The sequence below is a fragment of the Lepisosteus platostomus genome, chromosome 6 (genome assembly GCF_059453375.1).
Source record: "Lepisosteus platostomus isolate fLepPlt1 chromosome 6, fLepPlt1.hap1, whole genome shotgun sequence".
NCBI classification, from domain to species: domain Eukaryota; kingdom Metazoa; phylum Chordata; class Actinopteri; order Semionotiformes; family Lepisosteidae; genus Lepisosteus; species Lepisosteus platostomus.
The window spans coordinates 56,550,092-56,838,449 of record NC_142616.1 but is presented as its reverse complement, the minus strand read 5'-3'; the positions used below and the strand labels follow the sequence as shown (position 1 = coordinate 56,838,449).

Here is a 288,358-nt window from a genome sequence, read left to right as displayed (position 1 = left end):
CTGGCTGTGGGCATCTGCTCACATTGTATGCTGTGTTGTCTGCACATAGCAAAGAGAGATATGAGATCTGCTGGTCCATTGAGGTTGCTTAGATTGTATTGAATTCTGCTTTTGAACATCCTTACAGGATATTTTAGGATCAGCCTGCACAGAATGTGTGGATCTATACTAAACCCCTACAGTTCTTTGTTTGAAGAAAGATATTGTACTGTTTCTCCTAACTAATATTAAGTATCAGGTATATTTTTGATGTGTACGCCACTTTTCCCTCATCTTGGATGACTGCATTGATTATTTAAGTGCTCTGATGGTGGGTGAAATCAGAATTGCTGGATAGAGCAGGAAAATATCTGTCAGAGCTCTTTTGCAGAAATGAAGTAGTATAATCCCATTTGAGTGGAGAGCAGAAGGATGTTTTGTAGAGCTGGCCTGCCAGATCATACAACAGAGACCGTACTTACAAGACCAGTACAACTAAGAACAAAAGACTTTAAAAGAAAGAAAAAGTAGGAGAAAGAGATATTGGAATAAGTTCCATTCTTCAATGATGAACTGAAATCTGTAATGTATTAGGAACTGATGGAACTCAGAATTAATGATCAGAGAATTCAAGGAAAATAGAGTAAATATTTAATGAATCTATAAACCCCCAGTTTGCTACTGTTTTTGTATTGGAGCACATGCATGTAGTTATCTCCTTTTTTGCTTTGGTTTAGAATGCCAGCTCATCAGGGGAGGATTATTTAATGAAAATAGGTATGCATATATAAAAGGTCCATTTCTGAGTACATTAGGGTTTGTTAGTGTTAGTATTTAAGTGTGCACAGGCTTTGGAACCACCTGGATACAATCATATAAACATTAGTTTGTGTCTCATTTTAGTTCTTTTTTTTTAAACAAATACTTTGCTTAATTATTTCTCAACCACCAAACAGATCAGAGAAAATTAGAGAAGGCACATGCTCTGTTTGGTTTTCTCTGAATGATGGGGGGGGGGGGTTATTATTTTACCAGATGCTTGTATTCAAGCTGATGAAGGCTGAGGTGGAAGTTGTTGGTTGTTGGTTAGAGCTGTTGTGCTTTTCCCATGTCAGACAAGCTAACAAGCGGCACCAGGGAGGCCCTGTGTGCCCCAGGTAGCCCCGGCCAGTCGTCCAGTGTCAGCGTGCAGAGCTCCCGCCGTGGAAGCATCAGCAGCCTGAGTAGCGTGAGCTCGGTGCTGGAGGAGAAGGACGAAGACCGTATCCGTTGCTGTCGCCACTGCATGGACGTCCTTCTGAAGCGCCAGCAGAAGCTGGAAGAGAAGGACCACGTGCCCGATATCATCAAGCTCTATGAGGTACATTAGCGGTCTGGTTTCTCTTTGTTCTGTGACGTACTGTACACAAGTGGTCTGGTCTTTTTTTTGGAGGCATGGGTTCAAATCCCACTGATAACACCATATGACGTCTGTGACCACCCCTGAATTTGCTTCCGGGTAGTTTTGCGGGTCACACTGTGATCGCACTTCCAAAGTTTGAAAGCAGAACAAACAGAAGACTTAGCTCGTGCTGTGCTTCCAGCTTCCATTTCCTGTCACTGTGAAAGATCTGTGAAGACTGAAATAACTGTAGCTTGAGCTAATATCACTCCTTATCCAGTTATTACGAGTGGTATTATTTGTTAACCATATCATTATTCACTGCCAGATGCATTTCTGAAACCAATGTAATGAGAAGTGACAGCATATTTTCAGAACGATTGTGAGAATGATTTCTATCTACTGCTAAATTTTTTCCTCCTCTTTTTTCTAGAAACTGAGAATTTGCATTGAGAAAGTGGATCAGAAGGCTCCCGAGTATATAAAAATGGCAGAATCATTAAAGTAAGTAATATCTGGATGATTTATAACACAATCCAAAGTATAGTAGCCGGTGCTTTGAAGAACAATATTGGTTTTCAAGCACTTAAGCCACAATAATCATTTTTACTAATGATTTTTCTTTTTGCCAATTTATCCCTTTATTTACTTTCAGTGCTGGGGAGACAACCTACAATTTAGAGCATGCCAATGGCCTCAGGCTGGAGGTCCAGAAGTACTATGAGCTGATAGATGCACTAAGGTATAACCCACAAGAAAATACTTTTCGGATGACTGGATATTAACTGACTTTATTATTCAGGCATTATGATTGAAGTGCAGCAACACAGGTAGCAATGTTTTTTTCGCCTGTAAATATATAGTCCTATTATTGTTAATCTGTTGAAGGGAGCTGTTTAGAAGAGGATGGTTGTTTACTTTTTTCTGTTTAATAAAATCAATACAGTTGTGCTCTCTGTTGCATACTTTGCAGTCTTAAAAAATAACAACTTTATAGCCTGCTGGTCCCTGATACTGTCAGGAGATTCTACATTTATAAAATGCAACAGCAAGCACAACAACCATTATTTTTTCCTTGTATGAATTTGTCATAATGTCAGTAATTTAGATATACTACTTTTCTTAATGCAGTAAGAAAATTCTCACACTAGGCATGAATGAGGAGCCAAAGCCACATCCGAAGACCCAGCAGCTACAGCGGATGATTAGATACTCAGCCACACTCTTTGTACAGGTAGGACTGGAATGGGGGTGAGGAGGGAAGGTTGTATGCATTTTTAATTATTGTTTTACTCTCTACTCCAGATACTCCCTTTTTATAAAGCCTTCTGTTTGTTATCTGAAGGACATTTGACACGGAGAGTGCAAACTGGAATGTAAAATCTGTTTTTTTGTCTTTTTAAAAGTAGCAAAGACAACTAAAATGAGAGAAAGGCGGGTCAGAAATATTGTTTATCTCAATACCCAATACACAGATCCAGATGATGCAAATGTATAAATTAAGGGATTTCAGACCCTATTTTGAATTTCTGTACTGGTTGTTTTCAAGTGTTTTCTTAAGATTTCTTCTTTCTGAATCTGCAGGGCCAAAAAAAAGCCTCTTTCAATACCATCTCTGAAAACTGCTGCTGTATTTTTTAGGAAAAATTGCTGGGGCTGATGTCCCTGCCTACAATAGAAAAATACGAAGAGCTGAAGGAGAAACGGAAACTGGAGATGGAGAGGAAGTTGCAGCTGGAGAGACAGGTGAGAAGGTTTCACCAAACTGTAACTCATATATTTCTGTTATCCCTTTCAGATCTGTTTCTACATCTTTTTATAAGTGGAAAAATATTGAAAAATTGCATAAATCATGCTTTGAAAGCATTTCCTTAATATTGAAACAGATGGTGATCTGAGATATGAGACACTGTACACTGGCTCTGCTGTTAAGAGTGAAATTAAGGATAGCACATCCAGTTACGTAAAACCACATTTGTTTTTGTTCTAGGCTGCGCTCGAGACACAAAAAAGGAGAGCCGAAGAAAAGCCCCGAGATCAGTTCCGTCTGGCTGCCAGCACCAACGGCGAAGCCACGCCATTGCCCAAGCCCTCCATGACCAAAGCGAGTGGATGGCTGCCCAACTCCAGCATGCTGCACACCCAGGAGATCAAGGATCCTCTCCTCCAGCAAATAGACAACATCAAATCCTTCATCCGCCAGGCCAAAGCGGCTAATAAGGTAGACGAAGTCAACATGCTGGAGGAGAACCTCCGTCAGCTTCAGGACGAGTACGACCAGCAGCAGACCATGCTGGCGATCAGGCTGTCTAAGCAGATGGCCGAAGAGGAGGCCCTGCAGCAGAAGCAGCTCCAGGTCCTGGAAGAGAAGGAATGGGAGCGAGAGCACTGTAAGGCATCGCAACACATGCGAACACGCTCTTTAGATTTTCGGGAGGCCTCGCCCTTTCAGGGAGAGGATTCTGGGAAACATGCCACAGACAGTGAAGGCTTAGGTGCCGCCACGACAAAGATCAGCCCCTTATCCAAAACGCAGTCCATGAAAGCTTTCCATCACCTTCCTAGCCGGGAAAAGACTCCTCCTCTGCCGCAGCAGGATGAACTGAGATACCGTTCAAAACCAGAACAGAACAAGCCTGCTACCTCTTTAAACCCATTCGAAGATGAAGAGTCCACGCCCATTGAAGATGACCCCTCGAACCCTTTCGCCGAAGAAATTTCAAAAGAACAGTCCGCCTCAGTAAGGAAGCTTCCGAACGGTGAAAAGGAATACAATCCATTTGAAGACGAGGAGGAGGTGGGACCCAGTGGCCACGGCGAGATCAAGGGGTACCTGAACCCATTCGACGAGGAGGACAACGGCAATCCTTTCAGCGAAGCAAGAAACAGTGCGCCCACACCAGTCGCCGAGAGCGCATCCACCAACCCCTTTGACACCGATGATGCTATTGATGAAAACGTCATTGAGGAAGAGCTGCTGATCCAGCAGATTGATAATATCAGAGCGTACATTTTTGATGCCAAGCAGAGTGGCCGGGCCGACGAAGTGGAATTGCTGTCGGAGAACCTACGAGAACTACAGCGCACTCTGCAAGAGCAGAAAAGAAAAACGCACTGATTTGTTTTGTGTGTGTATACGTTTGGAAGGATGGGGGATCAGTCCTATACTGTTTTTTGTCTTGTACACCAATGTACTTGAGTGTATTATCATCTGCAGACCTTTCTGTTGACGTTTGCCACAAAAAGCACAATATTGGAAAAAGTACTCCAAATTCTTTCTTCAATTAGTAAAATTAGTTACATTTGAAATACACTGATTATTATTCTGTTTACGGCTTTATACTTTGATTTCCTTCACATTCAGTGGCTTAAATTTCGTTCTTGAGAAGTGGGCACACACCATTAGAATGGTCATTTAGGCAGGGGAGTGTTTTATACTAAATATCGCATTTCAGAACTGAAAAACGACTATGTGAATGATTGTTTTATAATTTTAGGAATGTCTTAATAGCATACACAGAAAACGTCTTGCGGAATACTTGGAAACTCAATTTAAAAAAATCAAATCAAGCCAGAAGCTAGCCCAAACTATTGTATATTTAAAGATGTAAATGTTGCCGGATGATTGGCAAAATATTAAAAACTCTGTACCACTGCTTCTATTGCTGTAAAGTATTAGCTACCTTTTATTTACATTGATGCCATCAGTAATATTTTGGTTTCACTACCTATAGGTTTAGCTCCATCTTAAAACAATCTGTTTCACTTTAGCGAAGCATTTATTTTCTTCTAGTGCCGTCTATTCTGCTTTGTCCCTTTTCATTAATCTACATTAGGTTAGCTGTATGGATTAAATTCAAGAAGGCAACTGTCCAGTCTGCCACAATCTGTATGTAGTGAAAACTGAATTATTAAGATGGTTCTCTGTAATCAGGTGCCTTGACTGTTACCTGCTAGCAGTGTGACGGCCCTCTGAGCGATGTTTCATACCATTTTCATGAACGTGCTGAACAATAGCTTTGTCAGTTTTTGTCAAAATCATTTTAAACCAAACATGGCCCAGTATGGCTCCCTTCATTCACCTCAATAAATCAGTAATTTGTCCATAAAAATACATAATTTCTCTGGCTTCTTTAGCTTTGTCCTTTAGTTTTTAATTACAAAGAATTCACTCATTCATGAGTAGATTCCTTAATCTGTAGAGACAAATTCCATTAAAAAAAGGGAGTACTTTTCCCAGGACTTCATATTGCCACCTGCTTTGTCATTTCCATTGTATTGGAATCAGATTAGCTCACCTTCTGTACTAAAATTTCCCAATACCTCCACTGGAAGCACAAGTTTGTGTTATAGAAGAAGTGTTGGAAAATTGGAGCTGCAGAATTATGGAACTAGTAAACGGTTAATTTTTTTTAAAAATATATATATAAAATCTTTCTCTTCAGCCTAACGTTTTAAAACATATGTAGTAAAACTGACTTTTTTCTTGTTTTAAAACTGTAACACTAACCAAAAAAGTATTATGGATATCAGTGATACATCTTGAAAACATTCTTTAGACATTAGAATTTGTTAATAAGGCTTTGTTTTTAGACCGCTATTATGCAGTTTAGCTTTTTGAGACCTTGTTTAAACCAAGCTGACATGAATCATATCCAGTACTGTATGTACACTATCAACAATTACCACTAAAGAAAAGCTATAGACTATAAACAGTACACATTGTAAACGCTTGTGTTAAATGTTGAAGATTAATAATGTAGCTTTGAATATATTGCCTGTACTCCTTTCATGATTGGGAGTTGATGTCATTCTGCACTAATAAAACTGGCTTCTGCCCAAGAAAGTGTAAAACTTATTTTTTCCTTAAGTGATGTTATCATCTGTTATCACCACCAGTATTGGCATTACAGCCATTAAATTGGTTGATCATCGAAAGATCAATGATGAAATTTGTTATCTTATTAAGGTACACAAATAAAATAATTTAGAACTTTCAGTGCTTTTTATTTTTTGACAAAAAGACTTTTTAAGTTATGCTTTTTGTAATGTTTACCGAAATTGATCTTCTCCTTTTCTAGAAATGTAAAGGCTTTCTAGACATATCACATATCACGATAAACCCATGTGACAGTAAGACTTCTTTCAGGGACCCAAAAGGCTCAGGAGATGGCTTTGCGCTCCCTCAACATGTCAGATGGTACAAAAAATACTCGGGGATCAGCACTACCAGTGGTAGTAAATGAACTAAAACAGCTTAAACTTATTTGTAGAAAAAAAAATCAGCAGTTTCAGATCTCCTTTAAACAGACACAAAATTCCAGATAAATCTCCATCAACTGAAGAGCCACAACATATATACAAGAGTCCCAGGCATCTGTGATCAGTCCTCAGCTGACTTCATCTGTGCCTTATATTTGCCCGTCATTTCCTTGGGCAGGGGTACCAGGCCAGGACAGGGCACCTGGCCCTCCACCTCACACATGCACTCCTTCAGACAGTACTTCTTGGGACCGAAATGGGCAGGGTTGGACGCCACCATCCGAGCCATTTCCTCAGCCTGCAAAACCTCCCTGCGTGAGGGGAGGAGAGGGAGAAGGAGGTGACGAGAAGAACAAGAGAAAAAAACCTTTCTGTCCAGTGCAGCAGGTACTGAGAATAGATGCAATTTTGAACGTCAATCAAGCTTTAAATTAAAAAAAAGTAATTTTAAGCTGTACCAAGGGTGTTTTTGTATATCTCCCATGACTTACAAACATACAGCAAACTGTTTAGAAATGTTAGGATTTAAAATATATAAATGGGCAAAAAATAAAAAGCAGAATGTGTACAACATTCAGTGCAGAGATCTATTAAATATTTAAAAAAAACATGCAGCTACTGACACTGTAGTTGCTTAGTAAACAAGCAAATGCAGTTGTTTTTCTTTTATGTACAGCAATTGAAGGTGTGAATTTTAGCAACAAAACTTCTCATTGGGATGATGTAAGCTGTGGTGTAGTATAGGGATCTTTTTCAGGCACATTGCTGTTCCTGATCTCTCTAGTTTGCAAAATTGGTTTGGTTTCTGAAACAGTGTAATTTCTTTGCTGCCAAGACTTAAAATAAAATCACAGATTGGACAGACACTAGACAAATGAAGTTTAACACTTGTGAGTCCAACTCAATCCAGCCAGAAACTGGGAACATATACAACACAAGTGCAAATGTGACTGAACTTCACAAAACCATAAAAAGATGTGACTCACAAAACTAGCACTCACACCACCTTAAATCTATTAAAGCATTTATTTAGACTCAATCTCTTCCACCCAGTCTGAATCTACATTCAATAACAATAATATTCAATAACAAACTCAGCTCTTGTTCTTTAGCAAAGATCAGGTCTTCACTAACTAGCACTAACTTTTTTTCTCATTAACTATCCCAGCTGATCCTGTTCGGCCAGTGAAGCTTTTTGTAACAATACTTGCTTCCCTGACACAGCAGGAGCTAGTTTGATAATTTTCCCTCTCTTGCTTCAATCCCATTGAATCTTGCAGACAACTATGGAGTCTGCCTGTCTCACAACTGTATTTTCATCAAGCACCTCTAACTCATTGAGTCCCTCATGCCTGTAAGCCAGCTCAACTCATTACTAATGAGGACTTTCCCCCTTTGAGGCTCTCACTCTCTATCATTCCACACCAGAGCTTAGGTACAGAATGAAACCTTTTCCCTCCTGGCTGTTCTTATCAAGACTCTTCTTTAACCCAGAGGAGTGGCTAATTCTACAAAGAGCCTATCCTGACACCTCCTCTCCCTCGTGAGGAATTTCACTCCTCCTGAATGCTAGTTGGTCAATTGGACCAGGTATGCCTCATTATACAGGTTTTTCCAATTAACAGATGGCTCACAAAGCCACTCTCTCAAACTTACTAAGGGATGCTGGCATTTATTATTCATGGTGGTAGGAATAAAAAAAGTAAAAAAATGCTTGGGGATATTGATAAATGTGTGAATTTAAGTTGTGGCAAGTTATACTTAAGCTTTACAATGCACTAGCAAGACCCCATTTAGAGTTTTTGAGTTCAGTTTTGGTCACCTGACCACAAAAAGATGGCAGCCTTAAGAGTAAAATCAGGAATTTCCAACAAGTACCAACAATGATTACAGATCTCAGGGGCCAGGTGTATAAACCAAAAGGGAATTCAGCTGGGAGAACAGGAAACACTTCTTTAAAAGAAATCTTGGTGTTGTCTAAAATAGGTTTCACTATCGGGAGGTTGAGTCCCAGTATCTGACTTATTATTAACAAACATCTAAATGAAATTTTAGATTCACTTGGCTACGTTACTATCAAAAAGTAAAATGGGTCAAACAGCCTCCTCTCAACTGCAACCTTTCTTATATTTTTAAACATTTGTGAGGGATAAACTTGTTTCTTGACAAAGTGTAGACTTCACTGGGATAAACCTTGTTTGAGAAACTCTTCAAGTTTGCCGTTACTCACTGAGATTTGCCCATAATCTTCTTGACATGATGTGTTATCTGTATGTGATCCTTTCCTTCTACATCCACCAAAACCTGTTCGCCATCATCTGCACAGGCAGGAAAAACAGTGAGGAAAGCAGAGAGCACCCATGTCTAAACACATTCCGCTGCGTCTTACAATTTAATTGATTTTTTCTCTTTATTACAATGTCTTAACTAATCCTGTATGGTTATTTTCCATATTGTGTATTCTATATTTATTTACCTTTCATAACTGTTAAGCTTTGTATCCAGATGTGGACCTAAATGTATTTTAAATCCCGTTTAATTAAAAGCTAGAAATAAACACGAATTACAGTGCTGTCTTCCCTTCACATGACTTTATTGAGATTGACACAGCAGAACTGCATCAGCATTTTAGGAGGACTAACGTAAGAAAGAGAGCAGGTCCAAGGGCTTTTTAATGGATCGATAGCAATTTACAACAGAATAAAATATACACATTAAAAAAAGACTGGAAAAAATGTGAAAATCTGTCAAATTTGAAGATTTTGAAGTTCTTCTCTCTATAGAAGAAATCTCCTGTATTACACCCCCCCCCCCCAAAAAAAAAAAGCCAGCCCAAGGGAACTTAACTATAAGCCAGCGGTTCTTATACATTTCTCTTGAAAAAGTCTTGAGAGAATAGGTTGCATATAAGGAAACAAGCAGGTTTTGTTAAACATGGTCTATAAACATCCTCACCAAGCAAAGTCATGTGCTAGACTTTTGTCGATAGGATTCTCATTGAACAGCACCTCAACACCTTTGAGAGTGCTTTTGCCGTTTTTTAATATTATATATGTCCTATATACAACATCGTTTTTATTGTATATTTATTGCTGTGACCACTTCGGATAAATGTAATGATTTTCAGCAACCAGTGCTTACAAAACACCGCCTGTTATATAACAGAATAGTAAGTTAAATGCAGCTTATGCAGTTCAAAACCATGCCGAATCCAGACTAATTTCATTCTGAAGAAAAATACTTACCAAGATAAAACTTCACAAATGGGGACGGAGTTAGATTTTTATACATCACGATCTGGACCCAAGGATTTTTATACTGGATTTGGGGAATTTTAAAAAATACAAACTTTCTGGAAGAAGAAATAAAATATGTTTAGTGACACAAAACTTATTTTAATTGATTATAGTGGCACACTTTCTAAAAGCTTTAAGACAACGATTAATAAATGGACATTAAATTAATTCTTATCCGACTGAAAAACACCCTTAATAACGTACAAATACTTTTTGTGTTTTGTACAGAATCTCATTATAGATGCAGTCTTCTCCGCACTGACCTTGCGCCATCGCTCAGCTCTCCATGCGTGTTGTAATTCACAGTCATTATTTTCACAGAGTTTTTAAATACTACATCTCCTTTCTGAAGATATTCCAGTGTTCTCCTAATGGGAAACCTTCCTTTCATAGGCATTGTTAATAGCTAATTTTACATGCAGAAACACAAAACAAAAAAACACACACTCCCTACTTACAATACATGTCTCACTACCTTTGACCCTGCGGGTAAAACATGAATCAAACTGCATTATTGTCATTGTAGTTCAATGGCTTTCGGGACCTCTTTCGGGATATCACAAATTTGCACCTTGATGAAAATCCTTTTTCGCTTAAACGTTTTTTCCATCTTGTGTTATAAAAATTAAAATAGATCGTAAACAAGCAGCATTATAATTTCATTTCACGAATCATTATGCTTTCACTGAACTACATTAACCACAATGCCTGAATTTCACCAGTTTCCGGTTTCCGAATGTGTGCATTAAAATAATGTTGCGTGTATTTTCTTTGGCAAAAGGCTGGATTAGAAGGTGTGCCTGACGGTGGTTCTATTCTTCGTTCTTTTAAATTACATATTCAATTAATATCAAATTTCAAGAAAGATGTAGATATTCTCTCGTATCGTAACCCAGTAACTCAGAACCAGGAATTTACTAAGAGGCATTTAAAACACAATGAATGGAACCAATATCATTTGTTGCATTTTAAATGTCTCAGTATATATATACCTGCATACATAAATTTGAAAGCCAGACAGGTTTTGTAATTCAGTGGGTTTACTGCAGAATGTATTTGAACAAGATTTAGTTATTTAAAACTAAAGACTCAATAGCAATGAAGAAAAAAACTTTTATTAGCCAGGCCTGCCTGACACCAGTTAGCTCTTCAAACATTTTTTTAGTCCTGAAAGCCTTGACTGAGGTTTTCTGGGAACTCCCGGGCTCCATACTCCTGTTGGTGTTGGCTATTAAGAAGGTTTCCATGTTAACCATCATCTCTGCCTACAATAGAGATGAGTTTCAGATGTTGGTGTGTTATTGGTCAGGGCCCTTTTAACTTCAATTTGTTCTAGATCTGACCCAAAGGAGTCTCCCTGCCCAAGATTGACTCTGCCTTCCTCTTTACAGGCCAGAATGCATAGTTTTACTGTTTGTGGTGTTTTATTAACTACCTACATAAGAAGATACAAATCTTCAAAATTAAATCTAAACACATTCTACACCTCGACCTATTCTACATTAGTATAGTAGTTTTTTATATAAAAAATATATTGTAAAAACAAAACTTTTTGAGGTAATTGGCATAATTACAACATATTATTTAATATTATCTCAAACTTCAAAGATCAACACAGAATCACGCACTTACTTGTCAGATTTGCATTCCATATTTGGTTAGATCTGCACAATAAAAAATGTATTGTTATAATATCGGTGTGTAATATTGTGAATACTGGTATTCCCAAAATTATCTTAAAAGCGAAAGCATTTTAAGCGAAGTGAAATGAAATGAAAATTTCAAGCAAAGGCTGGCCTCCTTGAGCAGGACGGAGATCTCCTGGTCTAGGACATGGTCCTGGAAAACCAAAATCAAGATGCTTTTATTGGTTACCTTTATATCACTAGTATCCGTACACTTGGAACGATTTCATTTTTGACCTCTGAAGTGGCTGAATAGTGCTTTAAGTAGCTGAGACTTGAAATTAGTATACCAACACCAAGTAAAACTCACAGGCTATAATTAGTCATTCCCAATTTTCTCAGTTAACAAAATAACTTACATAAAATATCACAACAGACAGGTGCCTTTAGAAATTGTTTTGACAGTGACTCATAAGACATACAGTACTGAACTGCATGGACCACAGTTGGCTAGCCTTGTCTATTATACTTTTTCAAACAGCAGGCGATAAAGATCTAAAAAACAACAGGTTACCTGACTTCTAAGCAAGCAGCTTTTTCAATTCAGTAATTAGTACCTAAAGTTAAATGAAAAACAATGGACCGTACAGCCCTTGAGAACTGGAATTGCCTACTCTTGCTCTGTAGACTGAATATCCAGGTGTTGTGCACAAAAGGTGAGGTGAGTGTGACTTCTATGTTGTGCATGCATTAGCCTGGGACACACAGCAGGGGGCCATAGTTAACAACAGATCATGTGGGTAACATTAGCATACCATATGTTAGATATATGATACATAGATCATGTTTTTAAGATTCTTGCAACTACCTTTGCATATAAATTAAACCACACACTTAGGGCAATGTAGATTGAAGAACACAATTATGTATCCAAGTCATACAAAACCAATTAAAACCACACAGGAAACAAGGCATCACAAAACTGCATTAAGTACTTTTAATTGTATAAACTGCTCTTTCAGGTAGTAGTATCTTTTTAGCCACAATGTTGTAACTCCACATTTTTACAGCATTTAATAAAATGCATAAGCTAATCCATGCACTGCAATGCTCTATATACAAAAACAACAATGCAACTTTTCTTCAGGATTGAAGACACAGATCAGATTATAAAAGATTCTGATTAAAAAAGAACATGCACTCATTTTCAATGAAATTACATGTACAGTACAAAGCCAAATTCACATAAAAGAAAAGAGATAAACAACAGTCTTGGCAGGTTTTAAAAACCTAAAGATCAGATTATTAACATACATACACTTCAGGTTAAATTCAGTTATACATCAATTCTGCTGTACCAAATACTGTGGATTTTATGGATGGACATGGCTTTATGGGCATCATTAAATGTTGATTTGCAGAGTTACACATTTCTATGCACAGATTTACTTTGGAAAGGCAAAACAAGTTACCATTTTTAAATCTATAAATATAATGTTACCATTTCTTCATATACAGCGTGCATCTTTAACATCAGATTTGCAACTAATAACAATTTTGAAGGTAACATCTACTAATTGTTAATATGAAATCATTTGCTATGCAAAAAAAACCATCAGAAAGCTGACAAATACCAACATACAACACTATAATTTAGAGACTATCTTTGAGATCTTGTTTGCAATATATAGGAATATAGGATTATAAAAAAAGCATGTCTTCACATAAGACCCACAGTGTTTGTCACTCTTATAGAGCCTTGAAACACTGCACCTAGCTGTTGTAGAAAGGCTTACTAGTGTGCAAATCCTTTACTTTTATATTGTTTCTTCTGTGAAGAAACTAGCCTTAAACTGTCTAAAACTGAAACAAAAATAACAAACGAGAAACTGCAAATCTTTCACAAAATAGCGAGCATCTCATACAGCATTTGATTGTCATGGCAGCAAATGAAAAGTTAGCTGTGAACATGTCATGCAAACAAAAAGGCCATTGTATAAAATTAGGATACTTACATTTCCCATCTGGGAAATAAGGTGATAATTCGATGGACATGTGAATCAAAACGTATATGGAACAAACGTACAGTTGGCAATTAAAAATTCCACACCCAATTATGAAATTGTCTACATTTATTCTCAAATGTGTACTTATAGGTGAATATATTAATAGAAACACACTACTTACTGTATGTGTCTTTGTTGAGCCTTATAATGAAGTATTCATCAACTACGTTATTCACCTTTTTTGATAATTACCTATAGAAATGCAACAGTTTTTTTCAGTATTTAAATGGAACTCCACGTATATTTCTGTGGTTACTTCCAGAGAAAGCTGTTGATGTTATCTGTTAAAAACATGAAATAAATGACCCTGTATTGGACAAAACAGTTAGAAAATGAATGGCTGTAAGGAAATTACAAAGATCACTAGACAATCTCATAATGAACAAGAACAGATTCATTTCAAGGCTGTTGTCAATTTTAACATTCTTACTTTAAACAAGAACACACTGTATTGTATACCAAGGCTGAGGTGAATTTCAACACAAATCTACTCCACACATAATTTCCAACACTAGTCAGCCTGCTAGTTGCTGCATAGGCCGTGCCCTGCATATGATTAACCTAACGGAAAACAGCAATAAAATCACACAAAAGGGCTTAAATGATTAGAATATTCCTATATACTGAATATAGTTCAATATTCCTTTTTTATTATTTTAGAGTAAACAATCCTTATTTGGATCTCTGTTTACAAAGTTCAATACTAAAACATTTACATCTTGTCATTTTGTCACTTTTCATTGAGTTTGGTAAATGGCATTGAAATGTTTATCTACTCTATGGCTGCTATATGTGTTTGCATTTTGTTGCTATTGTTAGCAGAATTAAAATGTGGACTGTTAGTATTATTTATAAAAAAAGTTAAGAAAAACTTTTAAAAAGGCTTAACAAACTGAAGTTTCATTATTAATTTTGTTGCTGCCAATAGTCGCTATAGAATTATTAAAAAATGAACAAAAAGGCAATAGCATCACTTGATGAGATTAATTCCTTTTTTTGATACAAAGTATAAACTCAAAATCTGGTCCATCCATGGAATTTTAAGTAAAGGTGCAGAAAGAATCTTCTATCTCCATTATTTTATCTTATTTTATAACATATTTTATAACATAGTATTCACAACAGGAAAACATGTTTCCACTTTACAATAGTTTGGACACTGTAAGAGTGTACATGTCGAAAAAATGACTTGTTGATTCTAGCCCTGATACATATTTTTCTCCTTTGCCTCAAGCAAAAAGAACCGAAGACATTAAAAAATAAATAGAAATGCCATCTTTAAACAGTGGCTAATTGTTAAAAGTTACAGATTATGCAGATGTCCCTGTGATCTGGCTGTTGTATTCTGCAGTTTCCATTTTCAGAATGTAGGGGATTATACTGTCAATAGGAACATTTCCTATGAGACCGGTGAAGAACAACTCTTCTGTTATGCCAGAGCTCATGAGCCGAAGTGCTGGGAGGCGCATCAGTATACGTGCTAATCTAGAAATGAAGAAATAAGAATTAGAACGATCAAAAATCCAGGTTGTAGTTTTTCTACATTTTTCGAATTTTACTTGCAAACTTATGGTAAACCCACTATATTCTGCCAACTACCCTAGAAGAACTAGAGCCTTGATTATACTCATATACTGTATATCTTGGGAAAAGTGTATGATCTTCACAGTACTTTAAAACAATGCATATGGCCATACCTGTATGTGTCATCTGGATATGTCTTCTGCACATAATCCTGTAACTCCATCTGTGCCTTTTCTTGAAACTTTTCAATCTGGCTTGTACTGCTTAGACCTGGGTGATCTGAAGAAATGCAATTATTTACCATGATTAAAGAACCATTCCACAGTCTTTAAGGTTTTTATTTTTGCTGTTATTTTTAGAAGCAGATAGAAACAATTCAGTTCAATTCTCACTGATTTTCTCAAAATGCTGCTCACGTGAAGTTGAAAATCTAAAATGATTTTCATAGAGAGAGAATACAAATAGAAAGATGATTTGGAAGGTAATGAAGAGAAGTGAAGCAATGAAACAGCAGTACTCAGATTTCCTTCGAGGAAAAAAAAGTCTTTTATACAGTTGATTATAAAAAAGACTATAGACACTGTACCACATCTAAGAGGACACCACAACAGGGTCAAAACAAGGCAAGCGCAAAACAAGAACAATTATAAATTTTGCCCATGTATGTACTCAAGAGAAAACTTTGAAACTGAATTACAGTTTACTTTTTGTATTCAAAAACATGTTCAGAATAACATTATTACCTTTACTATTTAATTTTGTACACAATATAAGTGATTTATAAAAGAGCAGGGGTGTAACCCTGGCGTCCTGGCCAAATTTCCCATTGGCCCTTACCAATCATGGCCTCCAAATAATCCCCATCTAGGAATTGAATTCATTGCTCTTCTCTCCTCCCCACTAATAGCTGATGTGCAGTGAGCATTCTGGCACACTATGGCTGCCGTCGCATCATCCAGTTGGATGCTGCACATTGGTGGTGGTGGAGGCTAGTCCCCATTACCTGTAAAGCGCTTTGAGTGGAGTGTCCAGAAAAGCGCTATACAAGTGTAAGCAATTATTATTATAATTATATGTTTTATTATAAGACATAAGATAGAAACAAATAGTTGGATATAAGATTAAAACATTTCAACAAAATTAGAAATATTAATATAGGTTCATATTTGGAAGTGAATTACTTACCAGGACTGAACAATACAATAGCCTTAAGATATGCATACTCATATCCATCTATTTCCAATTTAGCCATGCTGTTACAAAACTCTTGTAGCTTCCAGATATGCTCCATCACCAGTTTTATCCTATCCCCTGACAACTTATCTAGAATAAAACAAAATATAGCACGTAAACATACCCAGGTCAAAAGGTTTAAGCTATTGAGTAAGCACCCCAGGGTGTACAGTGAAGTGTGGAAAAATGTACATTTAAGAGAAGCTGTGCATGAACAAGAGAGTATGTGTACATATTTACACAAAATCTTTAGTCTTTTCCAATATTCTAATGCAATGTCTCGCTATAATGCTGTGTGTAGTAGCTCATTTGCCCAAGCATCCACAAAATCATTCTTAAACAGATTTCAGAGCTACTACATACAACATTGTGTTAAACTGTAATGAAAACAGGTTTACAGCTGTTATAAAGGGTAAAACAATTTTCAGCTCTGCGCTTACGAAGTAAAAACGGCAACATACCATCTTGAATGCTATTTTGTAGGTGGTTGACAATAGCTGCAAGGATTGTAGAAAGACTCATAACCTGTGCACACTGTGCCAAGCCTAGTGTAAACAGTTCATTCCAGCAGGCACGGACAAGACTGGTATTGCAATCCTGGCTGTTGAGAAAACATTTGGAGAGTCACATCTCTCAATTTCTGCAGATTCATAATGTATAATGTCACAACTACATCAAAAGTACTCCAAAAACCAAAGTGCAGAGTGCAGTTAAAATAACTCCATTAGAACAAACAGGAACTATTTAGTACTACTTTGCTTCATTTACTATTGTAACCATACAATTCCTACCCCAGGGCTTGGAATGCAGGAATGGACCTGGCCCAGTGCATGGAAAGAAACAGCAATCGAGAAGCAGATTCACAGATATAATGTACATTCAGATATTCTGGCATGGGACTTGGCATTGTCAGCTACAACAGAAAAAAAAACTTATGTTAGTCTGACAAGTCATTAAATTATTATACATAATTATAGATAATCATAAGATGCTATTAGAGCTACAATTAAAACCCTATCAATTTTGCAGCTGTGTAAAATGTGGCATTTGCCGTGAAATCTCGTCTCCACGGAGGAATCTGTTCTCTACTGTTTACAACACTGACATCCAGTGAATTAACTTGTTTGTTGAAGGCAAGGCTTTGTGTTTTAATGCAGAAATCCATTTGAATTGAAAAATGCTTATTGTGAACATTGCTAAAGGGTCTTTTACCACCAGACTACAATGAATCCCCACACAAACCTCTACTCAGTAATTGGTAAATACTGGCATATTGTGGTGTGTTTCTTCCAATAACGTGTGGGGATCTGAACCAGTGTGAGAGTGAGCGAAATTGATTTAAAAGTGTGGATCCAAAAGAAAAAGATATATCAATAACTGCATTGGACTACACAGAAGAATATATGTGTTTCATTACAACATTTTGAAATTAAAGAATTAAATGTTAGATAACGTAAAATTCAGACATTTCACAAAGAACAATATTCACTCATTTCTTCCTTTAAGGTTAATGTGACAGGGGATTTCAAGTGATTTGAACCATTCCCCTTTGAACCAAACTTCCCCTTTAAACAATATAGTTAAACTCAATGGTCTTTTGTCAGTGTAACTTCACCAGAAGAAGACTTCACAAAAATCTGAAATATAACCATAATTTTGAAAAAGTGAAATAACTGCTTTAACTAGAAATCTGACACCTTAATGTGTTTGAAGACAGTATTAAAAAGGTGTCCAATTCAAGCAGTTTAACAATCTATTTCCTGTTGTTGCACACATTTACAAAACACAGCACAATGCTCTCATCATAGGAATACAAACCTTAAAACTAACATGAGTGTCAGTGAGGAGAGGTCCTTCCACTTCAATGATGGGAGTGGACTGGTCTCTGCTGATCACCTGGATGCTGGCGCCCCCTCCTGTGTCAGTCCCCTCTGTGAGGTTCTGCACCGCAGTGGTGTCTGTGGGATTCAGTGCTTTTGCCAAAGTGTCAAAGGCACTGCAAATAGGGAGAAAAAAAAAATCACAACATAAATGAGAAACGGGCCTCTTCCTCTTCATTTCCACAGCTGAAGCCCAGGTGGTGCAAAGTTAGTGACAATCAATTCACTACATAGACACAAACACACACAAATACTCACACCAGGTCCGGTTTTACACAAGCCAGTTAACCTACCACTGAGGGTGGAAACTGGAGCACCTGGAGTAAACACATATGAACATGGAGAGAACGTACAAACTCCACGCATATAGCTCCCCAAGTTTACAGACCCAATGTTACCCCCCAATCAGAAATCTAGACCCTGCAGAATTCTGTGGCAGCAGGGGACTGGTCTTTTGGTGTAGTACAGTTATCTGCTGCCTATTGTGTGTGCTCAGAGCTCGCAAGTAACTGGGATAGAATTCTGGCAAGCACAGGCAGAGCTAGATTTGTCATACTGGGACCATGACTCAGGTTGTCTATCAGTCTATGAGGAGAAGGACATTTTGATGGGAAGAGTCCAACTCGGGGCATAGTGCAGGGTTCCATACAATGGGTGACATTACCCCTCTCTGAAATGTACAGTTGAGTACTCTGTCCGGGCAGAGACTTTTGGCATGGTGGAGATGTTCACTGTCTGGGAAGCAGAGCTGTGCATGCTTGGAGTCCCATGACTGACTGGGATTCTATCCACGCAGGAGAAGGGAGAGCCACACTCAACACAAGCACATCTATGAGTTTGAATTTTCACAAAATTTTGCAGAGCCTTCTAAGTATCGTGGTATATTATCTTACTTTGTTTAAGCAACTTATATTTTCACTCATTCATACAGCTGGGCGCTTTACAAGGGTAATCTTGATGCAGTACCCTGCGTTAGGGCATAACAGCAGTGTCCCACCCAGAATGTGAACCCCATGGAAAATGTCAAACATATTTAGGATAGTAAATACCGTGTTATCTCACTGGCAGATTGGTCCTCCTGCTGCATTTCTGAGGCATCTCCATTGTTAAGCGATTCATTAAGGTTGGCAAGTGAAGTGACCACATTTGCTAAAGTACCCAAATCCCCTTGACTCGATTCAGCCTTAGACAAAAACAAATTATTTAGATTTCCATGTACAATACAACTGTAACAACATTATATAGGAAATTATACTATAGAAATTAAATTATATATAAATTATGATAAAAAAGGTACTAGAAAACATGCACTTTAAAATTGCAAGATTACAAAAGAGTATGGATGTTTGCCCATTATGCCTTGCGGCATGTAGGGACAGCAACATCCTGTTGCTATTTCTGCAACATTAATTTTTTACGGGACAGGGTTGTTAGCCGTGTTCAAAAGAGGGATCCGGAATAAATTAAACAAGAGTGACTTAAGATATTTTGCTTACCTTTGAGTCTGTAGCTAAAAGCAATGTTCCATCTGCTTGTATTAATGGCTGTTGAATGTTCACCAACATACCAGGATCCAAGAGGCTGGACCTAAAATGAATTAAAACAAGATTCCTTTCAGTCAACAATACAACAATGAGAATCTCCTTAAGGATCGCTTTTGCAAGTTTAAGATCACAAATACTGAATTACCAGCAATAACAATATGCCTTGTTATAACATTTAAATTGACACTGCAATATACATCTACAGTATATTGGCATCAATGCAGATAACATCTGAAATTCAAACTCTTATTTCCTGAAGGCATAGCTGTAAGTGGCTCTGGGACAGTGCAGACAGTCCTGTACAAGGGCTGAAAAGGTAAGTATGAACTGCTTTGACAGGAACACCCCCAAAGCTTTCATATTAAAACAAATATATGTGAAACAATACACCAGAACGTTATTACCTTGAACCATCTTTCTCTGTGATGAATGTAGGGGTTGCAATGAGGGGACTCCGCAGGTCCTTCCTTATGTAGATTTTCTCCGTTGAGGCTGCACAGTTAGCTGGCTTTTCTCTTGGCAAGTCTATTGGCTTTCTCTCACTTTGCACAGCTACAAAAAAGGAGAAAAAAAATACTGTCAATGGGACCTTATCAAACACTAACATGTATGTTAACATGTAGACATATGATAAAGTAATAACTGAACATTGATACAGTTACTTCTTTTCATTCATCACATAATCCGTAATACTTCAGAAAAAAAGGAATGTGAAAACTATATGCTACTGTAGATGTTATATACTGTACTGTAATATTCAAATCTTCTGTCCTGGTTTGGTTGCATTGGTGTTTATGATTTGTTGTTATGTTACGCGTAGGCCAATAAGATCCCTATGACTCTGACTGGGTTTTAAGTAGTCAATGAGAATTAGTACTTGCAAGTATGTTGTACATAAGTCAGGTAAAAATGCACATATAAGCGCAGTACAACACTTGCTCATGAATTTTTTAAAAGTAACTGCAGAACCTAAAGAAATCTTACATTCATATATTCAGTTAATATGACTTTTATCCTTTTTATAATTTTGAGAAGATTCTTTTAATTATTTGTGAAGATGTGCAAATTCCTGATGGCCACTCACCAGGACGTGTCTACAAAGTCCCGTACAGTGCTTCATAATACAGTTCTATCATTGTCTACTAAATTATTGTGCAATTGTTAATTTGAAACTATTTTACATTACGTTAATGTACACTCACAATAAAGCCATAATTATTTAAACTATTTAACACTGACATTAGTGCTAAAACGTTAACAGGGTGACAGTGAGTGTCAAGTAAAACATTAAGTTAAAGAAGGAAGCTGTAACTATACTGCAAACTAAATATCAAAAATACCAAACTAAAGCATCAGAAATACTAATAAAAATAGTAACAGATAGTATTGTTATGACCTAAGTTCATCTATATAACACCATTATATAATTATACATCAATAACCTTCATAATCCCATAACTGCCTCTGTTTAATGGAAAAAAATGAATTTATTACAAAAAGAAGTTAACCCAACTTTCAGAAGGGAACAACTGGTGGATGTCAGTCTTCATAGCTCTCAAGATGATATAATTAATATGTTAAATGGAATGACAAAATAAAAATAACACCTTGATATATATATATTCAAATGTCCTTCTTAAACAATGATCAAATAGAAATGAGCCACGGGTCTGATTAGTCTGCTTGGTGTCTTCATGAAACTTCATGAACACTGCTTGTTATTAGATGCCAGCTTGTAGTGCCGCGACAGAACTCACATTCCATTTTCATGCCCATTTCTAAGCACTTTTTCAGCCTACAGAACTGGCAGCGGTTGCGGTGGTGCTTATTGACAATGCAGTCTTGGTTGCTACGGCAACTGTAGGTTAGGTTCTTCCTCACGCTTCTCTTAAAGAAGCCCTTGCACCCCTCACAGCTCACTGCACCGTAATGGCGACCTATCAACAAAAGAGACAACAACAAAAAAAAATCAGCTGTATGCCTCTTCACTACAAGATGACACCGCCATACAGATTTTATAACGCCCCAAGGGAACCAGGATTCTTGCACTGCGTTTCTGGAAAGAAAGCTCCTCCACAAAAAAAAATGCCATCCATCCTGCTTACCTGTCACTGCCCTTAACTGACTGTGAATTAATCTGCGGTAAGCAAGGTGCTTCTGTCGTGCCCATCCTGGCGTGGACAGGGCTGCCTTCTTACCTGACGCCTTGTCTCCACAGACGACGCAGTACTCCACAGGCTGTGACCGGCCCACATCTGCTTTCCCCAGCAAACGCTCCACTGAAGCCGCATCGGTCACAATCTGAAACAGCACAACTTCCTATCAACTGGGAGAAAAACGCTAATCTAGCACCTCTAAAATACAAACATCCTGCTACAGTATCTATTAATCTGTTTGTAAGTGATACACACATTCATATACACTGTTAAATATTTTTCTTGTAAAGCAGGGAATTCTGTGAAAGCTGTTATCCTTGAAGCTTATTTTGCATCTTAAATAGTGTCAAAAATACAAATTATGGACTTTCAACCAAAATCAAAAGAGAACTTGCTGGGTTTTTTTTCACAACAATTACTGGCGGCTGACACTTACAAGATGAACTTCAACTATTTTTATATTTCGGGAAAGAAAGAATTAGCATTGATTGAGTGTATTTCAAACCATAATAAAAGTAAAATGTATAAGCACAGCACCATATTCTGTGGTTCAGAATGAGGCAACCAATCTTATGCATGGTGAGGTGAAGCAGCCCTATTACTTTGTAAAGAAGAAGTCTTGTGAATAATGCCCTTTTAATCCAACAGAAATATTGCTGTTGACTTCAAGACGGTTATCCCGATAAATGGAACTTCCTTGTTAACTCTGCATGCAGATTACTTTGGAAACTTTCTGCAGTGAAATATCTGCTGCACAACCTGTACTTAATTTGCTCGTATATCACGTTACATTATTACAGTGACTAGCGAGCAGGAAGGGCTACATAATGTCCCACTAAATGGGAACTCATGCTCTCGCCCACGGCAAGACCAGGGGTTTGAGACAACATGGCGACTTACAGTGCTTTCACAAAGCTCACAATATTGTGCTTAATTCAAAAATTGATTTTTTTTTCCTATACCATCAATGAATTTTTGTAACCGAGATTCGATACCTGGTCTGAGAAATTGGGACTGCAGTTCCCCTTAAGACAAGTGCTTTTCTTTAGTTGTTTTGATTAGCGTGGCAGTCAAGTCCTTCATGTTGTTTTTTAAATGAAGCTGGAGTTTGACTTACCTGTATTCTACCTGGCACAATGTTATCGGTGGTAGTGAAAATGAGCTGTTTTGTGTTTGAGGTCTCTGGGGATGCCAGGATCACCTTTCCTGCACCAGCTCCATCTGGAGTGGCCAATATAAACTGCTGTTTGGAAGTGCTTGACGGATCCACTGCTGTGACGATCTGTATCTTCTGGCCTGTTTGCTGGTCAGTTACAATCTGGAAGGCAAAACAATTAAACTATTTGTCACTCATAAGACAGTGTGGAGTAGTGGTTAGGACTCTCAACTGGAATGTTGCAGGCAGGTTCAAATACTAGATAGAGTACTGTACCACTGTTGTAACTTTGAGCAATATACATTACTCACATTGCTTCAGTAAAATGCATAGGATTTCATATACATAGGTAGAAATGTAGGTCTCTGTGAATAAAAACATCAATCAAATTAATCTTAATAGGCTTTTAAAAAAATAAGATGGAACAGTGAATGTAAATAATACCAATAAGCAAAGAAAAAAACTGATTTTTGTTCATTTAGAACATATATTATACATATTATACATGTAGTCAAAAAATTGATTAATGGGTCTTCGGCCGGTAGCCCTGTCACACCTGTATCCGCTGTGGAGAGGTGACTGCAGAGTCAGCTGAAATGATCTGAATTCTCTGAGGGGAGCTGCTCATCACTGAGGAGTCTGGAGTGGAGGTCTGCACAGTCTGGACCTGCACATGAGCACACAAGAGAGACAGGTCAATCTCACATTATTTAAACTCTTTTTTTTTTCCAGTAAGGGCCATGTGTTCCTTTTAAAGACACAAACGTAAAACTTTATATATGTAACAAGTGACAATATATACATTGCAATTCTGTAATTTTATGTCTCGTCTATGATGTCTTCATCTCTCAACAAGAAGTTCACTCTTCCTTTCCTGTTAAGATCTGTGACAAACAGGGAGCGGTGTTCAGCAATCTACCCCACTGCTAGCACTGACCCAAACAACTGGAATTGAGCATGAACTGCAGAAAAAAACAACACTGGTAAAGGAGCTTGCCCAAAAGCAAGCTGGACTGAGCCTGGGTCATGTCACTAGCCAAATGTCATCCAGTAGCCTCCTGATGTTGCCAGGGTCATGGCTCTCGTCCAGACAGTGCTGAGCCTCCACTATGGGGCTGTGTTGCCTGTGACACATTAAAAGCTGACTTTGTCAAAGGTAGGCAGGGCAGAGGAATCTGCCTACACTTCCTCATTCTCCCCATTTGGTCGAATCATGTCTTCCACTTCAGGATTTAATTTATACTAGATATCCCATTTGATGCTGTAGATTTTGTCTTGGTCCTCTCATTAACTTAATTCCAATTTTAGTGTTTAGTAGAAAGATTCACAAAATTCACAAAATGTGGCTTATTTCTTTAGACCTTATAGGCTTCCCTGATCAGACTGGAGAAACAAAGGGATTCAAATTCTAGCGAATATGTTAATTGGCATAGGCTCTTTCCTGAACTTGCAAATTTCAGCAGGACCTTCCCAGCTCTTCCTTCTTTTTTCACTTACAGTACCCTTAGGTCAGCAGCTATATCACAACTGGTAACCTATTGAAGCGCAGCAGGTGTGAGCCTGCCCAGTACCTGGATGGGAGATCTCCTGGGAAAACTAAGGCTGCTGTTGGAAGAGGTTTTAGTGGGGGCAGCAGGGGGAGTTCAACCTGTGGTCTGCGTGAGTCCTAATCCCCCAGTATAGTGATGTGGACACTAAATTGTAAAAAAAATGGCACAGTCCTCAGGTGAGGTGTAAAACTGTGATCCTGACTCTCTCTTGACATTAAAAATCTTAGTTTATTTCTTAAAAAGAGTAGATGTGTTATCCCCAGTGTCCTGTCCAAACCTCCCCTTGGCCTTTACCAGTCACAGACTCCTAATAATACCCATGTACTAACTGGCTTTATTACTCTGTTCTTCTGTCCACTGATAGCTGACGTGTAATGAACGTCACTTTGGCTGTGATGATCGCATCAATATACTACACATAGGTGGTGGTGGAGAGGAGTCCCTATTAACTGCAAAATAAGCTTTGAGTGCCCCATGCATAATCTGCATACCTTAAGGACTGCAAGAGTTTAACTTCCTTCATGGTTATTTAGACTGTTTTGCTAAAGGTTCCAGACAACAAAAAGATAAGTTGGAAATGAACGGTTGCTGGGGAGTTTTAGAAAGGACAATAGTTCTGTCAAAGTTGTAAAATCAAAAAGTACAAAAAGTTGCTCTTCTGCTGGAACAGCTAACTGGACTGGACTGAGATGTATTACAGGTCAAACATTTAATACACCTTAACAACAGCGTACCAGCTATGAATTAGTGAACAATTTATGATTTCAGTTTTTGGAGACTATTTTAATTTAAGCTAATAAACATGGACTGCTTTTAAAAGTAAACATAACTTCCTTAATATACCACTTCCATCCTGCTGTGGTTCTGAAACTAATTTTTTCAATTTAATGAAAAGCATTCTTCAACTTCTGCTGATATTAACAATGCAAAAAAGCCTTAAAACACATATCACCAATTACCAAGCTGCCAAACCCAGATGTCTCAATCTTTTATATCAGGTTTATCCTATGGTGGTGTTAATTACAGTTTTTTTTCAAAAGCAACAGGTTTCCATGTGGCAAACAGAAGTTGTCAAGAATGCATTTTCCAATATTGCTTTATATGTAACATGCCAGAAGAGCTATTAGCTTTATTGAGTATTACTCTCTGAAGGTCTTCTTTTATTTGCAAAGAAACACATGGAAATAACTAAAAGTGCTGGCACATTTTAGCACTTATGTTCAGTAGAAGAATATGATCATCACTGCAAAGGTGTATATTGTTTGCATTAAAAACTGTGAGGTTCTTATTCTGGCAAAGATACCTCTTTAAAATCCTCTCCATCATTGGAAAGACATGACATTTCCCTGTTCATAAAAGCTAATGTATTCATTTTGCAACAAAACCACATAATTGTTTTTTTTTTATCAAGCAATACAATTCCTCCTCACTCTACCACTTTTAATAAAAAATGGATGAATGGAGCTACCGTCACCTTTTTTGAGACATCATTTTCATCAATGCCTTAGTGTACTTTCAAAGCAAAGGCAGTTGTGTATTCAGGGCTGCCAATATATAAGCCTGTCAAGCATTATGGTAAATAAGAGAAGGCAATATTACCCTTCCCACAGCCCCTCTATGACTCACCAGTTATTTCTAAACTTTTCCCCAGTAGTGTGTGAGAGTATGCATAGCTTTGTGTGACGTAGGTAAGAAAAGTATTTTATTACCATGTAAGCCTGCAGTACCAAGAGAAAAAAGAATATTAATTGGACACAGCTGTGGGAGTGGAACCAGCCAAAGATGCAAGATGTTCTCAGGGGGACAAGCACTGCAGCAGGCTGTAGCACAATGAAGAGAGTACCAGTGCTAAGAGCTTCAAAAGTTTTCCTTGGTTGATTGGGTCCGTGGTGTTGCCTTAATCTCAAATGGAAATATAGGATTAGATCATGTGCAGAATGGTCCTAACAGTGGTGGGATGTTAGCATCCATTTTAGCTGAGTGACTCAAGTAAGAACCAGGACTGAATCTGGTGAAGTTAGAGGAAATCCTGTTAACTTAAATTTGACTCTTTTCAAATTTGACTCTTTTATTGCAAATGGCATTATTATTTTTTAGTAAAAGTTGAAGAACTGATCTTACTTTTTAAAAGGCAGAGAATTTGTTTTTATTGACTCAACAGACGGTACTCTACTTCAATTCTATGTAACTTAAATAATGTTGCTAATATGCTGGTGAACAAAGTACAAAACGCCAGGGTCCCAGAACTAATCTAGGAATGCACTTATGCTTTCGTACCAACTTTATGATACAAAACTAACAGCTGGTGTATACACGGACCACACTGGGACGATAAAAAAAAATCATTGTTTGGAAATGGATACAAGATTGGTAAATAAAAATAGGCAAATCTCATGTAAAGTGCTAAGCATGTTAATATGGAATATCTACATCTATTGCCAGATTGTATACAGTATATACATCTGAACACAGGTCAACCGTTACAAATTACAAATCATTACGAATTGTTCAGGTCCAGAAAAGCAGCAATCATATACATAGTTAATGTCTATTTTTGAGAGCTCTTATAGGTTTCATCAAAGCTAAATGGCAAGTATCATTAACACTTGTGTGGTACAAACTCCAAACTAAAATGATAATGCAAACATCTCAATTTTAAAATTGAACAACAATTAATCAAAAGATGGATGTGGTCAAGTACATGTACGTTTGCTGAATTCTAACCAATACTGCTTAGTGTCAAAAGTGCATTCCTAACCCATTGACTGTTGTTTAGAATTTCAGTAATGGTTACTGTACCCCAAATGACAAATTTTAAATACCTTGAAATGAGGACACCTGCATGTGATTTTCAAAAAACACCAGTTACATCAAAGTGTGCAAAAAAAGTAACATAAAAAGACACTTCCCTTACTATGATGATTTCTGTACACGATTTACTATAAACATGAATATATTTCTCTATTCTTAAATAAAACGTCTAAGCCAGGTAAAAAGCGATTGGCAGTGAAATATTTAGAAAGTGCTGCCGTCAGCCCAGAAGATAGTTGTGTCTGAACAAATAAGCTTCAGAGTTATGCAGAGGTCTTCCGAGAATTCTGATCTCTGTTCAGATGTGTCACAATCTCTCAATACGTGCTTCTTAATTAAACTGTTGTTATTACCAAATTTTTTCTCCATGGTAACATTATGCATACTGTATATCTGTTGACATTGCTATACGAAAACATGGAAAGAATCTTTTGTTTAACCCACTGACAAAAAATTCTAATACCAAGGAGACAGCAGATATTTTATGTCACTTTCTACAGTACATGCTCTTATCAGACCTTTGAGTAAAGATAAATTTCAAAGCCACAAGAGGTGACTTGGAAATACTACCCAGTGTACAGTAAAAGGTATTTATCATCATAAGCGGAAGAAGCCTCCAATTTTACATTTGCTGTTTCTGAAAATGCCTACGAAACAATTCGATGTTCATGGGCATGCAATTAAATTTCACAACCACGTCCATCAGCTTAATTTTGCCACATATAAATTATACAGTGGAACAAGTTAAGGAATAGCCGGATTTATTTTCAGAAGCTGGTAATTTTCAAGACCTAGGTCTTGTGCATTACCCTGTATGAGCAGTGCACGCACAAATATACAATATCTACAGGGATATTATGTATCCCTATTACAATCTTTAAGCTGAAATTACAAACTCTACCTAAAATATTTTTGTTCTATCTTAAAGATTGATTTTTTTTCTTGAAATGTCTTATACTAGTGGTAATACATTCTCAAAATCATTATTGCCTACATACTACAGAATCCTTCTCTTGTTGTTCTGTTCACTTACAATAAAAAACAATTTTGCTCACAAAACTAAGCTACAATGACCATACTAGTCATGTCATCGTATGTGCCCCTTAATTAAGCATGTACTAAATAGCTTGCCTTGTGCAGGGTTTGCACTGCAGAATGAACAGTTAAGCTTCCTACAGACTCCTCTATTGTGCTTCCAGGAACTGAAAGGCTGCATAGAGGTTACAGTACTTACAGCGTCAGAAGCCTTCTGCAGGACGGCATATATTTCTCAGTGAAATGTTTCAAGATGAAAAAGCCAGATGTCCAAATAAATGCTTTATCAGCTAGGTTGCAATAATAATCCTTGTTTTGGCTGTCCATATGCTTAAAGTACAGAGCCCAGAAAAGCAGACAGAATTGTTCAAATATGCCCTCTCTGTGACCCTGTTCCTCTGAAGGTCAAGTGCACTATCAGTCCCTGGTAACCAAGGAAGCAGAATCGACGTGTTCCTCCTATTTTGCCAGCTGCTGAGGCAATTTGTCTAATAATGTGATTAATTTCATCTGGGGAGATTCAGCTCAGGTCACCGTGGCTCTGGATATTTTCACCTGCAGGATTTCCAGGGGAGGTTATTCTTACAGTGGGGTCTTTTACAGGGAACAAAAAAGGGTTAGATTTTCTGTTCCATCTTAAACTCATACGGCAATCAACGTTATTTTAATAAGGTAAAGAAATAATGCACTGAAAGCAAGAAACATGGCATATTTACCTATAAACTCCCAGCTGAATTTAGCTCATTTTATTTTCCCTTTTGGACTTATTTGCTAATGGAAACTGTAAATAGTCAAAATTAACTCCTGACAGGTTTCCTGGTAATAAATCCATTAAAACAGCATTCAAATTACAAGTCCATTGAAACGGTGAAAATTAAAATAGGCTAAGGAATTGATTTTGAAGGGAAATTTCATGCAGCAGGAGAGCAAAATCATGATGCTGTTCCTGCTCAAAGACAAATCATAGCATCTCTGCTGCTCATAGCTGCTCCCCAGAGACAGGTATTAAATGCAAGCTTATTATACCAGACAAAGAATGGCTAATCCATGGCTGATAACTCATTTGTATACATGGAAATATTCCAATTTTCATGAAGTAGTAGCGTCATTTATTGCATACATCATTATAATTATCTGGAATAGCACTGTCCAGAAGCACATACTTCAAAAATACTAACTTCTAGACACCGATAACTTACATAATGAATCTAATTTCAAAGACCTGAAGCCTTGACTTTAAAATGCTTATAAATATATATGTAACAGAAATCCAAAGTCACATTCCCAACATGCAGGCAAAGGTCTTTTATTCAAATTCAGTTTATTCAAGCATTTTAAATTCAATCCTCTTTGCTTGTTTTGAAACTAATTCCACTAACACACAGCCTTTGAGTATTGAACACTGATACAAAAAACAAAAACAGCTGAAGAAAAGTAACAAAACATTTAGGCATTCTCTGCTACAATCCATTCCAGACTAAGACAAATAAATGAACCTCTTCTGCACCCGCTTGCTATAGCAAAGGCAAAGCACTACCATTTCTCCACATTCTACTTCCATGAGTCTTAACTCATTATTGTCACACCACACACCACATTACACACATCTGTTAAACCTGTATACTTAGGATAAATGCTCCATGATGCATTACCTTGATCATATGCAGATCCTTGGGAGTACAAAGCAACGTTAGACAAGAAACAAATATAATTCATCAAATATAAAAAACGAAATATGTTCTCAGCCATGCTGGAATTCATTTCAAAGCAAATCTATCAGGCTTGATTAATTCAGAATATTTAATACATAGCACATCTCAGGACTATTCACAGAAATGAACAGGGTGCCTTCTCTATGGGGTCACAATATAAATGTTAACATTCAAAGACAAACAAAACATTTACAATTTCCTATAAACCATTTCGCTATCAAAAATAAAACAACCATGTGGTCAAGCAGTAATCACATAATATATGGCAGGCTTCATTCTGTTTTTTTTCCTAAACAAAACCTTTTGTTTTCTTAATATATATGTTCAGAAAAATGGAAACAACACAGGTCAATGTAATTACTCTTACAAACCCAATCATAATCAGAAAGCTACTAAATTCATATGAGGATAATATTCCAGATGCTTTAAAGAGCAAAACAGAACCTTGAACCTTGAACCTTGGGCAGGGAGTCGATCCATCAAAGGCACACACATGTACCTCTTACACACAGAGGAAAAACAAAAGTGTTTCTGCTCAATTAGACCTTAACGGAAGTTATCAGCTTATTGTTTCCAATTGCAACACATTTAATTTCTTCACTAAGCGAAATTGTATTAGCAATCTGAAAAATATTTTTTTCTCTGTAGTCCAGCACTGCATCAAATACAATTATGTATTTTCATGCACGGTCTTCCTTCCAGCTTTGGGTACTGGATCGAGAAAGTGTATCCCGTGTCTGTCTTATGAGTCAAACATATATGATCTGTAGGTTAATTTAATCATCAGGCTCCTCCGTAAGACAGAAACGTGATCTTTCCAAACCACCCCTCTTTTTTTTCTATTCCTTGTTAAGTTGATGAGACAGCACAAAAGCTACAGGAAGCAAAACAAAACAGCATGGTGACAGTTAGGAAGTCACTATGTCCTACAAAGCTAATGAAGCCTATAATAGTCTTGTCAGATGAGTCTCACCTTGTTGGTAATAATAGAAAGCACTGCAGTAAAATTACTGTCTAACAAAATGGTACCTCAAACAAGGCAGGGCATTAAAGGCCATTAAAGTTCCATGTTATTCCACAGATGCTCTATACTGAGCAGTTAATTCCCATTTAACTGTACCTTGCTTGGAATCAGATTAATGCAAGACTGCACTCTTCCCATCGGCACGTTTCTTTCTTTTAAGTAGCAATTTCCTTATAGGAAACCTAAAAGAATTATAATCCTACACATGACAGTTTCGAGAGCTAAGTAAGCTTTCAAACACCACACAGCATTTGCAGTTAACAATCCTCTCTGAGGGACAACCAAATGCATGCAGAACCTCCCCTAAGAAATTCACGCTTGATTTCATATCGTTACTGACTTTTTTTTGTTCTACATTATCTGTCTATTCTGGCTTGCCCCCTTCATGAATTCCCCTATTTTATTCTGGAGACAAAAAAAAAGGTTTGTATGGAATGATGCTGCCACTCAAGTCTTAGGATTGCATGCCAAGGTCTATTTGGTTCACGTTTCAAGTCGGAAGAAAAGTTTCACCAGACCCCATCAACAAGATGTATTCAAACACCAGATTCAAGATAAGAAACACGGGTTTGCTGTCACTGTCACTCCTGATGCAGAATGTAGATCAGCGCATTCATAATCTACCATCACAATATGACTTAGAAGTCTGGGCAAATTTAAAATTTCACAACATGGACAACATGAAAGAGACAATGCAACAGTATCTAATTCAAGCGATGTGCTTAAAATATATGTATTGCTTGTGAAATCTGGAAACTAAACATTAACTGATGCGTTAATGTTGTGCTTTGCGTGACTCCACAAAACAACTTTGCAGGAACCGTAATATCTAGCTTAACTGTAGTAAGCTCATCTGCCCACATAGATCATACCAAGACATGATTCAGATTTGGCAGCGGTCTTGTATTGGTAGACAGTTTTTAATAAGATGTATGGGAGACCTAAACAAAATGCCACAGCACCACTATGCATTGTGAATATCCATCCTAATGAAGCCCAAGGTGTTTCAACTTGTACTGTATCATCTGTCACTCACCTCAGCCACCTGCTCTGTGTCCACTATCTGCTGAGCTAGCACCTCCATATTGGTTGCCATGGCGATGCAAGATCATTAGCGAAACCTGTTTGGAAAGAAGCCAGCAGCTTCTATCAGCCAAAGCAAAATTATGCTGGTATGGTTCTTCTTTACAGTATCCTACAACACTTTCATTGGTCAAAAGTAAGAATTAACCACAGTATTTAGAAACCCTAGATGGAAGATCTAAATGCAGGAATTAAAATCTACGGACCTTCTTTAAACTCTCTAATCGATTCCTCCACTGTGCTACACTGAAGAACTTTAAAGTTATTTTTATTATTAATTTGGCTGATTCTTGTATCAGTTTTTAACCAAATTTTGGTACCATGTATACAGATGAGTGGTTTTGTTGAAATCATGTGGGTAAAGCTCAAGGATTAAGTGGCAGTGCCCTCCCCACCTGTTATTTGAATTCATGGCTTGACCACAAAACATTGTTCATTTCACTGTATAGTCACTAGCATTCACAACAGCAAGAAATCATTGCAATGCATTTTAATAATGAATGCAATGATGTATTATGCATATGAGGCCTTGGATTATGCAAAGTCATTTTCACTTGGCTGCTTTCTGTATGGTATTCCTCCATCACAGCCTTCTATCCAGCTTTGTACTTCTGCTGCCAAAGCTTAGTGTCTGTACCCAGTTCTGCAACTGTCTACTAGTTGTCTATAGTATTTTCCATTACTTCTCGCACTACTTCAGTAATTCCTGTGGATCGACCTTGTCCTTCCGTTTGTCAGCTCTGATTTCTTTTCACAACGTCGTATAGTATTCCCCCATCTGTACTATTCTGCACACTGCTAAATTCATTAACATCTCTTCTGACGGCTGTCTTCTTCACAGGATCCTCTTATAGAGGGTTCAGTCAATAAAATGTAATTTGCATATTAAATTAGGATCTGACCTCATGCAAGGCTGACAAATGTCTTGATTAGTGGTTAAAAAAAAAGACCAGAGGAAAAAATTAATTATCAGCTCCTCTCACATATAAAACATCTTTAGTATCACTAAAGGCATTAGATCTGTCAGGAGGTGTGGCAGCTTATTATGCCATATCCACAATTTTACACAAGCTTGTTCTGGTTAAGCTCATTATACTTTTGCATAGTTTTTATCTTAAAAATAGGATTCAGTCATGTTTTTTTTGCTCCCACACTATAGCTGTGTGATTGTACTGTCTGTATAGCTCTAAATCAATAGCAGATGAGTGTATGTTAATTCACAGATACAGACCTATATATTTACAGTGAACAATAGTATAGTGGTGTGTTATATGACTTATCATAGACTGCAAGGTCAAAAGAACCATAAACCAGTCTCTGCTCTGCTTTGATATTACACATTTTACAATGAAAATATATTAAGTGTTTAAACATATAACGGGCTATATCCTGTTAGACTGCAAAGAAAACAGAAAGTCTTGATATAACGAAGTGCAAAACGAATTATATCATAGGGCAAGAGTTTCACACTTCAGTGCTGCAAATAAACCAAGCAGCCTCTCACCTTACAGTTTATCAAGATGGCAACATATGTAAGATGCCACAGCTTTCATTAATAAATTATTCTAGGGGGAAACTGAAAAAGAAATAGGCCAAATGGTTCTCGTGGGTCTTAAACATCAAGTTCTTTTGCTCATCAAAATAAAAATACATCTACTCACCGAGATGCGTGACAATAAATTACTGTAAATTGTTTTCTCGTTCTCTTTAATGCACACTCATTTGTAACAGACTAGACATAGTACATGTAATAGAAAAGAACATCGGCAGTCAAACGGGTCGATTTCTTTTGTTTCCCAAAAGAGGGATGATTTTACTTCATCACACACAATTGTGTTGTTTCTAATTCAAGAGCATTTTTTTTTTTATCTGTACACATCAAACCTAACGATTTCACTAACGGGGATCAGAATCATAATTCAAACTTGGCGTACAACTTTGCCCTGTCAGATTACTCCACCGATTCACTTAATAACTGCTCGAGTCTCTCTTCTGAAAAAAAAAAATGCGGTTTCAATTGCAGCACAAGTGACATGCAATAGAATCTGATAAATTATTCGTCAAAACGCATTCTTCTGCACGGGAAAGCAGCAAAATACATATTTTCGAAAATTGGGAGGGGTCAATACAGCCACACTCGCTCCTACACTGCGTTATTACGGCCTCTGTCATTGGTGTTTTAAGCTTTCATAGCCACCATACAAGCGTTATGCGATTGGTGGGATGCATGGACTGCTTCAACAATCTGTCCCTGCCGAGTTTAAATCGCATGCAAAGACAAAAAAAAAAGAACAAAATGGAGAATCTGGCACAACGCCAAGTCGCGCCGAGCAGCCATTGAAGTGTGCATTTTAAAAATGCGTGTAAAAATCACAAGACGCCCGTGGTCCTACGTGTCGTTTTTCGTGAGAAAAGCCTGGCAGACAGTGCCTTGCGTCCGCCTCTGTTTATGCATACAACCTCTGCAAACCAGCCCCCTGTCCCCGGGATGGCAAAGGTAAAAGGGTCGGGTTCAGATGCGTCTTAAACCAAACGCAGCCCGACTCTCCCTTCTGCCTTCGTTTCGCGTACTAAAACGCATTTTCGTGGGTTTGTCCCATGAACTCCTTCCCAAATCTCCAATTTAAGTGTTTCAACTAAAATCTGACCGGACAGCAGTTTATAAAACCTTAACGACCGGACCTGGCGCAGAGCTTCCCGGAGCTGGGGGACTACTAAAAGTGAAATTAACCACCTTTCGCCGCGACGCGTTTCAATATACCATTAATCGGGCATGAAAGTGATGAGAAGTCTTACCTCCTGGGGGGAAACAGCGTTGTTTTTAGTTCTCAGGTTTTTAAAAAATTATTTGTTATTGTTTTTCTTCTGTGAAAGGTCATAGTTCGTGACCCCGTTCCGCCAGCGTGCCGGGAGTTTTTTCTTCTTCCTCCTCCAGCGCTCTTCTCCTTCCTCGCTCACCGAGCAGCGAGAGCCAGACAGCGCTGACGTCAGCCTGTCTGCCACGGGTGGGCCGCCTCTGATTGGCCGCGACCTATTCGTCTATGTCTTTCTTTTCATTCTTTATGATGCAAGTTTTTTTTTTCCTATGTGTGTGTGGAAGGACGCGAGAGTCAGTGGATATTGTCTTTGCGTTTGGGAGTTCTAGAAGGTCCTAGTGAGAGTAAAAAAAAAAACAGGCGTTGACTAGCAAAAATATCAAGGTCAAGAGAGAGCCCACAACGAGAAGGAGGATCTGGAAAAGCGGTTGTGTGATGTGCATAGAGAACACATCTATTTTTCGCAGTACTTCTCCATGACAGAACTGATGACAAAACGGGGAGAAAAAGCAGAAGCATCCCAAGGCAAAGAATTCCCCAAATCCCACAGCCTCGTGGTATTTTATTTACCATGTCAGATTAAAACTCACTTAACCATGAAGGAATTTTACATTTCTTTTTTAGAGATCATTTTTATAAAATAAATTGTCACACTTCACGATGTAATTAAATGAGATTTTAAGATCTCAATAAGATGTCTTATTATTTCAGTAGTTTTTGTTGTTTGTGATTGTAACCTATTTTGATCTTACCCTGGTGCCCCCCAAAAATAACTATGCACAACAAATGAACATCACTATTAAAATAATTTAATTTGCTAGTGGAAGCTAGAAAAGTGGAAAGGTTAACACGCACATGAGCACGTTAGCAACCCTTTTTGATTAACTCCTAAATACTGTACATTACACCGATAGAGAATGTCACTGAAAGTGGAGAGAATGTGATACAAACATTAACTTGGAGTGAAACATGTAACAGCTTGGATTAAAAAGATGTTTAGGGGGGAACATTAAATGGAACAGCAATTAAATGTTCAATAATTGCTCAGTCACATAGTGGGTTGCAGTAACCCAGAGCCTACTCCATCAAATGTGGGCTCAAGGCAGGATACACCCTAGACAGTGTGCCAATCCATTGGAGGCGACAGCCACAGATGGGCACAATTTAGAGATGTCAGTTAACCTAGCCACTAAATCTCTGAATTGTGGGAGGAAACCAGAAATAAATCCACACAGCCATGAAGAGAATGTGCAAATGCCATACAGAAAGGGACAGAATCGAACCCGGGGCTTAAAATATGTGAGGTAGGTTTGCGACTGTACCTGTATTGCAGCTTGTCCAGGGATGACCCTCCCAGACAAAAGATAATGAGCTCTGCCCTTAGCAAGGAGTGTGTCATATCAATTTCAGGGAGGAAATGGTTAAGGGGGATGATTCTTTTTACTTAGCACAAAAGTATGAAAGTGAATATACAGAGGAAGTAAATGCACAGCAAAAACATCTATTGAAGACATCACTGGGAGGTTTAATTTAATAACTTACAAAAAGTAATTATGTTCCTGGGAAGTGCGGAATCAGTGTGTTATTTTCTCAGTCAGAAATAAATGTCTTGTTTTTAGCCCTGAGCATTAAAACTTAGTTTTCAGTTTCTTTCTTTCCTCTTGTGAAGCTGGGTGTTAATGAAGCAAGATCTGTGTGTTACAAAGAGCAGTTTCATACAGTACCTTCATAATTGCCTCATTGCACAATGGATTGTAGGATCCTACCAGAGAAATATGCTAGGAATATCTCAGATAAGAGACATAGAAAGATTCATTAGTTACAGAATAATAATAATAATAATAATAATAATAATGATTGCAAGAAAAAAAAAGTAACGGCCTTTAATAGTGTAGTACTTCAATCAACCAACCATTTAATTAGTGATTTCTGTTCAAAAGCCAGAAAGTGCATCGCAGTATATTTTGAGTCCAAGTAATACATGTGCCCTTTTCATTACACAGACACCAAATTATAAAGAAAGGAGGTGTAACATTGATAGAAAAATCCTCTGCTGTTCCATTTAAGTGTATTTTCCTATTAATGCTGCAGTAAAATCCTGGGTAGGCCAATTAGCGTCTCAATATTGTCCCTGTGTTCTTGGGAGTCTGTGTCCTTTGATGGACTGGCATCCCGTCAAGGATGTAGTCCCGCCCAGTACTCTGTGCTTCTGGGATAGGCTCCAGGTTGCCATGACACTTACCAGCAATAAGCGGCTTTATGATAATGGATGGGTGGATGAGTAGATGAAGCTATTCATCCATCACAATGTATACTATGGAAATACAAAATGAGATCTAGATAAGATTTTAATGTATGTTATGTTGGAGTGAAATGGATACCCCTTTTCAACTGCACTAAAGTGACCTAAGCAAAAAAGATGTTGGGCTCTCATTTTTATCTGCAAGGATTTATCTGGACATGAAAAAAATGGTGGACATCAATCATTCACGTGCTATTGCATCATTCTGCTATTCACAACTGAGAGTTGTTTTTCTGAAAAAAAAGACAGTATACATTATTTTATTTTCTTTTACTTTATTACCCCCCCCACACACACACACACACAGACAATTTTAGACAAAACTCCATTATTTAATTATTTTTACAACAAAATATTTTCATGTTTCTCTGTAATGCTCATTGATTCTTTACCAGATCTCAGTACATTAGCATTGACTGAAACAAGTACATAAAACTAAAGAGACAACATCACAAATACAGAAAAACTGCATTTGTCTGTATTCTCCAAGCATACATCCTGTGCTTTATCAATTCTTAAATAAACATTCCCATATTGGCTGAGATCAGAGATTTACATGCCTGACCTGTTTTGGCACTTGGTTTATATCATAAAAATATAAATCTTAATATAGTCTTCAAATCTGCTTATGCTAAATGGTGCACTTGTCTTCAAAAGGAATCATGATAGCATTACAAAGTAACCAAGAGAATTCCTTCAGAGCGAATTGAATATATTAGTTGGAGAAAACTCTTCTGTTAACAACAGAATTCAATGGCTTCCTATATTTCTGTACTACAGATTTGCTTTTAAGTGGCTAAAGATGGTTTTTCCTAGCTATTTCTAAAATAAGTTTCTATTAATAAAAAATTCAACTGTGGAAGGTAGGTCAGTTATCTCTTTTCTATTTAGAACACACATTTTGAAAAAAGCTTTTGAGGGTATGGAATTTTGTACAAGCACAGGACAGCATTATGATGAGAAGAACAAAAAATGTACAGCGTTCTGCTTCACTTTTTGTGAATTTGTAACACCCCTTGTAATCAGATGAAATCAATATTTAAAAAAGCCTTAAACCTAGTACAAGATAGTGGGACTGAGGGTTGCCAATAAATGAAAGGAAGAAGCCTCTAGCAAACTAAACCCAAGATGAATAGAATACATTTGATTTAATATGACCCTTAGTCTGAATTAACACTTTATCACCTTACATCTTTCTTTTAGCCATTTTCCAAGAGAGAAACATTAGTCCATTGCTTTAATATCATGTTAACAAGTGAATGTGATAACAATGAATGGGCAACACTTCACTTCTCAGACTTATTTACTCCCCACTTCAGCTAATATACTATACATTCCAGCATCAGGCAGGCAAGTAGCAGTGAGGTCTTATAAGGTAACCAAATCAAATCACTTCTGCGCAACAGCTATTGCACTTCTTTTTGAATATAGGTAGCTTTACTGAATGACAGCAACACACGGATTGAGCAAATTAAATTTACATTTGGAAGGCATTTTCTCCACTTGCTAAGTAATACATGGCAAATTTTGCACAGTGAGTCTCCTTGGCAACCAGTCTTATGGAGTCGCATGTATGTTGGATGTGACAGCTCTTTTGTGCCAACAAATGAAACTGTCTTGATTGGCAGGCTGGTAAATGTTTTTTATTGTCCAATGCCTCCAGCAGGTGTAGCCTACTGTTAGTGAATGTACACTAGATACAGACATCAGCCTTTACACTTTTTTTTCATATATATCAAGAATCAGCTCTGTTGTCTTCAAAGTGCATGGCACAAAACTACATGGCATGCAAAGATATAGAAGTATTTTATAACTCTGTGTATCGAGTCTTGCCCACAGATTAAGCTTAAAGAAAAGGGTACTTTTCATTACACTATCCAAATGCTTTCTCTGTTGTGTGAGCTTCTTTCCCTCATTGGGATAATGCATCTTTATATGTGGAAAACACGGTTTAAGAAGGATGTTGAGATTTGGGGAAAAAAAAGATATTATAATATGGAATTTGGGGATTTTTTTCTTACTAAACAAAATAGTAGCACTCACACCTCTTCTTGTTACACCAGCAAAAGACAAAAAAACTACAACTAATTTTGTGCCTAATATCCATTTAATCCACCTATGACCTGTTAGAAATATCATCTTAACTATCAGGAATAGGGGTTTAAATAAGCAATAATTATCAATAAATGATTTAGTTTTATTTTAGTTTTATATATTGTCTTGCATGTTTGTTTGCAGGTGTGGGACAAGAATGCAGAATGCATCATGAAATGAAGTCAAAATTACATGCTGCTTGAAAATAAATATGGTAATAACACAATGCTTTTGAAATGAGCAAACTGGGCAAAATAGCTCTTTGCAAGAAGAGTCTGCTTCCTATCACTCTTTTTATGTACTAAATTCAATCATCAGTTCCTTCTTCAAAAACAAAATACAAGAGTTCTGTTTTGGAATATAACATGATAGTAGCATGTGGACATCAAAATGGAAAAACATCTTTAGGAAAATAAGGATTTTGCTTCTGACAGATTAATAAAGGAAAGTACAATGTATTTTCACAGCAGTTACAGTTATTCACTCTAACTTCACCATGTGTATTAAAATGTTGTTTTTTTACCTAGTAAGGACTTTAACTGACAGAACAATTTCCAAAGTATTCCACTCCTGAGCAAAACGTGTGCCAGTTTCTTTCACCAAACTCTTTTTCTCTCTCCACCTTGACAGGCATCTCGTTGACCTTTTGCAAATTAAGATCAAGTTTATCTTTGTAATGAAAAGCTCTGAAAATCTCCTTGCAAAGATCTAATGAGTACAGAATCAAATGATAGCACCTGTACCGGCAAGGAGCCAAAGACAAAGACATACCAGTAGGCAGTATCCAAATACATTGAGCGCAAAATTACTTTTGTAATTGCACAGCTATCTGACCTCACAAAGCATATTTCAAATAATCATGAGCTGGAACATCTACAGCTCCAGATGTAGAAGGATATTTCTGTTACACATATGTGTGAGAATAGACAGAGTACATAATTAATAAGTAATAGATGAAGTATATACAAAAAGAACAGTACCTAACAGCAATACTGCATGGAAATATAGGAAAAAAAATATTTTTTATGGCAAAACAGAGGGGGAAAATAAGAGAATAGAGAGCAAGGTGGGTGGAGACAATATTGTAAGAGTTGTGCTCAGTTAAAAATAGGAGAGGAAGTGAGAGCCCTGAGTCAGGCTTTTTTGTTTTGATATGATGAAGAAGAACACAGTCTCTTTGCATGAAAATGCAAAAGTTCAAATTAAATGAGCACTTGTGGTGGCTGAAGAAACTAGAACATTCTTGGGTTGATTTGTTGTTGTTATTTATTTTACAGAAATATGGAAACTTTAATCTGTCATAAAAATCAAAACATACAGTATATACAATACATTAAGTTTGAGAAAATTAAAATATATATACCGTATATTTTTCACCACAATGACAAAATGGAACAGACAGAACAAAAGCAATTGAGAAAAAAAATGTTCACTTTAACAATAAAAAAAGGGGACGTTTTTCAAAGTGTTTTACAAAATGCCTTTCAATTACTAAAGAACTCACTAAAAATTCTTAGTGTTATGACACAAAAAATATTTTTCATTAATGGGAAAAATAATATAAACATTGATTTAAATGTTTTAGAAATAATTCTAATTATTGTCTTTCTTGTGTTATTATAAGAAGACCTGAACAACACACCTTAAAGATTTATTAAATAAGGCAACTGGTTGTATTACTTCAAAACTATATATGATAACGTCTGTTTTTTAATTTTGTACCTATAACAACTATAGAATATATTCAGTATACAACCAAGAATTAATTGGTTAAGAAGTACTGATCTTTCACGTGATATTTATACACATTGAAAGGCCACAATATATTGGCTCAAATAGCTAAGCTTGTGATTATATAAAAACAACCCAGAAGACTCCATATTGATTGTACTCAATGGAGAGGAAAAATATATTATCTGAACATCTCAGGGGAAACTGTTCTTAATACTGACAAGTGTAGTTTGACCTTTTATCACAGAGATCTTGAGAATTTTCTAAAAAAGTTATTCCTGATAAAGACAGAATTAGAACTTAAGCTCTGTAACTAACGGTCCAAGCTGAGGCCTTAAATGCTCTTTTAATAATAAAAATCACATATTAATATCATATATCATTTATATTAATACAACCATGCTTTAATTTGTTAACGTTCTAAGGAAAGATTAATTTGAATGTGTTGCATTAAAGTCTTGCATAGTAAAACATAGTAAAATAAAGAACTGGCCCAGCTAAAAGTGTGATTAAGGTAGTGGCACTTCTTTAATACCTATTAATAAACCTTTAAGCTTTGAATGTAGCTGCTGATAAAATGAAAATAAAATGGATAATCCGGAGCACAGATGCATCTGACGATAAAAAGGTTTTTGTTCATGAGGCAAAACAAAAGAAGGCACTGATCGTAAAGCTCAAAGAGAGCCATTGTTGATTTTTGCTTCTGAAATGAAAGTCCACAGGTCTCCAGCCTGACAATACCATTTCCTGCATTTAGCTTTTACCACTTCACTGCAGTGCAGTTTATTCATCGCTAAAGGCATCAGAAACACTAACGTGCAATTCATAATGTGTCATATAAGCTCTGTAAGGTCTATTTCATTCAAAATTAAAGCTTTGTGTTACGTCACTCACTTGCTAAAACAGACATCCTGCAACATAAAAAAAAGCTTAAAACGAGACGAAAATAAGATGTATGATGAATAAGCAAAGGAGAAATTGAAAAAGATGGGACATGCAAAGATGAAAGGACAAAATCTACAGATATGACAAGTGGAAAATAAATGACATAATGTGAATATGAAGCCTGAGGTGGGAAGAAAATCTGTAAGCAAGCAAATATTGTGATCCTGTAGGGTAAAAAGATGGGGGATGGACTGAAAATATTGCAATAAAAAAGATGGAGCTTGTGATGAAAAACAACTAAGTGGAGATGGGTGGAGATATGGATCAGAGCTGTGCTCGAATGCATTTCAATCGCAAGACATATCTCCAGATTATACAAATGCAAATGTGTTTGCTTTAGAAATACAATGGTGCAACTGAAGCTTAAAGTGTAAAGACAAATGCATTTCAGGACTTTCACACATTTCTGATTTAGCTCGAGCCCTGGTTTGCATTCCTGTATAAAACTTAAAGGACTTGAGTCAGCCCTGATTTATTGTACCGGGACTGCCAAAATGCATTGGTCAAGATTTTAAGACCACTCAACAGCATCCTGTTTAAGACAATTATACACAAGCAATTGCCAATTCAAATTCTTATTTGCCATATATCTTCTTATCACATGCATTCAAACCCAACTCCGAACAGATAGTTTTGAACCTATACCTAAAATATCATAGGAAGTATTTTAAATATAGAATACATGAATGAAACGAATGTAAATGTACATACAGTATCACATATCCCAGAGAACACCAAGTGCCTTATGGGACTGAAAAAGCAGAATATTTTAAATGATGTATTCCTATATATTTTAGAAACACACATTTAATGGACATGTGAGGCTTGATCTTTGATATGGGGGACTGTAGCTAATTAACAACGTAGAAGCAGCAGAATTGGAAGTGTTTACAAGAAGTTATTGTGAAACATCTGTAGCTTTAGAACTCTAACTCTACATAAATTATACTTATTAGGTAAATATCAATTGGTCAATCAAAACATTTAACACATAGGAAGCCATGGAATTTAAATTGTGCTCTTTTCTAAAACACATTTTCCTTTTGGTGCTTATTCATGTTTGTGTTTGAACCTTAGATTAGGATGAAAACAATTCCCTTACAGTACATACAGTAAAGAGTGTTATACTCAGATAACTGAAAAAAGCAGTCAGAGATACATCAGAAGCATCACTCACTAATATTTGTTCACATGTGTGGATGTGTACTGTACTGTATGTGTGTATCACATACTAATAAGTATGCTCATAAGAAATATATTAATTTTGTGTTGCATATTTATATTGTCCATTCCTTTACTTTCTTTTGCTTAAAAAATGTACCCTTTTACATTTGTGCAAGAGCCTGGGAACTGAAACAGTAAATTTGTTTGTGTACATAAATAGAATGTGCCCTATATTATCTCCCAATTTGTTCGTGCAGTGCAGCTGGGAGTGTTTTTAGATTGAAGCGAGAAAAAAATGTATACCTTTTTCCAGAAATTATGTAAAGGTTTTGAAAGGAAAAGAAAATGATCTTCTAGCCATTTTGAACAGATGCCTGCAGTCTTGTTTAAAGATCTTTCAGATTCCAGTCAGAATCCTTACTCTCTGAAGTTAAAGTAGGCAGTGCACAGACTTCTTTTTTTAGCAGACAAGTTGATTATAAAAAAAGGACTTAATTACATCTATACTTAGAATTAAGATTGACTTATTGACATTTCTTTCTGTATATTTCTAGATATATTTACAATCCAATATAGCATTTATCATAAAACTGTTCATGAAAATGTGTGCGACAACCCCAAGTTCAAAATACACTCTCTTAGAAAATGACATGGAGGGGAGATGTAAGTATTAAGATGTGAAATAAGGCATGTTGATTAAGTCTAAAAGATCCCAAAATGTTGAAGGCAGTGACTTTACTATACAGTATAATGTCTACTTCTCTGTACTGAATATGCCTTATTTGCAGAGGACATTAGAAGAAGGCTCAACAGCAGAAACGTTTATTCTTTCTACTTTTAAGCATGGAATTGACTTTTACTTGTTCCTTATTTGTGGTGCCAGCATGGTTTACTTAAGCTTCTTGAGTCCGGATCAGAGCCATCGTAAGTCATCATTTAGGCCATTTTGCCTCCTGGGACAAAGACACATAACGTACTGGCTGAGCCACTGAACACAGAATGGGCTCTGCATAACACAGAGAATGGACAAGTCAGTGAGTCAGTTGAGTGTTTTCACTGACAATAAAACCAAATACAGTTACACTCCATTTGAGTCAGGCTTCTTTAAGTGAGTAGTGATTCAAGGCAAATGAAACTTTGTTTTCTTCACATTCATTGGTGGGGTGCTGGTTTTCTTACAAATGTTAAATAACAGCCCAAGGTTGTACAACCACATTCGCACCATGAGGAATGTATAATGAAGAATAACATTAACCATGAACCAAGGCTGTTTAGATACCCAGTGCTATAATACAGTAGCTTCCTCCATTGCGTTAATCCATCTGCAAGACATGTTTAAAATAAAACATTTTAGTTGACGTATGTAATACAGAGTGAACAGTGAATATTTTTTTATAATCTTATGTAGTTATATTTGCAGTTAAAAATACATAAGACAGCCATGCAATCTGTTTCCGGAACTAAGTTATAACCACACTAAGAGATAAGATGCAAAGACACAAATTGCTCCCATTCTTACTAGGAGAAATATGTTCATATTCCAAGAAAAAAAAGTGTTAAATTTAGAATCCTATTTTTATAATACGACATGAACACAACTTGCTGTTCAAAAAGACTTGTATTAAAAGGCATTTAGAATTTAGATTAATTAAAGGAAAGAGTAAGGGAGCTAGATAAAATAATAAATAATAAAATGAACAAATGCTGAGCTGACCTCTGTGCTGTGTATGAGTCCTCCGCTTTAAATGTGTAATACAAGGTTTTCTTGTGGTACAGCTGAAACATCATGGTTGCCTCAGCTCCTTCAGCTTTCTCTGGCTGTTTCACTGTGAAGCCCAGAAGAGGCAGACTTTCAGATGCCACTTTATCCTGTAGAGTAAAGAGAGGTGTTAATCTCTGAACACCTTCCCCACCTTTTGACCTGGAAGGGAAATTGTAAGTCTCTGTGGAAAATATCCTTGGAGGGTCCAGAACTAATCAACACTTTCACCACCTGACCCACCTCACGTGGCTGACAAATCATGACAGGTGGGTCAAAATTTGAGGTTCATTCAGGCCTACCTCTTGGAGGCTGTAGCAACCACACTGACTGCTATACTTCAATTCCACTCCAGTGGGACCACTCTTGTTGTTTTTTTTAAATAATAAAAAGAAATCAGAGATGAAGTGACTGATATTCGGTTTTACAAAATGAAAGTTAAAGGGAACTGCAATGCTATTTTTATATTTCGGTTAGAAAGAATCAAGCATTGATGACTGATTTTCAAATCGCTAAAAGTAAAATGTACATGGTAAATTGTAAAACATCAAATTTACATTACAAAATAGACAGTGCATGTACAGAGCCATGTTCTGTGATTCACAGCAAGGCAACATCCGGTGATGTACTGTATTGTGGCCTAATAACATTGTAAAGAAGCAGGCTTGTGAACACATACAGTATATTTTAATCCAATAGAAATATTGCTTTCGATATTGAGACAGTTTTGCCGACAAATACATCTTACTTGTTAACTCTGCACATAGATCACGTTGGAACATTTCTGAGGTGAAATGTCTGCTGCACAATGTGCACTTATTCACTCGTACATTCTATTACATTAGGATTACGGTGACTACTGAACAGGTAAGGCCGCATCATGTTGCAATTCTTCATGGGAACTCTTATGCCAAGTTTGCAACAGCATGGCAACTTAACAGTACTTTCACAAAATTTATGATTTTATTTTAAAGAATTTATTTTGATACCGAGATTTGATAACCGGTCTGAGAACCTGGGACTGCAGTTCCCCCCTAATGAATTGCTCTTCTGTTAATCTCTTAGAACATAGTGGGCAAATGCATTTCCTTCAACAATCATCAGGATTGTGACTTCCAGGGTCAAATTGTTGATCGAACTCCAGGTGAGGAAAGATGAGAGACCGCCCCCTCACCTCACTGGCTGAGAATGTGTAGAGCACTTTATCTTTGATGAGGAAAAACAGCTTCTTCCAGGTCCGCCTGCTTCTCTTGCAGCGATGCAGAGAGCCACTCATCGATGATCCCTCTGCTGAAGCTGCCACCTGCAAACACAGAGGAGACCCCACATGTGAAACACAATCTTATGAAGGTAAGTGCAAACATAAGAAGAAACTAGAAATAACTAAACACAGAAGTACAAAGCATACACAGAACATAAGACAGAACATAGGTGTGAACATAAGGAGGAGCACTAGAAATAACATGAGAATGAACATAAGATGATAGCTGGAAGGAACAAAAGTGTGGATATAAGAAGAAGCATTAGAAATCATGTTAAAATATAAGAAGAACATAGAAAAGCCCTCTAGAAAGAATTGCAAATGAAAGACATTTGAAAGAAATGGTTTTACTAACTAATTGAGCTGAAGATCCCATTTTGTGAAAGATGTGATCCAACTGGCTGCGATACATGGCTGGGAAGCTAGATCCAGATTCCCACAATTTGTTATGTAAAGGGAAAAAAACAGTATTGTACTCCATCCCTCTCCTTCCAGCTTAGGGAAATCTTTCAAAACTCATCTTAACTGCTATAAATTACATGTACAAGAAATGTAATTTAGGACACGAATATACAGTATTATTCTGGTATCAGCCAAGGCTCCATGTCCATTGTAACTTATCTGAATAAAAGTATTTAAAGATGAAGACGTGTGTATATACAGTATATGATGTACAGAACAAACAAAAGCTTATTTGATGGCTGTAAAATTGCCAGTAAAGCAACATCTGAAATAAGCCTTTGAATTTGTCACCCTCTTGTGATGGAAGGCAGCATGGCCATAATTATTCATGTTAATGTTTTTGTTAATGTCTTAGTATTTGGAATGATGGAGTCATATTATTCACCATTTTAAAATCAGTAAAAAATAGGGCTGTATGAAAAATCCAAGAAACATAACTAAAGAAAGAAAATAATGAATGAAAACGTGCTAACTGCTCACATCAATCATTGGGTCTAATGAATATAACATATGAAAAGGAAAAAAAGACAGCATTTGACCCGTCTAACTCATTTGGTAATTAGTAGCAAATCGATCCTAAGATCTAATTTTGCTGTTTCTTTAAAGAAACCAGAGTATCGGCTTCAACCGGGTCCATGGATAGCATAGTGATACTATTATTCAAACTGGGCTTTGAATCGGTGTGAAAGGTAGAGGTTATTTTGTGACTTCTACAATGTATCACCATTTAGTTAACCCTTATATGGCATTTCACCTGAGTGATAGCAGAGATGCTATTATTCAATCAATTTACAGCTTTGAGGGGGCTGACTAAAAGCCCAAACTCCTTTGCAAAATGGATGGATGATGTTTTAGGATTTTGTAGCTTCTAAAAGAGCCAATGCAAGCAAGGTAGGTTGGAGGAATGGATGAATACACAAAGATGATGTACAAGAACAGATTCTTGTACATCATCTTAATGTATTTGTGAGTGGTTATTTTGTGTGCTTGTCTGATAAAGAAGAACAATAAGGTATATTATTTCCCTCTTGTAGACTCCGCTGTACTATTGTTTTATCTGGAGGGGAACAGTGTGGCTTGTATCTGTACTTCTAAAACTCAGAGGGAGTTTATCCACTTGATAACGGTGTGGTTTTTACCTGAGTAAGGGCAGAGGAAGATTTTCTGTTCTTCCACAGAATCGGGGGGTGGATATTTTGAAAGACAGCTGAGAGCGGTCGTCCAGACAATCTGTTTGACTGGTGACTGGAGTTCTCTCCTGCTCCGGGACAGACTCCACCTGTCAATGGGAGAAGCTGTTTTACAGCCTTCACACAATCTAACAGTTTCACTCTGCTTTCAGCCAATTCATAAAACTGGCAGATTTTCTTGACTGAACAAGTCAAGAACTATTTCAGGTTAAATTATTATTTTGAAAAAAAGCTTAGAAAATATGACCTGGATTTCTAACACTTTTGTTTGACATTGCACCTCTTAAAAACTTAAGAAATTCTCACAGAATATTGGCAGAAGTCCGCAATTTGAGTTTGAGTTAAATACATATTTAGAAATACAATTACTATTTCTGAATTAAATGTAATTAAAAGAAACCTGTATTAGAAAAATTCAAAGGCAAACTGGTATCGATTGCTTTTCAGTTTTATGGTGTGATATACTATGTATAAGAAAACAAGATAACAAGTACTGTACGTATATAGGAAAACAAGATCCAAAAACTGAAAGGTCTTCTTTGAGAAAGAAGATCAGGGTTCAACAACATTGTTCTTGAGCTACAATCTTCAGTGAGTATCTTCAAAGGTCAACTTTATTCTGAGCAAATTCAGTGCATAAATCATTTGGAACCAAAATACAATACAGTACATGCTTGATGACAAGTTGGTTCATATTTATATGTGCAAATTCACAAGATCAGAGTTGAGGAGGAAGCAGTCCTATGGCATCCCTTTTATATTTTTTGTGTATAGATCACATTGAGTGCATTCAGGTTCTCGTGCTGATGACTATCAAGTTGAATGGGTGACACTGTACCTCGTTTCTTCAGCTCAGCATAGCAGCGGTCACACACTTTGGCAACTCTGTCTTTGAGGTACTTAAGAGGGTACTTGTTTCTGGAGCAGGCTCGACACACAATCTGCACCAACCAGCCAGGGCGCCACAGCAGAAAAAGACAGGGGAAAAAAAGATAAAACGAAATAGGAGAATGTAAACATACTTTAATTTTGCAGGCAAAATCACAGTTTCTGGTCTACTGCAGTCATTCTAAATTTGATCAATTCTATCTTGGTTGCCAAGCAACAGGAATGTGTAAATCTGTAAAAAAAATCTGTAAAAACAGGAATGGACAAATGAAAAAGATATGAAAAGTTCAGCCTAAATCATACAGGGGAAAAACACATTTTTTCAGAACTAATTGAAGATCTGAGCTATTTCCCTAATCAGACTTAGTAAATGAAATGTACTGTACTCCTATGCTTTTGATACTATTATTATTTAAATTTATGTTTTCAAACCCATAATTTCATTCTGAATATGGAACTGAAGGGTGTCACACTGATGTATTGGTACACTGTTATATCAGTTACATTGACACTGAGAACCAATTTAATTAGCATATTTTTTTCCCTCCTGATATAATAATGCTCTTTTTGTTTCTACATCAGTAAAGTCTTCCTATCATTATCAACATCATCCCTTTCAATAATCGCTTATCCAGTTTAGGGTCACGGTGGCCTGGAGCCTAACTGAGGAATACATAGACGACTTCCTATCATTTTCATGTGGAAAATCTCTTTAGAGTGGCCATGATGCTTTCCTTGAGGAGTGATAATTAAAGGTGATTTCTGTGCAGAAGATAGCGTCCTGAAGATTTATTTCCTTATCTTTCCATGCAGCATGCCAGCCTGCCTCCTCCCTCTGCACTCCTGCAGCTGTAGGACTTGCTCACAGGTTTCAAACCCATGTTTCAAATCCATGTCTCACACCACAGGTCTGCGGTGTCATTTAAATGCTATGCAGGAACTGAGATGGATTTCCCATACTGCCACATAAGCCTGCTTTATAAAAAGTCCATGAGTCAACAACATCTATGTCATTTTCTTCCATTCCGGCCACCTGAACTCAGGATGGCATTCCTAATCAGCTGCCTGGCTCAGTGTAGAGGGACGATCTGATCTAGGTAGTGTCTAGAAAGGGCCTGGAGTTTCTGGCTTTTGTTCCAGCAATTAACCAATTAGATATACATTAAACATATACATTATGGAATGTATATATACTGTATATAAAACATTTGTTATAGTAGAATTCCTATAATGATTTAAGAATGAATAATTTAATTATCTGATTTAGGATATACTGTATAAGGATTTAAAGTTTTTAAATAATTGATTATACGAGACATTCACTTCATTAAAGTTACTGTTGCCTATAATTCTCCTCAGTGCCTGATTAGAAGTATAACAATTATGCAGCTGATAAAAATATTTAGACTAACTATGTAACTCTGAACAGGGGTGAAATAAAATCCAGAAGACACTAGGCTGTTCAGGAATTGAGACTGAGACCCTTGCACAAGCAGCTTTTGGCCTTTCATGCCTTTTATTTAGTGCTGGGCTCAATGTTATTTCACCAAGGACTGGATGCAGGAGAGCCCCAGATGTACCGTCCTGTTTGGAGACTGAATTTAGTTTTATTGTTTAGTGCCAGTCAGCTCTTACTAATTTCTTCTGAACTAGAGAATCTCAAACAAACAACAAACAATCAGAAATATTTGAAATGCCTTGTTTTAACAGATGATATTATCAGCTAGCAAAACATTTTATCCAATTGCTCACTGAAGCCATTAAATTTCAAAGTTTGCAAGGTACTGTGTAAATCCAAAACACTCCAGTTTTCAACACTGTATCAACTCTACCACCCAAGGAGGGAATAGCGATGCTTTTGATCCTGTAAAATCTAGGTACGTCAACACCATGAGGTATGATGGAAAATGTACAGCAGATGGATAATCTCTGTGTTGACTATGAGAACAACTCCTAATGCTAATCCTTTGTTATAGCATGCAAGTAGATCATACCCAAAGAAGGAGACTTAACAAACACTGCAGGAGTAGTACAGAGTAGTACAAAAAAAACTTAGACAAAAGTTCACATCTAGGCTAACACCTGGCACATGACACTTAGTGTAGATCATGGCAGAGTGCTAAATGCTCAGAGCAAATGTGAGATGAAAAACTGAGGTATGAAAAAGCCTGAAGACATAGGTTTTGTTTCTCTGAAGTTACAATGGCACCAGGCTCCCCGTGTCTGAAGTGGACACTGACCTTTCCACAGGCATGGCAGTGATGTCGCCGCAGTGTGAGGGAGAAATCAGAGGCACAATTCATGCACATCATCACATGCGACACAGGCACCAGGGTGGGAGCTTTCTCACCTAAAGACATCCATAGCTTCTCTCTGGCCTGGAAAGAAATCTTGTCTCAGAGGGACAATGACACTGAACACCATGCAACACTGTATGCTTTTAAGTCAAGTCAAATCAATGTGCTGACACTACGAGCAAATGTAAGACTAAATGTCACAGATTTAACAGGCAGGTTATCTCTTGAATGCATAAGAACACATACTCACCTCGCAGCTGTTTGAGCTTGAGAAAGTGCCCTGACCTTTGGAGTGGTCTGAAATGGCTCGGCTCAAAGCATGGTACCAGTCTTCTCTTTCACCACAAGAACTGTAATGCAGCATACACAGACATCGGAATTAAAGGACTTTAAATATGATGACTGTTTTTCCTGCTAAATTGGGATTATATAAGATTATATAAGTACAAAAATAAGACTCAAATTAGCATGAGAAAGGCCAAAATGTTAAACATTAGGAGTATGACTTTTCATGGTTATAACATCATTTTGGATAGACGTATTTTAGCATGGGAAAAATATGGTAGTAGTCATACAAATAATCTATTGTAGCCTGCCGGCCTGAGTCTACAGTCTCAGAAAAAAATAACTGTTTGTAGCTTTCAGGCATAAAAGGTAATGATCCCCTAAATTGTAAAAAGGATCAGCAAATGCACAAGCATTTAGAAGCATTTAAACTCAGTCTTGTGTGCGTATTGAAGTGAGGCATCAAAGACTAACGGATTTTACTATTAACACATCACTCCAGAGCCAAATTTTCTTCTGTGCTGTTTCTTCTGAAAGCAGTCCCTGTTTTGGGATTGAGGATGGAGGCATTTTCATAATGCTTGAACCCAGTATTGCTCGTACATATTCATACTGCTGGGTGGACTGGCACTAGAACAGTATGGCACCTTGCTCAAGGGTACATACAGTACATCAGCATTAACAGAAGGGACTCAATCACATGGCTATCCCATTAGGATTATGAATCCTCATGTCACTACTATGCTGTGCCTTCATTAGCTCTGCTGGCATTGCTTGTTTTTAGGACAAACAATATTCCGTAGAATATACATAAATATCATTTGAAAATAAAAATTTTAATAATGGAAGTGAAGCTGATATACAGTATATAAGCTACACCTGAAAATAGCTCTTTTCGTTTCAAGCCTAGATACAGTATAAAGTATTTCAGTTGGAAACTAAAGTACAGTAGGCCCAGAGATTTAAATCCCTTTAGGCTTGTGAATTTCTCAGATCTGTACCAGAGGAAATCATTTCCTTTGACCATGTAGTGTCTCAGAGAAAGTATTGTGAGAACCTACCTTGCTGACAATGTGATAGAACAATTGTTGCTTTCAATCTTCAGGGCGTTGTGCACATTCTCTATTATGGGTTTGCTGACCTGAAACGCAAAATGCCATTCTGAGTCCACAGCTCTTTTGTAGGTCCAGGTTTTACATACAGTATGTTTTAATTAAAGACAATAAACACTAATCACTTGTCTGAAACAAAATGTCCACCAAAACTCTTCCCTTGAAATATTGGCTAAATATTGTGATGCAATTACAGTATAAAAGAACAATTTAGTCATAGAGAGAGATAGATTAGAGAGGTCATTTTGCTCAGTGATTATTTTGCTTTATATTTTATCAACTCACCTTCATTTCAGTCAAAGAAAGGGTGTTTTTCAGCCTGTACTTCCCATCCTGCTGTGGGTAGGTATACAGCATAACATCATTCATCTATTAAAACAAAAAATACAAAAAGCATTTTTTTTTACAAACACGCTTGCAAGAATAAAGTACAGGAGAGGCTAAGTGAAGATCCCAGGAAAAGAATCGGTTTGTGATTAGTGAAGGTATTCTGCCACTAGATGTCAGTAAAAGTTTGGAAAACACACCGAGGTGGGGAAACATTTTCCAATTTCAGTTCTAAAGTACAGTAAGCATCAGTAATTTCCATCTGAACAGGCAGACTTAGAAATGGGTTAAAGAAATAATGGGCTCTGTCATTGCTGGTTCTTCACAAAGTTCGAAAGTCTATTTCTCTACAATAACACCCCCAATATTTGTTTACATTTTATTGTTAAAGCGGGAGTGAATACATTTTAACTTTGTGTTTGTTTGGGAGATTGCCATTGAATTTTGCTTACACAATGCGAACTAATAATAACTATTTTGTCTTGCCTTGGACTCAGTAGCCAACATATCTGACAGCTTATTATAATTCTGTTGTTTTATCACTTAATGACTTATCAGTGGATCAGAAGTAACTTACATATGGTCTATATATTTCCAAAGTGGATAAATGTATATCTTGGAGTACTAGAATACTTTCTTTTTAACAAGTTCTTACTCTTAATGAAGCCTTCATTAATAGTAAGAAATACTTTATTTTTATTTCAAGGGACAGGGGGATAGATACATGCTAGCTGAAAATCAAACTTCAAGGAAAAGTAAGGTACAATCGCTGAAAAAGTGAAAAATGGCATGATAAATCCATTAGGGTAAACCTTCACAAGGCAAGTAAATCAATTGTGTGATGATGAAATCTTTAGCAAGGGAAAGGGAACATGTATTGAATATATGACCCAGATATTTGTCAAGAAGCGAATTCTTGTGAAGGCCTAATTTTTTCCTAACATTTAAAATACTGTACTTTATATTTTCTTTCTGTAAAATGTTATTGGAAAAGGCTCTGTTGTCCACAGACTTAGGGGTAAAATGTCCACCCAAACGTACCTAATTGAGTCTCTATTCAATCTAAGAGAGGTACCTCCCAATTCCTCAATATCTCTCAATTCCAAGAAAGGCACGAGAGTCAACCGTGAAAGGATGGAATAATGAGATGACAGTAGGGATGGTGTGCCTAGCTCCTTTCCTTATGAGGAAAAGGTTTTGATCCCTGAGATGGACATTTTAAAAGATGGCACACCTGCCCTGCATGTCTATGGGAAATAGGAAGAAACCTAAACTCAAGCAAATAAAGAGGGAAACGCTCTTTTGTAAACTCCACACAGATAGGTGGCTGGACTTGAACCCCAAGTGAATGGTCTCACAGTGAGAGCAGTGCTAACCACTTCAGCACCATGTTTCTCATAGAGGAGTGAAGGATTGATAAAACCTGCTATCACAGAAAACAGAGATAAAAATAAAATTGTTATTCTCTGCCTCTTTCCCTACTCCCTTTTCAGGTTATCCTTTCCGTTCTAAAACAAGACAGATTGTTAAAAGGTATGTTGAAAACAGCAAAGAAAGGACTTTCAATGCCAGCAAATGACAAACGACTTGTCAAGTGTCTTTACTCAGTTTACTTATTGCTTCATAAATTACCCTGCCCTCTAATGCATTAATCTGAAAAGAACACTGGCCATCCTGCCACCCCTATAACATTAGAATTCACAACTCCATCACATCACTCATATCTTTGCCGATGGGTACATCCATCAAAGCCCATTTAGACACCCAAGAAATACAGAAGAATCTATCACAGACACTTTTAGGGATGGTTTTAAGGCAGGTTAGTGCGCCATCTTTATTTGTTTTGCAGTGTGATAAATGCAAACTCTGCAGCTCCCTGCTGTTCACATCATGTAGACAACACAGCAGGGTGAATTGTGGAGACAAAATGCTAACCAGTATAGTATGTTCATGGACTGTGGCACTATTAGATATTAGAGTATTTAAGTCTGGTTATCGATTTGCAGTTCACATCATTTAGAGGCCGCACTGACAGTTGACAGTATACCTTAATGTCTACATAATTGCACTGCTATAATATCACATCTTCCTGATGTCACAAAAGAAATTCAGTTTTGTTGGTGTGATACCATGGTGTTGAATAGTAATGTCACCATCTGGTAGTATGAAAGTCTTGTCAGAATTAATTTATATAAATTTCGTAGGAATGATGTACTACAAAATGTTTTGTGACAACACTGCAAAACTTCATATATTATATTTTTACAACATTTCATCACAAATGTTGTCACAAGTTAAATTGTGAGGACAAGATTGTCAGCTTTGGATGTAGTTAAATTATTTAAAATCTGAGGTACTGAAAATGCCTACAAACATTCTCAGATCATATTTTCCAGCACCATGTAGAAATTTAAATAAAACAAAAAAAGAATTCTTAAACAGGCTTTAGAAATGTTAGTATGTTATATCAAACTACTTTTTCTGGCAACAATGTTGAAAACTGTGTTGAAAACTTTCTTACATGCTATGTCTACAATAACCAAAACACAACCTCCCAGCAACACCAGGAAATGTAAAAAAAAAAAGACAAAGTCATCCTCTTCTTTCCCAAACTGATTTTCCATGCATTTATGAGCTGTCATGGGCAGTCATGTGATGCCAGCTAAGTAAAAGATTTACCCTGGCATAATTAACAGAACATCTTCTTACATTCTAACACTTGAGTCTAGACAACCTCAGAACAGGTTTCAGTGGGCAAAATATGATATGCAATACACTGATAAATATACAGCAATAAAAAACATACACAAATAAATTACTTTTTAAAATCTTAGATGGGGAATTTCAACCATTTGTGATCAAGAATGAAATATAACAAGCTATTTGGCCTCTGACGTAAACTGTTCTACGAAATATCTTAAGAGAATTAAAAAGGTAGGATTTGTTTTGAAAATATTCCCTCTTTTTTTGGCTGGGACTTATTGTCTATATTTCGGTCCATTACACTGCTTTATACATGCATGTAATAATAAATATTAGCAACATGAACAAAACGAGGTTAATCATTTTGAACTAGTAACAGTTTGAATCTTAATATTTAACTTAGTTAAACCTATCTCAATTTGAGATTTATTAATTGTGAGGAGGAAAAAAAAATGTTGTCTTTAATAATAGGTACTGTATATAAGTTTGGAAAAACAGAAACACACATCACCTTCAAGTGGTATTTCCCCACCCCCCAAACAGGGTTTGCTGCTTTTCCAGGCCTTTAAACACTATTCTAGAGAGTCTGGCTCTCACATTCTTGTCAATAAGGTCCCTGGACAGGAAACCGGCATTCAGTAACCCACACCAAACATCCTGTCAGGAAACGCAGCTCTCAATAACACCATTGGTCAGAAGAGCCCTGTTTGGGGTGGAGAGACCTGATGTCCTTGCTTTCCTTTAAAGATAATGACACAGTTTCTATCCCTGTTATTTCACTCCATTTATTGTTGCAGAGTTCCAGGGAACAGGCTTGTAAAGGAAATAATATGCTCCACCTTCAGCAATACTGTAGATGTTAGAGTTGGAACCCAAGGAACACTTACGATTAATACAGTATTAACATAACTGTATAGTTAGGGTGGGGTGGTGTATAAAGGTAGTGTGGTATTGTATAAAAGATGGAGTGTTTTGATGGATGACAACAGCACCAGCTCTATTTACTGGAGCTTACCTACCATTAAACTGGCTATATTGCAGTTCTTTTTATATTCTTTACGCCCAATGTGTTATGTGCATCCTTAACGCATGTCAGAAAAACCCAGAGGGAAAACAGGCCAGCCTGCCTCATTATATCAGCTCAAGCTATAATATAACAACATTAGCCAGAAGAGAAGATGAAATTTAATTCAGTGGTTTAGACATTTATATGTGAAGGCATGTGTTAGAGTGATAGTCACAGCTTTCCAGATTTAGGAAAGTGAGGAAGGAGTTTTTGCAGAACAGCAAATAATTAAGGTGTAGGCTTACTTAATTTTTTTACTGCACAGTTTTGGTATGTGAGGAACAAATATTCCTTTAAGCAACACTAAGAAAGAAATTCAGAATTCTCCCAAGATATTCTATTTCTTTTCCCCAACCCAACTAAATCAGATGCACTACTGTTGTTGTCATAAACATTCATATTATCATTATGAGTCATAATAATATCATTCCATTTTCTAACAGCATTATCCAATTCAGGGTAATGGGGAGCCCAGAGCTTATCTTGGCAAGCAACAAACGCAAGGCTGGGTACACTCTGGAGAGGACACCAGTCAATCGCAGGGCAAACACACAGACAAACAAACACTTAAACCAGGGCCTATTAACCTACAAGTATGGACTGTGGGAGAAAACCAGAGCAACCAAAGGAAACCCATGACAATATGGGAAAAACACACAAACTCCACAGAAGAACAGACAGCACCCCAGGAACTGATCCCACGGCCCCAGGACCGTACCACCCCTCGGATCCAACAATCTCTACTACTGTTGCCATCGTTATCCATATTAGCAATATGATTCCTTATAATAATATAACAATACACATTCATTGAATAGCATAGTTAACACCTTTCACCAATCTCTTGCGTACAGTTATTTCAGTTCCAACGAAAACAACTTACCAAGAACAGGTGACGAGGCTGTCTGTTTCTTCTGGAAACCTTCATCAAGGTCCCTTCTTTGACAAAAACCTAAAGATCCCATCAACAAATGTGCATGAGGATATGAGAGAATATGTGAACATACAAGCAATTACACCTAACAGAGTCTAAATGCAGGGATACAACCAACTGGTTTCGAAATGTTTGTGATATGTATTTGGTGGTAACTGTTGATAATTATTAGAATAGGTTATTTGTCACACTAGGTGTTTCACACATATTTTCTGGGAAAAGAGCCACTGTGAGTCTTGTGCAACACAGAAAATGTTTAACTCAAACCAGAGGTCCATACATAGAGTTCCATTGTTCCATAAAATTCTTTTTATTTCATTTATTTCTATCAAGCATGTATTGTGTAACTGTTACTTATATATTAATTAAAAACATGGAACTGATTTTCTGAAATGATTTCCCCAGTAGCTCAACAGAACCCTTCATTCTCAAACAAGCCTTCCTAAGCTTGTGCTCCATTTTGCTGAGCTTGTTTTGAAAAAACCGAAAGAGAGAGCAGGGTAAACCAAGATTAGGTACACATTCATGTGTTGTTCTTCATTGATTTACATGATGGATTTTTAATTGGAACCTCTTGTTAGTCACATTTTATAATTATGTTCACCTCTAAAATCACTACTCTAAAAAGGTAATCAGGGCTTTGAAGATCTGCTTAAAAATGCACTCCAAGATTCATGAGGGAAAGTATTTGTGTTTTAAAAAGAAGTTTTGATTGCTTCCTGATCATTATTTATAGAGTATTCTGTGAGCTTACCACCTGAAGAAGCCAACAAAGTGTGTTAACTGTATTTTCTCAAAACACATCGAACTCTCAGAAAACCTCTGTGTAGGATTTCTGTGAGATAATGTGTTGGACAGCAATATTGGATTGATGAAACTGTGAGCACAGTACATTCTTGTCAGCAATTCCCAATATCAGCACCTGCAGGCAGTGTGACGAACTGAGGATTCCAGGTGGTCTTTCTGCCTCTTTAAAAGAAAGTCTGTTGATACCCAGGAGGGGCATGGAGTATTTTAATTACATAAAATGTGACGGCCCTGGAATGTTTACAGCAAAAACTGCTCAAAAACAATGTCCTTATCAGTGAGTGCAGTGCTCACCCTTCCCGGTTGAAGCAAGTCCTTTTGGCCTCTAACACTGTATTCAATGTGGACCAGGCGTAGCAAGTTCTCCTGAGAGAGAGAAAAGAGAGCAACATTATTTGTGTGAGTAAGAGACCAGGAAAGAAAGGGAAAGCTTCTGGGAATTGAGTGCAAATTTGTGTGAGAAAGACAGAGGGAGTTGGTGTCCATGTGGGAGTAAGAGATAGTAAGGGGAATGAGGGGGGATGTGGGAGACTGTGGAAAAATATTGTCTCCTCACACTACAGTCTTTGTTATTAAGCACCTGGGGATTCTTAATTACATCATTCCGTTCTGCCTACGGCACTTATCAACATGTGGCATGTTAAAGAAGTGAAGCTTATTATAGGCCACATACACAACAGTAAAGCAATTATAAACCCAGGAAAGATATTCTCTCCAAGAGACTTCTTAATTCTATTTTTTTAGATACGCTGTGTTAAAAGACAATAACTGTCTGAAATCATTAAATCTAGAAGACAGCTGGGAAATTTAATTACATAGTAGCCACTTCCATCACACTTTGACAACCACTCCGAGCTTAGCAGGACACTGATTGTTGAACGGGGAACAATCGCTAGTTTCTTCACTGCAGGGTAACATGGAAACAAATGACAGAACAGTGGAGACTCACCCCTTTCCTCATGCTGTCATTGGCTCTGTCTGCAACTTCTGAGACAATAACCAAGGCAGCTGGTAAAGAAAACAGGGGGGATAAAAGCAGGGCATGTTAATAAAATACATGTATCCAAGAGGATCTTCGAAATAACAGAGACACGCCCTCACTGTATTGGTACCTATTCCTAATACACACACAAAGATGGGTTTAAATGTTGACAAACTTCATGTAACAAATCTAATATTACTTCTTAAAACAAGTACCCATGTCTGTTTATTACCTAAACAATTGAACAGTCAGTGACTGAAAACAGTCAACTGGCACCAATGGCAAAAGAAGACACTGGTGCTGTTCCTATGGGGGGAAAACTGAAAGGTTTCATGCAGGCCCTTTAGTGATAAGGAGGCACAAGTACCTTGTGTGTCTTCGTACTCGGCCGAATCTGGAGACAGGTTGTTTAAGTAATCTGAAAAAAAAAGACATGGGTTAAAACCTCAACTCCAGAAGACTATGAGAAATTCAGGGTTACAGGGGAGCCAGAGCCTATCCTGGCAAGCAATGGATGCAAGGGAGACAATACACCCTGGTTGGGATGTCAGTACTTCACAGGGCAGACACACAGACACAAACATGCACACACTCACAGCAGGGCCAATTTTTCCAGAGCCAATTCATTTACCAGCGTGTCTTTGGACTGTGTGGGGAAACCGGAGCACATGAAGGAAACCCATGGGAACACTGAGAGAACATACAGACTCCAGATAGCAGATAGCACCCCAGGGCCCCGGTGCTGAAAGGCAGCACTGCTAAACACTGTGCCTTCATGTTGCCTTCTCCATAAACGAACAATGGTAAATACTAAATATTTGCCAATTCATCCACCTTTTTCCACAGCACCCTCTCACTGCAGGCACAGAGGCCACTGCTGCTCAGAGAACGATGTGCACCCTAGCCCATTCAAGCCCATCCCAAGTCTGGTGTCACTGACTTTTTGTGAGCCCTGCTCTAGTTAATCCTGTTCAAAGCTGGCTACTGACACAGCCCAATTCTCAGCTCTGTGATGCCGGACATGTAGCACCATCTATTGAAACCAAATCTGGATTTTTTAGAGCTGCAGTAGGAACACAACATTTCCTACTGCAGCAGGCCAGCAGCCATATAACCCTGCAACTTACAACTGGCAACCCACTGAAGCTAAGCAGGTGTGAGCCTGGTCAGTACCTGGATGGGAGACCTCCTGGGAAAAACTAAGGTTGCTGCTGGAAGAGGCGTTAGTGGGGCTAGCAGGGGGCGCTCACCCTGCGGCTCATGTGGGTCCTAATGCCCCAGTGTAGTGATGGGGACACTATACTGTAAACAGGCGCCGTCCTTCGGATGAGACGTAAAACCGAGGTCCTGACTCTCTGTGGTCCATCGGCTGTTATCAATCATGGCCTCCTAACAATCCCCCTCTGTGAATTGGCTTCATTACTCTGCTCTCCTCCCCACTGATAGCTGATGTGGTGAGCGTTCTGGCGCACTATGGCTGCCGTCGCATCATCCAGGTGGATGCTGCACATTGGTGGTGGTGGAGGGGAGTCCCCATTACCTGTAAAGCGCTTTGGGTGGAGTGTCCAGAAAAAGCGCTATATAAGTGTAAGCAATTATTATTATTAACATTTCTATAAGTCTCACTGCACAGGACACAAGAGAACAACCGCATACTGACCTGTGAGGAGCATCCGATACTGCAGGATCCGTACGATGACTTTCAACAGCTGGTGTTGCAGGCTGACATTGCCACATGCTGGGCTTTGCTGCTCCGGAGCAGAGAGGAATGAAGGGAATAAGTCATTTCACTGCTGTATTTAAAAAAAAAAACTAAATCCTCCATACAGGGCAGGAAATCACTTGTGAGATTTGTTTCAAATACTGTGATGCAAAGCAAGACAATTAACCAAATTAAAGGAGAACGTTTCTTGTGATGATGTTTCATAGCACTACACAATCCACCTTCGCACAGAACAAAATCAGAACATATAAATAATCACACTCTTTTTTATTCTATGTATTGAACACCCATTTTGTAATGCATTCAGCATGAATGAGTGCTGTTACCAAGATATTCCAATTTTGTCCTGCATGTGATTTTTTTTTGTGCTCAGGTATCCACCTTAGATGAACAGTTTTAAAATGTTGTGGAATCTTGCTTATAGTTCTTCTTTTTTATTAAATCAAACTCAAGAAACCTCTCTAGCAATGTTGTACTGTAAAATGCAATCAAAACCTAAATTGATTCTGACATGCCTTCATAAATATTGTCATCCCCAAGCCCACAGCAATAATTTCTGCGCCAATCTGCAATTGTGATTAAAAGATTATTGAATTAACACATGAAGCAGTTTCCCACAATCTAGCCAGTCTCACAATCCAATTAGGCTGCTCCTCACAGTAACCACAGGTTTATAAAGTAAAAATTGCTACCTCTAGAAACACTATTTTTATACTTCAAAAAGACATTGATCTCAATTTAATGCTTAGGGGGCCTGAAGATCTGACACTAATGTAGAAGAATGTATAGATAACAAGAAAATTGTAAAAAGGACATTTACATGTGTCAAAACAAGTATAAGCAGACATTTGGATATCTTTATGATAATGTATTTTATTACTAAATGAAGGAAATAGTGCTTTGGTTGTCACCAGTAGAAGCAGATTAAAAATGGAGGGAAGGATGACTGCAAAATAGTGTAAAAATGATTTACAGTTTATGTTTTAGTGGGTATACATCATAAGATAGTTTCACAAAGTGGACTATATATTTAAAAAACACACAGTAACAGTCTTATTGTTACAAACATTAATATCACTAAAGACGCATGAGAAATCTATGTACAAGACCAAACATAAATGAGCTGTGGACAAAAGTGAATTCCACCAATCCATTATTCTTCATTCCACAATTGTCTCTGCTGCCTCCTGTTTACATTTGATATCCCTGATACACCCTGTATTGACAGTATGATTCGTCATCCAGAATAATCTTATTGACGCATCCCTATTTATTGATACAACAGCTTTCTTGTGTGTACAGTGTGAAGTGCAATACAAGTGACATTTATATCAATACATGTGCCAGATATTTCAAAAGCAGACTAAGTAGTATTATAAGTATGTACGTAGCATGTAGCAGTATTGTATGTACTGGAGTATATAGCATTATTATGTAGTATATATGTAGTAGTACTGTATAAACCGGGGAATGTAGTGTTATTATTATGTAGTATATATGTGTATGTGCTAAAGTATGTAACATTATTAATATGCAGTATATACAGTATGCAGTATTGTACATACTGGAGTATGTAGTATAGCAGTGTTGTGGGGAGTCCAGGATAAGGTGTAAGACAAGTGTTAGTGTATAAGAAGAAACAAGCTGGTGGTGACTAAAGCGTTGCAAATCAATGCAACATTGAGCAAGAAGTTAAACACAAGCATATGCAATATTTTGATTAAATGAATCATAAGGCCGCAACATCTCTAACCAGGAGAGCAGAGGCTCTCCTTCGCTGTCCTCAGGACGACACTTGCAATATGTGGTCAGATGTGTTCCCAGCTAATCATATTGCAGGCGCTTCCCTATTGCCTTTTCTACAGCTCTGTCACCCTGGCAGGGCCGCGACAACTGCTCTTAACACAATCAGAGGCAGCCGGGGTGCACAAATAGAAAATGCAATGTAAACACAACTGTACATAAACCGGCTTTAATTCCATCAAGGGCTTCTGGTGCTAAGATAAATCAAACTGAAGGTGTATCAATGTCACCAGCTCCTCCAAAATAGAATTAGAGTCCATTACCATCCTGCTTTATTCTTCCTGTTATAAAGAAATAACAATAGGGAGCAGAGATGGATTTCCAAATGAACTGATGGCAGTTTTTCTTTCACAGTGACCTTGCTCTGAAAGAAGCACATTTCATGTCATTCTTACACATCTTTTCTCTTCTGGTCCTGGTTTCAATAACAAATGTTCAATATCGTCTGTTTGGTCACTTGGTTTTCACAGATAAATGCTAAAATACACTGCAGGGATTATTTTATTGGTCAATTGCAATTATGTTTTTTTTTTCCTGTGTCACTGGCTATGTTAGATTTTCCTAAAAGAGACAAATGTGGTGGCCGAGAAACATTAAAACTTACATAAGAAAACTTGTCTTTAAGGTGTATGCTTCAGTGCATTGACAAACAGAGTTATAATGAGCTCCCATGATTAGCACAGACCTTTTGTTTCAAATGGCTTCCATAGACTAATCTATTCTTTCCATGTCTTCTAGATAGCTGGAAGTACTACAGTATAACAAGTACAAATGGCACTGCTGTACATACAGCACTGATTACATAAATCACAGGCCTCATCTGACAGTGATATATAGAAATCCCTTGCTTCCTGTATCTTATCAGGGCCTACTACTGTTCTACACAGCAAAGCCTAATGCCAGAACTACTAAGGAATATTTTTTCTAGCAAAAATACAACTCTGAATGTGTCTGTTTTATATTTACTGTATAATGAGTCTAACATGAAAACACATTTAAGTAATTAAATTAAAATCCACTTGTTTTATAGAAGAGTATGGTACTGTATGTAGTGCTTTGGATAAATATTTTATTATTCATGCTCAAATTATACACTTTATACACTAAAATCTAAAATATCAAAACTATAATTTTTTTTTTAATTCTCCTCAAATACCTTTGAGCAGGAGCTGTTTTCATGCCATGTTTTTCAAAATGTTTCTTGATCAACTGAAAGTTTAAAAATAAACATAGCTATATTTGAGAAGCATACTTTATAAATCATAGGATGTTGAAGAAGCCTGCAAAGTTTCAATTCAACTTGTACAGCAGTAAACAAAAAGAAGATTTTGAAATAGCTCTCAAATAATTCAGTCAGACCACCATCTAAGGTAATACAGGGCCTGAATTTTTATCACAAAGATTGTAGGTTATCTGTCCCTATTAAATCTTCAAGTAAGAAGGTTACAGTCTTTGAAGATAAGCAAAAGAAAAATGAAGAATGCTCCCAAATTTCTTAGATATCCCATCAAAGATATCAAATTTCAACTAGGACCAGTAAAGAACTCATAAGCAATGCCAGCAAAATTGAGGCAGGCAGGCTGGCCAAAGAAAAATCACCAGTTTCCTTACACGAAGGATCCAGACTGACTGGATGTTGTGCTTCCAATGACACTCAAAGAGTGAAACATACTGTAGTTGTTTTTAGAAACCTGCATTCTTGCATTTTACCATGAACCATGTTCTGCAATTCTCTTAGCTTTCACTTTGGAATGCTGAACTGCCATTCAATGTTTTAAGAACAAGCCTGTCACCTAGTTTACTGAATGAGCACAAGGAAATATACAAACTCCTCAGTCCATTGATCAAATAATGAGTGGAAGGTCAGCCCTGCCCTACAATGCATGAAGAGGAGTGCTATCAGTTACTGTTGCTGGGCTGGAGGAAGCCTGCATAAAACAGGACAGATTGAAGGCACTAAATGATGTCCAGGACTGCTGTTGTCAAGCTGACCACAAACAAGAAAATGACACAGAAAGCAAAGAGAATGTGTGGTCCTCAGGGACCTGAGTCTGACACCAACCAGTGATGGGAAGACTGAGAAAAGGAATCAGATACTGAGCAAAATGGGAAAAGAAAGGGACACCAGTGAAGACTGTTCTGCACCTGAACTTTTACTTTTAAAAAATAATGTTTGTTTAGCTCAAAGCTAGGGCCAAGAAGCAGGATCGCTGCTCAGGTTCTGTCAGTAAAAGGTAAATTAATTTGAAAAAGTACTGGTGATATTCTGTAAATGTTCGAAAGAGAACCGCTTGTTTCAGTTTACTCCTGTGTCTGAGTGTACCTAGCCTCAGCCTGTATGAACCACAGTACCACAATCCCCAGTGATGCTACAACACTTACATCCTAATCAATCAGAGCTTCTAGAGTTTCACCAGACCATGGTGCAGCATGGGGTCATGAAACCAACCCAAACCACCACAAAACAGCATTTACTGGGAAATGGCAAGAAATCAGATAATGCCTGTGGGAAAAGTTCTTAAATGTCTCCTTTTTTTAGAAGTTAACACTTTTTGATTCTTTCTTTAGCTAACAGAAGCACTGCATCCACCTTTGGGAAATAACCATTGTTCGGTGGCCTTTTTCGATCTTTTTATTCTTGAAGTTCAAATTCTGCAGTCTGACCTTTCAGACTTGAATCAAGCCGGTCTCGATTCACCTCAATAATCAATACAAGCACAATACACTCTGAAGATATGGATCTTTTCTTCTTTGCATACATAAGCTTAAAATGCCAGTCTTTATTAAGGTGCATCATCATAGCGTGTCGCAATACGGTGGATTTAGACCTCTCATTTTGCCTGTTTATCTTGCAATTGAGCTGGGTTGCTAAATATTCCTCAGTCTAAATTGATTTTTTACAATATGTGAAGTGATCAACAAAGGTGTAAATGATCAAGTTAATAAACCCAGGCTTTACAACTCTTCATTCAAGTAGTTCATACTGTATGTTACTTTTCCACCTCATTTATTTAAAAGCCTACATTCCAGCCTGACAAACGTACCTCAAATTGTTTGACAACAAGAGAGAAAGCCAGAGATTTCTGACAGCACTCCTCCAGCAGGGCCATGTTCCTGTCATACTGGGTGATGTATGGGGTGAAGATGTTGAACTGCAGCCTCCGGGAAAGCAGGACATCAGCAATCCTCTGATATTCCTCCCTGAAGGGAGATAAACCAAATGATGGCAACTGAATAGAGCGCCAATGACAAGGTATTCACAAAAGATTGCTTTCTAACTGTGTCATACATAGTGGGATGTCAATAATCGTCATGAAAATATGACATTTTCCAATATTTAAGCCTTTAAAGTTTAATTTAATCTCTTATCACTCTTGTTCAACATTAGGGCCATTTCCATCATTGTCAAAGGATGCTACTTTTTACAATTAAAGATATTGTTTTTATAGAATCGAACAATTATACATATAAATCATTTTACATGAATTAATATTACATTCATATAATTGATTTCATTTTTCACAGTTGAAATGGCATAGGCATGTCCTGGAAATTTTAAAAACAAACCTTTCTATATAGTTGAAGAAGACTCTGAAGTATAAGTCTCCCATGTAGCATAGAATTAATATTTAAATCTGACAACCTTACTCAACCCGCAATTAAAGTTTTTACACTGCAGAACTGTGGTAGAGATAGTCATGAAGGCTTTGGCAATGCACTCAAGCTACAGAAGGTTTTCACTACGAGTGACGAAAGACCCAGTTCTGTGGGATCTCCAACGAAAAGAACTAAAAGATTTGATGTATCTGAAATATAGATTTGGGGGCAAAATGGCACATTACACATGCACAACCTACAAACATGGCTTATTTTTCTGAGCTCATGTGCTGGTCAATGGTACTAGATGCTACTAGAAAAGACTGGGTGGGAGTGCGGCCTCACTGACCAGTTTGCGATTCGGGACTCCAGATCTGAGAGGATGTCCTGATGGAACTGGTAGATCTGTGGCAGTTCGCTGAGGATCTCGCACAGCTTGTCCTCCTCCAGCACCGGGTCTCCAGCCTCAGTCACTGCACTCATGACTGCATCTCTGAAATCCTGTGGAAACAACCAACCCAAGCTGATGTTCCCATGTGTCCAGGGCCATCGAAAGAACTGTATTCCAATGTATGCAATACATTTGTGAAGGTTTTGGTGAGCAAAAACAAAACTAGTTCATATTAACAGACCTTTTTTTTTATGAACCTTCTCAAGTTTATTTCCAGTCCCACCATGGATTAAAAAAGGAATGTCTATATCAGAAACTTTTCTTATGAGTTGTCTAAAGAATGTTTATTTTTCTTATTAAGATATATTCATAAGAGTCTTGACATCTTCAAGAATAAATGGGTTGCTTACTAAAAAAAAACTAAAAAAAACCAATTCTCAAAAAAAAGATTGGACAGACATTTCCAAAGTGTTATTTTGAAGAAATCAGTGTAACTTAAAAGCTTCAAAATCCATATAAATTGAAAGTAACTTCACTTCCTGTAATCTTTAATGTCAACACATAAAGGATATTTTCAACACTTTGGAAACCTCTTAGCATGAATAGAGCTGCAGAATAATTGAAGATGCTGGCATTCAGTTATAGGAGGCCGTGATAATCAAATATTATCCTCAAAGCCATTAACCAATTTAGCCCCACAGATTTATTCAGAGTGAAGCATGAAAAAAAACAAAAAAACAGACAGCACAAATAGAGACTGCGTGGAAGTGAGTTTAAAAATGTGGCATTTTTTATGTACAGAGATATGAGATTATGAAACAAACTATACAGCCATATTGTAGAAACCTATTGTATACCTTGGTTTCTTTCAAGAACGAATTGGATGAGATCCTTGGATCAAATGCAGTAATAACTAACTACTAAATAGCTTACATGCAGTAGGTCGAATGGTCTCCTCTCGTTTGTAACTGGTCTTGTGCACTTATTTATTATGTAGGTAGGACTGATCTTTCAATGAGTAACATTAACCTACCCTTAAATTCAGTTTTTGGTTTAAAGTTTAAAATCCCTGAAAAATGAACACTTTAACCATTAGGAAACTACAACAGAGAAATCCACAACCAATACATAATATATAAGAATATATATATTTGAAAATTAATTAGGAAAAACTCTGTTTGGTTTAGTGACTAGTCAGTACAATTTACAACCAGTATGGTGAACTTTGCTGGTAGAAAAATACAGATTTCGAAGAATGCTCCACTATCACACTGCAGTTGAGGTGTAGACACACAAAACAGAAATTACAAACATGTCCTACAACATCAAGGAAGAGAAAGGTAGTGTAACGTCTGCTCTTCAGATAAAAAACAATATAACTTTGTATTGGCCAAAAGCGGGAAAGTGAATGACCAATTTAGATTGAAATATTAAACCAGTGATGGTAGAAACCCCTCTAACATAGTGCTTTATCTTTTTTATCCTCTGTGGCTGAAAGGTGATCCTCCTATGACATTTTTCCAAATTACCCTTTGACCCCTATGAAATCAGTCATAGAGGAGACAGGTCTCACATTCTCATATCGTGTGGTGGACCATCAGGATGCACAAACTCAAATACTATGGAGGGAAAGGCAGACATAACCGGCCCAAGCTGTGATGAAAACCTCACCCACAGCCCCCTATCTCTCTGCCCCAGCCCCCGTCAGAGTGCCTGTCCTGCTCAGAGCTCAGAGAGAGGTATGAAGAGACTACAGCTGCTCCAGCTCTGACTTAACGTCATAATCAGCCCATGTCCAGCACCAGGGGATGTAAGACTCTCCCGCCTTATTATTTTGACAATTTAATAAATCATTTTTTGTATTTAGCAAGTGGCCTATTGTATAGTTCTGTGGACAGGCCTTTTGTGAGAGGTGCAAATTATTTATAATCCAATACAATTTTCGTCTCACAGCATTACTGTAGCTAGTAACACGTTCAAGGAAATACACTACAGAAGATGAAGCATTTCAGAAGAAAAGGGTCTTGTGCAGATCTTCCAAATTTAAGATTAAATAAAGTATTCCTAATGTTACACTGAATTAATTTGAGTATTTATATGTTAATAATTTGTAAAATGACAAATATAATAAAACATACATTTAAGAAAAATAATAATTGTAATAGTTGTTCTAATCTTGACATTTAAATGAAAAATGTAGGGTAGTTTCTGTCAAAATTATAACCTATATAATATAATGCAACACATTTGCAGTTGATATTGTATTTACATTTCAAATTCTGGGACAAAATGGATGGTCTTGTTATAACCTGTCAACAAACGTCTTTGTTTTTAACTGTCAATAAACAATCTATTAACATATTATTAACAAAGTTACAAAGAACTCTAACAAAAACAAATGGAACTGCACAGAAGCCTGATGGTTAGAAGACATTAAACACTACTAGAATTCAGAAAATACCAAAATGTAAGGACATAATTTATTCAAATAATCCTAATACGTTGTTATATTATCGAGAGGGTACACTTAATAATTAACACCTACAGTACTTCACTGTACTTGTCTCCACATTCTGTAAACATCAGATCTCTATTCAGTGTGTTTTTGAGAAACACCCACTCAAAACCAGAACTTCACTTCCCAATTGGGAATGGGTGGAAAGTCTTTGTATTTTGTTATTTCATATTAAACAATAGAACAATGGCAAGCATGTTTGCTTCAAAATATCTCCAATGGTGGTCTTTTGCTGCCATGTGAGAGTAATGTTTTAAATTGTCGACGGTCTGTTTCCCTTGAATCATGTATACCCTTAAGATGTCTATTTGTGAGAGCTCCACATGATGGACAATTTACTCTGAATCAGGAAGTGCTACATGTGGTTGTTTAATTTGCTACAGAGTGAGTGAAAAGTGGAGCAACGCAGAAGAAGGATGGTGAGACAAAAATTTATGCGACATTGCACATGCTTGACTCTGAAATGGAGACATCTTCACCCCTGAAAATGTTATAGAGTGCTTAGGCAGGCCAAGGTTCCCCGTGTGAGTCGAATGGAACTGAGTAAGGGATTCTCCCTGTGTGAGGGCCAGCCTTCCTCAATGTTAGAATCCTTCCTGCGTGGTTCCTGCCCAAGAGGCAGCCAGTGTTTGCACAGCAGTGGAGCTGATGTGAAAGTCAGCAATAACCAACAGGTTTAATCAGCCCAGATGAGCAGCGGGGATGATTGCATCATGTCTTTCAGCAGATGTGCACTTTCTTTGACTTCCTTTTGTTTTCATTCTCTCACAGATGGTCTCTCCTGACCTGTGCCTAGCCTTGCTACAAAGCCCTCCCAGACACAGCCAGATGCATATAATGTAGAACACAGTTCCAAAAGCATCATCTGATTTTACAGCTTTCCTCAAAGTCTCTTCCACCATGAAGAACTGTACAGATATTTATGACATTAAAGACATTTATGAATCAAGGTCTTTTCCTTCTTTCTTGTTCTGTGAATCCTTTGCTGTGATTGCTCAGATTGCTCTGTGTTTTGCCTAGTGGATTTCATTCAAAGATCTTCATAATCCACACTATAATATTGTCATGTTTCTAAACATTAAATTCGCTGTTCCTGTGAACTCTGTACTACTGTCAGCTATAATAATAATAATAATAATAATAATAATAATAATAATTGCTTACACTTATATAGCGCTTTTCTGGACACTCCACTCAAAGCGCTTTACAGGTAATGGAGACTCCCCCACCACCACCAACAATGTGCAGCCATTCTGCGCCAGAACACTCACCACACATCAGCTATCAGTGGGGAGGAGAGCAGAGTAATGTAGCCAATACATAGAGGGGGAAGGGCCAATGGGAAATTTGGCCAGGACGCCGGGGTTACACCCCTACTCTTTTCGAGAAACGTCCTGGGATTTTTAATGACCACAGAGAGTGACCTCGGTTTTACGTCTCATCCGAAGGACGGCACCTGTTTACAGTAAAGTGTCCCCGTCACTATACTGGGGCATTATGACCCATATGGACCGCAGGGTGAGCGTCCCCTGCTGGCCCCACTAACACCTCTTCCAGCAGCAAACTTAGTTTTTCCCAGGAGGTCTCCCATCCAGGTACTGACCAGGCTCACACCTGCTTAGCTTCAGTAGGTTGCCAGTTGTGAGTTGCAGGGTGATATGGCTGCTGGCAATCAGATAATCAGATTTACTACATTTAAGTACATTTAAGTACATTCAAGTTTCCGGCAGAAAACGTTGCATTGGCTTAATGCTAGAGACTCTCTAAACTAGGTACAGAAACTGTGATGGAACAGCTAATTTATTTTCTTAGTAGTTGAATTAATAAAGAGTGATTTTACTTTTTTTAAGGATGGGATTCCGCCTATCAAAAACATTATTCGTTGTAATCACTTGCCATTCCATGCCAATTAAAATTAAAATGTGAAGAAGTTGTGATACAGAAGAGAATGTTAAAAGAAATGTCAGTAAAATGATTTTCAATGTTTTTGTGACTGAGTGTGTCCTAAATATGGTTAAATCATACTACTTCTAGACAATTATAAAAAGAGAACTTTAGTATTTTTTCTCAGTGTGAGGATCACATACCAGTTAAATATGATCTATTGGCAAGAATACTATCAATGTTTTGATACCAACGAAATTAGCATCTACTTCCCAAATTTCCTATAAGAAATGGCATAATCTGTAAACTGTTTTGTATTTTCTGATTGTTTTGTTGTCTCAGTCACTATGACATTTTTCCTTTGTCCTTCATTTCCTTCTCTTGTCTTTTCTGTAAAATCTGGGTGTTACCTACAGTATGTCAGCTACTGTATGTGAATCTAAAAGACAAACAGCCATCAAACTACATAAACATTTACCACATCTTTATATTGTTTATAATGTTTATATTTCACTTTGCTCTTGTGGGAAGAGATGTGGGTAAACATCAAGGTTCACTAGGATAAAAGGATTTTAGTTCTCTAGTTACAAGCCATTTTTATAACCTTAATTTTAAGTCCAGTCATTATGAGAATAAAATTTTGGTGTTATGTGAATACTTTTTGACATACATACTATACAGAATACTGTAAAATCAGACTGGAATTGGCTTTGAGCTTTGTTTTAAAAAAGGGCTACTTTAGTGCAATGGAAATTATGTAGGTGTTGAAATGTGTTAGCAATATTTGGATTTAAAAATATTTGTCACTACAGTAGTTTTAAATGAAGGTATGATTTACAGACATGTGGAATGCCGTTACTATAAACATGAACAGGGTGGATAAGGGCTTTATTGAATTTGATGTCCATGTGTTCATTTGGGGTCATTATTTAGACAGGGTTAGAAAAAATGCCTAATTTTAAATTTAGGGATTTTTTTTAACAAAAAGAAAGTGTATAAAACATTTGATATACTGTAATATCAAAGACAGAATTCCTTTTGAAATTTCAACATTTGATATTTGAATATGTTTTCTGAGACATTAAAAGCCATATTGTGACTACACGATAATTAAAACATATGGTACCTTACGTTGCTGTTCAAACTGTGCTTGTGTTTTGTATATCTGTATAACCTGTCTTTTTCCCAGTCGAGTATTAGATGTATAACACTATAAAATGCATGTGAAAACACGTACTGGGTCTTATTATAACACTGTTTGCCAATGCTTTATTAGTGAGTGAGAAAAACGCAAAACAGTTTATGTTTCCAAAAACAGAGTTAAAGCTTCAATAGGAAATGTTGTTGAGCTCAAAATCCAGATTTTTGTATAAAGACAAAAGGTGCTACTGCAGGTCTATGTACGCATACATACAGTACAGACTTGTACATTCAATTCAATACAATTAATAGCCTTCAGTTCTCTTGTGATGAGAAACTGTCCTTCTGACATTGCAGAATTGACTGTTGTCTGGTTTGCAGCTAGGATGTTCCTAAACAGGGGTTCTCCAGACTAGTCCTGGAGGGACACAGTTTTGCAGGTTTTCATCTCAGCAAAATGCTAATTATTGGCCTAAAGGGATAATTTCCATTCTTTACTTTCTGCATTTTTTGCTCTAACACAGATAGTAATGCCACACATTCATACATACTACAAACGTCATGCTACCACAAACCAAATGTTATCTATGTGACCGACCTGACTGACACGTTATTAATATCACTAAATTGTGAGTTGACATGACCGTGTAAATAATGCCTACTAAATGGTACTGTAAATGTTTCTAGTAACTAGTAATTGAGAATGTGAATGGAACATTTAACATCTAGGGATTTAAAAGCCTAAGACAGTGAAAGGACTAATGCAACCAGACAATTCTTTTCGTATCTAAAACAAGCTGAATGAGATCCACAGATCACTCACATACTAGTAACCAGTTATGATCCAGATGGTCTCTTCTCACTTATATCCTTTTTTGAATTCTTAAATTCCTATGAAATGAATATTATTAATTCCAATTCCCTAATTAAGTGTAATAATACTGTTCAGCTAGTATACCAAGTAGCACCAAGGCATTTTTCATGAAAGCTGTTGTTGATAAAAACAGGCTAATCCATTTCAAGTAATTATTAATTCAAAGTACACCACAGTATCTAGACACAATGCAAAAATGTAAAACTTAAAAACAATGCACAAGAAAGTAGACATATGAAAACATTTGATATTATAATTCATTTCCATTAAGTAAGTAAAAGGTAGGACTAAACACTACAATCCTTAAATCAAGCAATATGCTTTAAAAAAAATTAAAGCATCCCAGCATAATAAATGTAAGACCTTATGCATTATAAAATACATAATCCTGCAAAAAACAATCAAATTCAAGCATATTTATGACCTCTGTAACCAGAATAACGATGCTCAAGGTTAATTCTCAATGTTACATTTTTTATCTTATGTACAAGATATTAAAAAGAGCTTTAAAGAGGACAAAGCACATGGTTTAATCCTCATCAGATTTACAAATGTTGCCTTGTAAATTCAGGACACTTGAAAGAAAAAAGTCAATTCTAAAAGTAACAACTAGAAAGACACCAACTTCCTTTCACTAGGATTAGCCTTTCACAGGGTGATGTTACTCTGTGCACTTCTAGGTTTGTAAATAATATTGATGAGAATTAAGATTTAAACAGCTAAAAAGAAACAATTCAACATTATTTAACCTTTGCAAAACCATTCATTAAGTAATTTATAAAATGTTGCACCTTCATTTGTGTAATTAAAATAATAATCAGGATTAAAAGTAATAAGTTAGACATCTTAAAAAACGTGAAACTTCAAAATGAGAAAAATCAAGTCAGGCTGATGCAGAGATGATATGTGTCTTTATTAGTGCTTGGACTAGATAAATCGGAGGTTATTGAACAAGATCTTTTGACAGCTTATCGGTCTGCCTGATACATTTACAGACCATGTTTGGAGCCCTTGTCTTATTGAGCAGAAACACAGTATATTAAACTATCACTCTGGGTATAGCTTATCTTTCATCCTGTCAGCCACTAGGTTGAGATACATAGACCTTTTGGCACTCATCTAATGAAAACTAATATGGGTCTCTTTCTGTCATGAAGGGTCACCACAGGCTAAGGCTAACACCTCACAGCCAGACAACAAGCATTTCAGACCATATGACTCTTGTACCAATGTCCTTTCTGGCAGTCTTTTTTCTTGCATTTCAACTAAATGATCCTGTATTCTTTGGAATATTCTCACTTCCTAACATGTTCACGACACCTCATATGGTCTTGAACAAATTAAAACAATGTTTCCCTTACAAATGCTTATGCTTACTGTATATATAGTAACTATTAAAATTTCAACTTGCAAGTTTGTAATGTTCGATTGTTCAACCACATGCTGATTGCAAAGGTGTCACAAAGGTAATTATTCTGCACCGTCCAGCTACCCAACTGGGAAGATTTAAACAATACAGAAAGAGTGAATTTCATAATATGAAATTCAAAATCTGACTTCAAAACTAAGCATTAACGTTACATGTATGCGAACACAAAGTGTTTGAAGCACAAGCTCACAGAATCACAGATCCTCAGAGCCTTTCAGTTGTATCACTAATGATTTTGAAAAGCAAGCCTTTTTCTTTTCATCAGACATGTAGAACAAAAAACAAAACATTTAAATAAATGAGCCTCAACATGTTTATACCATAGATCATGATTGAATTAGGAATAATTACTAAATGAAAGAAAAAAAAACATTTTAGAATGTTCTTTGGTGAGACTACATATCTATACATGGAAAAAAGCTTTCCTATATTCTACAATCCTATATTATGTTCTGATAAAAAAAACTCAATGTGTCTATTTGTTGTAACACATTTTATACTGTAAAGTATCTTGTTTCATTCAAATTCACACTTACACCCAATTTATTGGTATTTCATTTATGAAAATTATCTTGAGAAAACACAGGCTGTTTGTATTTTACCTGGGCTAGACAGCTCAACTCTTGTCTCATTGGTTTTCTGTGAAGAATGACTTGACCTTTTCTTTATACAATTGCTAGGCGTCATAATCAGATCTGTGGGCATACCAGTCATCACACTACAAGGAACTTTGACGCGGACTCATAAAGGTTAAACAAACATAAGGCATTACATATGTTGTATACGACTAACTCACTGCTTACAGCCCACTTCATCACAGCAAGGAAATTCGTTCTGCTGAAAAAACACTGATAAAGCTCACTCGTACCATGGGCTGGCCTCTACAGGCTAGGAGAGAAACATTCCTTGAAAGAATCTCCAGATCTACCAGGGGCTAAATAATTCTGCACGGTACATTACACTACTGGTAACATTGCACAGCTCAAGCTGACTATTTTTGTGTCACTGAGTTTTCGACAATACTGCCTGTAATTTTAACTTCATTCAATGGCTATGTGGGAGTTCAAGCATATCTGATGGCCCACCTTTGAAGGTTATACAGTAATTCAGGAAATCATTATACTTGCTTTTATTTTGCAAGTTGTGTTTTCATGATGAGAACCATTTCAGAGGCATTTCACAATCTGAAGAAATTGCAACCAGAACAATTAAGAGGTATAGAATTTTAGAAAAATACATTATTATTAAAAAGTATATAAAGAAAGTAAAATCAAGTAATGAATGAGTTTTTTTAAGTAAATATCTATAGGTCCAGAGCTAAACATGTCACTATTTGAAGTGCAAGCAAATAATGGGAAGTGTATGTATTTACAACAGGCTTATGAGAATGGTTGCAATTAAAGAAAAAACTACAATGGGAAAGTTTCATGGTATTTTCATCAGTCATACCTGGTAGGGGAACACAGATCTGTATTCACTGAAAACAAATACTTCTATATCATGCTTGTGTTTCTGGATAAGAATAACATCAATGAAGAAATTCTACCCCATCAACAGAAATTTTGTACAAACCCAACTTTTGTACTGAGATCATTCTGTCTTACAAAATAAAAAAGAGACCAAGACTATAAGGAATATGAGATGATTGGTTTTGGATCGTGAACAGTACAAACTAAGATTTGTAATACAATTATCTGTTTGAAAGATCCAAAATACCCCAGCAAACAAATTTAGGCATTGGTGCTCTTAGATACATGAGTACAGTACGTACAGTATGCTGATTCTAAAAACAGTAAGATCTCCTAACAAATGGAGTTTGTAAGTAAAATGTGACAGCAGATACCTAACATTGACCAAACATCGTTTTTCCAGTTACTAATTTGTATCTCTCCCTCCACCCTGTCATTGTCCATTGTTCCCTCAGTCAGGCAGGTTCATGCCAGTTGTCTCTCAGATCGTTACGGCTTTCAGTCATTCAATACTAGACTTAGTTCTAAGTTGTTTAAATACTTTCATTAACCCTTTATTAACTCACACATGAGATTAGTAGATCTTAAAAAATAGATAATAAAATATTAAAAAACAATGTGATAATATTTCTAAGGTGTACTGATCAGTTTATTTTCAAATCAAGCTGTGTTTACTAGCTGTCCTTTTCACAAAATAGATGCTGTACAAAGTTGTCATTAATTTATTCCAATGTTATCTTAAAACATGCAGCTTTAAAATAAAGTACACATCCTGTACGCATTGGCCACAAGGACTCTAGCTGATAAGCTCAAGTTTCATTTGAGAATGATCATTATGAGGTGTGTGTTTCAGCCATTTCTTTATCTTTAAGAAATCTAGATAGTGTGTCATTGTAGTTATAGCACAAACATGTTTAAAATGTGTTTGGTTGTAATATGTGTGGAATAATACTGGAAGTGAAGAAGGATTTCTGTCTATAGATAAGACAAATGTTTGCCAGCTTTCCCTGCACCTGAGGATGTATGTCTGTGAACAGCATTAGTAGGAGAAAGTCACCTGACAGTACATCAGATGCCTCTCTGTGTGCAGGTCATGACCCTTTCTGTCCTGCATGGACCCAGTCCCTCCTGACACACAGCAGAAGGAATATGAGACAATGGAGGATTTGTCACCCAGCAGAGCAGAAAACCCCTAAAGACTTGTCACAGAGCTCTTAGATGACAGTCGTATAATTGCTTTAAATTGTGCCCTGTGGTTGTTTTTAATGCTATGGCTCAGACAAAATAGAATATAACAATTACTTTGCAGGTTAAAAAGAGCGCAATGATGGCTATAATTGCCAGAGATATCGCTTTAGAAAGCTCCTATCAATCAATATAATTAAACTCTCCATTGCTGAATGACCTGTTAGACAGGTGAGTCTATTACACTGCTACGTATTGGCTCTTTTACCAATCCTATTAACCTCGTGGTACAATAACTTAGCAAATATATTCCATCCATCTATCTGTTTTATAACGGCCTCTATCAATTCAGGGTCATGGGGGAGCTGGAGCCCATCCCGGCAAGTAATAACAAATGCAAGGCAGTGTACACCTTGGATGGAATGCCAGTCTACTGCAGGGCAGACAGCCCGAAATTCACACATTAACACCTAAACCCAATATTCCTGGAAGTCAATTAACCTAACGGTATGTTTTTGGACTGTGGAAGGAGCCTGGAGTGCCAGGAGGAAATCCATACAAAGAAAGGGAGAACATACAAACTCCACCCAGATAGCTTCCCAGGCCCATAATTTAACCCAGAGCCCAGCACTGAGTGGCAGTAATGCCAACCACTGTGCCATGGTGCTGCCCAGCAAATTTACTGAAAAAACTAAATCAAACAAGATCACATTGACATCAGTCAACATCAGTGGCATCAGCCTGGAGTGAAGCTGTTAGATTCAGTTACTTCTCTCAAAAGATAGTAGTTGATATTGCTTTACCTTAAAACTAGGGTACAGTGATTATTTTACTCTTGTGGCATCCCTTCAAACATGTCTTTGGCTGATTCAGTTTCCCAGTTAAAAACAATAAAATTCTGCTAATGACTGTACAACACAAGCCCTGGACTGCTTTTCACATCACACCCACTTCTGCCTCATCAATCCCTCAAGCAGAATTTACATTACAACAAGCAGGTGTTATTGATCACTAACCCCAGAGCCTATTTACTGTAACGTATATTTCAGTCCTGCAGTTTAGCCATTAGTATACGCTAAATTTGCACATTTACTTTCACCAGTTGCTGGATAACATGTCTTGACAATATTATTTTCCAAAGAATGGAGATGTATATTGTGTGCAACCATGAATTTAAAATAATTATGGTTAATAATCATCATGATCAAGCATCATGTTTTACTAAACTGGGATCATGTAAAGAATAACTCCTAGGAGATTTGTCACTGTAAAATAAACACAGAAAACGTGGAACACCAATTTTAACATTCTCTTATTTTTTCTTCAAATATGACTCCCTAAAGACTACTAAAGAAATTTATGAAAACTGCCCACAGATTTCAGGGGCAAAATAAGGGTGTTTTAGGAGGATAACACACATGCATTGAAACACCTCCCTTCTAATACAGCAGGTGACCCAATATGTATTATTAACTATATCATCATCCACTATGAATGCTTATCCAAATTGAAGCTTGCAGATCTCTCCCCTTAAATGGGAAACGTGTCTGCTATTATTTCAAAACTAGACAAGGAGGTCAGCAGGCCATATTAAACATTCGAAGCACAAAAGACTCTCAATCATCTAACCCAGTATTACACGACAGACACTGCACTCTGCTGACCTCAGTGCTCTTGGGAATTCTTAGCCATTTCTTTATTATTTCTTTGAAATTGTTAATGTTTAAGACCTAAGAAGAGAAAATATCAGTTGTGTTGTAAACGAACACAAAATCTGTTGAGGCAAATACTCTCCTGGGATTTAAAGATTATATGATTATATGACCCAGTTTTGACTGACAAGTGAAAAGAATGAATTGAATTACAGTAAAATATCTTCAAGCTTTTGCAGGCTGTATATTATTGCTCTCGTCTTAGTGTGACTATAGTGCTGTACGGCACAATCAGTGTAAGTCTACCCTTGACATCCTTCAAGGCTGATATCAAAGGATACTTAAACATAAGTTGCTTTAGTTGCTTTTTTCTATGTTTCTGTTGGGAAAATAAATTTGGTGCTATTGAAAGTTGAAATGAAACATACTGTAGCTGTCATCCACAAATTATGGGAACAGGTTAAAAACTGCAAAGTACTGTAAGTGAATATGTTCTTACCTCATGCAGTAACTTCAGAGCCTTTACATGTCTGAATAAAAAACAGAAATGAAAAAAAAATGTCAAGGCCAAAATGAATTCACAGAGGCATGAATGCATACAAGCACAAGCCCTGTGCAACTGATGTCCTTAAGAAATAACAATTGTGTGTGAAATTAGAATTGAAGATCTCAGAAGCCATGTCCTACACTGTCAACACTACAATGGATATGGTGCTAGAAGGCGTTAAGAATAATAACACAAGATCAATTGTTTGTTTTTTTCAATTCTATATATATATATTCCTGTATTTTCATTTTTGCAATATGAAGAAATTATCTGGGAAAGTGGCTCCCAAAAATCTGTATGAACACCTGCAAGTGATATCATATTAAACAGATACATATAAAAAGTTTGCTCTCAGGCCTGTTTCAGTGGCAGTTTGAAAAGACATATGTTCACTCCACTTCCTCAAGTGAAGAGATTAGGCCTCCAATTTCACTGCTATGCCTAAACGTGATTGTCGTTACCTCACTTTAATGGGATTTGTTCAGTAAGTGCCTTGCATACAAGCAGATGTTTCCATTTAAAGACTGCTTATTGACTGTTTTGTTTTTACTGTGGGTTTATGATTTGCCAAATTGTTTGCATTATATATTATTTCTTTGAAAAGTAAGAATTAGCTTCTTGCATAGCATTTTGTGGTTTTAGTGAAAAGGTGATTGTGATGTCAAATTTGTTTTTAAAGACAAAGGATCATTCCAACACTGTCATTCTTTTCTCAGATACAGGTCCAACAGAAGCACAAGAATGAACAGTTGTATTACACGTGGGAATTTGTGAAATATAATCTGTGGATTCAAGGTATGGCTAATCACAGACAATCACAGAAAAATAAGAGATAAAGTTCTTTCCCAAATAAGGGATGAGAGTTCTGCAAGGATTGCAAAATACTCCTATCCTTATGCGTTTTTGTGCAGAATATCTGGACTAGAGCTAATTTGTCTTTAAACAGACACTTTTACACATTATGATGCTCACATTTTATGATGCAGCTATAAATCACTTGGGCTCTAGAGATTATCTGGAAATATCTGAATTAAACAAAAGTCTGGGATAACTCACGTGTTCTCTGAATCCATAAGATCTTTTGCAATGTAGAAAGCTCTTGATTGCCCATCAATCTGTAAAAAACATTGATTTTATCACAACGTATAAAGGCAATACATTATTTTCCATCATTTGAATATTCTGGTATTGTTATTTCTGCGACAAACGTAACTCTATTGAGCAAGTGCTGCATATGTAAATTTCTTTTATCATAACAAGACGGAGTCGAGATCATAGAAAACAAGAAAGTCACAATCACAAAGGTAAAATTGTTTGTGAGTTAGGATGTTTTAAATTTAGAAACATTGAACTATGCAACTTCCTCAGAATTCAAAGGCATTGAACAAATGGGCTGCCATTGTTTTCTCAAAGAAAAGGCATGTACATAAATCAACTGCGCATACATACTTCTGTGAAATGTATGAAATTTAAATAAAAGAAAATGTAATACAATAATCATTAGCAACAGTATTTATTCCTGTTGTTAACAAATATATATATATAAAATATATTATTTCAGAACTCTTATCCAAAAGGGTTTTTGTGATGGCTTCAGGAATTTATACTCTTTTCTATTTTCTCATACACAAAAGAGAGAGCTCCTGTCACATGACTTGAGTCTGACTGCCTGATATTCTTGAGACACTATGCTGGGCGTTGGTCCCTCTGTTATTAAACAGCTGTTTGTATAACCAGAGAATGAACCCAGAGTCTGACAACAATATGCAGAGACCACAAACTTGGAAAATAAAGTAATTTGGCTATACGTATTCTAAGACAGCAGGAGCTCTGGAATTGTCAGTTCAACATTGTCATTTACTATTCCACATAACATGGCCAAAAAACAGTTCTGATGATTAGGGCATTAACCTACATTGTAAACTTATTTTTCTTGGACATCTTCACATCAAAACCAGTAATCATAGGAAATCAAATACTTCCCTGTACATTACACTATTGGTTTGATCCGTTAAAAGTCGTGTATTACTACTGTTCTTTAAATGTTAGCATTTAAAGTTGACATTTCAAGTTGACATGTTGACATTTCAATACCGTGACTTTGTGAGACTAGTCAAATTTGTTTCTTATTCCGTTACTTCAAATTTCATGTTCAGTCTGCACCTGCAGTGCATATCCATAGTTTTTTTATCAAGGGACTTTAAAACGCTTTGGTATTTTGGTAAGCGTTTATTTGGTGCTACTTACATTAAATTACATACGCAAATGCATATTAAATTTACAGTAGTCATTCCATGTTACTTTCAGTTAGCATTTAACCAATAAGATCTACAGTATATGATCACAATGAACAGTGAAAAGAAAATACCGTACTATACTAATTATCCTATAATTTTGTGTCAGAGAAAATCTGTTAAGCTTTTAAACTGCATGTACTATAATTAAATACTGTAAATACAACTACGTGGTTTAAGATATAGCTTACATGTTCTTATTGAGAATTAAGTTTATTCCAGTTAAACATTAACTATCATTAGGTATTATTTAATATAAATTTAATATGCACCTCCATATGAATATAATAGTAATATATGCCATGAATAATACACTGTTACTTTTTTTTTCTTTTAGAAACAACAGACACCAATAGCACAAATGCACACAGTACTCTGCTCTTACCATAAGGTGCACCTTAAGTAGCACATTATGTAACTTTGATGCAAGCCGGTTATAAGCTGTGACCCTTAAATAAAGTGCCAACAGAGGAAGGCATTATTACCAAAGCAGAGGTGTCCTGATAAGAGGCATTCATAGTGGCAATGCCACCTTACTTATTGTTCTAAGATGTATATCTTGGGGTGGTGTTAACACACATCTTACACTTGAGATACTGTTTGAGATACTGACTTGGTCATTAAAACCAGAATTCACCATCCTCTAAAAATGGCTTTTTGAATGGACTCACCTGTCTCTCTTGGCTGGACTCTACTAGGCTGTCCTCTTCCCCAGAGCTCTTGCCTTGGTCTTCCTCTGATGCCAGGCCACTAACTGGCACCGTAGACACTGGGCACACATTATAAGGCTCTGTATAGGCACTGCAACAGAAGAAGACATGAAACTCAAAATCTCAGTAAATCATTCAGGTTTAATGATCTCCATCACTGGTGTGAGTCATTGCAGAATTTTCACCATGTTAGTAATAGTCCTATTAAGGAGAAAATGCTCTGTGTGTGACTACTTCAAAAAGATGAAAGATGTCTAGCATCGCAAAGTGTTAGGACAATGAAGTAGAGACATTAAAAATCGTGTCAATCACTATAATGATAATTATTGTCACTGTTCTAGTACATCATGTGTGCTAATTCTCCCATGTTGGGAATATCAAGTACCATAGTTAACATAGTATGTCTTTCTACTATAGTATGTTTTAGTACTAAACATAGTATGTTTTTCTTTTACTTAACCAAATAAAAGTAGAATGCGTGTATGGGTAGTGCAAAGTTACTTTATCTACAAGTTTTAGTAAAAATATTTTTCTTTTTTTAATCACAACTCAGTCAAGAATACTGTAAGTAACATACTGATAATGGATGCCAATTTGGTTAAAGTGATCTATATGTTACAGTATATGTACCTAATATGGAAATATAATACCACTTAAATATATTTTTCCTTGACACTGCATGTGTTTACTGTATATGTAAAGCACTGCAACATTAAAACTAACACTCTGAACACATGGATGTGTGTTCAATTCCATGTCTTTAGCACAAATACAGTATCAGCCTTACATGACACATTATATATATATTTTTCTTCTCTGTGTTGTAATGTTCACACACTGCATAAGAATGACCATTTTCATAACTGTTCTCCATATACTGAAGAAAAACTCCATGCTTTAGCTGACAAGTACTGAAGCTTTCCTTGAATTTGACAATAGCAAATCATTCTCCACAAACACCAGAGAAAAGGCAGAGCATTAAAGAGATGGAGTATTAACAACTCGATCTGTCTGGATCACTGGAAAAGAATCCACCAATTACCGTGAACAGAAGTACCCCAGTAAAGCTAGCAGATATTGTGTAATCCCTGAGCATTTGCTAAAAAACAGAGCTAAATAAACACCACAAAGCCTTCAAAGGTCCAAGCAACCTCAGCGTGTTTCCTATAATCCAAGCCTCATTTTCTTTTATTCTCCTGCAGCGGTAATACGGATGACTGAGACCAGATTGTGGAGACATTAGGAGCACGAGCAAAAGCGCCAGTTCTGCAGCCACACAGCGAGCCACTTCAGAGCAGTAAAAGAAGAGCCCACAGAGACTGACTCACTTTTAATTGACTGAATCCACAACCATACAAACTACACATACAACAAAGAAGACAGTAGCTTACTGCAACAAAAGCAGCTCTGTTTGAAATAACTGACATCCTGATGGCTTCAGCAGATTCCTTTAGCCAAGACATATGAGTGAAGTAGTGTAACCCTCTACTCTTGTAGCTGCTACATACAAAATGCAGGAAGCATATTTAAACAAACTAAGTTCAGCATACAAGACAATCCTTCACACAGGCATCTTCCAGCAAGTGGTGTCCCACTGGGGAGAGCTGAATAGTTTTAACATTTCATTTGACACACTGGGATGGTGGATGGCACAGTTTTACAGTAATGAGCAATTGCTGCTTTGCAGGGCTCGGGCCCTGAGTTCAATTTCTTGAGTGCTAGAGCTTGTACAGTATGTTCCCCCGGTTTTCATGTGGGGTTTCCTCCAGGTGCTCCAGTTTCCTCCCACAGTCCGAAGACAGACTGGTTAGTTAATTGGCTTCTGGGAAGACTGCCCTTCATGTGAGTGTGAGCGTGTTTGTGCCTGTGTGTGCCCTGAGATGGACTTGTGTCCCATCCAGGGTGTTACCTGCCTTGAGCCCCTTGCTTGCCAGGTTAGGCTCCAGCTCTCTTGCAACTGTGTACTGGATAAAGCCATTAGAAAATGGATGCATGGACATTGGGATAGGGTGCCGCCTTATTGAGCTGTAAATATTACAGAAACAGGTTCAAACAAACAAATAAACTCATGTGTAGCCATATCTTTTGAGTCTATGTAAAATTTGACCTGCAATGCTTCCTAAAACAAAAGGATGCATTTTCAAAACTAGAATCTTGAACAATGGAGTCTTTGATCAATGTCTTGCTAAAATATATCCTTGTTTGAAAATAAGTTTTTACCTCACGATAGCTCTGCCTTAATTGCAAAGGCTAACAAGCTACTCTACTGCGAAATCTTTGAGAGGTACATTGGCATCCCTAAAACGATAAATGAACAACTCTGTTTGTTTCCTGATTCCAAATTGTTCCATAGGGCTTTAATACTTTAAATTTAGCAATAATATGTACATACACAAAAACATTTGAGGGCAGAATGTATACTTTTATTGGAAGCTATCCAAATGTTTAAAGACAGAGCATGCACTCGTGCTGCCATTGTAAATTTGGGAGATTTCAATCCGTCACATCTCTGAAATACAATAAGAAGTACATTACTGTTATTAGTGTTATCTATGCCTTGGTGCTGAATCTCATTATAGGTACAATTTTAAACAGGATCCATAAATTACACAGCTTTCTGCTAACACCTTTGCAAAGAGTCCACATATTAATCAAACACAAGATAATTCTCAGCTCTGAATCTGAAGTCAGTCAGGTACTGAGATGATAAATGTATAATAAAATCTCAGCCCTTTTGAGAATAAAAGAAAATATCTCTTGTAAGACCAGTGACAGTTAAAGTATAATTTTGCAATACCGAATGTAAATATTTGAGCATTGCTTGAAAAATTACAACCTTCCCTTCAGTACTTATTTTTTTTCTTACATATAGTATTTTTCAGAAACAAATATTAAAATGTACGGTAAATCTGTTTTACTTTTTTATATACAGTACACCCTCGGTTTAACAGACTAATTGGGTGTCCATTATTACTGAATGTCCATTAAAATAAGATTTACATTTTTTCAGGTCCAAAATATATTACATGAGAAAAAAAACACATACTGTATATACAGTATGCTTTCTGGATCTTCTAACAAATTTTAACAACTGTAATAAACACAGTCAATGTAATTTCTTTCTATGCCTTTTTTTACAATATACTGTACAATATCATACATAATATCAAATATACAAGCTCTTTTTAGAAATTTAGTATATAAAATTCAGTGAAGCATATGAAATAAACAACACTCTTTTTTAGCAATTGATCTACCCCTACTGGACATCACTGATATTCCTGAATTTAAACCTAAGCAGCATTTATTTTTATTATATGTTAATAAATAATTAACTTTAATAATGAAGTCCCAAGTCTGTTAAAGTGAAGTCTGAGAAACTGAGGGTTTACTGTATTGCTAGCTTATATGGTTATGAGAAACACAAAAGGAACATACTGGACTTGAAGAACCAAGCATAGCCTAAGATAGACACCTGTAGTGTATTTAAATTGTACCTCAGGGTATATATGTGATTGTGGTGGAGTGAAGCAAGGTCTCTGTGGCTGGGGGAAATCATTTTGAGTAGTGGAGCCCTGATTACAGTATTTTAAACACCTGTGATGAGTTTGGGAGAGACCATTCTCAATGTAGATGACCAGCTTAACGGAGCCCAGCTATGGTGACTTTTGGGTGACTTAGCTTCCCTGTCACAAGACTGTCTTTGGATTAAGTACTGTACTAACTTCAGACATCAAACTAAAGGACTGTAGTAACACAAGCAGTAATTAAGTAATGGTGTTACCATGAAAAACATGTTGCTATGTATTTATTAATGAGGTCAGTACTTAACCAAATACATAGATCATTTTCTGTTTGCTGGAATTGGTCTGAAAATGTGGATGGACTTGAAGGTTAAAATTAAATGGGCTATCATTGCAATAATTAATCACAGTTTAAAGCGGGACAACTGACAAAAATTTGAGAATGGGCATGTAATATCACTGGGCTGTAATTGAAAATCATTACATGGGAGACATCTGCAACTGACTGCAACAAGCTGCTCCTCTTTATAAAGAGCACTTGCTGTTTATTTTGATATTGTGAGCACACAAATTCAAAGTAGTTCAGTTACCACAAGAGCTTTAAAAGCAAGGCGAGTACTGTCTTGTTGAAAAATATCCAGGTGGTATTGTCCAGCTTTGTAAGAGCATTGCTTTCTTCTATTTTTGTCTACTTTTAAAAACTTTTTTTTTAATTGGCTGCCGTTTCTGGCTGCCTCTCAGGAAAAGACACATTAATTGTGCTAGCAAGAATGGCTCATGACTGCTGCAGTCTAATCTGTTCAACCATCCAACACAGTCTGAATATTGTTATACCTTCGGCATACAGTATACAGTAAAACGTCTTTTGCTTCAATGCATCATTTTGAGTATGGTTGCTCAAATACAGTTGCTCATACAAACAACTATATATATTTCTAAGTTCTAAGTTAAGTATGATCAACTTTTTCATTTAATATAAATTAGCATCTTCATTGTTTGAAATGAATATTTAACAGTGATGATGTTTCCTTGTGACAGCTTCCTAGAACATTTTAAAACATGCAAACATGTTTAAAATAAATGATTAATGTTTAAAATTAACATGGATCAGCAAAATAGATGAATAGTTATCATTTTAAAACATTAAGAGCTTGGGCTTTGTACTAACTGTAGTCCTTAGCTTTATAAGTCTACAGCTGGGCCTAACAAAGAACACAACTACAGACGATCAGATGGGCAGATAGTGCTATACTAAACAGTTTAATGTGCAGTTTTTTTAATCCAAAATTAAATAAATGGGACATCATTTTTTTTAATGATCTTAAATATTAACATTGAATCCTACATGTACTTCAAGCTGTAACTCTTTGTATAATGGTCAGAAATCAGCACAGTCCATAGCTAGTTTTTTAGTAAATTTCTAATATGTTTTCATTCATCTTGGATGTAAAGAGTACTGATCAATGTTCTGAGCTTGTTTGGATTCAAGGGCCAACATTTTTTGACTACAGAATTGTCCACTATTCTAACATCTTCAGAAATAGTTGGAAACAAGGAATTTGAAATACAAGACTTTCTTTCTTTCTAATATTGTGAAGAAGTGTGAAAAATTGTATATCAATCACTTCATAGTAACTATTAAAAACACCATAATCCTAAATAGTGGTTCTTCAAATATTGGCTTTTGAAGCTGTTCCTAAGTGAGGTTTTATGCATGTTGCTAGCATGTCGGTACATTATAAATTCCCTAGTGACAACTGCACATTCCAGCAGCATTGTGTTAACGCTATACTGTGGCTATGACAAATTGTGAAGAATATTTCATCCCCTGGAGTCTACAAACTTGCATTTCCACAAGGTTTTTCTAGAAAATTGCATACATCTTTATTTGGCTAACTAAGCGAATTGGAGTTCCTTGATTTAGGAAGCCAATACCACTTCTTATACTGCACCACAGAAATCTGGAGCATAAATTAAAGATGCTTGGCCTTGTCTCCTACTGTTATTTGAAGAAGGAAACAAAATGTTTTGAGTTTGGAATACGTTGCCAGCGGCAAAGATGTCTAAGCTGGAGCAACAGCATTAAATATACTCATAACAACAATCTATATACTTCTTTCTGAGAGTGGAGAGGACACAGTCACCAAAATGACATTATGATTAGTAACACATTCGTTTGTGTAATAGATTCCATTGTCGTCACATTTTTCCTCAAATAATAGTGCTTAACTTTGAAATAATGAGACAAAAAATCATTTTCTCTTTATAATGATTAGGCTGAAGCTTGCTGTTCATTTTTATTATCTTAATAAATTGATTAATGAAGGTGGGGTTGGACCTGCTGAAATCATTTCCCCTCATATTTTCACTGTTGCCTGAGTTTGCTTCTGTCTCTATTAAATTACAGCAATACCTGATTGAAGAATATGGCAATTCTGTTTGGGGTCGTCAGTGAAATTGAAATATTGTCAGACTTTATCTCACAAAATCTAATATAACAATAGGAAATCTACAGTTCCCTCTCCAGTTCTCTGAAATTGTAGTGCTTTTTGATCACATTACATCTTCTATTAGCCCAAGGCCTTTCACACACACACATATTTCCCAGCGTAAAATTTCATTCAGTATGTTAATGTGGAGAAGAGCGATACTCAAGTACTATAATGTCCCATCATTCTGCTCTACTGTTTTATATCATTTTGGAGGTTACAAAAAGTTCGCCTTAAGTCAAGCCTTGCAGCTGCACTGGGTACTTGCTAAAGTCTGTCTGTGAATGAGCAAAACACTATGTTAGTCAGATTTTTGCAAACATCATGGAACTGTTGATTAATTCCTTTTGAAAATCCCTAGATACAAAAGCTGTCCTGTCTATATCATGGTTGTACTTTTATAATACTGGTCTTGAAGTCCAAACCTGTACTCTATTTCCACTAATATTGCTGTCTTTTCAATAAAGTTCTAGGGCAAATAAAAAAAAACGAAAGCTTAAAGATCTTGCTACAACAATACTTCATATGATCCCACAGGAAATAGTTTTGAACTTAACTGATGTAGTAAACACTACTAATGGAGTAATAAACTTCAATAAAGAGTTACCAGATACAGTAATTTATTCCCAGTGCTAAAATTTAACCAAAATGCAACAGACTCCAACTAAAGGCTGCTGCCACCTACTGTAGATGCTCCTGGTTTAGGAGACAAAATTAAACCATCAAATGCTTTTGACTGAGAGTTACAAATACAAACTGCAGATGTGATCTCAACATGTCATTTTAGTACTACTCTGTATATACAGTATATAACTCATTGATTGCCAGTACATCGTGTAATTCTGATAATCTAATGTGATGGAAATGGTTTGCTTAAATACTATAAAGTCTTTTTCATAATATTTTAATAAACTCAGTTGACTCCCAAATTCATTGCAATTGGAATTAATTTCAAGCGGTTAGCTGCGTCAACATGCGTAGGATGCAAAGGAACACGTAAAAGTTTATTCCATGCTGAAAACAGAAGAACATTGTTTAATTCATTATCCAAACAAATATTAGACTTTTTATCTCTTAAGTTGCACAGAATTCTGCCACAGAATATCCTATCAAGAAATCACAAAACATGGGAACCACAGAAAACTGTAGTAGAATATCATACCTCCAAATTATTTTTAGGTATCTGACCTATGTCCAAAATATTTATGACTATCCACAGCGATTTACAGGTATAAATAAACTTTTAAAACCTTATAAAGTTAGAAATATGGCTTCTGGGTCTCTCCGCAATGTGTCTTTTTTCTTTCTTAAAAGAAATTGCAGATTGCAGTTCTACACTGATAAAGTTAAGGTGGAAGCAATCGAACTAAGTGACTTTCACCAGGAGAAATGTGGCTCTCAGACAGATTGTATCACAGATCAGATAAAAAGCACACAATCTTACAGATTTTTCAAAACATCCAGACTGTTTTAAATTGGCTCCTCAACCAAAGTGTAAGTTACCCCAAATGTCTTCAAGCTCAAAGGCTGCTTATTTGATGCCTGGTTAAAAAATGAGAAATTATGTTTTTCTTCACTCTTTCAGCCCCTGCTATCCAATAGCTCTCAGGGAAAACAATACTGAATTATTTCCTGACATAACATCACATGAAAAATAATATAATTTTGTAAGTCCACAGAACTCCAGGCTAACTACTGATTCCTTTTGTTTGCCTGACTCTTGTCTCTCTTACAAATAGTCACAGAGAAAACAGAAACCCTTAACACTGAACTTCCAACATTATAGAGCATTAGCAAGGCTTTCAGGGGAAAAAAAAAGAGACTTAACCAAAAATGTTCATGTGTTTCAAATTAAATTGTGCAACCTATGTCAGCCTAATGCGATCATAATATTTATTACATTCTTTAGCTAAACCACTGGGTTTACAGCTTCAACATTTTATACTATATTCACAAAGGTTAGCATTTCATTTGCAGGAAATGTGTAACAAAATGCTGGAATACAATTTGGGGAAATTATCTTGTCTTCATTTCATTAACACTCATCAGATCAATATTTTTAATTTCCATTTCTCTGTCCTTCTGTCAAGATAATATATTTCTACATGGCAACTCTGTATTATGATTCTTCAGATACTGGACATGTACAAACAATGGTACAGGACTGAAAACAAACTGTAATACAGTATTCCAGTGTTTTACCCTAGTTTGAAGTGTTTCCCTGTATAAAGCTGCTGTTTGCACTGTTTCCAAATGGAGGACAGATTCCTTTTTTCAGATTAGGGGTAAGATGTACTACAAACCACAGTGTTCTGACCCTCCTTGTTTGCCAGTGCATTTTGTAATCTGCTAATCAAGGTGCTTTTTCAGCCTGGAAGTTGCTCCCCACCCACCCCACTCCATCCTGCATCAGGATGTTGCACTAGGCTCCCCACCCAATCAAAGGCCTGTATCTAGCGCCCAGCCTAGGTCACCATGTGGTCTGTGCTCCTTTGCTTACTGCACTGTCACCAGCAAAGGCTATATTCATCAGCGTTCACAAATGCACTGGAAAAAATAAGTTTTTTACACCTACTGCCTAGAGAGTTCTCTGCTTTCAGAATAAAGGGGGTTCATTTTAATGTCTTTTTATGTGTTTCATGCTGACTAGTTTCATCTGTAATCTTTTTTCATCTAAGACTTTTACTGGAAATCTTTCTTATACGGTACAGTATATAATGTATTCGATATTGTGAAAATGTCTTAAGACATTTTGCATTGTTCCGGTATTTGCAGTTTTTCTTTCTTTATGTTGAAACACATTCTCTAGGAATATTCTATTGAAACTGTAGCCATTGTATTTTAACATTTTCAGATCTGTGTTTCATAGTGTTGTGGTCTTTAATGACGAATGTTTAAGGTACACCTGACAGTAAGCCTATTTGATTTGAATGTTAAATGTTATAAATGTTACTGCAATAATTCATATTGGTCACAGGCAGTTTGCCCTAATTTCCTGTAATCAGGCTTTTGTAGATTCTGATCAATGTGAATTTGATATTTCTAATATGTTCTGCTTCTTAATAAGTTCACACAACATACCCAAACCAAGCTATAGTGATAACAGCCAGCTACGAGTTGATAGATTACCAGAAAAGAATGTAGATGCTCTGAGTAAATGGTAGTTTTTTGTAACATACTGTACCTTACAAATCTGATAACACCTGATTGTGCCTAAGATTGCGAAGACTTCTGGACAAAAGTGTATACATATATAAATTTGTTGCTCACTGAAAAGGTTTACTTCTCTTTAGACAGACTTAAACAAATGACTTTAAACACATCTCAGATCAGAATTGTTTTTAAGTCTTTAGAAGACATTTACTGTATATGGTATTCGATAATTTGTTCAGTGATTAAGAGATAAATTGTATATATACATAACTCACATATAAAAAAGAAAGTCCATTTTAAGTTGTGCTGGTCAGAACAAAAACAGCTTCTTAGCTGCCAGCTTTAAAAAACGGAGACTAAAACAGCTTGAGTTTTTAGTCTGGTATTTTATGACAATGTTTCAGGGTTTCAGCACCACACCTTAGATTGTTTTTTCACCAGACGTCTGAGAACTTCACACCCTCCAGCACTATGGCCCATTGCAGAGGCCCTTGTCTCGCATTTCCTGTAAACAGCAAGGTGGAAGAACATAGGCAGAGCACTTCCTCCCAAGAGATGACCTGGCAATGACCTCAGAGCAGTTGACGTTAGGATGCCCCACACCCAGGCCTTCTCAAGCCAAAACCTACAGTGTAGACCTGCTGACACACAGGAATGGCTCCACTGACTGAATACAATTCCAAGCAGACAACTACACAGTAATGTACTGGGTGGGCTTCCTTTAGTCTCATCAATACTCACGACAAAGAGAAAACAGGCCCCTTCCATCATTTCCAAAACACATAAATGCATGTGCTGTGCTTGGTTCTGTTGTTATGTACAAACCTGGCCTTTCATGTTCTTTGTCTATAGTAATATCTCTGCACCTTAAAATTCAACTCAGGAAGTGGGGCCATTGAAAGTTGTTTATACTTATGAAGTATGACTCCATAACTTGACTTCTAAATGACTTTTAAATGCTATTTAATACACTAAACTCACTTTTGCTTACAGGTAGTGGTAACCACTGGTTTCCTCTGAACTAAAACAGCGGTGAGAGGAAAAGAATGAAAATACTCAACCCACACAAATCTTTAGAATACGTAAACCCCTTTCCCTGGAAGTTTTAATTTTTATAGCCACAAGGGGGGGCGTGGGGGAATTGCAGCCTATCCCAGCAAGCAACGGGAACAAAGCGTGATACACTCTGGATGGGACACCAGTCAATCTTATGACACATACACATCAACACACACTCACTACAGGACCAATTTTCCCAGAAGCCAATTAACCTATCTGTATGTTTTTGGACTGTAGGAGGAAAGCAGAGCACGCAGAGGATACCTACACTAACATGTGGAGAACCTATCTTTTTATACAGTATAATCCATGAAACTATATTAGATTGAAACATGGATTACAAACATGTTACAGAACACCTACGTGTACACCTAACAACTGTGATGCCAGTTAATTTGGTCTTAAAGTTGAAAAGCTTCAAGGATATACTCATGGGTGGTTGTACTGCAAATAGAAGTAGTGGTTAGAGCTCTACTCAAATCTCCGGATAGCCGTAGATCCAAACCCTAGCTGGGGTTGTGGGTAGAAAGTCTCATTGGATACAAGTGTCAACCTAATGCATTGTAATCAATACTAAGATAAGTCTACTTAAGGTGTTTATTACTTAAGGTATTTATGGTATAGAATGTCAGATGAATACATTTTTTTAAAAGTGCTTATTGCCTATATACCTTTCTCTTTAAAACCATAGCACTGAGACATTCATATGTACAGTACATGTAGACATACTGGATAAACTGGCTGCTTCAAACTAAAGTTTGTTGAGCATATAGTTTACTCATGGACAACGTCTCATCATTAAATGAAAATATTATTGTCTATTTTTTTTTACTTCATCATTATATACTGATTGTTTTTTTTCATTCAGGAAATTTTATGAAGGTTTATTTTAAAAATCCATTCTAGAATATGCATGACTCATGTGAATCTTGAATGTAATATAACACTACAGTATAATATAATTTTACTTCAATTTTAAGCATTACGTTCTTACCCTAGCTGACAGTCATTTGGAAATGATTGTTGTTCATGTTAGAAACTGAATGGTGAAAGCAGCTGGAAACATAATTACGGGAAATTCTGCCTTTTCCATCCCAAGCCTTTGAAACCACTGCTCCATAGGCCTTCAGAGAGACTGAATTATAATACATTCCAGAAACAGACCCATCCTTAGAACTTCAGTCATTCTTAATTGGACTTTACCCATAGTGCTGCAGTCTCTTTCTCTGGTGTTGCACTAAAGCCAAATCCACTGACCTAAAATGGTACAGTTCTAACACCTTTTTCACTATTTTAAAGCCGCATTCAAGGACAAGTCTGAGATTTATCTGTCTGTTTCTGTTTTCAGTGAGAAAATTACTACGAAAAGTTTTTATATTATATGACTACAATGTAGCAGCTATTCAACTTCAATGTGCACTTCAATATTATGGTTTACATCATCTCTGTTTCCCATTAATTTAATTTATTCTAGTTTCATATCCTAGGAAATACACAGTTCTACACAGCTTTCCGCTGTCTTTGCTTTACAATAGGGGAAAAGAAACTGGAGTCTGACAATATGGTGTGACATTGGCACAATTTTCCATGTAATGTCCTATTGTTCAGATCTTTTCAGAGATTACTTAAACTGGAAAAGACAGCCAACGTACACAATAAACATAGCAGTAGGAAACAAAAAATATCAATTAGCACACAACAGGATGTGTACCAACCAAGAAATAAAGTTACAGGGAAATGTAAATATGGATTGTGCTTCTAAATAACATGTAGTCACTTGAATTTGCAGTTATATAAACTGTATATAGCAGTTATATACAGTATATATAACATAAACCTATTACTTGTTCCTATATAGCAGTTTTCTGGCTCTCTCTTTGCAAAAACAAACAAGTTCAAATGTTAAATCAGATTATATATGATAGAAACGGCAAACCTCTAAGAACATACATGATTACTGTATCCGCAAAACACAAGAATCCTCTATTCAAATATTCGCCATTAATCCTTGCTTAGTACTCAGCAGCGTACTGGAAAAGTGACTTCACAGCAATATTGATTATTATTCCAAGAATAACATTTTAATTTAACAAATTTTCCGTTTTTTCCCATCTCAAATTAAATGCAGCTACACAAGCCATCAGTATTTAAATTCCATTATGAACAAGCCATCAGTGTTTAAATTCCATTATGAACATTATCTGCACTCCATGGTTTACCACACAGGATTTAAAACACTCTTTCTGATGCTAACCACACAAAGCACATTTCATAGCTTTCTTTCACCTCATTTCACAAAGCTTTGTGTGAGTCTTCATCACAGATATATAAAACTGGTCAAAGAGTCACATCATGATTTAGATTTAGATTAGGAATTTAGAGTCAAGATCTAACAATATCTCAACAGACCTTTACTTCAGCGAACTTTCTGATAAGATAAGTAAGACACAATAGAGGCTAAGAATGGCTAACAGTAGGATATTGGAAGTTCATTCCACAACACAACTTGTCCTAATTGTATTTGAACAGCAATACAATACAGAGTTGAAATCCAAAATGGGAGGGTGTATACAACTTTTTTTTTTTTATCTGACTGATTATATCAATGTTGTTCCCAACTACAGACTACTGTACGTCTGCAAAATATTTCCCTGGTAAAAAACCAAAATCACCAATTTGTAATATTTTTGTCAAAACACCAATTAAAGAACAAACTGGATATCTTTTGACAATACTTTGAGGGTCTTCTGATTAATCCAAGATCACTGAATTCAAGGAAACATTGTTATGCCCTGTTGAGCCAGAGGTCACAGCTCCTGGTCTCCATGAAAACCAGCCAGGAGGAGTTGAACGCCTTCTGGGGACATGAGGACTCATGTTAAGTGCCCACACTTAACAGGTAATTATTAGCCCATTAGTCCAGAATATTAAAAACCCTGATCTGCCACTCTGTCACTGAGCTACTTTCTGGCAAGGGTAGTGCTCACAGTATAACAGGCCCACTTTCAAGAAGGACACTCAGTCTGAATTCAGAATTCAGTTATTACTCAGTCTGTCTCAAACCAGCTCTGCTTCTTGGCACCCCGTCTGTCCAGCTGAGCACTTGACCACAGACTAGTGCCGTACCTCCAGCCAGAGGATGGATCCACCATCGTTCTGCCCCAACAGCTGTGCCCTCCCTCAGTCTTGTGCTGGCTATCATCTGTCCTCTTCCACTATTTCTGCCTGCCTTCATAACTCTGATCTGGTTTGGCTATCTCTGTCAGCTCTAGTTACTTTGTGAGCCTTCGCTGGGATTAAGTATTTGGATTCCTCAGCCTGTCAGCAAGACGCAGCTCTATCCAGCCATTTGCCACACCATCCACTCGCCACATCGTAACAAATAAAATGAGTTTTTTTGTCCATTCTCAGTGAACTTCACATCAATGGCTTCCTTTAAATGGAGAGTGCCTAATTTGGTCTACTTAAGAGGTACTGTGTAATTTAACAATAGCTCTCTTTTTTTAAAAGGCCATTTTCCATTTTCTATAAACTAAAAGAATCATATATGATTTTGCTCTATGAAAAACCATAGCCAACAATAACAGCAAATAGGGTAAAAGTTCCAAATAGGGGAAAAACTGACCAAATACTATTGTAAAAACATATAGTACTTGGGTAGAAAATTATGTCCTTTATACTAGTATACAGTATAAACCTGTGTGAAAAGTTTTTTTTTTCCAAACTTTGTGTGGGAAGGGATTGACTTCAGAGCACATTATAAAAAAGAAAAGAACTAGTTTTCCATCGAAAGACACATCTTCTTACAAGATGGATGACAAAGTGCATGGTCTTTGCTTGTTTCTTTAGTTCCCCATGGTTTGCGCAGCTTAGTAATTCAAGCAGGATTCTTCTCAATTTTTTTAAGCAGAAAACAAATGACCCACTGGCAACCACTAGCTTAAAGCTGTATGACAGATACTGTATATCACTAATGGGTGCCACATTCCTCTATGGTTGTCAGTGGGCTGCATTTATGAACATTCAGAAATAGTTCATGACTTCTATGTGCTTTTGATGTACCAGTGGTATGTGAATTCTACCCAAGATGGCTTAGAAACAAATGGCCCCTTGTGTGTGGCCTTTCCTGCTTATTATTTTAAGAAGCCACAGTTCACCCAGGGTTTTAAAACATAGTTTTCAAAGTTTCCGATGTAATATTTGAATACACTGTAAGAAGACGACTTTTAAAGCTTTGTGCTTGCTGTCCTGAATTAAGTTAAATTTTGTAATCTTCAAAACTCATCGGTCTTTCCATGTTCTGACCACAAAACATCAACATTTACTTCATTGAAAACAGTGTCATATGCTACTCCAGAATTAAAACGCTAAAAAATCACCCAGCAAATTTGCACTTGATGGTTACATCTGTACATTTTGCAATAAATGTGTTCCCTTCTTTATGTCACTCCTGCTCCTTAAGCCACTAGGTTGAAAACTTAGTACATCTTTAGGAAGTTTGGAAGATAAAGTCCAGAAGTCTAATATATTGCAGCCTGGTTCTGAGTTATCAATTAGCTACAGGTTAATTCCACACTGAAAAGCATACATAAAATAACACAAGTTGTTTCTTTTTTGCTTTTCAGCATGGAAGTATCCTCTACATGTTCTTTTGCAGCTGACACAGCTCCTCACTCCTGCCAATTAATTATCTCCTAATGAAGCAATTAGACTAAATGGTTGAGTGCTTCAGCTTGAAAAGCACTCTTTTGTTTTACCCGTATTGCTGCTTAAATAGCTAATAAAGTGCATTCTTGCAGTCAAATAATTGGTGCCATTAATTAAAGAATGAGGTCAAAATGGCTATGCAAAGCACGGATCAAATTGTTCAAAGAAACCATCAAAGACATATCTTCTATCTGTGCCTTTTAAGTCACACACCTTGTTTGTACCCTTCCTATAAAAAACTATAAAAAAGTTATTTATGTAGGTAACCAGTGTAGTACAATTAATCTTTTTCTCCAGCTTTAATGAGTCAAGAATTAAAAATGAAGCTTTTCATTTAGGAATCTATGGTAAACTAAGAGTAAGAGCAAACTGAGGTATAAGGTGTAAACTAAACAAGAGCCTCCAATATGAAGTGAGGTTTAGCTAATCCATCACAAATCCCACTGACTCATTGTCAAGTGGTCCTCATCATTAATATCTTTTGTTCTTGTTGACACATCCAAGAATCTAATCCTATAATCAGTGTATATATACATATTCTTATTAAGAAACAGATCTAAAAAAATGCTTAAATGATACAGCAATTATATGTATGGATAAAAAATCAAAATGATATTTTAGCTCATTATGTCATATTAATAATTGTTCTAATGATCTGTATGTTACAATCATGTAGTTTAAATGAAAATCTTCCCACTACAGCAACTTAATATTTTGATTTTATGTGTACAGTGATTTTTTTATTTTTTCACAAATTACATTACACAAAGGGAACTGAATTCCTCTTCTGCATGAAGAGAGATTTTACCACCAATATATTAACCTACAGTTTGTAACCTCCAGGTGTTATAGTGTCTGGTGAGCAGAAAATAGCTCATGCATTTAAGAAGGCTCTTGAAGCACAAGGGCCCTGTGCAGGAAAGGAGTCATTGATCAGAGCTATCACCAAGAGGCAGGCTATCATTAGGCAAAGCTTAATCAGAAGTACTGTACCTTTAACACATCAGTGAGTTAAATAGTGAAAATTGTCTACATGATTTCATCTTATTCATACCTTTTATAATGAAAGGGCACGTTAACCATATGGTGGTTTAGTAATGTATATATTCTTTTCTCTTTCACAACACATTCTTTCTGGAGGATTTAGAAAGGATTTCTGAATAACTGTTACATGGTTTTTCGTCACTGGCATCTTTTGTTGGAATTATATTTTAAAGGTGACAGACTTTCTGTATTAGCAACATAACCTACATCTTGACCTTTTGGGAGATTTCAGAAAATACATGATTTCCTCCCTAGCAAGAATTCTGTAACCTACTTCTCAGTATTTCATATCACATCCGTATAATATTTAGATATATAAAAAGTAACAATAATCAATTAGAAAATATAATTATATCGAAATTACAGCAAATACAAGTGCATCTTTTATCTCTTTTATTTTAGTAGCACCCAGTTTACCTAGTTAGCAACCTGGTAACTGTGTAAAATCCTGCTCAGATAATGAATCAAACAGAGCTGTCCAGTCTTTGTCCTGAAAGGCCAGTGTGTCTGCAGAATTTCATTCTAACCTAGCTCTTAAAGTTAATAGCTTCTCCCAACTCTTGAGGCACTAATGCTTTATAGACACCTAGAAAACCTGTGGACATACCACTCCTCCAACAACACACCTGTCTTTGAAGACTGCATTATTTGTGATCTTAAATTTTAAAACTGTGTTCCACTCATGGGAGTAATTAGTTGACCGGAACGTCAATCTGAATTGAAGTGATGTTAAGAGACCAGCATGAACCCTTCTAATTTTGAAAAGGTTCTACTCTTATTCCATTAATTGAGGTAGACTGTATTACGGTGGTAAAGTGCATGTTTAAAGCGTGTTACACCTTTCTCAAACACATTATTTCCAACTGCAAAAAAAATTGTGAAATGGATAGATGTGACCTGAAGTACTGTCTGGGACAGCACAGTAGTAAGGAAGCTGAAAGAGTTCTATTAATAGACCACATGAAGTCATGGCGGCTGTAGTCAATAGACACTGTAAACCCTTGGAACAAAGACGCGCATAAGACGCAAAAGGCACAGAGCCTTCATTATAAATGGCCAGCAGCAGAAATCCCATAAATTTGCACTGAACCTCTTAGGTCTGCAGAAAAACTTTAATTTTTAAGTTTATCAAAACAAAACTCTCCTTTGACCAAATTATTCTGTAACTAACACACAAGCTTGCAGATCCTTCCTTAACCCTCTCTCTGTTTTTAATGCACTTGCATACACAGAAGCTATATTAAAATATGCTTCAAAGAAATTCAAACCTGACCTAACCTAGAGGAATTCTCGACAAGTGGGTTAGGGTCAGAATTCTATCCTTCAGATAAGGATAGAAATGGAAATGGGTGGTTTTTCATACAGTATGTAAACATCAAACTGCAGTTCAAGTACGTTCTCATGAACACTGCACTAAAAATATATTTAGAAGCTATTTATAATGCCCAAACTATGAGACTGCGACCGCACGGCTCTGATCAAGATGAGCCTTAATTATGACAGGCAGTAACTTAAAATCAGCTACTTGTGGGCAATTTGTTTCATGGTGGAGAGTCTCTTCACATGTTATATTGTCATAACTTCCAAGGCTAAATAACTACTGTTCATCCCCTTTGGTTCCCTTAAAAAAAAGGGAATCTTAAGTGTAGAATTTACAATTTCGTGTGTGCGATTGGGAAACAGTTTTTGGAGCACATATATAAGTGTGGAGACACAAATGTGCTCCCAAACTTTTCTCTGTGCACTCAACAGCACCCCGCCCCTTCAACTCCACCCAAAAAAAAAAAAAAGAAAAATTCAAATGCGAGGAGGCGTTAATGTTTATTTTAAGACTGATGCAAGGAGGCTTTTTTGCATTAGTGGGAAAATGATTATATATAATTGGGAGAGATTAACATATAATAACGCAACATCAATCTGATTTTTTAAAGGTTTTGCAAAAAGGGAAAATACAAACTTCAATATATACATATCATTTATATGTTAAAATGAACTATGGAACAATTTTTTCCAAACTGAGTACTTCTGATTTTGAATACAATATAGTGAAGTTGCACTTAATGTTAGATGAGTAAAACTAATGAATATTAAGCAAACCAAAATTTATTGAAATATTGTTTCAATTTTGAAACGATTTTTCGCATGCAACACTTTAGAGGCAGTTTTCTACAATAATTAGTGATTTAGAGACATCAAGATGAGTTTAAGAAGAACAAGAAAAAAAACATTTTGAAGACATTCAGATACTAAAGCTTTATGAAAATTTGTTGTTTGGACAATTTCTGGGTAGAAAGAATAATGGAAAATTAGTGCCTTACTGTTTACACTGCAAGTTTTATTTTTCCTATTTTATTACAACAGACAATCAAATCCTTGAAACCCAGCAACAGGAGGAAATGTGTGGACACACCCCTGTGAATGACAAAGCTGAGTTCTTACACCAGACTACTTCATCTTCTCCACAGAACACTACACCCAGGGAACCTGCTTGCTGGTTATCTTTTACAGCACAATTGCAAATGTTTAGATATTTTCTATCAGTTTTAACCTAGGTCATTCAACATCTGCTAGATTGTACCAAAGCAGTTATAGTGCTACACCACAGGAAAGAATATTCACAAAGCTCATGCATATCTGTCAAAAACTGCCTATTTATGTGCATGTAACAGAAAACACCCAAGAGACAAAGGGGTACTTGAATTCTCACAGACGAACATAGAACATAGATACTGTACAATACATTGATTCTTATGGGAAAACAGCTCACTGGGTTTTTGTAGAGCACAGACATCAGCTAATGACTGACAACATGAGAGAGTGTCAGCAGAAAGTACAGTATAGTGTCCTTCCTTCTGATACATTATTATAAAATGTTTATTTAAAATTGTATATTTATTTTAGTTTTTTTTTTACAAGTAAAGCACAATGAAAAACAATTCTCTTTTAGTTAACTCCACACCAAATCACCTTATAGAAATGGAAGAGAAGGGAGAAAGGTCGGAGTTATATAAAAAACTTCAGATGCTTATCAACTCTTGAGACATCAATGGAAAACATAATGACTAATCTACTACAGATCTAATCTGAAATCTGATACAATTAATTTAATCTAATACAAAGAAGCAGTCAAATCTAGGTACAGAACCTGCACAAGCTTCTCAAACCCACCCAAAACAAGCAGTTAGTATATCCTCCTGGGGTGCGTGTGAAAGTTCATTTCAAATCTTCCTGTGCTATACCATTCAGTGACCACACCACAGATTTCAGCACACAGTGTTGTCAATGCAACACGTTGAATCAAAGAAATTGTCATATCTGAAAATGCTAAATTTATTAATTATTAACATAACATAAATATTTCAACATTTACCTTGAAGCTCATTGGTTATCCCGTACAGAAGTACTTGTTATTTTCTGTGTGACTAATGCACAGCTTTTGGGTACTAAAATACTGAAGATGGGTTCAAGCTTCATGGAAATTAAAAATATGTCTTCTTGAATAACACAGAATATGTAGGATATGGTTTCATGCATAAAAAACACTTTACATTATCGGATGTTTACCTTTTAACTGCTAGCACTTTAACCACTATTTAGAAAACATTGTTTGTTATTTGTGAATTCTTAGATTTTATTGAAAACCACAAAATATTCATTTATACTGTTGAAAGACATAAGACCCATAAGAGTCAAGGCCATTTGTGCACTAGGGCCTATTCTGACAATTCAAGTACGTAAAGTTTTAGGCAGTGCAGTTTATTTTTATATAATAACTTTGGAAAATTTAATTTTATGTAAACTGTTCTTTCAGAAAATTAACTGCAATATTTGTGATTATTGAAATTCTTGTTTAGTGAGACATTCAATAAACATCAGAGACTAGAAGACAATTCATTGGAAAGTACACCAGTAGCAAAGTGAAGAAAATGTCTCCTAGCTGTTTACCCCCAGGTTTTCCCATATTTGATAGGATATCCCTCATATAAGTGTCTCCCTCTTCAGAGAAAGTGCTTTTCACCACCTGCCATTTAAAAGTCACAGAGAACAACGTAAGAATCAAATTGCAAACTTCACCACCAATGAAAGCCACAATGAAACAGACCTATTTCAGAATGCATTTTGCTTTTAAACATAAGACATGCCTTATAGCAAATGAAGAGCATCCATATTTTTCCTTCTTTTCTTATTTTAGCTCAGTTCATTGTCTTTAAAAGAAAGTGAAGACAACATCCTAATACAAAGTACATGTGTAAGAAAACGAGCTGCTACAATTAAGCAATGTATTATACTATACTGTACATAACTTTGCAGGTATTTAAATTATTCTACTAAATGCACAATTTAGTAAAAGTACAGAAGGTAAGCATAGGTTCGTTATTTGGATATCTGTTTCTTCTGGCTCAGTGTTATATGATATTTTGCATCCTTAAAATTAGGATTTTATGCTCATTCTACCTGGACGTGTTTCCTTCCAGAAGTCTTGTTTCACTCAATCATGTGGGGCCATTGACTTTAGCATGAAGATACAATATAGGTCATGTCAGGGAGAACAATTGGACAGTCTTTCTAATTGGCAGGTCTTTAGTTATGAAGCACAGTATTAAAGCAGTGACTACATATTTGCATTACAGATATATAGGGTGAAGATTTTATATGTTTTTGTAGAAGATTAGTTACAGTCCTTCAACAAAGATGCATAGTATTACCTAATTTTAAAAAGAATAGGTTGTCATTTACAAGCTAATATAACATTTATTATGCTGGTATGTAAAATAAATAATTTTTCCATTGTATCAAAAACTATTTTCAAATAGTTTATTTGAAATAAACATTTAAAAACATTTATTGTCAAAATCACACTTGTATTGCATTCAGCTATCCAGGTTGCTTTTATTTTCAGTTTTTGCAAATTCTTACTAAAGTTCACAAGTTCCTAGAGCTAAATCTCAAGATCTTTTAAGAAGATTGTCAACATACCCTCAAGATCTGCTTTGCCTTTAATAAATCACATAAGATTCAAGTGGGAAAGGAAAAGAAAAGGGCTGTCTAATAAGGAATAGGCACATAACAGCACATAGGAAGGATTTATATGGTTAGAAAGCAGGAGAAACTGGGATCTAAGAGCTGAGACATTAATTGTTTAAATTAAATTGTAAAGGTTAGATAATCATAAAGGAAAAACGTTTTTTTTGAAGAACACTAAGAAAGCAGTTAGCGCCAAATGGTAGTCTGATGTCAAAAAATATTTTTTACATAAAAGTGAACTTGACATAAAGAAAAGGGGATAATTATGTTTCTTACAATGTTCATTGTGACACTTTGCTTTCACCATAAGTTACCTTTGTTTTTCTCTGATTATATTAAAAGCACTTCCTCTGGGAGACAGCAATTCAACAAGGTGGCTTCAAGTCAAGACCGAAAGCAAATGTAAAACTTTTTCCATCTCCACTGCAGAAGCAAAGTTAACAGGTCTTACATAACAGTTTACAGTACCTTTCAGATTCCTGGTCGGGTGTTTGAGGTTTGCTTTCAAACCCGGTAAAGCTGCTCATGTCCACATAGCCATCGTTCTCATTGGCAGAAGAAAGCGCCCTGCTAGGATCCTCGAAAAACTCCGTAAACGTTCCTGTTCGGGTGGGTCTCCTCGGAGGGATCTGGATATTTTCATAATCGGAGTTCATGGCAGGAATGTTCTCATAATCTGACGTATCTGCGTTAGGGAAAGATATGGATCTGGGCTTGGTCAAGGGAAGGGGCATAAATGGAGGCCTTGATCGGTCCTCAAACGATTCCACTCTCGATACACTCCTGCTGAATGTCTTTGGGGTTCCTTTCCTCTTGCTCTCCTTGTAGAAGAGAAAGGTAGATGGCGAGTCTAATGCCCATGGCTTCCCCGACCGAGATTTTAGCTGTGGTGAACTGCCAAGGCTCCTTCTGTCAAGTTCTAGGACTCTTAAGGGCCCATGGTGGCTTGACTCAGAAGAAGACCTAGAAGAAGAGACGTTTACATCTACATGCACCTTGTTTTCCGTTTTCTTCTTAAACTTTAGAGTTAGGAAACGTTTGAATGAAGATTTTTTCTTTTTTTGTTTGTCTGCAGAGTCACTCTCAATTAAAAGCGACGGGGAGCTTTTAGTGATTGGTTTCTTGGTGATGTATGCTAATTCAAAGGGAGGAGGGATGTCGACAACTGAGGTTGGAGTGGACATACCACTGGATGGAAGGTGACTTCTCTGAGAGAAGCTACCAGATGATCCAATAAAGCAGGGCAAGGAAAGGTTGTCATCCTTTCTCTTCATTCTGCCATCCTCCCCTGTCGAACTATCATTCTCTCTAAAAACAGACATTGGCATATCCCGACCTTCAACAGAGTATGACCGAGGATATAAAATAAAACGCCTTGGCTTGGAAGGAATCATTCGGTTTATCTCTAGCTGTTCATGATCACTGAGTGGGTTACCACTTTTATCTAAGGCCACTGTGCAATATTCATTGGATTGGAGCATATCGGATTCAGGGCCAGTTTCCTCAGGCACAGTCTCAGGCACATAACCAGGCACTTTCCCAGAAAGAGACCTAGTTCTCGTTACAATACTCTTTCTGTCCAGAGAAATAAAGTTCAGGTTTTCTCCTTCAGTGTCAAGTCCAGCCTCTTCATAGACGTGCTCATCACTGATGGTATCTTCTGCTCTGTCCGTGTCTGTTTCCTCCAAGTAAGGCACAATAAGGCCTTCAAAGTCTATGTCATCCCCAAAAATATCTGAAGTGTCTGTTAATACCTGCCTATTGATCAGTTCATCTATCCTTATCACATCTATGTCTCCTGGAACTGTCATAGCGCATGGTTCATTCTGAGCTTGGTTAGTGCTCTGACTACTAAGACCTTCACCCTCTCTTTCGGTACAGTCAGCATCTACTTCTGTTTTGTCTTGGTCAGGTTCCATGAGGTTGTCTGCTTCAGGTACTTCAATAAGGTCCTCAGGGGGAATACATTCAACTGCTTCTAAATCCTCTGTTTCCTGAGAGACAGATCCATCTAATTCACTAGCATCTTCAACAGGCTCACTGACTTCAATTTCAGGCATTAATTCTGTCATAGGAGATTGGATCTCAGAACTAAACTGTAAAGAGTCAATGGTTTCTTCAGTTGTGTCCCCTACCATGTTAGCCTGGATTTCCTCAACATCAGCTATAGCCTCTAATGAAACATTATCGGTGGTGTTCATAGGTCCCTGTTCTTCAGAGCTCAAGACTTTAAAGGTTTCGTTAACATAATATTCCTCCTCAGGTTTTGCCTCAGTTTCCAAATTATTTTCCACATCTGCAATGGGCTCATTGCCTATGATACTATCCTCAGCTGCTTCTGAGACACTGGAATCATTTATTTGGTCTGCAAGAATTTCTTGTTCACCAACTGAAGCAAAATCTACAGAGATCTCATTCTCCTGCTTCTCTGAAAATGAAGTTTCAAAAGACACAGCACACTGATTGTCCTGACGTTCTTCACTTTCTAAAAGATCCTCACAATTGTTGTTCATTAAATCATCCTCTTCTTCTTTGGGATCTTGTGTTTCTTCATAAAAAGTCATAGACTCTTGTGAAACTGCAGCAGGTGCATCATCCTCTTCAGCAATTCCACACCGAGTGTCGATAGCTGGGGTATTATCACTGAGGCATTCCTCAACAGCCTCTCTCTTGGCATCATTTCCTGCATCTTGACTTAATTCTTCATCAACCTCAGCACCCTGCTGGGTGTCTACTAATTCATAATCTTCATTTGCCTGATGAGGTTTATGTTCAGAGGATTTGTTCACTTCCTCATTATCACAAGCTTCAGCAATTTCTGAAAGTTCATCATCAGCCTCAAGCGCTTCATGTGAACCACAGCATGCTGGTTCAGTTATGTCCCCATATTCAGCGTTACTAATTTCAGCACTTTCCATTCTATCAGTGCCTTCAGTGTCAACAGGGTCCATTAAATTTCCCTCACCCCCCTCTTCATCCTCTTCAAGTTCCTCTCCGTTGTCACTAGAACCAAGGGCCACAGCATCAGAACACAGCTCCAGCAGGTGTCCCTCCTCATTTTCACATTCCTCTCCTTCATCTGTAAGCTGCTCATTGTCAGACAACAGAATATAGCCATCACCTGTTATCTGGAAACTGTCGGACTCATTCTCTTGATTGAAGTCCTCTTCAGAGCACAGTAACGTGCCATTGGAGCACCTGTTGAGGCTATTGTTCATATACAAGCAACACTTTTCATCCGAGTCCTGCAGAAGCTTTGGTTTGGGAGCAATAGGAGGCTTGGGACCCCGGGCTGAGGAGCAAGGTTTTGACATCAGTGATGAAGGCAACTTAGAAGTCAGGTGACTAAGAATCTTTGGTTTTGGTGCTAGGGGTGGCTTCTTATAATCTGAAAAGAGAGGAAAAAACATTAGCTCCCTAAATGTCTGCTGATCATAATGACACTTCCATTATCAATTTTCATTTTCCAATCTTTTAAAAACTACATCATTGTAAGAGAGCAAATAAGGGCACATTGAAGGACAGAAAAACTCTTTTTTTTTTACTGAACTCATAAATATTTTAAATAATGAACTGAAGTTTATTTAATAATTACTGCATAAAAAGAGCATCTAAAGGTTAGTTGATGTAAAACTACTTTAATAAAAATAGGTAATTAATACTCAATAAGGCTGTGTTCTGTCAAATCATTCTTAAAATAATTGTATAATGCAAACTGTAATAGTACTGGCTACAGCCAGGCATGATGCCAGCAGACACCAGATTCCTGCACAGCTCTGTAAACACGCCTCGGTCCTGACCTACGCAACCCCAGACATTAGTCCAGGACCTCTCCCATGTATGACTGACGCATAGTAAACAATTCTGAATGTTTTTGTCAAACAAACATGGCCTGTGGCCTACTGAGGCCTAAAAGTAGACAACCCTTTATACAAATTACCTCTATAGATTTCTCTACCCTGCTCTGAATTTATCTCTAATTTCTATACCACTACTTCTTCTAACGTCTAATTGCAGTATAATAAATGTTAAATTTCAGCTTTATTGTAAAGCACTGTAGAAACATCTTTATATATTTAGTAAATAACATTCATCATTGTAACACTTAACACATACTCAGTCTTTTATAATCATTAAAACATGAAGGTTTAGTATGAAAGATTTCCTAAAGTGCATTTTGATATTACGTTGATATCATTTTAACATTTTCTATATAGAAATCAGTTGCATAATTATCCTGAAGTCTGCAGTAAAAGGATCATTCCTATACCACTTAAATTAAGAGACAAAAATATATGGTAAAAAATACATAATTCAACCTAATGTATCAGTATTACTTAGCCTCTGGACAGTAGTTTGAATTGTGAAACTACTGCAAGAACATTTAAAGAGTGTGTGTTGTAACTATGGATATTTCTAACTTTAAGACAATGTAAACCTGAATTCCCTAAACAGCAGAAACTGAATATTAAAAATATAAACTCAGCAAACAATAGTTGTGAAAAACATACCTTGCATTTTTTTATAGAAAACTTACTTTGACTTTGTGGAAAAAGACCTCACTTGTAAGTAATAGCTACTGTAATATTTTTCTAGATGACAGAATCTTGATTTAGACAGCCAAAAAGCTGACAGCTCATATAACAAATATCCCCATAACTGTCAATAGTAGCTAATAGCTGGGGTTGTGAGTTTTCTGAGTTATTATTTTAACATATATAGTTGCAAGAAAAAGTTTGTGAACCCTTTGGAATTACCTGGATTTCTGCATTAATTACTCATAAAAATGTGGTCTGATCTTCAACTAAGTCACATGAGATCAACTTCAACTATGAGATGAGATTGGAGGTGTAGGTTGGAGGTGACCTGCCCTATAAAAAAGGTACACAAAGGTTGGTTACTGACAGAGTCTGCTCTTCTCAAGAAAGAGCTGTTCATGTGACCCATGCCCCGATCTAAAGAAATATCAGAGGACCTTAGAAGAAGAATTGTAGAGATGCATAAAGCTGGAAAAGGCTACAAAAGCATTTCTAAAGGCCTGGGTGTTCATCCATCCACAGTAAGACCAATTCTCTACAAATGGAAGAAATTCAGTACTGTAGTTACTCTCCCTAGGAGCGGGTGCCCTGCAAGGATCACGGCAAGAGTGCAGTGTGCAATGCTGAAGGAGGTGAAAAAGAACCCTAGGGTAATGGCAAAGGATCTGCAGAAATCTCTTGAACTTGCCAAAGTTTCATGTGTCCACTATGAGAAAAACACTGAACAAGAATGGTGTTAATGGAAGGACACCACGGAGGAAACCACTGCTCTCCAAAAAAAACATTGCTGCACATCTCAAGTTTGCAAAAGACCACCTGGATCTTCCGCACCGCTTCTGGGACAATGTTTTGTGGACGGATGAGACAAAAGTTGAACTCTTTGGCAGAAAAGCGCAACGCTATGTTTGGAAGAAAAAAAGCACTGCACACCAATACCAAAACCTCATCCCACCCATGAAGTATGGTGGAGGGAGGATCATGGTTTGGGGCTGCTTTGCTGCCTCAGGGCCTGGGCAGCCTGCTATCATAGAGGGAACAATGAATTCAAAATTGTATCCAGAAATTTTGCAGAATGTCAGGGTAGCGGTCCGTCACCTGAAGCTTAATAGAAGTTGGGTGATGCAACAGGATAATGACCCAAAACACAGGAGTAAATGAACAACAAAACGGTTTAAACAGAAGAAAATTTGTGTTCTGGAATGGCCAAGTCAGAGTCCAGACCTCATCCCAATTGAGATGCTATGCCATGACCTGACGAGAACTGTTTACGCAAGGAATCCCAGAAATATCAATGAACTGAAACAGTTTTGTAAGGGGGAATGGTCTAAAATTCTCATGTCTCATCAGCAGCTACAAGAAACGTTTGGTGGAGGTTACTGCTGCTAAAAGATAGAAAAGATGCAAAAGACAGAAAACAACTTACAAAACATGGTAATAATGAGACAATGGCAACAAGAGCAGAGTCACTGCATTGTAGCCGGACCAGAATTTTGAAACAATCTTCTAATATGGTGACACTGTGATGTAGGGAGATATTGGTTTGAATGAGAAGTTAAACGGAGGTCTTTACTATAGTACATGACCACTAAAGATACTTTGTCATAGAAGACCATGGCTATTGTCCCTTAGCTAAGCAAAACATTATAAGATCAATGTACTTCCAGCTGTCACTTCCTCTGATTCTCTGTTAAAATTCTCTACTCAGAATGTGTTTTTGCTGGAAGGGTTAGTCAGCATAGAGAAAGAACAATGAAAGCAGAAACAACAACAGAAAATCACACGAAAGGCAATACAAGATAAACAGCAAGAATGCAAATGAAGAGAATAAAACTGGCATTGAAACCAACTAGACCTTGGAGATGAAGTCCACAGGATATGATCTCAGGTACACATTGTGATAAACAACACCTTTATAACTACCACCTCTACAGATTGACATACAGTAGGAGCACAGATTGCCATAATTACTATACAGTCTACAGGAAGACTGAATTGTGAGAGAGGATGTTTCTCACCAGTTCTGTGGTGATTCAGAGGGATGGCAAGACACTTTTATGTTTCTCTTCATCGCCGGTTAATTTCTAAATCCCAGTTCCAGAGGTTAAGATTTCTTTTTCTCCGTTCTGCTTTTATTATTGTAAATGTTAAGAAAATTATTACTAAAATAGATTGCTAAGCAAACAAAAGGCAGGATCACCATTCCAATAAAGGGAATATCGTACAGTATATCAGCCTTATCTGAAATGCAACTTGCTTCTTTTTTATTTATGGCAGGGAACAGCCATACCACTATGAATACAAAATAATCTTTTTGTAATCTTTTGCAGATTCTTAACCTCATACACATTTTTATTTTTACCTTTTTGGGACCTTTCCATTGACTCTCATTCAAATTACTGCTCCAATTCTCACTAAGATTAAACTCCAGGCAGGATGGAAATAGTCAGAACTAATATGCTTGTCACTTTTAGATGTAAAAGAAGACGGCTATCTGGATCATAAAAAGTAATTTGAATGGACATCACCACATCATTGTTTGGCGGGACTGTATACAAACAAATGCACCTAAATTTCTACTTCCTTTTCTAATGCTATCTTTAACTATTTTTTCTTCTCCTTCACTAAAGGTGTATTTCACTCATAATGCTGTAGCTATGGAATAACAATATAACACACAACGTTTTAGGTTTCTAAATATTTTATGGGCCTGTAATATTGGAAACAGTTTTTGGACATTTTTAATATTCTCAGTCGTAATTATTACTACTGGAAGATTAGGGTTGGCTGGATGTTGCAATCATAAAAAACTTTTCAACAAGATTTTTGGAAATAATATTTAAGTCAAATGTGCATAAGATATACTTTTATTAAACCTTTTGCTCACATTGAATAACTGGTTGAGTTTAGACTATCAAAGAGTGTATATATGAAATAAGAATAATAAAACAAGTGATTGTTAAAGATTAATAAGACATCATAATGTTCATAACATTCATAATATGATGTGTGGTTTGGGCTGGGAGGTTGTGGGACAGCAAACGTTGCATATGGAGGATACGATATGTTACATAATACATAATATTGTAACGCTTACGGCCGACAGGGCGCTGTGTAAGAGCCGGCGTACCAGAGCGGGTGACGTCACCGCCCTTCCCTGTGATAGCAGGACCACAGCTACTGGGCTGTGGAGAGATCTCTCTTTGGCTCACGGGGCTAGGTCGCTGCAGAGAGACGCGGAAGTCCCGGGTTCGAGCCCCGGAGGGTGCAGGGGCCGACCAGATGCGGCAAGGGCGCCCGCCCGAGCCCCCGTTGCGTTACATTGGTGTCAGAAGTGGGATGGGATAGCCCTTCGCCGGGGACGGCGATTTAAGCGGGGGAGAGTGTAACGCTTACGGCCGACAGGGCGCTGTGTAAGAGCCGGCGTACCAGAGCGGGTGACGTCACCGCCCTTCCCTGTGATAGCAGGACCACAGCTACTGGGCTGTGGAGAGATCTCTCTTTGGCTCACGGGGCTAGGTCGCTGCAGAGAGACGCGGAAGTCCCGGGTTCGAGCCCCGGAGGGTGCAGGGGCCGACCAGATGCGGCAAGGGCGCCCGCCCGAGCCCCCGTTGCGTTACAATATGTACATGTACCTGTACATACAGATGCAAGTTACTGACATATACTGTAGCACTAAGCCTCCTCAAAACAAAGGTAAAACTACCACCCAACGGCAAAATCAACGAACTTAAGTATTTGCATCAGCAGCACTTTGGATTAGTTGATCGGTAGTTCTGCTTTAAATGTAATCCAATTAATAGGCGCTTTAGTGCATGATAAATGCATTTGTAAATATTTAATTTGGTGCTATTTTGAAAAGGGGCTCCTTAGTGACTTAGTGTTTTTTAGAAGGGTGACTCGAAGAGAAACAATAGAAACACTAGTTTAGTGCTACTGTCCAGTTACTGTACAGTAGGTGTTTAGTACAGGTCTCCCTGAAATAGTTACTGGAAGCGCAGTATTTCATTGTGGTACATTTACAGGAATCACTTAATTCATGAAAGAGCCTCAGGAACTCAGTGTTTATATAGCACGAACCACAAAATTGTACTTCTACAAGAAATATAGCGGCAGATCATCATAATAACGCTTTTACTACAGGAGTTTTTGTTTTTGTTTGTTTTTCCTCAGTTATATAAAGAACAAATAACCTTACTTTCATAACACAACAGCTTGATGTATTTTCCTTCCCATAGATTAAGGAACTCACAATTTCAAGAAAAGGTGTATATTTGATTGTCCTCTTATTTTTCTTTTCATGTAAATTCCAAGTGTGGTTACTGGAATGTAAATCGGCATGAAATCACCTAATTATCTCTGCCCCGTTCTGATACTCCAAGAAGAGACAGAGATTTTATTTAACTTAAATGCGGGTATTTGTTCAGAACTATTCGTTACAGATAAAACTTCAAAATTACACAAAACCCAAAACCAAACATTATGTTTCTCTCATTCAGAGAAAAATTCATTCATTAAATTTCGTTCTCTGAATTTTTATTCAGCTTAATTTTTCTGAGGTCAACAATTTACAATTGTATAAATATGCAATAGCTTAATTTCGCGATATTCTTTTTGGTAAGTAAATGACCAATCGTCTTTGGAAAAGTACTTACCTGTATTCATATTGGGACACCATCCACATCTGCTGTAGTCTCTTCACAACATTACACCTCCCGATGCTTGCGCGCAGGGTTACATCCAAAAGACTCAAGAAACTTATCCTAGAAAATTCCGACAGAAGTAAAAGAAGTTGTATGGTCAAAAGTCACTGAAAATATCATCTTTTCCAACCCTTTTATCTCTCCGTCATTTTGGTTTCTCCTAAACTGTTAAGGTCCTCAGCTCTCCAAGTGCACATCGCATTTGCTGAAGTGGTGCTGAGTGCGCTAGCGTTCGGAGCTCTGGCTGCAGGAGGCATTTCCCTTCGTTTCCTGAAGAGGAAGCTCTTTTGCTCAGTCAGGGATTGTAAACCAAAGTAAATTGCTCAGATTCAGGCAAAACCAATTCTGGTTTAAAGAGACAGAACCCACACCTCTTGCAAATACGAAGAGTGCCGAGAGATGTCTCAGTGACTTACTGTACATGTATAACACAACGCGGTATTCCCCGGTTCAGAATGAGAATTTGCACTTGAGGCGCTTGAGTCTCAGCGAGAGGAGTTGTCATGCCTTCCAATCAAGTAATAGGTAGTAAAGTTCTAACACCATTTTTTTAACCTCTTAAAACGTATTTGAGACTTCGTAGTGACGGGCGTTTTCTTAATTTGTTAATTCATTCTTAATTTGACAACTAAAATCAAAATTTGCATATGGCTTTAAAAACTGACGATAAGAGTTTATAACGAGGTTAGACCGCTTAATTTTGCCAACTGCATTGCTACTGCAAAAAATCGACGCCAAATAGACAATATGAAATAAAATAAAATAATAACAGTTTTTATTAAGGATTTAATAGGCTTGAATAACTCACCTGGAACGCATTTCATCCTAGTTGATTCTCTTCCATATTTTCAGACTATAATTAACTGACTTTGTCTCCTGGCTTGTTTTCCGTTTATCTTACAGAAGTTAGTAGGGAATATTGGAATGAAAAAATGTTTAATAGCTTCAGTGCAATGATGTGAAATTTAGATTGCAACATATGTTATCTGCATGTTAATTACAAATCTGTAACACAAATGGTGTTTAGAATACATCTAAAATGAGAAACTACCGCCTTCTGGAATATATTTATCTTTGTGACTAGGGTTATGCAATCTAAAATAATTTTTAATGTTTTGGTAACCACTACTAAAGGAACCCACATAACATAAGAAGAGGATAATTTGACGGATTACAACACTTTGTATTTAAATGGTGATGCTTTGATTAAGTAATATTTACATTTTATAAACTGCAGGGAATGTGTACAGTATACAGTATATAAATATCAGGAATATTTTCTAAGGCTTAAAGAAAATATTCATTTGGACTCAAAAGATTGTCTAAAGTGGTGAATCTGCTTTTGAGTCAGCATCCTGTAGTTTATAATGAAACAACAGTGTAATTCAAGCAAACCAATAACATGGTTTCTACCAGTAATCACTATCAGTGATGAAATGTAAGTGTGATAAATCACTTTATCATATAAACCATAAGTGATTTCATACAAATGAAACTGATGCTGCCAATGGGTGTTTGGGATTTTAATGCTGGTCGAAGAAATTTTTCATTGAAATCTTTCCTAAATGCTTGGAGTTCCAACATACTTTGCTAAAAACAGTTTCTCTAGGATACCAGTAGTCTTTGTCATTATAAGCCTGGGTTTCCTGTCCATACATCTGTTGTCTGATTGGAGGAAAACAGTCCTTTAAAACCTTGCTTCATAACAGGAAACTGTTCTCTCTGTTTCCTGCACTACAGGCACCACTTCCTTAGCAACAGATGGACAGACCTGGCATGGTTTAACCCCTTAGGGTACTATAATGTACCATAACGAGAACTGCGAGTTGACATTTTGTGGTTCTGAATGTCACAGTGACAAACAACTTCTACACCTGGAACAACATTTTCCTAAAAATACATTCAGTTCCCACAGACTTAGATAATAAATTCAAATGCCATGTATTTTACAGTTATTTTACAATTATTCAAACAGCTTTACACATACTGTACAATTACTCTAGGTAAAGATAAAGTTACTTTTTGACGGTCCTGGGTCTTCCATATATTGTTTATTTTGCACATTTTGCATTTTGTGTCACATCTTACTAGAAAACTGTAAATGAATATACAATTTACATAAACATAGGGCCAAGTATGTTCTTGTCACATAAGAAAAATGAAGCAGATAACACTCTGGTCTTTCTTTCAAATCACATACAGTATAGAAAATATATGCTTGGATGTTGATAATGTACCAAGTGCTACATGTGACATCCACATTTTTACTTCAGCATTACTGCAACATACCACACATTGCCACAGCATTAAAATAAAACTATTGTTATATCACCCTTCCCAAAACATTTGTGAAAAACATAAATGTCTGGAAAGCCTCATTATTCAAATCAACTAGAGCAAGCCCTGCACCTTTGGGGAATTCAGTATTGCTCTGAATATTAAAGGATGAACTATTGAACATCAGGAAGATCTGGAACTGAACCAGGACAAGGGAGAGTTCTTAGTTTTTGAGAAGGGACACAAACCAAGCATTCCATTTCACATTAGATGGTGAAGTTCTGCATGGCACTTTTGAATTTTTTTTAATGAATAAAAAAATGAAAGTAGAATACATTCACAACTTGAAAAACTATCCAAGAAGACCTATAAAAAAATCCATAGGTTGCCAGGAACGTTGCATGACTGGACGGCTCATTTTTCCTTCCACCATTCCCTGACTAGATCATTTGGTTTTAATTTCTCCAGGCAGCAGACATTCCAAAAAGCTGCTGGAAGAGATTGGAGGAGAAAGTAACTGTAGAAATGACATCTGCAGCTTTAAAGACATTGTAATGAAACTTCAAATCAAATAATGGAGGAGAGTTTAAATGGATTGGACTGGACAATGCAAAAACAGAAGTGTAAATAGGTATGATTATTCTCCACGGCCGAAACGTTGTGTTCTCTTTCTTCTTTTTTTTTCAGCATGGAATAAACCTATTACTTGTTCCTTTGCAGCCTACGCATGCTGACGCAGCTACCCACCTGAATGATTATTATAATACTGACAGAACAAGTAGTTTTTAAGCTATCATACTTGAAATGAATACTTTGTTGTCTTACTGCACCAAATGTGAGATTAAAGAACAGTGGTTTGGCAATGGGGTAGCACAGTGGCACAGTAGTTAGCATTGGTGCCTTTCAGCACTGAGGCCCTGGGTTTAATTCCTGGGGTGCTATGTTTGTGGTGTTTTTCATGTTCTTCCTGTGTGTGTAGGTTTCCTCCCACAATCCAAAGAATGGTAGCTTCACTGGCTTCTAGGATAAATGGCACCGCTGGGCATGTGTATGTTTGGATCTTTGTGCTCTGCGATGCACTGGTGTCCCATGCCTTGTGCCTGTTGCTTGCCATGTCCCTGTTTTAGATGAAGGGATTAGAAAATAAATGAACGGTTTGGCCATTCGACATCAGGCTGGGTGAAAGACTGGGTGAAAGACTGCATGTGATCAGAAAATCAGAAAATAAATGAAACATTTTATAGTCTTCCAGCAATCTATTATCAGAAAGCTGCTTATGTTTGTTGAGCATCACGGCAATCCAATGCCTATCCTGGAAGCACTGGAAGTAAGGCGAAACCACTCAATTTCCAAACGCACTGTCTTGTTTCTTATGCATCCTCCTGGAGATAGGCAAAAACGTCACATCAAAGACAGTTTTGGAGTTTAAATATTCAAAGTCTAGACTGTCTTGCAAAAAAGAGAACTTTCTGATTAACTTTGAATCTTTAACAACCTAGATAAAACAAGGTGGAACCCAGGCTGTGTTATTTTCTGGTTCTGACTATGAGCGGCAGTTTGAGCAGGAATGCGTAGCCTCATGCAACAAAAAATTAAACAGCATCATCTGACGGGTGATGAGCTTTGTATACAGTAGGGACTCTTTCAAGGCAGCTCAGCTTCCATAACACCAGTCACTTTTTACTGGAACCTAAATGTTGCTATGAAGTTACTGGTCACACATAAGATCTCTGAATCTACAAGTGAGTGTCTTTGATACAACGGGTCAGCGTGGCTACAAAGCAGTAACACCTTTGTCACATTTAAACAAAACGGTTTTACTATTTACCTGGAAAGATACACAAATGACAGATAATATTTTTAAGTTTATTTATACATTTATTTCTCTCACCTCTGAATTCTAATTATTTAAAAATATTTTTGGTCTTTCCCTACACCAAGCCACAAATTCTGCAATGTGCCTAAAACGGCATTAGAAATTAACACATCCAGCCCATATAAACTGTCACAAAACTGAAATGTGGAACATATGAACATACGAAATAAAGCAAGACTGTGCTCCAATCTTTGAAAAGCTCCCATTTACAGAAGATGTTGTGGGTTTCAGATTGCTGGGGTTATTTTATTATCATCATTTTCATTATTATCAGTTATTTATTATTACAGTCATTTATTACCTCTATGTGAATGTGAATTTCTAGAATTGATTACTGATCTGTGTAGTTAAAAAAATAATCACTTTGAAACAAATATTAAAATATTTTTAAAACATTTTTCTTTAACAGCCTAAAACTGAATGCTGAAATAAGAAAATGAATGTATTAACCTGGTTGCTAAGTATTTTCTTTTTACCATAGTGTATGTCAAGTTTTAAAAAAAATATTTTGCAGAGTGATTTTTTTAATAATACACATAATCATAACAAGAGTTCATAACAATAAGCAAGTCTCACGATGACAGAGCAAAACATTTGGTGCTGCTAAACATGACCTTTGGGGTGTTTGGCAAAAAATATGTTTTCTTTTCAGGCCCTTTTGGGGGGAAAATAAATGCACAATGGCACAATGAATTGTGCTAGACAAAATGTGTTTTTTTTCTTGGTAAATAGTGCTCCAGATGTGCCACAGATGAAAACATGTTTTCAGATCAGGACTTGAGCTTCCTTATTGTTAGTGCAGTTTAGCTTTGTAAAGTGCGGTGGTGTCATTCTGTCTGTTGGGTACCTCTGATATTGTGTCAGTAACGTCATGAGGAAAACAAGTTGTTGGAACGCATCAGCCACAGGAAGTTCCCTTGAAAGGGTCACTGACACGCAAAACAAAGATTCAAATCGCAACTCCAAAGAAACAAACGTCCAACCCTCACTTTCTTAATACCAAAAATAAGCCTGTGAATGCCAAGTCAGCTCCATTAGATCGACGCTGCGTAGGAAGCATATACTGTAGCTAAAAAAAGCGCAGAGTGAAATAACAAATTTTAGTTGTATTTTTTCCTAAGGATATAAAAATAGATCCGCCGGACAAACTGTTAGGAGTCCTATAAAATGAGCTAATGTTCTCAGCAGCAGGGCGAATGTGGTTGATTTTAGCAGCGGACAAACCTCTAGCCTTGAAAGCAATCCTGACCAATTTCGACTGACACCTGTACCCAAAGTGACTTAGTCTTGCACTTATTTATGCAGCTGGGTGAAGTACCTTGCTCTAGGGTACAACAGTAGTGTCAAACCTGGGATATTAATCCACAACCTTCCAGTTACGAGTCCAGAATCCCAAGCACTGCTCCTCTACAAGATTGTTAAAACTGTTATTGCTGCTTGCCGAGTTGTTATTTTTTGAAGGGTTTTCATATTTTTGCCATGGAGTATAATTTGGGAATTTGACTTCCTTTTACAATAGATACACCAAATATGTGTGCTTTTGTTTCCTTTCCCTCACAAGATAGCATTTAAGTGTTGTGAGTTATTCGGAGTAAAAATACAACTTTCTGAGGATCCATATTGGCTGGGATTTTCATTTCTTTCTGAGAATAGACAGGATCGCACATTTTAAAGCCTTAGAAAACATAAAGGGAATAACGTAAAATAACATAACATAATAATAAGAGTTTGCCCATCCATCAATGCTCAGCAGCTGAAACTGTACTATATATCCCTTGAGGTTCATGCTGAGCAAGAATATAACCCAGCAGCAGAGCAGAAAGGCACAAATCCCTGGATGGGACAACAGTCTATCACAAAGATCACACATACTGTACAAGTTGTCACTCACACACCCATATAGTGACCAGTTCCAGTTTAGAACTACCAATTAACCTGGGCAATATGTCATTAAGCTGTGGGAAAGGATGTGGAGTACCTGGAGAAAATCCAGGCGGAAACTAGGGGAAGATGGAAGCACTTCACCAAATGAGCCACAGTCCACAATCAAACCCAGAACCCAAGAGCCGGGAGCCAGAGTCACTATGTTAACTAACAAGTCCATAATAAAGGGTAGTTTACTTATAACACCAACCCATCCATTTTCTAACCACTTTATCCAATAAAGAATCATAGGGAGCCTGGCACATAACTGGTACCAGACAGGATACACCCTAGATTGAACACCAGTCCACAGGTCTTTTCCCAGAAGCCCATTAACCTACCAATATGTCTTTAGACTGTGAGAGGAAACACATGCAAACTCCTATTTTTTTTTACAAATATGCAAAGGAGTTACAGTTATTGATTTATTAGCCATTTGAATAGACAAACAGGACTGTGAATAGAGGGTGGGAACAATATGGTATATCGGGGTTAAATATGGTAGTGTGCCTATGGCAAAAAAACATAAAAGAAACAGGCTTTGTTTTTTTATCTAAATATTACTTCAAAGTACTTTGTGGTGATAGTGGTACCACTCTATAATAAATAGGCAGACCTGAAAGTCAGCATTTTTAAGTGGGAAAAAAGAGAATTCCCCCTGGAGTACAGCTCCTGTAGCCAATCAATAACGGTACCCTTTATTAAAATGTAACGGATGCAGCTTTATTCTCCTTCTGCTTGGCTGTGCTACTAACATATGAAGCAATTACTGTATATCCCTTCTCTCCCACACTGAGATATTTAGAAGGCTTATAGTTTTAAGCCAATTTCTTCAGTAATAGGGCACAACATAAATATCATACGCCACCAAGAGTCCTTCAAGACTGTTTTTCAGGCGGCCATGGCTTTTTTTCACCATGACAATGTTCATGGCATTGATGCTAATTAGAGAGATTCAAAAATCTATTGTGTTTGCTCATGTGGCTGGAATAAAACACACAGTTCTGCATGTTCCATTACAAAAAGGGCATGTTATTGTTTTTTTACAAGGCAGTTCAGCTGTTCAGTTTTTTGTTTCATTTTTCCAAAACTGAAGAATTTTAGTAGTTCTTAAAAATAACAATGACATTTTGTGTTGACTTTGAGAAAACATCCTTATATGAATAAGGATTAAACTTAGCCTTGGATCTGAATGGAGAAAAAAAACAGTAGCACTTGCAAATGCATGTTGATTGTTGCAACAGTACAGTTTATTGAATACTGGAATATACATTGTTTGAAACTCAACTGCAGAAGCGTATGCACTAATATTAATTCCTAAGGATAATTCAATCTTGAAGGGATTGTGTGGTCTAATTTAAAAATGCACAATGAATTTGCTAAATGAGATGCACTCTGAACCTTCACACCCTACCTTCACAGTAATACATTTATGTGCCAGAGTTAATTAATGTTCTGTAGGTACAATACCTACTTTTGTCACCGCCCTGAGGAGTACCCTATGTTATACTGGGTTATAGACTGTTCTGAACCATTACTAAAAATTGTAACATAAATTAAAAGACTGATTAAATAATTGCCTTTTATTTTTCTGTGAATAAAAAAGTAGGTTCACTTTATTGTCAGGTTGCTTCATTCGTAAGCTAGTCGCAGAAAGAAAACACACCACAACGCAAAATCTTTCGGGATCGAGAAGACATGCAAACAAAAAATAGCAAAAAAGCTAAATGATTTCTTGACTTGAGGATGTGCATAAATATTCTATTTGGTGACTTTATAAAGTTGGAACATGAAACGTAAAAGGTGAAAAACAATCATGTTTGTGTCAGTGAGCATGATGTCACAGCAAAAGTCACTGGTAAGTTAGTCTTTGACCTATGAAAAGGCTTAAGAAGATTTCAGCAAATCCTACTTCTCCAGAGAAATAACCGGGAAATGGGCAGTTGTACAGCAGGTCTTTTGAATGGCAATCCTTTAATATTCCAATAAATTTGCTGAGCTGTTACGTCAAACCTCATCTTCATACAGCTCATACGATACAAACGGTCACTGTTCCACCTGGATTTGCCAGCTGCCTATGCTTTCTTGTCAAAGACCTTGCAGAACTCTGCATTTCAGAAGTGCCGACCTACAAAGTACAGTAGCTGTGATCAAAATCAAACTGCCTTAAAAATAAATCTCTCCTGATTTACTGTTTCCTCTGACTGTTTGCAGATTTTTAGCAGGGAGGGAGGGGGTTGGATTTCAGGCTAAGAAATGTAAATTTTCTTTGTTTATATAAATTATCTTGGTGTTGTCCTACTATTTCTTCCAGCAAGAAAGATGGTGAACCACCGGGCAAAAATTAAACTGTTAAATGATTTATGAGCCTGGATAATGTATCTTGTGGAAGTATTAATAGTCTTAATGTTTTTATTGAATGTGGCAAACCTTGCATTTAAAACAGGAGATAAATTTGTTCAAATGCGCCATTCTGTCTGATGTGTTAGTAGCCCCAAACCAGTTATCACACTGTCCTGATTATTGTGACTAACTGTTGGAGGGATTTAATCTAATGCAGACAGTGCCTATCCTCTGCTACTGTACTTAAATGCACCACAGTGTCTTATTAATTCAAAAAATAACATGAAAAGGTAAAGCCGTACATTTTTCATTCCAAAAAAACAAAAAACAAAAGCCTGAATTCTGAAATGAGAACAGCTTCTGTTTTCCTGTATATCTGTCGAGGTACCTGGTTTTCTTATTAGTTTCCTATGTGCTGGAGCATTCGAGCCCCTGGGAGTGTGAAAGTAGCATTGACTCCATTAGAATTTGCCACGGCACTGTGTTCACTTGAACAAGATCCCGGTTAATGTCCAGAACATTTTATTAGGATTAATAATATTTTCAGTGCTGCTGTTTTTTTTCTTAAACACAAAACCTCCACCAGCTGAGTATATAAACACAAAAACAGTAGCTACTGTACAGTACATAGCATGTTTATGAACGCAGCTAGTGTGAGCGTGCAAACATACTCATTTCTGTCATCACGATCTATTGTGTGAAACGGAGCCCATTCATGTTGCAGTGGAGCAAATAAACTGGAAAGGCCCAAATATGTTTTCACTGCCTTGAAAGTACAATAAATATTTATGTTTCGCACAAAGAAAAAAAAAACATTTGTTCTAGGAGCACTGTGACAGGAAATACAGCTGAATGTCAAGGTATATCATTCCCCAATGTAGATATTAGCAAATACTAAAAGATCCAAAAATTAACTGTTATTATGACATGTGCTGAATATAATAGCTTACTTGATCCTAAGGTTGTGCTGAGGAGGAAAACACAGATGGTAATTGTTTTTGTTCTTCTCTGAGACCTACCTGACCTTTCACAATAGTTATGGGGACTTTTTTTTTCTCAGTCTCCGGTTCTTGGCAGCTTTGACTGAAGGCTTCCTTACAGTTTGTCTGTCAAATACCATAATAAGGGAGCCTTCAGGACTGTTCTTCTAGCACGCTTTTTTATTCCGTAAGAATCTGTTAATGGCCAAGAAATGGGACGCTATAAAAAAACAATAAACACAAATAACATTTTACATAACATGTTTGCAGTATGGATGGTTTTTAATAATGCATGAAAAGTCAATGGGGGACGCTCTGCATTGCCTTAATGTTAAATGCTTCCAGGTATTTACTAAATTTCACAATTTATTTCACTATGCTTTATTAAGTCTATTGCTTTATTATGCTTTATTTTTCACTAATAGTTTATTATCATTAGGCTCTATAAATTGCTAATCCTTCCAGCACTTGACAAGCTGTGCAATACAAATCTGAATAAACCAGCAAATAAGGCTAAATTATAGGAACTAAAGGTTTATCAGCTCTAATTTTTAAAAACTACATAAGCACAGATCTTCGGCGATGGTGATGGTAATAAAAAGAATCATCTTAATATGCCCTAGCATATTGAAATGAGCAGTCCTACTTTTGAGATAGTGTGCTTGGTAATCATGTTAACAGCCTGCCCTTTTCAGATCTCAGAAACTCAGGAAAAAAGGAAAAAAAAAACAGGTGGCTTTTGTAAGCAGTGTTGAAGGACCAATAAATGACACTCTGTTCATTCTGGATAAGACTTGTGCTGTATGGAGCAATGCGATGTCCTTTAGATGAAACATTTAAGTGAGGCCTTACTTATTTTATCATTAAAGATCCCATGGCTCTCCTCATAAAAAGGGTATTAACCCCTGTGTCCTGGCCATATAAACCCTGGCTTTTCACAATTTAGCCACCATTAAGTTGCTCTTAATTCAAACAGTAAAGTCATTTCTTAGTTATTTATCTGATCTGCTGTGTAGCGTGGCAGCGGGTGGACAGTAACTGTCATCATACAGGTGGGAAATGCACTTCAGTGGTGAATGAATCTGGTTAATATGTAAAGGGTGCTTTGGGATTCTCTGGGATGTAAAATGCTGTTCAAATGCATGAAATGTGTACTAATATCATGATATCATGTATTTGACACAATATCAGGCACAGCACAGAGCAGACACAATAACACCAGTGTCCTATACCGTACGTGGCCTAACAGGCATTCTGGCACTCCTTGGGCACAGAAGATGGATTAACAAAATCCTTTTTAACATGGCAGGGCTCTGTCTGTTGAAAGCAGTCTACACCAGATACAGTAAGTGAGACCAGTAGGAAATAAGTAAAACCTAAAAAGAGCACACTTTAATAATATCTTTGCCGTACACTCCAGGCTTTAAAAGCTACTTGACATGAATATTTTTTCTCCTGGTTATGGGGAAATAATTGCCTTTTCAGGGATCAAATACATTTTAACCACAAACAATATTGCATTCAGCATTTCTTCTTCCATAACCCTCATACCTAAATCTGAATGCTGTCTGTCCCATTCCCTAAGTGCTTTACGAGCAATTTGTCAGGCGGTTTGTAAACAGTAATATAATCAAACTTGCATCACTGTACTCCATCACTCCAGCCTATGAATTATAATCCACCAGCCGAGCGATGGACTTTCTTCAAAAGATAAATACCTCACACAGACAGAAATATTAATCCTGGCAGGAACCGACAGTACTTGATAAGGATGACTATTATTAATTTCATCTCTCCTGAATACACAATTACAATAGTAATACACTGAGTGTGTTTTTCATGCTTTTTCCGTCTTCTTTTTTAATAATGTGAACAAAAGCTCAGACTGTGTGTTTGTACGGGAGCGTGGGTGTGCATCAGGAGAAATACATATAAAATGATGATGATTAATTCATGAGGTGGTTGGATATGATGGGACTGTAGATATCCAGCGTACCGGTGGGAGGTATCTGGCCTGCAGCCTAGAGATAGCTCATCAATCCTTTCAATCTTGTTAAAAACTAATTCTGTAATCTCTCTTTCATAGCTGTCAGGGGACCAAGCTTTTATGTGCGTGGATGGTTTCCTTGAGGTAAGAAGGGACACTCTTTTCTTAAAACCCATTGTGCTGTAAGACAATGAGCTATTCAACTCCTTCGACCTATCAGAGAGAAAATCGAGTTTGGTTGGCCAGTTGCTCCATAGGTTGGTGTATTGTTTCTCACACTTGACTGTTTTAATGATTAAAGTACTTTGTTTGTTTGTTTGTTTTTTTTTTACTTTTCTTGAACGTTATTTTCTCATGCACCTACTGTGAAATGTATCCAGTGTTGGTCACGACATTCTGAGTTATATTTACTTGAAACCAAAAATAAACTATCGTATTTTATCAAACTTAGCAAATACAATAACAACATTTAGATATCGGAAAGTTAGGTGGATTTCCCCCAGTTGAAATTTCACACATTATTAAAAATCATGCATAATGCAGACCTGTTTTGTAAAATATTATTTGCTTGTTTTTTATAGTGTCCTATTTTTGGACTGTTTTAATAATTAAAGTACTTTGTTTGATTGTTTTGATCACAATTTTTCTTTAATATTATTTTCTCATTCACCTGTTGTGAAATGTATCTAGTGTTGGTCATGACATTATGAGTTATATTTACCAAAATAAAATAACAAACCAAAACAAACCAAAAATAAACTATCATGTTTTATAAAATGTAGCAAATCACAATAACAACACTGGGCAGTTAGTTGGTTGATTTGATTTATTGTGTTGTACTTGTGTTGTAAGTCTTACACACAAGTCTGTTGGAATGTTTTGCAGCAAAGGTATTTTCATGAGCTATATGATCTATATTTAGTCTTATGTATGTAAACAGATTATTGATATGGTGGGAACTGCACAGCACAAACACTACTTTCCTTTTTGAAAGGATCAGCAAAAAATCAATTACACTTGCAACCATATATAGTAGTAAATAAAACAGGATTCCAGAAAAGAACACAACAGCATTGTTAGTAGTCAGAGAAAACAAGAGGCAAAAATGCTTAGTGGAAAATGAGCACATTTGTTGCAAGCACACTAAAGCAATACACTTTTTAAAATAATCTAAACAGTGGGATTCTACTTGGCTCTAACCTACAGTATGTGATTAGTTCAAATCCAAGGGCTTGTAACTTAAGTATTAAATGGAAAACTATCATATACTTCAGTGTACTCATGAAAGAGGCGTTTAAAATTAAATCCAAACTACATATGGAAAAGAAATATGCTTCTTAATGAACACTTCATTAGCTTACAGATAAAAAAAATAATTAGCTAAACATGAACCAGAAACCCAATAATAAATATGAACATAACATTAAGACCACAAATGAAAATGTATCTTGACTATTAAAAGAAGGGGAAGCAGAATGGTATTACTTAATACAGAAAAAATTGCATTAAGACAAATGTAATTCCCAGTGAAAGGCCACTGATAATTAGCATCAGGGTTCAGACTCAATCATTATCAAGTTACTGCATTAAATTAAAAGCAATCTGAGTAGATTATTCACACAGAACAATTAATAATACGATCATAATGAACAATTTCAGCATACATAAACAATATGTTCATTGTTACAAATGCATTATTTGCATTTAGCCCTAATATTTGTTAGAAAATATTGTTTATTATAAATATGATTAATATAATGATCATTTTAACACTGACTGTGACCTTAAAAGGTCCCCCAGCTCCACTCTAACAATATTATTAATAATTATTTTTACTAGTAGCAGTATTAAATATAGACATCAAAATCACACCTTTCTTATGGGTATTTATTACAGATCTATCAGTAATAAATAAATTGAATGGCTTTAGTTTTGTTGAATCTGCTGTTCTTTATGGATAGGAATGTACACCACATTAAAACATATTCTTCATTTTACAGAGCTTCTCTAATGTGTTAATTTAATTATGTTTCTGATAAAATAAAAAGAGTGATGTGTAGAATTCGGTGTTGAAAATTAGAAAAGAAAACCACAATGTGCTGTGTTTTTCATTCTGCTTTTCAGCATGGAATTAATCACTACTTGTACTTTGTAACGTATGCATGCTTTTCCCAATTGAACATTAAGAACAGAAAAAAAATGGAAAACTTTCGTATAAAAAAAAAGACGTTTCATGTTTTGGTTCCCTTTCCCAGAATCAAATTTCTTTAATTTCTCAAAGGCACCTTTTCTATTCTGCAGAAAAGCTGGCTTAATTAAGACGCAAATAGGTCAAGTGGTCTGCCCAGGGTTCACACCATGTCGATAGTTTCTCTGTATCCTCACAGCCCCTGGACTGTAACCACTGTGTTACTGCATAGACCACTTTCATCTCACCAAACCAAGAAGAATAGCCACCCTCTTTTTAAAATTATTTTTTAATAATTCATCAAGCACACTTGGTAGTTGTTAACATTTGTGTTTAAAAACTCTCCTTTAGTTATTAATCATACAGTATGTCTTACTTGAGTGACACCTTTAAATAAATCCACTGAGTCACTAACATTGCTTTATCTCTACCTTTTGCAGTCCATCAGGACCATTGTATGCATTGCGAAGAATGCTACATTCTTGCTTGACTGTCTTGGCATGTATCATATCAGTCCTTGTCACCTATTAGATACCCTTGGTCACTCTTGTTTTACTTTGGCTGCACAATCGGTGATGGATCTACAATAAATGTTCAACTGACTTCTTTTCATTGCACGGCTATCATTGTCTGACAGACTCCCATCACCTCTGACTAAACTGTGTCTCATTGAATCAGAAAAGCAAGTCTTAGTATATACTTAATTATTTATCTCCATTTTATTTAAGGATACACTTAATCATTTATCTACATTTTATTTAAGCTCAGTAGAAAAAGGTTGACTTAATGAATTTTTATTTTGCTCAAGATACAAATATCAGGGCCCCATTTAGATCACTGGGCTGAAAAAGCATTTGACTCATATTGATACGACAAAGCAAAAACTTGAGTCCTCTATTTCACTAAACTGATTTAGAAAGCCATGTTCCACCTGAAGAATGGAAGAGTGTCTTTGTCACCACTATTACTACTGTTTTATTTTTTGTATTGCAAAATTAATAAAAACACTAACCCAAAAATGTACAAGTGGTAGAAGGCCTAGTAACTGATCTTGCTTGGTTGGTTGCCAGTAGCTTATTGATAAATGGAAGAGACAGCTGTCTCAGTACTAAACTCCTACCTCTGCCTTCTAACCTTTGTTTCAGGTTGAATATTTGGAGCAAGTCCTCTCACAATTTCCTCTGCACAAGAATGAACTGGAATGATTATGTCACTATCAGTGCATGACATTCCATTTAGAACCTGAACTCCTTCCTAGTTATCCCAAAGTGAGCAATGGTGTCGATTACTTAATACAAAGCTTAAAGGCAGTAAATCCTGAAATTGAACACTATTAGGTGTTACGACCCCAAGTGTCTAGGGGTAAAGGGGTGTAACATTTAGGATAATTCTTTTGGAAGCAGGTGGTTTTTGATGAGGGACAGGAAGCGTGATAACAAGGGTAAGGAACAAGAGTGGTGCCAAAGAAAAGAAAATAACAAACAAAATGGAGCTGGCTAGGAAAGTGAGGGAAAGCTAACCTAACTACAAAAGAAAACCCGAAACACACGGTCTTCGGCATCGACACCCTAACTAACCTCCATTGACTACCCAAAACCATACAAGACAAATGGCACTCACCCGTACTAAACTAGTGTTACTAATACAAAGTCAACTAAGTGTGTAAAGTGTACCCAACAACCTAAACTAACCTTATATACAAAAGTTCACACAAAAACACAAGTGAACCAAGAATACAAATAAGGGAAAACAAGAGTAATCAACAGGAACAGGGTACAAAAGAACACAAAGGTTGAACATGTAACACGTTAGGGCAAGGTAATGGAAAAACAAGGATAAACACACAAACAAACGAAAGTACAAAGAAACTAACAGAAAACCAACAAAACAACAAAGCCGAAGCTATATGAAAATACACACACACTAAGCAAAACAAAACAAACCAACAAAGTCGAAGCAATAACCAAAAGCGAAGCGAAGCGATAACCAAAACCAAATGGGACCGAAGTCAAACGAAAGGCCTCTCCTTGCTGAAAACCTCCATGTTATATGCTGAATAAGATGTGTTGATGATGACGTCATACTGAAAGTGTGGTGTAATGGTGGGCCAATGGGGAAGGGAGAACAATCAAGGGTCAGCAGTGTGGACATAACAGAAAACAAAACACACACAGAACACACACTGGGGCGTAACATTAGGTTATTAGAACAGTGAGTCCATCCACTTCCCACTTTGTCTTTTGGATGAAGTGGGTTTTCAGTTTGGGGACCACAGGTGTGGCATGAAGGCTGTTACTGCTGCCTCATAGCACTTGGATTAAACTGCATTTAATTCCAGTCTGGGGTGCGCTGTGTGTTGTCACAGGGAATTTCTCTGGCAGTTGTATTTTCTTCCCACCTCCCAGGGACATGCTGAGTAGGTTGAAGGGTGCCCCTGAATTGACCTGGTGTCCTTGAAGCACTGCCATAATGCCCAGGGATTCCTACTCTGTGTCCTGTGCTCCTGTGATAAGCTATAGGTTGCCCTGTCCCATTCTAACTTTGAACAGCTTTCTTATTAAGGAAATATGCTTTTAAGTTAACACTTGCTGAGAAAATGCAGCACATCACATTTCCCGAGAAAGAGATTTACTACAGTAGGCTTGGTTATGTTAGGGAATTTGCAAGGTTGCTTGAAAAGTCCAGAGTCTAACGTAGAAGGAACCACCACTGTTGCTACAGATGCATACAGCCCATGGTGTGGTTTTTACAGGGCTTCTGAAGACTGAAACACAATACGTTTTCACTCTCATAAAATTTCTGACTACACCTTGAAAGTATTCTCTGTTGTTCAAAGAAAACAGCATGTTTCTATATTTTGAAATAGAACTAAAACTAAAACTAGAATTAAAATGTTCAGACTCGAATCCATGTTGTTGTAGTTCAAGAAGAAAATTCCATAAACAGTGATAAACATAACACTTTCTATATGATACCATCAGTCTTGATAAAACCCAAAGAAATAAGCTAAATTGACCTTTATTTATATTAGATCCAGCTCCACGCTGAGATTCACTCCTGTAAAAACCCCTGAGGGAAAAAAAATGGGTCTTGATAGATGTCCTACAGTGGTGAAAATAAACTGAGCTCAATAAGCGAAATAAATAGCTATTAAAATACTGGCTAAAGGACCACAATTAAAGCTTCATAGAATTGATCCTGGCATATTTGCAAAGTGAAGTCTTCACCATTGACAGAATAATGGATATAAATAGTTTAACAGAAGTGGAGAATTGAGAGAGATTTGACCTTATGCTCTGCAGAAAGTAATGTGATGAAAATGCAAAGCACATTTTCAATGGCTATGTATTATTCAACATAATAAAGCAACATACCCAAATCTGACTGTTCCATGCAGCTGTATATTTTCTTATCAAGTCATTATATCTTAATGTGCTTTTCCTTTAATTTAATCAGTTCTGACCTCACAGTGCTTTTATTGTGTGCATATCTGCTTTACATCTCCCTGCACTTGATCTGTACTACCTTATTTAATAAAGAAATCACAGCATTCCACAAGATAGAAGTCCAATTGAACATTAAATACTTAATCGGTAATTTGCTATAGTAAGTGTTTTTTTTTCATAATTATCTCATTCTGCTTGGGGGCTTAATAAAAATGATTGTGGATTTTTTTTTGTGCCTAGACAATTCAATTCCATTAATTCAAAGGGAATTCATAAACAAAACGTCTTCATTCTGTTATACAATGTAATTTCTAATGCAATACCCCACCCCCACCCCCCGCAAAAAAGTGCTTTTCTCTTCATCACAATATTTGAGATTTGGGATGTGAGGCCATGTAGCTGCAGCATCCCCAATAAGCTAGAAGGAATAAACTGAAATACAAATGATTTACACTTACTAAAGAGTGTACATTTATGGTCAGCTTAGCTTTAAGGGAATGGCACTCATTGCTTAAGTTTAAATTGTAATTTCCTAGGTCTTCCTTATCTTTGCACTCAGACATCGTGGTGAGAAAATTGCATTAGTGCATTTTAAAGAAGCTGAGAATACATAACAACAAATCAATACTTAAAAGGTTAACAAGCTATCTGCACCTGAGTGGGGGCTGAACATAGCAGTGTCAGTTATGCTTAGTTTTGCTTCAATAACACCCAGCAAACCTAACAATTTTTCTTGACTAATGATATTGGAGTTTAAATATAGAGATTGAGAACATGAATATGAGGGTCTTGTAGACCTCATTATTTTTCTCTACAACACACCTGTGTATGATTACACAGGGCATATGAAAAGAACTAAATATGCTACCAAGGCTAAATAGATGTTGAAAGTACAGCAGACGACTGTACAGCTGCTGGCATTAGTAATAAAAAAATTCAGTCTTGGTGACTTTCGAATGGAGAAAGAGTGAAATGACAAAGTCACTTCATCTTTTAGAATGACCTTGGCATTTGGATTCTCCAAGATGGATACAGTGAAAGTCACAGGGCCATAGGGTGTAATAGTGGTTCAAATCCCAGATCAAATGAGGTATTGGTTTGTGCTGAAGAAGAGTAGCAACAAGAGAGCAATTGTGTTTCCAGGCAGACATCAGAATGGGGCATGTGTCTGATCTACTGTATAGCTCAGACACTTACTCAAAAAAGCTTAATAAAACAAGGTCCTGTCATACTTAATATCAGATATTTCTCCTTATGAGCAAATAAACTAGGAAGGGGATTTGAATTTGAACTGAATCGAATTATTGAATTAACCTTTATTGTCCCTAAGGGAATTTTTCTTGCATGTCAAGAGCACATAACATACGGTAATGTATATGACAATAATACAGCAACAGGACAATATCATAATACAAGACATTTAACAATATTGCTCAGTTAGAATTCAATTCAGTATCATAAGATTAAAAACAGGCAATTGGCTGGAAAAGCGTCTAAAACAACAGCAAGAATAATAAGATTGCTACCTCCAAACAATATTTTCCATGTTTAACAATTGAATGCTCTCTTAGTCTTTACACAGGGGATCTAGTACCTAGTCCAGAGGGTACTACCAGAGGGCAGGAGAGTAAAGTCTAAAAAGAGTGAATGAGAGGGGTCATCTAAAAATTTTTGTGCAAGATTAATAACACTTTACTCAGTTAGACATGTTATTGATTCCAAGGATGTGCCGGTAATCTTACCATCAGTCCTGATCACCTTGTTCAACTTGCTCTGTATATAACTCTAATAAAATATTGCCAGCATTGTGCTTTCTACATGAATACTCCTTAATTTCCTTAAGAAAATCAACTTTTGTTGCTCCTTCAAATACAGTACCTAGCCTCTGTATTGGCAGCCCGAGTTAATTTACATTCAATAATAATACTTACAGTAGGTATTCATATTCAATATACATTGCATTCACAATTTCCCTGCCGTTTTCACAAGCTGAACATTGGATCCAATATATATCTGCCACAATGTTGGACACAAAACAGAGCAGAAACAAATACAGCAGTATATAGCCTTTTGCATCCCAGATGCTCTGATGGGGATGACCATGCAAAAGTTTGGTAGAAATGGGATGAGTGAATAGTTCCACTGTATTTGGTGCACTCACTACTAGAAGTTTGATAAGGTGTAACGTAGAATATATTTTACTTATATTTTAGTAGAATACTTCAGAAGAGTGGAGAAGATTATGTTACTGTAACAATAGGAAGTATTGCAATAGAAATGCTGGATTCAAAATTTTAAAACAAAAAAAGAGTACGCTGTTTAATCATTTCTGATTTGTACCAGTTAGTTTTAATATGGATCTTTTAATGAAATAATTCAAATGAATAACAACAATAATAATAATAAATAATAATAATAATAATAATAATTGCTTACACTTATATAGCGCTTTTCTGGACACTCCACTCAAAGCGCTTTACTGGTAATGGGGACTCCCCTCCACCACCACCTGGATGATGCAACGGCGGCCATAATGCGCCAGAACGCTCACCACACATCAGCTATCAGTGGGGAGGAGAGTAGAGTAATGAAGCCAATTCCTAGATTAAATAAACAAATCTGTACCAAATCATACAAGAATATTAAACAAAAATGTAACTCTAAGCTAATACTAACATGCTGCAAATTGTTATCTTATTTAGCAATTAAAAAGACTGAGTGGGTTTGAGCTATCATGACACCACAAGCTGACACAGATTTTCACTCCTGGGGTTGTTTTTTATTGCTCTAAAATTTATTACCCCATTATCACTGTTTGCAAACAGACAATACTCAGCATTACACTAATCTCCTTATCATGCAGGCTCTAACACTGCAGTGACTTAAAGAGAGTAAAGAATAGGCCATAAAAGCTGATGCATTGTCCTTGAGACACTTTGCTCAGGCAAACTCTTATTGAATCCCTGTTTTGTTACACATGCATTAATTTAGCAACCCAAACCTTCTACTGTTGCAGTATCATTCTGCATGTTTGTCTTTGTGCAATATGAAATTACTTTGACACCACGAGACATGAAGGCTTCTTTGAGAAGACCGAAATGAACTTAAATTTTAATTCTGGATTAAAAGGTCTGTACCGAAAGAAAGGAAAGGGGGTTTCATCTATAAAAGCTAAATGGCGGACCATTTTACTACAAGGGGAAATTAAAACTTCAAAACTGACACTGTGCTAGATATTAAAAGAAGATAGTTTAATTGATTCTTCAGCAGTGCATTCACAGCATGTTCCACTGTGCTACTGCTGTTTAATATTGGGAAGAAATAGTAACACAAATCATGTTTACATATTTCCTACATTATGATTAATTACACCCCCAGCTGAATACAAGAATACACATTAAATATATACCTGCCTGGTTATGGACATGGGTGATTTTCCTCGACATTAAAATAAGGGATATTTCTCTAATTTTTTGTGAATATCAACTTCCACAACTTACTCCAGTGAAAGCAGCTGAAGACTAATGCTGAATCAGTTCAAACCTGGTCTTCCTATGATGTCAGCACAACAAACTGGAATGAAATAAACAAGAACACTTAACAGGAGTTATCAAGTGGGCACATTCTGCTTGTCTGCCTCCCTAGTGTTTTGTCATCCAGCCAATCAGGTCAGAAATGGGTTGCTGAGCTTTTTCTGTCTGTGCACCTAAACCCCAGAATTATTGGTCTCTGTCCCTAAGAAATGTGAATATTGGCTACATAAATTTACACACAATGTTTTAACTAATTACTGGCTTTTAGATTGGACTTTTTTTGTTTTTAATGATTGTTTTTATGTAGTCTTATACAGTGCTTGAGATGAAATGGTGCTTCAAAAAATGTGATTGATTAATTGATTCATCGACAGCCCATTCCACCCCCAGAAGGCTCTCAGCATCACTACCCACTGTCCCTCACTGACTACTCATTGGATATAGCAGATTGGTCCAGTCCCATTGTTTTATCTTAGTAGCTAAAACAGTACAGTATTCTTCTCTGACTCTTCCAATGTCTTTCCACGGCACTGTTTACTATGTTGCCCAAGTGTGTCATCAACCTAGTCAGACATCACCACATTACCTCCTACCTCATTGACCACAGAAACAACTTTAAAGAGGTGTAATATATTGCAGTTCAAAAGAAGGCTCAGTTTACCATTGAAGATCCCTCCCACCCTCTTCATTCCCATTTCCAAATGCTACATCCAGGAAGGTGTTTTAGAATGCCTGGGGCCAAGAAAAATGTATACAATAAATCCTTTGTTCCCAGTGCAATCACTTTATTTAACACGGCTAAGTGACGGTTTCCTGTGTGGACCTATAGGATTATGTATACTGTGTGTGTACTGTATATAGTGTAATATGGGCAGAATGAGATGTGTGTGTGTATGTATTGTTGTATGTTTAGAACTATTGTTTGTTTTTCTTGGCATTTATTTCATGTTGAGTGTTATTTGTTTTTTGCAGTTTTGTACCATTATAAAACAAATATCAGCCCTTTTGGATGGACAATAACATTTTATTATCTACCAATCTAGCTAATTCCTGTGCTCCAAGACAAGTTTAGGTTCTTATATCTTTTCTTGATGGGTGCTCTCCAGGACAGACGTATAATCTCCTTTTTACATGCAATGCTTCTGGTACTGGAGCAGAGCTATTAAGTTCACTATGCCTCTCTTTTATTATAAAGATAAGCACTGCAGAGGCTGGTTATGACAACAAGTGTAATGTCCCTGACAGAGTGCCACCTTGCAGTCTGTGAAAACAGGGCAGCCGGAGATGAGCACAACAACAAACATGCAGCCCTATCCTTTATCAAGATGTTTAAACGGTGATGAACAAATATATGTAATTTTTATGAGAAAGCTGATCCTTCTTTGCTCCAGTCTTGTGCTGTTCTATATTTTTCTGCTTCTTGCATTCTCAACTTGTTTTTGTGACTCCCACACTTTTCACCACTCAGCCGGGGTAACTTCTCTAAAACCCTGGAGTAGCTGGATCCTAAGCCCTTCCCCCTTGCTGGATGTCTGCTCCATAATGTCCCCAAGATAGAGGGCAGCTTTCGCAACATTCACAGCTGTCTTTGGTGACCGTCTTCTCCCAGCTGTCATGAATGGCACTGCCTCTCTGACACATTCATCCTGTGATTCAAATATTGTTGGTTTCAGATGAACTTTGAAATACTTACTGTACATGCCTTAGTCAGAGATAGGACTTTCAGCTGTATCCCTTTTCCACAGGGTTCCACAGTACTAAGGAACCTGAAACACCAAATCATTTCCTGTTATAGGAACCAACCACTGTTGTCATTTTCACTACTGCCAATAGAGGAACATACAGAGTTATGTGCCATTTTCAGCCTTGACGGAAGAACAGATTTGATTTGCCCGGCTCTGCCTGCTGTCACATCTCTCCCACCTGGACTGTATGTTTTAGATTCCTGTCATGCCCGTTCTCTAGACTCTCTTCAGGCTTCTCTGACACTGTTTGCATATCCTCATCATTAATATTACATTTTCCTTAACTTCTGGACATACAGTAGCAGATATGTACTGTATCCTTAACCAAAGATTGTATTAAAAAAACAGTTATTTTTCTTTGTGACATCTTAATTCTTTCTCTGTATGAGTACAGATGTGGTTTTTGATTGTATTGAGCTGATGTGTATAACATATAACAAATAAGCCCTACAGGGGTGTAAATATTTCACAGTTGTTAAGAATGACAGTTTACATGACATTCAGTTTAAAGTTTAACACTGTGTATTGATTCCTGTGCTTTCTGTGGATCATTTTCTCCTATGAACCTTAAGAGATGCTTCTTTTTATACAATACCAGTAAAACACTAGCAGGAGAACAGAAAATACTGTAACGTGCAAGATCATGTTAATGAAACACAATTTTTTTCATAGTTTCTGCCCATGACATATTTCATGAAACAGTACTCACATAAAAATAACTGTGAGATTGTCTCCTGGGCATTTTTTCACTATTGTAATATATCAAAGAGATATTTTGAAAGTTTTTCAAGTTGAAAATTCTTTGTACCCTAGTCACAAAATTCTATCATAAATCCCACAGAAAAGCAATAACATTTTAGAATAAAAATCTGCATGTAAGATCACATGTAATGTAAGGTCACATGAGGTAATACTCAATTTCCTATGAAGTTAATATGAAATGTGCTTTAAATGATAATGGTATTATTTATGGGCTATTATAATGGGGGCATCTAGTCATAGAATTCCTAATTCCTCATTAACTAATGGAAAACCACATATTATAAAGTTACCACAAAATCCATATCAGTTTTGTAAATTTTATAATATAATAGGAACTCTTATTGAAGAATAAGAATATGATAAGATTATCAAATGGAATCCAACAGGGAATACTACATAAAATGCCAAGTTTTGATTTGTAGATGATGACAAATTTCAATGTAAAGTAATTTATCGTTTTTACATGTATTTTGTTTGAAGTTTGCAAATTGTAGATAAATGTTCCTTTGTATATATCTATGTATAAGTAATAGGTTTATTCCATGCTGAAAAAAAGAAGAAAGAGAACACAACGTTTATTTTGTCTTCTGATAATTCCTGTTGAATATCTCAAAAGAGGTTGTAGATACAGCAGTTCACACTGGCATAATTTCTTTGTAATTCTTACAGAAACAATACTGAGTATTTGAGATTCAGTTTAGTTCTGGCTTCTATGTTAAAATAAATATATAAATATATATTTTTACTTTTAACGTGTCAGTCTATTATATTCTAAGAGGATAATCCAATTGGAAACCAAAAAAAGTAGAAAATAGTATTGTTGCATGAAATATTAAACCCTTTACAAAGCATAATCATGTAATGTAAGTCTTAGATAATGTTTTGATGGTCTAATAACTGAATTTCATTTAATAATTGTAATGGACATTAAGATCTTAAAACAAACTTTTAGAATAAATACAATAAAAAGATTTAAAAAGAAATATTATAATCCTATAGGACTGCATTAAAAAAAATTGAAATTGTTGTAGGACTTTTTGATTGGCATATGCTAGCATTAGCCAGCCTGCCATTCATTTTCTAACAGCATCATCCAATCCAGGGTCGCAAGGGAGCTGAATCCCCAGCAAACAATAAGTGGCCACCTGGACGGGTTGCCAGTCTACTGCAGATCACTCAAAGACAGACATACACCTAATGACTTGTTTTTGGACTGTGAGAGGAAACCCGCGCAAATGTGAGGAAAACATGCAAACTTCACGCAGATAGCACCCCAGGCCCAGAATTAAACCCAGGACCCCAGTGCAAACTGTGCCACCAAGCTATACATCACCATCATTCTCATTAGAAGTAGTAATAGTAGCAGCAGTTGTACTATACATGAGGACCTATTGAAAGAATAAGCAAAAGCATTAAAATACATATTTAAAAAACAGGCAGACATATCCACATACATTAAACTTTCTTTCAAAAACCTACGCTTAACAGCAAGGTCACAAATCCTTAATCATCAAAGTGATTACAAGACATAAAAACACTGACAAAAAAAATAGGTCATTTTAGCTAGTTTGGTAATTCGAGAAAACCTGATCTCTTCAAAAACACAAAGCATTCAGTGTATTCAATATACAGCAGGTATGTCAGACAAGCTATAATTTATTTTAAATTACACGGGGTTGATGAGTCTGAAAATTGTTTTTCCCAAATCCTGCAAACCCCTTGCATGCAGTAAGTGTGCATGCTTTGAGTTGGCAGCATCTATTACCTTTTTGCACAAGGTCAATCAATAAACATGGATCACAGAGCATCCAGAATAATGTGTATGTGCTGCGTTATAAAGTCCCTGGTGTAATAGTTAATCCCCCTATGAACTGCTGTGATAAGGTCATTTTTTGCATTAGTGCGTGTTTCTCTCACTCTTGTCAGGTTTTTAATGTCGTTTTAACACACGCTGTGTGGCACCTAAATCTTACATGGGCATGTTATTAACCATTTCATTGAATGCTAAAGAGTGCAGTATTGACTGATGTTTTCAGTGGGCCATAGCCAAAACTGCTCCTGGGCTGCTTGCCCAGCGTCCTGAAGAAAGGTGAAGAAAATGTTCAAAACAGGACAGAAACATTCCCATAAATCAGTAAAACCCAATCCAATAACAGTGGGTGGTTTCTGGTCCATCCCATCTTAATTCGATAATTGGCCTCAGAAGTTGCAGCAATGTAATATTTGCATCTTGTCTCTTGTCACAAGTTTCAGGTTTAATGTCACTTACAAAATACAATTGTTAAAGCTCCAAAATGTTTAAGAGCTAGGGACAGACTGTTCATATTAGTCTCACTAAGTTCAATTAGGGTTTGTGTAACTGATGGATCGGCTGGGTGGTAACAAAAGCCAACAGGTGTGCAAGTCACCAGGACCAGGACTGGGAACCATCTCCATAGGCCAGATTTATAAACAGGGTTAAAGAACAGCAAGGAGGTACTTGTTAGAGTATGTGGCCAAAGTGGAAAATACATGTCTGAGCTACTTTCCACTCAAACCCCAGTAGCAGTTCAGACTAATCAATTTTATGGTTGGTGAATAACTTCAATATTGAAACTGCTGCAGGCTTTTTAAAATATAATTTTAAAGGTTTCCTCCCATAAGGTAGCCTTGTGACACGTCCAGCTTCGTTTCTGAATTGAATTTCTGGATTGCCACCTTTTAGAATGTATTGGTTTCTATTGCTACAAAGGTACAATAACTTTAGTGGAATTCAGGCAGTGATTTCTAATAAAGTAACCTTTGCCTGGAGTGGAAACTGAGAACACTCTGTATGCAAGCTGTGTTCTTATTCCTCAGAAGAGTCTTACCTCCTCAATGAACAGGAACGTTAGAAACTGGAAGCAATACACAGCTCAGTAAACGCAGGGCTCACCAGATGTTCACAAACACAAACTCTCCTACGAGGAGCACAAAGACAATTAAACAAAAGGATTGTAAACCCAGCCCATTTTGCAGGTCTTCTGGACTTTTCCTTCATACTAATGAACTCGGTTGATGAATTAATTACTGAGCAACCAGTATTGACAAAAGAGAAATGCATTTCAAAAGCCAAAAAGGAAGAGAGAAGTCTTACCCTTAAAATAAGGGTAAAGATAAAGGAACTTGAATAAAAACTGAAAAGAATAGAGTAAAATCAAGGAAGATGTAGGGAATGGAAAAGATAAAAAGCTTTGGGGGTATAATCACATTTCCGAAAAGACCCCCTTCCTCAAATGTTAAAATAAAGGCCTAAATCTGATGTTATTGGAATTGTTTAATTTAGCATAACACATTCTTCCAACCACTTATTACACAACTCAAAACACTAGCTTACAAGCAGTATTGTTGCTTTGACCTTCTCTGCCCAACTGCAGTATTTTGCAAGTCTTCTAAATGTTACAGATCAGCAGCAAAACAGCATTTTGGCCATGTTTTTTAAATAAGCGAAGCAGTTACATTTTCCAGTCAGTGCACACAACGAGAGCACTCAGATCCCAGGGAAATGCCCTGTCTTGCTGTGCTGCTGTTGTTCAAATTCCCAGCGCTAGACCTCGAGTCAGATGAAGCGATCAGCAGAAGACAGGAAAACCTGCTGATGCTACAGTTGCTCAAAGCGTGACAGTGAGCAGTAGCACACAGCTGAGGGTATGCAAGGCCTGACAGAATGGAGGATGCATATTAACCCTAACAGAATTCACTGACTCACTGCAAGAAAAGTTTGCTTCACATTATTATTTTGAAGAAAAAAAGTCTTATTTCATTTATGTCTTCATAATATGAGTTTTCTTAATCAGAAATTACTTAATTTCTTATTTCATTAACTCTTCATTGCTTATAGAAAGAGAGTCATTTTCCACCTGGTATCATGTCCCCTCATACACTTGCTAATATCTTTGGAAGTTTATACAGTAGAAGCCTGGTTTATGGTTTTAATTCAAGTCAACTTTGAATTGTGATTTGAAGATTCTTCATGCACAGATCGCTACCTCAATTTTTCTAGGTTGCTATGCTTCTGATTTAAAAAATGCAAATGCCCATTTTTACATGTCATATCACTGAAGTTTTTCCTGAGCATTTCTTAGAGCACCTGTTGTTAACATTCTGCTACCGAACATATGCAATTTAAGAAGTTTTCTATGACCGACAATGTGAGATGGAGTGGCCCCTGCAGTACTGGATATAACTTAACTAAAGCAGCTCAGGAGTAATCATGTCTTTCCTGCCAAGAAATTACAGCAGACTTGCAGACAGCTTTGTTTGTTATCATTGATTAAAATCCTTTAAGCTAAATTAGGCCTGTGAATGAGTGAGACAATTAAGACTCCGTTCCTCCAATCTATCATTATTAACATTTATTTGACCACTGAGTAAGCAGCAAGGGAACTCTCTTCCGATTAAATATTTTTTTTCCCATTCCACAAAAAATGTTATAAGCAAGGTTTCATGAAACGCATATTAAACGCATATTAAGACAGCTTACTATGCAATATACTCATTCAAGTGTAATACAATACGTTTTGAGGTTAAAGTGACAAATACCCAAAGAGTCCTGGAATGGACAGTTAGAGTGTTTCAATGATTCAGTGATCTAATGGCAACACATATTTATGAAGCTACAGTTATAGCCAGTATGAAGGCCATTATACAGATACTGTACTGGTATTCCCCTATAGTCCCTAAAACTGCTTATGGATCTCACTGTTCAAATAAGATGTAACACAAATTGGTACCATGGACAATGTTGGAAGGGAGAGTTTGTTTTCAATGAAGGATATTATAATACTAATAGTAATAATTGCTTACACTTATATAGCGCTTTTCTGGACACTCCACTCAAAGCACTTTACAGGTAATGGGGACTCCCACCAATGTGCAGCATCAGTGGGGAGGAGAGCAGAGTAATGAAGTCAATTCATAGATGGGGATTATTAGGAGGCCATGATTGGTAAAGGCTAATGGGAAATTTGGCCAGGATGCCGGGGTTACACCCCTACTCTTTTCGAGATACGAAATAGAATGATACAATTCTTTTTTCCATAAGTATACTGTACTTAAAATGAACACCAACCTCCATTGAGAAGACTCCTGGACCCCAAAATTGCTTCTGGTTTTGAACATCTATTATCAAAGATACTGCACCAAACTCACACATGTGGCTGTGACATACTGTAAAATAGGGTCTGTCCACTTCCAGGTGGTGGCAATGAATTTCAGCTGGTTTGGTCATCTTTTTCAGGTAAATTCAATTATACTCTACACCTGAGAGCGTGACTATGTTTGTACAATGCCTGTAATATTTAAACTAATACTGGTGGTCATAAGAAACAAATGGTGCATTCCCATACTGTAGGTTCATGACAAAGCAGATTAAAGCAGGTGTTACAATATTTAAACCCCTTAGGACAATCTTGACAGTGGTGTTCTTCCTTATTTATTGAAATTTGCTTATACAAAAAAATTGCAATTTGCAGTTTGCTTATAACAAATTATAATCAGGAAGGAAAAATAAAAAAGTGCAAATTTAAATACAAATTGTTAATCCAAAGTTACATGGAAAGCTGTTGTGCTTTGGTGCAGGCTCTTCCTTTGCATGAATAAATTATAAAGCTTGCTAGCTCAGCCAATTTTGTCTTCATGTAGTTTTATATTCCTTTTTAAAACCTCACAAGGACTGTAAAACTGCATTCATGGGGTTTCAAACATTGGCTTTCATTCGCCACAAGTTTTTTTGCCATAATAAAAATGGAAATTTATTGGTATTTCCTTGCAGTGCTTGCAGAGAGAGGAAAAGGATTATTGAAATGAATGTGTTGGATCTATCACTCCTACACCAGCCATAAAATCTCCATTAGATTCAGCAGTTATCCATGACAAGAGCGATTTGAAGGTAAACTTTATGTTATGCCTCCTCATACAGGCCTTGGATACAGCTTGACAGTGCAGGAGGTCTGTGCATTTTTCAGAAATGAGAAGTGGGCTACACTGCATATTCTGTACTCCAAGATAAAAATACCTAAAACGATGCATCCTTCAAACTGAATACATCTAATGATAGGAACTACCGCGCTTTTTGATCAAGTAATCTCAGAGTCAATTACATGTGTCTTTATTTGTTGTGGTTTTGTGCCTACAATATCACCAGTGAATCCTACAAATACACTGAAACAAAAGTAATTACAATGCATGTTTCTAACATAGATTCTTGAACAAACCAAAGAGCTTAAGGCATGCCATTCAAATTCAAATTAAGTAGAAGTCACATTTTTCAAAACCGTCTCTACAATTAAAGTTGCACATCCAACAAACTCTTCCAACTCTTTTAGGATCCGAACTCATGTTGATTTGACACTGCATGCACAGTCAAAATTTTAAATTCACATAGGTAGCCTATATGGAGCCTGTAGAAGGTTTATTCTTGTTTTTGTGAAGAGATCATCAATGAAGTACTGTACATCTCGACTCTCGTGAGATTATTACCTAGGATGTTCCAGTGCTCACACAGCAATCTCGATTCCTACTTGTGTTGTCTCCTGAGCTACATTTAATAGTTCCCATCATATCATACTGTTCTTTTATCGGTTATAATATATCTTCCGGGAAAGGCTTCTATTTATGGCTTTTTATTGCCTTCCAGCAAGTAGTCATTTTGTTGTACAAAACAATAATTAAGTACTGCTACAACTTGCTGCAGCCGTTTAAAAGACAACAAATAATAGCGAATAATTTTACAGCAGAGTACTTTTTTATCAGCACTAAAAAAGATTTTGAAGGGTTAGGACATTCCTGAAGTATGAAAAAGTGCCCAATTACTTTTCTTTCTAGAGCTGAAGTACATTTTTTGTAATATGGTGACTGAATTTGTAAAAACTATATTCTAAATGCTGACTCGTTTGAGCAGTATCCCTTGATGGACAGTAAATTCTATGCATTTAACCATGTATTTGCATTATGTTTGACTTATCATTGATTCCTTACAGTATTTAGGAAATGTAGATGATGAACCTTCTAATTAATGCACTTGGTGATTAAATCACTATAAGAACCATTGGTCTAATGTGTTGTTAGCCTGGTACCTTTGCCACCACTGTCGCATTTCTTTTTACTGTGTTTTTTGCTGGTAGGGTTAATGGTTCACATGATTTTCTAATAAATGTACTGTACCCATCTCTGTAAGGTCCCTCAGTCAAGTTTGAATTTCAGGCAAGGAGCTTTCCAAACAATTCAGCGATAAAACTGCCAAAAAATATAGATTAAGAGAAAGGAATAAATTTTTTTAAAAAACAACATTTTTGATTGCACTAAGAGTAAGAAGTATAATATAGCAGTAGAGCAATATAGTGGAACAACAACTGCAGATCACTGTGCTAAATCCACTTCAGTCTTCCGTTGCTATAATTTGTATTTATTGTTACAGGTTAGTTCACATTGGTGAAATGTAAAACACTTCATTAAAAATGATGTTGTTTTTGCAACATGAAACACAGCACATTTGTCAGCAATATTAAAATTTATTTCATATAATAGACTTCAATATCCCTCTCCTGGTAACACTCAGATTGCCATGACAAACACAGTGTCGTAAAGAACCAAAGTGTGTTTCCAGTGACTGCAATGGAAATTCAAATTAATTAATCTTTAATATGTGTAACAGTATAATGTTAGTGTAGCTTTTATAGACTGCTAAATGTTTCTGTAGTGGTCTTTTCTCAGATTTACAGCTTATCATAGACCACTTACTGGTCTCATTATCCTGACCACAAATGCCTTTTAGAAATGTATTTTAGTCAATTACATACTTGTCAAGCATACTCCATACAGTGTATTTTCACTGTCTGCATTTCTTGGGATCCAACCTTTCTCTATACAGCAACATTTAATGGTACTTTGTTTAAGAATAGAAATCAGAATATAAGAACAATTAATACTTTAACTGAAGGCTTCTAAGGGTAATACATTACAGTACATGTCAGCAAAAACATTAAAGATGTTGATTGTATAAGTATTAAGAACTGTGAATTCAATATTTAATAGAAGTAACATTAGCAGCAATTACAACTGCTAGTCTTTTTGTATAAGTCTCTACCAACTTTACACAATGCCTTAGTGCAATTTGTGCCCATTCTTGAGCAGGTTTGCTCGAGTTCCCTCAAGTTATTTGGGGATTAATCATAGACAGCAGTTTTCAAGTCCTTTGCACACATTCTCAATAGGATTCAAGTCACATGTTTGATTGGGCCAGTTCAAGGACATTCACACTTATTCACTATTATTCTCAAGTGACTCCAGTGTTTCTTTGTCCTTGTGCTTTGGAGTATTGTCCTGCTGAAAAGTAGATGTTTTTACCTGTTTAAGTCTTTAGTAGACTGAAAAAGGTTTTCCTGTAGTATGTGCTATCTTCACTGTTTAGTGTTGACAGAGCAATACATACGGTATTATGAGTTGCAGTCAGATGTCCCACTGTAATCTTGTCTGAAAACCCTTTGCCACATGTTTGCACTATCACTTAAAGGCTCTGTTGCAAACACCAAAAAGGATATGAGTTTTTCAACTCTGCCACACAGGCCAGCTTTGTGAATGGGAATAATTGGGATTTTTTGACCCATAAATATCCCTCCCCAATTTCCTCCTTGTCCCTCAGTTTAGAGAGACAGCTAGATTTAAAGTAGTGTCTAGGTGGCATGAAGGCCCCACATTCCACTTCTTAATGGTTCACAATGCTCAAGGGTTCAGTGTTCTTGTGAATCTTTCTCCCAATCTATGCTTTTCTACAATTTTCTCTGAATTGTTTTGAAAGCTCCTTGATCTCCATGTTGGAATCCCTGCTTGAAATACATTACCTGACTGAGGGACTTTACAGAGATACAATAGGTGCATTTATGACAAAAGCACGTGAACCACTATTAATGCACACAGATACTATTCAACAAATCTTGTTGGCCATTAAGGTAATTTAGTGCTCCTGAATTAATTTCAGCTTGCCACAGCAAAGGGTTTAAACACTCACAAAGCTTTTCAATTATCCTTTCATATTAATAATCTTTTTACTTTGTTCTTCTATTATTAAAATGAATGGGAGGAATGGGGAGTGGATACATCCATCTATTGTCTAACTGCTTTATCTGATACAGGGTTGAGGGGGAGCCAGTGCCTATCCCGGAAAGTAACAGGTTCAAGGCAGGATCCACCTTGCACAAGATGCCAGTCCAATGCAAGGCACACACACACCAGGGTAATTTTTTATAGAAGCCACTTGAACCACTGGCAAGTCTTTGGATAATGGGCAGAAACCGGAGCACCTATAGGAAACTCATGTTAACCTGGGGAGAAGATACACACTCCACACACATCGGCACCCCAGGAATTGAACCCAGGTCCCCGGTGATATGAGGTGGCAGTGCTAACCACTGCGCCACCATGCCACCCACAGTTTAAAAAACACATATTAACTGCTACTTCAAAGTGTCATGAGTACAAGCTTTAAAGTGACAAAATCTGAAAAAAGTGCAAAGATCTTAATATTTTTGCAAGGCACTGCATATTTAAAAAATGCTTTATTAACTTATACAGTAACTTCTAAACGGTGGTTTAAACATTCTGACTGAATGATAGGACATACAGTAATCCTGAGCTGAACTAATTCAGTTTTCAGTGTCAGAACAAACATTTGTCAGTCCTTCCCTTTCTTGGAGAGAAGAGGTTTAGAAATGGTAGCTGTTGCTAGCATCCTTAAATGAAATTTTAAATGTCACGCAGGTATCTCTAATCTTGCTGTGATCTCTAATGCAATCTACAGATTTCATACAATTTTGTTTCCAGTCAGGGACCTCAGCGTCTAATTGCTGTCATGTTTTATGTAAGTCTTATTCAAATGATTTTTTCTATTCAATAAGAATTGCACAGATTTCAATCTATAGGTTTCTGGCATTTTTTTTTTTTGTAAGAGTCAAAATCAGTTTGAATCCCTGTATGTGTCCATACATTCATTTCAAATAAGAGAAAAGTGTTTGCTACTGTATATGGAGATTCCAGAGTACTGGACAGATAAACCTACACATAATACTGTATGAAACATATCTAATGTTTCTGCTTTGGTCAGAGACAACTGATCTAATGTGGCTGTGTAGATGAGCGGGCAATACAGAGTGGGTGATGCATGTCCCAGTTTAATGTGTACCTCCTTAGAACAAATGAGCACACACAAGTAAAAAAAGAAGAAAAAAGAAAATATAATTACATCTTTATTGTAAATGTTCTCATAACATGGCGGACAGCCCTTCTGCTCTAAGCACTCTCCATGGCTAAAATACAATCTCGGTCTGACAAGCTTCTCAGAATGAAATCCAGAGCAGAACCACCCCTCTGCCTGCAGAAAGGAGTAACGGGAGATAAGCTCTACCACTAGATAATATTGTTGTTCTTGTAAATGCAGCTCTTATACAACTTATACTCGATATTATAGCATTGTGGCACCCACTCACTTACCTTGCAATTAGCCTGGCTTTAGTGTTTAAAAAGAAGCAAATGCCTGCAAACATATATTCTCAGTCACACCTAGAAGCTACTCTTTTTAGGCCATCAAGATGGCCATATTTCATTCACAACATTGTGGTGCTGGCAGATTCTGCAACATTAAGCTTCTACCGCCATACCTAGCAGTGTAACAGGAATGTGAGTTTAACTTACTGTATCTACAGTACTAGCATATACAGGCATACTTTTTGCTGGATCACACTGAATCCTGAATCTTGGACTGGTACCCTTATGTGAAAAATCCACTTAGAAGATTGGATCTGTATCAGTTCACTGTTTCAGTAATTATCCAACACTGTAAATATGATTAAGCATGGCTTTCTGGTGATTTAACAACACTGTCACTGCACCCTTCTGACAAGCTCCTTCAATGGCTAAAGCAGCAATAAACACATAAATGCTAAGTCACAGTGGTAAAACTGACATAATAAAAGTGCTACAAAGCTATTTTACAAAGAGACAAGCACTGATGTAAGAATTAAAGGAAAAATCTGGCGCAAAACAAGACTATATGATGCTGTATTTCAAAATGTATTCCAAGTCATTGGATGATATTGCTATGCTCTAAAAATATCTCCTTAAAATATCACCCTTTTGTTTTCAGCATAGTCTGAAGCATTATGAAGCACACTATTTGGCAAGATGTGCCATTTCTTATACTGCTTCCTCTCATTTGCATTAATTTTTATGTTCTTTCTAATGCTTATTTTATAATAATATATATTCTGAACATTTTATGTTCAGCATAGTTTATGATTAATATTGATTTTACTCTGAATTTCCCTTTTACACAAAAGGTTCTGTTGCTGAATCAACTGTACCCACTAGTAAGAAGTAATAAAACCTGTATAATAGCCTTACTGTGAATGTTACAGTCTTTTTTTAGTGATAATCTGAGATCATATAGGCTTCAACTCCATTAAAAACAGCATTACAATAATTTTTAGAAACCAATTATAAATGCTCACCATCCTTTAGTTTCTTGCCAAGATTTAAATTGAAATTGAAGACAAGAGTAGCTAAATGTGAAACCCTGTGAAAAAAACACTAAAAGCAAAAGCAAATGGGTAGAGCTTTAAATGTAAGATGCCCTTTAGGCAGCAAAGCTTGGGAGAACTGAAAATGAAGAAAATGGATTTCCAATCTCGGTTCACAAAATGCTAAACTGTGAGATGAAACTTCATCAGCAGGGAGTAACCCCAGGCTTGATCAATAGGAAAAACAAAAGAGTTCCACAAAGTATGTAATTGAAGCAAAGGGAATAGGGTCCCAGTACACTGTTTCTTCAAGTATGAACCCATCAATTTTTGTAAGTCATTTCTAAAAAGAGCCCTGCACTGATGCCAGAAGCCCACAGTTGCTCTAAAACCAAATGTCCATCATTAAAAATTAAATAAAAAATGAAAACTCAAAAACCGTGGGCTACTAGGAAAATGCCTTCCTTGACATTGACTACTATAGAAACTTTCTTGACAGTATCCTCTTCATTATTTAATTTCCAATAATAACTACACATGATATGTTTTAGAAAACCCAAAGAAGTAATCGTGCTGGCATTAACCTAACAAGATACTGTAGTTTCATATACTATTTACTGTATCTACTATCAGAAACATTACTTTAACTAGATCATCTTGGCTTCTGCAAAAGCAATATAGTTTGTAATAGGCACCCCTGACAACCCCTTTACCACTTTCGTGACCCCCCAGTTTCTAGTGCCTAATTGTCATTCAACTGAATGAGTTGCAATTCAGTTCAACAGAGATAGAGAAGCTTTGCATGTGTCTCCATTAGTACACAACTAATAATTCACTACCTGCATTGACTACAGTCAGTATAAAAATTAAATGTTATGAAATTCATTTGGTAACTTAAAAATTGTCAGCAGATATTACTGAGTGTAGTCCAGCACTGACACCTACCTTTTATGAATTCCAGGAGGAGTAAGATTTTCTTTCTGTAAGGACTCTGGACTTCCTTTCCCAGCTGTCTCTGTAAGATGGAACTCATCTCTATTATTTGTTCTGGTACTGTAGGCAAGCATCCTTGCAGCTGGGCTTCTAAAATTGAAGGCAAACATAGTGTCACTTTACTCATTTTGAATCTGAAAAACAAACATTTAGGACATAATTCTAGAAAAGGGAAACCCCCCCTACTGTAGTAGTAGCACTAACAACAACAGCAAAAACAACAACAATATAATAATACAAATTATAATAGCATTATTTTTAACAACAACTACAATAATAACAATATGGTCGTTGTTGTAATTATTAATATCTTGCATGTACTTGTAGAACTTTTGTGATTAAGTGCCACATTGCCTATGTAAAAGAATAGGCAGTGATGGCTGGATTGAGAGAACCATGTGGGGACATACTGTACTGTATATGGCACCTGGAAAGGAAATCTCGTACGACAGGAGCATAACAGTCTTTAGCAAATTAAATCAACTCCTGGTAGCAACAGGTCGTAACCCATCGTCATGTTTCACCCAGTCAGTACGTAAGACTCGGAGGCTGCATATTGTTAACAGGTGTAGTCTTCATAGCTATAGTTCAATTTCTGTTCTTTCCAGACTGGCACACTAGAGTCCAGCTACGCTGAGCCCTCATGGTACTGGTGCAGCTTGAATCATATTGTCTCTTTTACTGAGCCAAGTTGGAGCCCAGGGATGAGACTTTCAAGATAGTACCACAAGATGCCTTGAAGCTATTGTAGAGTGCGTTTTTCTGGATGGGGATATTTGTGGACTAATCATTGCAGGTGCAAAACAACTTCACTTTTTAAGATGTCTGGGTACCCAAGGGAAGCAGTCACAGAGGAAGGTATGCAGACTGCTCAGGAGCTGCATTTCTAGAGACTGCAGCAGTGCCCAGTCGCTTCCAAGCCTTTCTGGACAGGAGCTGGACACTGAAACTCTGGAGTGAAAGGAGAGGACTAACATACCTCAGAGAGCCCAGCAGCCCACTCTCCCTAGTAAAAGGGCACTATTGACTCAGTTATTGCAGTACAGACAGTGTAGGGCAATAGGAAATCTCATATGATGCCTGCCTAGTGCTCAGGTTGCAGACCTCCCTGAGAGAGTGGACAGGTTCCTGGACTGAGCTTGGGTTGATCCAGTTGCTATGGTCCACGCTGCAACAGATGACAATAGGAAAAGGCAGTCTGACTATTCCGTAGGACAAATGTAAAGATTTAGCTCGTTAACTGAGGAGCAAAAAATAAATCCACAGTACAGTATTCTTCTCAGGAAGCGGAATGAGCAAATCAAGGGAAATGAGAGGAAATATGGAGATTTAACTTGTGACTGAATGGTGAGAACAAGAAGTGGGATGTACAGGAGGTCTGCGGGACATCAGTATCCTTCTGCAGCAAATGGGACTCATACATGTAGGAGGGATTATACCGGGACCACATGGGGAATTACATGTAAAGAGGAGCTAAGGAGGACTGTACTGCATGTAACTAGGAACCTGGGGAAGGGGGCTCCTAGCAGGCCAGGTCTGGTGGGATCAGGAAATCCCATCTAAGGAGGGACTTAAAATAAACAGCATCACTTTTTAAGTCTAGAAGCATAAGGATTAAAATGCAAGAACTAAAGATTACCATATTAACATGGAACATTACATGATTAACAGAAACGTAGCCAAAATGAAAATATATATAGTAGTTCATAACTGTGCAATGTAGACCTTCTAATGCAGATATGGGCAAGAAAGCAGCCTACCATATAATGCGATCAGGAAGGTAGCATAGTACCAAAGCTGGAGTTCGTCATTGGAAGGCCTCAATTTTCCACACATAAATGGGGATCTTTTGATGTTTGATTAAAAAAAAATTTGTACGATTGAAATGGTTAATGATTGCTTCTTGACTTGGTATGTAAAAACACCAACTAGGGAAAATACTTTTATTGTTTTGATCTTTTCAAACAGGATATAATTAAGGGAACAGATGTGACAGAACCACTGGGTAATTGCGACCATAACATAGTAAATTTTGATGTATAGCTTGAATCTCTAACGAATGTGTGTAAAAAGGGTGATTATAGAAAAAGAAAATGATGGAGGAATGAGACTGAGATTATAAGCAGCGACCTGGGGAGAAAATAATTAAGAATCAGTTTTTTTTAATAACTAATTATGGGGAAGTCTGAGAGAGGAAAAGTTTAATCTACTTGTTCTGCAGAAATAGCATGGATTCCACATTTCTTTTCTTTTCATTTTTCTTTACTGAATTTAGAGCTACAGGCAAACTACCACAGTGTTTAGAATGGGGTATAGTTTTACTGCTGGGTAATAAGTCGTAGGCATTTGTCGTGGTCTATATCAATGGATATCAATGGAGACCAAAGGAAGGCAAAAATTTTATTTTTGAAGTGTCTGTAGGATCAGGAAAATTCCAACATTCCACAGATGCAATTTAAAAATTCCAGATTCATAGCATACATTTTTGAATAAATGTTTCATGGACAGTAGATGTTTTTGGAATACATTTCTTCTTCAGGATCATAAAATGCCTAATGCAGAAAATGATTGATGTGATCTGATACTATAAAAACAGAAAAAAATGGAAAGCAATTGCAAATTAGAGAAAAAGACAAATACACAGATTACAATTTCCTCATGATCGTGACGCATAACCAGTATTGTATTGTAATACATTGAAACATGGCAAGCATATTTTATAGAAGACCATAATAACAGCCCTTTATTATTATATATTATTGAATATCTCAATTAATAATGAGGAAGTCTGCTTATGCCTCCTGTCAGCCTGGCATTTACTAACCACATCCTTCATGTGACATGCCCTTATAACCATAAAGCCAGAAACTTTACTATTGTACATATCTAAAACTCCACAATGGCCTGTACATTTACAGGCCTTGGGGCAGTGTGGTACTTTTAATGGGTTGCAAGACAACCATGGACTTTGTTGCATTTCAGTTGAATACTGTATAAGGTGGCGTTTCATTTTTACATAATACTACAGTATAAATGTATGTTGCATAGTTTGTAATGCATCATTTGTCCTAGAATTCTAAAGTTATTTAGTTCTGGGAAAATCTAGAACACGTGGGACAAACTCATTAACACATTATGCAATGGCTATATTTTTTTCTTAAAAATGAGCTACCGTTCTTCATTGCCGTCTGATCCTTTATACATAGATTCACGCAGAAATTATGCAATAAAATATCTTAAAGAAGTAACAATGTAATTGATTCTTACTGCTTATGCAATGTGGTGACACAGAGCGCAGAATGGCATTGTTGCAGTGTAATTATGTTTCGTGGTTTTTTTCCTGAGTCAGCAATATATACCTGTGGACCAAATTAATATAACAAAAATGACAAACAAAGGAATCACTGTGACAGAAATTTAAGCAAGAGACTGTAGACTGAGGAAATGAAGAGGAATATAAAAAGGCAAAGGAACATAATGCATTAAAGAAACACAGCATCTGGACGCAAATACCAAACTGCATAAATGCTTTTGTGTCATTTTCTTGCTTTTTTGCAAATTCATAAGCAACTGCTGAGAAAGTAAAACACTAATTATGCTTATGTCAGACAATCCAATCTGTAGTCTCTTGATTTCATTATTGAATAGTGCTGAAAACTACGGGAGTAGTTAATTTTCACAACACTCCTAAAAAAAACACAGGTGGCATTAATCAGCAGTTCCTAACTTGCAACTGACAAAGTACTGCACATACAGAAATAAAATAAACACAAAGAAGAGCTGGAATCTGAAGACTGTTATTTCACGTTCAGGTGACAGGTCTTTCTCCTCCACTACAGGAAGACTTTTAAAAATGCTTGCACCTGCTCCAGGTACTATAAAATTTACAAACCCACTGACATGATTTACTCTCAGCTTCTTTATTTTCCTGCTAATCCCTTTCATCCCGGACATTTAAACACTTAGTGTTGCAGTGTGCCTGTGTCACCACTGGCAATCACTCAAAGCAATGAGCAGAGACATTGACAGACTGCACGGGCATTAATGCAGTCAGGGATCTTGTACCATGTTAATTTATTAGTCCCTGTTATGCAGACTAGAGGGAAATGGAAGGTCTTTTTGTACACTAAATGCACTAAGGAGTGTCATCCATCAAGGCATTGATTTGTACCAGCAAACTCTTCAACGCAACTATTTTGTGTTTGGTGAGTTTTCAAATAAAGCTATGGTGGAGGGAGGGGGATCAGTAGGGAGTTCCTTTTCTGACTGCTTCTAGTCTTAAAAAGTAAAAAAAAAAGTTTATCACTACATAATAAAAGCCAAAAAGTAATATAGGGTACGGTATAAAATCTTTAATACTGATCAGATAGTGAAAAAGACCAGCATTCAGTTTCCTTTTACAATTGGTTGTACTATTCCAAGGGTGTGACGCTCCACCACAAGACTTTTGGGGTTTTTCTCAGGAGTGTAAACTAATTAGAGCATTTTTATTTCTAGATCTTGACTCCATCACAGCTGTATGTCTTCATGCTTTTGAAGATATTGTAATTTCAATGTAGTGCTCTGTTAGAAACTGTTATCCTGGGAACTCAGCTAGGATGAAAGTACATTCAATTCAATCACGAGCAGCTTACAGCAGAATGATTTCCTTGAATCCAAAGACTTCAAGGAAAGGAAGTTTGGGGGGAAAATGCCTGTATTATTAATAATGTAATGTTTATTTTCTTAAAAATCATTTGTTAAGATAAGTTAAGACCTGTTAAAAAACAACTTGGGTAAAATCTATTTCTTGTTTCCAACTATATTTAAAACAGGAGCAGGAGAACTAATAAACTCATATATTAAGTTTTCTTTTCCTGCAGTTTTTAATTACTTATTCCTGGTGATTAGTGAATGATAATGTCTTTTGAGGCTTTTTCTTAAAGAATGATTGAAATGCTTTTAATAACAGAGTCCTCTTGAGTGTGTCAGCCTGATTGCTCTATTAATAGTATTATAAGCAAAGCTTTCCAACCTTTGATAATACTGTTTTTTTTATCTTTAATGCAAAAGCTATGGTTTCAGCTCCTCTGTATTTGCTGAAGTAAGAAAGCAATAAAAATCCAATTTACAGAATTCCCTAATGACCACAGTACTGTATGTTAACATTGTAGTGTGTGCTGGAAATATAAAAAATGTACAGTATGTAATTGTTAGCACATTTAAAACAGTAAGTATTCTTCGTGTTTGTCAGATCTGTTTTTGTAAGCTCACGAAAATGACAGTTTATTAAAGAACTGGTTATCACTTCTAGAAGACCTTCAAAGGAACGCCCAATGCATACAATCATCTTGCTTAGATTCAAAATACAGAGAAAGAAGAAAGCAAGAATGCTGACAAGAATTTTGAAGATTTGGCACTCACAAGAAAAATTGTGTGGGGGGGACTTGAAAGGTTTGTGTTTCAAGAAATGACTGAGCACGATCTTTCTTTCGGTCTTTCTTCAAAGGTTTTTTTTTCCTACAGTATCACATGTGGTTGGTGACAGCTCATTGAAATCTATCAAAAACTCATTCTTCCAAGGTCTGGCATTGTCATTTTTCTTAAAAGAGAAAAAGAGTGACTTGGGGAGTATTTGAAACAAGACAGCTGGCAAGAGAAACTAGCTCCACACATCATTCTGAGTCCTGATATCTTATCTTTAACCTTATCTGCAGCTCCCATCCTCTCAGCACATCTGGGATAGCAAACAAGGCCTACACTTCCCGATTTACCTTAGCTTGTAGTCATCGGGCAGGAAGTGACCCATCTCGTAATCTCTGCGTGTTTTGGCGATCTGCTTCAGTAGGTTTGTCTTGCTGAAGCCGTATCCGTTCAAAACAGTGCCTCCGAAAACGAGCTTCCCTCCAGCATACATCTGTTGACAAACAGACAGGAAAAAGGCCTTACAGTAGAAAAAATAGGCCTGGACAACACCATAGTTTCCCTTTTCCTGTTTTTGGTCATGGGACGTCTTGGCTGCTATGTGTTTTTTCACAATGCAAAAAAAAAGCCCCAAGAAAAGCAAACAGCAGAAGCTGTAGGCTTACAGTATTTTATGGGATCTGCTTTGTCAGAGCCCCTACCTCTCTTTTGTGCTCTCGTACATGTTTGATCAAAACAAGAGCTCTTTTCATGAGAACAATATCCTTTTAGACACACAGCCTCAACCTTTACCTTAATCATTTGCCAATTTAATAATAGGTGCAAGAAATCAGGAGACAGGGAGAAAAAAATTCTTGGACCTGGGAATGTTTTGAGGTTGGGTCAATTTTATGTTAAATATATGCAAAGGAAGAGTACTTGAAAATGGCAACTGTGCGTAAAAGCAAAACAATAGCAAAACTAGCTGTTCAACTGTATAGCATTTACTGTAGTATATCAAATACGTTCATTGTGAAAGAGCTGAAAAGAACAGAAATTGTTTGCTACATGGCTGACAATATCAGTAACTTCTCAGTAATGTTCCAGTCACTGCTAGTCTACTGGTCCACTGCTGAACATGTCTTGGAAGATTTTAAGGTTTCAGTCTGCTATACAGTACAATTCTTGTGCAAACCAATTGCTGTTTCATTACTGGAACAAATAAATATGTTTTTTCTGAAAAAATATAACAAGCAAAATATGATTGCTTAAAACTACAACAGTGCCAGTGTAATATAGCAAGAAATTGTGGTTGGAATGTCTGATGACGTGTGTAAAGTAGCACACGTGTAGCACAAGTACAGAAATACACACACATGTCCTTCAGTTAAGTATAATTACGGTAGTCACCTACATTGAAAAATTCCCAGCTGAGGCTTTTCCAATTTACCTGGGTTTCCCACTTTCTGTTCCCTTTCCTCTGAAGTGACTAACTGTCACAGACAGTTAAATGTCATGTACAGTATATACAAGTACAGACAACACCTTGTCATGCATTTTGATTGAGACTTCTGGAGATTGTGAGCCCACTGCTATTTGTGAAGCCAGAGGACTTTAAATGGCAGAGTGGTCTTTTTTTCCCTTGTACTCTTTCACTAAATAATGTTGCATGTTGCACAGTTAGCTCCAGAAGTGAGATATTGACACAGTATGATAAAAAATTACCACTCCCTTTGTAGAAGTTCAGTAATCTGCAAGACGCAGTAATCTCAACATTAAAACAACTACAGTATGTTACCCAAGTAATTCAGGTGAAATGTTGGCATTAGTTAAGGAAGATTTTACTTTTCTGAAAACATCCAGTGACTGCCATGCTGATGAAACATTTATTATTTAAAGGCATAGCAAATATTTTTCCTTTTCTTATATGAAAGCATGAGCACAATGGTTCCAACATTGACAGTGCTTGAAATTGGACAACCTCAAAAGGAAATTCTTTTATTGATGAGGAACCCACATTTTGCTCTGTGAATAGCACTGTGGCACATTTTAGTTCACAGAAAATATTCTTAAGAAACACAACGTCAAAGAACTGAGTTGACATGCCCAACACTAAGAAATCATAGATCAAATAGACCAAAGAAATATGGAAATTCAATAAGTGAATAACTAAGAAATGTATTGTACTTAACAACCGCCAATCATGCTTTATATAAGCCAGTGATTTTTACACAGATTTGTTATTTATACATTGTACTCTATGAAAATACCTGGTTATAAAATGCTAATTAAGATCTCCAAATCATGTGTTTGTATGAAATTAAACTTATTACAACCTTCTTTGCCCAGTGAGTACTTACTAAGTGTAACTATACACTCTGCCAAAACCCTTCCTTCTAAAAATGTTTTAGTTTAATATTATCTAAATTAGAAGTTTGAAATATTTTTTAAATAAATCTGAGTTTGAATCTTGTCCAAACCATTCTATTCATGTGGTCTATTATCTCACATTTTCGTCTATTATACAAACAGCCCACAATTCAAAATTTAGCAGAAAAATGCAAAGGGCATAAATGATAGATGTTGGCCACTTGGGGGTGAAGAAAGCTGTACAATCGGTTACTTTTAGCCATAAGAAAAAAATGTCATACTGTATGTACATTAATAGCTGCTGTTGATGGGACCACAAATGTAATGCATTGTCTTCTATCTATTCCTGATGCCATGGAAAGTTGTAAGTTGCTGTACTAGCAATCCTCCCTGAATCAGGCTACAGAAAGCAGAGCCAGCTTGTCCAGAAAGAAGCCAAACTCAAGGAAGGATACACTCCACCTCCCTCAGCTCCACCCTGCTGCCTGTCCCGAAGGAAAGAGGTGAAAACGAAAACAAAAACCGAGCTGAACCAGCTAAAAACACCCACAGTGCTTTGCTGACTGTCACAGCACAAATAAGTGACATATGGTGCAGTTTTCACTCTGGTACCTACCAATCAGTAGATGTTGATCAATGAAACATTTGTGCCTTGGAGCGAGATCCTGAGCACCTTTGACTGATATTTTTTAAATGCTAAGTAGTGTTTTTTTTAATTTTCTTGTTACCTTTTGATCCTTGTGCAGCAAAAATTGAATTACTGTCCTTCTGCAATATTGGATATTGGCATGCTCCATAGATGTGACCCACCCTGTCCATAGTCATGGAAATGGCTCATCTAATGTCTCCTGAGTCTGGAGGACTTAAAGTGGTAGCAGACGTGGCCAGAGCGTGGGAAAGCAAGCTGATGTAGGTGACTTCACAGGAGACCTAATTGTTGGTGCACGTGCCTCTGGTGCATTGCCAAAGGCAGTGGTAGAGCTGGCCAATGTTTCAATTCAAACAGAACGAAAAATGTACACACAACAGCTGAAGGTAAACAAGGCCTGGAAACACAATTCAGGCCTCAAGACACCACTGACAGCCCCTTCATGTCAAGCAGCACAGTTTCAGCTGCTGCTCAGTGAGTGGACCCACATATCTGTGGACATAGACCAAGCAATGCCATGACAATCTGGGGCTGTACTCGCCACTGGAGGGGGACTGTTCTGCTAGTAGGGCAGTTCTCTAATTCTTTAGCAGGGCAAAACGCTTTACAAAGAATACATTTAGAAATAAGTTCAGAAATATTATCTTCCTAAGATGATGGCATATCTACTTCTTTGGGAAAATGAGAGGGTGTTTTTGGAACTGTAACAAATTCCTAAACGTCTAACGTCCTAAACAGAATAAACAGCAAATCACGAAACACTGGACACCACTGCAAAATACATACTGTAAATGGACATTGTAAATTGAGAACAGGATGCACATCTTTACACAAAAGGTTGCATGAGTATGGAACAAGCTACCCTGCCATATTGCTGAAGCTGACACCCTTGTTTCTTTCACAAAATACCTGGGTGAGATACTTGGCTCAAGCTACTAACTACATAACACTATCATTTGGGATGGGGAATGTTCTCCTCTTGTTTGTAACCATTCTTACATTCTGAATTGCAATTACAATACACACAGGAATAGAATCCTTTGGAGGTGTACCTTTCTTTTCTATAAAAAATTGCAGTGAGTCAGGCACTGATGAGGGAGGCGGAGAGACAGAGAGTGGGGAACAGGAAACAGGAAGTTCTGGCTCAGGAATAAATACGGCTGAACTAATCAGAAAGGAAAATTCCATTCTTCTGCCCGAGCTAGAACTGGATGTGGAATAAAGGGTTTTGTTCACAAGTCTGATAGAAATAATTCTGGTCTGTCCTTGAAAGTCATGGGGCCCCATCTTTGACCTTTTCTGGAAGGGGAACTCAAATAAATGGTACCGAACAGCAGCAATAAAACTCTTGGGCCAAATTTCTTATTTTATTTCCTTACCCTCAAGCTCCCCACTGAGCAAAATAGCGACTGTCTGGCACATTTTAAATTTAGAATCCTCAGACATCCACTAGTTAATGTCTTTTTCCTCCTTTAATTTATTGTAATAAATGTCTTAAGTAAAGCTTCCATGTTTTTCAGTCCATCTACTGTAACCACAAAGGCTGCTGAAAAGGCTCAGTAAGTTTATGTCACAGCTAAATAGCACTATACAGCATGTATACATTTTCAGCACTGACTAATTAAAAATACCTTATATACACAAACCCCGAAATTCCATTCACAAGACGTTCACCTATGTTTTACATGTTTTTCCTCCTTGAAAGGTTCATGTCAAAGAAATAAATTTTATTGCTTTAAATTTAATTTATTTTAATTCCAATTTAATATTTATTCCAATTAAAAGTCACATACAGAATATTAGGAAGCCTATTCTGACCCAAACTATCTCAAATATATGAAAAATATCCGATGTAACATCTATAAAACTAACATTATCTTATATCAGTATACATGTATTTATCTGAATTGTGGCTGTTTTAGACTGTGAAATATTTTAGTAATTAATTATACCAATGTTTATCCTCTATGCTAATTATGTGAAGTGTATATACTGCACAACATATATAATAAACTATTTCCCGTATAAACATTACAGTATACACAGTCGAATTGTAATATGTTAATATTACACAGTATACTGTAATTAAACCCATGTTGTTTATGACAAATTGATACTGATACAAAACTTTTGAAAACAAAAATAAAAGTTTCTACAGAGAATGCATAACACTGAAGGAAATATGATAAAACTGTATCCCGACATCATTATTTTTAACTCATTTGTGTGAAGCTGCTATGGAGACTTAGAATGTGTTTCTATCCGTTTATACAGTGGGGCATTCGACTGCAGCCATCTGAGCGAAGATCCTTGCTAATGTGTAAAATGACAGTGCCCTGCTTGAGATCTAAACTCAGAAACATCCCATTATGAGGTTTGAGCCCCTAGCCACACTTCTGTCTCACACGCTAAAATGTTCCTACAAATCAGTGGTGTCAAAATGAAGAAAATCGCTTTTTTCTCTGAAAAACAGAAAAAAAAATCTATTCAAAGTAGCATCGCACATATTCAATTACATTTTACATTCTAACCAATGACTAAAGTTATTGTATTTCGATGTGAACATCTGCAAGGTAATGTCACCTCTCAGCTGCTTATAGCAGAACACGTCATGTTTGATTGAGCTTTCCCAGTTGGCCAACACACATTAGCTCAACCTGCACTGCTCTGAACCAGGCCTGTATTTTTTAAAAGGCATTTCACACAAAGGAGGGAAAAAACATACGAATCAAGGTCATAGCGGGCCCCTCCACCCTTACACAGGAAGAGAACGCCGAGCACAGAAGGGTTCCTCCAGCCTGCCAGTACGCAGCCTTGCCCTTTATTGCTCACAGGAATTTCCCATCGAACACAACAGACACCAAGGGAGGACCCTGCTTCACACAGGAGAGCTGCAAATCCTCAGCCTAAACAGTTGGTGTCCTGAACTATGCAAGCAACAAAAACAGAGGACCAGCAGACTTTGCAATAGCTGCTCTCTGATGTCAAAATTGCAGCATTCGCCTGCACTTCTCACACACCAAACATTTTTACACACGTGTGACATTGGACAGCGCAGGGGACACCAAGCATTTTCTACCAACTGTACTTTTTAGGGTGCCTCGATTTGTTCTATCAGGAATCGTATCTTATTATTTCCTGGCTATTTTTCTGTTGAATAGCCAGGAAATCTCAATAGTTTTACGCATAGTGACTCTGTTTTGATCCTTTCTAATGGGTTTACAGCTACTGAGAGCTTACTAAAAATGACTGCTACTGTCTCTCCAACATGACCGATCCACAAATTAAATTGAAACTTGAACTTTGTCATGCAATATCAGCACAATTCCCAACAAAGAGAAGTATCACCATTTACAGACAGTCATCATTTGAAAAGATGGGTTCCAGATCACAATGAAAAAAGATTGACACAAAAACATATGGGAAATATGAGTAATATATAGATAATCCAAGAATCAATGGTACATATTGTGTACATGTTGATAAATGCTTTCATAACATCATCATTTGCCACCTGTAAAATCGGAGGTTCAGACTCAACACACTTTAGATACCTCCAGCAGCAGAACAAGATTAATAATCATAAGATAACAGAATGTTTGAATTTACAGCTGCAATAAAGTGTGATAAAACTGTCATCAGTCTGATACAAATGCATCCAATACAATTGGATCAAAAACCAATTAGATTTCTTTTAAATTTTCCCTTTTTGTCATGTATTGCTGTTGTAATAAGAAAGTGAACACTTTCTGCTGCACTGCACCTAAACAAGTAGCTTTGCTTTTTAATTGCACTTTGAAAAAGGAGGGATGAATGCTGCAATACAGCAAAGGCTCCCTAAAGACACATTTCACAAAGTAAAGGGCGATCATGGCATTTAAAATAGCACAATAAAAAATACCAATAATTAAATCTGGGGCAGGATCAGCTTTAAAAACCCTCTCCACTACTCAAGTTTACAAATCTTGACTTAAGGTAGAAAATACCCAAGAACAAATTATTACATATAAATAAGATATTCTCTTTTACCAGATGGATCAAATCAAATTTAACAGAGTTGCCGAATTCAATAATAACAGCATTATAAGGAAAGCAGAGTAAGAAACATTGTGTGCGAGTGAGAAAGAGGAGACAAGAGCATGTTTCATCAAACAGCATGAGACTAACAGTTTCACCTTGCTGAGCACTGAACAGCAGGTATTTGCCTTACACAGCTGTGTACATGAAGACAAGTGGCCCTAAAGTGTGATGGATGCAGGCGGACTGTTGAAATTATCTAGGGCTCTTGCTGGACACAGATGCATAGGAAACTTCCAAACTAACAACTGAAGCAAGCTTTGCCATAATTGAGTAGGGACTACACAACATTTTCAGTCTAAGATCTCATCTTCCAGAAATTAATCTGATGACAAAGCTTGACTTCTTACCAGCAAAGTTCCCTGGCTGACATTGTGTCTCTCCATCAGGAGAGGAGTCGATGTTCCTGTCGAACGTGATGCTGTGTTGATGTCATACTTGATCAGCCTACAGGGATCCTGGCTACACTGGGAAACAAAGACAAAAAAGCCAAACCTCAGTAACATTGCTTCTGCTTGGCCAGGAATAAACTGATGCAAACTCTCACAGACCCGTCTGCTGTCCTGTGACTAACCACTGAGCAGGGAGAGGAGAAGGCACGGACTCGATCGTGAGCATCCTCTGCAGGACATGTTCAGGAGCCTGGGAGCCACAGGGTTTGAGTGAGGAGGAGACACAGATGACTATTACATGACCCTGAGGAGACTCTGAAGCTCGAGTGAACACATCAAACTCCAGATCGGTGACCAGGGGGATTTTGTCAGAGCAGCAGCAGACCAAACCTTCATAATCCTTAGACAGGAGTCGGCGAAGTATTGCAGGACAGGCGGTAAGGTGAGAGGCCCAGGAAGGCAGAGCACAGAGGGAGGTGGCCTGGGGCTGAACTGCTAACTTCACCCTGGGAAAAATGATCCTTTGATAAGGACACTTTTTCTTTGTTTTCCCAAAGATTCACATGTAACTCACCAACTGAAAAAAAATATTGAGCTGAGAGGCATTTGAGAACGTCTTTAAAACACTGAGATTAAACCTTATCCATTTTTTTAAAGGAACCAAGGAGACTTCTTTAATAGCCAGATAAGAGTTTCACTCATCTGGAAATAAAATATGGAAAACAAACTTCTCACATCCATTCAGATAATGTTATTGCTTCCATTTGTTCTGTTCTGTAGGCTGATACTGGCCAGCTGCTTTAACAAGCATGTGAGGAAGGAGAACTAGAGGCTAGTTAAGGTCAAAGTCAAGTCAGTTCCACATTAAACATATTCAGCAAGTCAACAGAGAGCACCATCTATAGCAAATGCTTGATCACACAGAAGGCCTGGCCAAGAAGAGCTTACTACAGAGCACAGAGTTCAACAAGCTAAACCACAGATGAGTGCATCCAATTCAGAGGACAGATCTTTCACACTACAGGAAGTAGCACAAGCCACTGGGGAACCCTAATGAGCAGCTAAAGCACAGAAGACCTGTGGGTGAAGACAGGGTCAGAGCGGGGAATGCAGCTTGTGGCTGGCCAACGTTTCCTCTTCAGGGGTACAGGTCTGAGCACTCCCTTGTGCACCGCCTCTCTGCCAGTGTCTTTCCTGGGGCTAATCCAAGCAGCCTTACGCCTCCATATCGGTGGGGCAGATTTCACATCAGGGGTGACTTCTGTACCACCAAGTCCTGAGGGAAGGACAATAACACAGCCCCTGCTGAGTCTGATTGTCAGGGGGCAAAGTACATCACTTAGCAACAAGACAGCAGGACAGCTTTATGCAAAATCAGAACCATAGAACACCTGGGTATCCGTTTGGGTTGGAATTATGATATTCCATGATTTTTATCATTTTCAAAATGGCATTATCATTCACCTAAAATACCATCTTAGTTACCACAAAGAGCCTTTGAAAATAATCTTAAAATCTTTTCTTGCATCAGAACATAAATGAGCATCCATTGCTACTCCAGATTTTTCTACAAATGCCTCAAATGTTATAGCAAATGTATCCAGTCCTAAATGCACAAATGCACAAAGTTATATATGATACAATTCACTCTAAAAAAACATTTATATACTGTATGTATATTATTATATAATTATAAAATGTAGGATCTGCTACTGTAATTATATATAACTACAGTACCTAGTTTTTTTCTTCCTTTTGTGCATAATCCATTTCAGATTCTTTCTTTATTATACGTAAATGAGATGCAATAATCTCTGGTTCTAAAATATTTCTTTAAAAAGGCAAAGGCATAAAACAGAGGAGGGTAATCTTTAAAGTTTCTAAATTAAATTCTAGGTGTCTCTTCATATCTAGCTCAATCGGAAGCAACTGGATTGTCAGGTGAGCATTTGACAGCTCGTGCTGAATCCTTATTCATGGAAAAGAACTGAAAATCAAAAGAAAAACTAATAGTTTGAGAATCAGATTAAACATTCCTGAACTACTGAATAAAATAAAGTGCCAACTGTACAAATCCAAACAAAACCTTTCGCTTGCCTTAAGACTTTATAATGGATTACCTTACACAATAGCAAACACCGCTTGTCTAAAGCTTTAGTTCTCTAAATATCAACTGACTCCATTAACTTGTCTTTATAGTATTAAACTACGAATTTATAGTTTTGCTCTCCCATATTTAATGCCAATCTTAACTATAACTAATTTCAGTGACAGACTGCCACTATCTGCTGCTCTCTTCTAATAGATATTTGCATACACAGTTTTGTGTTATTTTGCCTAGCTGTGACCTCATACACAAACACCCCTATCTCTGTCTTAAAGAACATTATGATCCACGTAATACCTGTGGCAACAAGATAATATTCCATCCATCTCATTTTCTTTTTGAGGTCTGGCAACTCAGCACAAATATCCACTTTCTTGTACTGTGCTGTGGGAGAATTTGATGCATTCCCCCTGCGTGCAGGGGATTTTACCTAGCACAAACAGAAGATATTAAACATGGCAACAAAACTGAAAAGCTTCAAGCTATCTCTGGGAAGAAAACAAATGTGTTGGATCAATCATATATATATACTATCACGTGCGACCTATAGGTATCTTAAAAGATCTTAGAATATTTTATTTTTTTAAAATCACATGAATTTACACATACATGCATGCATATTACATCAAAAACACAATATGTGATAGAATAGTGGACTTCTACAGTGTGTAAAATAATTTCATTAGAAAGGCATTCATTACAAATATGGCTGTGATATCAACTGAAGCATCATTATTATTCCCAATTTCACCCATTAATCATTTACCTTATTGTGACAAATGGAAATATGTTTTTGTGCAGTAAAGGATGTGAGGAATATAACATTAAAGACATTGTTTTTGTTGAGCTCTCCAGTTACACAGCTGGAGAAATAAAAGTTGACCATATTAAATCCCACTGGCTCCGAGGTCCCCTTGCTAGTCCTGTTAAATGAGTGCTATAAATCTGAGAGAAGCAAACCTGGTTATTACTTACTGTGTCTTGCTCCCTCAGGTGCAAGGTCACAGCCTCATTGTGCCAGGTAAAAGTCAGAGACATGGAGGGGTAGCTCCCAATCTTGAGAGTTATATGGTCATTTATCTGGAAATAGACAACACCAGAATTAGGGCAGGCCTGTATTGTTTTGTATAGGCATTCATTGTCAACTTTTATGTACTGTAAAACTAAGAAGTCAAAACTACATAAAGCTGGAAAGTCTGACATGCATATCAAGTGGTACGAATTTATTAGACTAAGAAATCAAAAGGCCTATGAAACAACTTTCAAAATGTTCAGCTCTCTTATGTTTTCTGCCAGAGGCAACATTTTATTAATATAATTCCATTCTACAGCTGACATTTTTCTTCACATTTTTAAGGGGTTTTCTACCTGGTGCTATCTAATTGCTTGTCAAGAAATAAAGAATATATATACACTGCGATATTCACTGAAATATAATAGTAGACATGGAAAATCAAAGACATTTTTGTTATTTTTATTTGAACAAAAATAAATTTGTGTGCGCTGAGAGATTCCCTTAGTGTTGCACATTTTGTGTACAGACATCCAAATCAGGCAGTGTACTCCAATATAAGGTACAAAGTGATGGCATAGTAAATTTGGGCTTAATGTGATCTTTTGAAAAAAAGACTTTATAAGACTTGAGGTCCCCAACCCTGGTACTATAGAAGCCCTGTGCTTTTTTTCATTCCAGATAAGCACTTAATTACTGAGGCCAACTGACCCCTGAAATGGGCTGTTTGCTTGATTAGACATTTTTAACTTAGTTTCAAAAACACCTGGCTAATGGTACTTTGTTGCCAAGATGTCTGGCTCAAAGGACTCTATAGTGAAGAAGACATCTGTAAGCCATGTATTAGGTATATATTTTTAATATTCTAGCAGTTAACTCTTTTATGAATTAAACAAGAACTTATTAATCTTTTGTCAGTAACAAATAAATATACAGCGTTCATGTTTCACAAATTGCCTGTGTTACATTTACTAACACTTAGCAAGCACATAATCTGTGTTTTGCTTATAAAGTAGCAATAGATGCCTTGTAAATGTCTGGTCTTTCATAAAACTGAGTTTTGTTCTTCCCTAACCTGCGCTCTAAAGAGTTCTAAATACTATAGGTTACCAATTAATGATATTCAGACACAGGTGGGACTGACACTTTATCTAAAAGTCAATCATTCTGTGTTTGGCATGGAATGAAGAAAGGTCTGAAATGCATCCTCTAATACAGGGTTGATGTTAATTACCAACCCCAATATGATTTTCTTTAAAAATGCCTAATCAAGAAAAAAAAAACATTTAAAAGTGTTGCTTGATTAGCTTGAGTAATTAGGACTCAGTTGGTATGAAAACTAATGGCTAGTCCTTCAGTCTCAAGGTTAAGAACCAGTAATCTCAGGGGTCACTTCAGCTGAAGGACTATCTCTGTTCCTCTATTACTCACACACCTGATAGTTGTGAAGAGCTTCAGGCACTTGTTTTGTCTTGAAAAGCCAGCTTTGTATTGTGTTGCCCTCTTTATCCAGTAGAACTCCTTCTTTTTCATTAAGAAACAGTGCTAAGTTACTGGACCTGTAAGAACAGAGCTGGTAAAAGTTATATGTGTACTTTTCTACATCATCATAATTTTAATCATCACAGTAGAAGACTGTTAGATACCTACTTGCACCTTTTTATAGTTTTAGGTTTTGTAGTGTCACCGACTACTATTAAGACCTAAACTAATGGTCAAAAGTTATCAAATGTTCCTATCTAAATCTTTTTTTCCTTCTTAGCAAATTCTAGAAACTTGTTTAGTTTAGTAACCTACTGTATCACAGAATACTTGTTTCCACAATAAGTCTTTTCACCTCTGGCTATTTTTGTTTTCAATCTTAAATTACTCAGAGAAGCTTTCAGAGACATTTATGATAATACTGAAGTCCTGGTTAAGATCACACCTGGAACCAGGCCAGATACTTCACTGTCCAGAAAATTCTCCCCTTTGAGGAAACAAGAAAACAACTTTCTGTACTACTACAGGGAATACAATACCTGTACTTGCGTGGGTGGTATACAAACCCCAAACCCTTTGGAGTAAATGAAGCCAGCAAAGTATCATAGGGGTGGTCACTGAAGAGGTTTGTGTAAGTGCCACTTCTTGTTACTGGACAGGGCACCTGGCAAATAGCCACATGGCCAGAAAGATAGCAAGGAGACAGCAGTCAAGAATAAGACACCATGTACAATGAGAGCTTCAGGACTTCTACAGTAGATTGCTGAGGAAACTGTGTAGGCAGGAAGCCTGTATGAGTAAACCTGTTCTTTTATACTATATAGAGTATATAGACAACAGTAAGATGTAAAAAGCTGTACTGTATATAATGAGATCCCATTAGCTCACACGAAAAACAAAACTCTTTCACTAGACATTCAGACTATTTCTTTCAACAAAGCTTAACAGGTAAACCATTTCAAATCTTCAGCAGCTGCAATGTAATAAATTACTGTGCTTTTTTAAATAGACAAAACAACACTTGTTAATGAATTTTCTTTTATGTTTTGGAAAATTGACAAAAAGAAACGTTTACAAACTATAAAAAAGAAATGAATAATGTACAGTATGTGGCTAGGACTGAAAGTTGAACAATGTGTACAGAGAAATCATCTGTGTAAGGCTTAAAATTAATGTATTAATTGTTGTTTTCTTGTTTGGTGAAACAGGTTAGATTTGCCAAACACGTTTAATGAATTACTAACAGCATCAGAGCTGGCAGTGAGCATAAACCTGTGTTAGCTGAAGCAGAAAATATATTGCACAGACTTTTTATTCTCTCTACTGTAAGTGGTCATTGCATTGAGAAATCAGAACAACTCCTTTGGGTGGACAATGAAAAACTCTAAACAATAAGCCAGGCTATAAAACTGCAATGCTAGGTGACTATCTCAGGATGTCAGTTGAGTACACATTCAAGATTAACAAGTGTTTTTTAAATGTATTCTTATGTATCTGAATACTGTATGTAGCAATCAAAAACTAAATCATTGCATTTTAAACCAAGCTGAAAATGTGCATTCTCCTGGGTTAAGAAAAACAAAAGCTTGCAATCAAGATTCTTCTGGTCCTGTGCTCAGGTGTTTCTGATATCAATGAAAGCCCCCATTAATTCATAAACATGCCCAGCAAAACACTCAGTTTGGCTAACTGAGCCAGTCAATCCTGAACTACAAACAGGTTGCACCATTAAGAGGATACTTAAACACAATCTAGGATTTGGTGATATAACCCTCAGGAGACTGATATGATACACCCAAAGACTACTTGTGACTGGTTTGAACGTGTTGTGTTTCTTTTTTTAGGTCAGTTCTGAAAAGGAAAACCTTGGCTTTTTTATTCCATTGTAAATATGAACAGTAATTCGTGTGACTGTTTGAAGCAGTGTAGATGTAAAAATTACAGCTTTGATGGATCATAAGTCCTACTATACTACAGAAGAGGAAGAGCTGTTGGCCCTGTTATAGGTACTGTAACGTGACATAGACAGGAAAGGATACTAAATGAAATTGGTGCCATCGGGCAGGGCGTAGTGCAGCTTGTGCAGTAAAATGCCCCCAAGGTGCCTGGTGCTAGGAATCACAGGCTGCAGTCTGTCTATGGTGGAGCTGGGGGTCTGAGTTCTGTTCTTATCCCCGTAAAACAGGAGAATCAGGGGTCTATCATGGCCTTTTTCTTTGTCTTCATCTTTCCGCTCCTTACTGGGGAACACAGGACAGAAATCCCTCAATCCTGGTAAACTTGCATTTTTCAGATTTCACACATTCTTCACCTCGCAACTCTTAGAAATCAAGAACAACTATTTGTTGTTCAAATTTAAAATTATTACAATCATTCACTTTGCTTTTTCACTGCTAGTAACAATGTTTTACTTGACTAGTAGACATCAAATGCGACTTCTGTGAAGAAGTGTCACCTATGATCAGTGCTGAATTTATTTCAATGTTAGCCCCATCAAGAAATCAAAATGTTTGTAAATCAAGAAAAAAAGAAAACATCACCTTTTATCATCTCAACATAACCTTGGAACAGTGTGTGAATTATTTTCTGTCGGATTACTTTCAGGAGTGTCTTTAATTGTGGGTTGGAGCCAGATATTCTGAGCTGAGAGGTAACTGGTAGGAAATGCATTGTGACTACATTCTAGGGCTTGACATTCATTATGAAATGCACTGGCTAATGGAATTTAAAAATGACTCGCTCTTCTGAACTTTGGTTTAATATCTATGTGCATGTAAAATAGCTAATGGAAGGAATTCTGAAATAGATTACTGTTGTCTAAATGTACCAAACACTACCACAAATGTTTAAAGATTCAGGGTATCTTTCCTTTTGACATTTATGCTACACTGGCTCACAGTATCTTGTGTTTGTTTTTTATGAGTTTATTTGTTTCATTTTGATATGGTTTTATTGCTTTTAACCTACTTTTAAGTTAAATATTTGGTATATCAAGAAATGCCATAAAATCAAATGCAAAAATAAAACACATGGTGCTCAGCAGAAAGCCTAGAGGAAAGGTAAACAGGAGACAGGACCTACATCTCTGACAGAATAGGTTGCAGCTTGTTTATGGCCCACTGGTACACTTCAAGAGTCTTTGGATTAATGTACACGAGAGGTGGGATATCACCGTTTTCTGCAGGGAGGGAAGGAGAAAAACTGAGAATCACTTTACTTACTGTACCATACCATTTCTCACCACATTGGAGCCAAGTCAGTCACCAATTATTATTTAATTAAACGCTGAAGAATACATTTTCCTGATTGGTAACAGCACTTCTTTTGCCCTGCACCTGCTTTGCGCTGTGCGCATTTATCTCAGAGATTGATGGTGTGACTGGGAAAATATGCCTCTCTCCTGTGGTTTCAGCCTGCTGTACTTCATGCGTGCCTTCTTTCAAAAGCAATAGATGTTACTGGTAGGAATCCTTTCTTGTAATGGCTTTGTGCAGTAAATGTGAAGATAAAACTAGTGAAAAAACTAATAGCTTTTTTGAAAAAAAAAAAGATAACTTTTACCTTTGTAGGCTAATGAAAAAGACAGGTTAGTAAGGTGTTCTTCCATGTACAGTCGAAGAGTGGAAGAAACAGTGAAGCAAGAACCTTGATCTGCCAAAATAAAACAATGCAATAAATGGCTACACAGTGCCAAACCAGAAATTGTATGTACTGTAGATGTGAATGTAATAGGGTGGCATGGTAGTGGATAGCATTGCTGTCTCGTAGTGCTAGGTTACATTCCTGGGGTGCTGGCTGCATGATATTTGGATGTTCACCCTGTGTTAGTGTGGGTTTTCTCTTGGCACTCTGGTTTCTTCCCACAGTTCAAAGACTGGTAGATAAATTGGCTACTGGGTAAACTGGACTTTGTGTGAGTGTGTGCATGTTTGTGTCTGTGTGTGTGTGTGTGCCCCGTGATGGACTGGCGTCTAGGGTGTTTCCTGCCTTGCACCCTCTGTTAGCCCCCTCCCCCACGACAGTATATGGGATAAAGCAGTTAGAAGAAGGGATACATGAAAGGATGTATACATTATATAATGTATTTTCTACATCAGCTGTAAAGACGGGATTCTGTATTAGGTGACTCTTGCACAATACTAGCTGTGCATTTCATCCTGTAGGTTCTAGATAAATAGAAGGTCTAGAGATAGAAGCATCTGCCCATTTTTATAATTAAAGTTTTAGAATAGTAATATAAACTAAAAATAGAACAGTAAATATTAACCAAACTATAACTACTTTTTATAGATAATATTTTACATTCACAGATATCATATGATAGCTCATTTTGACTTGTGCCCACTGTCTGCTTGGTCAGGCTCTGGATCAGTACAACCCTATACTGGACTAAGCAGCTTTTGAAAATGGATGGGTGCATATTGTGGATCTTGGTGGGAAGACCTGCTTTTCACATTATGATTCTATCTTGTTAAACATGTTTCTGTAGGTCACCTGAACTTCTGTTATGCTGTATAACAGTCCCTGAAGATTATTATATGTTAATAATCAATTAAGAATATTATGTATTAGTTTAGAAATGTAGTCACAGTAAACAAAAACACAAAAATCTCCTTACTAGCAAAAACCTGCTTTTGATTACCATCCTAGGTCTTGGGAATCCCCGTTTCTAGGAATTAAGCCTTGTCCCATAAAACAAACTGCTAAATATTGAACTCCTTCAAGATCATTTCAGAGGTTCTTGTAAAACCTTGTTTGGATTCATACATTTGTTCATCTTTCATTCAGCTTTAAGTGTTGTATGTAATTGTATCAAATTGTAGCTCTTTGAAGAAAGGAGGATAATTAATTCAGAAAAAAAATAAGATTTGTCACACTTTATTAACGTGACCTCCATTTTATAATTTAATGTAAACAATGTATGTTAAAAACTTGTCAAACAACAATCATAAAAATAAACTCTAAACTGCTCATGGCATCCTTGATCCTCAAAGACAGAATCACGAAACAGAAATGTTGGTGTGAATTTCTAAATTAAATGCAAGTCACTTTCATCACCACCATCATTATTATGTGCAGTATACTTTTATCCAAGACAGATTACATACCGATAATCGCTGTTTGGATAATTAAGAGAAAATTAAATCCTGTAATGAGATCATAATAGACACTACTAATGGTTTTGTGGGGTTTTAGTATTTCTAGCCAAAGAATTGATTGTAATCAGTTAAGTTTCCTGCTAATAATTCTTTGGAGGCCTACTGTCTGGGGAAACTGGGGAGATGGTTTTTGTTTCTGAATTAGTTTTAAATGCCTATGGCAATCCTACAGAGATATGGAATAGTCTTGCTCACAAAGGACATGACAAAAACGTAAGCCTGACATCAACCAAAATTTTAGAGAGGCAACAGAGGTGTATTTCTACTGTATACCTGTATGAAGGAACAAAAAAATTTAACATTTAAAATAATCCACAGTGTTTCTTAACATGAAGGAAAAGAACATACCCAAGGCTTGATTCTCCACTGCTGACCTCTTTTTTACCCCCATTGAGCTGAGTTTCAGTCGTGCTGCTCTCAAAGATGTGGCTGATTCATTGCTTATGAGAACCTTGCTGCTTTGTGCTGGCACTCTGCTTTTGGGGACTGGCACCACATTGGTCTGTTTGCTTGAGCTCTTGGGGGCTTTAGCTGGACTCTTCAGCAGCAAGTAGGGCCTGGTGCCAGGTGGGACAGCGCTCAGCTCCTCCCAGGTATACTGACACAGGTTTTTAATAAGGTTTTTAATACCAGTAGGTAGCCACAGGTTCATCTCCTGGCAAACCTTTAGCAACTTCTCAATTTCTGCCAAGAAATGTGGAGCTCTTGCAATATACAGCTCAAAGGGGCTCTCTAGGTCCATGACTCTTCAGCTTTAACACCTACTCATGTATGATTGAAGGAGCTCACATATTCAGATTAGTCTAATCCTGTGAATTTGGCCTATAAATAGTTGCAGAATGGGAGGACATTATTTCCTAGAAGAAAGAAAATATGGTTATTTATACTGTACATAAAAAAGCCAACTTCAACACCACCAAATTAAAACTGAATTGTGTTAAATTGTCAAAGTTTTGGCATTGAGCAAACAGAGGGAAATCCTTGTTTGCAGTGGTGAATCATTGAAATGAAATGCCATGACTAGTATTCAGATACTGAAAATGTACTTCAGGGTCAAGTTCTCCAAAGAGAATTAATGACCAGGATAATACTTGGATCTACATTGTCCACAAATCAGGCACTTCCTATTAGGCTATTTCAGCTTCAGGTAAGTGCTTTATAGTGGGAGAGTTTGTTGTAATACTGCCTACTTCTGAGCCAGTTATACAGCTTCCTGTAAATTCTAAGATTGCTTAATGCTCTCCTATCAAAGTCAGCCTCCCTAGAAAACATTTGCTTAGCTCATACAATTTAATGATATCAGGCTCGAATGCAATATAAATTAACAAGATAATATATTCAATATAATACAGTACCTTCAATTTTACTCCTAACTGTTCCTCCCATTCTTATAAAAAATGTATTTGTGGACCAGGAAAATGTGAAAAATATCAAATCTCTTCATCTCACAAGAGTTTTTCTGTAAACATATGGTACTTACTTTGTCATGTTATTCTAAGTTACATCAGAATAAATGCCTAGAGAAATTAATTTGTTGCCTTTTGCATTTCAACTGCAATAACTATGTCAGAGTTCTAGAACCCTTATTTGTCAAAAGAGTCATAGTCTGAATTCTAGTACTTGTATAGAAGGTTCTACTTTCTATGAGCAGCTTTGTCCTAGTCTTCTCTTAACAATCAATAACTCAGTAAATATCTCGGCACTATCACGCAACACACATTCAAAACAGTTTTTGTTTTATTTGGCCATTTTAAAAGCCTGATGTATTCATTTGCTATGACAAGATATAACGATTATTATAAGATTATAAATTATTTTCACATTTCAAAATGCTTTTTTCTAACTATACAAATTCAAGACTTCCCTTAAAAATAAATCCAGCTTTGCATTTTATAAATCTGTAGTTTTTGATATATTACCTATATTGTAGATTCTGAACTGGTTGTAGCTGTATAACATTAAGAGTCTTATACTCACTCCAGAAAGATTATAATGCAAATATAATTATAATAATGGTTATAAAGAAAAACAGAAACTCTCCAAAAATTCAATGATGAATTAACAGGTATGATGCCACCTTTTCCAAAACAAAGGCATTAGTATTTCCTTTTATACTTACTGGTAGCATGATTTGAGAATTCCTTTCAGTTATTTAAGTTTTTGAAAAAGGTAATGTAAGGAGGCATAACACAATCTAAGACACACTTTCAAAATCATGCAAAATATATACAAGACAAAATGCAAGGAACAAAAAAGGTAAAAATTACCAGACATTTACTGCTATTCCAGTCCTATAAATGGTATAAAGGTCAGTTTGCTAGCTCTCTCCCTAAATACCTCATCAGACCTAAGCATTGCTACTTTCCATATTTTGCGGTGGTCTTGTTTTACTTGTATACAAGGGCTTACCCCTAAAGAAATCTCACATTGTTGTGCCCAGACAACACTGTCATCTCACTTTTAAGACAGTTCACAGCTTGGTGCCTGTTGGCCCTCCTGTAGGAGAATGTTAAGTGGCTTGTGACCTGAGCAATCCTCAACCTACAGGATGCTCACATGACTGGTGCAGGAGACTGCTGTTGAATGCACAGTCCAGAACTGAGAGAAAGACAGTCCTGCTCCACTGAACAGCGAAGATGGGAGGATTAATTCCAGTCCTAAGAGAATTACTGCTAATCTTGAAATGCATTTTTTAAAACGACTGCTAAAAACGATATTCCTCACTAACTCCACCTTAATATGTCAAAATATCAGGCCAAATAATCAAACAGCAATTTTCCACTAATTATTTTAAAGGAAAGTAGTACTGCACTTTGCCCTATTTCCGTTTAAGATGGATAGTCTGTTTTTAAGCAACTTATAGAGAGGATCAGCATGTCGTTAGCTTGTTAATGGGGTTATGCCCGCAGAGAAGCTCCAAGATCAATTTTATGATTCTGGTAATATTGCAAAAGGCATTTGTTGAGAGATAAGACGTGTGTAGTACACATGGGTTTTGGAATCATTTATTTTACCTTAGTTTTATTTAAAGTATTTCTTTACTGCTGCTTCCTACAAAGAGATTAAATTGACTTTCCCCCCTTATAATTAACATGCTGTTTGTAACTGGACTTATACATGCGATATACAGTAGGTGTCTGTTGTACAAAGAATTACATACACATATTTTCCTTTTTGTGAGAAAAAAGGACCCAGTTTTTAATATATGAATATGAATCTTAACTTTTCACTTATTTGATTTTTGTCTGAGAATTATTATAAAACGGAACATAAAAAACTGGATAGATCAATTTCCAACTGTTTTGTACACAAAGACTAGAGAAGCTATTGAGGAGAAACACATTTTGCGTTTAAACACTTTACATTTCTTATAGGGTTTTTTTTGCCAGAAAGATACTTCAGTTTTGGTCACTAACAAATGTAAGAAAACACTTTCATTTATAGAAGTCAGTTGTTTTAAGGGAAAATAAAGCAAACTGTAATGTGTTGTATTTTTAAAGAACTTAAAGTGTCTATTTCCTTGATATTCCCGGAAACCATGAGTAAGCATTTTCCCTAGATGAAATACAACTTAGTTTTTTTTTTGTAATCAGGGCTGATAATTGAAAGTAATATGTTATTGATCAGTAGGATACCTACAAGTAAGTCAAAGTAATTCCCGCTTCTTCTGCAGTAAAAACGCTGGCAGAAATCTCGTTAATAGCTACTCAAATTAATACTAGAAAACATTTTCTGAAACACATCTGCCAAAATCGTTTGTTTCACACAATGATACTGTATATTAAACATATAAGACACAACAGAGCTCCAATAGTTGATGGCTCATCAATTGAGAAGGCATTCGATTTTTTTAAGAATAAATTTTAGTGAGTGAGCTCTAATCAGATGCAATTGTTAATGAGCATTCTGCCATCTACTGGATTTGTATTGTTAACGCATTTTCAAAACTGTGCCTATAAGTCAGGAAAAAGGATAAACCGTTTATAACATACCGACGCTTCCAGACAACATCACTTAAACATAAAAGCAAATCAGTTTAAAAACGACTTAAAACTTTGTACAATTCTATATGAGTAAATACATAAATATAAAATTTCAATAATTAATCTGATAATGGGCAGCACAGTGACACAGCAGTTAGCATTGTAGCCTTGCAGTGCTGGGGCTCTGTGTTCAGTTCCTTACCTGGAGAGCTTTCTGCGTGGAGTTTGCATGAGGGGTTTCCTACAACACTCCAAAGACTTACTGGCATTTAACCGGCTTCTGGGAAAATTGGTGTGAGTGTGTGCGTTGGTGTCTGAAATCTCTGCCCTGTAATGGACTGGTGTCCTGTCCAGGGTATAGCCTGCCTTCTGCCCGTTGCTTGCTGGGATAGGCTCTGGTTCCCCCACGACCCTGAATTAGAAGAAGCGGTTAGAAATGGATGAATAATCCAATAATTTTCCACATCTTTATAACTGATATTTAAATAAAAAATTAGATGTTTGACATACATAAGTTTTTTTCTTCCTAAGCCAGACAATTAATATATTGTGTGTTAATACAGTATGTAGAATGACACTGTTGCAGTGATTGCAGCTCAGCAGAGAACAAAATATCCCCAATCATCTCTTCACTTGCTGCGACTGCTGAGATGAAGACCTTAACATTTGCTGTTACCCTGGAGATAAAAAGGAAAAGGAAAAAGGAGAAGGAATGAAAAAGGAAAGTCACCTCACTGCTGAATTTCACAACTAATATTGGGAAGACCAGCAGGAACATATGACTTAAAAAAGTGATGACAGCTATTTATATACAACAAAGAAATCAAAGAAAAGCTACACAATATTTTGACAGAGTAGTTTTTCCTGTGTTAAAGGTGTTGATAATATTCCTGTCCTTACCATGAATTTAAAGCGACTCAAAAAACGTACCAACTGCTTCCCACAGTTTCACTTTAAGATGTTTCCTTAGAAAGCCTAACTAAAATGGTCTGAAATTTGTTACAAATATACTCCAACTGCTATGACTGCATAGACATATTCATAGCAACAAATGTGTTGTGTTGCTTAGTGTTCCAGACTACTCCTGGATTGACTCTGGATTTGAGCGATTGAGACAGGGAGCTTTACGTAGTCTATGTGTTAGGTTGGTTTGATTGGCTACTCTAAATCGTTCCCAGCATGACCTGTACCTGTTATGCAACAAAGCCTAAAATTCCAGTGTTTAGGGGTTTTAAATCCCACTGTCAGCATTGCTTGAAAACAGCATCCATGATAGCGTAAAACCCTGAATTCCAAATTATGCAGCCTTGAGCCAGTAAAAAAATGTCTCTGTATACTAAGCAGCAGTACTGAGAACATGCCTTCAATATTGTGTTAGTTTCAAATTTGAATTGGAAGTAAACATGCAATCATACTAAAGTATAATAAACCTGTCGATCACCAGACCAATACCTCACTTATTTCCAAGCTATTCACACTTCTCTTACCCATGTGAAGTGCTGCCCTCTGATGGTGGTAAATATTAAATATTAGGATTTCTCTCACTTTAAGCAAACGGACTGCATTTATTTTCTGTGTACAGGATCACACAGTACAGTATTCCAAACATTATGAATACATAACACAGATCACTTATTACTGTAACCAAGAGGGGGCAGGGAGATTAAACACGAAATTTAAACTGCCCACTAGTTTATGTCACAATGCATAACTGCCTCCAAGGCACCTTTCCAGTTAACCTGTATCTTCCGAGAACACATTTAGGAGGTCTGACACCATAAAATCATTTAATTTGGTAACTGAGCACCAATAACTTAAAAACTGTACTTTTGAGACATTTCACGAGACTGAAATCACTGAGATTAATGGCTATTTATAAAAGAATTGCATGTCACAGCATACAGATTTTTTTCCCTTTCATTTAAAGCAGTTTAAGAGAAGTATATCCTTTTTACAGACAAAAATACCTTGCCCTGCGGGTCCATAACCATGCAAAAGAATAGAACATCCAACAGGATGGCTGTCTCCAATGGTGAACTATATATTCATCTTGAGCAGAGAGGAGAAGGAAACAGCAGCTCACGTTTTGATGCAAGCTGACTTTAACAACTCATAGTGCTGCAGCCCTGAATCCCAGACACAGGAACATGATTGCCAAATAAACTGTACAACCAGGTTTCCAATATACCAGCATGCGTCAATGGAGCAAATTCTGAAAATCGATTTGCTTTTCTGTGACAGTTCAGGTCTTGCACTGAAGAATGGGATTATAGCCAAATTTCAAAAGGTTTCCAATAGACTGACATTACTCTGCATTCTAAACTAAAGTGCAGGTTTAAAAAGAAAAAGTCCTTATTAGAGCTTCAGAGTATTTTGGCATTACTTTTCAAAAACACAATGTTAATTAAAAAAAAATACTGGATTACTCTTAATCAATTAACTGAATATGAATTCCAAGATGCACTCTAGTCAGCAGTTTCATTTGGACATCAAATCACTTCCAATCATTTGAAAAATAGCACCAATTTCTTGTCTTCACTGCCTGCACCTTCAACTTCAATATCTTTGAACAGCAATATAACAAACTTTGAATCTTTTTTTTTCAAACTTATCCTGATTCCTTCTGAGACACACTGTAATAATGTATTAATACAACCTATCTAAACCTGAAACCTCTAAAAAGGTGCACTAAATAAAACATCCATCTTCAACCCAAATATTAAGTTACAGATTTTCCAAAAAAGTAACATTAGATCTTAAAATATTTAAATAAAAAGTATATACAAGGAAAAACAAAATGAGGCTAAATCCACATAGTTCCACGTTGATCGGGATAAACAGTTGGTGTGGTTTTTGAAGTAACAAGGCGTGAACATGTATCATATCCAGGCACTTTTGAGTTGGTGCAGTAGCAATTTTATTATGAATTTATGTGATAAAGATATTTCAAATTTTTTTAAAAGGAAATAAAGTGGTGTTCTGTCCCATGGACCCATGACAGAGAGGGCTCTGCTCCTATGCAGCTAAGTTAAAAACGCAAACTGAGAAAAACACAAGATCTCCCTTGAATAATGCAATGCGACTGCAAAATAATGCCATCAGCTTTCTCTGTGGTGCTGATGCGCTTCCTTATAGTACTTTATAAAGGACACAAAAACATTTTCCAACTCAAAAGTACTTGAAATCCCAACGACAGAACTGAAAGCTATAGTTTGCCTCGTGTTCTCACAACAGCCGGACAACTCCACAGAACCGTACGAGTCTGTGCCAGGCTGCTGCAGAGTCTGTGGCTCCTGCCCGATGCTCTGCAGGGAGGACCAGTGTGTTCAGGTTGAGTGTTTATAATAAGACAACAGTTCATCCAGACTCTGCTGTGGGGCTGACGTTTGCGACTGTGACTCTGACTGGGACGAAGCCATCGGCCCGATGTTGTCACTGCTCTCTGAATTCTGGGCGTGTCTTCCTTGGAAAGGATATTTCTGCTTGCTTCTGTTCCAGTTCATCCCCTGGCTGGGTTTCGTGTAGTCACTGAAATACTCCGTGGGAGGTGCAAACTCTGCATCACGCTCCTCTCTACGCTTGCTTGACCACTGGCCAAAGGAAAAGGCTGCAGGAACAATGAAACAAAACTGAATTAAACCCATTTAACCCGATGATCCAGAGCGTCTCTTTACCATGTTGAATACAGTTTAATTCCTTTCTTCATTATGGCTGTTTCTACTTTCTCCTCATGCAGCACTTGGGGACAAATACTGTAATGGTTAAAGATATGCACTGAAAATTCATATAGAATTATTCAGGATTGAAAATTGTGCAAGATTGCTCTGTTACATAAGATGGTTATTGCCACTACTGTATCTTCTACAACTGCTACATGCATTCCAGTGAAAGGACTTTGACACTGTATGAGATAAACTAAACTAGAAAGTGTTTAAATGGGTTACCTTTCCCTCTATCCCACTCTCGCACATGGGGCACACCAGTCTTGGTGTCCTTCCTCTCCTGTATCTCAACTTCAGTCTTCTTGTGTGTGGAAACAGAAAATGGCTCCTCAGAGTCTTGTTTGGGCTCTGCGACGGGCCCAATGAGCTCTTCCTCTCCTAGCAAGGTATAAGTACAGAACACAGGCTCAGTTTTCAGTTACTTACAATTAATATATGCAACACCACGGAGAAACAAATCTATTCCTTCCACATTTTTCAAAATGACAGATTATAAATGCGTTCATATTATTATGAAGATTTAGGAGACTACATTCTCTAATAAGTAAAAAAAATAATGACGTTTTAATCTTCTAACACAAGCAATTATAAGGATGTAATGAGTGGGGCAACAAACGTTTTAATGTGTACTCAAATGTTCATTGACAAAAGCAGCTGCTCACTAAAAACTGCTTTTCCCAAAAAGCTGTCGGGCACAACTGGCATGGGAGGGTGACTGTTGTATCATCTGTCTCCCATGTCACCACCCATCTTTTCCTCCCATGGGCTCACAAAAGCAAATTTCTCTGGGAAGTAGGGATCATGTATCCACTATGTGTGTGTTGTCCTTCATCACAAGTGTGTTCTGTTCATCACAAATAACAGTTGACACATCGTTGACACAATGTTTTTGCATTTGGACTGACCTATATATGTCGGGCCAGACAGTTAAAAAATTTTGTCAGCACTAACTGTAAATGTTTTGTTACAAACTCATACAGGGTGCCAAAAATAACTAAACATACTGCTCGCAAAAGAAATGCAGGATAAATTACATGCAAAAATGCCCTTACCTTCTTTATCCTCTACCGCCAACTCTTCTTCTGTTCCATCAAGGTTTATTTTCTTCATTTTTCGCTGTCGGACCTTTGCTAGTCTAGCATCTAACAAGGCCTTCCTTTTCTGCTTTAACTTTTCCCGCTTAGTTCTTTGATCCATAGTCTGCAAGACAAAACGATCTTTTGCTCTTACTACAACAGCAGTACATTGTCATTCTCAGAATTACTAAAGTGAAAGTAAGGTTCACAGGAAAAAGTCTTTACAGAGATGGAATGTATTCAGTATGTTTCGATACACAAGTAGAATTTAAACGTGTTGCAGAAAAAGTCACTATGGTATTTCAAGATTGCTAAATTCCATCCATCAGGGATCTCCAATCCTTCTCCTGGAGAGCTCCAGTCAAGCAAAGATTTGTAGATCATAATTAAATCATCAGCATTGCCTTTGTGATTAACTAACCAGATGGCTTGTTATATTAATTATAATTAGCACTCGCATATCAAGAGTCTTCTTTATTGTACAAAGTACTTGCTCAGTTCAACAGCTAACTGATGCTGCCCATCTTTAGAAGCAGGCGACCCATAACGAGACTGAGGCTCTACAGGACCAGGGTTGAGGACCCCTGACACAGATTATAAGCTTCAAACATATGAAAATGATAATGGTACAGAGAATCACTGCATTTTGGAGTTTGTAGAGCTTTGTATATGACAAAAGTAAAAAAAAGGATTTAAACCTGTTAAGGTTACACACCTGGTCTCTCAGCATGTCCAAAGTTTCCCTTTGCTTTGTTCGTAGAGCTTGATCTTGAGCAAAGGCAAAATAACCCACACCAAGCTCACGGGCCTCTGCGCAAAACACAGTAAACAAACATATCCATTAAAAAGAAGGCCTTTCTACACAAACATAAGTTCTTCCTTCAACACGGAAAACACACATTTTAGATAAGCACCTCTCTACAAACCTCTTGCTCATTCATTTCATGTCTTCAAGATAACATAAACCAGATGATGTTTCTCCAAATTACCAAATTCAAGAGACAGAACAGGTTTGTATGCTTTTTGCCCAGTAAATAACGTCCCTGCAGCTAAAACCAAACAATACAAACACGCAATGTCAAATGTAAAAAAAAAATATGCAAAGGCACCAAGAATGTAAGGATGCAATAAAAAGGACAAAAACAAAAGTATTTTTGCACAGCAGTTCATTCAATGCATCCACATCAAAGACAACTGTGATCATACCAAACAGCCTGATGTTTTAGTCACAGTAAATTGACACAGTTCACAGTTATGTTCATTTTTACAGATCCTCATTAAAACAATATTTTTCATTGACACTTTTCCAAAACTTAAACTGACTAGATTTTCACTTTGAACTTTTAAAAATTACTTTACAGGAATCAGTGAAATCTTCGCCGGTGGACACCGAAGAGATAAGAGAGATGCCCGGGAAGTGAGATAATAATATCATTGCTTGTTTTTGTATTTTTTTTTTCAAACTATGCAGTCTAGTGGCTTGAAGTAGGCCTTGTGCTCAAATATATATAAAGATGCTGCCTGTCCTTGGTCAGGAAGATAAAGGGCATGTATTTGGTAAGCTGGCTGTATGCCCAGAACATGAAAAGAACTAACTGTTGTTTAGTCTGCAACTTAGATATAATTAATTCGCATGTGTTGCAGTCTTATCATTTGTTAAGAATGTGTCATAGTAACTCTTTTTGTTTTAAGGTATAAAGGACCATCTTCAGCTACTTATATTTTAAGTCTGGTGGTTGCAAGCCGGACTTCCATATGCATATGTAATAAAGGGACTTCTGCTTCACAGACACCTGAACTTTGTCATTTGTATGACACAACAACACTCCTCCGCAACTGACGTGGAAATTCACTGTAAGCAGTCTGCTCCTTTCGAGCCCAGTTCGGTGATGTTGGTTGTTACCTTTCTCCCGGATGTCTTCATAGTGCACTGGGCCCACGGGTCTTTTCATGGCTTCCTCTTCCTCTCTTTCCCACTCCCTGCGCTGCAGCTCCCGGCGCATGTCCTCCGACAGCAAGGTCTTCTCTTCAGGCCCGCTTCTGTGGGGGCAAGGAGGCACTGTCATCAGTGTGAGGGATCGCAGGAGTTAAGAGTCAGGCTCAGCCCAGATTAACCTTAGCTGTCCTTCCACCTATTTTTCCCCACTGTTTGCTCCTGATGAGGGTTGCAGTGGAGGGCAGACAAGGCTTCCCTTCCCTAGCAACGGTCTCCAGCACCTCTTTGGGGACTTCCAGGTGTTCCCAGGCCAGCTGAGAGATAGGATTCCTCCAGCGTGTCCAGGGCTGGCCGGGGGTCTCTTTCCAGTGGGCTGTGCCTAGTATACCTCCAGCAGGAAACACCTGGGGAACATCCTCACCGGATACCTAAACCTTTCAATCCAGAGGAGCAGTGACTCTACTCCAAGGAAAAGAGCAGGATAAAAATATCTAAATGTAATGGAAGCTTTTTTTTTTTAATTTATGCTGCTAACATGCATTAAATATTCTGAGTGATTTGTCTCCATAAGTACAGACGATTTTAAAATCCCTTCTGTATTTAGATGGTGCCATTGTATTTTTTCCTTGCTGGCAAAACTTTTCTTGAAAGACCTGAATCTTCATAAACACTTTTTTCAGTGTAAACCTATAACTTCAATATAGACTAAGGGCAATCTTCCCTTAAACTGATAGAATAAGGTATTCTACAAAACAACCTCTGCCCCAATAACTTATTTTAGGCAGGACTAAACTAAGAAGGGGTCAAAACATTGCTCAAACACAACTTCACTCTTTCTCTACCTTTTTCCCTGTAGATCTCTGTCCATTTGCATAAATCCAGGCAAGTCCTTCTTCATGCATCTTCTTGATCGTCCCAGACCATCAACATAGTCCACCCTGGAAAAACAAGACAAAAGTACATTATTAGAAGCCGGGCACAAAAGTTACGTATTGACCGTCTTCATTAGGTGTTGAACCTATCAGAAGGAAAACATTTGCAGTGATAATGGACACAACTATGACAGGAACTTCTCCTTCACAATGAAGTTGGTTGAGGTTCACAATTAGAATGTTATTTGTTTTCTTGATGCGATTAGAGATTGGAGAAATTCTCCATTTACAGTTTGCTTTGTTGCTTAAAAGAAATGTTGTTTTTTTCCCCCATATGAATCTTAGACTTAAAGCTGCTTCAAACCACTTCATCTAATTGCAGCGGCACGCTCTACCATTCTTCATCTGGGTTTCCAGGAGGTGGAAGTGGAGTGTCGGCTTCAGAGCTCTCTTCTCCATTCATATCCCTGGACCTCTCTGCTGCCTCTTTCACACACTGGGCTTGCACCTCCTTCTTCTGGTCAATGATCTTCTGGGTGAAATCCACCAGGAACAAGCTTTCTGTTTCTTCATCTGATGGAATGAAAAATGAGGCAAAAGCCAATAGAGGTAAAACACAAAATTCAGATATAAAGGAAAATCATATGTATAACTTTAATCAAGGGGATAAACCCTGGCTTGTGTTTCTCACCTGGAAAGTCTCCTTTAGTCATCTGCTCGTACAGCTTAGCTTTCTCTTCAAGTTTGCGTCTGTTAAAAGTAAACCAAAAAAAAACTGTGATAAAGTAAATATGAAAAGAAAAAAACAGGTCCTTGCAATTAAAGGTATTTTCTTTCACTCTTTAACCCTACCAGGAACAACTGCGGGGCCATGCTTATGAATTCTTTAGAGTCTTAACAGTTGAATTTGGAAGAAATGTAAAAAACAATAGTACTTTTTTCTGAATGAAGCCAGAATTTTTATTACATAGAGAAATGTTAAGAAAGTTACAAAGTGCCATTTAAACATTTCAAACCATCTTAATGGAAACCATTTGCGAATGCCATGCTCCAGTTTAAACATTTGATCAGGTATGTGTTCACAAGAAGAGGAAGATCCATTCAACCACATTACACAGCAGTTCTCATGACTCAACAGGGGATGCCCATACTTTGCCTCGTCCAGAGTTTTCTTCTCTTCACTCATTTGCTCCACATCTTTCTGTGCTCTGGCTGCAACCCCTTCATTCGGTTTACTCCAAATACCAGGTTTCTACAATACATAACACACAGAATAACTTCACAACAAAAACTGAGAACTTACTTAACCGCACAATGAAAATTATTGAGAAAGATATTTAAACATATTAAAATGAACATAGTCTAAAGTAGGCAGTATCCCAGCTGTAAATTGAAACTAGAAACTTGCTTTCTGTATTTTTCCTAAACAAAAACCTAAATAATCTAGAGACATGTATATGACAATTCCTATATATGTTGGTCTAAAACATATTTATTGCTCTGGTTGTTATTATTTATTATCATGGTAATGTACTGCCTACATTGTGTGTTGTTGTCTGTTGTACTGTGTCATCTCCTGTACTGTGTACGATCTGAGAGATAAGCATGAATAAGAATTTAAATCTACATGTAGATAAGGCATTAAACTCCTACCTTTGCTTTAGATAGTCTATACCAAAGGCATAAATCTTAGAAGTTACTACATTGTAGTACTTTGGCAAATGAAAATTGAAAAATTGGTGTTAGGCCTAGCTGGAAGTTACAACAAGCATGTACCTTATTAATAGGTTTTGGTTTCAGTGGGACACCTGCATCTTTTACTAATTTTTCCTGTTTAAATTCCTCTTGTTTTCTGTAGAGTTCAGCTTTTAGGTCAACCAACTTGAATGGGGAGAAGAAAAGAACAGTGGTTAGTATCAGAACCTTTTAAAAGAGCAGTTATAATATACACTTTAAGTACTCAACTATTTATTATCTAAACAAAAGACGAGAGAGCAAAAAACGTAAATACTAGAACTCCTTGTTTTAATCTAATATTATAAATCCCACAAAAACACGGTGTCATAGTAGTTAAAGCATCGGTAATACAATTACCTTTAAATACAATACAATACTTTTTTCAAACACACCAAAGCCTTACCAATACCGGAGGGGTGATTTATCACAAACATTAATTCACTGAACTAAGTGTTGTCAAACACAAGATGCTCTACAAGTGCAACTGAATCCGTTCCAGATACAATACTAAAACAATCCGTTTTAATAAGATCTTATTTGCAAATACCATACAAATACTTGTTAAGGAAGGAACATACCGAGGAAGCTGTCACGTCATATGGCTTCTTCTTCTTATCCATTTTGAACAAATAAAATAAAACCAGCAGGAAACTATACTTAGTTCCTCCTGCTTATCCACGATGTTGTTGGTGTTAAAGCGGTGCATCATGGGAAGCCAAATACTTCCGGTGGCGTGTATCTCACTCATTTCAAAACAGATTGATTTTCTCATTTCAACATATCTCATTTTATAATGATCGCATTTAGTAAAGTTCACAATGCTTTATCACACCGTCCTTAAATAAATATATTATAATAATTTATTTTATGGATGTTTTCGTCTGAACGGATTAGAGGTTGATCTTTAAAGCTGAATTGCGGTCTGAAATTGCTGACTGAAATAGCTATTCGTGATTTGGGGGACCTGGGCGTGTTTTGGATTGTCCGTGAGACATTCAAGCAAATATGCTAAAATATTCGTTTCGGTCGTTTCGTGTATAGTATTTTGAATTAATATTTTGAACATGTTTATTATTGTTTCTTCTACAGCCTTGGATGACGTCTTTCTATTCCCTTTCTTATTGCTGACTCAATTAATATGTATAAACTTTCTACAGTAATTCAAACCGTCCTTCGCCTATAAAGAGCCCTCGTCAGGTTGGGTGAGGTGAAATATCCGTAGTAAATAATATTTTGATAGCAGCATCAGAAACATTGAGAAGCATAGTCAATAGTCCACAACAAAAGGAATGAGGGAGTGAGGGAGGAAGATCTCTTTGCGTCTACTGTCCTTTTAGAAGTCCTGGTTTGCACATACTGCACCCTCCTTTGAGCAAAATCCAGCACTGCTCTCCTTAAAAATGGACATTGTTTCTTCACCTGCAAAAACGGTTTTGTACTTCATTTCGCATTTTTAGATTACGGTGTTTAAGAGTTGCTGGATACGTGCGGTGATGTGTAGCAGTGTCCTTGTATTAATAACACCCACCGTATGCTCGTTTCTGTATTCTGATGGTTTTGTGATCAATGCAAGTAATTATGTTGATGACAATGTGCTAAAACACGGATAAATGAATTTCGGAGAAAAAATGTTCTTTAATACATTATCTGCAACATTTTCAGAAGAATGTTTTATATAGATTGAGATGCTCTTCAGTATTTTTGTATTATATGCACTTCTTTAAATATAAAGAACTGAATATTCGATTTAAGGAGTTGTTTTAAAAAGTAATTCGTTCTCACTTTCCCTTAAATACAGTACTTGATTAAAGTATTTTTAACAAACAAGGTAAAAGGTACTAATTCAAGTTTATGGGCATTGCGTTCTATTGTAGATTAAATATCTAAAACGATAACTGCGGCTTGGCAAACGAAAAGGAGGTGTTAAATTCCCCTTTTAAACAGTGACTGAAGAATTCTTTAGCGGGACAAATGCACACGTAGTGTTGTGGTGACCGTTATCTGTAGATAAAGGACGCGTCTGCCGTGAATGCATGTTTTTTTTTAAATATATATATAATGGACTTTTAATGTGGACTCACCAGGTGACAATGAAATGCAATATGCACATTTGTTACTGTGCGCTCAGCTATTTTATTAGGTGTGACATATTTGCATTGGTACATTTACTGTATAGTGAATTAAAGATTTTCTGGTACCATAAATACAATACATAGAATTGTTTACTTAATAAGAAGAAGAACAAGATGAAGAGGAAGAACGCTATATACAGTAGCTCTTTTCTGGACACTCCACTCAAAGCGCTTTACAGGTAACAGCGATTCCCCTCCACCACCAACAATGTGTAGCCCACCTGAATTATGCACTCACACTCACCACACACCAGCTATTGGTGGGGGAGAACAGAGTAATGAAGCCCTTTCTTAGATGGGGCTTATTAAGATGCATTGTCTGATAAAAGAGGGGAATTTGGCCAGGGTACCACCCCAGGAGTTTTAATGACCAAAGAGTCTGCAATTTAGTTTTATATCTCATGTGAAGGATGGCACCTTTTTGTCCGGATACTGCTCCCATCACTATACTGGGACATTAGGACCCACATAGACTGCAGGGGAGCACCCCCTTACTGGTGGCTCCACTAACACCTCTTCCAGCAGCAACCTTAGTTTTTCCCAGGAGGTCTCCCATGCAGGTACTGGCAAGACTCACACTTGCTTAGCTTCAGTAGGTTTCTAGTAGGGAGTTGCAGGGTGAAATAGCTGCCTTACATCTGTGATATTTTCAGAAAAAAAGTTAGTTTCTGCACAAATTGTCGATAACTGATTAACAGGAGTCATTAAAAGAGCCCCAGGATCCTCTCCAGTATGATTATATTCAAAGGGGCCACTGTATTGAGTCATTGTTAGATTCATAGAGTCCAGAATTCATCTGTTTTTAATGGAGATCAATTTGCTCCTGTACTGTTAATAAAGAAGCCCCCTGAGACCACCTGACAAAAAAGAAAATCAAGGATCTTTATTCCTTCAAATACCGGAAAAAATATGAGAAGTGTTTAATTTATTTTGATATGTAAACACATGTACTAGACATTTTTTAATAACTAATAATTTAGGTTACCTTTGGCCTAATGGTTCTTTGTGGTGCTTTAGGAATGCAATATCCATGATAACATGTAAACAATCCGCACATTAATATTATTTTACCACTATTCACATTTAAAGTAACCTTTATTTGCTTGGACAATAATGCTATCACTACAGGGTTCCTGGATATTTCACAATGGCACCACTTTGACGTGTTCCAAACATTTGCTATGGTTTTTGAAACGCACAAAGCAAATAAGCAAAAGTATAAAACAGCTGTCTATAAAGAAATGTTAAAGGAAGAAAAAAGACAAGGACCAGAGGATATCAAGGTAGGCAATATGGACTATGATTTCTATCCAAACTTGAAATAGCAATGACAAGAAAATTATGCACATTGATTATTTAAAGTTTCTTTTTCAGAAGATTTGAGTCATTTGATTACAGGGCAGATTAATAAAACACTTATCCTCTATCTATTTTGAAGTTATAAATATGTGAAATGGTACGTTTAGGAAGTTGCTTTAAAATTAAATGAACTTTTTTTATTGTTCTTTGCTGTTATAAAGAAATCCAGACTTGTTTTGGATTTCATTTTTGTTTTGTAATCTCTCTGCTGCATACTACAAAAGAATGGTATTAATTAGAAGCTGCCAGTATTAAAGGCTAAAATGCATTATCTATTAACCTTGAATAGTTTTCCACTTCATAATGTACAGTACTGTATCCCACATAAACTCCTTGAGTCAGTCTTATTGGAGCCATTTTAAATGAGGAAATTTGGTTATGTACAATATGCAGAATAGAAAAATAAATACATGTAGAATTGTAATACAAGGTGGCATAGTGGTAATCATTGCTGCCATGCAGTGCAGGGGCCCTAGGTTAATTTCCAAACCTGAGTGCTATCTACAGTATGTGGAGTTTGTATGTCTGTGTACACATGGATTTCATCTGGGTGCTCCAGTTTCCTCCCATGGTCCAAAAACATAAAAGTAGGTTAACTGGCTTCTGGGAAAATTGGCTCTAGGTGTGAGTGTGTGTGTCGCTGTGGTTGTGTCTGTGCGTCTGTTCTGCGATGGACTAGCGTCCTGTCCAGGTTTGTGTTATTGGTTGTTGGGACAGGCTCTGGCTCCCCAGTGACCCTCAGCTGGAAGACGTGGTTAGAAAATGGGTGGTTTGACGGATGGAGGTATACAGTAACTACCACATAAACATTCAGTGCAACTGAACATACTTTAGGACATCAGTTTTCAGCTTCTGATTTAATGTTATAATACAAAAACAGTGTATATACAGTATCAATTAACGGTAGCTTTGAATCATTACATCACAATGGATAAAGATTTTGAATTTATTGTCGGAAAGGATCAATGAAATTATACATTTTTTTAGATACCAGCAAAAGGAAAATGTAGACAGAAGAATGTTGTTTCTTTTTAAAATAGAAATTGTATTTTTATTCGGTATGGTCCCCGTTAATTATTTTTTTTTATTTTTCCTTTGTAAAGGCGAGATCTCCAAACTTTCACAATGCTGCTTAAAATGTCAGTCTCCGTATTCCTCCTGATCTGCATCTTGGTGTCCGCAGTGGAAGATGTAGGAGCTGGGTCCAGCTTCCTCAGCCCTTCGCAAAAACCCCAGGTAGGGATAACATTGACCAACCCCATCCCACACTCAGGCTCTGTCTCAAGACGTGTTAAAGCATACTCTAATGAAATACCTGTTTGCTGTCCTGCACTTCAGAGTTGGCTCTGTTTTTGCTCATGACCAGCAGAGTGCTTTGCTTCTCTAACTTTCACATTATGTATTAAATTTTTCAACAACACCAAAATTGTTAAAAACCTGATATAGATGCCTCAGCCTAAACAAAAAGTGCAGGAAAAAGCAAAATCTGTTTTTTTAAACAACATAATATAAAACTTCTTATCCACTGGCACTATTAAATTTAAACTAGTCAAGTTCACAGATAATACCAAATAGGGTTAGCAAATACTTAAAAAGTGGACAAAAATGTTCAAAAGGTAAAAAATCCGGACTTGGCGAACACCTGGAAAACAACATATAATTCACTACAAAGTATTGCATTTTGGAAGATAAAACGAAATGTTACAAAAATATAAATATGAAGTGGGAAACACCCAACTTAAAGAGCATAAAAAGGTTTGTCTTGTTGATGTTGACATACAATATCATTTTCATTTTCTAAACATTTTGGGGAAACTATTAAAAAAACGTTAACAGAATTCTAGGATATGGTTAAATGTGTAGTAATGCAATAGTGCATTCAATTATACTACAATACTGCATTCATAATACGGCATTCAATTTTGGTCAGCACGTGGCGAAATAAATATTCTTGCAAGTGACCAGATACAGTACATTACCAGGCTTAAAAGATTAACCCAGATTGAAAGGCTGAAAGAACTACATATTTTTTCATCTTGAACGGTGAAGACTACAAAGGGACCAAATTAAAATATTCAAAATCCTCAACGTCAAACCAACAGATTTCTTCAGTGAAACAAACCAGAGAACCGAAGTGAAAAGGGGGGGGGAATTTCAATAACATTGAAAACTGGAGGACCTTTTCGACCAAGGCTTGTGTGAGTCTGCAACAAGCTACCCAAACTGTGTTGTCACAGCTGAACCCCAGGATACTTTCAAGAAACGGCTGGATGAGATCAACAGATCAATTACTGGGCCAAGTGGCCACCTCTTGACTGTAAACTTTCTTATGTGTAAGATATTTGGATCCCCACAGGCAAAGCCAGTAAGGAAGCCTATTAACAACAAAGTGGGCCGTCGCGATTCAGAGGCTGCTATGGATATTCTGGAAAGCCAGCAATATGAAGAGGAAGACAGCAAGGAAATAATGGTCAGTATTCCTTTGACTTTTCCTACTTTTTATTGCTGTAAAAATAATTCAATTTAAAATTCTTGTATGACCACTTAATAATTACTATGGATGAGAATTACATACAGTACAGTGGGTGCATCATATGGGTTAGAATAATCTGTAGATGATACAGTTTGTCAGAAACAGCATTTGGTTGACTGGGTTAGAATTAAGGTCAAACTCTCAAGTAAGTTTATTATGTGTGTGGGCACTATATCATTATTTTGTTCAGTTGCAATCTGAGAGGTATGACCTAATGTGATATAAAAGATAAGCAAAAAAGTAAAGCATTTGACAACAAGAAAAAGAGGACTGCATTTTAATATACAGTACAGTATAACTTCAAATCCATTTTGAAAAAGTAGACAGTGCGCTATTTTTCTAGAACACTACAAACTGTAGTTTTATCTAGTGATTAATTTACTAGAGTAAGCTGAAAAATATTGTATAGAATTCTCCAAAGTAATTTGAAATAAATTAAAATTGCACCTGAACATGATACAAGTCACCCAAATGTGAAGGCACGTGTTCTTACACATTACAGTTCCACACACCTTTCCAAATTGGAATTGCAATGTCAGAAGCTGAATACCAGGAGTATGGACATGTATTGCAAAGAATCATGGAGGGCATACTTGCAGATAATGCAACAGGTGAGCAAGCTTTGAGATAAATGGGAAGCCAAAGTTAACTGGTTAAAATGACATTTTCTTTGTAATGCTCATGGCTGCATTAGAAAGGAGGAAATCTTTATAGCGGAGACCCTGTGCAGTAATCTGGAGAAAAAAATGAATATTTTGCACTTCACTTACCCCACTCAAAGGAGTATGTTAACATATCCCTTCTGTTTTGTTTCTTGTTAATTTTTCCTTCTTCTCTAATCTTGTTCCTCCTGAAATTATTTTTCATGCAAATAAAATATTTATAGAGAAAACATTTTGGGAAAAGACATAAGGAGGTTTAGTGCACACAAGCAGCATTCTGTAACTGATATTAATTTACTTTCCAGTCTACATTGTTAGAAATGTCTAATTTTGTTTTGCTGGATTAGATTATGCGGGAGGTGTATCTTAAATAAATAAGAAAGTTCAACCATATACACACAGAATATCTACAGTGTAAGAATATGGGTTCAGAGGGTCTATGTAAAACCTGGTATTTACAGTATCTTTCTAAAACATTAATTTCCCTCCTGGTAAAACCGAGTCAATTGGTTTTATCTTTATGTAAATAATGCATTTCTTTCTATATATTTCAGAATAACTGCTTTTGAGGACTTTGCCACAACTGGATTTCCATTCCTCATACTTTTCTGAGAAGATAATATGGAATTGCTATTTTGTGTTTATATGTCATTCAGCTAAAAAAATGAATAAAAATGCTTAATCAATATTTGGCATCTCAATTTCTTAATAACTGAAGTTCGAGATTTTAATAAGAGCACCAGCTGCAAGCAATCAAGATAAATTCAAACTTGCCCCCCTGAGGAACTGAATTAAGCATTAATTTTAGGTTAAGGATGAAATAGCTTTGGAGTTTCCAGATGGATTTCAGTGGACTCTTATCTGTATTCATCAGCATCCAATATAATAATGGAAAACTACAGATGAGAAACAAAATAACAACAATATTATACTGTACTGTATACACGGTACACAGTATATCAGAAGACTGGACCCTTAGGAAGTACTTTATACAGTATGCTTCTATTGTCTACAGTTGGCTAGACAAAACATTACCCCTGCTACTAACTCATTTGTTTGGCTGACGGTTGTCCTAAGAGACTTACAGTACAGTATATTTTCATTCATTTATGTGGCTGGCTATTTTATTGGAGCAATTCAAGTGAAATACCTTGCTCAAGATTACAATAGCAGTGTATCACTTGGGATTTAAACCTTTAACCTTCCTGTTACAAATCCAGAACCCTAACCTACTGTATACACTGCTGCCCTATCACATCTGAGGTGAACAGGAAATCAAAGTGCAGTGGAAAAGTAACCACATTATCCAGATCTACAGTAACACTTATTAGACTTTTTCCCTACTGGGATCCCTGAAAGCTGTGGTTAATAGCCCAAAACCAAACAGTATTAAATCACCAAAGGAAAACATTTTATATGCATGTTCTTGGACCAATGTGTACATCTTAAGAAACATTAAAGATGCCTACAGTCCAAAAACATTAAGGTTAATTGGCTTCTGGAAAATTGGCACTGGTGTGAGAGTGAGTGGATCTGTGTCTGCCTCCTCACGACCCTGTATTGGATAAAGTGGTTAGAAAATGGATGGAAGAATGAATATTCCTGATGGACCAGACTTTTGATACATCTTATGTCTGTTAATCAATTCTAGAAACAGTCCTGATTTTTACCACGAGAGGTAGAGGTAGCTCATACTGTAAGTCAACAATGGCACAGGATATTTGCTGATGCCAAGAAAAAAACAGAAGACAATGTCCAGTAGTGTTTTACAATACTATGTCAAAACAAATTCCATGCAACTTAATTACGAATAGCAAACTGCAGCTGTAATAACTTTTTGGCTTCACAACTTGAGGAATAAGGGTTAATTACCGCAGTACTATACCTCTGAGCTGGGTTGGCACCCTCTGATGATCCTACAGTACATGAGGATTTCCGAAACATCTCACACGAGTTTTAAAAAAAAGCCACGTTCTTAATGGACTCACGTTGAATTATGTTTTTTTTCCATTCACACAGCTCTTTGCTATTGAATACATTTAAAAAATCCATTCTTGTTACATCCAATATGGCTTTTTGAATCCCCTCGCTAATGATGTTAGATATGTGTCTGTCGATATACTGTACTTCCTGAGCTTCTCTGCAAATGCACTGATAACAACACAATTTGGTTGGATGAACTCTTCATTCAGATTGCCAATACATGTGAAAAGCTGCATGCTCTTTCATCTCAACAAAACAACTCTTAATAAAGAGTGATATAAAAATACCATTCTGTGGATACATGGCAGATGTTTGAAGCTATAAAACCCAGGCTGATAGGAGAAAAGATTGGTGGGAAGAAATAAAGCATTGATGAGTCAGCTTTATGGAGAAATGATTAAATGCACCCTTAAAAACAGAGCATCAAAATGAAAATAAAATCAAAGTTTTCTTGGCATCTACAATAAAACAAGATACTTTATTTCACTAAATGTCAGATGGAATATTATGGTAGCATTTAAGACTGTTTTTCTACTTGTTTACAGGTGCTGTGATAGTAATAAATCTAAATATGAAGTTAGATGTTTTGTGTAAATAGTGTTTACAAAGGCTTGCATAAGTGCTCAGTTTACTCTAAAAAGGCATCACTGATAAGTACACTTAATATTCATTAAACTAAATGAACTAGTGTTGAGTAATTTTGTATAACATTGTTATACTGTACAGTGCAATGCTATTACCTGTAACTTCACATGCATCCAACTGTACAGTGTCAGAATTGAATTGAATTACTTTAATCTTTATAAAGCAGAAGATTATAAATTAACAACAAGGTAAATGTCACTAAACATGTTAAATACAATACACAGAATAGACATTAAAGAACAAATGAACCATAAGTCTTAAGAGAAAATAAATGAGAAACTAACCTTTTTAATAGCATACAGTCACAAGGCTAAGTTAAAATTCCCACCATACATCTTCCCATACTGATATCCTAAACACTATATTTGGCAAGAACATTGAAAACCAAAAGCAAGTGCTATTCCATCTACTTAATGAGGTAAGAGTTTTGTGCATAAAAGGGGAAAACACCACCCAAAAAGGATATACACCACCCAATCAATATCATAGTATGAGCATAAATTTTCACCCTGATACTTGCCCATATATGGAATCTATACAAAATGTTTGGGATCTCACCGCACTAGTTCAACACATAGGAGAACAAGGGTCTGAAAACATGTACATAGAAATCAGGAGGTAATGTATTACGATAGAATAGATCTTCCCACCTTGGACTTTCAAGCCTGGCAATTGAAGCAGACTCAGTGTTTATTAGAATATGAGAAAAAAAAATAATTATGACTTGGAATGATTAGCTCCTCTCAGTCAAGTGAGTAGGATGCCAATTCCAGTACAGGGAAGCGACGCACTCCCAGTTCCCACAGTGCCTGGTGATCCAGTTGTTCCCAATCTACCAAAAACAAGCAAAATCTCTATATAAACCTCTACATTCCAATGACTCCATTATATTGTTTATCATATAATGGCTCCATAAGGGTGTTTTAACAGCCCATTATGGATGCTGAAAATCAAATAATTACACTCTCATCAAAGTTTGGTCACTACAGAATTCTTTCAATATGCCTACAAAATATGTAGTATGGTTTGGGTTCCTTACGTCAAAAAACTGGATGAAAGCATAGTGTGTTTTGAATTTGGTATGGAGAATTGCTGGCAACAGTTTCTAAAATTTTATTGTAATAAAACAAAACCTTCCTTTAAGATATTAGAAGGCTACGTCAAGATGGATGTGTAATTCTGATTTTTTTTCTCACAAATTAAATCCAAATTTGAAATACAAATTGCAATTTCTATAAACACTCTCTTATATTATGATACAAAGCACTTCCAACACAGTTTAAGACAAATTAAAGATATTTTGTGTATTGTTTTCAATCAATGTGTATTTTCCCCATTTCTTATTTACCAAGTGCAGTTTCATGCAAATCACCTACAGTAATTATACTGTAAATAATGGACAAACAATTTGGATTTGGCAAATCTCAGAAATAAAAGAACAATAATCAACAATTCAAGAAATGAAAGAAATACTTCTTTATCACAGCACAGACAAAACCACAAAAGACAGGACATAAATACAGATGTCAAATCCACCGATTTACATGTACAGTACCTGCACCTATAACTCTTCACACTATCTTATAAAGTCAGAAATCTTAATCTCCATTAACAAAAGATGAACCAGTGTTTCTTAAACATAGAAGACATACTGTTCTCAAACTGTATATGCTAAAAAAAACGTATTGAATTAGTGAATCCACCTGTTTTAAAGGCAAACTGCCTTTATTTTTAAGTGTTTTTTTTGCTTTAATGACATGCGTACAAAGTAAAAATAGTAAAAATGCTCAATCATCCAAACATTAATTAAAAAAAAAATGTAAAGGATTACCTTATAGATCACATACCGTACTGTATAAACCATTCTAATTATAATAATGTATATTAAAAAAAAAAACTCTTCCAACAGTTTATAGACAGACATTGAAAAGGAACATTTGCATTGGATGTTTTATAAAAATAGATCTTACCACAGTTGTTTTGCACAGTTGTAAAAGGATATAGAAAAATACAGTTTGATGTTTGTCTGGTGTTTGTCTAGCAACTCAGTGATTAGCTTGAAGCTCTACAAGCCATATAGGTTGTCTGTGTTCTGCCTCAGGGTGTACAGTACTTCAGACAGCCGCTGTGCCTTCAAGATGCTGATTTCCTTCACCGTATATATGGCAAGGCCTGGGTGAGAAAACTTGCACACACTTTTTAGCACCTGAAAAGATACAGAACATATGAATAAGGAATGGCAATTATTTTTGGATCTATTTAACTGATCTACACAAATTAATTAACAGAGTTAATTGTTCTATTTAATGCATTTATTATTAACAGTAATAAATTAAGCAATCACAAGAGGAAAAAATGCAGGCTATAATTTGTTATGAAACTATTCTGGTCTGATTCATAACCAAGTCTTTGGCTTTGTCTAACTGTGTTAATAAAAAAAGTGTAGGGTCTGTCATCAGCGTAAAAAACTTGGTAACAGTATGTCTACTAATCCAATTTTACAGCTCTACCAAAAATGAAATAAAAATAGATGACAATGACATCCAGTTCATTCACTGGAAAACACAATACAGTAGCTTACGTTTGTGATGGAAGTGAATCTACCGTAATTCCAATCTTTCCAATCAATTAGCAAACTAATTATGCTTTTTGAAGAAAAATAAACACATGGTGAAGTGCCAAAAGGAAAGGCAATAAAGAATTCCATAAACCTACAGAAAATTACAATAAAACTCTTTCTTTGAAAGTCATGACAGTTGCTGAATGAAATACCTGTTGAGGACGGAAATAAGGGGCATCTGTCTCCACCACGATTCTGTCCAGAGGAATCTTTCTCACAGCTTCCTTTAGCTTGACAGCGGTTGGATAGGTGAGGACAGCAGTAAAGCCCACAGACATATTTGGAAATTCTTTGAGAAAGGGCTCAATCACCTCATAGCTGTCCGTAAAGCAGTGCCTGTCTCAGGGGGGAAAAAAATCAGGAGGTCCTACACTTTCTTCAATTGGCATCAGAAAGAAACAGCACCATTTTAAAATCATTGAGTTATGGTATGAATACGATTTACTGTAGCTCTTTCTTCAATGCTACAGGAGACAGAACTCTCTTTTCATTTTGCCTTTTTGCTCGTATAAAGTTGAAAGTAACAGACATGACTGCTTCTCGCTTATCAAGACTGATGAGTCAAAATTAAATTACCTGAGCTCCCCTCATGTGGAAATAATTGATGCATTTCAATTTGTCTTAAGAGAACGGGGGTACTCCCTCCTCTGCATAACACATTAATCTTTCCATCTTTAACTCTATTCCACCAAATATTCTGAGATGAATAAGTTGATGAGTTTTGCAAGGCAAAGAGCTGACTTTTCCAGTGTGATAACAAATACCTTACCACGACACAAAAATGTTTATGGATTCAAAACCATTGCAGTCTTACCACCCTAAAAATGAGATGAGATACAAACTGCTGTACAAAAAGCCTTGGCCTGGTTTTATAGTAAGTGTATACCTGTATAAATCCATTCAATAATGGTTTTTTTTCCCTACTGCCAGGGCTGGGCTACTTAAGTTTTTGTCAATAAGGTACTTTTAACTAAAAGCTGATTAAGATGTAAAACTGGGTATTCTGACTTGTGATAAAAAATCTAGTTCAATTTAAGCAGCTAAGGTTAGAGACCTCCAGAGGACTAAAATTGCCCATTCCTGCCTACTATATGAATATAAATAATTGGTTTTCCTACCTGTGTATTTTATAATCTCGAGGCACCATCTTCTTCATAATGTCAAACAAATCCTCATCAGCACCTCTGCAGTGCACTACAAGTGGCTTCCTTATCGCAACAGCCAAGCGCAACTGTCTCTCAAATACCTATAAAAAAAAGCATCCTACAGTACATAATGTAATAAAATACCTTATCCTTTTTTACAGTATGTTCCAAAACAAAACTGTATCAGAAGCTAAAGTGACTTATCACCTAGCATTATATGAAAAGAATGGTTTTTTTTTTCTCAATGACCAGGAACATTTTAATCTGTTTTTCTTTGCTATTAAAACGGATGCGATGGATGTTTTCACAGATGCACAAAAAAATCAGTTGAGGAAGATCAATTTGGACTCCACACAATGGTTTAATAATTACAGTACAAGGTACAGTATAAAGTCTTTAAAGTTAAAATAATAAATATTCTATTTTATACATGGATGGAAGCACAATTTGCTTCAGATAAAAATAAGCACAATATTAAGAATATTCTGCCAGCTATGAAGACCATTATACTTTCTGTCGGTGAAACCCTCTACCTGTACCATTTTGCACTCACTGTACCTGCTTCTGTCTGGAGACCTCCGTGGTGCACTTGTAAGAGTAATCCAGCCCTATCTCACCAAACGCAACAGCTTTTGGGTGCCGCATTGCATTCAGAATGATTCTTTCTTGGGCATCTGTGTAATAACGAGCAAAGTGTGGGTGGCAACCAAACGCCCCCCAGACCTTATCTTCCCCCAGCAGATCCTCCCACAATGGCTGCATGCTCATGATGCCTGGATTGCAGAAGTCAGTGATGCAGCCTTCAAACTCCGCAGGGAAAGAGTTCTCGTGCAGATTCCGAAAACGAGCAAAAGTTCCTTTGAAATTCAACTTTCTGTAGAGCATGTCAAGATGACAGTGAGTATCAATAAAGCCAGACTGCACAAGCTTTTTATTAGCAAAATCAAAAGAATCCCCTTGTTCGGCGCCCATGGACACTTGTCTACTGCTTTTGTCTGGAAAAACATGTAAGGCTTCAGTAGAGTAAACGTCCTCAGTGCCTGAATATTTTATGGGCTTACTGCCAGTGGAATCCAAAGGCTCTGAACGGCTTTTGAAGAATCTCAAGGGGCTTACTTGGGTGTACACTGGTGCAGTAAAGGGCTCAAAGAATCGATTAGGCTTGGCAACTACTCCATTATGGTTCAAATCACTTTCAGGGTCAAACAATGCAGATCCAAAGTGCAACTGATCGATTCTGCAGGAGTCCATCTCAGTGTGACAGGGTGATGCTGGAGGATGGGCTGCATACTCTAGCAGTGATAGTGGATCATGAAAGATAGGTTTCTCCAGCTCATCTGCTGCAGCACTGTCCTCTTCCTGGGAGATCACTGCCTTGACCACATCCTCTGCATTCGACCAGTCTGCCTCCGTAGGCTCATCTTTTTTCAGAACGATGAACTGGAGAGATGAGGTAAAATTCAAGTTAGAGGTTACAGAACACTATCACAAACACAACTTAATCTATGTGTAGCAGTTTATTTGGAAGGCTGGTCAATATATATAGTACGTTAACCTGATAAATAATGACTTTGTCAACTCATCAATCTAAAACATAAAAAGTAAAATAGCTGTGTGCTAATATATCGAGTACAGGTATAAAATGAGACTTTTACTATTTCACTATTTACCAAGTCCCATGAGTAAATGCTATATATAATAAGGATCCTTAGATTTAATTTATATTTCATTAATGAAAACATACGTGACACATATGTAAAAAACACAAAAAGCTAGAAATTCTGAAAAGAAGATGAGCTGCTCTTAATTTCATCTCTTCATTGAGGCACTGTCTTTTATACACAACGGTGGTGAGTTTCATCTCTGAACCTTTCTTATTTTTAACTGCTCCACTCAGCCAGTTTAACCTCCAGTGTATTTTATTTCTAATATTTTTGCTGTTTTTATCCACCACAGATAGGTTGGAACTCAGCCAAAAAGATTTACTTTTACAAAAAGGCCACAGATGAGAAGAGGCCTTCGGTGTCTCAACAGACCTACTGCCAGTACTAGAACAAACCCCAATGTATGAATTCCCCTGTAATCCCAATGAAAACTGACAATGTAAAGCAAGCAATTGAAGCTAACCTGACTATCCTAGCGAGGCAGAAGAAAACTGAAGCACCCATTGAAAATACACATTAACACAAACAGAACATTAAAACTCCACACAAACACATGCTACAATCTGGAATCAAAACCAGGACCTGGAAAGCTGCAGTTAACCACTCCAGCACTGTGCTGTCTAATTTTATATATTGGCATAAAACAGCCTAGTGTAAAGTGTAGGTCTGTTTACAGGTCTTAGTCATTTTAAGCACTGAATACTTAAAAATATTTATTACTATATAAAGGGAGGCATCCAGGTGGTGACAAAATGCTGAAAAACATGAACTTCAATTAGAATATAGTTAAATAATGTTATCCCAGCACTGAGATGCACATGGAAGCAAATTAGTAATGTTTTTTATGTACTGCTCACATCACCATATACTTACCCTTCTGTTTCCTCCTTTCACCATGGCCTTATCCTCACAATCTGTCTCGCTGAATGCAATACAAGACAGTGTTTTTTCCTCACTTTCCTCTATTTCCGGTTCAGGAGGCCTTCCTTGAAGAAAAGAATGGCAGCTCCACTCAGAGGACCCTGCATCTCCCAATTTCAAGAGCGGTATCTTCTTCCTGCTGTCTGACAAAATCCTTTGCTTCCCTATCTTCTTATGGATATCTGTCCCAAAGGCAGCAGAAAGAGCTTTAAGGTATATGATCTTTGAAGCCTCCTCTGGAGATCTGTTGGTCTCCTTGCTTCTACGAGGCGGAAGCGTTATGTCTCTCTTCACTGAGAAGGTCAGTGTGGAAGGCTTGTCCTGGCATGCTCTTTTGGGGTTTTCTGTCTGAAAGAAAAGGATATCAAATTGATTGAAATGGGTGTTAAAGAGAAGAAAATGTATGGAGGAGAAAATGTAAATAAGCATCTACTCCAAGGATATGTACAAATATTTGTTGGAGATGGCTTGCCCCCAATTTCTATCATTGTCGCTGGCTGCGATTTGAAAGATAAAACATTCCAAAGACTCTCCTCTCTCATTCTGCATAAATATTCAAACTAGCTGGTTTTTATTTAATGCTGTTTTCAATAGCAGGCTATAGTACGGACAAGTAGCTATATCTTTGAATTCAGTTACATAAACAAGTAAAAATGTAAGTTTCTTTGGTTAAAATAATGATAAAAAATACATAAATACCACAATATAGTATAAATACTATAATAAAAATAACAGGAGTATTTAATAAATACTATAATGTAAATACTTAAATATACTGTACAGTAGTTACCAGAAAATATCTGATTCACACTTCCCCAAATTATGTAAAAGTATACATTTCTATAAATAGAATACCAAAGTATACTGATATTTTGAGTAATACCTTAAAAGTTTTTTTAATAAATAAAAAAATAACCTTTTCAGGATACTGAGGCTTCTGGCTATTCTGTCTAAATGGCTTCCAAAATTTGGTATGGTTGTTGGTGCTACTCAGAGAAAAGACACAGCTTTCTTCTTTATGAGTAGGTTCTGAGGTTGGTGCCAGTCTTGTGGTTTCCAAGCACATGTGCTCTGGCTGCGTGAAGCAAGCAGACGCTGAAGAGACATTCTGTGGAGAAAGAGGCCCTCCATCCTCACTCCAGAGTGCAGGCTGGCCCACACCTGTGTTACCCTTTCTGTATTTTAGTGGTGAATGCATGTCTGATTTTAACTCCCGGGATTTCAGTTTCCTTCTGCTGGACTCCATTTTGAAGTTCCCTGAGAGTATGATAAAAAAAGGAGAAACATAGTTTCTACAAGGTAAAAAAAAAATCTTTCAGGATGACAATAAGCCAGATGGAGTTCTCAGTCACACGCTGGGAGATTTGGTAGATGTTTCTATATGCTTTGAGTCACGAAAAAAGTGCCTTTGAAAAACTGATTTTAAGAAGTGTATTGCACTGAATTAAATAAAGTCTTTGCTAAATAATAAGTCTACAGGTGTACAAATGTTCAGCCTTCTCTAAACTCTCATGAAAAAAGTCATAACCTCACCATAATCTCCCAGACTAAGAAAGATTTATAGTAATAGTGGCGTTTGAATAAGGCTGGACAGAAGCATGATCTTAAGTGCTGTAAGGGAGCCTAATTAAAGCCTGAATAGTTTTGCTCCACTCTCTTTCCCTAACTACTATTAAAAATTGAATCGAGGGACTAATTTTATTCTGAATTAATTTTATTTTCATCATGTACTTTTAATAGTCTCTATTTTAAAAGGAAACACTTCATTAGCTATCCTGCTATCCCACCTGCTGCTTCTTGATACAGATCCCAGCCTAAAACTAAATAAAGGCTAAAACCTAACTGATGAAGGCAAGTGTATAAGTATTTTAAAATAGACCGCAATCATTTACCCCAAGTTTGTAAACAGTTAACTAAATGATGAGAGGAAATTGTAGTTATAATGAAACCTGCGTTGAATGTTTTACCGATTTGTGATGAGCTGAGAAACAAAAATGAGAGCTGTAACAGCTCTCTATTAATAATAATGTAGTGTCTTAAACCCCATTATATTATTTTTAATAGCTTCACTAACCTCTTCACAGCGAGGACTTTAAACTGAACCTACTGTATGATAGGCCTTGTTTTTGCAAACTTGCAAACAAATCTTAACCAACAACCAATGTACGGCCATCTGAGTCTATTGGATTTACGATTGTAAATATACTGTATACCACAAATTCTCAATTGTCGTCGTAATAAATTATCTAGCTTGACATTTAGATCGCCAACCCATCCGGAATACGGTCACAAGATAAAATGGAAATCTATATACGGAAGAGTTACCAACATTTTATTTAATTATAGGTTGCATTACGAATTCAAAAAAGATGTACACCCAGCTACTGTATAATCATTCTATGTACCTAACGTTGTACGTTATGTGTATGCATTAGTGTATTATCATTACGTTTAAAATCAATTGAAAAAAACTTGTCAAAATAGCTGATAATCAGGCCCTCACCGCTCCCTTGAAACATTTTAATGTGTTAAATTACTGGCGACACCACAACAAACTACAAAATCTGAGTAATTAGTAATATAAATGGCGATATATATATATTATATGTGTATAAAAATATTTAGAAATGTATCTCAACGCGTTTTTAAAAGCCAAACACCACCGGTTTTCAGTCTAACTCACCTGCAACTTCACCTGCTGCAGCTAGAAACCCACCTCCTCTTGCCATGAAGTTAATGATTCGGACCGGAACAACGTCAATTACTGGACTTAACCGAACATTTTCTTAAGTTCCTAAACAAACATAAGACATCAAAAACTTATTTACGCCGTAGACATTAATAGGCGCTTAGCTAATATAGCTGAGATTTTTGCCTGAACTTGTTTTACATACTGTATTGTACTGTATATACACAAAACAACACTATCATAATTATAGGGAACAAAATCGCAAAAAATTAATGTTTGAACTAAATTTATATTTGATCTGTGAAAATATAATGTATTACTTAATTGCAAAACTACTGAACGACCCTATGTAAATAACACGGTATAACGGTAATCATTAAAAATGCATCACCAGTATTCCACATTTTGTATATCACGATTTTTAGTTACTACTTCTATGTATGAAAGCCCAATTTAAAAAATATATATTTTATATTCTAAAGCTTCAGTTGATTATATTGCTGTGGTTCCAAAATATATTGCTGCAGAACATGATTTCAGACAAGTTTCTTAAGACATTTAAATGTGTATAACCTGTAGATCTCAAGATTGTCTACTGATGGAAATAAAACTCTCCCCATCGAAAAAAGGTGATCCAACAAACTCGCATCTGAATTGTTTCTTCCTTGCCAAAAGGCATTTGAAAACAAATGACATTCTCTTTTATTTAGTGTCCAACATAATGAGCTGCTTGCTGATTTATTTTCCTCTCAACCGTTTAGAATTATATAAATGTATTTTAATGTATCAGACCAAGAAATACTTAACTGAAAGGGAAAGAAATCCAAACCTTGAGGTACAGATGTCTGACCTTGAGATAAGGCATTGCCTGCACTCCCTCAGTCTTTTCGTAGTTCGTTTTCAAATAGTTGTAGTCTCCTAGGAAAATGCTGCCATAATATACTTATTGTAACTCTTCACATACCGCTAATCACTGTGTGAGCCAGTAGTCTGTTGTCAACATCGCTGTTTCTCACAAAGAAGAAACAAGAGGAAAGGTCATGGGAAGGAATTTATCTTGAATTAAAAATATGTTCTATCAACTTAGAATTATAACTAAATTTTACAATATAGTACAGTACATTATAAGTATACGGTAGAATATGGAAGTTATTGTAACTTTGAATGGAATATCAACACTGTCACACCTACATGCTTGTTTAGGTAGTTTTGAGGAACCTGGGCTGGATACTAAAGTTGCAACAGCTTTAAAGTGGTATTAACAATAAAATTATCTGGGCTTAGTTCTTACTATTAGTTGTTAAAGTATATGTTAATTAATGCCTAAAAGCTGAAACAATAAGAAACACGCCAAGCTGTCCTCAGAAAAGGTGTTTCATTGCATTTGGCCCAGGACAAGTAATGTGTAAAATTAATTAGCACTTTCTCTTCCCATAATGCAAAGCCAAATCACTCATGCTCCATTGATCTGTATCGTTTAAAAATATATATTATTGATTAATGAGCAATAAGAACCACTTAAAAATGACATCTGTGTTCATTTTCTTTTTCTACTTTTTTTAAATCTTGTTTTAACAAATACAAGCACATTTTACCCATCAACGTCTGCATTTCTGACAAATGATTATTATAAATCTGCCACTTTATCTAAGTTACCTAAAACAATTAGAGCCTTTTCAACAGATGGCACTATTGTTCAATAAACTTGACTCCTTGGTTCACACAGCTGTTTAACAAATCCAAAGTGCCCTGTGCTTGTTTTATTGGACACCAAAAACTATAGTTAGAACAAATACATTTCAATTCATTTATACTGTAGGTTCTAGGAGACCAATAGCATCCCTTCACTGAATTCATGCAAAATATTGTGTGATATTATCACCATACAGTCAATAGGTTTGCCAGTACTCTTGTTTCATGAAGCAAGTACTGTTGCTTTATACAGTTTCAGTATATGCATGCCAGAATACTATTAAGTATTTCAGGTGGGTAGCTGTGTCAGCATGCATAGGCTGCAAAGGAACAAGTAATAGAGAAAACACAACGTTTCAGCTGTGGAGCCTTCTTTGGGTGTCATTCGAAGAAGGCTCCACAGCTGAAACATTGTGTTTTCTTCCTTCTCTTTTCAGCATGGAATAAACCTATTACTTGTTCCTTTGCAGAATACTATTAGTATACACAGCACTCAGAGTATAAAAAGTTTGAGGTCACGTGTCACTTGAAGAATTGCAATCTACCATTAATAAAATGAAATTGTCACATTTTTTAAACACAAACTCATTTTAATGCAAAAAAGGAAAATTGAAAATGATCCAGAAACACCATTATAATTTCCATGTGCTGTTTAATTTATTCTTAATTATGGGATTCACAAAATAGTCTGCAGCCTTATTTTTCACTTTATTTTGTCCAAAATCACAACATTAACCCCTAATTTACCGTGATGGAAAAATATCGGTATACATACATTACAAGTAGCTAGCCGCATCAGCGTGCGTAGGCTGCAAAGGAACAAGAAAAGGTTTATTCCATGCTGAAAAGAGAAGTTCTTACACCTGAAGAAGGCTCCACAGCTGTAATGTTGTGTTTCCTTTCTTCTATTTTCAGCATGGAATAAACCTTTACTTGTTCCTTTACATACTGTACATTACAGTTCAGAAGAAAAAGAAAGAAATGTTTTTGACCAAAATATTACAAATATGACTCATTTCACAAAACCAACATTGATAACCTGTTATATTTAAGTGTTAATATTTAATGTGCCATCTTCAGATTCTTGGCAATCCAAGTGCAGTCTTGTAGGCCCCAAAACTGTGTCTGTAACCTGAAACCAATGACAGCAGTTACTGACTGTACGATAATACAAACAAGAGTAATGCAATCCTCTTGATTCTTGTTTTATCATATATATATACTTTTATATATTTTATTAGATCTTTACATTAGCTGGCCAATACATTAGGAACCCCCAGTCAAATAAAAAATCCTTTATTGACGCACGGTGCACAGTTGGCATGAGTAGCCTAATATGACAGACTTTTATCATTTTCCCCGACCAGAACGAGTTCCAGATCTTCTATTGACAAAGGACTGAACCAGGGAAATGTATAATTCAGTCCCACACAACATTATTCTCATCACAACCTGAAATGAAGGCCATCTTACAGAACACAGATGAGTAGGACTGCAGTGAAAATATTATATTGATAGAATGGCACATTCTGATTAGTTGTTCCTGCTGATTGTGGAGGCCCAAAATCAAGCCTAATTCTACTAGAGGTTCATAGGAACACAAAAATATAGGCAAGGTTACAAAATAATAAGAAGCCATCAACCCACTAATGTCTGTCTTTGTTCATTCTTCCTTGACCTGACTGTCACTTCTCGATATTTTGTGATGGATTAGTTTCAACAGCATCTCTGATTTATTTACCTTTAATTAATCCAGCAGGCTTTACTTTTTCCAATAAACCTATTATTTTTAGAATATTGTAAGTCCAATTGTAACAATGTTCCTGATTTCAATTACTAAGCCATAAAATGGCAGTTGAAGTGACTGAAAATAAACATATTTTTCTCTAGTTAATTCCCATAACTGAAGCGTATACCTTCAAAATTAGTCAAGAGACAATATATCATTCTGAAGGAGTGAGCCAGGGGAAACATACTGTAAATTGCCTGACACTCTTCACTTTCAAATGTCAGTGTTGTCCGTGAATTTATGAATGAGCTCCAGTAATGGGAACACAGAAAGACACTCAAAGAAGCGTGAAAAAAAGGAATGAATGAGATCTTGAGCTATGTGCCCCAGGGCTACACAAGTTCGAGCTGAGAAAGAGAGAAAATCGATTACGTCTTGACAGGTGGAAAGAAAGTTTGATCAATCTGGCCTGATCAATTCTGATTCCCCCAACACAGTGGATTTAAGGAGATACTGTACACATGTACATAAGATGGGGCTCAGAATACAGGCTCAAGACTTCTCCCACAGTGTACCTGTGTCTGCACCTCAAAAGACTGGGGCAGTCAATAATATATGACACCAGCAGAGAAGACGTTTAAGTTATATAGATGAGGTATTGTTCTAGGTTTTAATTTACTGACATGCATTTTTAATTGCTGTAAAACTTCAGGAAAAGGTCAAACCTAAATCTTGCATACTTCTTCTTTGCTACAGTATGTATACAGTAAATATCACTCTTGCTTGAGTGCTTTGTTTTTACATCCTTAATCACCCTATCTAGGCCCATACAGCAGCTCCCTCACTCACCGTTCATTAAAGGAGGTGAGGGGGGTTCTGACAGCCCTGTCCTTGTGGATTGGCTGTTGTTGTCCTCAGCCAGGTATTGTTCATGCCATATATCTATGCATAAACACTTGGACACGATTTTAAAATAATATTATCTACTTTTTTATTATTTTAAATGACCCTAGATCAGTGTCTGAGGCATTTCTAATTAAATATAGGCTGGTGTGTTGAAAGAAAGGCTCCGATACTCACACTTGGAGGCTTTCTGCTCAATGGGCCAGTAGCAGAACCCTCTTCTTGCCCTGTCATTGTATTCATTCCTGTACTGTGGCAAGTTCTGTGGAGAGACTGATATGCCTGGAATACATTGAGAACACAGGACTGATGTTTTAAATGAGGGGTCCTCAAAAACCATCTGTGTTTCAAAATGAAAGAAAAATCTTTTAAATTAGTAAGGCAAAACTTTCAACGTCGAGTTAATTTTCATCATAATGTCCTGAATCAAGTTAAGAGAAAAAAGATGTAAAACACATACAGAGTTTTAATAGAGGAAGACAAATTATATAACATTTAAACTGCCTCCATGGCATTTAGTGAATGGTCACACTGGTCCTTTGAAATTGAAATGTGTTTAATGTGTATAAAAATAAATTCATCCATGTAGTGTATGGTCTTTGTCTCCAAGGCCTTTATGATTTTCACGTCAGTGTCACTGCCATTTATTTTAGTTATTTGGTGTCACTGCCAGTGAAGCAATACACCATCACTGTCAGAGGCAATAATTTGATAAAATGAAGGAAAATCTGCCAGATTTGCCCTGCGCATTGCTGTCAAGTTCTTAGCAACAAGGTGTGAAACACCTGGGGTCAGTACATGAAGCAGCATACTGTTAGAGTCATGGGTGAAATAGACTAAAGTGTCTCTAAAGCAAGATCCTAAAGAGCAATATCATATTTCACAAATTAATGCCCAAAAGTCTGGTTACAAAAAGAGAGGCTTGTGAGGTATCAAGGCTAAAAACAAGTCTGGACGTTTTGAGCTAGAATTTAGCAAAAACATACATTTTATCATGAGACAAAAAAAAAAGGTTATTTTGCTTCTTGACAAAGGAAGGATATGACCATTCATTTCATTAATACAAAAAGTGTTTCCTTTAACAAGGAATCCTAATTATCACACATTAATTGTACCTATACCCTGGAGTCCTCTCAAAACGTGCAAGAGAAGATGGATCGAATACTTTGTCAGAAAGTACTGTATACTGTATATGGAAAGTTTTTTTCCTATTTATGCTTTTTTCTATAATGTTTTACTTGCACTTTGTAAATATTATATTTTAGACAGTAAGAAAAGTGGACATATGAACAACAATCTTTAAAAAAACAGAACAAAAAACTAACTGCAGAATCATTTTCAGAAAAGTTGGAGCCCTTTTAGAAAATTTCTCAGGGAGTTTATCATGACTGCTTAGGACAGACAAATAAAGAAACACTTGACCATTATGTAAATTTGTAAAGTTGATTAAGATTCTATACTGCAATTTATATGCAAAGATTACTTTAGGAGATTTTAAATTAATTGTTATTGTAATTACACCATTGTCAAAAGGGTGATCAGTCCTTTAAATTATCTAATGCTCTGTTTGATTTCAGTAAATGTACTTAAGATAGCAAATTTAGCAGGTTTGATTATTTCTGGACAAACTATACAAAAGAATAAAAGCTACGTAAATACAGTAAGTGCACATACAGTACATGTTCCTTTACTTTTCACGTTTAAAAGTAGAACAATACCTTTCTCCAGAAGCACAGCAATAGGCACAGAAAATGGAAAGGTGTGTATCTGAGAATAAAACAAAATATGTTGGATTGAGACTGAAAATCTAAATTAAACACAAAACCACAACTCTCTTCTCTTTGTACTTAAACACAGAAGGGACAGTCTCTTAGCAAATGGCACAGTGGTTTGTGCTTCCTCAGCATAGCCGTTTCCAGCAATGAATTGGATTAGTTGTGTTTCCTGAAACAAGCTCACATTTAACTTTGAAATGTCTCAAATTGTGTCAAAGTATGATATTTTGTCATTAAAATTGTAGACAAGGTTTCAGTTTGAAATTAGTGTTATATCTTGTAATATTGCTGTTGATTATTTTAATGAAATCATAACAAAAGTTGTAATAGGAATTCAGGAGGAAGGGTTGATCCTAACCTCTTCTAGCCAGCATAGTATTTAAATCTTGCACCCAGGACTTGAAACCCTCCTACTATCTCATCTACGCCCCTGCAGCAACTCCCTGGCTCAATCCTTGCAAGATGAAGGAGGGAGGCTATTAATTCTCTCAGCCAGGAGAGTTCCACCAAATATACTCTGTATACTCTGTCTCATATTTCTTAGAATCCAGACAAACTAATGAAAAATCACTTGGCATGCCTAGTCCACATTATATGTGTCTGTGCCGTCTGATGGCCTGGTGTTCCATCCAAAGTATGATCCTGCCATGGAGCCAAGGCATCCGGATAGGCTATTGATTACCATGAGCCTCAGCAAGAGGAAAAAAATGACTTTGTGATTTATCCAATGTGAAGCACTGCAAATCATAAGCTCTACATCTCAAAATGTTTGTTGATTCTAAAAACAACACTCTCTCTTTCCTAACGTTAATCCCGCATCAGCAGGGTCCGCTTGTCTGCACGCCCATCTCACTTTGGTGGTTTGAACCAAATCTTTGAGCTGACGTTGCCATTAAATGCGACCGAGAATACTCGAACCGGCGCGTCGCTCCGCCTGCCGTCGGAGTGGATTCTAAAAACAACACTGATACCTTTAATTATAACAGATTTAAAAATCTATCAAATAAAACAGCAGGCAGAAAACTGAAGGAGCTCTAGTACAATATGATTTAAAAACCATGCATGGTAAGAAATGGAAATTATCAATAGCTTGAGTAAATGTCCTAAAAGAAACAAATGACTTTTTGGTACATCATTCCCGTTTAATAGTGGACCCTTAAAAATATACTGTACCATGTTTATAATCAAACTTTTACAATCAACAGTTGGACTGCATTGCACACAAATGAACATGAACATTCATTACACCATTTCAATGCGCCAACAGGTGTCAAATTGTGAGGAAAGCTTGGAGGATGTGTCAACTTCCTCTAAATAACACTGACAAAGCGTCATTGATAAAAGCAACAGTGATAGTCTATTTACTTAATCAAACCTGTCTCGCACAGGTGGACCTGCTATGACGATCAATCAATTCCAAATCATATTTTCAAATGGTGCTCTATAAATACGAACTATACACAAACAGAAAACAACTGTTGCAATTATGATGACAACATCATATAAATAATAATAATAATACCACTTCAGATCTCATTTTTGGCCAGTGATCGGTTTTGACACGAGGAAGAACCACTGGATCATTCCTTGGCCAGAATGTCATACTGCAAAAACAGAAAAAAGAAAAAAAACTCAGTATTGGAGAATTCATCTCTTTCTATGCTCCCAATTTTAAAATGTAAAATTCCCTGTGGGGGAAATAAGCAAAAGACAAGACAAAGAGCTGAAGAGCAAACAGCTGCTCTGTATATTTGTAAATGATGGTCACCTGCACATTATGTAACAGCCACAGCTGGCTTTTCTAATATCAACGTGCTGTTGGAATAAGAAAAGAATATCCATTTTAATATGACTTTAACATAATTTCTTAGGGGTGATTACAACATATTTCACTACCAAATTGACTAGAATGTGCTGACAATGATGCTTTGTACTTTTGAGCAACTGAACCTTGTTGAGATCTTGTTAGGCCAATGCTGTAAATAACATTCTAGGGAGACTTAACATTTTTTTACTTCTAAACTCTGGACCACACCAAACAGTAACACAGGTCACAGTAACACTTAATGTTACATAGAGAAGGAATGTTGAACGTTTAAGACAAGTTCACCCATCATATTCCTGAGAGATGTGCAGTAAAATGACAGTATGACTAGTGCTGACCTGTATGAAATACTTAACATCCCCACACAGAAAAATTTGAAACAAAAGTCTATGAGCACATATTGAAGAGCATATGTAAAATAATCTGATGAGTCTTTTATTTGTGACCCCAGTTACTTTGTTCAAATGTTGACAGTGAGTAATGTTTAACAAGCCAAAAAAGAAGCAGCTGTGTAATCTGTATAAAGCAGTATGAATTCAGAAGACGGGTTTTATTTTAACTTACTTAGGTTGTCTGAAGGGGCTAGGAGCCCTCACATTCCAGTGCTTTCTCCCAGCTTGCATATTATTCTGTGTCTTTTCCTGAAACTAAGAGCAGCTCGTATTTCTTTGTAACCTAGCAACTGATTACGTCCGAACTCACAGTGCCTTTGGCAGGCATTGTGTGCTTTGCAAAGAGAAAATAGGCAAAGCTTATTTAAGCAATGGTAGTTATGAAATTTTTTATGGGAAATTGAAGAGGTGGGATGTATTATGTAAATGATAACTTCTTGTCATTAACTTCTAATCCTTCAAGTAGAACCAGGTAAATCCAAAACAGAAACGTTTTTCAAATTTCCAATAAACACATTTTCAAGAACTGTATAGATGATTATTTTTAATTTAGACACTTATTGGACATTGTTAGTTCTATTCTAATAGGATTTTATATGAAGTTTAATCTAAAAAAATATTCATTTCACAAAAATGGCAAACCCTAACTACTTCTCTTAATTCTTTAAATTTGCAAAACACCAAATAAGAGTAACATACAGATCAAAATATATTTAATCAACAGTGTTATATAATACAGTACCAGATCACAAGACAGTCTGAACAAATATTTAGCTTAAACCAATTAAATTTGCTATCATTCTCCTTGATTACTTGGAAGTGGGTAAATATGACACTATACTTTTGAGGTAGAGTATATGAAGTATAGCTGAAATTGTTTTGCTGATGCCATTATCCAAAGCATTACATATTTATAACAAATAAAACAGGTGGGAATTGTACTAACGAATTCTGAGCGAAGTATACTTCACTCAGGGGATTAGTTATAATGCCCTGACAGGAAACCGAACCTTCTATTTGAAAGTGGTCAAAAAGGTCAAGAGAAAATCATTGCCAATTATAACAATACGATGGTAAACAAGCAATTATCAAAATGAACAAGCATATGACATTTCATTGCCTTTGAAGTGGATTGACAATATCCAAAAGGATTTCAGGATATTTCTTGTACAGTTCTTCAAGGCAGAAAGTGATCTAGCCAGTTCTTTCTCCAAAAATTGTGTTTGTTATGTCACCATTTCAATGTTATGTAAGGAAAAACACAAGTAAGCATTTCATTGTATGTGGGTACATGCAGGTATGATTAAACTTGAACTTGAAGCTAAAATAATCATACAGCATCGGCACATTTAAGGACAGCAGAATTTTCACATTCCTGGGGAATCATCATAGCTTTAATTTTGTAAGTCTAGAAACAATTTATTAAAAAGAATAAGATGATACACAATGCACAGCCAGACAATGTTTTGACAATTGAAAATGTAAAGCTGGGTGATTGATACTATTGTTTTGTAAAGAGTAGTTGATTTCACTCAACTGCTGGGTTTCTCCTCTCTTGACTCACTTTTCATTTAGCATTTCTTTTTTTGAAGCACTTATGCTTGATCATCACTTTGATCATGTGTGTTTTTGAATCATAGGATGTTATCATTGATTTAAACCTTGCATATCCTTAAAAGCTACATCTATGACTTCTCCACATATTAATGTGAAATAGGGCTTTAAAGTTTTTTAAAAAGCATGAGATTAAAGCTATCTCAAGTCTCACTGCATTTTGTTAATATGTCAGCATGTTTAAAGATTAATAGTCAGGAATAAAGACAGAAACATAAAAGCAGGGTTGCTATCAATTAAGAGGAAAACGAGTAACACTTTGAATTTAAAATCCTCATGAACTTCACATTTCTTAGCTACAGGGAACATACAGTACAACAGTCATATTCTATTTCACTCAATTTTTAATTAAGGTCTGGAAATCAAAACTGCTTCTTCTTCTCAATAATGCAGTGATCAAGTTTTACTGAATAAAAGTTACTGTGCCAACAGGTTAAACCAAGACTAAGAATACGTAATATTTCTGAATGTGACAAACTATTATATTACATTATTAGAGTACATGGCACTTTCAAAAGAAATATTCAAGGAAATTGAAAATTTCCATATAAATATTAGCTACTTTTATTCATCTTTCACATGACATCATTAAAACACATTTCTATTTAATTCCGTCATTAAGGCATTTTATTATTTATAGAAGATATTAGATTAACCAAAGGACTCAGCTATTGAATTAACATTGAAAGGGGCACATGTATTATCCACAATATAACTACACATTACTCAGGGCTGTATGGCTTTCTGCCAGACATTAATAATATATTTGTATACAATATGTGGAGGATGTGCAATAGGAAATTAGCCAGGACAACTAGTCACATATTTGTGAAAATACTAACTTTTTAGTAAGGCAACAATGAGCATGACTTGTCTTAGGCTCTAGTACAATGCCATAGAGGACTGTGTAACCAAAGCACTGAGAAAACACACACAGACAACACAAATTTCACTCAGAAGGTGATCACAGCTATCATAGAACCTAGGACCAAAAAGCTGTGAAGTTATATTTTAACTTCAGAAACAACACTGGAGATGCAATCTGGGTGTCCCTAAATTAGCAGCCCCAATTCCCAGCACCAGTACCTGAGACGATTGCACAGTTAATATCTGAATGTGAAAGTAACACTGATTTAACCATTGATTTAGTTTAGTCTGACTTTATAGACAATGGATGCTGACAGGGCACTGGGTAATGAGGATGAGGACCCTGGAACCCTTAATTGAAATGCCTGCTTCTGCAATCACAAACACAGAAAAGAATGAGAAAATTTCCTTTAGCAATTTCACTTTAATGCATTAAACAAAAGGCACAGTGAAATAAGCCAAACTTTTTTTTAACCTGACATACTGACGTACTCCTTAAATGCTAGCAGCCAGATAAAAGAAAAAAAAAACATATCTGGACAGAGAAAAAAACAGTTGAGCTTTCATTCACGCAACTGATTTATTGTTGGACCAAAGCAAAAAATGTAGCTCAAACTGGTTACAAAGTTCTTAAATAATTTTGATAGGTTTGTATAAAATAATGGAGGCTTTAAATTGAAAGAGCAATACAGTACATCGTAAGTTGAAACGGGACAAACTACAGCTGGTTCTAGCTGTACAAGGACTATGTTACAACTGCAGTGTAAGATTTTAGAAGCTACATCACCTTAAAAAGCCTGTCACTCACTTAGATCCATTTATACATTCATCCTTTTTCTAATTACTTCATCTAATTCAGGGCCGCAGGTAAGCCAGAGGCTATCCCTGTAAGCAGCAGGCACAAGGTAGGAAGCACCCAGGATGGGAAGCCAGTCCATCACAGGGCACAAAAGACACACATACCACACTCACACCAGGGCTAATTTTCCCAGGAGCCAGTTAAACTACCAGTATGTCTTTGGACTGTGGAAACTGGAGCACCCTGCGGTAACTCACACAAATTGCACGCAAATAGAACCCCAGGTCTAGTGCTGAACTTTTCACTCACTTCCAAGAGGTTACATTCCTCAGAATCGGCTGCAAGGGATTTCATCCAACAAAACTGCTCTGAAGACAAGTCTAGAAGGTTAATAAAAAGGCACATTGCGTTCCTCTCAGACAATGCTGAGTGCGGTGTCCACAAAACGTGCTCTTCTCTGCCACACTGTGGACCATTCAAGATAATGCTGTATATGCTTTGAGGACATATACTGAACCTCATTTGTTACAGCTGGAATTATATTTCTAAACATCCTGACATGCACAGTTTCAGAATCACAGGGATAAAAGAAGTCATAAGAAATATACAGAAGAAATCATAAATCTTTCCAAATAAAACATTGGGATTTCCAGGTCGTTGAGGATATTTATAACTCATTCCTGAACCAGATATGATTTTATGACGGTTACACTGCAGTACACAATATAGTCAGCAAGCACAAATTCAGTATAAATGCTTCACTTTAAATAAAGAAAAGGCGTGCTGTGATTTTTTTTGTATCTATATTTGCACAACAGGAAAAACACTAGACTATAACCTTGAGGGGCCAGTTCAGATTCAGTTCCTGAGGATAACTCAAGCAATATATCCAAAGGATTCTTAAACCTTTAAGATACTGATGGATTCAATTGAACAGTTACATATAGAAACCTTCCAAGGTTAAAGCTTAGGAAAAGAGAAACAGAAGATAATAAGCACTGTTAAAAGAACCAAATGCTTCCAAACCCCCTTCCACCAGATGTTTCTTACTTTTGAATACCATCACTTATCTACAGTTCTGACATCTCCTTCCTTCAGAGTGTTCTTTTATGTCACTAAGCATTCTGGTCAAAGCATATACTGTATAAGTACTGGCCAAAAAACATTTTTTTCCGAGCCCAGCCTCTAAGGTTGTTGAGCTTCTCTCTCCTCCTGCAATCTCTGTGCCACACGGCAGGCAATCTTCTGAATGTCCTTCTCTACACTGGGCCAATCCTCTAGATCTTCATGGAGACTCCTTGCGATCTCCAGCTTCCTAAAGTCTTCAGGCCTCACAAGACGGCGGATTATCTGTAAGCACCTTTCTTTTAGAGTGAAGACTGCAAGTGTTAAAAAAAAAAACTTGTTAGAAACCACAACTGCACAAAGAACATATGATATCACAACAACACCCAGAAAACTTTTGTGTACTATTTGGTCCTTTATTCGCAATAAATAATATGAACCACTTAAAAAAAAATAGACCCATCAGATCATTAGTACAAGAAAATCTCACAGCCTGTACTACTCAGAACTGCATATTAGGCTAATTTCTAAAAATTGTCCACCTCATAAACTAAAGTAAAATTCATTAAAATGAACATACGCACCAGGTAGTGTGATATTTACAAAAGACGGCTGGGAATGTTCCTGGGGTTTTGGAAGAAACAACTCTTTTCCGTTCACAATGAGTGGCTCATCTGTTTCTGCGTCTCTGAACATCCAAGGATGCCCTAAAGAGAAATAAACCATATTTAGCTAGCTGCATGTATATGCTGAGCTAATCCAAAATATATATTCACAATATTTAACATCAATACATATCTAATGCAACTGCCCCCATATCTAATTTCGACCGTAAAGCCTCCTTCACGCACAAGGCTCAAAGTTTTATAACACTCCAATAAAAAAGCGTAGACTACTTTCGCAGGTTAAGAAAGAAATGGGAACAACCTTACATTTGCAAATTTTCTCAAATTGGCTATGTTTTTTAATGCGATTCAAAACTCTCATTAGAATCGGAGAGAACTTCAGGATTTAAATTAGAGAACACATCACCCAGATGCTAAAAAGTGAAGCCGTTATGCACCGCTCACCTACATACGTCGTCATTCGTCTCCCTGTTCCTGGTTGTATGTTTTCGTAAGGATGAGCCTTCCCTCTGTAATTGATCCACACGGGTCGGACAACTCGTGGGCTCCGGTTACAAAATACCACATTGGAGCGTATCCGAGTATCCAAAGATCTCACCAAAGGGCGGTGATCAGTGTCTTCTTCGGGGGCGTCTTGGGGCATTATCAATCAATAACGAAGTAAAACCCGAGATAGTCTGACAGTCATTGGCAATGCTAGGTTTAACCTAGCGCGATATTTAACAACAAAGAGAAGTACTGCACAATACTTCAATAACTGGTAAAACAAAACATAGAACGAACACGATTGTCTCCTTCTACACAAAGTTTTATAAAATAAGTTTTCTTTACTTCGTATGCTGCAGCTATGCGCATGCACACACCAATCGCTCCAGAAAAGGGGAACTATTTGTCTATGCGACGTACACAAAATGCTTTGTTGTATTAAAGTTTTGCAAATATTTATCAGTTCAATTCACCAAACCAGCTTGTTTTGCTAAACCAAGAGTAGTACGCCACCCACCCAATCTCTCTCTTTCTCTAAATGTTATTGTCAACGCAATTTCCTGTAACGTTTCCGGAAAATCCGCCCTAAGGCTGAAGATTCTCTTCAGTAATTGGATAACAGAGCCGTCGCTCACACAGTACTCTCAAGAAATACTACAATTGCCATAGTACAGTGCGTGTAATACGTCCACTGCGGGAGGAAGTGAATGAGTCGTGCTATGGATATGACGAGTTGAAATTAGTGCTTTTGAACAGTTTTCAGCAGGTCAGTATTTAAAGACGTTGTGTAGGGGAGATACATTTCCATCTTGAGTAAACGTATTTGTTAAATCGTTAAATACCCGAAGAGTAGTAAAGGGTTGCAAATGCATGCCTTGGATTTGTATTTATGGAAGTACGTCATTTTATCACAATAGGTTTATTATTAGAAATAAAATATTTTTGCTCAGTTTGACGAGAAACTCAATACTGATAAAATTAGCAACCTTTAAATAGTGTAGGATCTGAATATCGCATATTTAGTAAGCCAAGATCCTGGCGAAATGTACTTCTGCACGTGTAATTGGTCATTCTTAAATCGTGTCTGTCATGACTTGGATCATGTGATTTAAAAAATAATAATTTAGTAAATACGTACATTAGGACTAATTCCGTAAATTACACGGTATTGGTATTTTAATTTTGCTAGTAAACAATTTAACTGAACAAACCACCTGCTTATATGGTGGAAATGAGATTTTGAAGTTGGTAAAAGATGAATCATTTAAAGGTAACCTATAAAACGTACTGTGTATCGGCTTACTTTCCAGAAGTACGTTTTGGCCACCCCTATTTAAATATAAGCCTACACTACAGCCATGGTTTCCATCCCTGGTCCTGGAGGAACACAGTCTTCTGGTTATGTAGATAGCTGAGCTCTACATCCATCCACCCATTTTCTAACCACATTTTCAAAATCAGGGTTGCTGTGGAGCTGGAGCCAATTTCAGCAAACATCTCCACAGCCATCTGATGACTTAGTTGTTCTGCTTGCTTGCTTAGATGTTTATTTAACTTGACTTCTTCGGTTAGTTTTGAGTATCCAAAAATGGTTTCTAGCAACTTCAGCCACTGTACATAACATTTCACAGCCTGTCCTCAACTTGCTTATTGTTATTTCTAACTAAATGGTTTTTGCTAGAATTGACAATGAACAATACAGGTAATGAATTACACTACATTAGACACCCACATGGAGTGTTTTATTTATTCCTTCTGAGAGGTCCAGTTGGCTGCATTTCTGGCAACATACTTGAATGATGACAGTTGTGACACTCAGACATTTTTACAGGGTATATACCAATTCCAAATTCTAGGTCTCTTTAAAGAACCAGCAGCTCAGGAGCTGGGAAAAGCTATTAAAGCACTTGATCAATTAATTCAATAATGAGCTCAATTTAGTTGCTATGAAACCAGCTGGATTAAAAACCTGCCAGAATTAGGGATTAACTATAGGTTTGTCACTCTTCCTCACAAGAACCTCCTGTGCTTTCATTTATTTTATATATATTTTAAACCTTTCTCTCTCTTTTGAATCCATTAAACACCTTAAGGATGTATAGACAACATAGTTGTTTTAAGAAAATGTTGAAGTAGCTGGATTGCATTGTCGCATACATTTTATCTTGAACAGCTAGAATGCCAATATATGATTTGATCATTCTGGAGATTTTCCGTTACTCAGTTTTAAATTTGTGCTGAATACTATTTTTTCTCCCAAATTTCTCCTTTCTTTTAGATGTGGAGGCAAGTAATTCTGAGCACAGCCATAGTTGGTAGAGTTTCTCTGAGTTGGAGTTACAGAAGCCTTTTCACCATGCAGCTGAAAACAAAAGACTTTCAGTCATTATTCACAGATGGGCTGAAAGGCATAGCAGGTATGCTATTCATGTAATGCTGCTAAGTTTTGATTAGTAATTCTAATTTTAAATTTGGGTCATCAAAGTGGAGTTGTTTTTTAGCATTGCTGGCTTGCAATACAGTTGCCCAGGGTTCAGTTCCTGGGGTGATATGTGTTTGACGTTTGCGTGTTCTCCCCCACGTTCTCTGGGTGCTCTGGTTTCCACAGTTCTTAAACATACTGTTAGGTTTTTAAGTGGCTTCTGTGTAAATTGGCCCTGTTGTGAGTGTGTGTGTGTTTGTGTCTTTGTGTGCCCTGCAGTGGACTGGCATCCTGTCTGGGGTGCCTCCAGTCTTTCGCCCTTTGCTTGCTGTTGAGCTCTAAAGCTCTGGGCTACTGTGACCCTGAACTGGATAAGGGGTTATTAAAAGTGATGTAATAATGTGTTTTTAAAGTTGCCTGTCTTCTTGGTGATTTAATCTGAATTATGTTCCTGTATTTCACATGATGAACTGCTGTCTGCTTTACTATTCTCTATTTTCTTGTTTCTCCAGAGATGTTTGAGAAGAACAAGTATGAGCTGAGAATAGCAGGGGGTGCCGTGCGAGATCTCTTGTCTGGAAAACAGCCCGAGGATGTGGACTTTGCCACCACAGCCACCCCTGATGAGATGAAAAGCATGTTTCAGGCAGCAGGCATCAGAATGATCAACACTAATGGAGAGAAGCATGGTACCATAACAGCAAGGGTCAGCTTTGTTTGATCTTTTAACACAGAAACTGTCAGCTTGAGTCTGTAGTGAAAGAAAGAATGTCCTTTTTGAGGAGAACTCTTAACTGTGCAGGTTCTTTTGTAAAATCTGTGGAATCATAATTTGACCTGCCGTAAGGTTTGCGTATGGTTTAGATTGCCCAGTAAGTAACTATTTTCAAGTACTGGACTTGATTCAAGCCAAAATAAATAAAGACAAAGTATTAGTGCAAGACTACTTATACTAATAAGATTACTTCATATATTGGTTATATTCCAGCAGAGAGTTGAGCCACATTAATAAACTATAGTACTTGTACATGATGGGCATACATGAGGAGCAGATTTATTTAGGACATAAATCAAAATGCTCTTCCTTCTGCAAAATGCATGGAGTCAGAAATAGACTGCCTAGCCCACATTTTAAAACTGACAATCTGGTATCATTCAAAAAGTTGGCTGAGATTTCAGGGGTTGATGAGCTCGTAGGAGCCAAATAAACAAGATGGAATGAATGGATGAATGGCTCCCTCATATTTCTGACCCTTTTCTTTAAAGATAGAGCTCTGAAACTAAAGTCGGATCACTCCCAACATGAAGCTTATTGGCTCAGCTGTTACAACAGAGTTAAGGTGCGCGTCTATGTTTTCCAGCTGCACAATCAGAATTTTGAAGTAACCACGTTGCGGCTTGATGTTGTGACTGATGGAAGGCATGCAGAGGTGGAGTTTACCACCGACTGGCAGAAAGATGCAGAGCGCAGGGACCTCACCATCAATTCCATGTTTTTAGGTAAAGGCTTTTCCATTTCCTCTTTGCCTAGTTGCCTAACTGATACCTTAATTGAAGAAGCAATGTGCTTAAAATATCTTTTAAGGGCTTTCTGTTGGAAAATGGCTGCAGTGGAGCAAATTAAGCTGTTTAAATAACAGACATCAGTTGGAGAACCCACGATTTATAGTTTGTCATCCTTTTATGTAAAAGCAATCTCTAACCAGTGGCTCTTGCGTTACCCAGCTGAAAGAGTGAAAATATTTAAAGAGGATTAATCTTGTGAGAAATCTAACCTGTGGCCTGATTTTACCACAAGTGTGTTTTCTTGGTGTCTTATTTGGGCTTAGATTTACTTTCTGCTTTTCATGAAATTAGAAGAATCCAATTACAACTGCTTGCCATAGTCAGCATTCTATTTCCCAGTTGACAACACATTCTCTTTCTATTTATTATTTGATTAGTCTGTTAGTTGTATCCATTCAACATGCAAACCTCCCAAAAAGATGTTTTTTTGAGACCAAACATGTTTTTTTTAGACCAAACATCTTTTTGTCCAAAGAAAAACAACAACAACAGAATATTTAATCTGAAGAGTTAATCACTTGAACAGCGTTTTATTCCAAAGCTATTTCTTCATTGTAGTGCCAGATAATGAATAAAATCTGTAATATTTACAATAATTATGTTTGCATGTAGTGTCTATAGCTAGGATTTTTTTCTTTTTTACATCAAAGCCTGCTGCATGGTACTTCTCCACTTCATTTGTAGCAACCTTGCCTGTAGAGTATCTCTCATTTATCTCTTACTCACCATTTGCCTCATAATCATAGTGATTGAAATCAAGTTTAAATAAAGAAAACCTGATGTTCCAAGTTCATTAGAAATATCTGGAAAGGTCATTAATTTTTTTTTTGTTCACTGGTTTCAACTCAGTGTGTACGTTTGTTCTGTCTGATAAATAACACCATTGATTTCCAATAAAAGACACTGAGCCAAGCCAGCTTCAGGTGTCTGCTTTGTTAACTTGGGCTCTGTTGTACTTTGCTAGGATTAGATGGAACCCTGTATGATTACTTTAATGGATACGAAGACCTCAAGAACAGAAAGGTCAAGTTTGTGGGAGATGCATCCCAGAGGATCCAGGAGGATTACTTAAGAATTCTCCGATATTTCAGGTTGGTGCAAAATTACAATTTGTCTCGGAGGCATACACATCTATAGTGTACTGCCAAGCCTCTCAAGATAGAATTATGAGATTTTAAATGTATATACAATACGGATAAGCTATTTAAAAGAAATCTGTGTTAGGAGGCTTTGCTTTCTTTATTTTAATGCCTTGAGTGCTAAAAAAGTGAGTGCTGACTTTAATCACATAGAACACTAACCACAGCCAGCTTGCTGAGGATTTTCATGGCCGTCATTCCATGTGACGTCTCTTGATTTATCCGGCTGCAGATTTTATGGGAAAGTGGCAGAGGAGCCTGGAGATCATGACGCGGAGACACTGAAGGCAATAAAAGAGCATGCCAAGGGCCTGGCTGCCATCTCTGGGGAGAGGATTTGGGTCGAATTGAAAAAGACTTTGATGGGCAACCATGCTGCTCATTTACTCTTCCTTATTTATGACCTTGAAGTTGCCCAGTACATTGGTAAGGGGAATCATCCAGTACAGTAGTGTCTGTGCCACTCAGTGTTCACTCTACTTCAGTAGTTGCCAACCCTGGTCCTGTAGGAACACACCGAGTCAGCTTATTAACATTACAGCTGGGCTCTAAATCATCTGCACTAATTGATCATTTAAATCTGCTTTCTTGCTTAGACTTCTTTGGTCAATCCTCAGTGTCGGAAAATACATTTCTTCAAAGCTTCTGTTTCTAGGGACTTCAGCATACAGTCTTAATAGTGGCAGGCTTCTCCTCAGGTTACTGGTATTTTCTGTCTAAACAGCTCTTACTAGTTGATGAATTGATGATGAACATAAATGGAAAAGATACTGAAACATACCCACAGTGAGCATTTTTTTTTCCTCCTCTAGGTGTCTTAGTGGTTACATTTTAGGCAACACATGTTTAAGGACAGCTCAGAAATTTGACCTTTTCAAAGCTGAAAGCAAATTTACAGATATAACTCAAATATAAATCTGAAATTAAGAACTTGGCTGGATCAGATACTAGAAGACGCAGTGTTTGGAGTCACTGCTAGAGTTTTCACTTCCTTGTTGTCTCTTTACATAATATCTTTGTACATTTGAAAGTTTTCTTGTGGCCACTAAGTGCCAGGAAACATCCAGATGTGAATTTCCCAAAAGAGAGCAAATTATTTAATTTTTTGGTTGTTATTTTTTTACTTTCTCCTTCCCCGTACAAAACTGGCATCTCTAATATTATTCCTTTGAAATGTTAAGGGTTAGATAGTGTCCCCTGATGCCATTGCTTTAGTGTCCCAGTCTTTTCCACCTAAAGAAATTGAGTAGACAAGGATATGCTGGATTACGAGAGCATTATACTTTATCATGAGCTCAGCATGTGTTACCAAATCTTGCACTTTCCATCAAGACTTTTTTTTCCCAACTACATTATAATTAGACCTTAGGCATCTTACTAGCTCATGCTTACTAGTTTAACACTGAGTAAAGAAACCTAGAGTCCAGGCCTCAGTTGCTAAACGACGCACTGCTGCCTATGTGTTGCTTTAGCTGGTTTGCTCTTTCAGGGTTACCCGTGGAAGGCAATTTAGAAGAGCTGGACCGAGTGTGGAATCATGCCCATCGGTGGTCTCCGAAGCCCATGACTGTCCTGTCTGCACTATTCAGGGACACACATGATGTGGACAGGCTTGACCTCAGGTTAAAGATCTCAAAAGAGGAGAAAACCCTGGGATTCTTTCTGGTGAAGTACAGGAGAGATTTGTTGAAGGCATCGGATGAATTGAAGCCTTACACAGACTTCATTATAGATGTAAGTTTCATCTCTTTGTTTGCCTACCCCTTTTTTAATCATATTGATGTAACAATTAAAGCCTTCAGTCAGAAGCATATCCTGTTCCAATAAAATGTGGGAAGTAGAGCAAAAAACAAATGTTAGCATTTGTTCCTAGAGGATAAAATTAGAATTTTCACATTTACCATTTAACATTAGCACTTAGCTGTTATGACCTTGTTAATGAAAGAACTGATTCTAATGCAACATTAGTAGTGTCTATACAACAGTAGCAAATGAGTTGCATTGTTTTGACCCAATAGCCCTTTTAATGTAGGTTTGCCCTTTGAGGGCTTACATCTTTTAACAGTTATATGAAAATATTTGGAGAAATTATGATACTTAATGTGTAGATTTTAATATATGATATATTCTAATGATTTTCTTTTAAAATGAGCACCAACAAGAAAAGTAATTTGTATCCCATCATGTACTTCATTAGTTTTAGTGCTTCAATTAGTGTAATGAAGATGGACTTAATAGGTAGATAATTAGGAAAAATTATTGCATTTTTCATGCTTTTTTCTTGCATTTACAGTATATATATTTAGGTTTTTCAAACAGTTTTCATACAGCGGTACTAAGTATGTTTGCTAAATCAGAAGGATGTACAATATTTCTCAACCACGTAATGTCAGATATGAGTTTTTGTCTCCATTCATGATGTTGTCTTTAAATCCCAGTCTAGGGAGCCAGATGCACAGAGCAAGGTCTGTGAGCTCCTGAAGTACCAGGGAGAGGGAAAGTTGTTGGCTGAAATGAAAAAATGGTCAATTCCTCGCTTTCCAGTCAGTGGCCATGACCTGCGGAAAATGGGTATGTCTTCAGGCAAGGAGATAGGGACAACAATACAGTCACTGAGGGAAATGTGGAAAAAGAGCCACTATCGAATGAACAAGGAAGAGCTACTGAACAGTGTCAAGAAATTATGAACAGGCAAGCTTTCCTTGTGTGCTCCTCTTCAAACTTAAGACAGCAATTGGAAACTGCTCTTGTCTGACTTGACCTGCCACTGACGCATGTGTGCATATTGGAAGTCAAAGCCTAAAGGAGCTGCTCACGTGACGATACAGGAAAATCATTCACTGTATGATAGCGTGAAATGAAAAAAAGTTGTTAGCAGATTCTAGAGTAAATTTTTTTTGTGTGTTTAAATGGCTTGCAAGATTTGAGAACTTCTTTTAGGATTGTTCCATGTCATAAACAAATGTATATAGTGAAACCTGGTGAATGGAATGTAAGTCTCTCCATGAAGCACCTGGTTTGTTCATGTGTTACAATAATACAGATTTTTTTTGTTTCCACGAATGTACAAGATCTTTAACCACTGTTGCCTTCCCCCCAAGAGTATTCAAAGGTAATAAAAGCTAAAGCAGTGTGATTTTTCAGTTATTTTTCTGACCTGTCCATTTGCTTAATTTTAAGGTGAGAATAAGCTTTGCTCCTGTTATCCCTCTTATGTTGTAAACTACATTAGTTCATCAGCATTCCGGCGGCACAATCCTGTCAAGCAAATGGGAATTACAAGGGCATTGTTTCACATAGCTTTCTGTATCAAAGGATCGGTTACTTAACTTTTTTTTTTGGCCTGGTGCCCTGTCCTGTCCTGCAGCCAGTCATTGTTATTTTCAGAAAGAGGCATGCTTCAAAAAATGTAGAATTGGATCAGGTAAAAGTTGGTAAGACCATTGCAGAATTCACACACACGGGACCAATTTTGAGACTACACTTAATCTAGCCAGCACATCTGTGAAATTTGGGTGGAAGGCAGAGCACCCAGGGAAAACTGATTGTATAATTGGCAAATTTCACCACAGACTGGATTCAAACCCAGGACCAAAAAAATAATGAGGCAGCAGCATAAAATCCCTTAGCACCTCACAGTAACATTCTTGAACTTTCTGAACTTTACTTCTTGATGAAGCATCCATCTAAAGTGTGTCTTCATAACCTGGTGTCTGAACAGAAAAGTGTGAGTTACCATCCTTTTTTTTGCTTTAAAAGTAAACCACAAGTTTAAAACAGAAACTTTGAATGAGATTTCTTAGAGGTTCTCTGTGAATTTTAGAACTAAAAGGTCTAGCCACTAGGCCAGATATTTGTAATTATAATGCTTAAATCTATACATTTTCCATTTTCTGTGATTTAATTCCTGTGAAAAAAACTAATCTAACATTGAAACATCTGCAGACTTTTACTAAATTGAAGGTGGGAGCACCAAAATATTAATGGGTGTCATCTTCATACTAATGAACTTATACTGAGCCTAGTGTAAAACTGAGTTGTCTTTGTACAGACAGGTAAAATCAACATACTGTATATGCATTGAATTCTGTCCATTAAACACTTTTGAAACCAGTCAACTACCCTATTGCTTAATTCATGGTCTACTCTGGCAACAGCTTTTGGAAGATTAATACAAATAGAAGAACAAAGCTGTGTATTTAGAAGTGAGACAGCAATGATTTAATTAGAAATTTTCAAAACATTTTCCCCCAGAAGATAATCATCTTGCCTAAATATTTTTAGCTGTAGCTTTAGGTTCCTTGTGGTTTGCTTATCATCAGTTAAGGTATTCTATAGGTTGAATTATATTTTGAAACAATTACATACTTTCATGAAATGGCAGTTAAACAAGTTAAAGTATGCAAGCTTTGTCTGACACAAGTCTGTATCTATCATTGTAGATGAAGGTTATTGTTCATAACCTTTAAGTGATATACAGTATTAGTACTTTTATCTAGACGTTTTAAACAACTTTCTGCCACCCATTAACATCAGAACCTTTAGAACAAAGTACGAATCATTATTATTAGAACTTAGACATTGTTATAAACCAGTTCTGACCACAGAGGTTACATTAGTGCACTGGGACCGATTCATTTAATCGCGATAGTTCCGCAAGTCTTATTTAAGAAAATTCAGATAAATTTCCTTTGCATTTTAGTAAGAACTAAATACTTCTATACCGTTATAATCATTAAAACCCTGCTCTATTCACAAGACTAGTTTTCAAGGAAACCATAGAAAACTTAATACCGTTTGAAAAGATGCCCGATATTCAACTGTGAATGTACAGTATGCTTGTTGCACAGGGCATTTTTATTATTATTATTATTATTATTTTATTATTATTATTATTATTATTATTATTATTATTATTATTAATTAGTGTGGTTGTTGACAACATCGTTTTATAAACCGAGTGGCGAAGCGCAAATAGCTTCCATACGAATTTTAACACTGAATAATGTGATGGCCTTAGCAATTTGTAACAGTGGTGATATTCACCGCAGCCTGCATCCCCTGGTTTTCAAAATATGTTCTCGCACCCCTTATCGAAAATCGTTCGAGTAATTTGCGTTTTCGAAGATTAGCCTTCTTAAAATATGTGACATGTCTCACACGACCAGAAAAGTCATGCGGCTCCTCCAGGAGATTGTGTTCCGCACAAAAATATAGTATCTATATACTTCATTTACAACGAAACGTCTTAGAGTTTCAATCGGCTTCCTTACATGGGTCTCTTTAAAAATCTTGTCCTGCGTCCTGTTTTTTTGCAACCATCAAATTAAGACTGAATGTTGGACGCTGCAATAAAAGAGTTCTTTGTAACAGCGTGGTGCTGAAGGATAGCTCCTCCCTGCTGAAGCGCTCCTGAAATATAAGCCCACATTCAGCTGCAGTAGTCTGTCAAAGGCACCGCTTTTTACAAAGCAATATTATGAAATCCAGTTTCCTTTCCCTCTTTAACCCTTAAAGAAGACAAAAGAAAGTCGTTGTAAGTTGAATTTTTTTTTAACAAATAAAATCATTTAAGAACTTGAAAGAAATGTTAAATGCCAGGGAAATATATACAGTATCTTCTTATAGACAACTTTGTTATAATTGGTTCTGCAGCGAAAGCCTAACTATCTAGTCTGAGTACTGCTAAGGTTTATATTTTGTGTTTTGTAATCTGTATTTTTGTACTTAATTTTAAGAAACGTGGAAAAATGCTTTAATTTTAAGAAATGTTTAAAAATGAAAATGATCCGAGTAGTTTTATAGTTTAAAAGTTTGAGACTCCCAAGCGCGATATTGGAGATAAAAGTCAATGTTGCAAATCGTTGTCAAGTTTGTTGAACATCGCTGGTGAATTTAATCTCAGTATTAACACGTTTTCTTTTTTTACTTTTTCCGCATTGCAATATTACAGAGTTAAAGTTCAAAACTCGTTTTGAAGAAGGATGGCTTTGTTTTACCCAAACATCAGCAATTGCAGTGTCGACATGGAAGCGACCCAGAGTCTTGGCAGAAATGAGAGCCTGGCAAAAATTGAAATCGCGCTTTTGTCCGTAATATTTTTTAGCGCTTCAGTTTTAAACACCGGGCTTCTCTTGGTTCTTTGGAAGAGACGAAAGCAGGTTTCCAGAATGCGAGTCTTCGTTCTGCACCTTTGCCTGGCAGACTTAGTGGTTGCGTTTTTTCAGATATGCCCTCAACTGATATGGGACATAACTGACAGGTTCATCGGTCCCGACGCGTTATGCAGGGCCATCAAGTACCTACAGATTGTCGGCATGTTTGCGTCCACATACATGATTGTGGCGATGACCATTGACCGCTACCAGGCAATATGCAACCCCATGGTTACTTTCCAAAGGAAGAGAACGCGCTGGAACGTCCCGGTATGTGTTGCTTGGGCTATCGCGTTGGTTGGCAGTATTCCTCAAATCTTCATTTTTTCCCGTTTTGAAATCGCACCGGGAGTGTTCGACTGCTGGGCTCACTTCATACAGCCCTGGGGGCTAAAGACGTACGTGACTTGGACGACTCTTGTGATTTTTGTACTACCTATCCTTACCGTGATAGTGTGTCAGGTGAGAATCTGCAGAGCCGTCCAGATTAACCTCTACATAAAGACGCACCAGGGAACAGAGGCAACCGTTGCTAACCCCCTCCCCTCCAGGGCAAGCAGCGTGACAGGGGTGTCTAAAGCCAGAATCAAGACTGTGAAGATGACAGTGGTCATTGTGGTCGCATATATTGTCTGCTGGGCTCCATTCTTCACTGTCCAACTCTGGTCTGTCTGGGATGTGAACGCACCCATAGAAAGTAAGATCATATTCTAAACACTGCCAGTCGTTCTTTGTAGGTCAGAATTCACAGGATTAGAAACAAATTACATATTTCACAAATGAAAGACGAAATAAATGAACTTCACGGCTCTTCAGCTTTGAGAAAAACAGTCTAAATCACGTGAAAAACAAAGAAAAGTAAAACCAAGAGCTGCCAATAGTTACTAACGCGGTGACATCCCTTTATTCTATTATTCTAATATATTGTCATCATTATACGCTTTTAAATCTGCTGTATACATAGTAAAACTAAGTATTCAAACGTGTGCGTTATTATTGAAGGGTAGATGGTGGTGTAAAAAAAAGAAAGGTTATGATTTCTAATACTGTAGCTGTTAAATGTACTAACACTGACCCTGTTTCTATCTACACAGCTGCTACATTTACAATACTGATGTTGCTAGCCAGTCTGAACAGCTGCGCCAACCCTTGCATCTACCTGCTATTCAGTGGTCAGCTGCCCAAGAAACTGGTGTCTTTTCTGTGCAGAAGACAGTCTAACATGAAGGACTCAGCGCCTGAAGAGGCTACGGTAGTCAGCACGCTGTACATGAGCTTCAAGAGACTCTCTGACTCCAGATAAAGAGCTCCGTTTTTTTTTAATTCACTCCACCGAAACAACCAAGAGAATTAATAGATGGGAATCGTTTTAGGCAAGTTATCATTGACATAGAGGTTGTTTAACTTTAAGGCATTTGTGGAATCGCAATGTGAAGTTATCTGAAGAGTGAATGCTGAGGTGTGGTGGAACACAAGAAAAAACGCGATCAAGAATGTGTGCCAGGAAAAAATATTAAAGGTACAGTATGTTTTGTCCCAAATGATGGATAAGATGGTTGTTAGAAGATGAGGCTGAATTTATAAACGTGAGAAAATTTACAAACGTCATTATAAAGCACCTTATGCATTATATTAGTAATAAAGCACAGTAAGATTAATATTAAATTACTTTAAAAAATGCCAAGATGTATTCAAAAGTACAAATTTAAGCCGCCTTGGAACAATGCTCCAGGCAAACAAATAACAACAATAGTTATAGGTTTGTGGCTAAAGACAATTGTCCAGTTTGCTACTTAGAATAAATTTAACACTTCCTAGAAGATTATCAACTTGAGGCTTAATCTTCGCATAATTACAACTAGCAGGTTCTATACTGAAATCGTTTAACTCCAAAATTCAGCATTGGCATTTAAAAAAAATACAAACCAGTTTATTTATATATTAAATTATGTATATTATAATATATATAATATATATGCAGTATAATTTATACATACAATATAATATATTATAATTTATAGACAATTTCTACTATTAATTCCTTTTTCAGTAATTTGACAGCATCTCTGGGCATTTATGATCTTCTGGAAAAAAAAAGAATGATAACCCCGAATTTCCAGGGTTCATTGCAGAGAGGAAGCAAATTTTCAGATCCTTTCTGCTCATTATCTGAATTACCAGTATTCACTTCATGGCATCTCTGTTGCTAGGGATGTTATAATATATTTATGTAGCCTAAACATTTTGCAGTAAAGGCCTTCATTCAATGTGCAATTACCTGATTGATGCAATAGTGGACTGCAATCGAGTGTCAGTCCATGTAATCTGACTGGGATTACATCCAGGTTCAAACTATCAAAGAGGGGCTCTGTGGTCTTCCAATAAGATACTGTGTTGTGTACGCAGGCCTGTTCAAATCGTGCCTCTCCCGTGGAGTAGCTTCAGCAATGTAATCAAGGGTTAAACAAGTATTAAATGTGGATGTAAGGTTGGGTCTGGGTTTAAAGAAGAACAGGTTTAAAAAGTTTAATTACTTTATGTTTAAAATTGTTCGTTATTAGTTAACGTTAGTCTTATTGCAAGTCTTCGGATGTAGGGAGAAGATGTAAAGTATTTGTTCTGTGTTTTGGTTAAATTGTGTTATGTGGGGGATTGACAGAATATACTGTGGTTTTATCGTAATCTGAATTGTATCCACAGCATCCACTTTGTGCCATCTCTGTTGCTAGGGATGTTGTAATATACTTACTGTATGTAGCCTAAACATTAGAGATGATGGGAGATCCAAGCTTAATAGGCTAAATAGGTTATTTCTGTTGTGCTGGGTTCTCTCTTTGTGGTGAAACTCATTGTACAATCTCTTTATAGGCATTTACAGATTACACTCATATGACATTGTTGCACTGTGCTATGACATTGTGCACCAGCAGATTAGTTTACATGTCTATATACAGTAACTATATCTACACTGTGAAAGCTGCAGGGCAAGAGAATCACAGAGAGTTTTTTTCATCGGATGTGATTGACTTGGACAAATATTCAGTGAATGAGGATGAGTCATATAACAATGTCTAGAGATAGGAAAACATCTAATGCTACTGTATTCATACACATGACAGATGACATGAAGATGTCCAATATACTGTAAAGCCATAAAACAACAGGATGATTGTACCAGACATAATCTAATGAAGAATCAATAAATAAATATTACAAACTAGAAAAATATAAATATTCCATCTTTTGTCATTTTCTGTTTTAATTTCTCCTTCTGCAATCTCACTTACTGTAATTACACTTGCACTAATTAACATTTCCTTGAATGCATATACAGTACCACTTTTCACCACAATCAAAATTCTTTGCATGTAGAAGGGCACCCGATTTTTCTGTCACTGGACTGCAGCACCCACCTGAGTGAGATGAATCTCACAAATTCCACTCTAAAACACTGTGTATGTTTCTCATCTATATTTCATGGTGTTTCACCTGGAGCAGTTCACCTGGATTGCTGAAATTACATTTCACAAGAAATGTACACTGGAAATCTTTCTACGTAATTGTTATGAACTAAGTAGCCTTCTCCTATGTGGAACAACTGCTGCACAGAGCTCAAATCCAAGAGAATGTGTTCATTATAAACAGGATATGGTTAATAAAATGGCTCATTACAATGGACTTGGAATGTAGAGAAAAATTATGTATGTAGATAATTGTGCTAAAGGCCAAAATCTTTGTATCTAACATATCTTTCAAAATATCAATTTGACAAGTAATTGCCATAGTAACAATTTAGAAAGATGGATTACAGCGTTCAAAAATATTAATGAGATTCCATATAAGCCTCATTTCTGTACAGAAGAGACACTTCAATTCCAGTTTGTGTTTCAATGTGGTTCATTTCCTAGAGAAGCACTACACACTGGTAAATGACTTCTTTATTGAAGACAAAACATATGCATTTGTATAGTATTCTTTTGGTAGCTAGCTATTTCCCGCACTAGCTACAGTATTTCACTACAGTGCAGAGTTTTGCAATAGCACTACATTTCTTTGCATTGTTTTCAATGTAGAGAATTACGTATATAGCTACTGTGGTAAATACTCCTAAGATGAAGAGTGCACAGCTGTCCATTATTTCAAATCCAGTTTCAAACACTATTGAGTCATCAACCTGCAACTAAACACGTTAAATACACTCCATGGTTATTTGTACAAAATAAGCTTGTCCCTAATTAACCCCAAAATCACATTAGCTTCTTACATGAACATAAATTATAATTTCTGTACATTTATGTATTTCTAGTCTATGCCAATGGCAAACTCTTGCTTTTGCTGTCTTCATCCAGTTAAATAAGTCTTATGTTTCTGTGGTGAAACATGAGGAATAATGATTTTTTTTTTTCTGTACAATAGACAGAAATGTAAACAGCTGTATTTTGTAAGTTTGTTTAATTTCATGTACTGTAAGATTAATCATAAAGCATGATGCTGTTTTACCATATTTTTGTATTTCAATTGGAAGATTAATTTATTCTTAATGCTGCTATATAATAATAATAATAATTATTATTATATATTTTATTATACAATAATAACTATATCATAATAATAATAATAATAATAATAATAATAATAATAATAATAATTCCTTTTCACACCAGTACGCTCACCACACATCAGCTATCAGAGTGATGATGCCAATTCGTAAAAGTGGATTATTGGGAGGCCATGATGGTAAAGGGGTGAAATTTGTTCAGGACACCAGGGGTAACACCCATACTGTTTTCAAGAAAGGCCTTGAGAGGTTTAATGACCACAGAGAGTCAGGACCTTGGTTTTACTGTATGTCTCATCCGAAGGATGGCACTTCTTTTACAGTACAGTGTGCCCTTCACTATACTGGGACATTAGTTCCCACACAGACTGCGGAGTAAGCAATCCCTACTGGTCCAGATTCCAGCACCAACCTTAGCTTTCCCAGGGGCTTTCCCATCCAGGTACAGGGCAGGCCCACACCTGTCTAGCTTCAGTAAGTTGTCAGTTGTGAGTTGCAGGGTGATATAGATGCCAGCTATATACTGTAAATGTCCTTCCTATTTATAGACAATGTCACAAATTATTGGTATTTATTTGCTGTTTCCATAAAGCATCTTCTTAAAAGTACCAAACATTTTAATGCTCCATCATGCATAGACATAGTTTGCATGCACACAACATGACTTACAGTACAGTTACTGTGGCTAACACGAAATAATTTTCTACTGTACATCAAAGCTTTTTTGTTAGGTACTGGACGAATATTCTTTCCGATACAAACCATCAAATTGCTTCACACACATTGTCAAAATAACCCAAGAAGCCCATTAAACACCATCAAAGTATTTTCATTACAGACTCAGGGAAGATTTTCTTCCTCCTTTGTACATGTTTTCATTTCTGTACATTAGGGGGAGTTGAGAGTAAGGAGTAATTTGCAATAGAATAGAGGAAAAAGATTGTAATGATGTCTTCGTCAGGGTGCAGCTACATTTAATATGTATGTTGTGGTTGTTTGATTGCCTGTTTTTATGTTGTTTTACAAACAGTTTTGATAATTGTACTCATTGCATAGTGTTTGAATAAAATATTTTGTTTTATAAAGCTATTGTTGGTTTGTATTTGTTCTTTCTTAAGAAAATGTTCTAGTTCTTTGGCTGTAGAGTCTATAAGATAATGTATTAAAACATACATCTCTCAGTCTGCATTATAATATACTGTATACACAATATACAGTATAAGCATGCAAACTGTCAAGAAAAACGGTGCAGAGTTTGTTTGATATAAGTAACTGAAATGTGGCACCATGTTTTGCCAGTTGTTTTATAATAGAGAAATACAACAGCCAAAAAATAGCAACAGCAAAAAAAAAGATGGCGTACAAAATCTTTCAAAATTCCAAAGGGGTTTAATGTTTTTTTTAAATATGCAATTAAATGTAAACCATAAGCTTTTGCCAGTCGCTGAAGAGGACATGTTCCAGGAAATATGAAGTCTAGTTCTCTTTCTATTTTTCACCAGTAATGGCAGAATTTCTGTTTCCCTCCAGTTCATTAGGAGAAAACACACATACAGTTACACGTATCTTTAAATTAGTTTGTAAAAACAGAATGGGAAAAAGGAAGAAGAAAAACAATTCAAACAAAAGATTTACCAAGGCATTCCAAGCTATTTCCTTCCTTCATGAATATACAAATCATCTACATTTAGTCCCTGACCAAAATCTAAGTGCACATTTTTCAGTACAAAGGACTTGTATTTTTTTCTTAAGAATAACAGTCCAGCAGTATTTATAGGTCTCATTTAACAATTAACATCTTAAGACTCTGTGATGTATTCAAATAGTCTAATTGAGAGAAAAATTAGTTCGATTAGAGGACAGCAGGTACAGTAATTAAGGATTTAAGGAGGGATCAAACTAGAGGGGTCACAAGGACAAGAGTTGTGCACCTTTGTCTTAGTCAGTAAAGATGTACTGTAATATACAACAGAGTGAATGCTGTGCTGGGATCATATTTGGAGTGTTTAGACAAGAGGGTAATGGTCGAGTGACTTCAGTACTACTACAAAATTATATTATCCCAGGTTAATACACACATTATTTATTCTTCCTATTTCACAATTATTTGTTTCAATAAAAGAAAGAATAATATTAATAATTTTAATGGATGATTTTGATATATCCTTTTGACATATATAATAGGTCACGTTTCACTTATCAGTGGTCCATTCCTAGGCTGATCATAATGATAGGATCACTGTCTTTCTCACCACTGTACAATATTGCTGTAGAGGTCAATTTCAATAGTAAACTTATTGAACATCTTCCCTTCTGGTTTTTAATTAACTTAAAATTGGGAATGTAACTCTTACTCTGATCTCAATAAGTTATTTGTAACAAATTTAGAGTTCAGTATTGATTTACTGTATAGTCTGGTTGTGTTTATGTGAACACATGAAGATACAGGATATTTATGTGAACACACAAACATACACTGAAAGCACATGCTTTTGTCTAGCATGTGGGTCCATCAGTACCACTGACTCACAGACATGGACTTAGAGCTGAAAATATAAATATAAATATAAATAATCTTGTCCCACTACTCTTCCATTCAGCTGAAAAACAATTCAAATAAAATATTCCAAGCTATTTCCTTCCATTGTGAAAACATCTACCTGCAACTTGCTCTATTAGGCTCATGCCAATAAAGCTAGAATCATGTCAAAATGTTATTTTAGCTGTGTCTGAGGTTTAGAGCCATATACAGTACACATTTTCTCACCATGTTTGACTTTGGAGATGATGGAATGGTTCATTTGTTTCAGCACATTTTACAAATCTATTTCTACATTATGTTTATGGTATATTTACAGTACTTCTATTTGAGTGAAAAAATATTCTGTAGAATACTGTATGAATGCTGAATAAGTTCAATATGAATCAAGTAAGAAGTGGTGCATAAGTTTTTAAAACCTACTGACCTAGATCTTCATGAGCTACTGACAAAATCAAGCCTGGGTTTGACCCCAGACAGATCTAATGACCCTTGATTTCATGTTGTTTAAAAGTACATACAATGTAATGACAACTCATGCTTTGGTCGGGCAAAAATGCTAGAGCCTTTTAGTTCCAGAAATACCTCTGACCCACTAACATGGACTCAGAGCTGAAAATATTTGTACAGTATAGTGGCACAGACAATTATCCTGTCCCACTACCCTTCCACTCAGCTGCAGGCTCATCTACCTATAACTTGCCCTATTAGGTCCAAGTCAATAAAGCTACAACCATGTCTAAATAAAACCTACTGACCTAGCTCTTTACATGCTCCTCAACACAATCAAGCCTTGATTGACCCAAGACAAGTCTAATGAAGCTTGATTTTCTATTGTGTAAAAGATTTTGAAAATGTCAGGTCAGGAAAGCATTCTAAGTGAAAGCTTTTAGAAACTGTGTATGAAGACCCTTACTGTTCAGGAGTTATTTTTGTAGCACACTTACTTATTGTCCAGGAGGAATGTACTGTTCATTTATTGACAGAGCAAAAAAAATCAATTGTATTTTCTGGTACTGTTCCTTTAATTTTCCAGTTGTTCTTTCTGCATATATTGGAATATGGTTTGAGGTACTTTCAGCGTTTGTGTTGAGTGTTCATTTTGGACTGTTTTTTTCACTGGTGGTTAAAAAGACTTAACCGGTGGTTTACTGTAATTTAAATCATGCAGTTTAAATTTAAGTTTTACTCTTCACTTTTTCCCAAATTTGTCTATAACTGGTTGAGAGCGTGAAGTGATATGCATTATACTTGTCACCACTTTTTCCATTTTGTATTTACTGTTCATATCATCCTGCAGTCACAATATGTTTTTTATTGAATAACTATAGTTACTGTAGATAAAAAGTAAACTATGAATTTCTTAAGAATGTTCTTGAATGGTTGCACCTCAATACAAGAACAATAAAAAATAACTTCTTTTGCTATGGTAGACTCTTAAATTAAAAATTTGAAAAAAAACAAAATTAATGACTAGAAATATCATGGTAAATATTTCTGGAAATCGGAAAAAATGCTATCAAGCACACAGTTGTTTTATTTCTTGATATTAAAATAATACCTTAGGAGAATGGCTTAATACAATGTTGAGCAAATAATAAACAGTGAGTCAACACAATAATTAAAATAGCCCCAATTACAAATATAGTAATATAGAAAAAACACAAAGTTGAATCACACTGAATCACATTTGGAAAGTGAACTCTGCACATCCTTATGCTTTAAACTTGAATGATCAAAAGCTCCATATCACAACTCAGGCACTAAAACAAGCTCAGCTACTGAAGCTTCGTTTCAGAACCACTAACTAGCTTTGCCATTACTTTCTCTGCATTTGAAAGTGTAGAATAAACCAATGGCCACTTATTGGTGGCACAGAAGTGCTGTTTTTCTTTGCTTAAGTTACAAACTGCAAAAGTTACAAACTCTGCCGGCTATGGTGGCACTTTTAAGTTATGCAATTACCATGGACAAAAAAACCTCGGCCACTAAGCCTGACTTTAATCATGTAGGCAGCTCTGAGTCATATAATCTCTCCACATACCTTTTGTCAGAACCAAGTACTGCAACGTGGTTCCTTTTAATAACTCTTCTGAGCAAACAGTCAGACTCAGAAGCACAACTATCTCTGGGGTGGAAAATGGAAGCCTGTCTGTGACAAGTGACCCACACGATAGCCGGGCCATGGGGAAAAGATCAGGAGACAGGATTTTCTTTAGGCTGATCAAGAGCATGGACGGAATGTGTTTGGAACTCATATACAATGCATACCACTCATAGAGAGCAGTGAAGCTCTGTTGTGCTTTCCTGGAAAATCAATTTCTAAACATATTAACAGCATATAAAAACTAAGGAATATTTTATGGCAGTTCTTGTGTTCTTTTTTAATTGAAGATTAAAAAAAAAGATTTCAGTGGGAATACCTCTGGACATAGTGCACTATGTAGCATGTTAATAAAATCAGTGTTCTTGGATTTTGTTTTTTTCAGTTTGATGTTTAATGGCCAGGAAGTTCCAAAACATGACCCAGCTGAAATGTATTAACTTTACTTTAAACCTCTGTTACTTTAAACCACTCTGAGATGGGCACCAGGTTACTATCCATCTGTCCATTATCATTATTTAATATAAACTTATGACATGATACCATAAGTAATAAGTCCATTCAATAGCTGAGTGGATTGGAGCAATTGGACTAAAGTACTTCATTCAAGGAACAATCCCAGTGTGGACCTGAACCCATAACTCGCATAACCTGAACCCATAATTTGGTGTCCTGGTCAAATTTCCCCCTAACCTTTTACCAATCATGGCTTCCTAATCATCCCCATCCTTGAATTGGCTTCATCACTCTGCTCTCCTCCCCACTGACAGCTGATGTGTGGGGAGCATACTGGCACACTTTGGCTGCCATGACATCATCCAGTTTGAGGGTTACACCTTATTGGTGGTGGAGGAGAGTCCCAACGACCTGTAAAGCACTTAGGGCGGATTGTCCAGAAAATGTACTGTGAGTGTAAGTAATTGTTATTATTGATTATAATGGCTTTATTTCCACCAAATTTAGAGACAGTTTGATTTGCAAAAGAAAGGCAAATCAGAAATTGAATAACTACTACCAATAATAATCTAGGTAATGCAGCAGACATTATGAACCAGAGTCACTGAAAAATTAATTGACCAGAAATTTAGGGAGGACAGCTGCAGGTTCAGAGTTGATTTTAGCCAGCACAAAGCTTGGAAATTGATGTAGATACAGTATACTGGTTAATAGGAAAGAGTGAAATCTATTGCCCACCAACACACAGCATGAACATCTCATCTCAGTGCTGACCAGACCTTTTTCGATATGTTACACGAATGTTTTCATACCATTCATGTTATATTTTCAAAGCAACATATACAAATGATGAAAAGTGATTCATAAATCATAGAACAAATTATAAGCTTCACTTTCACAGATTTTTGTGAGGAAAACAAACAGGCACTAATAGGTTCTGCAAAAGTTCTGACAGATGTGAAACGACTATCAGTATTTTGGGAGTTCAGTTGGTGCATGCAAGATATTAATCTTCTTTACTTATTTTAAACTAAGCATTCACAGAATTCTTGTGAAAATAGTCACATTACCCTGTGATTCTATTTATTTTGCTTGTCATAAAGCAGGGATTCATTACATCTTTGTGAAAAGTTTTCCATTACACTATGATTATATTCTATTTGATTTTGGGAAAGGATTTGAACTGTGATTTTGCAGGAATTGCAGGAAAACCTGACATTCTGATCTTTACATAAACGTGTTCACCCCTTCCAGAAAAAGACTAGGAGGCAATAAAGTGAATTTGGATTATATCCATAGATCCCGACAGCTGTTCTAGATGCAGGCTTTCATGCAAACTGGAGTAAATTTGGAAACCGAAATAAGCAACAAGCTTTATTATAACTTGAATCAATTTTAGAACTACAAATGTAATATCTTAAGTCATGTTGCTTGTATGCTGTATATGGATTTTATCTTTTCTTGCTTATGTATTTGTTCCTAATGTAAAAGCTAAAAAACCCTATTCATGTTCATCATGAAAGAAAGCACCAATTTTTCATTATACTGTCATGATGAACACCTACGAAATTATATTGTCTTTGCCTATCAGACTTCTGCAGGCTTGGAATTATTACTGTTTCTATGGAGGAGATTAAAAGTTAAAAGTGTTCACATGCCATCAATAACTGGCTCTACAAATTGCTCACGTCTGTTACAATTTTACAATTCTTAAAATAAATATTGGATTTTTCCTTTCAGGACATTTATTTAACATTATTGCTAGATAATCTTTGTGATTTAGGGTCTGTTTTATAATCACACAACTGATGGCTGTTTTGTAAACACCCTAAAGTGTCACTGATGTTAGTGAGTGTTAGATGTAGTAAGCACTCAGAATTCAAGGGAGAGCTAACAGAGTGGTATAGATTAACAAAGCCCCATAGTGAAATAGACACATGCATCTGTGGAGATATCTACTGATAAAAAACAGAAACACAACATTTTCTGGAATAAGAATACTACAGTTATACTGTAGCTTATGTACTTTCATAAAAAGATGTCAATTTGTTTTAAAACCTCTGACCAGCAATACAGCTTGTGCAGTGAGGCATTGCAACTTGCCAATCACATGAAATTTTGTTAGGTACACTTTTACCCAATGAAGTCCAGGTGGAATAATGTCTGATCAGGTCACCTTTAAAAGGTCTTAATTCAAAGCTTACAGTAGGTCACTGCAAGAAAAAGCCCACACTTAGTTAGTTTTCTGTGCATTCCATAATGCCTCAAATGTCACCAGAAGCAAGGGAGAGGGCCATTGGCATGCTGCAGGCAGGAATGTCATGTGCCAGCATTACCAGACACTATGGAGTAAGCCGCTCCACTGTGTCCCAACTGCAGAGAAGGTTTTAGCAGACCGACAGCATAGATGACCGTCCAAGATCCGGTCGCCCTCCAGTGACCACACCAGAGCAGAACCGACACAACAAACTGGTCCATCTGAAAGTTCGTTTCAGATCTGCCACCTGTCCTGCTGCTGAAACTTCAGGCAGACACAATGCCCGCATCAGTGACAGGACAGTGAGGCTCCATGCTGCTGGCCTTAGAGCAAGGCGACCTGTCAGAGGCCCTCTGCTCACATCTCCTAGACGTCACACCTGATAAGCTTAGGCCAGACAGAGGCTGCGATGGACTCATCAGCAGTGACATCAGGTCCTCTTCATGGATGAGTCACTCTTCAGCCTGTTCCACGCGGACAGGAGGACCAGACAGTGGAGGAGGAGGTGTTGCGTTTCTTTTTTCCATCAGTATACAAACAAAATCCTTATCTCTTTGTGGGGAAGTTTCTGAATAAAAATGATCTGCCACAAAATCTGTCAATGTTTTTTTTTGTATTCTAAGATGTAGACATTATATGAAGACAAAAGGCTGGTCTAAATAGACCTCTAACACCTTTGAAGAGGGGTGTTCCTGGGGTAGCTAAGTGCTGGAGATTCCATACAGGAGCTCACAGATTAACATTTCTAGGAAAGAAGAAAGATTTTACTGAGAACCTCTGTGCAGAAGTCGGCCTGCTTTTAATTTTTGGTACAGAGTGTTGTATTCTGTGTCTGAGAAATGCACTTTGGGTTTCCTGGAAGAAATCCCTAAATTAAAAAAAAAATAAGTACCCTACTGTCTATGGTAGGAGTCCTGTCAGCAGGATGCAATGTACTGTAAGTGTTAAAACTACCAGCAAGCACTACCATGAATGAATTTGAATTAGCAAGTCTAAGCAGGATTCAAACCAAAGTGACTCACAAAGCTATCAAAGCGGAGAAAAACTCATTTAAATTAATAAAGATGTTTAAAAGACTACAAAGTGCTTCAGTGCATGCTGGTTTTGCATTATTATGCTCATATTTAATCTGAAGTCACTGGAGATGGATAAGGAAGAGAGGGCAGTTACATAAGACCCCTGAATTAAGCTTAATCAAAGTCCTTTATTACTAATTATGAAGTACACTTTTAATGAGTATTCATCAGCTCTAACCACTCTCTGTCTTTTATGATATTCTGCTGCTTAAATACATCTTTAAAAAAACATCACTCAGAGCACATGAAAAATTAAGATGTGACCCACAATTACAATACATGGTATTTTCCCTTGAGGAATTACAGTACCTAAATAATGCTCTTTTACACACATACATATATATTCCCAGAAGATTATTAACATTTATTAAATGACTTTTCATGCCTCACTTCTTACTTATTGTTTCAAATTTCATTCACCGGGCCAATATAAATATAAGAAAATGAATTGTATTACATCTGAAAAGCATAAAACAGGTTTCAAAGTTTTTCAAAGGAATTAAAGAAAAAATGCTGTTTTTTTAAAATAATCATTGCTAATTATTATATTAATGATCAAAGATGGTTTATTTTTATATTTCAAAAACCAAACAATATACATCATATATAAAATATTTTATAAAACTGTGCCAAGCAATACAAAACTGAGCCTGACAGTTACAGACCTGTCAGGATTATGGGAGAACAATAAAAACTGAAAAAACAGCATTAAATAAAATGTTAATGTGGATTTAGAATAAGTATATCTTGCCCTGAGAAAAATTAAATGTTTTGATAAGACAGATAAGTCAGTACTCAACTTTAGGACAGATGATAGTAAAGAAAGCTTTTGACAAAGAGTCCAACAATACAATGTTCCAGAAACCATTGTAATTCTTTGAAAGAGTCTTTGAAAGAGTCTGGCAGTTCTTGTAAGGGAAATTCTTTGTTTCTCAACTCTACATATTTAATGTATATTTGAATCACTTAATTATAATTTCAAGGATGCAAGATTCTTGCTAACATGTCATTCAAAGCACAAAACAAACTTTGTGCAGCTGAATTATGTCAAATGTTTAAGGACTCACTGGATGAAGATGATGTACTGTTGCCAGAAGATTTGGTTTTTGGTTTGAATTGTCTTTATTTAATGATGGGAAATACTTGTAGTTCAGTATGCAGCTGCAGCAGAAGATGAGGTCAAAATGTAATCTTGCTCATTTCTGCTCTTTTATTCAAAAACATCTTAAGCACAGTTTGGTGCACATCTTTTCTAATACGTTCTAATACTTGTTGTTTGGTCTGGACCCAGCAATCTGGCCACTGTTCGCCTCTTTTAAGCCAAGTGAGGAGTTGTTCTTTTCATTCCACTTTGAAGAAATGGCCCCCTGACCTCTGTTTCTCTACACCCATATCAGCCTTTCTGCATCCCTTCTGATGTCTTCACTCCTCTCCGGAGCTCTGGAATAACTGTACCACCACAACTACTTCCCATTCTCCTCCTCTCCCCCCTCTCCTTGCCACACTTCTCCAAAATCCCTGCTTCGTCTGCTCCTCCTCTTTCTCCTCTTTCAGCCCTGTTTCATTGATGGGTGTCAAACCTACTGCACTTTTGGCCCTCTCCTATTCCTGCCCTAAACCTCTACCAGAATTGAGGGCATTCAGTCAGGCACATTGCTGGCTCCCAGTTCTCTATCTCTTTCCACCCTAAACATTTCCACCCTGAAGAGACCCTCCCAATTCTTCTAAACTCCTATTTGCCCTCGAGGATTTTAACTAAATCTGTTCTTTTGGGGGTTCTGCCTGGAAACCATCTTTCTCCGTTCACTTCTGACCATAACAGACAGGCCAGGGCATTCACCTTCACTTACTGCATTCTAGTAGTGAGTGATTGACGCCATTAGTTCGACGCATCTCTATTTTCTCTTTTTCTCAGGCAGACAGAATTCCCTCCACACACACACTTCTCAAGGGAAGAGCCAGGAGCCTCTGCCAAAGTGATTATTGGGTTAAGGCAGGAGGGTGAAAAAATTATAAAAATGATGGATACAAAGAGTGCTCAGGAAGTAAAATATACGTAGAAGAGGAAGTGGGTGAGATTAGAGTTTGATTTCTTCTATTTACAAAGCTCCATTGCATCCGTCTTGAAAAGAATTACAAACAGAAAGATCTCAGAGACTCTCGTTTATTATTGCTTATACTGACTTGTTTGTTAATACCTTCAAAAGCATGATAATGTCAGAACTCATGTCAGTGTCATGTTCTGATGTAAACCATGGCTATTTTCTTCTAAATGTATTTCACAAACAAAGGAGCACTGTCATTTAATCCGTATAGAGGACTACTTCAAAAAGAGCCCATATTCCATTAGGTGTTTTGGGATCTACAAGCATCAATTAGACAGTCATCTCTTATCTCTTGCCAGGCTGGTGTGAATAAGGGTTTTAGCAATTTTAAGAAGATTAAAAAGACACAAAATATGAAGTGTCTTCCTAACATCTTCGATTTGGAGTTTTTTGCATAGCTCACGCTGTTTTTTGTTCCTTATTATTTTCAAAGACACATTGATACACATGTGCTCAACTATGCAACACAGTCTCGTGTCTTCAGTATGAAGGGTATGTGCACATCCCCTGAAGCACTTTTGTGTACAGAAAATGCATCTTTAGATGTATTGGGTAATTATAACCCAAATATGCATTTCGTGCTGAGAGGGGAGAGAAATGTGTTTTTAAGAACTGCCTTCTTCTTACTCTCCATTTCAAAGCAGATGCTACTGACTTGGCCTGGCTTTACTATATTTACCTACAGTATATTGTCTTGATATGATTAAGTACTATATACAGCTAATAACATGATTCAAAGCTGTATTTCCTAATTACTTGAAATTGTATTAAATTAAACATCTAAAGATGAATGAAATGGAAACTGATGTGATGCAGTTAAATAATTTATCTTTGTTTGGCAAACACTTTTTTATTGATCAACATCAGCACTTTGATAATACACATAACTTCATTTATAGCCTATGCAAATTCTACTGTCTATTTAAAAATAAACTACTTAGTACATGCAGCATGGTTTTAATACATTTCACATGTCAAAGAACGCCAACCTGAAACAGCCCTTATTTCCATGACCATAACAGTATTTTACAGTATGCTATGTTTGCTTTGAAAAGTGCATCTCAAAACAGACAAATGAAACTTCTTGTTTTTGAATTAGAGCACAGATAAATATAAAAGAATACATTATCAGAACTAATAGAAACAAAACAGGAAATTCTAGAAAAGGGAATATACTAGGATCATGTTAAGGGCTCTACATTTACAAAAAAAGTGGTTTGGATCAAAGGTTTAAGTGAAAGAACACCATTCCTCAACCATATAATTGTATTTTAAAATGCACCTAACGTTTAATTCTACAGATTTAAACTATGTAATCAATTTCTTGCATGCTTAAGGTTTTTTTGGGGAAAAGAACCTGAGAAAAAGAAGTTTCAAAGAAGTATTTTCACAGAAACGGACAGTACTGTTCAATTTCAATGATTTCAGAAGTTCAGTCAAGCCCCAATTAAGATGGAGTTGAGATGTTATTTGAATGAGATTGATTTAATATTGAAAACCTGACTTAAATATGAAACTGTCTGTACCCTTCCTTTTTACGGGCAATGAGTGAGGAAGCTGCTGTAAGGGCGATAACGAGGTGTGGGTGGAATGTAATTAATAATTTGCATTGAGGTATGCTAAAAAACATCTACATGAATGAGTGGGGGGGTTTAATACTTATACTAATAATATTTTAATTACTAACTTTTAGCAATTGTTGACTTTTAGGGTTTATGCCAACATTCAGCATGTGATTTCCTAAACTGTCATTTCAAACTCCATACAATAGCACACAGAATCCTCTTTATACCACATATTGGAATAAACATATACATCCCCCCTGGAATGTATATATATCCCACACCATGTTCATTACAATCTCCATTAAAATTCATATTATCCCCATATTAAGAGCACAGCAGTGTCTCGGAGACTGCGTGAATTACAAATTCTATTTCATGATATGAAGTGGATGTTGTGGTAGCAATTGTTGTTAGTGCTTAGTGTTGTTAGTGCTTCCTCATAGCTCCCCGGTCCACCAGGTGACTTGGACCTCCTCAGGGACCTGTCTGTGTGGTGATGAATGTTCTGCCTGATTAGTGGGAGAATGTTAAAATAATTCCATTAACGCAACAATGTTATATACAGGACTTGTACATACAGCACAGAGCTCCTCATACAACCTGGGCTTTACTACTGACTTAACGGTCAATAACTGATTTGTTATTTTACAAAAAAGACCTATCACAAAATTCCTCAAAGTATTAATAATAGATACACTGTAGCCTTTTTATTTCATAATGTTAATCACATTATCTTACAACCTTTTACTTTAACCGCTACTGATATCGTATTGGAAAATTACTCAAGCTTCCATCACGATATTGTTAGCCATTTCTAGAAAGTACTATCTTCCTTTTGATGTTTTTCTTAGTTTCACCATTAAATCATTTAGGCCATTTTACCCTAAACTATGAATGTTTTTGGGATGAATTCATTTTGAGCCTTTAACATGTTTAAACTTATTCAAAAATAACATTGTACATCTGTTGTACATTGATGTATACATCCAATTCCATTTCACACTTTATAAACCTTGACTCATTCATTGTTTGCTTCTTCCCCATATTAAAAACTTTTACAATTACTTTTTAGAAATATAAATTATACAAAAGAACATGACTTATCTTGCCTTTTTACTTTATAAAATAAGGCTAAAACAAGAGGAGTTGACTTGTCTTATCGAGCTTGTTTGGTAGCTAGTGGTTAAGAGACAAGTAGCTCACTGCAACAAGCCTCAACCTACTGTACTTAAACATGAGTACATTAAAACCTATGACGACACAAAGGCTTCATTCGGCAACTTCATTCCAATTCTCACACCTAAAAACTTCCCTACTTCACTTCACTACCCAACTAATCTTCTGCTCACCCTTTATATCCTAAGAAAAACGTATTTCCTGTATGTGAGAATGTGTTTGCAACCCTTCACGAATGATCTTATTCGTTATCTAATAATGATCAAATCCACTTCATGTGTGATTATTTACAAATATTAGCTGCTTTTGTTGCATTTAGTGTCAGCGGTAAGTACATTCTTAAAAACAGCTGACCTACCACACTCATCTTGCTGTTATTTGAAAGAAAAGTTAGACAAAACTCCCACAGCCTTTTGTATTAATTGTCCCTTCTGAATTCAGTTTATTTCTTGGGAGTTGAAAACACCCATTGGTATCATGTTAAAGGTGCACCTTTCTGATCTCATTATATAAACAGCTGTTTGTCTCTCTGTCTGAATTAGGTGATCTATCGCGTTGTGCTTCTGCTAAGCTTTAAAAATTTATATTTTTTAATTTAACCTTTATTGATTCTTAACTGTATTCAACCTCTTGCTTAAAGTTTTTTATTCTTTGACCTCATCCACATGAAATTCTACATCTATAAATATTTTTAAAACACTACTATATTTTCTGCATATGTATGTTTTTTTTTTCAATTATCTTATTCTTAGTGTGCTTTTTAGTGAATTTTATCTACAGCACCTTGACATGTAGGTCATGATATGGTGCTTTTAAAAATACAATTTGATTTGATTTAGTACAGTATATTGGCGTAATGTTTCTACTTATTATGTCTGCCAAGCTGTAACACCACTCTACCAAAATATTACAAAACAGACAATCCATCAGCAAATCTAAGCTTTTTTCAGCATTTTTTAAGACCAATAATATATGGATTCTCAGTTGTGAAAGATCACCAATTAGATATACAGTAAACACTGTCCGCGATACTTTTATGGTAAACCACTTGAGAATCATGTTGAGAATCTATATGAACTGTAAAAATCTCAGATTTCTTGTCATCTTCACTAATTTGAAAAAGGAAAGGGGAAAAGGAAAAAAAAATAATGAAAAAGAAAATGAGAGGATTCACATGTAATTGCCAACGGATATCACTTATGTAATGGAATTTTTTTTTAATTTAATTAAAGGCTAAAATGTTTTTTGAGGGCAAAATATTTTTTCTGTGATTTCCAAAAAAACAGTATTATACAAAAATACCCTGTATGTTTGATAGAAATTGCTCTAGAAAGCATGATGATCATAATTTTGCATTATTTTGTGCAAGCTGTTTGTCCAAACATTGAATTCTCCTTTCCTCTAGGTTTCGAACATCTGTTTGCTAGTTTTGAAAGCTTGCGTCTTTTTACTTTGGCTCAATGTTTATGATGTTTGGTACTTTGCATATCCTTAGTCTTCCTTTCTCTAATTGCACAATGATCCTCTTTGAATGCAGTTTGCACAAATCAATACAAATCTGAAAGGTCAAAAAGCCACTCTCACCCACACTGAATCGAGGAGTTGCAGGAGTGCCACCTCTCTGAAATGAGATCACCACTGCACTTTGCACATTTCTTTTGCTTCATAACGCACTGCTACTTCAAACTCTTTTATGTCCAGTAAATAAATGGGAGCATGTGCAGAAAAAGATGAGCCAGAGAAAAGAGAAATATCCACTCTCCTATACCTCTTTTCTCTTCACAGCTGGGTATGAACCTCGTCTTTAGAAGGAAGAATTATGTTCTCCAACATCAGAACCTCACATCTCACGTGTTTTCAAACTTGACTGTTAACAATGTACTGCAGGTGCTAAATTCATTCATGCGTGTGCAGGTAATGTGCAGGTTTATAACTCAAAACCTGAGATGAAAATAGACCCTTAATCAGGGAAATTATCTTTTTTTCCCCAGTTTCTACATGTATTTGCTAAAGAATTCAGTCAGGGAATGCAGTGTCCACAATGAGTAACAGCATTAGCATCTTAAACTGAACTAAAGAAATTGCTTGTAGGAAGTTCTATGAAGCAAAAAAAAATCTCTTTAATCAAATTGCAAACTAAGCTTCACCAAATTCTGATAATCTTTTTTGGCTTGGAGGATGGCAAGGTGAAGTCTGGATATTAATTACACTTTAATAATATAAAGCTAAACCTATATTACCAACTCATAAAATTGATATAGAAATTGGAATGGTTTCAGCATTACAATTAGTATACGTGATTCATTCTCTTTTACAGTAAACTCATGTAGTGGTAAGTGCTGTCCTGGACATGCATGTTGGCTTTTATAATCAGTACACGTGTGGCTATTTCTCCGCACATTTTCTTCTCTTTTCTGTTTGGCATTTTGTTTTCCTTTTCGTGCTTGAAGTGCCAGACTATAAAAAAGAGGGAATACAAATGAGACCATCTCAGCTTCTAATCTTTCTGCCACACTCTGAGATCTGTCCACTTAAGTTTCCCATCGGAGGGCAATAACCCACTGTGTGCTGGTGACTAAAAAAAACACCAAGTACTATTAACTTTGTACTCATGGCTCTAGCAAGTTTTCTTATCACTTCAGTTATATTTACCTGCACACAATTTCTTTCAATTGCATTCTGATCAGCTGGAAGCATGACACTTTATCCATAAGACACATGTCACTCTGCTCAGTGTTAATGCTTCTCTCTTAGCTGAAGTTTGTATAAACTGAACATATGTGGTTGATTCCTGCTATGCTCAACAGAGCTATATATTGAAAATAAATAGTAAAAAAAAACTTTTTTTAACTGCTGAATATGAACATGATTGCGCCCTGTGAGATATTTACACTTCCATTCCAGTGTTCTTCTTAAACCTGTGGTTCTTTCCTAGAAATTGGAATTAGTGTTTTCCATTTTGTCTGTTGACCTAAAATCACTGTTTGATTATTTTAAACCTTCTGCAACTACTGTAAGTTATGCATATGGGGTAGTTTCTATGGGTTGTTATGATTTTAGCACACCTTTATTGTACTTAACTATACTGGACTTCAGGAATATCACAATATCCCAAACTGTAGTTCACCATGGCATTCCACACAAGTTTATTAAAGCACATTTAATGCATGACCTTGAAGAGCAGTAGATACCACTTCTCAATAGTATATAATTTTAAATTTCACTTGGTAGTTCTTGCTAAGGCAGAGGGACTATGACATTTTTGTGTCTTGGAGGACTGTCTGTAAAGGTTTATACAAGTTACTTTCAACAGATGTATCAGATTATGGAATTGCTTTTGCTTCCCCAAAACATAAAGCAATTTTCTGTTTTGGTGACAAGATGCTTAAAGTGCATGTGAAGTAATATGTGCAATTTCCCAAAGGAACTAAACAATTTTATTAAATTATCAAATAAACACAGACACATTTATTTGCCAAATTAAGAAAAAAAAAGCATCAACATGAGGATTTCAGTTCATTCAAATTCTTATTAATGAATGAAAAGACTTACCCATTAGGTCAAGGCTGAGAGGATCTTTCTTACTTGAAAGAATGAGCCAGGGAGCTGCTGCAAGGGTGAAAATGGGGTGGGGGAGGGGTGTGAGAAAAGATGCCTGCAAAAGGGCAAGATGTGTAAAAAAGCAGAAGTGGGCAAGAGTAGAAATTTGACCTCCTCCCAAACTTCTGCTTACAAACTCCATTTCACTAGTTAGCTCAACACTTAATTAAAGCAATGGGATGATGGAAGCTATAGGGCTAGTGAATTTAAATTAGGTGTAACTTGCCTGGGTGAGCAAATGGCTGACAAAACCTCAAAAAAATTAAAGGAAATGACAGAGCTTGTGGTGCACTGTTGCATGACTGTGGAGCAGGTGGGTGTATGCAAAATAGGTATCAGAGAAGCATCAGTCTAGGATTTGATTGGTAGCTGATCTGGGAGTACAATCCTGAAGCTGTTGAAGGTGGAGGCGGAGTCCTGAATTAAGGACAGCTATCCTAGCTGATTAAGGACGAGCCACAGCTGTGGGAGCCCTATCAGAATACACTGAGCACTTCCCCGGAGGGACGAGCAAACACCCACAAGGGGAGGACCATCCAGCGACAGTCCCGGAGGGGACTGCAGAGAGAGCGTAAGGCCACATTTTAGTTTCATTTTATTTTTTCTCCTGTCCTGCCATGTATCTCTCACTGGTACAGGCGAGATACATGGAGATACACAAGTTTTTCCTCCCCTGTCCCACTGTGTATCTCCACTGGGACAAGTTGAGTTTTTTTCATTTTGACCTCATGCTCCTTTTCTTCCCGACTGGACCCCATTAGATAGGGACAGTCCAGCCTGGATGCCACTGTTCAAAGTGCATTTTCCTTTTGTTGTGTGTTTTCTTTCAGTTTTCACTAACCTCACACCGATGCCTCTGCCCACTCAGATCTTTTACCGGTGTTCACTGCGGCTCCTCCCACTCCCGCTTTGTTACATTCAGTTGTGACAAACCACTTGCTGATGCTTGTCAGTGAATGGATGGACGGACTGACAAAAACAGTGGAATACTGAATGTAAGTGTGACTTGACTCATCCATTTGCTATATCTGAAAGACTATGAGCATGAATTCCAGGTGAAATACCTAAAAAAGCAACTCAAGCAGTGGTCTTTCAGGATAATCACAAATCCCAGAACAGTGTGCTCTGGGAGCGTGAGCCTCAAGTACCCGAAAGACTAGGGTACAGGTGGAACAGATTGGAGTAGGAAATCAAGGGTTAAGACAGAACACAGAAACTGTGAGTGATAAGCCTAGAGATTGATACTTTGTGCTCATCCCGTGGAGGAGACACAGTGAGCATCAACACTCAGGATGGCTCCTATTGGGACAACATAAAGAGGGGATTGAGGAAGTGGAAAGGGACAAAAAAATAAGGACATTGCTGGGCGTGAAGGCACTGTGGGTTGGAGGCCCCTAATGCAAAAAATCATGGATCAAAGGAAAGTGAGACTGCACTGGCAGTGTGACTGAGCAATGAAGGACAGCTCTAATAAAGAGCAAACAATATCGGGCAGCATGACTGCACTGCTGGCAATTGAGCAACATGGGTCTGCATGACTGCACTGGTGAGTAAACAACAGCTCTGTGTGACTGAACTTGTGAACGAGCAATGCAGCTCTGTATATGACTGCACTGGACAGCAAGCAACGCAGATCTGCGTGATGGCACCTGCGTCGAGGCTTGTGTTGTGAGAACGAGAGCAGAAGGGAAAAGAAGCGGAGAGAAGCCCCAGGGGAGTAGTTGTACTGGATATCTGAAGAAGGATGATATTAGAAGGAGCAGGAAGAAGAGCAGACATGACAGAGAGAGAGGTACTGTAGTGATCTAAGTGGGGGCAAAAAAAAAAGGCTGGCTCTAGGCTCTGTCAGGATTCTTGTAGATGTGTTTCTGTTCAGTCCCTGTTATGAAGTCTTTTTTATCTTTTTAAAATAAACACACACTATTGCAATATGAGGTCTGTATCTGGTGAATGTTACTTTTGAAGTTACTAATTTCAAAAGCAATCATTGTATCATTTGGGTGTTGTTTGTTCAATATAGTGTAATACTGACATGAGATTCAAGATCTGAAAATATCTAAGGAATGTTCTAGAAATACTTTTAGCATGACCACTTATTTGTAGAAATATGTTTTATCTATTTAATATCACACACGATGGATGCTCCACTGCAACAGCAAAATCTTCAGTGTGCTTTTGATTCCCTCTTTGGCTAATTAGCTTGGCCTCGCCTGTCAGGTGATGACTCCGCCCAGATGTAACACGATTTTCAGCAAAACAAACTGGGATATTAAGACACTTGACTTCTTGGGAAAACCTTGCTCTAGTACAATCCAATGCGTATACTTCTACAATACTTGAAACAGCTGTTGTAGGAATAAGAGAATGATTTTTGCTTTACTTAAGCTATTTAAACCTCCAAACAAATGGGAAATCACTGCATCGTTTCACTATTACACTATTTACTTGTAATAGTGATAGCTTCATTTTTAATAATAATTTTATTACTTTCCTTTTCAGAATAAATAAAAATGCTCAACATACAGCATAAAGAGAACCCTAAAATTACAATAATTCAAATGATGTAACCAAAGTTTGTTGTTGTATTACTGTATATATATATATTTATAGAAAAGGAGACATACTTCAAAGAATTCCTCCAGATTCCATAAAATAAATAAAAAAACACTCTATACTTGGAAAAGCTACTGATATGTTGTAACTGTTCAGCACATAAAAAACAGGTAGAAAACAAAAACAGAAGACAAGAAATTCACTGTAAAGTTTACTGGTAGAAATGTATCAGAGCTTAACAGCAATATGAAATAGTATAGTCAACACCTAAGCCTCTAAAGGTGCTATTTTCCTAGCCTGAACTTCACATTTCACAAGTTAATGAAATATATTCTTTACATCTTTTTAGTTGGGTTTCTCAAAAAGTGCCACTTTTTGTATGCTGTAAATGAGTTATTTGGACTGTATTGATGGCAAATATGTGTGCCATCAATTTATCACTAATTGCTTATATTGGGAAAACATCATTGTTTTTGAAGCTTGATACCATGCATTCAGTTTTATCCAGAGTTTGTCTTTTTAAAACCAATAAAAGACAGAGAGTTATGTGTAGTTACAGACCACTGTCTCTTCTAAATGTAGGTTACAAAAATGTTTCCATGTAGACTGGAGCCAGTTATACCAATGATGACCAACCGATATTGTCATGATGACTAAACTGGGTTCATTCAGCAGAGACGGGTCAGAAAACATTAGAAAGCTCCTGCATATGATTGAAATATGAAGAAAAGACGTACATTCACATTATGTGTTAGTTATAGATGCAGAAAACACCTGATAGATTAGGTTGGATTTATTTCAAACATTAAGATGAATTTTGGAGATACAGTATATTTGTGAATTTCATTAGAAGTTTTTTCAAATCAACTAAACCATAGATACTTACTAATGATAAGTTATCAAAGCCCTTTACACTGGGAAGAGGTATCTATTTTATTTTCTTTAGCCATTGAACCTTAAGCTCTAGCAATATTAACTAACAGAGATATTACAGGAGTTTATGTTGGGAAAATGGAAGGTACGTTTCAGCACTGTAAGCTCCTTTTGAAAAAGTTTACATATTCCAAATTTTGTTATTTTATTTGGCTGGTCAATTAAGATGTATTTGGAACTTGATTAAACCTAATATAGCAATGCCATCTTGGTTATTATTGGAGCAACAGATGGTGAATACATCTTTAAGAGCCATACTTTAAATGGAATCCTTGAAAGCTGTAGATACGATAAATAGTGAACCCATTACTGTATACACCACTACTATAAATGTCGGCAAGAATGTCATAAATTGGTGGGGAAAAAGTAAAATTTTGACTTAATTTCTTCCTTTATGGGATACTTCTTTGTTCTACGATCTATTTTAGATAGTATTACTTAAATGGCAGGAGAACGGTATTACTGAACTAGATGATTTATGTGGTGAGGAAACTGTTTTTAGATTTTGAGACAATAAAACACAATATACCTAAAAAAAATTGTAAATATTTACAGACACAAAACGTGGATACAGTAAAATAAAAAAAGTATTTTCTATTGTTTACCAAACATCAATTGAAAAGACAATCCAAGGTATTTAAACCCTTAAAGGTTTTCTCTCTAAAATGTGTTGAATTCAGAAATGCGATGTGATTTTATCCAAAAAAGGTCAGATGTGAACAGGATTTGCAATGTGAATATTCAGTAGTAGAATGACAGAAAGTATAATGAAATTCCCCAAAAAATAACTACCACTAAACATATATTAAGTCAATTTAATGTACTCCTTCGTATATATTTTACGCCATTGATAATGGCTCAGTTTAAAGCTAATTTATCACCCAAGTGCCCATTTTGCAAATCAGAAAATGCCTATATGATGTACATGTTTGGAATTGTGAAAAAGTAAAAAAATTGATTGAATTTGCATTTAAATTCCAAACCCATCTGCATTTGTTTCTCCTCGTGTTCACATGGGTTTACTCAAGGTGTTCTAGTTTCCTCCTGCAGTCCAAAAACACTGCTAGAATAATCGGCTTTTGGGAAAACTGGCCCTTCTGTGAGTGTGTACATGTACCTGTCTGCCCTGTGATGGACTAGCATACTGTCCTGCCTTCTGTCGACTGCTTGCTGGGATAAGCTCCCCCGACTCTGAAAGTGGATGAAGCTAAAAAATGGATGGATAGATGAAATCAAACTAAAAACCTAACTAAAAACCTTTTTGATAACAAAACTGACACATTTACGAACATTCTGGTGTGGAGACATTTTATAAATTCATATGTGCAGGAAATTAACGAGAATTTTGTTTAACATGCAACTGCCAAGTATTACATTGAGAGAAAAAAAATTCAAGCATAGAAAATATTTCCTGCTTTTCATAAGGAACTAAAAAGAATGTTTAAGACATTTAACAACACATAGTTAAGATGTGAGATCTGTCTGGGTGTTCCACTCCCAATGCATGCAATAAAATTGTCTTATTACTCAATGACGCAATGAGCCACATTATATCTCATACAGCAGCAAGTACCAAAAATAAAAGATCTCAATCAAAAATAAATAAACTCCTGCAAAACAAAAAACACAATTAAAAATGTAAAAACATGTCCCTCTTTGCAACTGCCTCATTTTATTTTATCTCCATAATTAACAAAAATATGATTCAAATGAACTCATTTGAAGCCAATCGAGACAGGTACAGTTTTCAGCAGTATTGGTTCCTTCTTGGACCCTCAGTGATAAGTGTGAACTGCATGTGAACATTATGCAACATCTAACAGGGATATTAATGAAAATGTGGAATCTTTTTATGAAACCCCCAAATATATGCACTAAAGATACAGTACTTGATTTCTTTTGTCTGGCATTCCTTGAACATGGTAAAATTTTGAACATACTGTATCCAAATGTATTATTTTTAGAAAGAATTAGTAACATGTCACAGTTATCTGAACTTTAACACTGAGGACTAAAACAATGACACCTGACACAGGTCATTTACTGAAAACAGACTTAGGGAACAGTATCTTTTTCCCTACAGTACATGTCTAGCCATACTAAAAAGCCTACTGAACCACATGCAGATTTGCACATTCTTTGCAGTACCACTGAGACACTGCAAACTATGAAGTTCCTAGATTACCACAGGCTACTGAAAAAGGGAGAAAAAAATTATATCACTCAAACGCTAGAAATCCAATGCTATCTCCAGTGTAGATATGTTATGTCTTGTATGATATAATGAACCCATAGTAACCCAGCTCTCAGAAGGCTAGCACGGTCGGGTTAGGATATGAGAGTGTTGAGCATTAAGTTAGCTTTTTTCTCCCTAGCTCACAGCACTGTACTGCAGTTATTGGCACATTATAAGTTGCATATTGCTCTCTGGTTTCTGACACAGCTAACCACCTCCACCATCTGGAAACATAAACTGTAGGTATACGCGGGTGTCACAAGCCAGCTTTTATTACATAATTGTTTATTGTTACTAATATGTACTTATTTGAGAACCAGTATACTTTCCTTGTGAATTCTGACAAGGAAGCTTTCTTGGTTTTTCGGTATTCACACTACAGGCAAAGCTGCCTGGAGCCTTCCTCCTCATCCTCATCCTCTGACTTAGGGATGCGAGGAAGCATTGCTGAGCGAGTCAATCCCCAGAACTTCTGTGGAGACATGTCCTTCTTGGTAGCAGTGAATTTCCAGCCCATGTGAGAGCCACAGGTTCTGCACTGCGCTATTGTCCAGGCGTATCTACAAAACACAGGGAATTCCAGTCACAAACACCACTTTGCAAAAGCACCATCATACAAGCACATGTCATATTTCATGGACTTACATGCCATTACTTTTTAACATTAAGTTTGATTTGTGTTAATACCAATCGAACATGCAAGTTATTGCTCCAAAGCATTATGACAGCTAGCATGCTTTGCGCTATACCGACACAGCTCATTCTTTGGCATCAGTCAGAAGTAGTAGCAAACAGTGTAGAACACTGGATTTCTGGAATTGACTGGGAGTCCAATAAGCCTGAATTTTAGTAACATGTTGTTAAACCTAGGTTACTTTTGTTCCAAAAAAGTTTTTGCTGGCTCATACAGAATGGTTTATTTGGGATTTCTTTCAGTTATCCAAGCATCCCTCACATGAAAATACATACTGTAGTTCTGAATTTGCTGTGCAAGGCAATAACAAAATGACCTGAGTAATGAAGAGCCAAGCTAAAAAATCACATAAAAACGGCAAAACAATTATGTGCATTTAACCTATCAATTAACATTACTATAAATAACCTTTAAAGACAGCAAACTGAATGAAGCCTTGTTTCATGGCACTGCTACTGAGGTTTCTCAAGGAAAAGCAGTGTACAGTGGCTGTGAGACACATTCTAAGCTCAGGCTCAGAAACAGCAGCTAATTTGTCAAACACTGTCTTCGTCCCCATTCCATTGAAGGATGGCATTACAGAACTGCAGTAGGTCAATTCTTCCTGGAAGGAATAAACGTCTTCCCTACAAGCTTTGCATTTCTCAACCATAGAAAATCCTGCCACTTTTTGTCTAAAAAACGTTTTATTTTGTAGCTCTTCTCAGTCTTGGCCTAATTCAGGCAAAGTCATAATTCCCATTTGTGTCTTGAGGCTAAACATAAGAGAGTCACAGGATATGCTATCTATCAGCTGCTCTCTGTTAGGAATCCTTTCGAGTAAAAATTAGTAAAAGAAAAAAATAGTATGGCTCCAACCAGCTGGGCTCTTTTCTTAAGGTCTGATGAGTTGTTAATCTGACTAGGGCCTCTTGTTTTAAAACAGACAACATGAATACCTCACACAATACATGTACTGTACCATAATATTTAATTACTTGTACCTAAGTTTGAAACAAGATAAAATTCTACAGCACACTTTTAGGTACCAAAAATAAATTCATATTTTCACTGGAATAAAAACTGCAGAATCTGAAGCTAATCTGAACTGACAGAACAGAGCTCATCAAGTGGAGAGATCACAATTTAAGACTTTGAACAACTCTGTTTTGTCAAATACTAAAGTTCATGTGTTGGCCAAGGCATCTGCTTTAAAGATTTGAAACAGGTTTTATCAGCTTTCTCTTAGACTCATTTGCAATATCTTCAGAATTCAAGATTTCCCCTATCAGATGTAACATATAATTATTCAATTTGTAGAAAAACCATGGACCACAGGAAATACAAACTAGTTTGAAAACATTTTTTATTACTATTTTCCTAAATGTAAGCAAAAACTGATGGACATATAACCCACTATTACTTAAAGTACCCTTATTCATGACTTTAGAATATTAACAAGAATGCTTAGATTTTAGAAAAGAAACAATTAAACAGGCATTAATCTGAAACAGAAGACTGCGCTTTCCACCTTGCATTTTTTGAAGGACTCTTATCTTAAACTGTAGTTTACAAACTCAAAACACCATAGTCCCAATTATGGGCAAACTGCCTTTATGCTTCATTTACAATTGGGAAAACTGAGCCCCACATATACCCTACAAGCAATGTGGATTTACTAGACTTTACCTGATAAGGTAGATACACACTAAACACATCCAACACACTAAAAATCCCATTAACAAGAGTCACTCACTTTAATGACTCATAAAAATACACTGCAATGAAACGATGTGACAGAAAAATAGGGCTTATATAGTGATTTAGACAAAACTTCTACAAGTGATTATACTGTACCTTACAAGAAATATTAAAAGGATTCTTTGTAAGCTTATCCAATGTAACAGATCATAAGACATAGTGACTTCTGTAATTGCTTTACATAATACAACTAAAGTACAGCTGAAGTTAGTGTGTTGAAAAGCACAAAATACAAGATATTGGAGACAGATTTCAAAGACTGAAGCAGAACATAAAGGCCTCATTGCCATGTAGTCTGTGGAATACCACAGATATTTCATAAGTTAATAAATTTTCAGTGGCCCTTAGCTCCTGATTACATGAAACACAACAGTTTTGGGGGAAGAATTCAGTGTGCAGTGCAATCTGTTCTTTACTATTCATTTAACATCTTTTATATTTCTACACCTATACTGTACATATGGTACAGGGCTCTTAAGGTTCATATTTTCAAAATATTATGTGTAAGATGTCTGTAAACAGTGGATCCAAAAACATGATAAAGAAACTGTTGGCCAAAAGCAGCTTTTATGTCACATAATATTCTCTTAAATTCTCTGTAAATTAACCTTACTCCTTACTTCAATTGCGTTCATCACTCGGACATCCCACATGGTCTTAGATACCATGCAGTTCAGTCTGTGAAATGCACAGATGGCCTCTGGTCTCTCATCACAAATTACTGAACTAATTTCACTTGTGACCTGTATCAGTACTAGAGTCAAGCCAGCTGAAGCGAAAGGCTAGAAATCTGGGTTTACTGGGTCACACTGTTTTATGTTTGATGGAAGGTGAAGTTATCTGATTTGGGTGTAACTCACACAGAGGATGTAGAAGGAGGGCAGACATGACAGGGAACAATGTATTTGTTTTGGATTTCCTTCAGCAATCCAGGGCCTCCTTGGCCTCTGACACTTGGTCAAACAGTAAAGTAAAACACGTAAGTTACCCTGGGAACCAGCTGTGCAAAGTCGACGGCCTGCCTGTCAGGTTGAGGTTGTTTGCCTTGTACACTGTCAGGGTCTCGTGAACATATCCATGGGGATTGACATAGGCAGCCATGGGTCCACACAAAGACAGGCTGGAAGAGCAAAGAAGAAAAATCAGAACATTTTATATTGGTGGGAAATCCAATATAGGGCTTTTACAAATCCCAAACCTTAGGGCACTGAAGTCCCCTAGATATGGATTATGCTTTGTGCTACACAAAATTCCCACCTGCAGTTTTCTTAGCAGTAAATACTGTACATAAAAGTGTCTGCCAACTACCCCTCCGAAAGCCTCCCAGGCTCTGACAAACGTAAGTGGAGTGCACAATGCAATAGAATTCACATTCTAAGAACAGGCTTTTCAAACATTTCTACACAAAACAAGAAAAAAAAAACATAATAACAGTCCTTTAGGAAAAAATGAAAACAGCATGTACAGTAGTTCACATTTATTGACACTGCATGATGATTTAGTGATCAAAAGAGTTGGATAATAATGCATCGGAGACCTAATAACCTTAAAAAATGATTTCTACCACTAAATGTTTTCATCTTCCACTGTGTGGCTGTTTAGAGCAATTTGGATTTTATTATGTCTAAAAAATGATCAATGAGGTAACATCTTGAGGGCAAGGTTGATAATGTTTCCCATTCACTTGTCTCATAAACAAGCTTTTCTGTAGCTCGTCAGATCATAAAAAAAACTTCATTAAAATGATAAGGAACCCTTATATTCTAAACAGTTTTCATATAAAAACATTTATAGAAATACATTTTCAAGAATAGCATTTGCTGACTTACTGTTTTTGGGTTAGGGTAAAATAGGTAAATAAGGTTTACAAACACTTCAATGAGTACAATGATACTGGCATTTTTCAGAAAAAAAATACTTAAGAGACGCTTAACGCACTGTTGCCTGAACATTTAATCAACAAATAAACGGATACAGCATGTGAAGTTATATGAACCAACAGGTTTTCTGATGCATGATGGACTTTGAAGTCCTCTGCTGGTAATAATGGCAAACCACATAAATTATTGTGCACAGCAATCTTCAGAAAAATGAGGCAGAAATATTCCACCAGTGGGTAACTCAGTATCTGCTGAATGTTAAATATTCTCTAGAAATCCAGATATGTCTGAGGTTCTATTACCCACTACCTCCATTGTTTCCATCTTTAAATGTCAGGATGATTCATTGGTGATGTCTGTATTGCAGCATATGCCCCCCAGATATATAATTTAAGGAGTCTCTACCCCTGTTTTGTTTTGGCATATTGTGGAAAGCATCTTCAGTTTCTTTTGGGTTCAACTGTACATGTTCTCAGAGAAACTCTAAACCGTGGTTTTCCTTCAATTGCTTTACAATCCTCAGTTCTGTTCAGACAACTACCCAGCAGCTGTCCATTGTCAAGTAGCTACCTGAAAATATTTTGCAGACACAAGGACTACTGTACTCCTCCTATTCATGTTTAACATACTACAGGTCACAGCAGAGACAATACTGGCAGTAGGAAGAGTGATCATTTCCCAAAAGAAATACACTTCCAATATCCAGACTAACAGAAACACAGAACTGACATTGTCTGACCTGAGTGACTTAATAATTTGTATAGTGACAAAACAAAATCAAAGCCTTTCTATTGCTGTCAACAAAAGTCAAGACTAACACCCACATACAGTACATATAACAGAATCTCATTAATGAGCAAATTCAGTAACAAAAACTTTCACCCCATCATTTACTTTAATAAAGATATGTTACTTGGTACTTTTTAGTTATTTCTATGTATAGTATATACTTCTAAAAAATATACCCAACAGGTGCTCCACATACACATAAGGAAAATATGTTTTCCTCATACAAGCAGGAATTACTTGTACTATCACTTTAAAGACAGCCAAAGCCCCTGAAATCTCAGAGCATCATAAGATACTCTGCATGGAACAATGGTACAGAGGCCGCCACTTCACCTATCATTTTCCATTAAGCATTTGTCGCTTATTTGGTTTTATCACATTAAACACTTTCTTTCACCTTTGTTCCCCAGGAACTTGCTCATATTACATAATTACTCTAAATCGTGCTTGTAATGTCTTTTGCTATTTTCTCTTGAAAGAACAGTGGGCAGCTGGTAATCATTTCATTCTGAATAACAGTATAAGGTTTGAAAATTAAAATTGTTGTTTTTACTTTCCTGAAAAAAATTGTGGATGCCTAGATTTTGAAATCAAAAGAAAAATCCAAAATATGGTACTGTATATAGTGCAGTATCTTGAAGCTCTTCCTGAGTTACAAGGCACTGTAACCATTGACATTCTTAAACAACAGCAATGGATATTAAACCATTTTTGTATACAGTACATTTCTTATTGTTGTAAACCTAGACATACTTACGGATCTTTGAGAGTTATTTTATTATCAAGGTCCAGGGCTTCATAAAAATAAGCATGGTTACAAATGAAAGGGTGCCATTTTGCCCAGCTTGCATGTTTGGTTTCTAGTAGACGAATGTTTCAGGTATTTTATCAGTTCTTTTGAAATGGAAACCCAGAGCCAGCTTTATCCACAAGTCCAGGGCACTGGTTACAGGCTCAGATTTAACGTAACATCCCTGGACTTCAGTTCTATACCCTGAACAATATATCCAAGCATTTTCATGTCAATCGTATTGCTTCTTCACACTGCCAAGTCAAAGTAATGAATTTAAGTACTACAGTCCTCAAACTTTCTCATATGTTGCTTCTTCCAAGTCCAGCATTCCCCTCTGATATTTTAATTTCACGTTCTCACCCCTGGCATGTCTTACCTGGTCTATTCATTCCTGGATTCATTCTAGGTCCTCTTGTATTGCTTGTGGAGTTGTTAAACTATTTGAAATGCCACCTATTTGTGTATCATCTAGAATTTGACAGGTTTAATCACTGTTCTAGAGAACAGATTATTCATACTGATCAGGAGGAGCACTGAACCTAAACTGATCCCTGAGGTACCCCACTATCAATCTCACAGATGCTGAAGTAACACTCCTCATTAGTTGCCTATTTCCTTTTTAACCATTGTTTTTATCAATGTGCCTATACTTGGATTCCAGCAGCTTTAAGTTTGAGGATTAGAGTTTATTAGTCAAACTTTGTAGCACATTTTTGAGGTGCAACTTTGCATATCTATTAATTTCCAATCTAATTGATGTCAATCTAACTAGGATCTGTTTCATTCTGATATAGTCTGCATTTAAAAAACATTTTTCTTTATATTCTGTCCATCTTGATTTGTAATAAGCATTTAATAAGCAAATACTTTTTTCTTATTTCTACCTTCTAATTTACATTTTTCTGTTTATCTGGGTCACCTGAAAACAACAGATCATTCTGGGTAAGAAAGCCTATACAAACAATTTCAACTGCAGGATTTTCCCAGCATACAAAAGGAAAAAAAAAGAGTCTCCCAACAATATACTTGCGTTTGTGCTACATGTAGATCTAACAGCACAATATACAGTACTAAAGCAGAATTTTAGTATCCAAGATAGTTGGTCTGTACAGACACCTAACACTATACCCCTTGAGCTTTTATCTTGCTTGAGTTATGAAGATTCATAAAAATTAACTCTTGTAAATTCTTCTGCTTTTACACCATTTTTGTATAAACTGCTATCCCACCACCTTTGTGGTGATGACTGTCCCCCCAACTTGTGATACCCAGTAATCCATCACTCTGTAAGCAAGGATTCTGTAGCTCCTACAGTATTATAGTACTGCTGTTTCCAGTAACTTGTTGCTGTTTCTGTCACATTTATATATAACTCTATGGGCTTGGATGCGTGATTTTCTATGGCATCTCCCTTCAACAGTTGAGTTCTCCCCTTTGCTTGAGGCTTTGGGTTTTACAAAACTAAAACAAAGTGCATCTGAGGCTCTGGCTCCAAAGTGTCTACTTGCTACTGTCTAGCCAAAGGCCAACAAATAAACACCACTCAATCTGCTGCTTTCAGACACACACTGCTGTGCAAAACACTCAGATAGTTTGCTAGGTTGTTCTAACACTTTCATGCAGCGCTCTTCCTTCTTTATGCAGAAATAGTGTTCCTTTGAAATGTTAGACATTTTTAAGCTAAGCTCATCCTGAAAGTACAGTTGCAAGAAAACGTTTGTGAACCCTTTGGTATTACCTGGATTTCTGCATTAATTACTCATAAAAATGTGGTCTGATCTTCAACTAAGTCACAATAATAGACAAACACAATCTGCTTAAACTAACACAAACACACAAAAAATGCTTCTTGTCAGTACTGAACACATCGTTTGAACATTCACAGTCCAGGCTTGAAAAAGTATGTGAACTCTTATATTTAGTAACTGGTAGAACCTCCTTTAGACACAATAAAGGAGCACAGGGCGCTCACCCTGTGGTCCATGTGGGTCCTTATGCCCCAGTATAGTGACAGGGACACTATACTGTAAACAGGCCCCGTCTTTCGGATGAGATGTAAAACCGAGGTCCTGACTCTCTGTGGTCATTAAAAATCCCAGGGCGTTTCTCGAAAAGAGGAGGGGTGTAACCCCGGCGTCCTGGCCAAATTTCCCATTGGCCCTTACCAATCATGGCCTCCTAATAATCCCCATCTATCAGTCGGCTTCATTACTCTGCTCTCCTCCCCACTGAGAGCTGATGTGTGGTGAGCGTTCTGGCACACTATGGCTGCCGTCGCATCATCCAGGTGGATGCTGCACATGGGTGGTGGTGGAGGGGAGTCCCCATTATCTGTAAAGCACTTTTTTAACCATTTCCTTTTTAACCATTGTTTTTATCCATGTGCCTATACTTGGATTCCAGCAGCTTTAAGTTTGAGGATTAGAGTTTATTAGTCAAACTTTGTAGCACATTTCTGAGGTGCAACATTGCATATCTATTAATTTCCAATCTAATTGATGTCAATCTAACTAGGATCTGTTTCATTCTGATATAGTCTGCATTTAAAAAACATTTTTCTTTATATTCTGTCCATCTTGGTTTGTAATAAGCATTTAATAAGCAAATACTTTTTTCTTATTTCTACCTTCTAATTTACATTTTTCTGTTTATCTGGGTCACCTGAAAACAACAGATCATTCTGGGTAAGAAAGCCTATACAAACAATTTCAACTGCAGGATTTTCCCAGCATACAAAAGGAAAAAAAAAAGAGTCTCCCAACAATATACTTGCGTTTGTGCTACATGTAGATCTAACAGCACAATATACTAAAGCAGAATTTTAGTATCCAAGATAGTTGGTCAGTACAGACACCTAACACTATACCCCTTGAGCTTTTATCTTGCTTGAGTTATGAAGATTCATAAAAATTAACTCTTGTAAATTCTTCTGCTTTTACACCATTTTTGTATAAACTGCTATCCCACCACCTTTGTGGTGATGACTGTCCCCCCAACTTGTGATACCCAGTAATCCATCAATCTGTAAGCAAGGATTCTGTAGCTCCTACAGTATTATAGTACTGCTGTTTCCAGTAACTTGTTGCTGTTTCTGTCACATTTATATATAACTCTATGGGCTTGGATGCGTGATTTTCTATGGCATCTCCCTTCAACAGTTGAGTTCTCCCCTTTGCTTGAGGCTTTGGGTTTTACAAAACTAAAACAAAGTGCATCTGAGGCTCTGGCTCCAAAGTGTCTACTTGCTACTGTCTAGCCAAAGGCCAACAAATAAACACACACTGCTGTGCAAAACACTCAGATAGTTTGCTAGGTTGTTCTAACACTTTCATGCAGTGCTCTTCCTTCTTAATGCAGAGATAGTGTTCTTTTGAAATGTTAGACATTTTTAAGCTAAGCTCATCCTGAAAGTACAGTTGCAAGAAAACGTTTGTGAACCCTTTGGGATTACCTGGATTTCTGCATTAATTACTCTTAAAAATGTGGTCTGATCTTCAACTAAGTCACAATAATAGACAAACACAATCTGCTTAAACTAACACAAACACACAAAAAATGCTTCTTGTCAGTACTGAACACATCGTTTGAACATTCACAGTCCAGGCTTGAAAAAGTATGTGAACTCTTATATTTAGTAACTGGTAGAACCTCCTTTAGACACAATAAAGGAGCACAGGGCGCTCACCCTGTGGTCCATGTGGGTCCTTATGCCCCAGTATAGTGACGGGGACACTATACTGTAAACAGGCCCCGTCCTTCGGATGAGATGTAAAACCGAGGTCCTGACTCTCTGTGGTCATTAAAAATCCCAGGGCGTTTCTCGAAAAGAGGAGGGGTATAACCCCGGCGTCCTGGCTAAATTTCCCATTGGCCCTTACCAATCATGGCCTCCTAATAATCCCCATCTATCAGTTGGCTTCATTACTCTGCTCTCCTCCCCACTGATAGCTGATGTGTGGTGAGCGTTCTGGCGAACTATGGCTGCCGTCGCATCATCCAGGTGGATGCTGCACATGGGTGGTGGTGGAGGGGAGTCCCCATTATCTGTAAAGCACTTTGAGTGGAGTGTCCAGAAAAGCGCTATATAAGTGTAAGCAATTATTATTATTATTATTATTATTATTATTATTATTATTATTAATAACCTCCACCAAATGTTTCCTGTAGCTGCTGATGAGACTTGCACAACGGTTAGAAGGAATTTTAGACCATTCTTCCTTACGAAAAGATTCCTCCTTTCAGTTCATTTATATTTTTATGAAGCCTCAAGGAACAACTAACAATGATTCCATTAGATTTCATTGGTAAAGGTGATGGATTAGCCACAACAGCACTTCATATTGGTTGCTCATCTGCAGTTTACCTTGAATTATCACACATTTGAAGATTCCAATGAATGTAAATTACATTTAAATGTGACTGTAAACATTTTTATTTGTGAATAGAGAAGACTACAAGGGGATCTCAGATTTCTTCAGAATGTACAGTGAACCAAGAGCCAGAAGGTACAAGTGGAAATTGTGTGGAAGTGCATTTAAAACCTAGAACACGAGTTAATTCTTTACCCTCCTGGAGGGAGAAGCGAGTAAACTGTTTCAAGAAATGGCTGGATACAATCCTTAGACCAATTAACTATTAATTACCAAACGGGCTAGTCTAGCCCAGTGTCCACTCTCATTTGTAACGTCTCTTTTATGTTCTTAAGTTTGTCCCAACTAAATTGCTCAGACACCCTCAGGCAATGATCCAGACTTGTGGCAAAATGTATATGGTGGCAGTTGCAAGATCTTTTCGAGTTGGATATGTCCAACTGGTCTACAGGCACCCCTCCAGAGCTTACACTTCAGTTCAGAAGGTAGGCAGGCAAATGGTAAAGTACCACAGCCACAGTGGCTCATGAGGCTAGAGCCCATCCTGGATTCCACTGTGTTATTTGGAGAGATCACGTAACTCTCCCCTGGAGATAGTGGTACATCACAGGGATTACCACTCAGTAATTCTGTTGCCCTATACAGCTGGGTGGACTAGAGAAACTGGGTAAAGCATCTCACCCAAGGGTGGAGTGTTTGTAACGAGGTGAACCCAAAATCTGCCACTTATGAGTCTAATCGATTACGCACTATGATACATATCCACTAATTCAGTAGATATTTATGTAAAATCAAGAATAGTGCAGTGTACAAGCCTGTGATGTTTTGCATACTGACATTTTTTTCTCTATAAAAGATCCACAGGTTACTGCTATCCCCAGTACTACAGTACATAAACCTCACATATGCTGCATTTGTGGAAATGCTTTCAAAATGCATCATTTGGACAATACAGACAAACCATTCTGACTGCTACCCCAGTACACCTGTTGAAGGAACACAACTGTCCAGAAGAGAAGTAAAAAGGAATCACATAAATGGATCTCTATTTAGTTAGGGGAAAACTGTCACATGCCCTTCAAACTTACCTAAAAATTTCATTTTTTGTAGTTATCTCTGTGTCATGACATTGCTTACAACAAAGCGATGTGCACTGTGGATACAAAAAAGCAAAAAAATAATTGAGAATTAAGAAACAAACTTTGAAACTAATGTTAATTACATTATATTCAACTGTATTCATATATACTATGTATTATTAATATATATTGGTAGTGCACCAACAAACTTATTAATACATACATATTGTATAGATTGTTGGTGCACTTCATTTTGAAGGACTTTCATACCATTATAAGATGATCTCCATTGGAAATAATACAGCCAACAATACTCAAACCCAGGCTCCCCTTCATAACCAGATCAAGATTTTGCATTCTTACCCTGTCCATTATGTCCAGTTCACAGCGTAGTCTCTGGATGGCACTGCCTATTTTGAGTAGTTGTATACGCAGGGCATCGTCAATGGGCAGGCAAGCTGCCACTCTGTAAGAGAAATCTAGGCAAAGAGAGATTCCTGAAAGACTGGCACTGAAGATGACACAATGCCAATGATAGACACGCAGGCCAAACTGTTAGGAACCCCCACTAAATAACTATAGTTACTGCCCCTGGAAGTAGCAAGCACAGCTCAGAGGTTCTGAAATATTTGCGTCCCAGTTCCATGACTGTCAGTTGAGCAGGATCCCCTGCAGTTGTAACTGCGATGAGGATAAAGGTGTGAGGATTAGGAACTGCACCTTCTATCGGCACTCAACAGGATTTAGATTTGGAGATTGCTCTGGCTAGGGAAGGTTGAGGAATCATGTCTCATGCTCCTTAAGACATCTGGATATTACCCACCACTGAGAGTGTCCATTGACGGGACTGTGGGTTCCTCATTATTTGGGCAAAACAGAGTATTTGCCAAATAAATCAGTACTGAAAAGAAACCAAATTGAAAATAAGAATTGTAGCCACAGACATGAAGAACTGGTGACATTTCCCCTTGCAAAAGCACAAAAGGACATAATGTAGTCGACAAAGGGGTGAGAAAAAACTGGAGGAAGGAAGACAGGAGAGTAGTACCTATAGCGTTTGATGGAAGAGACTCATCTTTCAGATTTTCATCCCACTCATGTAGCTGTCTCTTCACTCTATCCATCAGAATTTCCTGATGAGAAAAACGTGAAACTAAATAGAAGGTTAAAGGTAAAACTTCACATTTTAAACCTTCATTACAGAAAACGACTAGCTTTTTAAAATGTCCCCTTTCCCCCCTCCAAGAAAAGCATCTGCAGGGCATGCTTTGCATATTGACAGTTAGAACTTCATGCATATGATTAGTCTGTCATTCTACACAACAGTCTGTATGCTTTATGTAAATATCTGTGTAGTTAGTAAAAATATTCTGTAGAATGTTTATGACAGGCTGTCAGGAAAGACTGATATTACAAAAGACCTGCCACTAGATGATTAATCGGTTAATGCTTGTAATCATCCACACTAGAGGTGAATAAGGTAATTATTGGTTAATTGGTAAAAGGGATAGAATTCCACATTCTATCCCTTTTGGGGGGGGCTATACCTTGCATGTGAAAAGCGGTCAAGCTTATAAATTAAGTTGATTTTTCATTCAGTTAGGCATGGTGGCACTAAATAGAACTGAATAATCAATTTTGCTACAGCTCAGAAGGCAAATTTTTTACAGCTCAGGACGATCACTTTCTTGCATATGTGGAGTTCCATTAGCATCAATAATTTGACCTGTAGAGAACAATTTCTCTGATGAAAAAACTCAGTAGAATCAGTGGGTGACAAGCAGCATGGCTTGAGATCCCCTGAAGAGATTGTAAGAACACATTCTTAGAATTCCACTGAGCCTCTGGATATTAGCATAGTGCCTCTCGCGACTGCACCATACTGAAAACATTTCTAGGTTCTACTATTACTCAGAAATGATAAAAGAGGTGGAATCTCATGTCCTTTCTTTGATGAATCCCTGAAATACACACATTTGCTATTACAGACGCTATGCCATGCAGCACGACCACAAAAAATAAATAATTCAATGATCAGATAATAAAGAACATCTCCTGCTACTTCCTGCTGTTCCTCCTCCAGACTACACACTGCTTTACTGTGAGCTTAACTACTAAAGCATCCTCTTGTTTTAAAATAGTAAACCCCATGTGCATGTATTCACTTCTACTCAAGCAAATACAACAGAGAACGGCAATCTTACTTTGCACACTTCCTACTGACCAATGCTGCTCAAACCATTAGAAACGAACAATACAGTCCATCCAAAAAACAAAGACATTCTTGCCTCTCAGTACACACTTCTTCATGCAACTAAAAGAATACTCTTGGTAAGAGTAGGGAGAGCATGACCATACAGCTGTTACAGGTGTTCGTACACTTTTTATTTCCTTTCTGGAGAAAGGACTTAAACAAAAGCATGATTAAAAAGATCTATGAAATGCATTATTTACAGATTATTTACAAGTATATTCTTCTGTAAACTGTACGTTTCTCTGAATGGCAGAAAAGTTGTTAAAACACAAAAATCTTTAGTTTTTTTTCGAACAGAAAATATTATTCCCATATGTACTGTAAGCTCCATTACAATCAGATATCCAACTAAAATAACTTTGTGAAGCCAGTTAAAAAAAAACAGGAAAACGGCAATAAATTATAAACAGTTTTCCACATTTTCCAAATTTGGTGAGAGAATCAGATAGTACCAGTTGTGACTGTGATGACTTCTACGAAGTGATGCTATCTGATTCCATTTCAGTCATTTCTGAAAAAGCATTTGATTTCTCAGAATTGTCAAATACCTGTACTTACCGAGTCATACAAGGAATACACCCAGGCAGGCCAAGATGTCAGATTTGCACAATGAAATTTTCTCTGAAAAAAAAAAACAGATTTTAAAAAGAGAACTTGAGCGGCCACTAACAAAAATTATTCACGATACCTAGTGCAGGTGGATCAGAACCTTCGAACAGCAGTTGAAGATATTTCTCCCTGCAAAGAGTAAGCTGACATTTTAAATGTCAGAAGTAGGTCTAGGTTTCTCTTTAATCCATAGGTTGGTAAAATCAGTTTGAGACACAAACCTTGTCAGTTCCTTCCCTGACAAAATCTGACAACTAAGGGAGGAAGAAGCTTGAGTCCCTGTGACAAATTAAGTTAGAAGGAAGTCTCATCCTATCACCGTTTTTACATGAAAGTACCACACCTCTACGGTAGTTACATTATCTTACCAGTAGGTTTTCAATACACTCAACAGACTAAGACATCACTAAAGAGAGGGAGGAAAATCACCTATGTAAACTGAGGTAATGGCAAAGTTATGGAAAATCACACAACTTTAAATTCCTAAACTCAAAATGAGTCCAAAGGGCATTTACAACACATGTACAATTTTCCGTACGTGTGTTCCTCTGTTTCATTCTTTCAGCCCACCAGTGAATTATTATTCTCCCCCACACATCCCAATAGGAAGAGAGACTGGCCATTTCTTCTCTTCTTTGATTTTGATGGAAAACTAGTGCCGCATTTTTGTTACACCACTTGGGGAACATCTGGATCCTTAGGGCACTGGGATATGAGAATCAGTCTTTTCACATCCGTCTTGTCTGAAAAAAGCCTTAATGAGTTCGGTCTGCATATGCTCTTCAAACATGGGTGCTGAGCCCTCTTGTCTTCTTTATCTAATGTGAACAAACTCATCCCTGTGCTTTGCAAGACCTTTAATAACAGAAGTGACTTTCTCAATAAATTAATATTTCACTATATTCCTTTCTGTGTGAATATCTTCAAAATAAATCCCCAAGAGCATAAATTAATGCTACACATGATATAACTAATCAGTCTGAATTTAATTAAAATTCATCTCGGCTTTAAATGAAAAGGCACAGAACAGTGCTTCCTAAGATAGATAACCATCAGTTATATTTAGTCTCTGCTTTGGCATGCATCAAATGAATTAATAATCTGAAGTTTTATTAACAGGTCAGGTTATTCTAAAATAAACATGAAAATCCCAAAGAACAGAAGTTCTTTATTAATCAATTTTTAAAAAGAAATATGGAAAAACTGACCAAAGACACCAAATACAAAAGGCATAAAAAGGGAGCTCACCCAAAAATCCAGAAATGGGGAAAACACATAATTAAACAAGTTCGGAAAACAATAAAAACCATTTGAACACTGATCCAAATGTTCAATAGGTTTGTAGACTGGAAATAGAAAGGAAGTCTGTCCTACCCAGTCTAGCAAGGTTATCAAACAGGTTAAAATAAAGAGAATTAAACTAGGAAAATATAACACATGTGAGGCAATATATCATATATAAAGGGTTACTGTAACCCTCCTGGGCAATCCCAAGAGACATTACTCAAGATGGCTTGCAGTATTCATTTGAAATGAGTGAGTAGATTATTTTATCATGGTGCCTCTGGTGTGAGATGTCAGGAGAAGGGGGCACATGAGATTATATCCATCGGGGCCTACAATAGTCAAACTCGCCCACTGGTACTGTATAGTTTGTGATTCATATTGATAAATGAATGACCAACAGATACTGTAGTTCTATTCCTATTCCAGATCAAATTTAAAAGAAAATGATGTATAAGAGGCTAGCTGGTGAGACTTGAACCCAGAATATGGAAGTGGCCCCTTATGAGTTATCAGAAACAAGTCGGCCTTTTAAAAAACATGATGTAGTTTTAGACACATGGATTTCTCCATCTGCTAAGAAAATGTATTGGCAAACAGTTTTATGTTCATGTTTTTATGCTTTTAACAGCAGTGTCAGCCTATGGCTAGAACATTCTAATGGGTCTGTCTTCACTAAGAAGCAAGATTAGAGCTCATTTTTCTTCTGTAAAAAAAACATCAAGTATGAAATGAAAAGGTTACAGTTTGGTATTAAAAGGATCACACACCGCAAAACAGCTCAGGTGGGATGCCAGGTGAGAGATTTCCCCAAGCGTGATGCTGCAAGAAGGCCTCATTCTGTTGTAATAAAGCATCAAAATGTACTGGTTCCGTGGAACCAAATGAAATGTGTAAGCAACAGGGTGACAATCAGATAAGAGTACTAGAAAAATATCAGGATGTAATGCACAACAAGGACTGAGAGGCAGCAAGCACTGAGAAACAAAAATGTCATCAGTACAAGAAAATGTTTTCTAACTGCATGAAAAATAAAATCTTCCTCACCGTTACTTCTCAGTGGCCAAGTATTTAGATGTGTGCATTTACATCTTGTGCAAATTGTTTAGAAGCATTTAATGGCATAGGGAAAAGACTGCTCCTGAGAAATGAACTACTCAACCCCTGAGCATGCAAAATGGAATGTATAGCTGTAATCTGCCCAACACTGAGGTTCAAATGTGGCTCAAAAGGAGTCTCCTGTTATCCTTGCTAGAAGCCTTAGCTGGACGTCTCCACTTAAGTTCTTCTAATTACTCCCATAACATTTCAGAGAAAGCATAGCTAACTCCATGTCTTAATGGCCTGAGTCACATTTTACTGAAATTGACTAACCCTTAAAGCTGACCCGATTCTTTCTCCAGATAATAAGTTCAATTAGGTAATTGAGATCATATTTGTAACTGTAGTGATCAATAGTACTGATGAACTATTGAACTATTAAGGTAGCCGACTACTGAATTCAGTCCATTTTTACATTAAAGCAACAGTAATATTCTCGCTCCAACTTTTCAATGATTTCCAATTTCAGGGTACCGAATGCCACATTTTTACCATGGACATCACATCTCTGTACACCGTCATTCCCCATAATGACGGCCTTACAGCCCTCAAGCACACGCTGGACAAACGCACAGTGCTTGATCCACCCACCCACACCCTGATACGCCTTGCAGAATTGGTCCTCACACTGAACGCATTCTCTTTCAATAATCTTTTTTACCAACAGGTCAGTGGAGTTGCCATGGACACCAGAATGGGACCCAGCTCTGCCAACATTTTTGTCGGCTGGGTAGAGGAACGCTTCTTCGCTTCCTACACTGGCTATGTCGGTACCGCCACTAGCTCCAACGATCAACTTGAGTTCTTCCTGCACCATTTCACCAACTTCCACCCGTCCCTCAAATATACGGTTAACATATCTTCCACCACTCTTCCGTTTCTAGACATCCACTTGTCTATCAACTACCCCCGACTGTCCACTTCAGTTTATTACAAACCCACGGATTCACACAGCTACCTCCTGTACAGCTCATTTCACCCCAACCACACTAAAAACTCTCTTCCTTTTTCACAGTTCCTTAGGTTACGACGATTATGCATCGACGACATCGACTTCGAGAACCAAGCCCTCAAAATGTACTCATTTTTCATCAACAGAGGATACCCCAGCAGTGTGATTGACAGGGCCCTTGCCCGAGCCAAAAACACCCCCCGGACCATCAACCCGATCAGGAACTCCCGCTGTAACAACCGCATTCCTTTGGTGCTTCCTTACCACCCTAACACACTTCCTATCCCCAGGACCATTAACCAGAACTTTTCCATCCTACAGGATGATCCCTCCATTGGGGCCCTCTTTTCTGATCGCCCTATCATCTCATATCGCCGACCACCTAATCTGCGTAACCTCCTTGTTCACAGCTCCCTTGACCGCCCTCAACAACCATCCACACCAGGCACTTTCCCTTGCAACAGAGCTCGCTGTATCACCTGCAAGTACACAGCCACCACCACACTCATTCAAGGCCCCTCAGGACAATTCCGGATCACCCAGACAGCATCTTGTACCTCCAGCAACCTTATTTACTGTATCTCTTGCAGTAAATGCCCAGCCATCTACATTGGAGAAACAGGAAGGAGACTCGGAGACCGCTTCAGAGAACACGTCAGGGCTGTGAAGATTAAAGATCTCTCCAAGCCCATTGTTTCTCATTTCACCTCTGACGGCCACGACCACTCTAATCTCTCCGTCTGTGTTCTCAAAGACGGTTTTCCGAACTCATACATCAGAAAGACCACCGAAACTAAAATTATTCTGCAGCTAGGATCACACATTCTCCCTTCCCTTAACGACAGATTACTGTTCTTTTAAATTTTCTCCATTCATTGGAAGTTTCATTTCACACCTCTCTGCACCCATTCTGACTTCATACCTCTTGATTGGCCTCTCTTTCTGTCCCCTGCTCCCGCCTCTCACTCCTCCTCCCTCCCAACCTTTGTTCTCCCGCTACTTTACCTTTGCCTACTGCCCTGTCTCTCTCACACCCGAAGAAGGCTCCACGGCCGAAACGTTGTGTTCTCTTTCTTCTTTTTTTCAGCATGGAATAAACCTATTACTTGTTCCTTTACAGTAATATTCTTCCTACTACACACTCCCACACTTTCCTCTCAAACCTGACAACGCCTTAACAACCAAAAATTACGTAAGACCTACATTAATTCCAATTCTAGAAAATGTTTAGGAAGAAGGATACTGCACTTAAAAGACAATTCTTCCACACCGAGACAACAGCTTTCTAAATGTGATACATCCATGACACGTGTTTCTTGCCGACAGCTAAATCACTGAAGTACACTTCTGCAAGAAAATAAGTCCATTATCTGTAATTTTCATATGCCAGCTGTGGCTTCAATGGAGGCCTGCTCCAGGAGCACAGTTGCTATGGACAACGCAACACCAGTAGTTTGTGTCCAGACGGAAGATTTAATTTATTTGAGTGCAATGGCTAAATTGACGCACTAGCTGCAAAACAGTCTTTGGTCCTTGTGCTTAAGAACAAACGCTTATTTTTTCCCCCCGGTAGACCAGAGATGGACTTGGATAAGAATAAAGTTGAGGTCGCATAATAATTTTGACTGTGAAGTGAAAAACGTTTGGGTAGGTAAAGCGCTCGGTGCCTAGAATGACCGTGCGACTCTCTCGTATACAGTGCCTTGCGAAAGTATTCGGCCCCCTTGAACTTTTCAACCTTTTGCCACATTTCAGGCTTCAAACATAAAGATATAAATTTTTTATTTTATGTGAAGAATCACCAACAAGTGGGACACAATTGTGAAGTGGAACGAAATCTATTGGATTTTTGAAACTTTTTTAACTAATAAAAAAATGAAAAGTGGGGCGTGCAAAATTATTTGGCCCCCTTGCGTTAATACTTTGTAGAGCCACCTTTTGCTGCGATTACAGCTGCAAGTCGCTTGGGGTATGTCTCTATCAGTTTTGCACATCGAGAGACTGAAATTCTTGCCCATTCTTCCTTGCAAAACAGCTCGAGCTCAGTGAGGTTGGATGGAGAGCGTTTGTGAACAGCAGTTTTCAGCTCTTTCCACAGATTCTCGATTGGATTCAGGTCTGGACTTTGACTTGGCCATTCAAACACCTGGATACGTTTATTTGTGAACCATTCCTTTGTAGATTTTGCTGTATGTTTGGGATCATTGTCTTGTTGGAAGATAAATCTCCGTCCCAGTTTCAGGTCTTTTGCAGACTCCAACAGGTTTTCATCCAGAATGGTCCTGTATTTGGCTGCATCCATCTTCACCTCAATTTTAACCATCTTCCCTGTCCCTGCTGAAGAAAAGCAGGCCCAAACCATGATGCTGCCACCACCATGTTTGACAGTGGGGATGGTGTGTTGAGGGTGATGAGCTGTGTTGCTTTTACGCCAAACATATCGTTTTGCATTGTGGCCAAAAAGTTCGATTTTGGTTTCATCTGACCAGAGCACCTTCTTCCACATGTTTGGGGTGTCTCCCAGGTGGCTTGTGGCAAACTTTAGACGAGACTTTTTATGGATATCTTTGAGAAATGGCTTTCTTCTTGCCACTCTTCCATAAAGGCCAGATTTGTGCAGTGTAAGACTGATTGTTGTCCTATGGACAGACTCTCCCACCTCAGCTGTAGTTCTCTGCAGTTCATCCAGAGTGATCATGGGCCTCTTGGCTGCATCTCTGATCAGTCTTCTCCTTGTCTGAGCTGAAAGTTTAGAGGGACGGCCAGGTCTTGGTAGATTTGCAGTGGTCTGATACTCCTTCCATTTCAAGATGATCGCTTGCACAGTGCTCCTTGGGATGTTTGAAGCTTGGGAAATCTTTTTGTATCCAAATCCGGCTTTAAACTTCTCCACAACAGTATTACGGACCTGCCTGGTGTGTTCCTTGGTCTTCATGATGCTCTCTGCGCTTTCAACAGAACCTTGAGACTATCACAGAGCAGGTGCATTTATACAGAGACTTGATTACACACAGGTGGATTCTATTTATCACCATCAGTCATTTAGGACAACATTGGATCATTCAGAGATCCTCGCTGAACTTCTGGAGTGAGTTTGCTGCACTGAAAGTAAAGGGGCCGAATAATTTTGCACGCCCCACTTTTCATTTTTTTATTAGTTAAAAAAGTTTCAAAAATCCAATAGATTTCGTTCCACTTCACAATTGTGTCCCACTTGTTGGTGATTCTTCACATAAAATAAAAAATTTATATCTTTATGTTTGAAGCCTGAAATGTGGCAAAAGGTTGAAAAGTTCAAGGGGGCCGAATACTTTCGCAAGGCACTGTAGGTCAACCTGTTTAAAGGTGCCCTGGAAAGAGGCTCAGTGCATCAGAGCAAGCTTGAGGTGCAAGGACAAAACAGTATAAAACTACTACAGGACCCACCTTTTGGTACTTGTCCCACCAGCGCTTCACCTGTCTGCACTGCTTGGCAGGCGGTCTGGATGCGGTGTGCATGTGGAGTCTGGACTGGGAGTTGAGCTGGACTGCACACAGGGTGGGAGGGAGGACTCTCTCAGGGAGTATCTGCACCTTCGCTTGTCTGATCCTGAGAAACACATCAGGCATGTTTCAGTGTCCATGGCTGCTTGTAGTGAGGAACACACAGGAACAGCTCAAGATCTCCAACAACACACGAAGACCAAATGACCACATGCCCTTAAGGAACCAGTGTTCACACCATTACTGTGTTTTTACACTACATTTATTTCACTTTAAAATGTCTAGATTGTTCTGCAAATTATTTAACCTTTTCGAATTTGTATTAATGTACCATCCTGGATCATGAGTAAATAACTGTGTACAAAAAAAATATATATATTCCTTTACATTATATCACAGTACTCCTATGATCTATTCTATTCTAAGGAAACCATAGCAAACAAAGTCAAACCACAGTTCATATGCAAAAGTACTATGTTAAATCTGCTATGGTACTGTACATGTACTGCCAAATTTATTTTTTCCTTTACAGAGATAAAAACCTACATTCCTTGTATCTTTCATTCTCTCAGTAAAAAAGTCACAGTTGGTGAATTAATTAGAAAAATGCATGAAATAATAACTATGTATAAAAGCTTTATAAACAGTTAGGCTGTCGTGACTGACCTGGTTAGATATCCTTTTGAAGGGTCTGTTCACATATGACTAAACTGTTTACAGATAGCCTAATTCTAAAATGAATCACATCCATGCATTGTCTAAGTGCTTGCTCCCCCAGGTGAGAAACAAGGAGCCTTGGAGCTATGTTGTTGGGAGCTTTCTCTTCTGGTAGGGTTACCCTTGGCAAATTGGTCTAAGGTATGGGGCTTTACAAAGAACGATCCAAACTAGACACCTCTGATGGTTTCAGTAAAAACTAGGAATCTGCTCAGAATAGGGATACTAGGACCCATCTCTGGAGCCAGGCCTGGGACAAGAACCTGGTGGCTCCACCAACTACATAACCCTGCCAGTCTCAGCCCAAAATGGCTACATGAAGGTAAAGGATGGGGTTTGGGTCTGAGAGACACATCAAGCATGTTCACATTAAGCATGTTCACCTAAACTAAAAAGTCTTTACTAAGGTTACAAAAGTACAGGAACATGTGCTTCATAGATTAGTACGAGCAAACTCATTGAGTATTCCCAATTCATCACCGACTGTCAGTGTGCCAACTAATTACAAAAAGTTAGATTAGACTATCTGAACAATGCTAAGCGATGCAGACCTAACTGCACAGTAAAAACATTTCAGCCCACAACAAATAAAAAAAGAAACTGGCTCTTACACACTTAAAAATAAGCAGTATTTAAGTCATCAATTTTTTTAGGTGTATGAATAAATCAAATCTGTTCTTTTCATGTATATAAAAGCTTATTTCAAAAATCTTTTGTTGAGGAAGAGCATGTTTTATTCACACAAGCATGTAGTGAACAAAAGCAAAACTGATACCTATACTTCTCTTTTGATTACCATTATATGACAGATAATTATGACACACACAGTCAGAATTGAGCCCCAGTTTCATCATTTTTTAAATCTCACATTAACTATTCAAAGTTATTTGTTTTCATTATTTTTGAAAGAAAACAAAAACTAGGTTTCTTATACTGCAAAGGAATAAGTAATAGGTTTATTCCATGCTGAAAAAAAGTCTCAGAGTGGCAGGTTGGTTTTCAGGAGCACAACACAGCCTGTATTTATCCTTTACGTTTCCTGACCTTAACAATCCCCAGATATCAATCTTGAAAAACTGAACTGAACCACAATTCAGACCCACACACCACTATCCTCACCACAATCCCAACTGAAGACAACTGTACTAGAAGAATGGGTTAACAATGGGCTGGAAATTTTTCAAAATATTTTGGACCTTGTGAAATACAGGCCACATCCTGATTAAATTGTTCTTGCTGCTTGCAAAGGGCTAGCAGATTATTAGGTATGAGTTCCTAATCATCAAGTAAGCGTATGAACTGTCCAAAGCAATTTGAACACCACTGAAACCTATCACATTCATATATATACACTGTATACAGTGGTAAAGGTACAACTTTACACTTTGAATGCAAAATCTGAACAAGAAACTGTGCATGAAAGTAATGTTAGATAACTCCTCGTGTGGTGCAAAAATCCATATGACATGTTATACAGCCTCCTCACATTGCAAGGGTAAAAATAATTATAACAACACAAGAAAACGTGTGCACCTTGCAAGAACACAAAGCAGAGAATAAGTCTCTAATAATACATAATGACGTCTAGACATTCACTCTTGAATTTTTAAAGTTGATTGAATAACTGCTAGAAAATGAAGTTTATATCTGAACATTCTGGCCTTATCTAATAAGCAGTTTTTCCAGCTCCCCCCAATTCCCTTAAGATCCACACACAAAAAAACTGGTGTCACGTTGAGGTACAGGTGTTCAGGTAGATAATCCTCAAGTGTGTGAAAAACATTGCCAAGATGTTACATAACGTATTCATCCTAGTTTTGCACATGGCACAAGGCTGTCTTTCATCCCTGCATCTTAAAATAGTCCAGGAAGAAACTGAAAAAAAATTGGTTAACCGGTGCCTTGCAAAAGTATTCACACCCTTCCAATTATGTCCAGTTTTGCTGAATTACAAATGATGCATATTTTTATATCAAAACTGGATATAATTAATCAAAACTCAAATATTCTAACACTTAATCAAATATCAGAAAAAAAACTGCAAAGAAAAATCCAGAACTAATCATCCCAAATCCAAAACTTCTCATTGATTCTGTGAGTTCCCACACTACAGCAATTTACATAAAAATAAAAAAGTTCATCTTCTGTGACTGGATCTCCTCATATAGAAGCTGATTAACATCAAGCACACAAATGTAGTACAGAGTGTGATTTTACTCAAGATGAAAGGCTATATTGGTTGCATTTTTAACATTTAGCTCTATAAGCATTATATAGCTTTTTTATAAAAGCTGTAGGTATAATTTCAGATCCCAAAAGATAAAAGTCAAATTGCATTTAATAAGTGAACACATAACGAAGCCAGATAAATCTGTGACAGAAACAATGAGGCTTTTTTGTCAGCTATTCACGAATATTTGGCAAGCGTTTCTGAGGAAATGAATTCAGAATGGACTGGCAACACATTCATTACTTTCACTAAAGTAAAACCGGCTGATGGCAAGATAAATGCAAATTACCTTTGTTTAATTTCAGATATAATAGGTGTACTTAATCATTAAATAGCAAGGCGACTCAATTAAGGACAATTTTTTATTTGCAATGATAACCTGTAGACCTATTTTAACAGCAAGTCACTCATGTGAGTACTGGAGCAATTAGAATAAAGTACCTTGCTCAAGGGTACAACAGAGACATCCCACTTAAGAAATGAACCCATGACCCTCCAATTAGGAGACCAAAGTCCTATCCGCTACTCCATGCTGCCTGAACATGATACACACTGGTCCTATGGTAGTGCTTCAAATACACAAACGAATCCAGCTGGTCAAACATTGCAAATTCTGAATGCATCACAAATAACTTTTAGATAAAATACTTTCAAAGGGAAAGTATGTTAAGTCTTCTTCTTAAAATACGACAAACTGAAAAACTCTGAGAAAACACTAAGTTATCCAAATATGTTCAATAATTCTGGCAAACATTGCATCTTTCATGGAATGAAACCTGTTGAAACTGAAATCTCCTTGTATCCATACAAGCTCCAATATCCTCAGTGGATTAATTGGAGGCAAACTTATCATTTAATTAATTTAGAATTTTCTGAGTTTACCCACAGTGAAATCAAGGACACTTCTCTTTGTCTGTCTAGCATACAATGATAACAGGAACTGCTCCCCATAGACATAGAAACACCACTCCTTTGTGTGGGACCACATGCTCTGCTTTCTGTTTGAACTTACATGCTTTGTGCCTTGAAGCACTCAACTCTATGGAAACATGTACTTCGAATACAAATTTAGGGGTCTTGTGCCACCTAATGGTAAACTACAGTACGACTTCATAAATGTACTATAGGAACCAATTTCTTAAGTAACCAAAACTTTAAATAAGAAATTGTTTCAATACCTTAAGACATCAAATGTATCTTCAAGTAACAGAACTTATAGCTGAAATAGCACCTATTGCAAATAAGTAGGCTTGTGCTCAACCACAGTTTTCTTGCACATCGAGTGAAATTTAGGCATTAAGCGTTTACACACCGAAAATTACATTCATGAATTTACGTGTAATGTTGCCTTTTATGTACAGTGCAGTGTCTCCAAATACCACTATACCGTACATCAAAAAATAACTACACAAATCACAAACAAAAGATTAAAGAATCGTTTCATCATTTGTGATACACAATTTCCCCAATTATAAAGCATTTAACTATAACAGGAGAGACAGGAAGTAATGATGCAAAACTCAATGAGCATAAGAGAAAAAAGAAAGAAAAAAACAGGCTAAGAAAAAAACAGATTGAAAGTCCCTGAATCTAGAAACGTTGCTGTTGTGGATTATTTCTGGCCTCTATATTAACTGTGTACAGCCTATTATTTTATTTGACGGCTGTTCTCTATCAAGGGCAACACTTTTAAAAGATCTGCTCTAACATTCGGGCTAATGTGAATGTTAATGTGAAATGACATGAAAGTGACGAACCACTTTCATGTGTGGCTACAAACACAAGTGACTTGTTTGAACCGCATGGTGGTTAATCAGTAATGTATGGGAACCTACCTGCTGTCAGAGTCTCCCCCTGAGGGACTGACCCCACCATTACAGTCCTTACCCAGGCCGTGCGGTGGCTCTGTGACTAAGGATCTGCCCCTGTGCCTGGAAGGTTGCCGGTTCGTATCCCATGGCCAGCAGAGGAATCCTACTCCATTGGGCCCCTGAGCAAGGCCCTTAATCCCAACTGCTCCAGGGGCACTGTATAAATGGCTAACCCTATGCTCTGACCCTAAGCTTCTCTCCCTGTCTGTATGTCTCATGGAGAGCAAGTTGGGGTATGCGAAAAGACAAATTCCCAAGACACGAAATTGTATATGGCCAATAAAGTGATCTCATCTTACCCATCAGCCTGTGTTCTGATCTCGTGCACCTTGAACCGCTGTCTTCCCACTGCCTTCACCTTGACAGTTTCGATGCCATACTCCTGCTCCTCTCGATATGCATAGATTTCTGCTGTCGTGCCGAACTCTGCCTGTCTGTCCCCTGCATCACTGAGACACGAGAGAACACACACTGTTACTCCAGTTTATCCAACAGCAGCCACAAGACCTCTTTGACACTAACACTGTTTTGTGCGTGGCGGATCCTTTGTTTTTGCCATTCACACAGATTTTTGCCAGGCACTTTAGCTTCCTCTCACCTCCCAGAGACCTACATAGACCTGTTAGCTATGAATGTCCTTTCCTAGTGGTCTTCCTGGTGTAGACTGGCCAGGATTAGGATCAGGGCAAGTGTTTATTCCAGTATGACCAGTATGGATGATGTAAATTAATTAGAATCAAATGAGCATGACAGGTCACATAATCTCCTCTTAATTTTAGTCATTTTGATGAGATTCAAAGGCCATGTAAAAATGCCCTAGATGAATGCCTGTTGCTTGCTTTTAGCATTAAAAGTTAACCCTCAATTCAACTGAGCTTAAAAATATAAACATTCATCCCTGATTTTCCAGGAATGATCCATTTGATACTTTGAAGTCACTCTGTACTGCACATATCTGTTAAATCCCCACCTTGAAATGAACAGTGGAATTAAGTTGCACTCTGCTAAAGTTGTGAGCGTCTACTGGTGGTGGGAAAATATGTGATGTCACAGGATATTAAAAGTAATGCACAGTACAATCATACAATAAATATTACAATGGAATCATCCATTCATTTCTAACCTCTTTAACCACTACAGGGTTGCAGGGAAGTCAGAGCCTATCCTAGCAAGCAAGGAAAGCCAGGTAGACCCTAAATGGTTCGTCAGTCCATCACAGGGCAGACACACAGAACCAAACATGCACACACTCACAACAATTTCCCAGAAGCTAATTAACCTACCAGTTGAACATACTATACAAACTCCATGCAGATAGCACCCCAGGTCCAGAATTAAATCTAGGGCCCCATTGCGAGACTGCAATGCTAACTACCACTCCACTGTGCCACCCCGATTAATCATTATATCTAAAAAAAAACCTGCCAGGCTATCAAATCCCAGATACGATTTAAAATGTATTTTCCCACAGCTGTGATGTCTCAGCAAGAAGACAGTAGAACCATGCTGCATTGTGCCAGAGGGAAGAGATCACTGCACTGGTCCAACTGTACCTGTAAGCAAGCACAGCGAAGGTCCTGTCCTTCTGGATAAGGTTCCTCATCAGGCTGACCTCCTGAGCCCTGAACAGCTGCAGAGGCAGGGTCTGTCCAGGGATGAGCATGACTGCTGTGTGAGGCAACACTGGGATCATCTGGCAGCTGTCCTCATCGTGCACTGTCCGTCCATGGAACTCCTCCATATCCATGCCCAGGTACTGCAAGCCAGTGGACAGACACCTTCAATTTCCTGCCAGCATTACACTCCTGCTGGAAGATCTAGCCCTCCTAAATTTCAACCCAACCTGATTGCTGTCGCCTGTCCTGTTTTCCCTTTCTAGCTTCTCTTCACAAGTGTTTTCTGATTGATATTAATGATGAAAACTCCTTCATTTTTGTAGGAGTGTTACTGATCATTATCCCTTCAAAAAGATACATTATGGGCTGGATTTTTGCCTATAGCCTGCAACCTCCAATTATCTAAATACTGTATACCTACTTGAAAAACAATAAAGATCTTAATTCTCCACTCATGCCATGGGGACTGTGAATTATAGCAACTCAAAACTAGCACTGAAAAGATAAGTGAAAGCATACTGGATGTACTACGTTCACACTAGGTCTTGCCTCACACAAGAACAAAAAAACTTTCTTCGAATCCAGAAAGCACAAAAAGCAAAAGCAGAAAATTGAGAATCATCTACTGTATCTCACCAGACACTGCCTATAGGCATTTTCCTTGTCAATTGTTATAGTACATTTAGGTCCATCCTGTCTCCTTTCTTGTGAAACACCTCTCATTTAGGGATTCATCAAGCTCATCCAGAAACATTCACATGCTGCAAGAGCAGCATGTTAAGTAACCAGGCTCTTCTTACAAGGCATGAGCTAATGAGTAAGGATCTGTGAAGCAGTGTGGTAAGATTCCATTATATTTGGTATGAAACCTACAGCATGTGAAGTTGGGAGACTGGGGTCAAAGTTGATCATGTTTGGTTTTGCTGCTCCATCACCGTCATGATCTTCAGTTTCCATCTCAGCTTCATCTTCCTCTTCATTTTCTAAACACAAAAAAATGAACTAAAATATTGCTCATACTCAATGATACCTTTAACACTATTATCTTGTTTCTCAGAATTTCAGCTAATTTGATATTGGTCATTGTAATTGTTATGCCAGTCACTTTAGTATCTACTTTCTAGGCAAACATTAAAATCTAATCAATACAGGACTGCATGACTTCGTTTTAATACTGTGTGTTACAGTTACACAAAGTAGACAAGGGTGTTTAACCTACATTGGTTATAAGACATAATGCACAAGAATACAGATCTTACTGTAATATTCTGTATTATGCAAGACCAAACCTTTTGATAGGTCTTTGATTTAATTATTTCCCGTACACACAAGGACAGCTATAAACAGTCAAATGTCAGTTTGTAACAGCTAATTATAAACACCCTTTATTTATTTTTTTTAGCAATAATTATTGTAACAGCTTGACGATATACCATGACTTGACAAAAATGGCAATGCTTTGTGCAGAGGTAATTGTTTTATGCGCACGAGTCAAAACGGTAAGCCAGGTGCAGTATGTTACTGTACAATTTATTTTTTTAGCTCATATCTAAACTGCAACACTTCATATTTACTGTAACATGTCATGAGAATGGCCTCGTGCAAAGTGAAAGCGAAATTAGGCAATTATGACGCATATAGCTGCTGCACGTTTTTCAACCTTTTGCTAACTCACAGGAAGCTTAGGTCAATCAGCTGAAACATGTATAACCCCCGATTTTTACCCGGTAAAAGCTCTAACTGGTTTCCCATGTTGTTGTTGATATTCCGGTCTCCCCCTCCCTCCTCGTCAGCCATAGTCTCTGTTTACACTAAGGTGCACCCCGGCAGCTCAACAACTGAGGTTAACACACCAAGACTATAAAATGTACGACGAGCTTCTTTGTACTGAACAGAGACATCTAGTGGCGCTGGCGGCGGTAAATTTCGTGTCAACAGCTTTGCCCAGAGAGCAGTTCTTTTCGCAAAGTGCTCCAAAATGAATATTTGACTGCGATGTAAATTCATAAACTGGCTAGGATATTTGGTTTCATAACCTGCTTTACGGACTAATTCTGATTTTTAGCCATATAGCTCACTAAAAAGTATATTGGGTCTTAAAAGCATGATTCATGTAAGGACGAAGACTTTCTTGAAAGTTGCATTGCAAATCAGATAGATATCAAAGACTGCAAAAACGGCAGAACACAATTTCAGCTAAAATTCAAAAGGGGTTTTAAGACAACATATCATATAACTGTAACCTGGAATTATGCACAATACGTCAACTGCAACTTGGAGAAGGGAGGGAACATCAATCTTAATGTATATCAAACGGACTTAGGTTCAGCTGTTAATTATTTGTTTCTTTTTGAAGCAATACAAATGCATTTTCTCTCTTTAGTTTGAATCCATAAAAAAATCCAAACAAGTGGAGGGATAAAAGCGACCGCAGACTTTTACTTTAAGGAATTATTAGCACTCTTAAATCTGTAATTGCACTTCCAGGTCAACCCGATACTGAAAACAGTCGCTATGGTGCTTTTTTCCCAGAATTGCGTGAAAATTATTTTATCACATGGGCTTGTAAGCATTAAATAAGAATCTTCCTTTTTGCACACGCAGGCCTTTGGTGTCAGAATCATCACTGAAGATTACGAGGGTCCTGTTTGAAAGTTTAGGACGATTGGAATTAAGTTGTGAGTACCGATATCTTCCACGTTTAGAGCAACTATTCATGTAAATAATTGTTATTTTCATAAAATGCCAATCAGGTCTGACAGACTTGTCCTCGTGTTCTTTTCCTGCCGCATGCGCTGTCAGTTGAAGTTACAGTATTAGCTTTGGAGAAAAATGTTGCTTGCTATGGTGATGTGACTTCCCACGCGTGTTGACATTTTGCAGCTGTTTTCTGTGAAGCGCTGCTTCGTCTCCGACAGAGACGCATTGGACGGAATGTGAAACCCGCAACGTTGCTTTATTTTCCTAGATTGATTTCTTCCTGTTCTCCAAACAAATTAATACTCACTCGAGAACATCAATTAAGGGTCGAACCAGTGCTGTCCCCCTAACCATTTCTAATTTTTGTACTGGCGCTACACCAATTTGATTTTCTTAACATTCGCTTCTACTCATTTGTGATATCAGAAGTATGAAAGCTAAGTTCTTTTGCTCCCAGACCCCTTCGAAAATACATTGTAGATCATTTGAGAACAATACGGAATTTAAAGTTTTGTTTGTTTTTCTTCTTTTACAGTATTTATACTAGAGAAAAAGGTGGAAAGTACATTTTTAACAAAGGAAACCTAAACATTGTTATTTTTTAGCTTAAAACATCCTTGTTCCTAGTAATTTCATTTTTTTGTTTCATTTTTTGCAATTTGACATAAATGGTTTGCATAAATAAGGTCAGTTCTGTCACTAGGTTTACTCCTTTTGTGGACGTACTGTGCGAGGTTGCGGTGACGAGTCTCTTACCAAGGCAACTTTTATGCAGCGACACGCAAAGACTGCAGTATTAATTCATCCATTTACTGCTAAGTCAAGAATTTGACAACTGGTTAACGTTCACGAAACGCTTACAGTAGCTAAAATCCTGAATGTATCTGTATGTCCTTCTCATTGAGGATCATTTCTAGAAATGCAATGCTCTTTTTTTATTCTTACTCTAAAACACAATGTCTTTTTGTTAGGCAATGAAGGAATATTTCCCTACTGTATACCTGGCTATAGTTTTGTGCCAGGTATTGTCTGTGGATCTGACTGATGCAAAGAGGGATTATTATGAGGTTCTGGATGTCCCCAGGACTGCCACAGACAGACAGATAAAAAAGGCCTTTCACAAACTAGCAATGAAGTACCACCCTGATAAAAACAAGAGCCCAGAGGCTGAAGTAAACTTCAGAGCGATTGCTGAAGGTAAGGAGTTAACTAAACTAATACAGCAGGCATGACTTTATGCATCAGTTATCATTGGTTTCTGTTGATTTGCCATTATTGTAGAAGGTCAGGCCAAAGTCAAGTAAGCTACACTAGAAGGTTTTAGTGCACTGTCCTGCTCTTTACTCACTTGCCTTATGACAACATTTAATCAATAGCAATTTACTAGTAGAGGAGTGACGAAATGGAATTTTCCAAAACATTAGTTTTCCAATTCAAGTACCACGAAAAGCCTAAAAACATGAATACAAATGAAAAGCCTTGACTTCTTTATCATGTTTACCAAATGTAGAAGTCATTTGGAAGAATGGCAGAAGCAATTTGTATTTCATTCTTCTAAAAGCGTACTCTGAATGTCTGACAGTGAACCTTCAGTAATTATTGAGAGGCACTGGGTGTCTATGGCCTCGCTCCAGTGAGAATAAAACATTGGTTTTGTCTTTACATATGAGCTGAAATAATGCTTTTATTCTGTACTAATTCTTAAGTACCTTTACTAAGATGACCATTAGTTGAATTCATATGTACTTTGATGCAAATATGCAGAAAGGAAAGGTGGACAAAACCTTCATTGTGGAGCTATAAGAAGAGACTGTCTTAAAAAAATTACAGTGCCTCAAGGATTGAATGGTTGCGAAGTACTGTACTGTAAGTCTAGTCAGTTTTGTGGGCTATGAAGCTGCTGTTTAAGAGCTTCAGGAAAGAAAAAAATTCAAAAATATAATACGAAATCCACCAAATTTTCATCAAAAGCTCAGAATTCAATGGTCTTTTGCTGAAATGATACAGTAGTAACACAACTTGGAGGGATAGATATAGGGGCATTTGTGTTTTTATGCTTCTTAGATTTAAGCATTTACAGTGTGCTAAGTGCCTTCTGATTTGTAAGGTAGCTTGAGCAGAACATGAAAATCACAACTTTATTTTTTCCTTTTTGTAGCCTATGAAGTGCTTTCAGACGCTGAAAAGCGACGGCAGTACGATGAGTTTGGACACCAGGCTTTTGAGCCCGACCATGGAGATGGAACTGACTTTGGCCAGCAGTTTTTCACCTTTAACTTTGACGATTTTTTCCGCGGCTTCCAATTTGATGAAGACATAATGTATGAGATGCCAGGAGAAGACTGGGACTCCGGGGAAGAATTTGTAGATGCACAGCAGCATGAGGGACAGAGCTATTTTAATGGCGAGTTTGGCCACCATGATTTCTACGATCTTTTCCGAGATCCTTTTGATGACATGAACATGAATGTGTATTTTGACGATGCTTCTCTCAACAATCAGGAGCCGGAAAGCTTTTGCTGGATAGATCAAAAATTGGATGGCAGCACAGTGAGGATATGTGAAGGCGATTAACAAATTGAGGGGTTAAAGATTGCTAACTTGGTAGAATTGTTATTTAATTCACTGTTTAATAAATTGTTAACCTGTATTTTTTGTATGTTTAACAGTCATTGTGTTATGTCTGACTTAATGGAGTTTATAATGAAAGTTTGGGTGGGATCACCATAGCCAAGTTCAATCAGCCTCAGCTGTCGGTAATTTGTAATCATTCCTGATGCCTTTTCCTTGCCTAAAACATTGTACAAGTTAGTTAATCCCCTTCCCTCCCTTGCATATTTCTTTTCGCATCCCAGATCCACCCCATCTCTGCCTTTACAGCTGCCCCTTAGCCATTCCATACGAGGGTCCCAGCCTCCTCGTCCTATGGCCAGGAGGTTAGCCCTCAAGCCAAGCTGGCTAATCGAAATTGTATTGTGACTAAAACACTCCACAAACCGTTCCGTCTGCTTAATTCTTGGGTGTTGTTATTCCTAGTGAATATTACTGAATTTGGTCATACACATTAGCAGGCAACATAAATGGAGTTTATAATTGAAGTTCTGGAGGAAGTAACCAGTAGATCTTTATTTTGCATTCTTTATTTCTGCTTGCCTATGACTATAAATCTTGCACCCAGGTCGTGCCTTCATTCATCTTC

The 288,358-nt window shown here is 36.9% G+C and overlaps 15 protein-coding genes across 28 annotated transcripts in view; 5 read left to right on the top strand and 10 right to left on the bottom strand.

The window, feature by feature from the left end:
• The window catches only part of rbsn (rabenosyn, RAB effector), a 12,564-nt gene extending 6,358 nt beyond the window's left edge, over positions 1-6,206 (top strand). The window contains exons 7-12 of the mRNA XM_088636487.1: positions 1,095-1,339; positions 1,794-1,864; positions 2,016-2,102; positions 2,492-2,594; positions 3,002-3,106; positions 3,351-6,206. Coding sequence (XP_088492613.1) covers positions 1,095-1,339; positions 1,794-1,864; positions 2,016-2,102; positions 2,492-2,594; positions 3,002-3,106; positions 3,351-4,478 — 1,739 coding nt within the window. The 3' untranslated portion in view covers positions 4,479-6,206. The remainder of the gene's footprint in view (positions 1-1,094; positions 1,340-1,793; positions 1,865-2,015; positions 2,103-2,491; positions 2,595-3,001; positions 3,107-3,350) is intronic.
• Positions 6,207-6,346: 140 nt separating this feature from the next.
• On the bottom strand, positions 6,347-10,420 carry mrps25 (mitochondrial ribosomal protein S25). Its single transcript, XM_088636489.1, has 4 exons — positions 10,182-10,420; positions 9,868-9,974; positions 8,853-8,940; positions 6,347-6,933 (listed from the first exon to the last, which is right to left on the bottom strand). Exons 1-4 carry the CDS (start codon positions 10,313-10,315, stop codon positions 6,744-6,746), a joined length of 519 nt encoding a protein of 172 aa, XP_088492615.1. The 5' UTR covers positions 10,316-10,420; the 3' UTR covers positions 6,347-6,743.
• A 2,106-nt stretch (positions 10,421-12,526) lies between these two features.
• Positions 12,527-35,438, bottom strand: nr2c2 (nuclear receptor subfamily 2, group C, member 2). Of its 5 annotated transcripts, none has more exons than XM_088636484.1 (15): positions 35,114-35,438; positions 32,271-32,355; positions 23,659-23,769; positions 23,064-23,264; positions 21,989-22,091; positions 21,548-21,727; positions 20,195-20,342; positions 19,743-19,833; positions 19,296-19,429; positions 18,197-18,362; positions 17,158-17,279; positions 16,828-16,967; positions 16,319-16,456; positions 15,307-15,412; positions 12,527-15,094 (listed from the first exon to the last, which is right to left on the bottom strand). In XM_088636484.1, exons 2-15 carry the CDS (start codon positions 32,328-32,330, stop codon positions 14,920-14,922), a joined length of 1,875 nt encoding a protein of 624 aa, XP_088492610.1. In that variant the 5' UTR covers positions 32,331-32,355; positions 35,114-35,438; the 3' UTR covers positions 12,527-14,919. The 5 variants fall into 5 exon arrangements, with proteins under 5 accessions (XP_088492610.1, XP_088492608.1, XP_088492609.1 ...); XM_088636482.1 differs by having other exon boundaries at positions 18,185-18,362; positions 35,114-35,430; XM_088636483.1 differs by lacking the exon at positions 35,114-35,438 and adding an exon at positions 33,979-34,995 and having other exon boundaries at positions 18,185-18,362.
• Positions 35,439-40,777: 5,339 nt separating this feature from the next.
• fgd5b (FYVE, RhoGEF and PH domain containing 5b) lies at positions 40,778-113,262 on the bottom strand. 2 transcript variants are annotated; one of them, XM_088636481.1, is made up of 22 exons: positions 112,847-113,262; positions 108,414-108,527; positions 104,125-107,044; positions 82,617-82,746; positions 80,708-80,766; positions 79,604-79,634; positions 66,915-67,066; positions 66,013-66,169; positions 61,103-61,190; positions 59,810-59,860; positions 59,410-59,468; positions 58,755-58,826; positions 57,603-57,671; positions 52,909-52,992; positions 52,573-52,652; positions 51,477-51,576; positions 51,170-51,307; positions 48,880-48,982; positions 47,991-48,130; positions 46,303-46,431; positions 45,084-45,238; positions 40,778-44,691 (listed from the first exon to the last, which is right to left on the bottom strand). In XM_088636481.1, exons 3-22 carry the CDS (start codon positions 106,968-106,970, stop codon positions 44,655-44,657), a joined length of 4,680 nt encoding a protein of 1,559 aa, XP_088492607.1. In that variant the 5' UTR covers positions 106,971-107,044; positions 108,414-108,527; positions 112,847-113,262; the 3' UTR covers positions 40,778-44,654. The 2 variants fall into 2 exon arrangements, with proteins under 2 accessions (XP_088492607.1, XP_088492606.1); XM_088636480.1 differs by lacking the exon at positions 108,414-108,527.
• Positions 113,263-149,490: 36,228 nt separating this feature from the next.
• Positions 149,491-161,415, bottom strand: LOC148661951 (uncharacterized protein C3orf20-like). Its single transcript, XM_088638157.1, has 3 exons — positions 161,304-161,415; positions 154,229-154,371; positions 149,491-149,643 (listed from the first exon to the last, which is right to left on the bottom strand). Exons 1-3 carry the CDS (start codon positions 161,337-161,339, stop codon positions 149,508-149,510), a joined length of 315 nt encoding a protein of 104 aa, XP_088494283.1. The 5' UTR covers positions 161,340-161,415; the 3' UTR covers positions 149,491-149,507.
• A 6,569-nt stretch (positions 161,416-167,984) lies between these two features.
• Positions 167,985-171,956, bottom strand: LOC148661950 (uncharacterized). Its single transcript, XM_088633784.1, has 4 exons — positions 171,454-171,956; positions 169,508-169,597; positions 169,028-169,124; positions 167,985-168,186 (listed from the first exon to the last, which is right to left on the bottom strand). The coding sequence occupies exons 1-4, from the start codon at positions 171,845-171,847 to the stop codon at positions 167,985-167,987; spliced, it is 783 nt and encodes a 260-aa protein (XP_088489910.1). The 5' UTR covers positions 171,848-171,956.
• A 4,677-nt stretch (positions 171,957-176,633) lies between these two features.
• On the bottom strand, positions 176,634-185,161 carry ccdc174 (coiled-coil domain containing 174). The gene is made up of 11 exons (XM_088636470.1): positions 185,010-185,161; positions 184,471-184,575; positions 183,846-183,946; positions 183,386-183,444; positions 183,090-183,267; positions 182,665-182,760; positions 181,790-181,926; positions 180,602-180,696; positions 179,863-180,010; positions 179,033-179,188; positions 176,634-178,695 (listed from the first exon to the last, which is right to left on the bottom strand). Exons 1-11 carry the CDS (start codon positions 185,049-185,051, stop codon positions 178,415-178,417), a joined length of 1,398 nt encoding a protein of 465 aa, XP_088492596.1. The 5' UTR covers positions 185,052-185,161; the 3' UTR covers positions 176,634-178,414.
• Positions 185,162-188,764: 3,603 nt separating this feature from the next.
• tatdn2 (TatD DNase domain containing 2) lies at positions 188,765-204,207 on the bottom strand. 5 transcript variants are annotated; one of them, XR_015939645.1, is made up of 9 exons: positions 203,358-203,579; positions 202,779-202,889; positions 201,012-201,352; positions 200,048-200,443; positions 198,069-198,950; positions 197,484-197,611; positions 196,518-196,701; positions 195,716-195,951; positions 188,765-194,577 (listed from the first exon to the last, which is right to left on the bottom strand). XR_015939645.1 is itself a non-coding variant. In XM_088636466.1 (8 exons), exons 2-8 carry the CDS (start codon positions 202,822-202,824, stop codon positions 195,811-195,813), a joined length of 2,118 nt encoding a protein of 705 aa, XP_088492592.1. In that variant the 5' UTR covers positions 202,825-202,889; positions 203,592-204,207; the 3' UTR covers positions 195,198-195,810. The 5 variants fall into 5 exon arrangements, 4 of the variants coding, with proteins under 4 accessions (XP_088492592.1, XP_088492593.1, XP_088492591.1 ...); XM_088636466.1 differs by lacking the exons at positions 188,765-194,577; positions 203,358-203,579 and adding an exon at positions 203,592-204,207 and having other exon boundaries at positions 195,198-195,951; XM_088636467.1 differs by lacking the exons at positions 188,765-194,577; positions 203,358-203,579 and adding an exon at positions 203,614-204,207 and having other exon boundaries at positions 195,198-195,951.
• On the top strand, positions 189,026-191,805 carry ghrl (ghrelin/obestatin prepropeptide). The gene is made up of 4 exons (XM_088636479.1): positions 189,026-189,158; positions 190,279-190,392; positions 190,958-191,066; positions 191,672-191,805. The coding sequence occupies exons 1-4, from the start codon at positions 189,048-189,050 to the stop codon at positions 191,674-191,676; spliced, it is 339 nt and encodes a 112-aa protein (XP_088492605.1). The 5' UTR covers positions 189,026-189,047; the 3' UTR covers positions 191,677-191,805.
• A 117-nt stretch (positions 204,208-204,324) lies between the features above and the next one.
• Positions 204,325-211,420, bottom strand: LOC148661946 (uncharacterized). Of its 2 annotated transcripts, none has more exons than XM_088636475.1 (5): positions 211,273-211,420; positions 210,406-210,487; positions 208,827-208,875; positions 207,286-207,414; positions 204,325-205,608 (listed from the first exon to the last, which is right to left on the bottom strand). In XM_088636475.1, the coding sequence occupies exons 1-5, from the start codon at positions 211,329-211,331 to the stop codon at positions 205,553-205,555; spliced, it is 375 nt and encodes a 124-aa protein (XP_088492601.1). In that variant the 5' UTR covers positions 211,332-211,420; the 3' UTR covers positions 204,325-205,552. The 2 variants fall into 2 exon arrangements, with proteins under 2 accessions (XP_088492601.1, XP_088492602.1); XM_088636476.1 differs by having other exon boundaries at positions 207,286-207,390.
• Positions 211,421-213,985: 2,565 nt separating this feature from the next.
• vhl (von Hippel-Lindau tumor suppressor) lies at positions 213,986-217,081 on the bottom strand. Its single transcript, XM_088636474.1, has 3 exons — positions 216,516-217,081; positions 216,030-216,152; positions 213,986-215,759 (listed from the first exon to the last, which is right to left on the bottom strand). The coding sequence occupies exons 1-3, from the start codon at positions 216,712-216,714 to the stop codon at positions 215,566-215,568; spliced, it is 516 nt and encodes a 171-aa protein (XP_088492600.1). The 5' UTR covers positions 216,715-217,081; the 3' UTR covers positions 213,986-215,565.
• A 101-nt stretch (positions 217,082-217,182) lies between these two features.
• Positions 217,183-224,818, top strand: trnt1 (tRNA nucleotidyl transferase, CCA-adding, 1). The gene is made up of 8 exons (XM_088636471.1): positions 217,183-217,323; positions 218,836-218,974; positions 219,492-219,685; positions 220,341-220,479; positions 221,510-221,636; positions 221,917-222,110; positions 223,174-223,418; positions 224,123-224,818. The coding sequence occupies exons 2-8, from the start codon at positions 218,836-218,838 to the stop codon at positions 224,369-224,371; spliced, it is 1,287 nt and encodes a 428-aa protein (XP_088492597.1). The 5' UTR covers positions 217,183-217,323; the 3' UTR covers positions 224,372-224,818.
• A 1,762-nt stretch (positions 224,819-226,580) lies between these two features.
• On the top strand, positions 226,581-232,452 carry avpr2b.1 (arginine vasopressin receptor 2b, tandem duplicate, 1). 2 transcript variants are annotated; one of them, XM_088636472.1, is made up of 3 exons: positions 226,583-227,220; positions 227,638-228,536; positions 228,934-232,452. In XM_088636472.1, exons 2-3 carry the CDS (start codon positions 227,669-227,671, stop codon positions 229,140-229,142), a joined length of 1,077 nt encoding a protein of 358 aa, XP_088492598.1. In that variant the 5' UTR covers positions 226,583-227,220; positions 227,638-227,668; the 3' UTR covers positions 229,143-232,452. The 2 variants fall into 2 exon arrangements, with proteins under 2 accessions (XP_088492599.1, XP_088492598.1); XM_088636473.1 differs by having other exon boundaries at positions 226,581-228,536.
• A 21,600-nt stretch (positions 232,453-254,052) lies between these two features.
• Positions 254,053-284,340, bottom strand: crbn (cereblon). 2 transcript variants are annotated; one of them, XM_088636461.1, is made up of 12 exons: positions 284,184-284,340; positions 283,333-283,442; positions 282,397-282,599; positions 281,143-281,292; positions 275,969-276,131; positions 271,260-271,355; positions 269,155-269,217; positions 267,391-267,475; positions 266,706-266,821; positions 266,352-266,416; positions 258,420-258,551; positions 254,053-255,557 (listed from the first exon to the last, which is right to left on the bottom strand). In XM_088636461.1, exons 1-12 carry the CDS (start codon positions 284,254-284,256, stop codon positions 255,374-255,376), a joined length of 1,440 nt encoding a protein of 479 aa, XP_088492587.1. In that variant the 5' UTR covers positions 284,257-284,340; the 3' UTR covers positions 254,053-255,373. The 2 variants fall into 2 exon arrangements, with proteins under 2 accessions (XP_088492587.1, XP_088492588.1); XM_088636462.1 differs by lacking the exon at positions 271,260-271,355.
• Positions 284,341-284,360: 20 nt separating this feature from the next.
• Positions 284,361-287,809, top strand: LOC148661941 (dnaJ homolog subfamily B member 9). 2 transcript variants are annotated; one of them, XM_088636463.1, is made up of 4 exons: positions 284,361-284,378; positions 285,064-285,137; positions 286,131-286,356; positions 287,318-287,809. In XM_088636463.1, the coding sequence occupies exons 3-4, from the start codon at positions 286,134-286,136 to the stop codon at positions 287,731-287,733; spliced, it is 639 nt and encodes a 212-aa protein (XP_088492589.1). In that variant the 5' UTR covers positions 284,361-284,378; positions 285,064-285,137; positions 286,131-286,133; the 3' UTR covers positions 287,734-287,809. The 2 variants fall into 2 exon arrangements, with proteins under 2 accessions (XP_088492589.1, XP_088492590.1); XM_088636464.1 differs by lacking the exon at positions 284,361-284,378 and adding an exon at positions 284,438-284,456.
• The last annotated feature ends 549 nt before the right edge of the window (positions 287,810-288,358 follow it).

Bases quoted from the DNA above. Each gene is read 5' to 3' on its own strand.
- mrps25 (XM_088636489.1), bottom strand. From the start codon at position 10,315: ATGCCTATGAAAGGAAGGTTTCCCATTAGGAGAACACTGGAATATCTT. The intron at 9,975-10,181 runs GTCAGTGCGGAG...TTCTTCTTCCAG, and splicing joins GAGCTGAGCGATGGCGCAAG to AAAGTTTGTATTTTTTAAAA. The intron at 8,941-9,867 runs GTAAGTATTTTT...CTGCCTGTGCAG, and splicing joins ATTTGTGAAGTTTTATCTTG to ATGATGGCGAACAGGTTTTG.
- nr2c2 (XM_088636482.1), bottom strand. From the start codon at position 32,330: ATGGCAACCAATATGGAGGTGCTAGCTCAGCAGATAGTGGACACAGAG. The intron at 23,770-32,270 runs GTGAGTGACAGA...GCTCATGTGCAG, and splicing joins ACACAGAGCAGGTGGCTGAG to GTCCAGACTGTGCAGACCTC. The intron at 17,280-18,184 runs GTTTGTATTCCT...TTTCTGTTGTAG, and splicing joins ACACTCATGTTAGTTTTAAG to CTGACAATGCCAAGTCCCAT.
- fgd5b (XM_088636480.1), bottom strand. The intron at 79,635-80,707 runs GTGAGTTATCCC...TTTTTTATTCAG, and splicing joins CTTATGGATTCAGAGAACAC to ACATGTAAAGGCTCTGAAGT. The intron at 61,191-66,012 runs GTACGTTTGTCA...GCTCCGGAGCAG, and splicing joins TTGTTGTCAAACAATTTGAG to CAAAGCCCAGCATGTGGCAA.
- LOC148661951 (XM_088638157.1), bottom strand. From the start codon at position 161,339: ATGGAGAGACACAATGTCAGCCAGGGAACTTTGCTG. The intron at 154,372-161,303 runs GTAAGAAGTCAA...GTTTGTCAACAG, and splicing joins TCAGCCAGGGAACTTTGCTG to ATGTATGCTGGAGGGAAGCT. The intron at 149,644-154,228 runs GTAAATCGGGAA...CATCTGTTGCAG, and splicing joins CCCGATGACTACAAGCTAAG to CGTGGACCATAGCAACTGGA.
- LOC148661950 (XM_088633784.1), bottom strand. From the start codon at position 171,847: ATGGACCTAGAGAGCCCCTTTGAGCTGTATATTGCAAGAGCTCCACAT. The intron at 169,598-171,453 runs GTATGTTCTTTT...TTATTTTGGCAG, and splicing joins AGTGGAGAATCAAGCCTTGG to ATCAAGGTTCTTGCTTCACT. The intron at 169,125-169,507 runs GTAAAAGTTATC...CCCTCCCTGCAG, and splicing joins TTTTTCATTAGCCTACAAAG to AAAACGGTGATATCCCACCT.
- ccdc174 (XM_088636470.1), bottom strand. From the start codon at position 185,051: ATGGATAAGAAGAAGAAGCCATATGACGTGACAGCTTCCTCG. The intron at 183,947-184,470 runs GTACATGCTTGT...TATGTATTGTAG, and splicing joins AACCAAAACCTATTAATAAG to AAACCTGGTATTTGGAGTAA. The intron at 178,696-179,032 runs GTAACCCATTTA...TTGTTCCTGCAG, and splicing joins AGAGTGGGATAGAGGGAAAG to CCTTTTCCTTTGGCCAGTGG.
- ghrl (XM_088636479.1), top strand. From the start codon at position 189,048: ATGCTGCTTAAAATGTCAGTCTCCGTATTCCTCCTGATCTGCATCTTG. The intron at 189,159-190,278 runs GTAGGGATAACA...GGATCCCCACAG, and splicing joins GCCCTTCGCAAAAACCCCAG to GCAAAGCCAGTAAGGAAGCC. The intron at 190,393-190,957 runs GTCAGTATTCCT...TACACATTACAG, and splicing joins AAGACAGCAAGGAAATAATG to TTCCACACACCTTTCCAAAT.
- tatdn2 (XM_088636466.1), bottom strand. From the start codon at position 202,824: ATGGCAAGAGGAGGTGGGTTTCTAGCTGCAGCAGGTGAAGTTGCAG. The intron at 201,353-202,778 runs GTGAGTTAGACT...TCATACTCTCAG, and splicing joins TGCAGCAGGTGAAGTTGCAG to GGAACTTCAAAATGGAGTCC. The intron at 197,612-198,068 runs GTACAGTGAGTG...TTTTTTTTATAG, and splicing joins AGGTCTCCAGACAGAAGCAG to GTATTTGAGAGACAGTTGCG.
- LOC148661946 (XM_088636475.1), bottom strand. From the start codon at position 211,331: ATGCAAGCTGGGAGAAAGCACTGGAATGTGAGGGCTCCTAGCCCCTTC. The intron at 210,488-211,272 runs GTAAGTTAAAAT...CTGTTTTTGCAG, and splicing joins AGCCCCTTCAGACAACCTAA to TATGACATTCTGGCCAAGGA. The intron at 207,415-208,826 runs GTATTGTTCTAC...TTAAAACATCAG, and splicing joins TGCTGTGCTTCTGGAGAAAG to TCCTGTGTTCTCAATGTATT.
- vhl (XM_088636474.1), bottom strand. From the start codon at position 216,714: ATGCCCCAAGACGCCCCCGAAGAAGACACTGATCACCGCCCTTTGGTG. The intron at 216,153-216,515 runs GTGAGCGGTGCA...ATTTCTCTTTAG, and splicing joins ACGAATGACGACGTATGTAG to GGCATCCTTGGATGTTCAGA. The intron at 215,760-216,029 runs GTGCGTATGTTC...TAACACTTGCAG, and splicing joins TGTAAATATCACACTACCTG to TCTTCACTCTAAAAGAAAGG.
- trnt1 (XM_088636471.1), top strand. From the start codon at position 218,836: ATGTGGAGGCAAGTAATTCTGAGCACAGCCATAGTTGGTAGAGTTTCT. The intron at 218,975-219,491 runs GTATGCTATTCA...TTGTTTCTCCAG, and splicing joins TGGGCTGAAAGGCATAGCAG to AGATGTTTGAGAAGAACAAG. The intron at 220,480-221,509 runs GTAAAGGCTTTT...GTACTTTGCTAG, and splicing joins CATCAATTCCATGTTTTTAG to GATTAGATGGAACCCTGTAT.
- avpr2b.1 (XM_088636473.1), top strand. From the start codon at position 227,669: ATGGCTTTGTTTTACCCAAACATCAGCAATTGCAGTGTCGACATGGAA. The intron at 228,537-228,933 runs GTAAGATCATAT...CTATCTACACAG, and splicing joins TGTGAACGCACCCATAGAAA to CTGCTACATTTACAATACTG.
- crbn (XM_088636461.1), bottom strand. From the start codon at position 284,256: ATGGCTGACGAGGAGGGAGGGGGAGACCGGAATATCAACAACAACATG. The intron at 271,356-275,968 runs GTGGGTCCTGTA...CCACGGAACCAG, and splicing joins GGTGGGACAAGTACCAAAAG to TACATTTTGATGCTTTATTA. The intron at 266,822-267,390 runs GTACTACTCTCC...CTCTTTGCCTAG, and splicing joins TCTTCCATCAAACGCTATAG to ATTTCTCTTACAGAGTGGCA.
- LOC148661941 (XM_088636463.1), top strand. From the start codon at position 286,134: ATGAAGGAATATTTCCCTACTGTATACCTGGCTATAGTTTTGTGCCAG. The intron at 286,357-287,317 runs GTAAGGAGTTAA...TCCTTTTTGTAG, and splicing joins CTTCAGAGCGATTGCTGAAG to CCTATGAAGTGCTTTCAGAC.